The sequence below is a fragment of the Podarcis filfolensis genome (genome assembly GCF_964270895.1).
Source record: "Podarcis filfolensis genome assembly, chromosome: 10".
Lineage (NCBI taxonomy): Eukaryota > Metazoa > Chordata > Lepidosauria > Squamata > Lacertidae > Podarcis > Podarcis filfolensis.
In genome coordinates this window covers 53,325,848-53,609,868 of record NC_139612.1, presented here as the reverse complement: position 1 = coordinate 53,609,868, position 284,021 = coordinate 53,325,848, and the positions used below count along the sequence as shown (strand labels likewise).

General features: G+C 44.5%; 9 protein-coding genes and 3 long non-coding RNA genes across 32 annotated transcripts in view; 6 read left to right on the top strand and 6 right to left on the bottom strand.

Moving 5' to 3' along the window:
* Positions 1-48,576, top strand: part of BRAF (B-Raf proto-oncogene, serine/threonine kinase) — a 60,961-nt gene extending 12,385 nt beyond the window's left edge. The window contains exons 3-20 of one of the 2 annotated variants that reach the window (XM_083572328.1): positions 1-81; positions 7,240-7,343; positions 8,337-8,439; positions 11,033-11,181; positions 13,000-13,116; positions 15,841-16,000; positions 17,571-17,607; positions 19,867-19,986; positions 24,214-24,350; positions 24,689-24,806; positions 25,311-25,395; positions 26,881-27,057; positions 29,578-29,624; positions 30,386-30,504; positions 31,084-31,215; positions 32,974-33,108; positions 35,783-35,936; positions 39,462-48,576. The exon at positions 1-81 is cut by the window's left edge and continues 183 nt beyond it. In XM_083572328.1, coding sequence (XP_083428454.1) covers positions 1-81; positions 7,240-7,343; positions 8,337-8,439; positions 11,033-11,181; positions 13,000-13,116; positions 15,841-16,000; positions 17,571-17,607; positions 19,867-19,986; positions 24,214-24,350; positions 24,689-24,806; positions 25,311-25,395; positions 26,881-27,057; positions 29,578-29,624; positions 30,386-30,504; positions 31,084-31,215; positions 32,974-33,108; positions 35,783-35,936; positions 39,462-39,484 — 1,998 coding nt within the window. In that variant the 3' untranslated portion in view covers positions 39,485-48,576. The remainder of the gene's footprint in view (positions 82-7,239; positions 7,344-8,336; positions 8,440-11,032; positions 11,182-12,999; positions 13,117-15,840; positions 16,001-17,570; positions 17,608-19,866; positions 19,987-24,213; positions 24,351-24,688; positions 24,807-25,310; positions 25,396-26,880; positions 27,058-29,577; positions 29,625-30,385; positions 30,505-31,083; positions 31,216-32,973; positions 33,109-35,782; positions 35,937-39,461) is intronic. The other variant, XM_083572329.1, reaches the window with a different exon arrangement.
* A 1,316-nt stretch (positions 48,577-49,892) lies between these two features.
* On the bottom strand, positions 49,893-53,289 carry NDUFB2 (NADH:ubiquinone oxidoreductase subunit B2). The gene is made up of 4 exons (XM_083572440.1): positions 53,083-53,289; positions 51,534-51,675; positions 50,684-50,787; positions 49,893-49,968 (listed from the first exon to the last, which is right to left on the bottom strand). Exons 1-3 carry the CDS (start codon positions 53,178-53,180, stop codon positions 50,713-50,715), a joined length of 315 nt encoding a protein of 104 aa, XP_083428566.1. The 5' UTR covers positions 53,181-53,289; the 3' UTR covers positions 49,893-49,968; positions 50,684-50,712.
* A 507-nt stretch (positions 53,290-53,796) lies between these two features.
* Positions 53,797-61,210, top strand: LOC310742776 (uncharacterized protein). Its single transcript, XM_083572324.1, has 12 exons — positions 53,797-53,898; positions 54,419-54,627; positions 54,966-55,319; positions 55,684-55,778; positions 56,094-56,241; positions 56,904-57,135; positions 58,041-58,597; positions 58,926-59,040; positions 59,442-59,635; positions 59,789-59,952; positions 60,437-60,692; positions 60,961-61,210. The coding sequence occupies exons 2-12, from the start codon at positions 54,421-54,423 to the stop codon at positions 61,183-61,185; spliced, it is 2,547 nt and encodes an 848-aa protein (XP_083428450.1). The 5' UTR covers positions 53,797-53,898; positions 54,419-54,420; the 3' UTR covers positions 61,186-61,210.
* Positions 61,211-62,870: 1,660 nt separating this feature from the next.
* On the bottom strand, positions 62,871-71,072 carry ADCK2 (aarF domain containing kinase 2). The gene is made up of 8 exons (XM_083572355.1): positions 69,253-71,072; positions 67,926-68,072; positions 67,518-67,646; positions 66,910-67,005; positions 65,996-66,247; positions 64,847-64,975; positions 64,330-64,383; positions 62,871-63,792 (listed from the first exon to the last, which is right to left on the bottom strand). The coding sequence occupies exons 1-8, from the start codon at positions 70,213-70,215 to the stop codon at positions 63,646-63,648; spliced, it is 1,917 nt and encodes a 638-aa protein (XP_083428481.1). The 5' UTR covers positions 70,216-71,072; the 3' UTR covers positions 62,871-63,645.
* Positions 71,073-77,730: 6,658 nt separating this feature from the next.
* Positions 77,731-146,675, top strand: DENND2A (DENN domain containing 2A). 4 transcript variants are annotated; one of them, XM_083572271.1, is made up of 20 exons: positions 77,731-78,192; positions 106,730-106,824; positions 108,295-109,494; positions 111,595-111,722; positions 112,648-112,769; positions 115,979-116,176; positions 117,611-117,707; positions 118,550-118,600; positions 120,024-120,211; positions 121,191-121,300; positions 122,424-122,493; positions 127,055-127,132; positions 128,057-128,197; positions 128,504-128,652; positions 139,234-139,411; positions 140,641-140,682; positions 142,454-142,571; positions 143,670-143,909; positions 144,957-145,043; positions 145,948-146,675. In XM_083572271.1, exons 2-20 carry the CDS (start codon positions 106,739-106,741, stop codon positions 145,977-145,979), a joined length of 3,315 nt encoding a protein of 1,104 aa, XP_083428397.1. In that variant the 5' UTR covers positions 77,731-78,192; positions 106,730-106,738; the 3' UTR covers positions 145,980-146,675. The 4 variants fall into 4 exon arrangements, with proteins under 4 accessions (XP_083428397.1, XP_083428395.1, XP_083428398.1 ...); XM_083572269.1 differs by having other exon boundaries at positions 120,024-120,220; XM_083572272.1 differs by having other exon boundaries at positions 77,734-78,192; positions 117,614-117,707.
* Positions 80,789-99,138, bottom strand: LOC310742841. Of its 2 annotated transcripts, XR_014538723.1 has the most exons (4): positions 99,083-99,138; positions 83,706-83,790; positions 81,386-81,603; positions 80,789-81,039 (listed from the first exon to the last, which is right to left on the bottom strand). It is a non-coding gene; the product is annotated as an uncharacterized lncRNA (long non-coding RNA). The 2 variants fall into 2 exon arrangements; XR_014538724.1 differs by lacking the exon at positions 99,083-99,138 and having other exon boundaries at positions 83,706-83,877.
* Positions 146,676-149,046: 2,371 nt separating the features above from the next.
* Positions 149,047-183,208, bottom strand: LOC310742781 (uncharacterized protein). Of its 3 annotated transcripts, XM_083572334.1 has the most exons (22): positions 182,594-183,202; positions 181,259-181,403; positions 179,368-179,569; positions 178,191-178,330; positions 176,478-176,592; positions 174,848-175,022; positions 174,179-174,290; positions 172,778-172,884; positions 171,394-171,520; positions 170,334-170,454; positions 169,857-169,942; positions 169,480-169,610; positions 166,513-166,572; positions 163,850-163,916; positions 162,882-162,976; positions 161,307-161,435; positions 159,281-159,395; positions 158,367-158,504; positions 157,216-157,382; positions 154,641-154,732; positions 150,732-154,057; positions 149,047-149,275 (listed from the first exon to the last, which is right to left on the bottom strand). In XM_083572334.1, exons 4-21 carry the CDS (start codon positions 178,273-178,275, stop codon positions 153,862-153,864), a joined length of 2,118 nt encoding a protein of 705 aa, XP_083428460.1. In that variant the 5' UTR covers positions 178,276-178,330; positions 179,368-179,569; positions 181,259-181,403; positions 182,594-183,202; the 3' UTR covers positions 149,047-149,275; positions 150,732-153,861. The 3 variants fall into 3 exon arrangements, with proteins under 3 accessions (XP_083428460.1, XP_083428462.1, XP_083428461.1); XM_083572336.1 differs by having other exon boundaries at positions 181,259-183,208; XM_083572335.1 differs by having other exon boundaries at positions 179,368-181,403.
* Positions 183,209-183,343: 135 nt separating this feature from the next.
* Positions 183,344-206,944, top strand: MKRN1 (makorin ring finger protein 1; the record flags this gene model as incomplete). Of its 3 annotated transcripts, none has more annotated exons than XM_083572369.1 (8): positions 183,344-183,426; positions 194,839-194,967; positions 197,485-197,711; positions 200,132-200,358; positions 201,373-201,587; positions 202,306-202,416; positions 202,911-203,049; positions 205,121-206,944. In XM_083572369.1, the coding sequence occupies 7 exons, from the start codon at positions 194,846-194,848 to the stop codon at positions 205,331-205,333; spliced, it is 1,254 nt and encodes a 417-aa protein (XP_083428495.1). In that variant the 3' UTR covers positions 205,334-206,944. The 3 variants fall into 3 exon arrangements, with proteins under 3 accessions (XP_083428495.1, XP_083428493.1, XP_083428494.1); XM_083572367.1 differs by lacking the exon at positions 183,344-183,426 and adding an exon at positions 183,576-183,802; XM_083572368.1 differs by lacking the exons at positions 183,344-183,426; positions 202,306-202,416 and adding an exon at positions 183,576-183,802.
* On the bottom strand, positions 206,586-226,873 carry RAB19 (RAB19, member RAS oncogene family). 9 transcript variants are annotated; one of them, XM_083572408.1, is made up of 4 exons: positions 226,687-226,873; positions 213,302-213,525; positions 212,531-212,714; positions 206,586-210,399 (listed from the first exon to the last, which is right to left on the bottom strand). In XM_083572408.1, exons 1-4 carry the CDS (start codon positions 226,784-226,786, stop codon positions 210,131-210,133), a joined length of 777 nt encoding a protein of 258 aa, XP_083428534.1. In that variant the 5' UTR covers positions 226,787-226,873; the 3' UTR covers positions 206,586-210,130. The 9 variants fall into 9 exon arrangements, with proteins under 9 accessions (XP_083428534.1, XP_083428537.1, XP_083428536.1 ...); XM_083572411.1 differs by lacking the exon at positions 226,687-226,873 and adding an exon at positions 217,780-218,114; XM_083572410.1 differs by lacking the exon at positions 226,687-226,873 and adding an exon at positions 217,725-218,105.
* SLC37A3 (solute carrier family 37 member 3) lies at positions 218,176-247,970 on the top strand. Of its 4 annotated transcripts, none has more exons than XR_014538684.1 (16): positions 218,184-218,289; positions 223,350-223,532; positions 224,103-224,217; positions 226,869-226,961; positions 227,531-227,614; positions 229,215-229,360; positions 230,080-230,176; positions 231,273-231,357; positions 233,247-233,452; positions 234,241-234,382; positions 234,968-235,069; positions 238,825-238,872; positions 239,544-239,695; positions 242,301-242,366; positions 243,813-246,994; positions 247,148-247,970. XR_014538684.1 is itself a non-coding variant. In XM_083572365.1 (15 exons), exons 2-15 carry the CDS (start codon positions 223,438-223,440, stop codon positions 243,903-243,905), a joined length of 1,524 nt encoding a protein of 507 aa, XP_083428491.1. In that variant the 5' UTR covers positions 218,176-218,289; positions 223,350-223,437; the 3' UTR covers positions 243,906-247,970. The 4 variants fall into 4 exon arrangements, 2 of the variants coding, with proteins under 2 accessions (XP_083428491.1, XP_083428492.1); XR_014538685.1 differs by having other exon boundaries at positions 243,813-247,028; XM_083572365.1 differs by having other exon boundaries at positions 218,176-218,289; positions 243,813-247,970.
* LOC310742837 lies at positions 236,347-239,533 on the bottom strand. Its single transcript, XR_014538719.1, has 2 exons — positions 238,964-239,533; positions 236,347-236,699 (listed from the first exon to the last, which is right to left on the bottom strand). It is a non-coding gene; the product is annotated as an uncharacterized lncRNA (long non-coding RNA).
* A 21,341-nt stretch (positions 247,971-269,311) lies between the features above and the next one.
* On the top strand, positions 269,312-271,650 carry LOC310744310. Its single transcript, XR_014539515.1, has 2 exons — positions 269,312-269,991; positions 271,527-271,650. It is a non-coding gene; the product is annotated as an uncharacterized lncRNA (long non-coding RNA).
* The last annotated feature ends 12,371 nt before the right edge of the window (positions 271,651-284,021 follow it).

Genomic DNA, 284,021 nt, shown 5'->3' with positions numbered 1-284,021 from the left:
ACAGATTTGTCACGGAATAACCCTAAATCTCCACAGAAGCCTACCGTTAGAGTCTTCCTACCCAACAAACAGAGGACAGTGGTAAGCACATCTGTCAGAAATTTACTTTCTGTCCCCTTGTCAAAGGAAAGCGTGTTATTTAAAACAAGGGAAAAAGAAAGAAAGGTATAGTATAATCCCTATTATAAAAGGGTAGTCAACCTTTTTATACCTACCGCCCACTAATGTTTCTTTCTTGATGGTAAAATTTCCTTACCGCCCACCCAGGGCTCGATGGAAGGAGGATTCAGCTTGTGCCGTAGAACCCCCTACCGCCCACCTAGAATCCTGAAATGCCCACTACTGGGCGGTAGGGACCAGGTTGACAACCCCTGCCTTACACATTGCCACAGCATGATACACTAAGTAGTGGAGTAAGCAAAGTGTTTTATTTGAGGGATCCCGAATGCAGAGCTTGACTACAAATGCAATTGAAGAGTTGCAACTGGGATTATTTTGCTGCTGTTGTTCTTGTGAGACGCAACCTCTTTTATGGGGGGTGGGAATTACTTCTGTTCAGTGGTTTTTAATGCCAAGTTTGTGCCACATGCTGTACCGAATGTAGAAATGACTTGGAATGTGTTCGCCCTCTCCATGCGCAGTGGGCTGGGTAGTTGGGATGCAGCCATGTTGTGTGCACAGCAGTACACGATGGCACAGAAGAACCTGAAGCCATCTGTTCCTCCCTTTAGCGCATGAAGTGTCTGAGGTTCCACTTATGTGCGCTGTGCCTGCCAGGAGCAGAAATGAGGAATTGGGGGCCTTGTGGCTGAAGCTGTCATCGCTGAGTGGCAAACGAGAGGAGAATGCTGGCCCAGCAAACTCCTCCTCCTCCCAGCGCATGGGGTCTTTCTGCAAACAGAGCAGCTTTGCAGCCCATGCTTCTTCTCAAGGAGCCCAAGAAAGTCAAATGGAGGAGGAACATGGAAAGCGAGTGCGCAGACGGGCAGTAAGAATTGGACAGGGAAGGGCTCACCAGTGTTGGAGAATTCTTGAAGTTTGGTGGGGAGATGAGCTTTTGCATAGCGCACAGGAAATTGTTTTAGACAATAGGGTGCAGTATGGTGCGAGGGAGTCGAAAGAAGGGAGAGAGGTTCCTGGACACAGGTGAACTTTTAACAGAGCAAGTAAGACGGGTATACAGTTGTACCTTGGTTGACGAATGCCTTGCGTTTTAAATGTTTTGGCTCCCGAACGCCGCAAACCCAGAAGCGAGTATTCTGGTTTGCGAATGTTCTTTAGAACTTGAACGCCCGATGCAGCTTCAGCGGCTTCCGATTGGCTGCAGGATCTTCCTGCAGCCAATCGGAAGCCGAGCCTTGGTTTCCAAACGCTTTGGAAGTCGAACAGACTTCCGGAACAAATTCCGTTTGACATCCGAGGTACCACTGTAGTAAGGTGAATTGAACAGGGTTATCCTTCTAGGGTCATGGGTGGTGGGGAAGAGTCATTTGCACAAAATAAAATACTGTAGGCTTTTTAAAAAAAAGATCCTAGACTTTGACACTGGACCTGCTTTTGGTACACAGAGAATGCACATTGCTAATCCATCCCCCTTTCTAGAAATTTTCTAGTGCACATTTAAGGCTTATTGTTGCCAAGGAGACCATGAAGGCTAGGAATGAGAGAAGAGTGAAGACGTGCTTCCTTTTGGGGGGGCAGGCTACATAAAAGATGTGAGGTGACAAGCTGAAACTGTAATTACCAATGGTTCAGACAAGGAAAACAGTGGTATTTTAAGAGCGGAGACAAGACAAAAATGAAGGAGCAAAATAGAAGGGGCATGGCTGGGGGGGAAGGAAATTGAGTTTAGGGCCACTTAGAGTTTAATTTCAGTTATAGGGTAAAACTTAGTGAAGCCAAAGGACTTTTAGTTCTGATTGCTTTCAGTGAGAGAGATTTAAGCATGTGCTTAACTGCAATATTGTGTATGTCTAAGGCTGCAGTCTTCTGCTCTTAGTGAAACCAGTGTTACTTAGCAATCTTAATGGTGCAATCTAATATATGTCTGCTCAAAATTAAGGCTGAGTTCAGTGATAGTTACTCCCAGCTATGTGATCACAGGATGGAAACCCCATTTTGACTGGTTTGACACCTGTTGGTTTTAATTCTCGGTAGTTCATTCCTACATAGTAGATTTTAACAAAATATTTCTAATTTAATATCAAGTGTCTCTTCTTTTAAACAATATGCTTAGCTTTCTTTTTCTGGTTTCATTTTTTAATAGATAGGTTATGGCAAAGATGCTTTGTGGATTGCCTTAGTAACCTAACCTGCTTTCAAGAATATAATGCTTTTAAATATGAGAAGTATCCTAATAGGAAGATTAATAAAGTTGAGCAAGATTTGTTTGCAGAAGTCACTTTATGCATCTAAGAGCCTGCATGGCTCTTAGCTACTCATGCGGGAAATATTTTGCTGGTTGTGGGAAGTGGCTGATTCTGGGGAATCGAAACCTTGTTTTCCAGTCCCTGGGAATCTTGCTCAGATCTGTCTCTGACTTCTGAGATTTGACTAGGCAACTATCACACACTACAGCTTCTGTACATCTCCTGAACTTCTATCTAATTGCGGACGTGCTTCAAAAGGTTCTGGGCAGCACACTGTCTTAACATAAAGAGACTTTTTTCAAAAAATTAAGGCAATGAGGAAAGTTGGTCTCCTACGTTACGTTAATTAAAACACATGTGCCCAAAGAAATTACAGCTGGCTACACAGGGTGAGCTGAGGTTGCTGTGTAATTGCACTATGTAATAGGCCTAACACTTCAGCACAGAAAAAGCTTTGGGGAATATAGTTCATAAGGGAAAAAGCACATGCAACAACCCCTGTTGTGCTGCCTCTTTAATATTGCATATATCCCTACTCTTGCTGCTGGTCCCAAGCCAGGATTCCCTTCTCCGAGGGGTGGCCAGCTGGCCGTTGTTGTAGCAGCTGAATCATGAATTTGCAAGGGGCGGGTGGTAAGAACAGAGCAAATGGAACACAAGATGGATACCTATCTCTGAGGGAAGTCTGTGAAGAAGAGTCCTGTTTTGCTATAGGAATCTATTTTGTAGGACCCAATTTTGATTTTCTAGCTTTCTAAGGTACAGTGGTACCTCGGGTTACAAACACCTCGGGTTACAAACACTTCAGGTTACAGACTCCGCTAACCCGGAAGTAGTACCTTGGGTTAAGAACTTTACCTCAATATGGGAACAGAAATCGTGCGGCAGCGGGGGGAGGCCCCATTAGCTGAAGTAGTACCTCAGGTTAAGAACGGTTTCAGGTTAAGAACGGACCTCTGGAAGAAATTAAGTTCGTAACCAGAGGTACCACTGTAGTGTGCGTTTTCTGGTGCATATGCAACCTGGTTTGGATGAATGTAAACAGAGGGTGTGGAATTCAAGACAGTCCCACAGAAGCTGTCTCAAGTAGCCGAAACTTCCTCCATCCTTTGTATTTGTTAACTGTCCTGTGCAGGATGGGTGATATCTGCAGCATGTGCTCCACACTTTACTTTACTTTACTTTACTTTACTTTACTTTACTTTACTTTACTTTACTTTACTTTACTTGCCTTGCCCAGTATATGTATGCAATCCTCTCCCAGAGGTAGATTTCTGAAACCCCACCTGACTGGAGAAATTTCTCTTACATTGGACCTGTGCATCCTAAATAAACTTCTTACAGCTGGATCCTATGCGTGTTTTACAGTGGTACCTCAAGTTAAGAACTTAATTCGTTCTGGAGGTCGGTTCTTAACCTGAGGTACCACTTTAGCTAATTGGGCCTCCCGCTACGGCTGTGCCACCACTGCACGATTTCTGTTCTGTCCTGAAGCAAAGTTCTTAAACCAAGGTACTATTTCTGGGTTAGCGGAGTCTATAACCTGAAGCATCTGTAACCTGAGGTACCACTGTACTTGGAAGAGAGTCCTACAAATTTCAGGAGCGCTGACTTTCTTGTAAATATACATAGAATTGAAGCCTTAATTTTGAGATCCTCTCAGATTGGTGAATTTGCAGGCCAGGAACCTTTCCCCATGAGGTTTGCAGTTTGCGTGTGCTACTGTGCGGTTTAGGCATCAGAGAATGGGGGAATTGAGGAGGGCATATTATCTCAACCACATATTTCCATCTCTAGTTTTCCTCCTCTAGAGATGGTTGTAGTCAGCAGAAGATTGCACCAGATACTGGGTGAGAGTTGGTCGAAATTCATCAGAGCATATCAGTCCAAAAGGGCGTATTGATGGAATGATGAAGTAAATGTAGCCTTGCAAGTTACTATCCTGCCATATTTAAATTTTAAAATGGCTTTGATGTGGGGAATTCTGGCCTCAGGCTTAAGAAAACACTGTTGTTGCTGTGTATGTTTAAAAAAGACCTCTTCTGGGATTGCAAAATAGCGTTTAGAAAAAGCCTAAAAGATGGGAACTTTTAAAAAAAGAAACCCCATGATGTTTCTGTGAAGCAGCACAAAGAAAAATACAAGGGGGGGGGGGAATCAGAAGAGCTTTTCTTTCCTCACTTTCCTTCAGATTCTAATTGACCAAAGACCAAGCAAATTTCTTTTTGCCTAAACTGGCAGGCACCTATTTACAAAAAAGCTGTGCAGCACTCTGCAAGGATACATGCCTCCTCCCTTCTTTATGTTGAGCCAGGGTTTGCTAGAACTTAGGCCCAAGCCTTTATTTTTAACTGCTAGGGCTAAGCCCAAGAAGGACGAGATGGCCTCTAAGCATTACTCAAGCTCCTCATTCTCTAATGGAATAGTCCAGTATATAGTCTGAAGGCATGTGAGGCCACCACTTTTCTTAAAGCAATGTAGAACTGGGCCTGGATCAGTGACTGCCTGGGAGCCCCATGTGCACCAACAGGACATAAATGTAAAGATGACGATGGTTAATTTTGCATAGTTCTCAGACTTCATACAAAGGCAATTTTGAGACTGTTTTCTCTTAATAAGATAGTTCAGACATGCTGCTGCTTAAGAAGATGCAACTAGCCAGTGAGCACATGAACACTTAGCTCTATGACTCAAGCTCGGAGCAAGGAAAATATAAACAGGAAGAGATAAGATCTCCTTCCGAAGAAACATGTGTCAAGCCTAACAATCTGCTAACTTAGCTTAATTTATTGAGTATTTATTAGGCACGGAAAGCATACAAGCAGCAGTACTCTCTTGCAAAAGGCTTTGCAAGAGGCTTCTGACTGGGCGCTGACTAAGATGGGTAATTGCAGAGGCCAGTCAATGCAGAATGACCATGTTTAGATGACTTTTTTAAAAAAGTGTTGTACTTCTTGGGAATGTGCTATAAATAAGGGTCTCTGAGTCACCACATGGTTACCTGAGGACAGCTTCCAGTTGCCAGTGGTGACCAGGCTCCTTCTTAACAACAGTTGTCAGTACTTGGGTATAAACTGTTCTGCTGTCCCTTCATGACTTAAGAAGAAGAGAGGGCAGTGTGAGCTTACCTGAAAGGAATTTGAAAATAGTCACATTAAATGTCAACCGTACAACTTTTCTTCATGGGTGCACATTGGGAAGAGGCAAAGAACTTCGGAAAAATTGTATTTATGACCAATAACATTCATTTACAGTATTCATTTATTTATTGCGAAATACTTATATCCCACTTTATAACCCCCAAAGGCGCTCTTAAGCATTAAAAAAAAAAAATTCTGAAAATAGAATACAGTGGTACTTTGGTTCTCAAACTTAATCCGTTCCGGGAGTCTATTCGATTCCCAAACTGTTCGAAAACCGAGGTGCGGCTTCTGATTGGCTGCAGGTGCTTCCTGCACTTAAGCAGACGCCGCATTGGACGTTCGGCTTCTGAAAAACGTTTGCAAACTGGAACACTTAACGTCTGGGTTTGCGGCGTTCGGGAGCTGATTTGTTCGACAGCTAAGCCGTTCGGAAACCAAGGTACCACCGTACTCAGATCTAGTAGAGGAACAGAAATGGTGACCAGATGGAGACCAGATGAAGCCAGGATTGCTCAGAATTCATATACTGCCGTTGTACTTGGTTTTCCCTGGTGCTGTATGAGGCAGCAGCACCACTAAGAACTTCTGAGGCATTAAGTAGCTGGAAGTCCCTTAGTCCTTCCTTGTTGGAAACAAAGATGAGTGGGGCATCAACTAGAACTCACTCAACCCATAATGATTGGCTTTTCTATGTTTTTAGCAGTTCTTGTTTTTATCTGTAAGCCACCTTGAGTCCCATCAGGGGGAAAAGCGGGGTATATAATAATAATAATAATAATAATAATAATAATAATAATAATAATAATTTTTATTAATATTATAATGGGGGTCAGGTGGGGAGGACTCACCCTCTTTTCCTGGCAGTTTTGAGGCAGCAGCTAAACTCAGCCCAAACCAAAGGGCAGGGCAGGAGTTAGAGAAGCATTCCTTCATGTATTACCCAATGGAAACATGAATCCACTGCCCTAAAACGTGCTGATAACTACAACCTTAGACCCCTTGGAAAGGGTTTAGAGCAGAGCAGGAAGGGCAACCTGTGACCCTCCGGATGTTGCTCACCTCCAACTCTCGTCAGCCCCAGCCAGCAGAGGCAATGTTCGGGGTGACAGGCATTGTTGTTGACCAAAAACATACAGAGGACCGCAGGTTCTCATCCCTGGTTTTGACTAATTTGTGAAGGGTCTATCAACAGCTGTGATAGCTAGATGGATGGTCCATATTTAGAGGCAGTATACCATTGAACACCAGCCAGTCAGGTTCAGTAGAACTTTTATTTATTTACAGCATTGATTGAGGCTGCCCAATAACCATCTCTGCATGATTTACAAAACCTTTCAAGACAAGACAGATTCACAGCATGGCCAAAAATCATCAGCATGTAAACAGTGGGTTACAATTCAAAACTTTAAAAACACAGTTTTTAGACTGCTAGGAGAATTTTTTAAAATACCTTATCTGGTACCCAAAACAACCAGGTGAGTCTTGCTAGGCAGGATATTTCACAACTGAGAAGCCCCTCTCTCTTTCTCTTTCTCTTTCTCTTTCTCTTTCTCTTTCTCTTTCTCTTTCTGGTTGCCATCTCTCTTTATTTGATGTTGGGGGCACCCAGAGCCGGACCTCTGAAGTAGATGCTCACATGGATCCACTTGTAAATTGCAGCATGCTTTTAAGGCTTCAGAAATACATTAAGCTGAAGTAGTGCTGATGGTTTTATTTTGATTTCGCAGGTTCCAGCAAGATGTGGAGTTACAGTCCGTGACAGTTTAAAGAAAGCTTTGATGATGAGAGGTCTCATCCCAGAGTGCTGTGCAGTTTACCGAATACAGGATGGGTATGGTTTGTATGTAGTATGGTTTGGGGTAGGAGTTGAAGAGGGAATGATTGCTAAAGTGATTCTTTCTGGGTGTTTTAAGTGCATGAATAATCAAGATAAAAACAATTCACTTCATATTTTAAACAAATTGTTTTCCAAAGCATAGGCAAAATCTCACTCTATGCCCCTTAGCAGTGGTTGTGGCTTGAGGGTGGGAGAGAATCCTTTTCTTTGTTCCTGCTAGTAGATTTGCTCACAGTGCTCTCTCTTGTATACTAGCAGCCTTGTACCTGGTGTTTCTCAGGGTTTCTAAGAAACCAAAAACATATGTGCAGTTTTGAAAGGTTCAGTCCACCATCTTGATTCAAAACAGTACCCGTTTGTATCAAAACATAGGAGAAAACCTGCTTCTTGATCTCACAAATTATCATTCAATATTTGGTTATGACATCTTAAGAGGTGTCCTAATGCATACAAACAAATATATAGTAGATAGTTAACAGCTTCCCAGTTGCTTCCCTTTGATTTTTCTGTATAAACTGTGCCCTTCTCATTAACTAAACTTTTTGCAGACTTTTTAAATAGTGGAGGCAAATACCCGAGAAATATTCTTTACCTAGCAAAGCAGTGAGATTTACTTTAGGTTGTGGAGCTCAAGAGCCATCCATTCCTTAATGCTGTGTATCAGGGATGGGAGACTTGTGGCCCTCCAGATGTTGTTGGTCTCCAGCTTCTAGCAGCCCTATCCAACATGACCATCAGCAAGTGGGATGGGAGCTGTAGCCATAACATATGCAGGGCAAAAAGTTCTTCATTCCTGCATTAGATCTTGTGATCTGAATTGCGGGAGAGAGTTAAGTCTCTATCTTGTAATTTGTAGCACAGTTGTGATAAATCCATGCTAACTTGCCATTTGAAGCTTCTAACGATGGAAGGCTTAAAAACAAATCCGAACTACTGTCCTCCACCTGCCCCCCCCATATCTGCTCATGGAGTTCATTTGCACTGCAGAGAGAAAAAGCCCATTGGCTGGGATACAGACATTTCCTGGCTCACAGGCGAAGAACTGCATGTGGAAGTCTTGGAGAATGTACCTCTTACGACACACAACTTTGTAAGTATTTTCCGACAACGCCTGCTGGTGTTGCATCTGGTTTTATTAGGTTCTGAAAAGAAAAATTGGCAGAACAAGAATGGGCCTTTTCTGCAGTGGCTCCCCATTTCTGGAATGCTCTCCCCAGGAAAGCTCGCCTAGTGCCTTCATTATGTATCTTTAGGCGCCAGGGGAAAACATTCCTCTTCTCCCAGGACTTTGGCTAATTAAACGGTCTATGGCCTTTTGAAAAGTTATGTATTTTTGTGTGTTTTTTACTGTAAACTGCCTTGGAATTCTCTGTTGGAGGGCAGTATATAAATTAAAAAAAATGTTTTCACAGAGTAAATAGCTGTGCTATGGGCATAGACAGCTGCTGCTTTTGAGCAGAATATTTGTGTTTTAAACGACACATTTCCCCTTCGCTACAGCCACCTTCTTACATGTGTACACACCTGATAGCCATTTGTACATTTCAGCAAACTCAGTATATATATAAAAAAACTTTTTCCCCCCATATACAAGTTTGTCTTCCTAGTCTCCTAGAGGCAATTCTCACTCACCACAGGCAAGCAGACAAGTATCTTCTTACAAGCCTGGTTAAGCCACATTGTGAAATGCAGATTGGGGTGAATTGTATGCAACGTTGTACTTATTGCTGAGTGGAGGTTCTACCTCCAGATGAATCTACAATACTTCTAGGTGAATAATGGTGAGACTATAAGCGTAATCTGTATGATGAGGGTAAATCAATGGCCCAAATGTATTTAGAATCTTGTTTTAAAGTAGGATCTGGACGAGATGACCTTTAGTTCATTTTGCATGCTTATTTTAATCATGCAGTCTGCTTCCATATCATTGTAATCTCAAGGCTGAAGCCATAATTGCAGGAAGAATTATGTAAATTGTCCATGATTGAGAGCAATTTACTTGTCATTAAATAAAGTGTGGCTCTTTAGAAATAGCAGCATTCTCATGGGGAATTTAATAAAATGCCTATGTGAACCAGATTTTTAAATACACCGGAGCATGAAAGAGCAGCAAAAATCTGCTTGTTATATATTATTGTGTTATGAAAAGAATGTGTTTGGTGATCTCCTGCTTGCTGCACACCAGCAGGCAACTAATAAACCTGTTACAGAGTTGTGCTGGTCGCATCAGTGATGCCAGCGCTGAGAGACAACCTGACCTAAGGAATGACAATTTAAGTGGAATCTGGTGGAAGCAAATTATCTGGATGGCTTTTTCACCAAAGGACGTCTCTGTCTTAGGTTTATTATATGGAGAGGCCTTCTTAAAAATACAGCTTTGGTACTTCATTTTTGTTTCATTCACTGGAACCCAAGGAGGATAGTTGCATAAAAATGCTCTGGATAGCATCCTCTTAAAGTATTTTGTCTGTTTTATTTGCTTTAAGTAGACATTGCTACCTAACCTGCCTTTCGCATTCTACCAATTTTAAATCTTTTCAGATTCTGCTAAATAAAATGTGCAAATCTCTAAACCTTTGATATTACTTTTCTACTTGAGTACTTCAGCTATAATGATTTTTAAAAGAAACGCATCCTCATTTTATTGTTTGATAAAAAACAAAAACAGTGCCCAGAGCTTAGATAGAACTTGGCAAATGTGCAAGTGTTAGTTGCTAGCTCTGGCAGGTGGAACTCTGTAAGAGCAGGGAGCTCCCTGCTCCCCTTGTGTAGCTAGAAATGGGGAGGCTTTGCCTGATATGGTATTATATCATTTACATCGACCTTGCTCTTCACAAGGGACTCGGGTGGCGCTATGGGTTAAACCACAGAGCCTTGGGCTTGCCGATAGGAAGGTCGGTGGTTCGAGTCCCCGCGATGGGGTTAGCTCCCGTTGTTTGGTCCCAGCTCCTGCCAACCTAGCAGTTAGAAAGCACATCATAGTGCAAGTAGATAAATAGGTACCACTCTGGCGAGAAGGTAAATGGCGCTTCCGTGCGCTGCTCTGGTTCTCCAGAAGCAGCTTAGTCATGCTGGCCACATGACCCGGAAGCTGTACGTCGGCTCCCTCGACCAGTAAAGCAAGACGAGCGTCGCAACCCCAGAGTGGGCCACGACTGGACCTCATGGTCAGGGGTCCCTTTACTTTTACCTACTCTTCACAAACTGCTCCAGAAAGAAGACAGATTTCACTAGGTCACCTTGCACGTGTGATGGTTCTCTGTTTGAAAAATCAGGAGCCATTTTCTTTCATAAACTGTTTCTTGGTAAAATTGCCATAGAAACGTGAAATGTAAAGTTGCATGAAGGCAGGCGCAAAACAAGAAGGGGCAGATCTTCTGGCATCAATGAAAATTGAGTTACTGCTTTGTAAACACAAATGTGTATTAAAGGTTTTGTATTGCACTTAATATGCACTAAATTATTATTATACACAATAGAACTGTGGGGGTTCTTCTGTCAGTTAAATTAGCAAACCGTTTGTCAGGATTACAGCTCTCTTTTCGGTCATAGGGCTTTTAGAGTAATACCTTTGATCTAACTTAAAAGGAGCTTGAATCGGCCCTTTTCCGACGAGATGACATCGCAGTTTTAGCGGGCGCGAGAGGGCCTTGTTTCTCATGCCTGCTTTCTTGATGGCTTAGGTACGAAAGACGTTCTTCACTTTAGCGTTCTGCGACTTCTGTCGAAAGCTGCTTTTCCAGGGGTTCCGTTGTCAGACCTGTGGATACAAATTTCACCAGCGTTGTAGTACAGAGGTGCCGTTGATGTGCGTGAATTATGATCAGCTTGAGTAAGTAATCAAAACTCCTCTGCAGTTTAAATGCTCTTTCCCTGAATCTGCACACATAAGCGGTCACAACAGCACACGAGTGTATTGTACTGATATTGCCGTGGTGGCATCCTTTGTATGCAAAGGGGACGTCTCTCCACCTAGGCTGCCTCTCCCACAGAATTAGGCAAATGTGACTAGTATGCCCTGTGCTCCAGAGAGCCCATAAATGAAAGCTTTAAGCATGACCTACACAGTCTGACAGTCACAGTTATCGCAGTATAATGTGCCTGGGCTTTAAATGCAGTGTAGGCCAAGTTATGCGGTAGGGTGTCTGCCCACGAGTCTTTGCACCGTAGCCACTGTCCTTCTTTGCTGGCACAATAGGACCAAGCTGTTGGTTGTCCCTTGAAGCTTTCTGTGTGAACTAGGATTATCTTTGGCAAAAGTAATTCAAGAGTTCAAGAAAGGAGTCTAAGGCAGTAAAAGTGTGGTGGGAAACCTCACAGGGTTTTGATTTCTTAAAGAATAAAATAAAATACAAGTTTTAAAAACCAGTTCATCATATTCATATGTAGACTCTTGTACTTGACTATAGAAAATGAAATAAAATTATCCTCATAAACTGACTACTTGTTTTGTTGCTGCCAAGTTGGAAAACAAAACTTTGAGTAGCAGTTTTTCTGCCCCATCTATAATACCATTTCACAAAAGATTTTCTACCTTTTGTTGGATACTGACTGTAGGGTAACCCACAAAGTCTCTCTTTTTGGCCTAGCAACAGTGAAAATCCTAACGAGTTATTAAAGAAATTGCAGTTGACTGCTTTGAGGGTGTTCTTATTTATCCATAATTGTTCTTAATGGCTAATGTTTTTTTAAAAAAATCTGTTTTAATTTTCACCCTTTCAACATGTGCTATATATACTACATATATATACTTATGCAGAATTTTTAAGATGTAGGTTTTATACATGATTCTAGGTAGTAATGAGATTTTATGCAGTATTTTATACTGCTGGTTTGTGTACTGTACCCAATCCACCTTATATGTGAACAGCCTATGGCCCAAGCATTGATAAACTACAAATGAAGCCTTTCTCTGATTTATTTATCAGAGATTGGCAAAACCATTTAAAAAAATGCTCATATGGCAGAACAGATATTTTTGAGGAACGACTTCTGATTTGCTTGTCTGCATTTAGAAGCCGCTTCTTAATATTGCTTGAATAGCATTTCAAAGAATTGACTGTATTTTAGTGTAGAACGTAAATGTTAGGCTTTGGGCCAGAGGCCCAAAATGGCAGCCCTGTTTGAAGCCAGCCCCTTTTCCCCCTCCAAATAATCCAGCATACTTAGCCAGGTTGTGGTGATGTCACATTGTGTACTCCTCTGCCAGCAGTAGCCAATGATAGGAAGAGGAGGTGGGGAAATGCAGTTTTAAGTTTATTATAGTGGCAAATGTGCCAGAATGTTTTGGGGAGTACTGGAATAACTGGACAGGGAGCTGCCCCCCCCCCCGCTTTTTTATAGCAAAATCCCTGTTGGAAGTGTAGCATTGCACCTGATGCATGGAAAAGCAGGACACAGCTTAGATCTCAGAGAAGCAAGGGTCCTGCCATTATATTACAATGCTAAGAACTGATCTAAATAAAATGTTTCAAATCGCTGACATTTGACTTTCCTCCTTAACTGTTACAAAACTGTAGTGTCACCTTTCAACGTCTTTTCTCTTGGAAACATGTAATTTAACCTATGATGTTTTCTTCCTCATACGTTTTACGTTGTGAAACCTCTGGGTCTTGCCCAAGTTAGGTTTTTCTTTGTTTTTGCCTCACAGTTTGCTGTTTGTCTCCAAGTTCTTTGAACATCACCCAATACCGCAAGAGGAGGCCTCCTTAGAGACGACCCCAGTATCCGGATCATACACTTCAGTGGCCCCCTCAGATTCGCCTGGGTATGCTCTTAAATCCTGCTGTTCTAATAATAATGTGGGTTTGTAGTTTCTGAAAGGGGGGCTTGGGATTCAGGGGGAGGGGAACTGGGTGTCTACACCCATTTATATCAATATAATGAATAGAAATTGAGTGATTTTTATACAAGGGCTTAAGAAAATAACGATAGTAATGAGGAAAACTTTGTGAAGCATTTATTCATCCTTACTCATCTGTTTGTTCTGGCCTCGGTTATAGTACTGCTGTTTACTGCTTGCTCTAGATGCTTCGGCTTAAACAGTTTGCTCAACAAAGGTCAGCTTTGGCATGAGAAACCTTTCTTTCTTTCAAGGGATCTGATTGGTATAAGCAGAAGTTGTTGGGAGGTTGCTATTGTAGCATTCTACATTGGCCCAAAGTGGAGCTTGAGTGCTTTTCCTTCCCAAGTTTTGTTTGTGAGTAGATTGCTCCCCTGACACAGTGGCTGTGTTCACAAATCACGGTTTAACATGACACGCATGAACCACTGGGAAGTTCAAGAATGATTCACCTCTGCCGTCACCTCTCCTCCTCCTCCTTAGCCAGGAGGACAATTTTGGAAGCATTTATTTCTGGTTTTAGTTAACCTCAATTCCAGATCCGGACACCACAGAAAACTGGTTAGCACTTCACAGTGTTTAGCTTAGGTATGTACTTCTGTATGTGATAGGCCTGCCCTCTCATACAAGCCTTTTGCAACTGTGTCTTTACTTAACATTTTGCATGTACCCTAGTAGGGTCCATATTTGAGGTGCAGGGCTGATGCCATCATTCATCTTTCTGGTTCATCATTTTGGACACCATGAATGGTGTTGTGTGTGTGTGTGTTTGTAGACTTATTTTGAGGTAAATTTCTATCCTACCTTTCTATTTCCAAAGAAGTGCTCAAGTTGACTCGCCTAAATAATCAGTAAAACAATTTATAAAAAAGCACACTCAAGAGTAAAAAATAATTCTTTTATTTATTGTCTTTATCAAATTTATGTCCCACCCATTGGAGCCCAGGGCAGCAAACATCTCTGAAATAAAAATGTAGCTTAAAAACAACAACAAAATATTTGAAACATTTAAAAACTGCTAAAAACAATGAAATACAACAGCACCTGTAACCAAGCATGCACTTGAATAAAAACAGAAATGTCTTAAGCAGATGTCTGAAAGAATACAGTGATGGGGCCTGCCTAGTATCAGTTGGCAAGGTGTTTCAAAGCACTAAAGGCCTGACTCTTGACAAATGTAGAATGAAGATTGTGATGCACTTTTAGAAGTGCAAGTTCTGCGCATCAGAGTTATACCTGAAGTAAACTGGTCCCAACCTATTAAGGGCTTTATATACCCCTTAAACTTGGACCAGTGGTGATCTAGCAACTAGTGCAGATCTTTGAGCACAGGTGTAATTTGCTGACACTCTCACTCCTATAAGTGATAGTACTGCAGCATATTGCACTAACTTGCTGTTTTCCAGACTGAGCACAAGGGAAGCCCCAGTAGAGTGGCATTGTAGTAGTCCCATCTTTAAGATACCGATGTCTGAACCTCTGTGGTCATGCTGCCCCCCAGTCCAGGAACAGTCACAGTTGTCTTACTAGCTGAAGCCTGTGAGAAAAAAGAAGTAACAAAACAAAGTTCTTACAAAGCATTTAAAGTAATAGAGAGCCACAGATTTGGTCTTCAGCCGAGGACAAAATACAGGTGAAGAGAAGCCAACCGAGGAAGCCAGTTCCGTATTCTGTGATATCAGCCAGGGTTGGGGCAGGATTTGTAGCAGTTGTCGGAAGCACAGACAGCCATGGCATGCCCACCATTTTAGATTTGCAGTGCTCTGGTACAGAATCACTCTGGAAGACTGATCCTAGGATGTTGGGGGGGGGCAGAAAAGTGGGTAGGGAATATCTTTTGCCAGGATCAGCACCCACCAGAACTTGGCAGCTGCCCAAAGTGTCAGATGCTGAGGCCAGGCTTACCTCAGAAGGGGGCAGGGGGCATGGAAGAGCCACACATTCTGATTACTGCAATATATTATACGTAGGGCTGCCTCTGAAGACTGCTTGGAAACTTCAGCTAGTGCAGAATTAAGCAGCCAGGTTTCTCAATGGAACAAGACGGTTTGAGCATATTACACCAATCCTGGTCCGACTGCACTGGCTACCAATTAGTTTCCGGGCCCAATTCAAAGTGCTGGTTTTGACCTGTAAAGCCTTTAAACGGCAAAGGACTGCAACACCTCAAGGACCGCCTCTTTCCGTATGAACCTACGCAGACCCTGAGATCATCTTCTGAGACCCTCCTTCGTGTGCCGCCTCCTCGAGAGGTCCAGAGGGTGGCAACACAAGAACAGGCCTTCTCTGCAGTGGCTCCCCATCTGTGGAATGCTCTCCCCAAGGAAGTTCGCCTGGCACCGTCATTATACACCTTTAGGTGCCAGGCAAAAACGTTCCTCTTTAACCAGGCCTTTGGTTGACCTGATTGATACCCTTTTAAAATGTGGCTCTTTTTGGGGGGGTTATTGGATTGTTGTTTTTATTTCAATTTTATATATTGTGATCTTCTCTGTGAACCACCCTGAGACCTCCAGGTGGTATATAAATTAAATAAATCTCAGTGGGCAAATAGATTCAAGTGGGTGGAGATGGTCCCAGTTGCATCTTCTCTGCAATAACTAGGGATCCTGGCAGACCTTAACCTTTTTTATGCCTTGACTTTCTCAGCCCATCAGTTCTCCCTGGTCCTTCTCCTTCAAAATCCATTCCAATACCCCAGCCTTTCCGACCAGCAGACGAAGACCATCGGAATCAGTTTGGTCAACGAGACCGTTCCTCATCTGCCCCCAACGTGCACATCAATACTATAGAGCCTGTCAACATTGATGTAAGTTGCCACCTAAGCTTGGTCTTTAGAAGCCGAATGTTTCTTTTCCTTTGCTATGCTACTTGAGGAAGGGGTGGGCAAACAATGGGCCATAGGATTTGATAACCTGGATAAGTCCTTTCTCCCAGCTTATGCAGCAGAGCCTTCTTGCCGCTACCTCCTGTTCTTCTAAGGGTGGAGGAACAAGTGGGTGTATAGGGTTGGAAAGAGAATTAAGACTGTCTTTTAACTGTGTGTGTGTGTCCATTCTTGAACTCTTTGGAGGAGAAGGAAAGGGATATTTGTTAATCGGCTGCAGATCCTGAGCCATGCATTGCGTTATCTCCGATGATCAAACTCACATACACAGTGATGGATCTTAATACATCATGCTGCCTGAGTTTTCAGTCCCCATGTATAATATCAGGAATTGGTGTTATGGGCAAGTTCACATATTCTATTTAAGTGACAGCCAACCCTGTGATAGTCTGGCAGACTGTGTCCATGACTACATAAATGGGTGAGACGCTATTGTTTGTTACCCACCCAGAGCCTTCAGAATGGGGAGGGATAAATACAGAAAAAATAATCCTTTCCCAGCTTGGCTGCCATGGCTGGGTAAAAATAAACAATTGCAATGTGATTTCACACTATGTGATTTCCAGCTATTTCACACCCTTTGATTACAGCTTGGTGGTTGTTACTAAATGGAACAGGTGAATGTGTTCTAATGTGTTCTAATACATGCTGTGTGCATGTTCATGGCCTGAACAAATTTTTGACTGGAACATTTTGTCCCTAATTATTTAAATTTGTCTAATGCAAAGTCCAAGGTAGGTAGTGAGATCTTATGTGTGCGGTCCACAGCAGCTAAAAATTACTGTGGATGACTGCCAACCATGGTGATCTAGTTTCACAATGGACTTCCCTTTCCACTCCTTCTACCTGCAGCCCCTTGCACATCCTCAAAATCTGCTTTGGGGGGTAGTGGGAGGAGAGGAAGGGCCATCACATCCACTGGCATGACGTTGAATATAGCCCTGAGCATACAGGCGCCTGCAATCCTTTGGTATTGCCTCATGCTATTCTCCTAGGACATCCCAAAACAGAATTAGTTGCCACTTCTATTTTGCTTGATGAATCTGTATTAACTCAGAAGCTTGCTATTTGTTTGTAGTGGAAGTGGGTCCATAAACTTAACGGCTTGCCTATTTAACACTGCTAGTTGATGATCATCGTTCTCCTTGTAGTGTCAATCAATGGTCTTCATTTTCCCTTGCTCTTTTAGAACAATATTTTAAGACTATCTGTTAGAGCAGGACATGACTCTGGCGTCATTCTCCCAGCTGCTTCTAGACCCTATTTGCTAATACATTTAGCTTGCCATACCCAGCAAAGTTCAAATGGCCCTATGCGTGGGCAGGTATTGGCAGGCAAGTGACCATTATGTGGACAGGAGGAAACATCTTCTTTATCTATGCAACTGTTGTCAGTTGACATTTCTTATATTTGTGTTCTATCACCGTAATTATGACAAGCAACTGAAGTAATGCATTAATAAGATGCATACAGCTTTGTTTTTGATTTGTAGGAGTTGATTAGAGATCAAGGGTTGCGAGGAGAGGGAGGTAAGTGATTTTGTTCTCTTGCATAAAAAATGCATTGCTTTGCCCCCTCCCCTTTGTTCCACCTTCTTTTGCAAAATACAGACACAGAGAGAAATGTAAACAGAACAGTGAAATTTAGCTGCGCTTGCTTGTCCCATGACCTTTGAGTTTGTTTGATGAAAAGTTTTAGTGGTTCACTCCCATTGTGGGCGAAGAGGAGGGGAGAACATCATGCAAAGTGGTAGCCAGTGTTTTTTGCGTTTTTTTCTAAAGTGGGTTATCAGATGGTAATAGTAGGAGGTAACTGACCTTCAGTAAAGTTATCCTTCTTTACCTTCCTTTTATCTTAAAAAGGCCAAACGTGCCACCCATCTATCTTGATATACAACCAGAACACCTACACAACAAGGACTCTCTAGGGGCCTGTCAGCCAGCACAATTTGTGAGCAGAATACTGAGCACTGTTCCTCTCTAATTTTACAACATGGGAGCATCCTAGAAAAATCCCCATGGTATTCAGAACCACGAAGGCTTGATCTGTGTGACTGTTGAGAATGCAACAGTCCTTAGCATATCCATAACTTTCTTGGTAGTAGAATAGATCAGATGTACACATATTTTGAGATATTTTTAAAACAAGCTCCCAATAAACAGGGCACCTGGCTTTAATGTTTCCAATATATAATTTTTTTGAAACCAATCCTTACAAATACAGCCTAAAGAAAGCATTCCCTTCTATGTTGTGAGAGACAGAGTTGAGGAAGCCTTCTGCCGTGACACATGTGCCTTGTCTGAGAGCAAGGTATGCTTTGGCCTATAGATTGATTGATTTTGTTCCCGATTGCATATTTATACCAATTTAAGATGGATGTCAGGGATGGGCAGGAGACTGAGGGACTGGGCAGAGGAGGAAGATGCAGGGTAAGCGGCCAGCGATTTCTGGGGTTCTGGGCCACGTGTGGCAGCAACCAGGGGAGGGGGAAGAGACGGGGACGGGGGAATAGGAGGCAGAGGAAGTTCTGCAGGAGGTCTTGGGAGTCTGAAGAGCCCGCAACAGCCCCAGAGAAAGTTGTGCCTTCAGAATCCCTTCTGCTGTCTCCATGCTCAAGGAGGGGCTTGAAGTGACAAAGCTGCCGTTAAGGAGGCGCTGTTGGGTGCTTGCGCGAGTGCACCGCATAAGACAAGGGTGGAAGAAAGCAGGGGCGGCAGGGCCACACTGCCACTCTCAACTGGGCCACGGAGGGAGCTTGCCTAGGCAGCTAGTTAAAAGGGAGTGGTGTGTATATCCGGTGCACCATAGGAGCTGATGTGCCAATACAGAACTGAACATCTAGCTGCTGCTCCTCAGTCTGGATGCATCCAGGACAACAGGTATGGTGGCTAAGATGCTCCCATGCAGTAAAATAGTAAAGCAGCCTTGAATTGACTTCTCATGAATGGGTCCAACTCTTGAGAGTAAAAGCCAGCGCTGTGTGTTTATATCCTTTCCCCACCTTGTAACAAACGTGCTTATGGCAGCTGCTGCTGCTGCTGCTGCAAAACCTGTTTGGGTTAGAGCTCCATTTGCTAACTGGCTGCCAGGCTTCACATTAAGGCTTTGACTTGGCTCGTCATCATTTGAGTGCGCAGTATGGGCTTTGCCATATAATGCAGGAGAGCATGTGTCCCTAATCAGCCGGCCTTTTCGCTTTCCATAGCTTCTTTTATGTCCCACCCCCCCACCACCACCTCCCTTTCTTTTTATCCCATTTGCAATTTACGACTTCAGCGTTCAAGACAAACCTTGTTTCAGCCAGGATTTCCTCCTTCTTCTGTTGGTTCCATCTGACAAGCTGGCTACTACTTTGCAATTTTGAGTTCAGAGGTGTGAATTAAAACCGCAAACCCCACCAGTTTAATTACATTGCCCGTTTTGACTATTGTGTATGTCCAGGTAGCTGTGGCTTTTGAACAGTTTTGCCCATTTTGTCCCAACATTTAAATGTTGTGTACTATGATGTCATTTTAAAACTCTGGTCAATAAGCTCTCTGCTGGGCATCTGAGAATATGTAGCAATTCCCTGCCATTTGAAAGTATGCTGTTCAGGGTTTTGTTTTTGGTTTTTTTGTGTGTTTTTTAAAACAAAAAAAACAAAAAAAAGTAGACATATGGGGTTCTCCCCTGCAAAGTCATAAACCTATGCCTAGGAGTCAAAGCACCTTAGTTATGTCCCATGACTTTCATTTCTTCTGTGTGTCTGTCTTCCTGTCTCTGCCTGCCCGTCTCTTTCTCTCTAACAGCCCCTATGAACCAGCTGATGCGCTGCCTTCGGAAATACCAATCCCGGACTCCCAGTCCCCTCCTCCATTCTGTCCCCAGTGAGATAGTGTTTGATTTTGAGCCTGGCCCAGTGTTCAGAGGTAGTTGGGCTCTTCTTTCTCGTTTTCACCCAAATCAAACTAAATAAAAACCACAGATGCTGTTTGTGCCTCACCCTCACAGCGTGTGTATGTAAGTGTGTGAGTTTATCAAAACACTGTCTTTTTTGTTTTTGTTTTTTGGGTTTGTTTGTGTTTTTTTGGCTTGGCCTGGCTGGAATGCTTTGAATGTGCTTTTTCACCCATTTTCACTCACCCTTATTAAACTCACAAATTACTCTGCGTTGGATATAGAGCATTGTAGAGACGATGTTTTTTCCATGCTGCCTTTCAAAAAGTGTTGCTTGTTGCAAGGGTCTCTAGTTGCAATGGAAATGAGGATAGGAGAGGTCCTGCAAACGCTTAACATCTGTACAAACTATTTTGCACTCCAAGAGATTCCTCTATTAAAGGCTGCCAACTGACTTCACCCACCCCAAAGAAAACAGCCTAGCCTACTCCTGTACCTTTAACAATAGGTTGCATCTGCCAAAATTAACAGGTTAAGCCTTTTCTTGGCAACAGATCAGCCTGCTTTTAAAGTCACAAGAGCGAAGGTTGGTAGAAAAGTTGACAACCCTAGCTGGGGTTCCAGCAGAACCATTCTGTTGTCTGTCTGATGTTAAGGCTTTGCAGGATTTTGGAGGAGACTGATATTCCTAATTTCCTTGACTGTCAGTTTCAACTTAATGCTTGAGATAGAACTCCTCAATTAATATTGTCTTTCAGAGAACTGTTGCAAAGTACTAACAATTCTGCTGACAACTCACTTCAGTATATAATTAATTACCTTCTAGTATAATTTATCTCACTGATGATATGTTTGGGCTGTGACTAATCTGGATACTAATGGAATATATTACAGAACTCTGCAGACATCAGTTGAAATCAGGTTCGGTTTGTGTACTAAAGCACAAGCAAGTTCCATTTTGACTTAAGTCTGTAGATATTTGGCTGCCTCTAAACAAATTTTGCTAAGCAAAAGCATCAGGGCTGCAATCTAGCACAGAACTGGGCATGCTTAGTGATATTTTTCTCTCTCTACTAGATTGTGGCCCAGATGTTAAACTGAAGCATGATTCTGATGTGGCAGTGCACAGCCATAAAACGCATACAAAAACAGTGATACACAAATCTGAATGCTTCCATCTTGAAGCAATAGGCAGTTCACCCCATTTGCTAAATAATTTCCAAAATGTATAGATTGATCTCCAACTAAGTCACACTCAAAGTAAGACTGTTGAAATTGATGAACTTGTTATTGGAGTCCATTGATTTCATTTAGTTTACTTGTGAGTATGACCCACATTGGATCTCACTCGTAGCTTTCATAATAGTTTAACCAGATATAGTTTAACCAGTTTTATGTTTTGTGATAATTAGTGCAGCTTTTTCAAAAGTTTTAGGTTTTAATTATGACCATAGAGATAATATCACTTCTAAAAAGTGAATAAGAGCAGTCCCCTCCTGCTGTAGGATTAGCATTGTATAGTTCTGTGTCTTTTTAAATTAAGTCCAACACTCCTGGAAAGTGTCAAGATGACACTTCAGACCAAGTTAGCAGTTTGTTAAAAAAAATAGCAATTTCCAATGGTAATTTTACACATTCATTTCCCCACACAGAGCTTTTTGTTCAAATTTTCAAATCCCAATAGATACTGGGCCTGCTAGGTAAATCCCGGTTAATGACTCCCTGTGAAAGAACAGCAATCTAGTGCATCCTGCCCAATCACTCTTACCCTGGCACAAGCAGGACCAGCAAGGCATAAAACTTAGTTTAGCATGATGTCTCATAAACTATGAACATGAAGCCAAAAACAAACCTTGGGTTTGCGACACTGGTTTGTTCAAGAGAAACAACCACGATCCTGGGTTTGGGAGAAATGACAGCCCAGGCTTCATGGCTTTTTCATTACAATCACACCAGGGGAGGAGCAAATTGTGAGTCAACAGGCAGCATTACTGCGGCATGTGAACGGCATCATAGGAGTGGAAAGGGTGGATACTACAAAGGCAGAAAAGGCAGAAGTAACCACTGTTATGTGTAGACTGAGGACAAACCAAAAGATGCTGCAGAGAAGAGGAGTTAAGGGCCTCAATTCAGAAATCTGGGCTGCATTATTCAGTCTGAGCCAGAGGTGGAACATCTGTAAGGAAGCGTCATGGACAGCAGGAGAGAGTAAATTGGATAGAAGACCAGGGGAAAGCCAGGCATTCGTTATAGCTGAAACCATCAGCACAGTGAGAGCCCTCAATGAGAAAAATTGTGTGTAAGGTCCCCCAACCCATTACAGGATGCAGGAAATATTAGAAGCCTTTAGTCTGCTAAGGCAGCCGTCGTAAATGCACTTGTGAGGAGTAAGCCCCTTTGAACACTTTAGACCTACTTCTAAAGTAAATTGGTGTAGGATTGCACTCAGAATTGTTCTGTTGGGAAAAGAAAACAGTTGTAAACTTAAATAGTACTGTTGTGGATTATACTCCTCCAAATCTGAGCTTCTGATATTCCAATATCCAAATTGCATTTTTATTCTTGTAGTGCCAACTAGTAGTGCTCTGTAATACTCCTATTTAATGCTTTTAGAGTGGGGTGCTGCTTAAGGTAAATGAGATAGTGGAGCAGAAGGCATCTTCTGCTTGTATACCACTTTTGTGACAGCTCCTTCACAAGCCCAGCAGCAGAACAAGCCATGACCCCCCACACTGTGTTATTGCAGGGCTCCGAATCCCTGAAGCCTCATAGAGGAGCACAAAATCCATCTGTGTGTGGCTTCCTTGCTTTTGTGTCCAGGCCAGTAACATCTTTTGCCCAGTTATAAGATATACTTCAGCCACTTGAATTAGTTCCCTTTCAGGTGGCATTATAAAACTTTGTAGATTTAGGCCTTTTTGTGGCTCTTGTGTTCATCTCTTTACATGAATATCTCCCTTCAGCTTCAAGAGCTGTTTGCTATGTAGCGTGTGGGGTGGGGGAAGCCTAACAATTGAGGAGGGGAAGCATTTCATAGACACCGTTAGGTTCACGGAACTCACTTTTCAGTTCTCTGGATCTTGGCCTCCCCTTTTAATATTCTTTCCATTGAGTCCAAGTTGGTTTCATGCCCAACTGTAGGCAGATTTTCCTAGGGCAGCCTTTGCTAATCCAGTGTCCTCCAAGTGCTTGGGATCACAACTTTCATCAGCACAGCCGAAAACACCTGGAGGGCGTCAGTTTGGGGAAGGCTGTTACAGGGTTAGTGGTAGCAAGTCAGGAAAGCCAGCAGAATTAAACAAAATATAAAATAGTCTGAAGTTTCTTTTAAAAACAGGCAAACCAAGTGCACAAACACGGTTTCACTTTGCATTTTGCCTGCTTAAAGAAAAGATGCGTGCAGCCCAGAAAAATCTAAAATGTGCTTCAGGTTGTTTGATTAAGGTGGGCTTTAAATCTTTAAGCCTTTTAACTCCTTTTGCACTCATTTTAGAGGCCCAGTCCCCCTTTCACATTAGTTTAAATCCGTAGTTTGATATGAATGAGCAACACGCAGGTCCACATTGCTCAAAAGTTCCCATGGTGCTCCTTTCCCACTCCTGATTCTGCTCCATGGACCAAATAAGCCAAAGTCTGGCTTGTCCAGTTGTCAAAACCTGGGCTCAAGGTCTTCCAGACAAACCACAAGCTGTAATTGAGGCTTGCTCTTCACTTACGACTTGTGGTTTGTTTGCAGAAAACCAGTCACAAATCAGCGTTCAGACAAGATAACCGGTCAGACTCTGGATTTTTTCATCTTTGGAGTGGCAGGAGCAGGGGAGGTGCTCTGGGGGAACTTGTGAGCATTGAGCAGCATGTTGCTCACTCGTAGCGCACCAAAGTCTGTTTTAAACTATGGCTTAATGTAACATGTGAGCTGGTCCAATAATTAAGCAACTAATTGCAACTGGGCAGTTTGCAGTGATTGCTGTTGAACAAGCTTGATCTTTCCTCTTTTGTGAATTAAAGGCACAATCCCACAGAAATCAGCAGATTTTTTAAAACTGAATTTAGTGTGCTAGGACTGCAACCTGAAAATGTATGTTAAGTGCACTTGTTTCGTAAGTCTTACCTCTTACTTTTAAATGCCTTTTATGTTTGGAAATATTGCATCTTAACTGCAGTTTCTGCACTTAACTATTGTGTGAAACAAGCCTAGCAGGGAATGTTTATGTCTTTAGAAATCCAGAAGTACTTTTGACTTTTAATCTCAAATACAGGCTCAACCACGGGTTTGTCTGCCACGCCACCTGCATCCTTACCCGGGTCCCTCACCAATGTGAAAGCGTTGCAGAAATCCCCGGGGCCTCAGCGAGAGAGGAAGTCTTCCTCCTCTTCAGAAGACCGGAGCAGAATGGTAAGTCCAAAGTTGGTTTATTGAATTGGCAACCAGGCTTTACCACATTAGAGACTCAGTGTAGATGTTGTGCTGCCCAAACTTCTAACTGTGGTTAGAAAATCAAGAGTGCCCCAAACACTTGGGCACTTATTCTTTCCCCTCCTCCTATATGCCAATTCCCCCTCCCCTTCATTTGCAGAGGTAAACTTAGTGTAGCATTATGCACTATGGCTGCAAACTATGGGTTGTAACTACTTATGGTTAGCAAAAACAAAATACGAAACACCAGTGTAGTTGTAAGGCTTTCTGCGTTAGGAAAACATATGGATGTATTACTAAGGTTGCTTTTCTTGCAGAAAACTCTTGGTCGGCGAGACTCAAGTGATGATTGGGAAATACCAGATGGCCAGATCACAGTTGGACAAAGGATAGGGTCTGGGTCATTTGGAACAGTCTATAAGGGAAAGTGGCATGGTAGGTAATTCCTGCACCAAACCATTTTTTATTTATGAGTTGATTTTTTTTTCTATTTTAAAGCTTGTGACACCAAAACCTTAGCAGATTAAGCCGATCTCAGTTTTGTTAATGCCTTTGAGGCCTCTTATTCTTTGTTGTCTCTGTAAAAGCTCTCCCAAGTTTGTGTGTTGGAGTGAGAAGAGTGTCTTTTGAAGGAAAACGCAGTAGTTGGGGTCCAAATCCTGTGCAGCCGTTTCTATGCACCCAGTGGAGCTTTAGTCTTGCGGTTTTTTTGAACAGCAGTGTTCTACGCTGCATAGCAGATCTCTTTCGAAAAGGAGGGCTCAGGCATCCAAAAGCAGTTTGTGATACGGCACGACAATAGTAATCAAAAGGAAGAAAAGCCACATTTTGCACCTAGAACACCACATAACAATATCTGAGTTTTGTATTCTGCTTTTTAAAAAGAAAAGTTGAGCAGCTGTATTATACAGCTGATATTCTTTAAAATTGCTTTTTCAGGTGATGTCGCAGTGAAAATGTTGAATGTTACAGCCCCCACCCCTCAGCAGTTACAAGCCTTTAAAAATGAAGTAGGAGTGCTCAGGTAAGGTTGTGTTAGTTGCATTTTGATGGCTTGACTTCCCTTGAGAAGCCAGTGAGCTTGAGCCGTTTGTTCAGAACACTGTGCTCCTCCCAGGCCTTCTGCTGAAAGGCAGTTTGTGTTTTCCTGATATTTTCTGGTCCTGTGTTATCCCTTATAAGCATGTCTTCATGCCCACACAGTGAGGGAATACTGGATGCTTCTGCATTGTCAATCCATGTTACCACGAGAGAGAAAGCAAATCTTTCCTGCACTTCCTTCTCAGCCTTCATGGATCCTTGTTTTCCCTGGCTCTGCTCTGCTTGATGACCTTTCCCCCATCACTCCTTCTCATAGTAAATTCATGTGCTGAATACCAAGAACCAAATACCCAAAATGGAGTCATTGAGAAACAAGGGGGAGGTATCAACATGCTTGGGAGAAGCCTGAGTACAAAAATCATTTTTTAAAAAAATCTGTAGGGGCACTCCCCCCGAAAAAACAAATGAAAAATAGCCGGATGAGCACTGAGTCTGTTCAGAAGCCCGAAGAATGCTAGGTGTCAATAGAAAAGAACAGCAGCCAATCCCAGGGCAGGGAGAGAAAAGGTAACACGATGGGTCCCAGAAGAGGTTGTGGCTAACTGGAACTCTGAGCCGAAGCATTCCTGTCGTGAGGCAAGAATCCCCTGTAACATTGCAGGTTCCCAGTGTCTTGTCAAATGCCAACTGTGAGCCTTCTAGGCACAGTCTGTGCTAATTCTTCAAAGTGTCTGTCACAGTAGATAGAAGTTTTACTCCATCTTTCAGACTTCAATTAAATTGATTGGCAGGAGAATCTGTACAGACAGCAATTATTTCACATGGGGTTGTATCCAGTTTTGCCTTTGCCTTTGCGGAAAGCACTTCTGCTTGCCCAAGTCGGGGTGGAACATCTCCCTTGCTCCCTGAAAACCTGTTCTCAAGGTTTAGAAGACCTTTCATATCAGAACAGGATATTGGGCAGAGGGCTGCGGTAGGTGGGTAGGTAACAGTTGTGTACCCCAACCTGAGTACGTAGTGGCAGGGATAGGTAAGCTGAGGTCCTCTAAAGAGGATGGCCATCATCCTTGGTCATTTAGCTGTACAGCTGAGGGCAGATGGGAGTTGGAGTGTAACAACATCTGCAGGGCACTAAGGCTTAACCACTGTTGAATGCAACCCATGATGCAAAACAGCAACAACAACAATTTTATTATTTATACCCTGCCCATCTGGCTGGGTTTCTCCAGCCACTCGGGGTGGCGTGCAGAATATATAATACATTTAATGAAATAGCTGCTACAGGATGTGGCAGTGGTCACTAGCTTTAGATGGCTTTAAAGGGGATTTGACAATTTCAGCCATGATGTCCATATGGAATCTGCACTAGATGGACTTTGGTCGAGCCAACAAGATTCATCATATATCAGAGCCCTTCAATCCATCAAAAGTGTTTTCAGTGATTTTAAGCACTCCTTTCTTTCCGCAGGAAAACAAGACACGTGAATATATTGCTTTTCATGGGTTATTCAACAAAGCCGCAGTTGGCTATAGTTACGCAGTGGTGTGAAGGCTCCAGTCTTTACCACCATCTACACATCATTGAGACCAAATTTGAGATGATCAAGCTGATAGATATTGCACGGCAGACAGCACAAGGAATGGAGTAAGTATAGTATCATATACTCATTAGGAGAGAAGGAGGGAAAAGAGAGTTCTCCACACACTGATCTTGCCAGTGCATGTGGCAGGGATAGACAACCTGTGGCCCTCCAGACGTTGTTGGACTACAGCTCCCATCAGCCTCAGCCAGAATGGTCAGTGATGATGGGAGTTGTAACTATCAGCATCTGGAGAGTCGCAGGTTCCACATCCCTAACACATGAGGTTAATTTGGCAGCGTCATAGAATCAGTGGGGATGCATTCTCGTAAATTCTTCCAGATACTTTGTCTGGTGGCATAGACACTTGGAAATTGACATGAAGTCCCTTCTTTTTAATATGACTTGACAGTGATTATTGTTTGGTAGTGTTTAAAAGCTCTCCAATATTATGTCGAGTGTTTGCTTAAAATTGAGGTCTCACTTTGAAGTGTTTTATACAACTCCAATACTATTTCTAAGTGGGCATTTTTTTCCCCTATGGCAAGCAGTTTTTTCCTTACTAGTCTTTTGTTCAAACTTAGCACATTGTTTAAAGATTTTCATCATTTTTACTTTTTACTGAAGACAGCTAGAATAAAATCTCTTACATTTTTCCTCCAGCTAACATCAGAGCATGATGTTTTACAAGGGCTGACACCAAGCCATCCGGTGTCTTGTCATAAAACACTAACAGCTGTAAAGACTGATCAGTAGCTGTATTTGGGTGACTATCACAGGAGAGAAGCTCTTACCAAGACATTTTAAATATAACTGTATTTGTTTTTAACGTATGGTGCTAAAGGAGTTTATACCCAAAGCACTGCTTTTCCGTGAGGGGGGGAAAATGAATAGGTTTAGTATTTTAATTCCCATTCCTGATAACACAGAAGGGCTAAGCTGGAAGGGCTTAGAATGGAAGCTCACATTTTTTTTCTAGTGCTGCTTCCTGGCATATCTGCATAGAAACAAGCAACTGAGCTGCATTGCCTTCAGGCTTCCTCCAGCATGCATATGGCCTGCTGTGATATGCCCTCTTCCCCAAGTCAAGCCTTGCTGCAGATTGGCATTCATGTAATACCAGCATGTTTTAAGTCTTCCCAGTAACAGGAACAATGAGTGTGTGATTTGTGTTGCTCTACAGTGTTCTGATATAAAGGAGAATGATTTCTCATCTTCCCTTTTCTCCTAAAACATTTCAAGTGGGTGTGAAGAAATTGGCAGCAGTGCCTCATGATACTAGAGGGGTGGAATATGATGGAACCATAAATGTCACTTAGGCTAATAAATATGAAGCTGTCTTATAGCTGATATCTTCTGGCTGCCCAATCCTAAGCTTGTCTACTTGGTTTGAATTGCATTAATTTCCAGGCAACTTACTGCCAAGTAATTCGTTTTTGTATTTTTACCTGCTTTTCAGCCGGGATTGGCACCCAAAAACAGATTGCACTGAAAACCCACTATTAAAATGAAATCTACAATATATTAGAGCAGTGGTTCCCAATTAGCTAACTACTGAGGACCCCCTGTTTTTCAAAAGCCAGGCCACAGACCCCCTACTTCTGAAAATTTTGATAACTCTACGATAGTTACCTCAGCAAAGCAATTTTTTGAACAAAGGATTTTAGGTCTACTGAAAACAGATTATTATCATGCAAAAATGACAAATATTTAGTTGGGGGGGGACGCAAGGGATGGGGCCACAGACCCCCTGGGTGCGTTCCCTGGACCCCCAGCAGTCCCCAAACCCTTGACTGGCAACCAGTGTATTAGAGAGATTAGGAGATGTTTGGGCCCTGGCAAAGTCTAAGCTCCAGGCTGTTCCTCCCAAAGGGGAGTGGGCAGAAAGAGCTGCAGATTTGTGCATGGTGTGTAGGTTTGCAATTCAGTTGTCTTAAAAAGCTGGGGCGTTGCAGGTGCTGATAATTATTATTATTATTATTATTATTATTATTATTATTATTTATTTGTACCCCGCCCATCTGGCTGGGTTTCTCCAGCCACTCTGGGCGGCTTCCATAAAAACCAAAAATACACTAAAATATCACACATTAAAAACTTCCCTGAACAGGGCTGCCTTAAGATGTCTTCTGAATGTCAGGTAGTTGTTTATCGCTTTGACATCTACCGAGAAGGCCCTCTGCCTGGTTCCCTGTAGCTTTGCTTCTCGCAATGAGGGAACCGCCAGAAGGCCCTCGGCGCTGGACCTCAGCGTCCGGGCAGAACGATGGGGGTGGAGACGCTCCTTCAGGTATACTGGGCCGAGGCCGTTTAGGGCTTTAAAGGTCAACACCAGCACTTTGAATTGTGCTCAGAAACGTACTGGGAGCCAATGATAGGTACAAGCTGACATAGCAAGCTGACTCCTTGAAGGAAGAATGAGAGACAGATGCAGTAAATAAACAAATGGCTTAGACACTGTACAACTTAGAGACTACCTTTTGCCATATGTTTGTGTCATCTTTGAGATCATTCAGCTTCACGCAGGCTCTTGATAAGCAGAAATATATAGTCAACTTTCTATCTAATATTTTCTTGCTTTCCAGTTACTTGCATGCCAAGTCAATCATCCACAGAGACCTCAAGAGTAATAGTATCCTTTTTCTAAGAGACCTGACCTTTATTGTTCTTCCTCCCCTTCCCACATCCCTAAAGTGAGTATCTGTTCTGAAAACATGAGAGGAAAAAGTATGGTTAGGTGAAATCAGCTGATGATCTGTGGGCAAGGTAGTTGTCCCACTCAAGGCTTTTTGAAGGGTTTATGCCTAACTAGCAGCAGTGGAGCAGAAGTGAGGATGTACATCCAAATTCGTATCTTGCTGAAAATGCAAAGTGTGAATAAATCCGTATCTGCATTCTGATTCATATTTTAGTTTATCCTTGTAATTACTAGTCCAGCAGGCAATATGCCCATGGTTCTCCTTTGCTAAATCAGGGTGATTTGTTCTTTGTTGCATGATGACATCAAGCCAAAAACAAATCAAGTCTTGATTGAAGAGGTATCATGCACACAAGTGATGTATTTTATTATGTGACACCATGGAAGCACCGTGCTGGCTTCCTCTCAAGCCAACATTTGACATGCCGGAAACTCCCACTAGCCTTTTCAGATTTTGAAGACCCCATACAGTCATCCCAGTTATAGAGACTCTTCCTTAGTTTGCTTATTGTTCTTACTATTAGACAATAGGAGCACTGTTCAAATTTCAGCTTAGAATCTATAAGTAGCGACTAGATAATAACGCAGGATGATGATCTGGGCTTTTGTAGTAGTTGAATGGGCACAATATGTACTCTGATGGGAAATTAGGATTGCCTCTTTCCCCCCTTTTTTTCTTTACATCCTCTGTTCAGATATATTTCTTCATGAAGACCTCACAGTAAAAATAGGTGACTTTGGTCTAGCAACAGTGAAATCACGATGGAGCGGGTCCCATCAGTTTGAACAGTTGTCTGGATCAATTCTATGGATGGTAAATAGAGGGGGTATTCTCTGATTATTATTTTTGATCCACCCGATAGTTAACACCATCTCCTGTGTAGATGTATATTCATTGTGCCTCTAGGACAGGGATAGCAACATTTATAAGCCCTGTAATAGAGGACTGCACTCCGCTGCACATGGAGCCTTCTGCTTTTTGTATGGTATTGCAAGGGAGTTCTCCTTTCTCCTCTTTCTGGAGGTGAAATCCCAGTGTACAGATCCCTTGCCGTATTTTATCCAATAGGAGGCTCTATTTTGCAGTCAACTCTGTGTTCATACAAAATGTTAGCCCGGTAGATTTCCCTGTTATAATCACTGAAAAGTGATAATAACTCTCCTTAAAGCAGTTTATTACCTGCATACCTGGGGAAATGATGGATTAATTTGTATTAATGAGTGCCAAATGAGTAGGCTAAATATGTGGCTATTATAGACATCTTACATCCATTAAAGGCTTTTATGTCTCCCTTTCAAGAAATGGAGTCTCCGGGGTTGGTGACGTAAGACATAAGAAAATAGCTTTTCAATGCAACAGAATAAAGCAGTTTTCTTCTCTTCTACATCACAGGCTCCAGAGGTAATTAGGATGCAAGATAAAAACCCATATAGCTTTCAGTCAGATGTGTATGCATTTGGGATTGTTCTTTATGAGCTGATGACTGGGCAGTTACCATATTCTAACATCAACAACAGGGACCAGGTAAGGCATTCATGGCTTTGGGGAAGCTTGGATTTTGGTGCTTTCACATTCTCATCATTTGTCATTGTCTGAAATAATTAATGAGTGGTTTAAATTTGTAAAATGGCTTTTGGCATAAGTGCCTTTTTCCTGCTTCAAGTAGACCCTAATTTTAAAAGGTCATATATCAGGAAGTAGAAAAATGCAGGAGGTGTTAAGGACATAGACTTGTGGTGTCTTCCCCTAGGCCCTCACTTAAGAGTCAGTGTTTTGCATTTGATAGTATTGGGCTTGGACCAGAGAGACATGGGCCATGTCACCTTGGACAAGTCATGCTTTGTCAGCCTAGCCAACCTCCCAGGTTTTGGGGGATACAATGGGATCACCCACCCACACCCACCCATGTACATTGACCTGAATTCCTCAGAGATAAGGTGGGAGATGACTGCAAGAAAAAATAAACTTTGGCATCAGGTGGCGCTGTGGGTTAAACCACAGAGCCTAGGACTTGCCAATCAGAAGGTCGGTGGTTCGAATCCCCGCGACGGTGTGAGCTCCCGTTGCTCGGTCCCTGCTCCTGCCAACCTAGCAGTTCGAAAGCACGTCAAAGTGCAAGTAGATCAATAGGTACCACTCCGGTGGGAAGGTAAACGGCATTTCTGTGCGCTGCTCTGGTTCGCCAGAAGCGGCTTAGTCATGCTGGCCACATGACCCGGAAGCTGTACGCCGGCTCCCTCGGCCAGTAAAGCGAGATGAGCACCGCAACCCCAGAGTCGGCCACGACTGGACCTAATGGGCAGGGGTCCTTTAAAATGAGTGAAGTGCTCTAGTAAGAAACCCAGAAGATGAAATGCCAAGTCCCTAATTTGTTTTTCTTTGATCCATACCACATCCTTGAGTACTTCAATATTTGGGATATTTTTGCCCTCTTTGATGAGATCTGGTTCTGCGCAATTGTGTATCACTTTACACCGAACAACTGGCAAGTGAGCAACGTTATGGTCAAGATTCAAAGAATAACACAAATAATTTAGGCCTGAGGGTCTTTGGGCTTTGGGTTTTTGTTTTTTTTTAACTAACAACCTCCATGGTTTTTGAAACTGAGAGGGCTTTCAGACTCAGCTTGTGTTGTGGCACATAGTCTTCTCTTTAAGTAAGATTAAGAAATCCCACTGGGTGTGCTCAACCACATGGACATACCTAAAGTAGATCTTTGGATCCTGGCTATCCCTGCAGAACAGGCTATTTCTTGAGTTTTGACAATATCCAGTGGGCTGGCAGACAGCTTGTACAGAACAAATATTAAAATTGAGTTGCACTATCTTAGATATTTAGTGACAAGTCTAGTATTTTACCCTTTCTTTACCTGAAAGGGGGCAGGACATAGGTCAATTTAGTGTCTACCTTTGGGTTGTCTAGCAGTCAGCATAATTTATTCAATACTGATGCCACATTGCAGATATGTATGTATTCATATTAATTCATTCCAATCAGAATATAACTGGGTACCAAGCTACCATTGATGAGTATGTTGCATACCTTATTGTGAAATTACTGACACCCTCCAGTGTGAAAAGAATTTTAAATTTGGGTTTAGAAAACCTTTGAAATATAGTATGGACTGAAAGATCACAAGTTCTGTGCAAGCCTGGAGTTCAGGGTTATTACTATTATTATTTTACATTAACACTTCCCCCTTGCCCAGTTTAATGTAGAAAGTAGATGTTTGCTGGAACCTCCTCATTCCCACTCTTCTTTTCCTCCCTGCTGCAAACAAAGATCATTTTTATGGTGGGGCGAGGATACCTCTCTCCAGATCTCAGCAAAGTGCGAAGTAACTGTCCCAAAGCAATGAAGAGGCTAATGGCAGAATGCTTGAAAAAGAAAAGGGATGAACGACCCCTCTTCCCACAGGTAAGAAATATTCCTAATATTTGACTACATTCAAATTGGACAAATTGCCTTGCTAGGGTCAGCAAGCACCAGCTGAAAAGACTATGCCGAAATGACCTCCCCAGTGCAATTCACGGCATCCAAGGGCACAAGGCCAATTCTTAGGCTTTCAGAGGGTGGAGGGTGAAATTGTTTGGGTAGTTTCATGGCCCAGGATGGGATGCTTCCTGTGGCTGCAGTGCTGTTGCTTTTCTCTTCTTCACTGTAAAGAAAGAAGAGCTGGCTGTTCTAACAGAAGCCTTATTTATTTAAAATATTTATTCCTCACTCTGGGACCAGCTTTCACATCAATAAAGACAGCAAAGTCCCTGCCCTTGGGCTTACAAGGCACAACACAAAAGGAAAAACGGGATGGGAAGGAAGAAGAAGAAGAAGAGTTTGGACTTGATATCCCACCTTTCACTCCATTCTCCTTTCCCTTCCTCCCCCACAACAAACACTCTGTGAGGTGAGTGGGGCTGAGAGACTTCAAAGAAGTGTGATTAGCCCAAGGTCACCCAGCAGCTGCATGTGGAGGAGCGGAGACGCGAACCCGGTTCCCCAGATTACGAGACTACCGCTCTTAACCACTACACCACACTGGCTAGGAAAGAGGAAAACAAGCAAACTTAGTGCTACAAGTATTTATAATAACCAGCTGCATGGAAGTAGGTTCGCCATTCAAAGACAGGCCCTGGCAGGGCCCAGAGGCCTGGTGACCTGGCCTTCCCAGAAGTGTCTGCAATGCAGCCAGAAGTTGTTGACCTCACAGTGTGAGGCCTTGTAGGCATAACTGGAGCCTGCTGGCTTCTTGTCATTCCTTCTGCAGCAGTTATGGGTCCCAGTGCCAAAAACCCCATAGCAGACGATCCTGTCGTTCTTCCTCGCAGGGTAATTGCTTCCAAACATTCTTAGGGGTGACAGTGGAAGGAGGCCTTCTCTGCTCTGGTCGTCCCATCTCTGTCCTGAATAGCTTGGAAGATGTTAGCAGTGCAATGGCGCTGGGTGATGCTAAGGTTGCAAGCATCGTTCAGGGTCATTGTTCGGGGAAGTGAAGTGGCAGCCGAAGCAGAGAGCTCCGCCTGCCAAGATAAATGGAAAACCCACTGGTACTGCTGTAGCAAGTGGCATGTTTTCCTGCTGCAAAAAGTAATTTTTAAAAGGCAGCACTACATTGCTTTATTAAAGGTCCTTCTTCATCCACCCTCAAATCGTTCTCAGCCCTCACCATGGTAGCTTTACCTTTCCAATAAAATGGGGAGGAGAGAATTCATATTTCATTTCGACTGGCTCTAAGGGAGCCTAAATGAGTTTCTTATCAGAAATGCATCTTCTTTTAGAGCAGAAAATGAATGGCTTGCCCTTTGGCATGTACCTGCCTTGGGAATCGCATAATGGTAATAATAGCCTGCTCTGCATGTGGAATAATAGAATTGTTGCTAGAGACGCACTGGTTTCTGCCTCTCTTTGTCTACGTGACTGTCTCCATGGAAGTATTAGCACCATGGGTCTTTTAAACATAGTCTGTGAAATAGCTGCAAGTTCAGTTTTCCTGCTGCAAAACACTTCACCATCACCGCCTTTGTTGGTTTTGATTTTTCATTCCACAGGGCAACTTCAGATGATTTTATCAATACACACAACAGTTTGGGGACGTCCCGATTGTTCATATCATCAATACTGAATGATGCCCAACTCTTTCCAATGACAGGAAATCAGTAGAGCTTCAGCATAAAGGCCCACTGGGTCCATTTAGTCCAGCAGTTAGCTAGGACAAGAGTCCAAAGCCCTTTTTCAATCTGGGACTCGCCGTTAAGCCTAATCTGCATTGTGGGACCAACTTCTACCTTTTTTAGCCTATTGTGGCTGCACTTCTTTCCCCCCTCTCCTCTCCCCGATCCCTTTTCAAAGGAAAACAAAACGGTGGGGCTAATGGTGTTACTGGTACAACTCGCATGATATCTGGACATGAGTCAGGTGGATCACAACCTGTTGGCCGAAGACTAGTAAACAGGGAGATTGTACAATCCCAATAGAGAGCACAGCCCATCTACCATTCTGTCAACCTTTCTGAGAAGATTGGACAGGGGCTGGTACAAAACATGATGAGCAATTGCAGCATCAGTGCTCTTAAGAATTTACTTCAGCACCATCATTTCAGTGCTTAAATGGCAGTGTTCCTGTTTTGCTTTCTAGTAGTGCTTAAAGCAGCAAGACATTTCTAAAACCTTTAATTCCAGCATTGCCTCTTAAACAGAGAGTGCCAAATCAAGCAGCTGCACTGCCATCTTTGTAGGAGGGGCAGCTTTAAGTCCTGAAGGGCAGTTTCTTCTCTCTTTTACTAAGTTTCCAAGTGAACATTGCATAGGTGCATGGGACGCAATCTCTACTAAGTCAGACCATTGTTTCATCTAACCCAATATCGTCAACCCCGGCAGCAGTTCTCGGTGGTTCCAGACAGAATTCTTTCTCAGCCCCACCTGGAGACACAAGGGATGGAACCTGCATGCAAAGCGGGCATTCTACTACACAGCGACAGCCCTTCTCAGAATTGACAGAATTATAATTCGTTGAGAATTAATTTGTTCCAGTTTGGAACTGCTCTGTTGTCTTCGCTCCGCAACACCCACTCTCTCTTTTCTCTCTTTGTTTTCAGATCCTCGCCTCTATTGAGCTCCTGGCCCGGTCGTTGCCAAAAATTCACCGCAGTGCATCTGAGCCCTCCTTGAACCGAGCTGGTTTCCAGACAGAGGATTTTAGTCTGTATGCTTGCGCTTCTCCAAAAACACCCATCCAGGCAGGGGGATACGGTGGGTTTTCTGTAATCTGAAAAGCTGGAAGCATGTGTCTGTGTGTTTAGTGTGCTCCCCCTGCCTCCATTCATGTGTGCATATGTTTCACATTCCAATGAGCTGGTTCGCTTTGTTTTTGGGGAAAGTGTACTGACTGAAAAAGAACTTACCTTTTAAACTCAGTCTTGTATATATTCCCAACATGGCATCTGTTGCTGGCGATGGATGGCCTGGCAATTGCCAACCATGAAAAGCTGCTCAGTAGAAAAGGGAAAAGGTCGTTGAAAGTAGCTAGCACTCTCTCTCTCTCTCTCTCACTCACTCACTCACTCACTCACACACACACAAATGCATCTCCATTTATGTTTGGATTGTAGGTCAAATTTCCTTCTCTTCTTTTGCCATCTCTGCTGCACAGGTAGCTGGTAGAGTTTTATTTTTGTGTTTTAAGCTGCCTGTTTTGTCCCTTCAGTCAGTGTCATGTGGTAGCAATCATGTTAGCTTCTCAAGTCGGCAGCGTTGCTGACAGTGGGCAAAAGTAAGGCAAGATGAACTTGGATTTAAAAGGCCGGCTGCATCCACCCTCGTTTCAGTGAGCAAAGGTGAACAGAACATAAAAGACTTTGGCAGGGAGTGCCTTTTTTCTGAACTTCCTGCTCGTTGAAACCTGTTGCTTACTTGGAATTGGAAGTCTCTGTGTGTTTTTGTTTCATTTTATTCTTGGGTTTGTTTGTTTGTTTTTGTCCTTTCTTACTGCCTCTGTTCTGGCACTGCTCTTGCTTAACACCCCTTTTCGGCTGTTTAAAATCAGTGCTGGACCCATGCCTTTGCGCCGGTCTGCTTCAGGCATGTTAATAAGCATTGCTCGACTTTTAGAAGGGACATTTTTTTAAAAGTGAATATTGCTTTTTGTCTGTGTGGCCATGCTTGAAAGCAGTGATGCTCATAATAGGAGGAAATGGCCTTGTAAAAGCAAGAGTAGTAAACTTTAAAAGTTGTTTAAAGGTGGGAAAAGAAAATTTCGCCACCGGCTCTCTTACAAAGTCAATGGCTTGCTGCTAATGCTCAGCTTTACATGAGTCAATATTTCTACTCAGTTCTCCTTTATGTGGAGAAAATGTTTTATGCTTGTGTATAGAATTTGTCAGATTAGATCTCCAGTAAGGTAATGTGGATGCCAACCTAGCAGTTCGAAAGCATGTCAGAGTGCAAGTAGATAAATAGGTACCGCTCCGGCGGGAAGGTAAACGGCGTTTCCGTGCGCTGCTCTGGTTCGCCAGAAGCAGCTAAGTCATGCTGGCCACGTGACCCGGAAGCTGTACACCGGCTCCCTCGGCCAATAAAGAGATGAGTGCTGCAACCCCAAAGTCGTCCACAACTGGACCTAATGGTCAGGGGTCCCTTTACCTAAAGTAATGTGGAAGTCAAGGACCCTGAAATCAAGGACCCTTTTTTCCACATTGGGAGTATCTACCTTGAGCAGGTAAACCTGCTCTTCATTGCTTCGTGCTACATTCACCTCTGGTGACAAGTATTTAAATAATAACCTTCATCTGTATGTATGTGTCAAGCTTTTTTGTCTAGGTGACAATGATCTTGCTTGCTTTGTTATTCCTGATCAATTGTAAACTGCTCAGCATGGTTCATGTCTCAGACAAGGAATGTTCTTGCTATTCTTCATTGTCAGACATATGGAAGTAGGGAAATTCCCCTACAAGCTAGTATGCAGCTGATTGAGTTGAGTGGTCGCCATTTAAATTTCCTGAAATGCCCGTAGGTAGCAGAAGTGCGGGGGCTGCTGCCTCAGCACTATGATTGCCCATGGCTTATCTGAAGCAACTTGCAGTGTCCAGTGTGAACTGATGAAGCCAAGGCTTGTGCCTGCTAGTCCATCATCGGTCACACGCCTGCACGACGTGAAGGCGGCAGCTTGCCTGTCTCCTCCTTGTGACTTTTTCTGGTTTGTGGGTATCAGGCGTCCCTTGCCCTTGATCATTGCCCAGCAGTGGCTGCCTTTATCCCTCCAGCAAGCTGCCTTGTGAGCAGTTGCAGGTTTTGCATCCAGGACAGGGCAGAAAGTTTTGATGGGCACCTTACTAGGTTATGTTGCTTCTGCATAGTGGCTCCGTGGAGGTTCTCCATTGAGAGAATCACAGAACTAAATAATTCTAAGCATTTGTTTTTCATCTAGCTCACAGAATTTCAGGATACTACTGTCCTGATTATTTATCACCACCACCGCCTTAAATTTAAACTTTCAGATGTTTTGAACCTGATACCGATGACTGTGAATTCTAACAAGTCTTAAAATGGGCTTAGGATTTTCCCCCTCTTATGTTTTGCATAGCTTGGGAGTGAGGAAGACTCTGAGCGAATGCTCTTAGTCTATGGCTAGATGGAATGTCTAGCGGAGCCCTGCCTTTCCAAATTAACACATTTTTATCTTCACAATACTGTGGCACCAATTAACACTCCAAATGATAAGCTGAATCAGGAAGACCAGAGGATCGGTGGGGGTGTAATTTCTTATTTACAGACTAGCCAGCAATCAGTGTTAAATGGACTGAAGGTGGTAACCAAAGCCTGTAGTTTGGAATGGGTGAAAGAGCATGAATGCTCTTAAAATTAGCCCCAAAGCACAAGGTTTTGCTTTTTCTGCTGCAACAAATGGTGAAGCTGTTAGTTCGGCCAGGGCCTTGCTAAGATAAGAGACCAGAGACCTATGTAATAAGCTGGAGAAAGTAGAACCCAGCCGTACCTGCTTTTGACATCAGAGCACAAAATTTCTCATTTGGGTAGTGTTAATAGGGTGTACATATACACTCATAGTATGGTATTTGGTTAGCCAGCTACTAGAAGTTAGAGCTACTAGAAAGTCTACCTTTTAAAGTTTTCCAGAGTGTAGCTTCTTCAGATAAACTCTTTTAACTCCACCATGTGACAGGAAATGGAAGCTCCATCCATTCCCTGTCTCCTAAATCAGTTAGGTAGCCGTGTTGGTCTGACGCAGTCAAAATATATTAAAAAGTAAAAAAATTGTCCAGTAGCACCTTAGAGACAAACTAAGTTTGTTCTTGGTATAAGCTTCGTGTGCATGCTACTGGACTTTTTTTTTATAGATATTCCTAAATCAGTATGGGGGTTTGGAGAGCAGAGAGCCATGCCAATAAATCCTTGCTTTTTTGACCCCAAGAGAGCAGCTGCCATTGTGTAAAACATGTTGAGAATAATCTTAGAAATGTGAATGATGATAAAACTTTACATTTGCACATTCTTCATGAGAGTATGCGGGCTCTTAATACCCTGCCATATGGTCCAAGTTTGCTTTTTTGGAAACCCATAGTTAAGAGATTTGGGGAAAGTAACTTTGTCTTCTGTCTCTGCCAATGATATCCTTCTGTACATTTAATTATTAACAATTGCATTTCTCCTAACACCTGCTGCACCCAGTATATAGTGTCAAATTTATGCTGGATAACATTTCTGTCTTGCTGATGAATGAAACCCAACTTTTTAAACTCAGCTCTTGTCCTCCCTCTACAGGCGAATTTGCAGCGTTCAAGTAGCCACGGCAACATTGGCAGCAAATCCACTCTCTCATTTTTTTAAAAAAAAAAGTCTTGTGTTCCTACGGTTTCTTTTTATAACATCCAGACTCTCTTCTGCCCCTCCCCCCCCCCAAAAAAAAGGAAAGGAAAGGAAAAGCAAATTTAGAGGAAAGAGATCTGTACGCTTAGAGGAGAGCAGAATGGAATTACCAATCCAACTTTGGGTAGGAAGGGAAAATCCCTTGTTAGGAACCAGAATCTATGCTGCCTGTATGTTCACCTCCAGTCTAAACACCATGTGCATTTGGAGATCCCCTTCCCCCACCCTGTGGCTGCCTGTTCCATTGGCATCATTCCCAGGAGAGAGGAGGGCTCGTGCTTTGACTTTCTGGTGCTCTGGCATGATGAGATTGGAACTCCTACTGCATCATTGGCTTGGGATGGTCTGCTGGTCGGCTTTCTCCCTCTAACAACGAGTTATCAAAGGCTGAACATCTGACGAGACAGAGCTAATCCAAACAATCATCCTCGGGTCTGATTTATTTTTTTCCTAGGGTTATGTGTGGTCTTTTTTTCCTGGTGTGCTTACCAATCAGTGGGATAAATGCAGTATATCCTTTTCAGCTGAAGGAGCACCTGCTCTTTCGGGTAAAAAACACGACAACAGGAACATGGCCAAATTGGCAGATACATAGAAGGGGGAGTCTGAGAACGGATTAATTTGAAGGAAAAGGGGATGCTGCACCTTCTCTTTCCAGATTTGCTTTTATCTCTTGTTCAGAGCCACCCTTTCCCCTATCTTTCCTTTTTGTACACTGTCAGAAAGGGTTGGGAGGCTTTTTTCCCCCCTCTCTCATCAGTCCAGCAACAAACGTTTTTACAAAATTACATTGAAGTGTTAAAACACGTAGCTTCTTTTCATTTTTTGCTGATATCATTTCACTCTGTATGTTTGTGTGTTGCCTTTTTTTTGGGGGGGGTGTCCAAAAAGTCTAATGCAGACTATGAAAAACAAATGTACCTATTTTAAAAGGTGCAAGGTAATGTCAGGTACCTAATGTTTCATAAACGGGAGTTCTCAGGTTGAACTGAATATGTTTTAAAAAGGAAAACCCATCCGCAGCCCCTCTCTGAAAGAATTACACATTCCAAAAATTGTGCTTTGGTACTTTTTGAAAAAGAACTTTAAAACATGTTAAATCTGCAAACTCAGCAAGTGTGTGTATGTTTTAATATGCAGTAAGTTGTCTTAAATGGCAGTATGCTAGGAAGGTTTTGTTAAGAAATGGTACTTGCTGGATCAACATTGACATCTTCGCCCACTGTTTGCCTATCCCCAACTTTTTCTATGTCACTCCTTTTCTTGCCCTATGTCTTGTGGCTTAAAAATGGTGGCGATTGCATTTTGCTTTCTCTTTTTGTCTTGCTCTTAATCCTCATTTGCAAAATGGGTTCTAATTCTTATTTTTATCCAGAAAAAGGGGGGTGTCAAAGTTACCTCTAGTTGGAATCAGAATGCTGTCAGTTAGCAGAATTATTTGCTGTGTTGATTAATATAACATAGATTTATTTTTATTTTATTTTATTTCTTTTTATTAAAGAGGCAACTTAGATGCCACTAGAAAGAAGCTCAACGTCCACCAAAGCCTTGACATTTAGTGCATTTTTGCCCAGTTCCAGAAGATAGGAGGCTGGAGACAACCTCTCCTTCACTAAACATTTCTAGTGGAAGCTGGTCGTCTGATGAGAGAGTTTAAGCAGTGATTGATAAATACCTCAGCTCTGTTTTTAGGAAAGCTAAGAGAAAGGGAACTGTCTTTCTCGGAAAGAAGGTATGTTCATGGAAAGCAAGCATACCCTGTTGTGGTCCTTGTTCTTCAAACCACACAAGCGTCATTTCATTGGATTGTTAAATCTTGTTAAGCAGCAGGGTGCTTAACAGAAATTAGACCAAGAAACAACTGAAATATGGGATATAATCCAGGTAGCAATAGCAAGTGGTTAGAAGTCACTGGGTCACATTTCATGCCTTCTCTGCACAAGTGCTACTGAAGCTGTGGAAGTTCTTGGGCAGTTCCTTTTCACTTCTGCGGCTGGTTGTGCTAGAGAGAATTCCAGTGGATGTGGGCAGTGTAATGAGAATAAAGCAGCTTGTGTGCCAGACCTACGATAACTCTAAACCAGAAAAGCACAATTTTGGTTTGCTGTGCTTTTCTCAGCTGTCTTTGTGTGTGTTGGTGTGCAGATTTGGTTTGAGAGCAGTGTTTCTCAAACTTTCTAAATATGGACCATTCTACCAGACTGACCTTGCCTCTTCTTATCACTACTGCCACCACCCAACCGCTGAACCTGGAGAGGCGAGAGGTCTGTTACAGAGATGAACATAGGAGATCCTTGCAGTTGCTCATGTGTGTGCGCACTACAATGCACAGAGACGCTTGGAGTATGCTACTACTGGCATTAAAAGAGGAAAATAGCAAGACGTCTCCTGTCATCATCTTAAAACCATGCAAGACAAATAAAAACCAAGCAGTAGCTCTTTGAGACCTGTACATTCCAAATCGCATTGGGGTAATGGGGCAGTGAATATGCAATCACACCCATAAATCCAACACGAATCAATGCAAATTTCTGCCAGGGAACATTTAGTCCACCCACCTCCTAATTGGTGGGGAGTGAAGGCACCATCTGCTTCCCATACTTTTTGGCTGTAGAATTTTCCTACATTAGTAAACCTCATTTTTGTTTCTCGGGACTTGAGTGCTGGCAAGCATCACCACGGAAGAACGGGTCATTTAGAGATGTTTGGTAGTTGCAAGAAAGAAGATGTGGGTTTCCCACATGTAGGTTGTAGTGCTTAACTTTCTGATGTGCAAGCGTCTTAGATCAGATTTAGAAAATGCTTAAGCATCCAGGTTGTTAGGGCTTTCGGAGTTCTGTTGCTGCTGTTTAGGATGTGGGGATATTCTAGCGCTAGCCTAGGCGAAACCTTAGAATCCTCTGGCCTTTCCACTTGTTCTCCACAGTCTTATAGTTCTGTTGCCCCTTCTGCCTAGCCTGATACTTGTTGAGCATGTGACATCTTTCATACCCCTACAGTCATACCTCAGGTTAAAGTCGTTTTGGGTTAAATCTTTTCAGGTTGCGTCCCACGGCGACCCGTAAGTAACGGAACGGGTTACTTCCAGGTTTCGCCACATGCGCAGATGCTCAGAATGACATCATACGCATGCACAGACGCGGCGAATCGCAAAATGCACAGACGCGGGTTGCATTCTGCTCATGATGCGAACAGGGCTCTGGAACGGATCCCGTTCACATCCAGAGGTACCACTGTAGTTTTCTTCAGAGCAACCAGTCACTCTGGTGCCTCTTCCCTTTGCCCCCCCCCCCAAATTACAGCTCGCATGTTGACTGCTGGCCAATCCATTGCACTTCACAGTTGGCCCACCCTTTCATCTTCCTCCTGATGTTTGCAGCCATTGGCCCGTTTTGCACATCACATGAAACCATACTTGTATACCAAGTCTGCCTCAAATCCAGCCAGACTGTTGGTCCCTCTGCTCAGTATTTTTGATGCACTGACTGGCAAGGGATCTCCAGGATTTCAGATGCGGGATGTTCCTAACCAAGACTTGCCTACAAAGTAGGTGCTCTGCCACTGAGGTATGGAAAATACCATGCTTCTCTCCTCCCCTGCCTTTTTCAGCATACTGGGGAAGAAACATACCAAACAACAACAACAACATACCCACAACAACATACCCTGCCCATCTAGTTGGGTTTCCCCAGCCACTCTGGACGGATTCCAGCAAATTATAAAAATATAATAAAACGTCAAACATTAAAAACCTCCCATTAGAGGGCTGCCTTCAGATGTCTTCTAAAAGTATTCTAAAAGTTGTGCAGTTTTTTTAATCTCCTCGACATCTTTATCTCCTTGACATCGTGGCCAGCAGGCCATGATGGTAAGCCAAGTTTTCTTCTTGACTTACCATCATACTTTGTTAGGAGTAAAATAAACAACAAGCTCCAGTCCACACATAGTGGCAAGGCAGTTCTGTTCTGTTTCCTTCCCAGGGCACTGAAGGAAGGAACAGCAAGAGCCTGTAGGGATCTTGAGCTACTGTATGCCAGGATATTGCTCCTTAATTTAAAATCATTGTTTTGTTTAAACTATGCTTTAAGGTGACGTGCAAACAAGGCCTATCCCATCTTTCATTGTTCCTGAACAGCAATAAGAAGTGCCCTGAAGCAACATGGGGAGGCAACAGCCCCTTTGCTTCTCTCCAAATATGCTGCCCTTCTAAGGTCTGCTAGTGCTAAGGCCAGCTCTTCTTCTCTGCCAAATTTTGAATCATTTACAGGAGACCAAATTCTACTAAGTTCTATCCTTACCTGCTTAGTTCATTGGAAATACTAACTGAAAATACACAATTCTCTTTGGGCTTTTAGAATGTGGAATGTGTGTGTGTGTATCCTGGCTTGATTGTATTACAACTTCGTTATTCATTCATGTGCAGTAAGCTTTTTTTTTTTAATAATAAAAATATATAGATAAAGCGGTAGGAAAAGGGTCTTGTTCCCACAAAGCACTTTAGAATGAGCTACATACGCTTTGACTTTTCTCCACTTGCATCTGAACATACTGTAGGTCATTTGGCTGCTGCTTCAGTAGGACATCTATGCTGAAGCTTCCTTTTTCTCCTTCCTGCTGTCGTTCCTGAATCACCACAATCTGATAAAACACAGTGCAGGTCACTTTAATTCTGTGCTCTCACTTGCTTGAAATTGCCCTTAAATTTGAAAATGAAGAATCCGCCTTGAGCTCTCCTGAAGATAGTTAGGTAGGCTCCGACAGCGGGTTTGTTTTTTCTTAGACACTCTTGCCCCGTGGTCTAACTGCTAAATTCCTCAACAAAGAAGGCAACAATGCACACATGAGACTTGCTGCCATCTTTGTACTGGCACAACACGTTGTGCATTGACACCATCCCTGCATTGGCACTGGGAATATTTATGCAAAAGTTGTTTTCAGTGCTGTTAGTTGCTTCGCCACCTGGCTTGTTTGGTGGATTTTTTCAATGCTGGGAGACAGTATGGGCAGCAGTTGACCAAAACCTAGTTTGAGATCCACCTTAACCTACACCCTGCTCATACCTGCTATAAGTGTCTGCTACTCTTTGTGAAGGGCATTCCTATACTGTAATTTCCACTGTGAAACATCGTTATGTTTTGATCTTCTGTGAGGGAGCAGTTGCTTCTGGTTTGGTTTGGGGGGTTTTGTAGCAGAAGGCTTAGTGAAAGAGTTCTGGTATTGGGTATGTGTTTGCACGTGTGTTACACTGAATTACTTTTTGGACCGCGAGTGCAGCATGTGTAGCACAGACAGTTCATAGTACTGTAGCTACATAACTTTCCGTCCATTGGAAAAGAAAAGGAAAAATGTTACCTGAAGGGAATGACCCCATTGAGCCTTGCGGGACTATGATCTGGATTCACTCTGAACCAACTTTGGCTAGGTTAGCTTTGAGATACGAAATTGCAATTTGCCAAATGATCTGTGCCTTTTGTGACTTTGAGAGAGATTCTAGAGATACCTGCGTAGGTGCTTTATCTAACTAGAGCAGTGGTTTTGCATTTCTTCCATTTTCAAATGTGGGTGAAACCAATCATGGAACAGGATCTCCTGACCACTGAAACAAATGGCGCTAGTAGACCTGCAGCAGAAATGTCCTTTTATCTTAGTTGAGCTTTTTCTGGTAAGAAGAACACTTATCTTGTGTTTCCAAGTTGAAGTGTTCTCTCCCCAACACCCCTATATGTTGTTGAGTTGGAAAAAACACATCTTAAACTAATTATATAAAAAGAACCGATGGCACTTGTAAAGGAGGAAAAAAATGGAGACACCATTGCCTCTTCTGAGAGCCAACCATTTTATAAAAGGAATTTTAGCATGAAGGTGAAGAAGAGTACCTTTTTTGAGACTTCACTGTAACTGGGGGGGGGGGGGACCTGTTTGATTGGTAATATTACTGGAAAAGGAGGGGGTGGTTATGCTTGGAACCATAAACAGGATTACAACCCAGGATTGCCAAGACCCTTTTCTCTGATTGAAAGAGGTGTCCGATCTTCGTCAGGCTTCCTATTGTTACAGGTAACCTGTCTATAAACCCCAACCAGTTTTGTCTGGCATTTAAGTTGAAAGATTATGGATAAATAGCAGAGAAGCAGTCAATGGACTAAAGTGCTGAAGTTGTATCTTCCATAGTGACGCTGTCTTCCATCCACCTGCCTAGGAAAAAAGTACGGGTTGGATTTTGAACTGGCTTTTCCAGTTTCTTTCCTACCCTTTAGGTTCTTGGCCCGCTATTATGATTTATGTAGAACTGGCATTAAGTGTATGAATTAGGATAGAAACGCAAAATCCCAGATAGCCCTGAGATAGGCCCCTTTCTTAAAAGAGCACATGGATAATAATGGTAACACACAAAGCTGCTTTACAGTGAGTCAGAACATTTTTTCTGTCTTAGCAAGAAAAGTCCAGTCTGACTGGCAGCCAGCCGTCCAAATTTCTCCAAAACTTGCAGCAAGGGATTCTGCAATTGAACCTTGGGCTTCCTGCCCGCTTAGCATGTACTGCACCACTGAGCTGTGGCCCATTCCACCCCTCCAAAAAAATATGTCTGATGCAACACAATCATATGCATAATTACACGGAAGCGAGTCCCACTCTGTTTACTCACAGCTAGACGTGTACAGGGTTGCAGCTTTAGTTGTCTATTTCAGACCCAGTTTTTGGCAGCTGGGGTGGGTTTGAGAGCATTCTGAAACTTTCTAGGCATTTATTTTGCAATTGCCAAAGCAATATCCATCTGTTCCATTCAGCCTCTGATATGTACTCTTTCTGCAATTACCTTGGAACCGTAATTAAACAGAATTACTCTACCTCCCCCTTTCTGAGCTAGGGAAATGCAGAGCGGGAGACTGTGCCATTTTTCGGATTATGGATTTGTCTGGGGGTTTGTTTCTTTTTGACATCTAAGGCTTTGTGCTTCATTTGTGCTCTGCCTAGTTAATACCCTTCCACTGGTTTTATGCTGTTTGGGGGGTTCCAACAAGAGCATTGGGGCCTACAGGCTTATGGGCAGGGGAGGGTTGGAGGTTGGAAGGGCAAGCATTCATTTAGGCATGTATTGAAGTAGGAGGATAAAATGGACCAATTCGGGGGGGGGGGGGAATGTGGGAATTGTTGTTTAGGTTGAGAGTGTAGGGCCGAGTCTGAATAACTTTTGATTTAAATGATTAAATAAAAAATAAAAAACCTAAGTGCAATAAATGTACTTTGAAATTCAAAGCTGTGAAAGGTTCAAAGAAACACACCTCATTCCTTCCAGATTCTCCTCCTTCCTCACTCCTTCCTGTGACTAAAATTGGGCAGTGACCAGCTTGCATGTATCCCGTAGATTTAGCCCCAACCCCCAAACCTTGGGCAGGTACCCATGTTCAGTTTACACAACGACCAAACAGAAGCTCACCCTTGCCCCAGCTTTCTTTTTCATAACGTAGACCTGCAGTTTGTTAGAATTCTGTTATAATTGACCCGACAGCAATTTTACCCGTTTCATTCTCACAAAATAATTCCCTTGCCATGTGACTGATGTTGGCCAATGCTTATTTTGCTCCAAGCTCACGGCGCCCTGCATTTTGAGTAGGGAGCACATGGGAGTATATTGTGATTGAAGAACAGAGAGCCAATTGAAAGCTGAGCATTGCTTGCCCATCCACTGGACTGCAATAGCCCTTCTAGCCTGAGTCGGAAGTTTATGTAACCAGCACCTCTCCTGGCTACTAGGGACCAGTGAAGGGCAAAACAGTTGTTTCTAAGCAGCTGAAAACAGTAGTCAACATCCTTGCTTTGTATTCTCTCTGAAATACACACAGGCTTTTCCTTTCATTGCTCCCATTTCCTTTAGGAGATTTTATAACCACATTTGGTTACATGTGCTGTCCTTTTTCTCCTAGACCACACTACTACTTTCCAATGAGATTGGGAAAATGCACTGTAGTTGATCATTCTCTCCATTCCTTCAACAATAGCATTCCAATCTGTTATTTCATTGTAACACTAAGGACTAACAGGTGCCTACCCGCAAACAACTTCAAGGGTTTGGCTGTTGCAAGGGAATAGGCACGTTCGTAAGGTTGTTGCTTTTAATGGCCCCTATGCCCACCTTTCTCTACTATAGCAACCAGGACTCTAGTTATCCCCTGCAATCATACTTGGTGTAAAGACAGATGAGACTGTTGATGCATTGTGGGGCGGGGGGAGCTGCCACCGGTATAAACTTGCTGTCATTGTGTGCTCCCCACCTTTATAGCGATGGGCAGAGTCTTTTGAGTAGAACTTGCCAACCCTAAGCACTGTACAGTTAGACCCAATGGAAGTGATTGCGCAAGTCAGATGACAAAAAAAAATGTTTAAACAGTTACTCTAGAAAGGAGAAATGTGTATAGTGTTTTTAATTAGTGCAGTGAAATTCATATCCCAACCCAGCATTCCTTGAAGCTGTATTTGCCACAAGATGTTTTGAGCCTCCACAAGTCTGCAATTTTTAAAGTCTGTTCTTTCTTCAGAAGACAATTGATATCCATAGCTTACTTTTTAAAAATGACAATGGAGTAACTAAATGTTTAAAGGCCTGTATTTCTAAACTCATAGGAAAATGTTTATTTTCAGCTTTCTGTCTCATGGATCACTGCAGCTTTTCCTCCCTGCCTCCAATTTTTTTTCCTTCTCCCCTGTTATTCACTGTAAATGCTGACACAGATTAATTTCGGTTGTTTTCCTCCCATGTTTAACCCCTTAGCCTAAACTCCCTTCATTTGTATTTTGGAGCTTTTTTCTCTCATGTAAATTTGTACAGTGGGAAATATTGTCCAGTTTGGTTTAGAAAGCATGGAGACATAAACTAAAGTTTGATAGCTGAAAACAGAGATTGAAGAACTATTTGTGTAAAGTTATTTAAAGAACTCTGTATTATATAAAAAGTTAAAAAGTTCTATGTATTTGATGTGAATACTGCTATAATAAAGATTGACTGCATGGAGTCTGTGTAAGAGTGTTAATAAAGGGGGCTAATTCACAGTTGAAATCAGAATTGGATGGGTCCTTGTAAGCCACCTAGTCCAGCCCCTTACTCCAGGAGTGGAGAAGCTTTGCCCCTCCAGGTGTTGGTGAACTACAGCTTCTATCAGTGCTATCAAGTGTGGTCAATGGCCAGGGATGATGGTAGTTTTGACTTCAACATCTGGAGAGCCAAAGGTTCCCCTCGCTTTACTCTCCAGGAAACTAAGAGCTAGAGCATCTCCAACAGATGGCTGTCCAACCTCTGCTTTGACGACCTTCAATTGAGGGCGAGTCCATCACCCCTCTAGGTTCCTGCTTCCATTATCAAATTGCTGTTACCATCAAGAGGATAATTCAGATGTCCAGCTGAGATTTATATTCCTGTAACTTCAGCCCATTGGATCTAGTTCTGCCATTTGTGGCAGCGGAAAACATGTCTCAGCACTTCTTTAAAAGCCGAAGTCTGAAGAGGGCAATTATATTCTACCTACCTGTCTTATTTTAAGTATTCTATAGCACCTTTCATAAAATCATCGCATATTGTCTTACAACAAAAGTAACGGAAAATACATTCAAGTAAATTCAGCAGTGTTTCCTAAAGTCAGGACAAAAATTAATTTGGGATAACTGTTAACAGCAGATTTGTATGCAATGGTCTCCAAAAGCTACCTGTACCCAGTTTCTTCCATCTTTCTTCACAGGAATTGTTTTCCATACTTCTAAACATGTTCGAACTTGTCTGTATCCTTAACATGCAGGACCCAGTACTGCTCTCAATTGTATATAGCTCAGCTGCAGCTGAACAGTGCAGGTGAAAAGCAAGATGCAAACACTTCACGTGTAACCAAATGGCTTCGCTCTACATAGGAAGGACCATGGCCCAGTGGTAGAACACCTATTTTTTCGCATGCAGAAAGGCCCAATCCCTGGCATCTCCAGGTAGGGTTGGAAGGGACTCCTGCCTGAAACCCTGGAGAGCCATTGCCAGGCAGTGTAAACAATACTGAACAAGATGGGCTGGTAGTACAACTTGGTATAAGGCTGCTTCCTCTGTACAATCCCTTTCCTAGTCAAACCCCGAAATAAGTGTTTCTGAAAGAGAACCTGTAGCCACACTAAGCCGCAGCAGACCCTTAGTTCTGACTGTTATTATCTAGAAGGTATATATGGAAGTCGGGGCTTTTACACAATTGAAGTTCTAGTACCAAATGCACATGAGTTTTAAGATACAATACGTTGTAAACACACCCACCCACCCCGGTTTGAAAACACCAGCACATCCTCAAACAGCTGTGATCTGGTTAGTTAATTTTATTTACAACCCAAATTAAAGTCTCTGTAAAATGAAGCCATTTGTAGATCTCCCAGGAGCCTGCAAGCGGTAAGGACAGATGGTTAGTTGGGCTGATTTGCTTCAAAGTGCACAAATCTTAATAACTAGAAACAAGAAAAATAGGCCATGAGCAAGGCAAGCACATCTTGCCACACTGAAGTTTCTTGCTGATTTTTCAATATAGAAAATGGGAAAGATTAATATTTCAACTGCATGGTTGGGGGGGAGTGGTATTTAGTGCTGCACATGCAGAGTTCTGTTCACACAGTAGGACTTCCCTGCACACCTCAAAATCTGCTCCTGAGATGGACTTTGAGGGTGTGCAGAGGGCTGGAGAGATGAGTGGGAAATTCTGTTGTGCAAATGCACATCTGCAGTAGCAGAACAGCTGTATTGGACATGACCCAATGTCTGCTCTACGACCTTCACATGGCTTCATTAATTGCCAGTCAATTTCTACCATCAGTGAAAACTAAGTTGTTAATCTAAGACAGCACCATCAGTTTACATAACATCTTGGATCTGGAGAAAAGCAAATCGTTTGTGAGTTCCTGGGGGGCCAGGAACCTAAAATGGATAATGGGGAAAACAGAGATAAAAGTGGGAAAGTGCAATGACATGTACCTCAAACATGCTTATACTGTAACTGGGAATGGGTATGAAGGGGATAAGTGGCAGTATTCCAGAGCCACTTCATTAGTTTAGCCTAGGAAGCGATAGTCATGTAGAATGTCATGTAGAAGTGCCATCATACCTAAACTTGCTTAGAACAAACTATTCGAGTTATTCTTCATCATCAGGAGGGATTCCCAGCTCTTCATCTGTCCACTGAGAAGCATCTGGATAAGGAAAGTGACCCTGTGTCGGATGGGAAAGAAAGAAAACATTGAACACTTTACACCACCAAGGATACAGAAACGTGTTTTGGGACAAAGTCTGCCAAACACTCTGGCTTCTATGCAAAGAGACAGATATACTGTAACTACAGCAGAGTCTCAGCTAATGAGTAAAGCTTTAAGCCAGGAGTACTTTAGGTATACTTAAAAAACATATGTAACCTCTCTTCAGCAGCAGCCTTTAAAAATGGTTCTGAAACCAGATGTTCCAAAATTGGGCCGCAATATCGTTACCTAGGACTTGGTCTTACAATCATATTACACCTGTGCTATGTCAAATGTAGTGGCTTCCGGTCAGTTTCCAAACCCAATTTAAAATGCCAATCTTAACCTTTAGAGCCCGTAATGGTTTGAAGCCAGGTCACCTGAAATATCACCTCCCATATATACCAAGATGCTCTTCAGAGGCCCTGCTCTGTGTGTCCCCAAGGGAAGCAAAGAGGGTGGCTATTAGGAAATGCGTCTTCTTGGAGCTGACACCCCATCTATGAAATATCTTCCCTAGAGAGGCCTGACTGGAACCTTCTTTATTATCTTCTCAGCAGCAGGCTTTTTCTGTACAGTAATCTCAAATCTATCTATCTTGTGCACACAGCTAGGTAATGGGACATTATTTTTCAATCACATTCAATACTTCTTCACCTCACTAGAGAAGATAACCCTGATGCTACTGCTTTATAGTCTTTCCCAGCCCATTCAAGCTCTCACCAGCACAATATCAGGATCATGCCAGAAGTTCCACAGGATCCAGAACCACATGAGCGCACTGAGCACTTCCCCCTTTATCTGATGGGACGGCGGAGGCTCTACATAGTGGCGGTACTTGAAGACATGCGCCTCTCCACTTGCACTGCAGGACAAACACACGTACATAGAAGCAAGCGTCATGAACAATCAGGGCCACAGAAGAGCAGAAATTGTGCAGAATACAGTGGTACCTGGGGTTACGAACTTAATTCGTTCTGGAGGTCCGTTCTTAACCTGAAACTATTCTTAACCTGAGGCGCTGCTTTAGCTAATGGGGTCTCCCGCTGCCGCGGTGGCGCTGGAGCACGATTTCTGTTCTCATCCTGAAGCAAAGTTCTTAACCCGAGGTACAGCGGTACCTCGGGTTAAGTACTTAATTCGTTCCGGAGGTCCGTTCTTAACCTGAAGCACTACTTTAGCTAATGGGGCCTCCTGCTGCTGCTACGCCGCCGAAGCACAATTTTTGTTCTCATCCTGAAGCAAAGTTCTTAACCTGAAGCACTATTTCTGGGTTAGCGGAGTCTGTAACCTGAAGAGTATGCAACCTGAAGCATCTGTAACCCGAGGTACCACTGTATGGTATTGGGATGCCAAATATGACCTTCCAAGCCACTCTATTTGTCCCCCAGAACTCTCTCCAGGGTACAAGCTCCTTGTGTGCTTTTGCCTCGTTGGAATGTGCAATTGAGCTGCCACAATGCCCCTTGCTTGCCTGGAAGGAGGATGGCGAGATGCGGTGGTTCGCGCGCCTCTGCAGAAACCTCCGACTTTTGCACAAGGGTAGCATAACCTATTGTACGAGTCGCACCTACAGATCGGGCACAGACCACCTCTGGCGCGCGGCCCCCAGGAATACCTCTACTCTATGTAATGTTTTAGTGATGTACGGAAGTGAGAGCTGGACCATAAAGAAGGCTGATCGCCGAAGAATTGATGCTTTTGAATTATGGTGCTGGAGGAGACTCTTGAGAGTCCCATGGACTGCAAGAAGATCAAACCTATCCATTCTTAAGGAAATCAGCCCTGAGTGCTCACTGGAAGGACAGATCCTGAAGCTGAGGCTCCAATACTTGGGCCACCTCATGAGAAGAGAAGACTCCCTGGAAAAGACCCTGATGTTGGGAAAGATGGAGGGCACAAGGAGAAAGGGACGACAGAGGATGAGATGGTTGGATAGCGTTCTCGAAGCTACCAGCCTGAGTTTGACCAAACTGCAGGAGGCAGTGGAAGACAGGAGTGCCTGGCGTGCTCTGGTCCATGGGGTCACGAAGAGTCGGACACGACTAAACGACTAAACAACAACATGTAATGTTTGTTTAGAACCGGGCTGCAGGCTGCACGTATTACTGGGGCGACCCTATGTTGCGACGAGCCTATCATGCGGGGTTGTTGTGTCTTGTAGCTCCAGAGGAAGAGTCCCCGAACATTCCATCCCTCCGTTCCACTGCTTTGCATAATTTGCCCCGCCTCCTGGCACGCGCGGGGCGCCCCCCCCCCCCCCCCCGCTTACCGCCGGACTCCCGTAGTCGCGCCAGAACCGCTTTGGGCACGTAGGACCCGGGCGGCCAAGCGCAACCCGCCGCCCATCCGCCACAGAGACCCCGCCATCCTGGCTGCCGCCGGCGGAGCCCTTCAACCCGCCACAATGTCACTCTCCGCTACCGGGTAGGCCTCGGCTCCCAATAAACCGCGCTCTGATTGGCTGCCGTAGCTCCGGCTCCCTTTGGCGCGTTCCAATTCTAGTCGCGGAGAGGGGGAGAAGCAAAAGGAATCACCGTTAAAATATTCCCGCTAGAGAGGGTCAACATACATTTCCCGCTTCTTTTCCCGCGGATATATATTTTGAAAAGCTGAAGAGAAGCGCGAGTTGTCCTTCCAGAGCGCCCTACACCTTTCAAGCGATGCTTTCCCCCCCTTCCGTAGAATGGACCAGCCTGGAAAGTACCAAAACTTTTCGCTAGGGGAGGGGTGTGTACGTGATTCGTGGCTGTTTTCTCCCACACAGCGGTGGGCTTGGTTCTCACATCCGAGACGCAACAGACATGCCCCTGTCAGGAAATTTAAGGCCTTTCATATTATTTGAGGGCTTCGTAAATAAAAAGAAGGGCTTCCTTCTCATCCCCCCTGTTCAGGTGTTGAAGATGGTTCCGTCTGTGGTATCTGGTTGCCTGGCAACGGGCTGAGACTTCAGTATCCTACAGGAGAAGAAGGGGGGATCAGGTGAGATGCGGGAGAGAACAAGACGAAGTGCGGGGTGGGGGAGAGAATGTGTCCTATGCGGGAGGAGAAATAACAGTCAGTCCCATTGAGGTATTGCAGCTTCCACGTGGGACATTCCCCGAAATGCTTAGAATTGCAGCCTCAGTAATTCGCTGAGGTTGCTTTAGTAGTTCCTGGTTATTTATTGCATGAAAGTTCAAAACACTGAAAAAGAACTAAAGTTTATATGTCCCAGTAAACTTTGGCACACGATGTCTAATATCATAAGCAATAATAACCAACTTCGGCATTGTGTTCTCATTCCCGAGGAGCCGCCGAATCCGAACCCAGTGCTAGTTCTGCTCAGTGTAATCAACTCACTAAAATGACTAGCCAGGGCTGACTTCACCCCATTAATTTCAATGGCTCTACTCGGAGTAAAACTTAGCTCTCTCTCTCCCTCAGTAGTGCTGCCAGAAGTGATTATTACCATAATTATTACCTTATATATCCCAGTTAGAAGAATTAAGGGTCTGCTGAGCAGAAGGTGCCTCAAACACAACTAGGCTGGCTTATCACATATTGAAGTGTGTAAAGTAGTAAACATAGTAATAATGATGCTGGTGCTGTTGTTGTTTGTCATTCAGAAATGTCCAGAATGTCCCATCGCTGTTCTAGTACATTACCCTTGTTGGCTGACATCCACGAGCAGAATGTGGCCTTTGTGCTTTGCACCTCAGAAACTGAGACCGCCGGCCTATGTATCTTGAAAGAACTCCTCATAAAGACTCTTTTTTCACTGGCCCACAAACCAACCGATTCCATGTTTGGCATTGTCAGCTGTGCCAACCAGCAGGTAATGGAAAGAGCATCAATCGAGTGGTATAGAAAAACCATGCCAATATAGGTATCTGTGACTCTTCCCAAGTATGTTGAATGCCAAACTGCCATCAACCCTGGCCAGCATTCCCACTGGAGTCCAACAACCTATGAAGGGCCTCAGGTTCTGCATACCTGTTCTAGGGGTACTTTCCACAAGCAGCTTTGTGAGCAATTGGCACTCTGAATCAGAACAACAATAATCAGTACACAACATATGGACTCCTGGAAATGTGGGTGGGTGGATTCCCAGAAATGTGCAACCTTCTTAATTGTACTTCGGCCTTTGTTTTCACCCTTTCATTTCCCCTCCAGGTGTTAAAATGGCAGAAAAGTTTGGTAGAATGTTCCCTCCGCAGTGTCACTGAAGCAGCTGCCTGGATCAGAGCCCTTCAGAGCAGCAGTGGGGACAGTCCTGTGATGGCTGTGGCAGCAGCGCTGGAAGACCCCTTTTGCCAAGCAGTGTACCTGTTCACCAGTGGGCTACCTGAGCATGCTGTGGAGGAAATCAGTAGTCACCTTAAGGAGGCAGAGCAAGCGCACCCAGTGCACATAGTATACTTGGTAGGAAGCAGAGGGGAAAATGAACACGGGGCACAAGAAATAATGGAGGAAGTGGCCAAGGCGTCTGGTGGTTCCTTTCAAGCAATCAGCCTCAGCTCTGATGAGGTAAATGAAAATTGGATGAAGCAACGTTGACTCTGAGGGCTCATTCATACATGCCTGGGCACCACTTGATTTTTCATCACTTGATGTGTCAGTCTTCAGTTAGCCAAATGTGTGAGATAGTCTCTATTGGAAAAAAGTGCACTCAGAAATACTACAATTCTTTTTGTGGCTTTAGATCTATGATGACTCCTTTAGACATGCAAGTCATCGCTTGATATTTTAATGGTCAAATGATGGACATGCATGTGTGAATTCAATCAAATTGTTGGAAAGGATGGCATGAAGTCCTAACAATGCAAGTAATTGTAATGGATCTTTCAGATCTCTTACTACTTTGTGATTCTGTATTTCCACAATTTTCTAGGATATTCCTGGCTACAGTGAAAGCATTTGCCGCTCTGATTGTATGTGCAAGCAGCCGTGTTCCTCTCTGCTGATGGGCCATCATGCTACAGCACGGTAAGTTTAAGGACTGTGGATCTTTTAGGTTAATAAGTCCTTAGAATGGCAACTGAATCCGTATTGGCTTCCATGTTCCTTCAGCCTTGATTTACATAAGTCTGAGTGATCCTAATCATCTAAAAGCAAAGTTATATGTAAAAAGTAAAGGTGACAGTGCTGGTCCACAAGAAAAAGTTCAAAATCCATCGTTGGGCAGTACGTACCTTTTTATTAGGGCAACCAGAATGTCACAAAATAATGAGTAAACTTTTGGGTTCTGCAGAACCCTTCGTCAGTCTTGTCCCGGCACATGTTAGTTTTCTATACCCGCAGATTTCCTTCAGATGCTTGGAGCCCATTAAAGGAGGATTTCGTTGACTGGTCTCCAGAAGTTTACAATTTGCAGAGGGGGGTTCAAGTCCTCGCCAGAAGAGAGACAGATGGGTTTTACTATCTGGGTCACATTGTCCAAGAGGTTAAGGTGAGCTCATTTAACTAAAGTAGTGCTTCTCAAACTGGGTTTTAGCACCTTATTCTCTAGAATCTAGATGTCACGCTTAAATGCTGCCTACTATATATAAAATAATAATGTTAACTAGTGAAGTGATATCCTTGCATTTTCTGTTGGGGGTGGGGGAGGGGAGTGGAATGAGGCTCAGAAGATAAAGTAAGATTACAAGCAGTGAGTTTTTTTGTGATGGTGCTCACCAGTACCATGTCGGTTGCCCTCAAGACCACGAGGAGGGGAAGTTTAACTATTTATTTATCTATGCCATCGTATGAGATCCTTTCTGTGCCTCCTCCATGAGAGGGCCGGAGCGTGGCAACACAAGAAGCAGCCTTTTTGGTGGTGGCTCCCCATTTGTAGATTGTTCCCCCCAGGCAGGTTTGGCTGACACCTTCCTTATACACCTTTAGGTGCCAGGTGAAAATGTTCCTTCTTCAACCAGGCCTTTGGCTAATTAAAGAATCTATGGCCTTTTAAACTGTGTGTTAATATATTATGTGTGTGTATATATATGTGTGTGTGTATATATGTGTGTGTGTGTGTGTGTATATATATTGTAATCCTTGGATGAAGGGTGGTATAGAAATTTAATAAATGAATGAATACGTGGCAACATTGCTGGCTTAATCTTGCAGGGCTCCAGAGAACACGTTCTGATTGAGTTCCAAAGATCTCGGCAGTCCCGGAAAGGCAAGATGCTGTGTCGGATGCAAGAAACGCCCCTTTACGATGTCATCCATTATGAGGATGCCAGGTGGCAGCCCTTAGCTCCAGGAGATGCAGTCCTGGCTCCGTGGGACAAGAAAGGTGAACGATACGGTCCAGGCGTGATCCTTCAGGTTACAGAGGCTGGGCGTTCTCATTCAGGTGCTGCTTGTTTTGTGCCCTTTCCTTTTCCTTTCCTTTTAATTTAAACGTTTTATTAATGACAAAACACAACAAAAGAAACATCTGGCAAAAGAAACATCCAAGCTTGAAAAAGAGCTAACACAATAAAGGAAAACATATCTTAGGAATATACAACTATTTATTAGAATGGGAAGTGAAAGAAGAGCAAGTTAAAGTTGTAATGGTGAGATGGGCACAAGATCTTGGATATAATATCCATATGGAACAATGGGAAAGATTATGGAGGAAGAATATAAAATTCACGGCGTGCTATAATCTTAGGGAGAACGTAATGAAAATGCTTTATAGATGGCACCACACTCCAGCAAAACTTGCTAAAATGTATAAAGGTAGATCACCAACCTGCTGGAGGTGCAAAAAAGAGACAGGGACGTACTTACACATGTGGTGGAATTGCACAATCATCCGGGAATTTTGGGACAAATTATATAATAAATTCAAAAAGCTATTCAGATTTACATTCAGAAAAAGACCAGAAGCCTTCCTCCTAGGAATAATGTCAGCAGAAATTAGAAAAGATATAAGACCATTGTTTATGTATGGAACAAGAGCAGCCAGAATATTAGTGGCAAGAAATTGGAAAAATGAAACAGCGCCCACAATAATAGAATGGCAGACTCTTCTGATTGAATACCTTGAACTGGCAAAGATGACGGGGAAAGTAAGAGGGCTCTCAAACCAGAAAGTATACAAAGAATGGAAAATATTCAAAGATTACCTAAAAACATATTGTCCATAAGCTCCTGCAGCGAGTCAGAAGCCGTGCCTTGGTTTGGTTTGTGGAATACAACTGCTGTCCTAGCAGAGTGGCATACATTGTGCTTGCTTCTAAAATATGGTTTCATATGTATTTCTGTTTACAGCCTTTAAAAACAGCAAAGTGCTGGTGAATTTCTGGAATGGGCAGACTAAGAACATGTCTGCAGATGTTGCTCTGAAGATCCCTCCTTCTTTGAGTGAACGCATCGTCCTTGAGCTTCAGATGCCATTAGCAGCCAGGCAGATGTTAGTGGAGCAGAATCCAGATTATCCCTATGTTGTGCCACCTGGATACAGAGCTTCAGGGCCTTTCCAGCAGAGCTATTTAGGTGAGATGCACTGGGAAGATATTCCAAAGGACTGTTGTGTTGGTGCTGGCTGCAGCTCTGCCCATCACCCGCTTTGCCACTGCTGCTTCCAGGCTTGGGAGTCCTTTAGGTCTCCCATTTGCACAGTGCAACGAGATGATGCCTTGATCCCCGGAACCCAACTGACAAAGGAAGAACTGAGCAGGAAGATAGAGGAGCAGCTTTCAAAGGGAAGGCTTCCTATTTCAGGAAGTAATGAGAAGGAACAGAGCAAGAAGCTGAAGGAAGCAGATGATGTTGCAGATTTAAAATCATGGGAAGAGATGGAAAGCAAATTTACAAAACCAAACAAGGTATGTTGTCATGTTTATGATGGCTGCAAAAGTATTATAATTCTTGGTCCCTTTTTGGGTACGGATTTGTTTTCTCCCAGAGCACGGTCACACAATGTTATAAACATTGTTGAAAAGACCAAGGATTCACTTTCTTAGTCAGATCACAGGCAAATTTCCAGGAGAATGTTGCCTTTATAATGTGCCATGTACCTATGTGATGATGCTGTAGAAACTCAGCTCAGTATAGTAAGCTTTCCCAGCCCAACCCCACAAAGTCAATTAGTGTTTCAATCACTGTCACTCTCCTGTGTCCTCTTTAGCTTTTTATTCTTTATTGATTTTACAGGACCATTCGAGAGAGGGAGTGTCAGAAGCTTCACAGGAAGGCCCTGGCACCATGGTTGATGTAGCTGTCAACACAGACAAATGCTTAACTCAGCATAAACAGCAAAGACGAAGAGGTAGGCAGCTGTGATGAAGGCAGTCTGGGGTCTCACAGTGACTTTCCAATAGATATTGAAATATAAGTGTATCAGCCAGCAGATTGGCATAATCAGATGTATGGTTGGCACATCACATGCTCCTTCCCCTTTCCTGTCTGCCAACCCCGCAGGCTGCTCCTTGATACACAAACCAGCAAGTGCGCATTCAGCTTCCTCCTGCTGACAACCAGAAGAGCCCTCCTGGACCAGTCAAAGGCTGGTCTAGCCTGGCGTCTTGTTTCCCACAATGATTGACTAGTCACTTTCAGGTTTCTGTAGATTCAAGCATGTGTCTCATCAGATCAGAGTCTTCGTATACCTGTGCCATTATTTTTAATGACTTGCCTCACTCTAACATGGACTTTTTTTTCATACGGTAGCCCTTTCCCAGTTCAACAAAATCCCACTTTCTGCCCAGCCATGCCAAAGGAGTCCTTCTCGGAAGACGTATGCTGCAGATCCTTCCCAGCTCCAGGCAATCTTTAACTGGGTGGACCAATCACTGAAGGAAGACTATTCTGCTGTCAAATCGGTTTTGCCCATCAGAAGAAGCCACAGTGCACCTCCCGTACAGGTGAGGACACCCCCCTGTCTTGGCCTTTCTAAGTGAATGACCAGACCTGGCTTACCTGAAGCAGCATTTCAGTGTTAGTTTGGAACAAAAGCCAATAAGAGATTAGTCCACTCCAGAGAAACCCATCCCAATATGATGGAATCTCTCATTCAGAGAATAGTGACAAAAGCGGTGACTCGAGATGGTCCAAGAGAGATGGGCATCAACACAGCCAGGATGGAGTTCAAACGGCAGAAGATGGAGCAGAGGCGGCGTAAGGAGGAGCAGAGGCGGGAAGAGGAGCACCTCAGAAGAGAACTGCTGCTTGACAACAAGAGGTAATAAAAGGAAGGGGTTAAGGGAACCTCTTCCATCCTAGAGGGGCCCCAGAAGCGACTTCAGTCCACATTGCTTAAAATTTTGGGGCCTAGTAGACCCAATTTGAGCCACACAACTCAAATTGATTAATTTTTTGCTGTATATATTTCAACAATCCCAAAGTTTGAGAGTCAGTAGCGCAGTTGATGTAAAGGTGTTGAAGTACCGCGGTACAGCAATTTTAAGCAAAATCCGAGATGTAGTAGTAAATTTGTTTTTAAAATGTGGTAATCTGTTGTGGAACAACCCTATTGAAGAAGATGACAGTGGGTTACCCAGACCTCATTGCTGGTCACAAAGCCCCCCGCCCTGTAACAGTCCAAGCTTCAGGACCCCCAAAATGTAGGTCCGCCACTGCTTTAGGCAGATCCTCTGTTTTATGTAACAGGCTGAGCATGACAGACTAAATGGCATTTTACTTTCTCTGGAACTTCTTCAAAATAGGCAGAGGTCACTCCAGCGAACCTTGGAAGGCTCTCAAAAGCAGCAGGAGAACATTGGGAGTTGGACCAAGTGGCATACAAAGAAGCAGCTGCAGGCTGCAAGAGCAGAGACAGGGAGAGGGGAATCCCGCTTCCAGGAAGACCTAAAGAACAAAGAGGAACAAAGGCTGGAGTTCTTAAAGGCACAGCGCCAGCAGAGGGAAAAGCGGCTGGCGGAACACCAGGAAAGAATTGATGAGCATGAGAAAAAAAGACTGGTGAGGGCTGTTCTCTTTGGCTCTTCTCCAGTTTCTCAAAATATTCTAATTGCATGGAGCGAGATGACGAGCAGGGCAGGTTTACCTGCACATCCAGAAAATCCACCTTCTGAGCCAAGGAAAACCTGACTCTGCACTCAGATAAATTAGGTCAAGCAAATGTACCTTCAGAACTGCTTTATTTGCACAGTGTACGTATTTCGACTGCAAATACGCTGTAAGGGGGGGGAAAGAGCTTAAAGTCCCTTTTTTGTGTCCTTTTCTGCAGGAGCTGCTCAGGAACAGAATGAAATCCATGCAAAACAACTTGGAAGTCACAGCTCAGGAGCAGGACACACAGAGGAAAAAGAAGGCGGCTGCCAAATTGCAAAAGCTCCAAAATCAGGACCGGATGTCCCAGCAGGTGGAGAAAGAGGAGCAAAAACACAAAGACCTCCAACAGTATCTCAGAGAGCAGAGTCTCCTGGTGCTGCGTGCCTCACTGTTGCCATAAAAACATTGTCGTCTGAATAAGCCCACTTCTGGAACAAAGCTGCTCTTACTAATGTTCGTAGGTGCAAGGCAGTGTGATGTTGAGTGCCGTAGAAATGGCCCCACTGAGGCCATCTTCAGACAGTGGCTTATCTGAGAATTGGGAGGGTAGTATTCTGAACCATAACTGCTTGCAGGACACAATTTTTTGGTGTCCTATCCACTTGTGATCTAACTGGTTCACAGTGGGTCTGCATTGTGCTTCAGGCTGTTCCTGGACAGAGGATCAGCTGGTCCCTGCACCAGGGATCGCCACCCTTTTCAGACCAGTGGGCAGATGTCAAATTTGGGGAGAGTTGTGGGTACCAGTCACTAAATGACTGACATGTGGGCATGGCGTAATGCAAAATTAGAGAAAGCCACCCCAACCACCTTATGCTTAGCACAGGAAGCCTATTTCCAATGCTATTTCTATTTCCAGTGCTGTGCAAGCTGGAACGTGTGCAGAGGAAACCAAGCCTTATGATGAATGGTTGAGGGAGCTGGGTGTGTTTAGCCTGGGGGCAGGGAGGAGTCTGAGAGGAGATATGATAGCATCTTCAAATATCTAAAGGGCTGTCACATGGAGGATGGAACAAGCTTGTTTTCTCTTGCTCTGGAGGCTAGGACTCAAACCAGTGGATTCAAGTTACAAGACAGGAGGTTCCAACTAAACATACGGAAAAACTTTCTGACGATAAGAGCTGCTCGGCAGTGGAATGGACTCCCTCGGGAGGCTGTGGACTCTCCTTCCTAGTTTTTTTTAAAAGCATTTGTCATGGATGCTTTCGTTCAGATTCCTGCACTGAAGAAGAAGAGTTTGGATTTGATATCCTGCTTTATCACTACCCGGAGTCTCAAAGCGGCTAACATTCTCCTTTCCCTTCCTCCTCCACAACAAACACTCTGTGAGGTGAGTGGGGCTGAGAGACTTCAAGGAAGTGTGACTAGCCCAAGGTCACCCAGCAGATGCATGTGGAGGAGCGGAGACACGAACCTGGTTCCCCAGGTTACGAGTCTACTGCTCTTAACCACTACATCAGACTGGCTCTCCTAGATTGAACTAGATGACTCTCAGGGTCCAACACTACAATTCTATGACTCTGTGATTCTAATTGAAGTCTGGAGTTTCTCAGTGTCAAAAGTAAGCAGAGACCAGCAGAGCTGGCTCCAGGTTTTGAGGAGTAGCATCTTGGGCAAAATGCCCCGAAGCGCCCACTAGCCATGCTGCCACCTGTTGCAATAGCAGCTCCTCCTCATCCGGACAACAGCACAGCACCAGGAGTGCTAACTGCATGGGGTGCCCAGTGCTGCCACCATCTAGGAAAGAAAAGATGGCTGCCTTGTTGCACTCAGGTCAGTGTCAGGCTCTCCCAGGGCTCTAAGGCCTCAGCAGCTGCCAAGGACACCATCCTCTAAGGCCAGCCCTGCAGACCAGGTGGAGCAGACGCAGAACAGTTTCCACTACAGACCTGTCAAGTGGATAGTCCATCATATCAACATGGTGCAACAAGCTCAAGTTCAGCAGCAATGTTCAGGCATCTTTCTCTGCGGCTGATTAGCAAGTCCATTGTGTGTGCCGTGCCACAAGCAATACGTCACAGAAAAGCAGTGTGAGGGGCTGCCGTCCTCTTTGTCTAAGCAATGCTGAACCACACAAAGGGCCTCTTCCCATTCAAAACTGTTTATTCATAAACCCGGTTTCCCCAGTATCAAAGGTGACATTTAGAAGCAAGTCGATCCATTTGTAAAAACAAGTATTTTTTTAATTCCCCATGTGGACAGAAGCAGCTGCTTAGCAGCATAAGAGCAAAGAGCACCAAGACGGAATTTCAAACATGTCATGTTCCAAACGCATTTTAGACAAATTTAACAGAAGATAGGCAAGATTCTTATCATGCACCATACCAATATTAAATGAAGAGTGTTGTCAATGGAGCAAGGCAAGTGCGGAGGCTGTAAACAGGCATGGTGTCCTTAAAGCTTGCAATATTGGGGAGATGGGAACAGTAGGCTCACCTATCTAGAGGTGACTTGATAGGGAGCCCAACCCACACAGGGCCATAATTTCCTTTGAACTACAGGAGAACTGCATTCCCTAAAACCACCTGTGGCTCCCTCTAGACCTTGCTGTACCCCAACTCCCATTAGCCCCAGGCCAGCACAACCAATGGTCAGAAATAATGGGAGTTGTAGTCAAGCAATGCCTGGAGGGCTACAGTTTCCTCACTCTTGCCGTAATGGGAATAGATATCAATTATCACAATCCAAATGGAGATGTTTCAGCCTCTGAACACTTCTGGTCTCAATATGGATAAACTCAACAGCAGTTCTCAGCCAAGTCTTCCGGTTTTAAACGTAGAGGTTGAAAGCCACCCAATTAGTAGCAAATGAGCAGTTCTTCAATGAAAGGGCCTCAAAAGACCACCCTAACCAGTGTCCGTCACTGTGCCAGGAGGGGACTTGGAGCTTTGATTAGAAAAGGTTTAGCTGCCTTGAGGATATCCAGTTCAGGGTCCAGTGAGCGTCCAAGGCCTTCCAAAACCATAATGGCAAAGACCACAGAGGCAAAGTTGCTCTCCAGCTTTACCTGGAAGCACAAAAGACATCAAGAAGTTAAAAGTGGATCATTACTGTACGGAAATCAATACCAAGTCTTATTTGCTCTGCAAGGCAAGAAAGAGATTACAGTATATGTGACCACATATTGAGATCCCTAACAATGCAAATATTTTTTCCCCTGTTGCTTTCATTGATTATTCTCATATGTTCACTGCTAAACACTTCTAACATTTAAACCTAGCATCCTTATACATTCTGTTCAATCCAGCTGGCTGTGTAGAATTTCCAGTATGTGTGTGGATGGGGAAGAGGAGCAAGGAAATTCAATTTAACTTACACTTCTGGGTTTCAATGCAAACATAGCAGCTTCTGAGCACAACACTGTCTCATTTTTAAGGCTTTTTGGTGCTTTTGAATTTTGGACTAGGATTAGAATATGCAATCTTTCAAGCTTTTTCTGTTCCAGTAAGTTCCCCATTCCAAGTTAAACTCTGGTTAAACATCCTTCAGGTGACATGGCCTGGTGTAGCTGTGAAGAATAAACCTAACACAGAGATGATCTCACCTGATGCGTCATCAGTAACTTGAAAACACTGGACAGCAGGCTTGCTACTTGGAACTAGAATGCAAAGGGGTTTAAAATGTCATTCATTTCATTCATCCAGACACTGTAACTGCAATAGATGGTCCATTGGCCTGATACAGCAGGCTTTCATTATTACATCTTGTTTTCTGTGATACAGAGATATAAAAATCTGGATATATTGCATTTATTAATTTATGTATTCATATATTTGCACTGTATACTCATATTGGAATGTTTAGAATTATATATAGTGTCGCTTTAACAAGAGAAGAAACAGTCATTGTTTTTCATTGTTTTAATTTTTGGAATTTGTTGCATGCATAATAAAATTATATATATCAGTGTGTGATACATGTATATCAGAAATTGTATTTCCTAGAGGTGGGATTATCACTTACGGTAGACTTGAGCAATCTGTAGAATAAAGCATTTTCTACTTTGAATTATCATGCAGCAACTCAAGAGAGAAGACGAAGCTTTGATGTGGGCTACTGACCTTTCCCAAAGCTACAGTGCTGTCCCTGGCCTTTGTCACCAGCTCAGCCATGTCAGCTTTGAATCTCTCCACATCCTTGCACCGGTTAGCTCTGGAGTGGTGAAGGATTAACTCTGCCACTCTCTCCCCCTGAGGAATAAATCAGGAAGCCTATTCAGCCAAGCAAGACTCAGGTATTCTTCCTCATTGAGCAAAATTTACAGAGACAGAGCTTCTAGTCTAGTTAAAAAAGGGCGGAGCTTGAAAATTATTGCAAAGGAAGCTATTCTGTGAGGCTACAATTGGACAAGATGTTTTGTTTTGTTTTGTTTTGTTTTACAACCTACATTGGCTCCCAGTATGTTTCCAAACACAATTCAAAGTGTTGGTGCTGACCTTTAAAGCCCTAAATGGCCTCGGCCCAGTATATCTGAAGGAGCGTCTCCACCCCCATCGTTCAGCCCAGACACTGAGGTCCAGCTCCGAGGGCCTTCTGGCGGTTCCCTCACTGCAAGAAGCCAAGTTACAGGGAACCTGGCAGAGGGTCTTCTTGGTAGTAGCACCCGCCCTGTGGAACGCCCTCCCACCAGATGTCAAAGAGAACAACAACTACCAGACTTTTAGAAGACATCTGAAGGCAGCCCTGTTTAGAGAAGCTTTTAATGTTTGATGCATTACTGTATTTTAATATTTTGTTGGAAGCCGCCCAGAGTGGCTGGAGAAGCCCAGCCAGATGGACGGGGTATAAATAAATAAATAAATATTTTATTATTATTATTATTATTATTATTATTATTATTATTATTATTATTATTATTTCAATCAAGTGGTTTATCAATTTTATGGCATAAATAAATAAGAAAGAAATATACTCTGGGTGGAATTCAACACAGCGCTAAGGAGATTGTTCAATCAGCACAAGCATTTCTGCTTGTCCAATGGAAGCATTTTCCTTCTCCCCAATCATGCTGTTTTGCAAGATCTCCAAACCCTCTAGAGTGAATTATGGGGTGGAGGAAGCCCCACTGCATCAGCAAGAGTCCCTGCTCCGGCTTCTGCTAGCAGAACAGAGTAGCTGATTCCAGCCCTAGAAGCTGCCATGTCCAGCCCAAAGCCAAACAGGATCTCCAATACCAGCTGCTATGCGAAATGGTTGAAAAGAGCCAATACCTGCCCTAATACCACAGCAGTGAAGACCGCCCGGAAGTTCTTGAGATCAGGACCCTGCAGCTCTGCTATGATTCCTGCATCCAGAAGCACCAGGCGAAGTGGTGGGCGAGAAGGCTGCACTTCAAGTATGAGTGTGTCCAACAGGTCCACAATGGTGGTCCGGTCCTTGGGATGATCACGGAAGCCCTCTGCACCCTGGACCAGGATATTCCCAGGGTGCAGGTCAGCATGGACAAAGTTATCAACAAACACCTGAAGGATTGAAAAATCACAACTTGGTTGAAAAAATGGCAACCTGAGAGCTTCTCAAATCAATGAAGTAATTTATTAAGAGGACAGGCTCTTGGTGAGTAGTAGGATATTTTGCTCTGCACATTTAACTCTTGGGTTTAATCTCTGGGATTACTATATCAAGGCTGACAGGAAGTAGCAGGGCTGGGAGATACCCACTACCAGACAGGGGAGACAGTGTATTGAACTGGGCAAGCAGGAGCTGTATAAAAATGTTGCTGCATAGAATGCTTCTGTTTGCAGTTCAGCTATTCTGTTTGCAGTTCAGCTATTCACTCCTCTACAGTCCTCCATTCCATTTCTCCCACCCAGTTTTCTAGGTCTACTCACCACACAACACGCCAGCAGCATTCCTTGAACTGTTTTGGGGTTCCCTCACCCCTTAGGCTTTTGTTTATTTTTTTACTTCCACCAACTTCAGGGTTGCCAAAAAGCCCCTCTCTTGTGACTGGGTGTTGTCATTTGGGCTAGGTACGGCCCTCGGAGAGTTGATTCTAATCGTGTAACTGAGGGGCTTTCTGATCAAAAACTTGAAAATTCATACAACAGATTCTTTGCCTTGCAGGCTGACTGCAGAGGCAAGCCAATCCTAAATTGCAAACCAACCAACAGAGGCCTCTTACCATCTTCAGAATCATGTCCATACCCATCTGAGCTATTTTCCAGCGCAGCTCCTTTGTGGCCTCAGTCTGCAGGTACTGGGCTATGGGCGTGCTCTCCTGAAGCAGAAAGAACCTAAATCAGGAAAGCCCTTTGAGCTTGTCTGGGGCACATTAATTGTCCTTTTGGAGGACAATGGGGATACTTTTTAAGGGGGGAAGAAGATCAAAGGGGAAGAGCATACTCTGTTGCTGACCACCTGACGTGATCAAGCTTTCTCCTCCTACTGTCATTCATGAAATTTTGAGGCTGCGAAGTCTCAGCCCCTGAGGGTTGGAGACATCCTATCCTCATGCTAGTCCTGCACAACATAGAAATGTTATTAGGGTTTTGTAGCCTTCTGAGGCCAGAACACTTTTGTCAAGAGTGCTGATCAGCAGAAGTGACACTGATCTGTGCATGTTTCCCCCCTTTTCACACCCAAACTGCTGCAAGGGTGTCAACTTTGTTAAGCAGCCCAGCTGCTCACAAAGGGTCTGCTTGCTAGGCCAAAAAAACCTCCTGCTCTCCTGCAGCTGTCTGGACAAAAGGTAAGCCAGCTCTCCCTGCCCTGCACATTCCACATTCTCACCTCATACGTTTCCACAAGGATGTTTCTCGTCACAAAAGGGCGAAGAGGAACTGGGAACTTCACATAATCCACAGCCTGGAAGTTAAGACGGAAGCGTTCCAGGTTCCTTGCTTCATAGCGCAAGTCAATCTAAAGAAACAAACTGCAGAGAATCAAGAGCAGTGGTGCCCATTGGGGCTGAAGACAGGGAGTGAGGCAAAGCCAACTATTTCTAGTTTTCTGCCCATCCTCTTCCCTGCTGAGTTGTACAGGGATGGAGGAGGAGGAAACTAACAAGGCAGGGCCAGTAAGAAGTCAGGCAAGTGGGAGCTGGCCAAGGATAGGCAGAAGCTGAGGTGCAGAGCCCCATTTGCCCTTATGAACCAGCCTCCACTGATCAAGCAGACCCCAAACCAAAGTTCTTCCCACCTGCTGAATCATTAGTTTCTCAAACTCCTCCACAATCTCCGTCAGGCTGAGCCACTTGACCCCCGGGAGAAGCTCAAGGAGTCGACTGCCAGTCTTCATCAGAAACAGGTCCATTTGGACCTGGTCAGCTAATCTGGGGTGCAGCACCTATGCAAACGAAAAAAGGTAGCCAGATAATTCCTTATTACATGCAATTGTCAAGCCAGTTGGGATGGGTAACCTGTGGCCCTCCAGATGTTGCTAGACTACAGCTCCCATCATCCCTAACTATTGGCCGTGCTGGCTGGGGCTGATGGGAGTTGGAGTGCGACAACATCTGGAGGACCCCAAGTTCCACACCCCTGTTTTATAGGGATAAGATGACCAGACTGAACTGAACAGAAGATTCACAAGAGCAAGGGGGAACTTGCTAGTGGATCATGCACCTCATATTTATAAGCTGCCACTGGCTGCCACCAGTGGGGAAACCAGCTGGTGCTTGGGAAAGGCCAAAGCTCAGTAGAACACAGAAGGTCCCATGTTCGATCTCTGCCATCTCCAGGTAGGTCTAAGACAGATTCCTCCCTTAAATCCTGGAGGATTACTGCCAGTCAATGTTGACAATACTGACCAATGGTCGGACTTCGGGAGCATATTATATATTATCATATTATATTATATTATAATTAATTATATACAGCCCTTCAAGGGTCACAGGGTAGCTTACAATATAGAAACAAAAAAATACATATCATAATAACAAACAAAAACAATAACACCCACCCACAGTTTAAAAGGCCATAAATTGAATTATCCAAAGGCTTAGGAGAAGAGGAATGTTTTTGCCTGGCAGCTAAAGATATATAATGAAGGCACTAGGCTAGCCTCCCTGGGGAGAGCATTCCACAAACGGGGGGCCACTGCAGAAGAGGCCTGTTTTAATGTCGCCACCCTCCAGACCTCTCACACGAAGAAGGGCCTCAGATTAGGATTGCAGTGTCTGGGTCAGTTCATAAGGGGGGAGGCGGTCCTTGAGGTAAATCCATCTTGTCAGCCTCTTCCTAATCACCACCACCATTTTGGACCTTTTCCTTCCAAGAATATGAAATGTTTTCAGTATCTGTTAAGTCAAATGGATAGCTTAGCTGGCTAGAGCATGGTGCCAAAATGCCAACTTTGCAGGTTCAGTCCCCATAAGGGACACCTGCCTATTCCTGCATTGCAGGGGGTTGAACGAAGATGATCCTCAGGGTCCCTTCCAGCCCTATGATATCTAAGTCAGAAGCCAGTCATACTAAGTGCACTAGCACTAACTCCGAGCTAAGGAAGCACAGAATTGTGGTCTTACTTTAATGGCTACTGGAACAAGCCGGTCCCTATTGGGACAGGATAAAGCTGTGTCCAGGTATCCAGAAACCGAATTCTGCTTAACGTGTCCATCAAAGCCATCACTGGGAAGCAACTGACGGACACCACCTCCTTCAGAAATGCTTCCATCCTTCCTCTTCCAAAGCCACCTGAGGACTCCCTTAAGACCAGACACCTGCCAGGCTTCCAGAGCAGACTCCACCACAGTGCCCTTGGAGAGTTCCTTCAGCACCGGCTCACCAAGAGCGGATATGTCCACGTAAGCTTTGTACACCTGGGCAATGCAGCCAGACCCAACGGGTTCCTGGCTGTCGAAGGTGAAGACCTTTTCCCAGCCTTCCCCCAGATATTTCTCCAAAGAACGTTGGGTGTAGCCCCAAGGGTGAGGGACCACCTTGATGTGGAGCTTGGAGAACTTGGCACAGAACTCTTCGGAGAAGAGGTCCCTCCTTGTGCTCGCCCACTGCCCCAGTTTGATGTAGGTGGGGCCAGAAGACTCCGTCGCCTTGAGCAGAAGGCGGAGCCAGAGCGATGCAAAACCCGGGGAGACGTAGCTCAAGGGGTAAAGCCAAATCAAAGGCCCGAACTTCAGCAGGAGGACGCAGGCTCGGATCGCGAGAGAAAAGGCTAGTCCTAAACGCTGGAGGAAACCAGCTGGAGAAAGGCCCCCTTTGTTGAGATAGGCATCTCCTTTTATTTGGGTTCCTCCATTGGGTGCCCCTTCGCACCTTGCACCCCAAGGTAATCCTGCAGCCCCCCAGCACACCAGAAAGGTCTTTACCAAGGCTTTGCATGGAAAGCAGCTTGGAGCATCGCCAGCAAAGAACCAGAGACGAGGCCCCCTACCCCATGTCCTTCCTGTACTCAGAGAGCTTCTCACAGTGAGGATTCTGGCATTAGAAAGGAAAATCCGGACAGTGGAATAGCAGTACCATGTAGTCATAGTCCTGGAGACCTCAAGGAGCAGGAGGGAGACGCCTGGAGGGGGCGCTGCTTATGCTCCCGGTCCCCACTTTGGAAAGCATTTGAGAATAGGCTGCGGAACGAGTTTACAAACAGGCAATCGGCAATCTTGAAACAGAGGCGGTTGATTCGTCGCAAAACAAAGGGAGACTCCCGCCTACTCCCTAGGCATTTCAGCACCTGAATATCTGCTTTTACATCATTTAATCCCAGGCATGAGCGGGCGTGGTGGCATCATCATCCCACGGCCTTTCACCCATCAGCGATCCTGGAATCCATCAGCCCGAATTTCATGCAGGGTTAACGAGATCTGGAGATGCAGAGGTCACTAGATCCACTACCGGGGCGTGACCAACGAAGACCCGCGTTGCCACGGGTTCGTCTGGATTTCACTCATCACGAGTTAGCCTTCCTTTTTGTGCGCTTGGTCTTCTTCCGCGGGAACCCGCTCATTTATCCGCTGCATCTCAGCATCATCAAATCGCAACTGTGAATCTGAGCTGGACCCACAGCCGGCCGATTGAAGGCTCCATCCGTAGAACTTCCACGTGCTCTTCGGCCGGCTTTGCCTCGCGTGGGAGCGGATAGAACCAAAACGATACACAGCGTTCTAGCTCCAGGGACTTCCGCAAAGGCAGAATTGCGGGGCGGAGACTCCGCCTCTTAAAGATACAGCGCAGATGCAGCTGGCCAGAGCTTGGGAGGCGGCCACAGTAAATCCCTGCAGAAGCAACGCGATGAGGGGAAAAAGCAGCGGCATTCTGGAAGAAAGGAATGTCCCTCGTTTTAAAATAAAAGCAGTGCACCTGATCATATGCATGTCCGCTTAGAACTAGAGTTTTCCAGTAAATTTGAGTCTTACTGCTTAGGCCCCAACAGAGATCGCAGTTTTCCACTGCTGGCATTTCATATTAGCGCAGCAAACTAGGAAGATTGTATCATCGCCAATTGTTGCTGTGGCGAATGGCCAAAGAGCCTTGCATAAACTTTCGCTTAATCGGTTTTTCATTCTACTGTAGTTACCCTGATTTATGACTCTTGCATACGCCTTCTCTCCTAGCCAGCTGTCGCGGGCTTCCACAGGCTGTGTATGGAATTATTTAAAATACTGTTTTCATTTGAATGGTGCTACTACAACCTTCACAGACTAAACGTGCGACGGAATACGGTATCGGTCACTGGGGGTGGGAGGGATCTCTCCTTGTTAGAGAAATGATGGTTGCATAGGAGCCAACTCCAAGGGGGCCGAGGTCCCTTTGCTCCCCGCCCCAATAAAATATTTGAGGGGGTCTGCCCCCCTCCAAAGTTGATGGGTATTGCCATTCAAATAGTGTGTGCACCGTGTCATGTGATCGATTATGCGAGACGGGACTTACCTGCCCCCCCCCCCCATTTTATTCAAATTGGCCGCACGGGATGATTGTAAGTTCCAGCAACCGAACCTCAGAGAGCTTTTTTGTCTGTTTCAGATGCCCTTCCTTCCAGCTCCTCTATTTGCAGGGCGTTCTCTGGTGTGATGCAAGGCTTTGAAACTCCTTGTTGACGTTATGCATTTCCTTTGTCACTCAAGCCTGGAAGTATCTAGAGTCAGCCGCTACTGCCCACTGAGCCACATCTCTTTCTACTGGGAGAATTGGGATCTGGTTTACTACTGTCAGTAAGTGCAAACGACTGCTTTAAAAAACGGTGTTGTACAATAGATGGTATGGCCACTAGATGGAAGCATATGCAGCCTTTTGAATTGTAGGACTGGTTTTGTTTCCAGGTGCTGAATTGTTGTGATCAGTTAGACGTCCAGGGTTAATTTGCCCCTGGCAAAAAAGTGGGGACGTGGGTGGCGCTGTGGGTTAAACCACAGAGCCTAGGACTTGCTGATCAGAAGATCGGCAGTTTGAATCCCCGCAACGGGGTAAACGGCATTTCCGTGCGCTGCTCTGGTTCGCCAGAAGCGGCTTAGTCATGCTGGCCACATGACCCGGAAGCTGTATGCCAGCTCCCTTGGCCAGTAAAGCGAGATGAGCGCCGCGACCCCAGAGTTGGCCACGACTGGACCTCATGGTCTTTACCTTTTTAATGAAAAAAGTATCTTAGCTTGGGGCCTTCCCACCCTCCCACATCCCACTGTAGGGACAACACACCTGCTGCCCTTGCTGCCTGGAGCTGATAAGACTTGTAGTTTCAAAGGCTGCAAAACAGCCACAGTTTTTTGAAGGGACGATAGCTTCAAGGATGCAGAAAATCCTGAATCTCTCAGGCAACAGAAGAACTTTTCTGGCTCCTGCGAGTCAAAACTGAGATGCCAGTTGTTCAACATAATATACTGCCTTTCGTAATGTTTCCCAGCAGCAATCATTCAGGGCAGGTTCCAGCAATGGGCCAGGTGGGTCACTGGCAGTGGGCCGAGGAACTCAGACAGACCCCTCACTGGCCCCTGCCGACCGTGGGAGAATCGGTGTAGCAGCCTGGGCCCTGTGCTTTATGAGGCCCCCATGCTGATAATTGCCACTGCTGGATTGGTGCAGCTTCCACTACCTAGAAGCAGGGAACCTCTAAAAACTGATTGCATGGAATGAACTGGAGGTGCAATAACTTAAATCAAGCTAGTTGCTCAGTTAGTTAGAGCATGGTGCTGATAAGGCCAAGCTTGCAGGTTTGAACCCCGTAAGGGAGAGCTGCATATTCCTGCATCACAGGGGGTTGACTAGATGATCCTCAGGGACCCTTTCAATTCTAAGATTCAAGCTAAATCTCAGTTACCTTGTTCTGGAATATAACCTTGCTGGTGCCCAAAATTATTTATTTACATTATGACCAGACCATTTCCTGATTAAAAATATTGGGAATCAGAAAAGGATCAGCAGCAAGATGACAAGTTCAATGCACAATATATTTTGTTTCCTCTAAGGGTTCAGCGGTCATTTATTTTCTCTGTTTTATTTCTATGTTTCTCTATTGCAATATATATTTCTATATTGTCTCGTATTTACACTGCCTTAGTTGTATTCAGAGTTGACCTGCTGAATTGATAGACTTAGTAATTTAAATTCATTTATTTTAATAGGCCTACTCTGAGTAAGACGTATTTGGCTATCACTCCAATTATTAAACACACCAGCACACAAAACCACCAAAAAAGCTAATCAGAGAGAGAGCTAAAATGCTAGTTTCACATTGAAAAAACTAAACAGCTGTGGCGCTCCAGAGCAGGTTCTGGGAGTGTTCCAGGGGAGGAAAGAAAAGTGGCCTTTAATAATGAGAATGTTGCATAAAAATGAGAAATGTCTCTCCACGAATGCTGCTGATTTACAGCCATCACCTACAGTTAGTGTAATAGAGGCTGTCTTCTTTCTTGTGCTTATCTCTGCCAGCAAAATACAGAAAAAGAACAGGCTTTCCCAAAGAACTTGTTTCTGTGTTGTGTCAAAGGCTAGTCGATGCTCCTTTTGTAAAGCACAAAGGCCCTGGGGGTGAAAACTATACTCCGTATTGTCAGACACAATGGGGTCTTTGTCTGTGATGTTTGGGTCTCTTGGACACTGCTCTATAAAATAGGTCTAGAATGCTGCTACACAGAGCTTGGATTCATATAGGCATGGAGAAATGCCATCATGTTCCAGCAACATGATGGACACAATCCACCAGAAATGTATCCTGTGCCAAGAATGGGAATTCCTATGGGTTGCTCAGTGAAATAATTTTTAGACGCTTACCAAAGGTGCCGGGGGGGGGGAGGGAGGAGAGAGGGTGACTGTTTAGATGGTAATGTGTATTACTTCAGCATATTTGTTGTATCTTAATTCTCACACCAAGGAAATTTGCACAAGCCCCATCCTGGTCCTCTCAGAGGCTTAAAGAAGTCCTGGCCTTTTCTGGCCTCTGAGGCCCCCAAGCCATAATAAATGCTGCCATGGAAAAATAATGACACTGAAAAACAAAATAAAGCACACAAAAAGAAGAAGAGTGAAACACAAATTGATTTTTTTTAATTAAAAAAAATAACCAAATGCTTTTCTAGCCTTTTTCTGTTGAAATGCATTACTTGTTAAGGGGAAATCTTGCTTTCCTGCAATGTCAAAGTTGATATTAAGCATATGACAACCTCTGTATCAGTTAACAAAAAAGTTCTCTTTTACCAAATCACATCTCTTACTTGCTTAAATTTGTAGCTCCGGATTGAGAGGATACACCAGTTTGATCTGATACACATAAAAACAAAGGGACGCAGGTGGCACTGTGGGTTAAACCACAGAGCCTAGGGCTTGCCGATCAGAAGGTCGGCGGTTTGAATCGCCATGACGGGGTGAGCTCCCGTTGCTTGCTCCTGCCAACCTAGCAGTTCGAAAGCATGTCAAAGTGCAAGTAGATAAATACGTACCGCTCCGGCGGGAAGGTAAACAGCGTTTCCGTGCGCTGCTCTGGTTCGCCAGAAGCGGCTTAGTCATGCTGGTCACATGACCCAGAAGCTGTACACCGGCTCCCTCGGCCAATAAAGCGAGATGAGCGCCGCAACCCCAGAGTCGTTCGCGACTAGACCTAACGGTCAGGGGTCCCTTTACCTTTACCTTTACATAAAAACAAGTTGCAGAATTAATCAAATGTCAAAAAAATTAAGAAGTGTCTAAATTTGAGGGTCTGTTTGAGGCCCAGGATCCAAATTGCTCCTCTGCCATTAACCCTGGCCCCACCCCCAACTGTTACACGTTGTTATTGAAAGCTCTGTTCTGCCTTTCTTCTGTAATACTTCTGTCCTCCACTGACTGAAAAACCAGGAAGGTTTTCTTTTGAAGTATGCTAGAAAAGGAGAATAATCTTACCACTGGTTATCAATGGGGTAGAAAATACCCGGCAGCTGTGTTTACAATGTCACACTATGCATTGTGCAATGCCTATGTGCTTGTGTGTTTGGAGACAATATATATATATATATTCTTTCCTTACTCAGAGATTTCACTTGCAATCCTGAACACATTTAACCAGGAATAATTTAGCCATGGTGAAGACAAATGCGTAGGAGAGTGAGATCAAAACAGGCATGATGTTAAATCCCAAAGCTTGCAGTTTCCAACATTCTTAAAATTCAGTCTTAGGCTGAAATCCTGTTCCCACTTACATTGACCTAAATACTTCCAAGTCACTTCTGAGTAGACATGTATAGGATGGTGTTAGATTCTGCCAGATGCAAAGCTGATTTCAGGTTGCACTGAGGTCTGGTGTTCCCCTATTTTTAAATTTGGACAGGGATGACGGGAGTGTGTTCAGCAACGACTGGAGGGTCAAAGGCTCCCCATAGCTGTGCAAGGGCGAAAAAGCCCATTAAACTACTTTAATGGCATAAGCCTAAAGTTCTATTATAAGCTAGAATCTCTCCTGCAGAAGAGTAATAGGCTGAAAGCACCCTGTACAGTTTCCTGGAGTTGTGACTAGTTCCAGTAGATGGCGATCATAGAACCTTATGTAGGGTTTGATATGTTATTAAGCCCCAGCAGAAGTATAGTAACAGCATTGGTGCTTTATCTTCATTTTGTGAAGATCAGTTTAGGACAGAGACACTCCTAGCCAATTGTTTCCATACCAGAAGCCTTGATTTAGGGAAGGGAGGGATGCAGAAGAAATGCAGAAGAGCCCGATGCCTTTAACATTGCTAAAATTAGTTAATTGTTTAATTAATTCAATTTAATCAATGAGGCAGGTACAATTCAAGCCACAGGTTTCAGAATTGAATTTACTGATAAGCTGTAATTTGGCACTTGCATATTGGAGTCTCCCTTTTTATTTTTTTGAAATAATTTGTATTAAAAGATTTTCATGAACTACAAAGAACATGCAATCTCTCTCTCTCTCTCAGATTATAAAGTCTTTTGGTTACGTTCAATGAAAAATGTAAAATAATATGATATCCAACGGTAGGGGAAGAGGGCAGAGGGCAAAGGGCGGGTGGTCAACTTGCACACTATCTTGTCGTTTTGTCAGCTTGGTATACATGTGGAGTTTTTATGTCAGTGCCAATCCCTTTTGAAGTTCAGTTGTTCAGGTTGACAACAGAGGGCACTTGGAGGTGAAAAAGTGACCCTACTGGTTCTTGAACAATTTCATTTTCTGAAAGGTTGTGCCATAATAAATTTAGGACTTCAAGGTAATACAAGACACACACACCTTCTTGACTGCAATAGGAACCTAGGAAGCTGTCATTGGCCCATTGAACTTAGTATTGTTGACACGGGCTGGCAGTGGTTGTTTCAAGCAGGAGTCTCTCTCAGCCCTACCTGCAGACACCTGGGACCTTTTGCATCTGCTCTATCCCCAGGTTAGGCCAACATGGCTGCCCATTGCAATGTTAGTTTTTATGACGTTGTACGGTTGCCTTAGGTAGGCTGTGACCCCAAAGGTGGCATGTAAATGATTTTATAGATGAATACCCTAGTGGAAATTACAACCAGAGAGATGGAGTATGCGAGAGAGGTGCTGTGTATTTAACCCCCCCCCCTAAATCCTTAGAACTGTAGTTTATCCTGCACAGAGCTACTAGCTACAGTTCCCAGGATTCTTTGCGGGTTGGGTGGCAAATGTGTTTTAAATGCATGATGTCTGTGCCGCCAGAGACAGTGAGAGAACCACTTAACTCATTTTGTAACGGAACCACATTAATTGTAGCGTTTTCTAACTGCCTGTATTCACCTAATCAAAAATATGGGGATGCCGTCTCACTGCTTGGCAGGATATCACCACCAGCTTTCCAAATGGTTATATGTACCTTGTGATAAATTACAGCTTGGCAAATGGCAATCTGATATGTTTATCCAGGAAGGGACCTGGAATATATCAAGAGTGCACCGCTTTTAAGATCTCTTCCCAGTAAACCACCGGCGCAATTCCCCAATATCTCCAGGGCGCGGTGCCCCTCATCTCCCCACCCCCACCCCAAGAAATCTGGGCATGCTTCCATTTCTGTGGAGCCACAGTCCTTATGCCATACATAAACAGTTCCTGAAGAAATGAATTATTTCACTCCTCTTATGATCGTGTGTGTATATATAGACGGCTATATATGTGGCTACATCATTTTCAAGGCAAATAATCTGAGAATAAGTGTTCTCGTGCACGGATCTTTAGCAGGAGGGGAAACATTAATTTTGATAAAAGTCCTCTGAGCAACTTTGCAAAGCAACTTTGGCTTGGGATGCACTTGAAACGTGATGATAAAAATAATAGTAGTAGTAGTAAATTTTTTTATGATTTTTTTATGGCAGAAGTGGAGGAACTGAAACGGATAGCCCCCTTCCGTAGTTCCCCACCACACCCTCACCCCCAAATGTTGTCCCCAAGCAGGTCCTGTTTGCGGCCCTCCCCACCCCGTAAATCCTCGAGTATTTTGGGTTGCCATGGCAATGCGGCCTGCTCTTCAGCCAGCTGCAGATTAGCTCACTGGGAAAGAGTCAGGATGGGTCAGGCTAGGGAAGGGTGGGAAGAAAGACACAGGAGGAGGAGAAAAGAAAAGAGGGGGAGGGGGGAAAGAAAGGGGGTGGTATTAGGCTTTGGAGGGGGAAGGAAGAGAGAGAGCGCCATAAAGTCAGGAAAAGAAGCGGTCGGGATGGGGGGCGGGGAGAAAAGCAGCTGATGGGTTTTTTTTGAGGGGGGAGAGAATTGCAGCAGCGACAGCAAGAGGAGGGAAAGGGAAACTTGGGAAGATTTCGCCGTGGAAGAAGCTGATCCTTTCTAATGGAGCAGACGGAGTTGCAAAGAGAGAGGGAAATCCTTTGAAAATCCGTGAGGGGGCTCTGTTAACAAAAGGGAGGAACTACGGCGGGGGCGAGCAGAGCAGAGCAAAGGGAACTATGCAAGCAGAGGCTGCTTCGGTCGCTGCTGCTGCTGTTGCTGGAGTCGCCAGGCTGGAGTTTCCCAAGATGAGAACAGAAGGCAGATGGGGGGACAGGCCGGCTACTGCCATTGAGCAAGGTAGGTAGGCGAGGGAGGGGCGGTTCATGCCTCTGCCGCGCTGGGGGTTTCTTATTTTGGGGGGGGGGGTGGTGGTCTGGCTTCATGTGCCAAATCCTACAGCTTGTGGTGGGAGGGGGAGGTTGGGGAAGGCTCTGTCTTGGGATCCCTTCAAAGTTTGCGGGGGGGGGGATGGATCTGCTTGTGCAAAATGACCGGGTCGCTTTTGGCTGCGGTGGGGAGGTGACCAGCAGGAAGCCACCGTTCCCCACTCTCCGTAGCTGGGCTGGCGGACCGCATGGGGAACTACAGTACAGTACGTGAAGAAATGCATGTGAGCATCTGACGAACACCCCTTTTTACGAATATTCTTAAAGCCAGAGTTTTGGGTTTGTTTTTTTTTAAAGTAGTGCCTAACTGCACCGCTGCTGCCCGTAGTTGACTAATGGTCTCTCGGCTTTTGGCTTAGAAGAGGAGGATCGAAAAGGAGGAGAGCAGGTCGGGTTGCCCTGTGGAAATCTGTGCGTGAATTCCTAGTGGCGGGATCGTCTGGAACTGATCTGCAGGGTTATCCATTGGGATTTCTGGAGATCTGGGGGTATTCTGACTCGCTTGAAGGCGGGAGACGTTTCCACAGTGGAGAAAGGGTGACTTATTGAGAAAAGCTGTGAATCGTCATGGAAATGGCTACCTCAAAAGCACGGGTTTCAAAATGCCACAGAATCTTGTTGGATTCCCACCCCCCATCAAAGAAGGGAAAGTCTGCTTACCAAATCCACAAGCTTGGCAAAGAGGAATTGTGTGGGTCACACCAGTGGGCGTGGGGAACCCTCCTCCCTTTTCGCCCACATTTTCGGTGCTCTTAGGAATGCAGATAAAACTTTCTGGCATAAAAGCTGCTGAGTTTGCCTTTCCGTTTTCAGGAGCAGCAGATAAAAGGGGTTCAGCCTAGCTGATTCCAGGTCTGTTCAATCTTACTGCAGTGTGCTTTAGTTTTATTAACTTTTAAACCCTATTTAGAGAACTGAGTCCAATTAGGTGTTTCATATCACACTGTTCTGTAAGATTTTTTTCTCTTTCGATGGAAGGTAAACTGAAGTGATGAGTAAATCCTTGCATGGAAATAATCCATCTTCTCTCCCTTCATCTTGTTAAAAAGAGAGAGGCTTGGCGAAAGTCTTCACAAGCCTGCTATAAAAATAGAGATAACTTCTTGTTTTTGAAAAAATTGTAAAAAAAATGGGGGGACCACAGGGAAAAAACCTCAAGTGGAATTCACTAGGTTTTAAAAAATGGAATGGTTGTGTAATAACCCCCAAATTTCTCAATTCACTTGGAAAGCAAAGTTACAGCCTGGGATTGATGTACAATGTCATTTTAACTTCCTTACGTAGGGCCCATCCATCCAATCTCTTCCCCCCATCCCCCCCCAATACACCCGTTTCTTCTCACAACGTCACCAGAACCTGCTGTAGTTCAGTGGACAGTGCTCTAATTTTACACAAATGGATTGTTTAGTCTCCAAGTTCATCCATGGCCATTCCTACCATTGGACAATGTGAGGTGACCTGCCTCAAGCAGGTTTTGTGCTGTATTGTTTTAAAGGGCAGCAAAATATCATGTTGTTAATTTTTTAAATAAATTATACAATTGCCACCATGGAGGTATACCTTGGATCTTCTGCCCCCAAGTGACTCGGTGTTTAGAGTAATCTCTGGCCTTTAGATCCAACCATAGTATGGGATCAATTGACTACCATGGAGGGGAGTGGGATTGTATGGCTGTAAAGTATTTTACCCACTCCAGATTTTTTTTTTAAAAAAATACGCATGTATATAGTAGCAAATGGCACATTTCCATTGTCTAGAAAATTGCGACGGTGGTGCTTGCATCACAACAGAGCTTCGTCTTGGATGTAGCTATGAAATGTTCCATATTTTTTTGAGAAGCTTTAAATTTCCAGCACCAGATTCCAAAGTGGAACAACTGAGACAGACACATTTTTTTCTGCCCAAATTATAGAGAGGGAAAGTAGTAATAATTTTGTTTTGGGGTGGGGCAGGGGGTCTCTCGGAGCTGAGGGCTGTAGTAGTGGCTGATTTTCATCCTTCTCATAGTATAAACTTCAATCCAAAGTCAACACAATATCATATTCCCTTAATCTTAACATACATGCTTGGTGCTTTTTGGCAAGCTGGAAATGAACATTGCTTCTCATTGGTGGCACTAGATAATTGATGGGTGTGACTGAACTTAGTTACTATTACTTTTTAAAATATCCATGTGCTGTACAAATTAAAGGAAAAAGCAGAAACTCCTCTGTGTGCGCGTTCTGAATAACCTGCAATAGTTGTTTCAACATGGGGTATATACTATGAAATACTTTCTGTGGCACTTGGGATTTGGTTGCAGCTGGTAAGCCCAATAACCTTCCCAGCTAATGGTGCCCTTTAAATGATGGTCATTAACTAGCTACCTTGCCCTTGCATTGGCTTGGGTGGATTAAGAACCCAGGAGAGTTGCTGTTGTCATGCTTTTGACACTGATGTGTTGGTCCACTATCAACTCCTTGCTTGTAACCCTGGTGAAACTGCCCACATATTAGTAGGCCTAGGGAAGACAGGTGCCAGGATAAAGTTGGGTGTGCTTCCAGCCATCGTTGAGCCTTTATTTTATGTGGTGCAATGGATAGTCAGAAACATTCTTTTATGTAGCATCACTAGTTTGCTGCAATGCTTTTGCAGCAGGAGGGTGGCCGCTATTACATTCTCCAGATGTTGTGGGGCTGCAGCTCCCATGAATCTTGTCCTCTATATATTTCTACCTTTGGCCATGCTGGTTGGGGATGTTGGTAGTTGAAGTCCAACAGCATCTGGAAGACATCACATTGGCATTGCTTGTTTTAGAAACTCCATGGTGAGGAAGGACTGCCTCCTGTCTGGGCACTTACCAGGATAAAATCTGCTTTTCTTTAATGGCATCACAGACGCTTAAACCATTCCCTGTACTTTTTCTGTGGGTATTAAGAGTTAAACAAGATACGACTGGGCAGAGCCATGCTCCTTTTATTAATATGTCTTTCCCATTCACATATAAACTGTGGAGGCATCTACAACAAAAGGAGCGAACTGATTATGGTAGCCGAACCCTCACCGCACCTTGCCTCCCTTGCAATCTGTTGCAGAAAGTGCCCCGTGGAAGCGATTGATTGAACAAACCTTCTGTGATGCTTTCTTGGTGGCCTAAGATCTGGCACTGTATTTTTCGGAGACCAAAGCTTTTATTCATGGTTGCCTGTTCCCTTGTTTGGCAAGGTCCGTTGAAGGAGCACACTGCCCTGGGCAAGACCCAGCTGCTTGCGGCGATGTAGCAATTCCTCTCTGCCAATTTGTGGGTGGCGTTTTGGCTTTTCCAGTGTGACATCTAGACCACTTTGCTAAGAAAAAATGGAGAGGGCAGTGATTTTTCCCAGTCAGTATTAGTGCAAAATACCTAACAAGTTTTTGTCTTGGTTCAATGTGTGATCTCTGTAAGTAAGAGAAAATTAACTTTAAAGCAAATGGCATTATACTTTCAGGATGCGCTCCAGCCAAGTCCCAAAGCATTTGCAGGTGCAGAGCAGGGCCAGCGGGTGGTCTGGCCTTCAGACAGCCTGTAGAGATTCCCGAGTGCGAGATAGAGGCCTGGAAGCTGCATTTGGCCCCTGGGACTGAGATGCCTCACCCCTGATTTACAGGATGGAATGGTGGTGAATAGGTTTGCTAAGACATTGGAGAGAGAGAGAAAGAGAGAGTTTCCCTCCCCAGTAATCCTGGTTCTTATTTGGTGAGCATGCTGAAACTTTCTGTTAGAGATCAACAGAATTCCAGTTCCCAGGGTTCCCTTGGGAGACAGATTGACTCTTTGAACCAGTTTAAGCCTCTAGTGTGCTATAGATATACCTTGAAAGTTTCTGTGCCAGGGTGATAAACCACAAAAAAGTGCTACACTTTGGTACTGGCCAATGACAGGTTAACAAATCTTTGTTTATACTCCTGCGGTAAGTCCATGTGGCTCTTTTGCTGTGTGAGGGTTACTGAGTGTGCTTGGGACGGTTTTGTTTTTATTGTCCTAGTAAAACTTTGTGGCTGCTTTCCTTGAACCGCCAAGGAATTTAGCAACTGATGGAGTAACACAATTGCAAGTTGGCGTGGAACCGGCTACTTTTTCAGGACCTGCCAATCCTTATTGCTTATTTACTATTTTGTGTTTATTACTTGAGCTTTTGTTTAAAACCTTTGGCTATTGATGACAAAAACACACAGAAGATGCATACATTGTATTCCATTTCTGTGCTGGTTTCAAAGGAAGGAAGATAGTTTTATTATTTATAAAGACTTTAATAGATTCTACTTAGGTGACTGCAAAAGTATGCAATTTTCAGTTTCAAAGACTGCATTGTGAAATAGATGTAAGCTCCATCAAATACAATTAAGCTTACTTCTAAGGAAATACACATTGGATTGTGCTGTATAGGTCTGAAAGCTGGCATATTCCTGCACCTTTATTGGCACTCATTTTTTCTATTTGTATCTCCTGTAATTGGATTGGACGGAAGTTTTGTAGTGTGTTACATTACTTTGTGAGTTGTTCCCAAGTAAGTGTTCACAGGATTGCATCCTTACAGCAGAATCTTGTGCATGTTTACTCAGAAGTAGGACTCTTTCTCATTGGTGGTTCCCCATTTGTTGCAGAGTTCCTTCCTCAATAACATTCATCTGGCACCTGTGCTGTTCTGTTGTCTTTGGGTGCCAAGCTTAGACATGTCGTGATTTTAAATGAAATGAATTTCTACCACTGAGTCATGGCCCTTCTATGTTCCTCCTTCTCTGGTGTAGTGGAGTACAGTTTTGTGCTTTGTAATAATAATATTATAATAATTTATCATTTGTACCCCGCCTATCTGGCTGGGCCTCCCCAGCCACTCTGGGCAGCTTCCAACAGAGATTAAAAATACATTAAAACATCATTCCTTAAAAACTTCCCTAAACAGGGCCGCCTTCAGATGTCTTCTAAAGGTCAGGTAGTTGTTCATCTCTTTAGATTTTCAAAAACAAGAAACAATATTACGATATACGATATCTTTATTGTCATTGTCCCATGCAGAACAATGAATTTAAAAAACTACATAAAACATTCAAAAACCCCTAAAAACTCTGAAACCCCATTTTAAAATACACTATACTATAGAGACCCCCTTATGCTGAGTTTAGAACCAGAACTGCATTTGTGTAGAAACTGTTTCTCAGGCGGCTACCTTCTTCCAGAAGGCAGAAGCTAAAAGAGATTATTTCCGGGGTGTGTACTATCCTGTGCTATCTCTGCCGCTTTCTTATGGCACCTGACAGCATAGATTTGATCTAAGGTGGGAAGAGTGCACCCAATTATTAGATAGCAGCCTTCCCCCATTTCAGCTTCAGACCAAGATACAGGTGTGAAGATTAATCTCATAGCAAGAAAAACTAGTGTTTCCTGATTAAGTTCCCTGTGTATACTCACTTGAGTGAAAAACGTTCCATCTCCTATTGCCTGGATTTCCACTGACTGATCAGAATCTAAGAGGAGCAACTGGTTCCAAAGAGTGCTAAAGGTAGGAGGAAATTGTGTGTTAGACTATTACTCCTCTGAATGGAATTTTTCCTTGCACACGCTACATCTCTCCCCATCGATTTACTTTGAGAGCTGAGTTTCCGCCTCTCCGAAGCCTCACCCACCCAGCATGTGGGAGCTTGCCAAAATGCATGTAGACAACCACTTCAGCCGCTAGCAATGAAATTTTCCTATTGGGAAATGTGGTTGTGAACAAAGGCTAAGCAGAGGGAGACTGAGCGACTGATTAGTCACCTACAAACACTGATCTGGCTCCCACCCTCTTTCCCCTTTATTAGTTTCCATTGTAGAGTTACACCAGCAAGGTACTCACCTCAAAAAGGATATTGTAAGGTCAGAAAAGGGCAACACACACAATCAAGGGGATGGAGCAATGAAAAAAGGTTACGCCGCTTGCGACTTTTTAGTTTAGAGAAAAGGTAAGTAAAAGAAGTGATAGAAGTTTAACAAATGTTGCATGGCATGGAGAAAGTGGATAGAGAAAAGTTTTTCTCCATCTCTCATGGAACTCACGGGCATGCAGTGAAGCTGAATGTTGGAAGAGCCAGGACAGAAAAAACCAAGTCCAACCTCATGCAACACGTAGTTAAACTATGGAACTTGCTAAGAAAGTAAAATACCTGGGGGTTAATATGACTGCTAAGAATGTGAATTTATTTAAAGACAACTATGAAAAATGTTGGTCAGAGGTGAAAAAGGACTTAGAAATATGGTCAAACCTGAAGCTTTCCTTGCTAGGCCGTATTGCCGCTATAAAAATGAATGTATTGCCAAGAATGTTGTTTCTGTTTCAATCATTGCAAATTTTGGACAAAATGGACTGTTTCAAGCAGTGGCAGAGAGCTATTTCTAGATTTGTCTGGCAGGGCAAGAAGCCCAGAATAAAATTTAAAATACTAACTGATGCAAAGGAAAGGGGTGGATTTGCCCTGCCAGACCTTAAGCTTTACTATGAATCAGCCGCATTTTGCTGGCTGAAAGAATGGCTGCTTCTTGAGAACACAGACATTTTGGATCTAGAAGGTTTTAATAATGTATTTGGGTGGCATGCATATTTGTGGTACGATAAGGTCAAAGCACATAAAGCATTTAAAAACCATATTGTCAGGAAAGCGTTGTTTAATGTCTGGATAAGATATAAAGATCTACTTGAAAGTAAAACCCCAAGGTGGTTGTCACCAATGGAAGCGAAGGCTCAGAAAAAGCTCAATATGGAGGCCAAATGGCCGAAATATTGGGAGATTTTGGAACAAGAAGGAGATAAATTGAAATTGCAGAGCTTTGAGAAACTAAAAGATAAAGTGCGAGATTGGCTTCATTATTATCAAATAAGGGAGGCTTACAATCTAGATAAGAAAGTTGGCTTCCAGGTGGAAAAATCAAAATTGGAAACAGAACTGTTAGATCCCAAAACTAAGATACTATCAAGAATGTATAACTTGCTGTTGAAATGGAATACCCAGGATGAAATAGTGAAATCTGTTATGATAAAATGGGCACAAGATGTTGGACATAACATTATGTTCGCTGACTGGGAAAAGTTATGGACCACAGGTATGAAATTTACGGCATGTAATGCCTTAAGAGAGAATATTATGAAAATGATATACAGGTGGTACATGACACCAGTCAAGCTTGCAAAAATATACCATTTGCCCAATAATAAGTGTTGGAAATGTAAAGAAAATGAAGGTACGTTCTTTCACCTTTGGTGGACGTGCCCAAGGATTAAGGCTTTCTGGGAGATGATCTATAATGAAATGAAAAAGGTACTTAAATATACATTCCTGAAGAAACCAGAGGCCTTTCTCCTGGGCATGGTCGGCCAATTGGTGCCAAAGAAGGATAGAACTTTCTTTATGTATGCAACAACAGCAGCAAGAATACTCATCGAAAAGTATTGGAAGACACAAGATCTACCCACCCAGGAAGAATGGCAGATGAAAGTGATGGACTGCATGGAACTGTTGGAAATGACTGGCAGAATCCGAGACCAGGGAGAAGAGTCGGTAGAAGAAGATTGGAATAAATTTAAAGACTATTTACAGAAACACTGCAAAATTAAGTAATGTTAGAGGGATGGTGGAATGAAGTTATGTGGTTTTAGCAATAATGTTATAAAGGGGTATGTAAAAATGGATTGATAACAGGTGAAAATGTAAAGTTACAATATATTAAGATAAAATATTAAGATAAAAGTAAAAAGGGTAAGGACTTGCTGAAACAACTATTAACTAGAATACAAAAAAGGGAGGTATGAGGAGGTCAAGGAAACAAGCAAATGAAAGATAAGACATGGAAAGACTGATTTGTTTTTAATTGTTTTTTATTGTTCTGTATTTTGTATTTTTTGTTTCTTTTTATTTGTTCTTTTTCTTTTTTCTATTTTTGTAATCTCTTTGAAACTTTAATAAAGATTATTAAAAAATAAATAAAAATAAACTATGGAACTTGCTCCTCCGTGAGGCAGTGATAACCCTCAACCTAAGAAGATGGCTTTAAAAGAGGGTTAGACAAATTTCTGGAGGAGAGGGCTATCAAAGGCTACTAGCCATGATGGCTGCTCTCTGCCTCCACAGTTGGAGGCAGTAATGCATCTGAATACCAGTTGCTGGAAACAGAGGAGAGAGTGTTCTTGTACAGCGGTACCTCAGGTTACATACGCTTCAGATTACAGACTCGGTTAACCCAGAAATAGTACCTCTGGTTAAGAACTTTTCTTCAGCATGAGAACAGAAATTGTGCTCCGGCGGCAGCAGGAGGCCCCATTAGCTAAAGTGGTGCTTCAGGTTAAGAACAGTTTCAGGTTAAGAACGGACCTCCGGAACAAATTAAGTACTTAACCCGAGGTACCACTGTACTCAGGTCCTGCTTGCAGGTTTCCCACAGGCATCTGGTTGGCCACTCTGAGAACAGGGTGCTGAAAAGAACAGGGCTATGCCTTAACCATTACGACTATCCCATTGTCCTTGGCTCAGATAAGAAGGAACCAAGGAGAGCAAATAAATCAAAATAAACTCTCTTCTTCCTTTTGCTTGCTCATGCAAGTTTCATGCTAAAGCGAACTACGGTGAACTTAATTAAGTAAACTTAACTTAGGTGTCCCTGTCACTTGAAGTACGAACTCAAGTGGTTTTTTAGAAGCACATTTTCATAAATGATGCCGAGAGCTAGACCGCGGACGTTCATAGAATAAGCTTCAAAAAGCCTCTTGACGTAGCTCAAGACACAGGTTAGGTTATTCTCTCTCTGAAAAAGAGACAGCGATTGTGAATGTTCTTCAACACTTTTTTTAGAAAAGTGAAAAATAAGGAATGAAAATGACAATCTTTCCTCCATGTGTGCGCACACACACACACACACACACACATACTGATAGCTCGGTTGCAGCTTAGAATTATAAGAGAGTGAAGAGTGAAGAGCTGCAGTTGACTCCCCTGCAAATGTATTTGTGAATTTAAGCGTTGGATTGATTTGGAGATATGTGTGGTACTCAGTGCATAGGCTGTTTATTTTCTGTGAAAGAGCTTCTGGAGCGGGGAAGATGGTTCATGTGATATGTGTCCTGATAATGGTGAACAATATCAGGAAGACACAAGATTTACCCACTTTGGAAGAATGGCAGATGAAGATGATGGACTATATGGGACTGGCAGAAATGACTGGCAGAATCCGGGACCAGGGAGAAGAGGCGGTGGAAGAAGATTGGAAGAAATTTAAAGATTATTTACAGAAATATTGCAAAATTAATGAATGTTAGAATGATGTTGGATAGAAATTGAGCGGTTTCCAGCTGTAATGCTTTAAGAATATGGAAGAAGGGTTAATTAGGTTAAAAAATAATAATAACTAAAATGGTGTTGGATTGGAAATAAGTGGTATTGGCAACAAAGTTAATAAGAATATGCAAAAATGGATTGATAATGTATGAAAATACTGAGTTATAAAATGTTAAGTAATAGAGATAAGATAAATGAAAGAGGGTAAGGATTTGCTGATTTGATTATTTAAATGGGAATACAAGAAGGGGAGGTGTGAGGAAGTCAAAGAAACAAGCAAACGAGTTTTATGTTATGAAAAACAATTGTTTTTAATTTTTCTTGTTGTTTATGTATGTTTTATTTATCTTTTTATTTTTTATTTTTTCTCTTTTGTTATTATGTGTTTTTGTATGTTTGTTTTTGTGAAATCTTAATAAATACTTCTTAAAAAAAAAAAGATAATGGTGAACAATATCATGCCAACAGAGATCTTCATAGACAATAGATGCAACTTTCTGATGGCAACTCCAGTGATTGCAGTCTTTCAGCCACTGCGATGGCACAGTCCCAGGAAATCCTGTTCAGCTGCAGTTGTATCAATGGGCGACTTGATTGACAAGTGACTGTTCTTCATGCAGCTTAGTCTTAGAATAAGGACAGTCAGGGTCGTAGTGTGGAAGATTCCTGGAAGGTGTGCAGATTCTGCTGTGGCCACAGTGGAGCGTTGTGCCATCTCTACTTGTGGGTGCATAAGGCAGGAGTGGGGTTGATGTGAACAGATGCATGAGATTTGTGCGCCACTGTGGGGGAACGACTTGGGACTGATTGGATAGGCCTGAGAAAAGGAAGTGGTGATGCAGCGAACATGTTGCTTTGTTCACCAGACACTGAAGGGCTGAGCTCACTGCTGCTTTGCTTGGAGCAAGAGATTTGCAGGCTATCCAAACAGCTGTAAAAGTTCTTGCTCTGCAGTAGTCTTGCAAGCTGGGGAGAGGGGAGGGGGTGACGTTTATGTGATGGAAAGGAGCAGAAAATTGCTTTTCCCGAATGATTTCTTCTCTCTTCTTGTGCATTGGCTACCGGCCAACCATGCTGGAAACTCTGCTCACATGACAGGAGGAGAGTGGGTGTGAGGAAAGAGGCCCACAACAAGAGAAAATGGGGATGAGGCGGTGGAAAAACAAAAAGCAAGTGAATATCTGGCCAGGCTGAGCTTTGAATCTGTACTGTAGTTCATGCTGGGAATGCTCTAGGTCCTAGAGCACTCAGACGTGGGTAATTCTAAGTGGGCTACTTTTGGAAGATGGAGCATTAATCCTTCCAAACCCAGAATCTAATTGAGGGAGCAGGAAACATATGCAGCTCCTATGACTGTGTTCATAAGTCATGATTCAGCCATGGTTTATTGCAATGGGAACAAGCCCAGCCAGCCTCAATTCTCCAGGCCTGCACATTTCCGCCCCCCCCTCTCCACTTCCAGCATGGCTGAGAGGAGCAGTTCAAAAGGTTTGCTTCCTTTTTTGTTTGACTGCAGCTTCTCATATTTGTATGAGCTCCCCAAAATGTGGATAATCTTAACTATGGTTTGTTTGAAACAAGTCAACTTCAATATGTGATTGATGAAGCTGGCTTGTTTCAGCAAACAGTGGTTAGGATTTCATCACAGTTTAGGGCTCCGATGTATCACTAAACTGTGTTTAATCAAAATGGGAAGCAAAGGCTCCTGGTCACCTCATCACAGTCACACCAGAGGAGAAAAGAGGGGGAGGCTAGGCTAGTTCCCATCATGATGAATGGTTTATTTACTCTTCAAGTGATAAGCTATGACAGTGCCTGTTCTTTTGGTTAGACACATATACCATGGGTAGGCAAACTAAGGCCCAGGGGCTGGATCTGGCCCAATTGCCTTCTAAATCTGGCCCGTGGACGGCCCGGGAATCAGCATGTTTATACATGAGTAGAATGTATGCTTTTATTTAAAATGCATCTCTGTTTTATTTGTGGGGCCTGCCTGGTGTTTTTACATGAGTAGAATGTATGCTTTTATTTAAAATGCATCTCTGGGTTATTTGTGGGGCATAGGAATTCATTCATTCCACCCCCCAGAAAAAATATAGTTCAGCCCCCCACAAGGTTTGAGGGACAGTGGACTGGCCCCCTGCTGAAAAAGTTTGCTGACCTCCGACATATACAGTCGTACCTTGGTTCTCGAACGCCTTGCAACTCGAACGTTTTGGCTCCTGAACACTGCAAACCTGGAAGTGAGTGTTCTGGTTTGTGAATGTTCTTTGGAACCCGAACGTCCAACATGGCTTTCACAGCTTCTGACTGAGTGCAGGAAGCTCCTGCAGCCAACCGGAAGCTGCGCCTTGGTTTTCAAACATTTTCGGAAGTGGAATGGACTTCCGGAACGGATTCCATTTGACAACCAAGGTACGACTGTAATAGGAAAGCATAATTGCCTTTGCCTAACAGTTCACGGGTGGCGCTGTGGGTTAAACCACAGAGCCTAGGACTTGCCGATCAGAAGGTCGGTGGTTCGAATCCCCGTGACGGGGTGAGCTCCCGTTGCTCGGTCCCTGCTCCTGCCAACCTAGCAGTTTGAAAGCACGTCAAAGTGCAAGTAGATAAATAGGTACTGCTCCGGCGGGAAGGTAAACGGTGTTTCCGTGCGCTGCTCTGGTTCGCCAGAAGCGGCTTAGTCATGCTGGCCACATGACCCGTAAGCTGTACGCCGGCTCCCTTGGCCAGTAAAGTGAGATGAGTGCCGCAACCCCAGAGTCAGCCACGACTGGACCTAATGGTCAGGGGTCCCTTTACCTTTAACAGTTCAAGATGATCTTTGTTGCCATGTGAAATCGCAGGCTGTGCACTACATGGTGCCTTAGCATGGATGTGCATGTATCTGCAGGTATGCACACTAGGGATAAGGTGGATCTGGGTCCAAGATTTCTCTTCAGGAGCTGGACCTCTAAGGAATGATAAATCTAGCTCAACTAACAGAATTTTAACATGCCCCTCCAAAGGCAAAAATGGGGACAGATTTACCAGGTACAAGATCCAGGATGTTGTGACTGCTTTTGGTAAATAGGGGCAACTGGAGCATACATGTCTGTGAATCAGCCCTCCATCTGTCAAAGATTTGGTGAGTTCCATGAGATCATTCTTTCCTGCAACTAATGCATGTCTGAAGCCAAGGTTAGTTAGGATTGATAGCACTGGGCCAGATGAAGTATTGGCCTGGCTTAGGCGTATATTCCTTATCTTCTCAGTTGTGTGCCTTTTTAATGAACTGCATTTACAAAGCCATGAAATCATCAGAGTTAACCTCCCTGTTTCCTTCCTACAATCTTGGCTGACAAACTGCATTACTGCAAGCAGCTCAGGCAAGAGCGATAATTGCGCTGCTCCTCTGCCAGGACTGAGGATGAATAGGCTTGCATATAGCAATGATTACATCAGCCTGATAGCATGTTGGAATAAGAGAGTGCTGGCAGGTCCATAGCACCTCTTTAGGAGGGAAGTTGCTCCTATTAGGGCTCATCCACTTCTGGTTTTGAGCAGCAGCATCCTCTTTTCTTTTTCTTTTTGGTGGTATCATCTAAAGTTATTGTTTAGCAAGCAGCAGCAGCATTGTGGATGTTGAAATTCCCAGCCAGTGCCTCCGTTTTGACCAGTGCAGGTGCACCCACCTGCGCACGTCTTGTTTGAGCAGCCCATTGTAATTATTTATGTGCATCGTCCGCACAGGGCAAACACCACCTTGTCCTTTTTCAGGTGTCACTTGGCAGCTGTGGTCAGTAAGGACATGAATAGTGGCCTGTTCCTTACTCCCCTGGCCCTGGCTAGCAGTTGAGGGATGTTGCTGGGAGCTACAGGGTGCCTGTGCAGATGCAGCTGTTGGTTACACTCCCTAAGCAATAATGTTTGCAATTAGGACAAGCTTTGCAAAAATTGAGCTGCTAGATCAAAGCCCGGAGGCCTGGCGAGAGTTCAGGTGTTAGTTGTAACTGACTTGTTGAGTAGCCTTTGAACTCTGCAAGAGGCACCCAACTAACAATTAAGATTAAAATTTAAAGGGAAAAGAACACATCTCTTGAAAAGAAAACCATTTAAAATCTCCTGATTATCCTTAATGTATCACAATAACACACGTCTGTGATATTGTTGTTTTTTTAAAAAAGAGAGAGATGCTTTTTTCATTTTCATCCAAGGTGTCTGTCTTTCCCTGATAGGCTTGATGTTGCCTGATGGGGCAAAAGTGCCATAAGCTGTTTCAAACATTTGTAGTCTACATGCAAAGCCAGTCTGGAGTTTGGCTTAAGGGGAAATAATGAGTGCCAAGAGAGGTGGAAAGGGCACCAGTTGCGGTTTTGAGCTAGCTTGAAAGACATTTCTAAGGACCTAACAAAACATTTAACACACAAAGACATGTTGCATGCTTCTAACAAACCCCTGACAAAGACTGTTATTTTTGTTTAGAGTAAGCAGATGTCTAAAAACCCAGGGTGGGGGTGGGGGTTGGCAAGTAGGAGCATAATTTGGGGGTACAGAAACCAATGGGCAGTGAAAAGGATTAGACCCTGACGACCCACTTAAAGTGGTTTTCCTTTCCTTTCCCCTTCTTTATTTTCCTTTGGGGGGGGAAGAGTAATCAGAATGCTGTGTTCATGTTTAGTAGTGTTTAGTGGGACACACAAAATAGGTAAGCTGTGATGTTATTATCCAAATGGTACCACCCAACTAAGAAAATCTAGTCCATTAATAAATCAGATTGGCACATGAATGCAATTTCTGACGAAGAAGTAAAATGCATATGGCAGGAGGAATACTTAATACCATTAATATGTGATGATGGCGCTTTGCAAAGTTCCATGCCCTGAGCTGTATACCATTTCAAATTCAACATACAGGAGTTAACAGAGGATGGAGTAGGGTAAACAGAACGCTGGATTGAGGTGAGACAATGGAAGAGGAGGCTATTCTAGTCCAGGTGAGAGGCGATCAGGGTGTGAACTTGGTTTTTTGCCGAGAGTGTTCATATTTTTGTAAAGAGGGGGTAATATGACTTGGCAGCGGACTTGATATGGTGAGTGAGGAGTCAAAGTTGAAGACAAGGCTTTGTTACATGTTCAGCAGGGTGGATGAAGACTAAACACCCAGCCTTAATAAGTGAAATGGTTGCAATTACATTCTGATAACTTGAAAAGGCTTTCAGCTGGGCAGGAATTGTGGGTGGTGAGGATGAGCATAATAGGATGGTTGCGTAGGCCTAGGGTGTGGCTTCTGCGTTAGGGGGATACGAAGCTCGTACCAAGGTATAAGCGCTAAAGTTGTTCTGGAAGAGAAGAGGAGGGTAGACCCTCCCTCTCCTTTGCAGATGTTCAGCTGGTTTCTCGCCAAGCAATAGTTTTGTAGCAGCCAAGAGAGGAGTATGCAGTGCATGCCTCTGTGTATACACAATATAACAAAGCAGGAAGGATGGAAGTCCTCTGGGCAATCAACCTTTTGGGATTCCTCCTCCTTTTTTTTAAAAAAGGGAACAAAATCCAGGTTGTTGTTTTTTCATTTATGGAGCAGAATGATGCAAACTTCATGGGACAATACCGGTGTTTCTTAGCAGGTACTTTAATAGCCAGCCTCAGCCAGACATTACTTTATAAGGTGCTAGAAAGCCCTAAACGGCCTCGGTCCTGTATACCTGAAGGAGCGTCTCCACCCCCATCGTTCAGCCCGGACACTGAGATCCAGCGCCGAGGGCCTTCTGGCGGTTCCCTCATTGCGAGAAGTGAAGTTACAGGGAACCAGGCAGAGGGCCTTCTCGGTAGTGGCACCTGCCCTGTGGAACGCCCTCCCAGAAGATGTCAAGGCAATAAACAACTATTTTACTTTTAAAAGACAACTGAAGGCAGCCCTCTTTAGGGAAGTTTTTAATGTCTAATGCTGTATTGTTTTTAATATTCAGTTGGAAGCCGCCCAGAGTGGCTGGGGAAACCCAGCCAGATGGGCGGGGTATAAATAATAAATTATTATTATTATTATTATTATTATTATTATTATTATTATTATTATTATAGAAATGTTCCAGTTCCTAGCCAGAGGAATTCCTGGTCATTTGTTGGAATTTTCCTTTCTTTGGAGGGTGGGGTATCCTGAAAGGGAACCATCATCTTAAAATCGAGGTGAATCTACTCACATAGTCAATGATCATTATAAACCAATGAAAGCCTGCATCTTTCCCCCCTAAATGGAGAGGATGACTTAAATCGGGGAAAATAGCATGAGACTGATGGTGGACACACATATATAATACTTTTAAGCAAGAGTCCACATTTCCTCTTGGGTATAGGGCTGTGTGCTGATGGGACCTGTCACAGCCTCTTAGCAAAATGGCAGATCACCTCCTGAAATATCATTGAGATGTGGCCTTAGCTACCTATTTGGTTTTGTGGTTCAAGTGTTGAACTTAGGCCAGGGAGACCTGGACTTGGCCATGAAGCTTGCCAAGTGTTGTTGGGACAGTCACTGTCTCAACCTACCTTACCGCGCAGGGCTGTGTGAGGATAAAATTGGAGCAAGGGACTATGTGCACTAACTTGAATAGCTCCCTGGAGAAAAGGTTGGGCATAAATTTAGTAAAATGACTGAGTGAGTGAATGGATAAGTCTGTGTGCCTTAAGTATTATCTGACCTTTAATCTGTCCACGGATGGGGGCAGGGGGAATCACCAGTGAGGAAGAGAAAACCTTTGTTCTCTTTTCTATTCCCGAGCATATTCAGCTGGCTTGGTTGCTCATAAGATACTTGGGCTATTGAAATAAATTTGTTGATTTTATTTGTTTGCATTTTAAAACACTTTAGTAATGTTTTTTAAAAATAAAATAATAATAAAAATGTTGCATGTGATAGCAAAGCGGTTCATTTTTTGGTTTTCTTTCCTGGTTTCTATTTGTTTTCATGGATGTGTTTTTTTCCCTGTATTATTGGCTGGAGGGAATGTTCTGCTTTGGAATGGGAGGCCAGCAGCAGTTTCCTAAATAGATAGGTGTTAGTTATTCTCTCTGACATATGCTCAGTTCCATTTTTAAGTGTCTGTAGATATTTGGGGAAGTTAATATTTGTGGGATTCTAAATTCTTTACATTCCTGGATGTAGAGGCTCTGTTTTGCATATTGTGCTTAAAAAAATAACAGTCTAAATGCACCAACATATCGGACCACCCCAGGTGTTAAGATCAGCAGAGGGGACCCTCTTGGTAGTTCCACCTCCCTCAGAAGTTCAGCGGTGGTGGTGGAGGAATTCTCTGTGTCAGTCCCTAAGTTGTGGAATTCCCTCCCCATAGAGGGGTGTCTGGCTTCTTCAACATAGAGCTTTTGGCTCTTTACCATGGGCTTTGGCACCTGAGATATTGTGTTTTCAGGACCCACCCTAATCTCGTGGATATAAAACATTAAAACTGTTTTTAATTCTGAATTTGAAATTGTTATAACCTGCCCTGATACCAGCTGGTGAAGGATGGATGATGACGAAATACTGTATTCATTGTATTGTATTGTATTGTATTGTATTGTATTGTATTGTATTGTCACTATAATATAACTATGACACCCATCGGCAAGTAATAATTCATTTAAAACAGATCGAAGAAAATTATTGGGAATAAAGCTTGCCAATAGTTCAGTTAATATCCCTAAGTAAAGCTAATGTCAATGGTTAACTAACAATGCACACACATCCTTTTATCTAAACTCAAAAGTGAAGAACTGCCTTGCAATTCTTCCATTGGCAATTCCCTTATGAAGCCTCCTGGAATTTGTTGGGTGGGGTATGGCAGATACAAGCAGCCATGCCCTAATGGCACAACATTGGCCACGTTAATGACTTCACACTCATAGCAGTAAGCCAAAGAATGACTTGCTGGAGCCATGCAAATGTTCTACAGCTCCCAGAGAGGAGCTCACACACCCCTTTGTTCCTTCCCCATTCCTTTAAAGCACAGTGCAGCTTGGCTTCACTTGCTGTCCAAAGCTGCAATTGTGGTTAAGGTCTCCTCCTAAACTCTAATCTGTGGCCAAGGTTTGTCCTGTGGTTACAGATCCTTGTAAAGGAGGAGGGATGCTGTTAAATCGTGATTCCGGCTTCAAACAGCACATGATCCCAAGCCTCATCTTAGCAGCTGCGCCGCTCTGAGTGAAAAGGTCCAGGGAGGAGTAGAGTGGATGTGGACTCCTCTCTGGAAGCCAGCAAGCTTGTAAGCCATAGTTTGATAGATCCATGTCATGTGAAATAGACCTCAGTCCTGATCATCATGGGATGGTCAAAGCACTTTCTTTTTTGGATGCTGCGATGTCTTGGAAGTACAGAAATATCCCTGCAGTTCTGCAAAGGTGGAAAATAAGAGGCTTCTGAAAAATAGCATACCAGATGTAGGACCTTCCTGTTCCCCTCACTGTGGTGTTTTAAATACATTTCAGAGGCTTAAAGAAAACTAAAAACCTCTTTTCCTCCAGGCCATACCGTTCTTTGCTTCCAAAAGTTGCATTTGCAAATTTCAAGGGCTTTGCCTCTTCAGTTCCTCATATTGGTTTGGTTTTGGAGAATAGCACTGTGAATCTATGACACTGTGTGCATATGCATGGGGGAGGCTAAAAGAGAGAGATGCGTGAAAGGAGGAGGAAAGACCTCTCTCGCTCTTGCTTTCCTCCTCTAGCACGCTCTTTTTAGGCTGCTGTGTTTTGCTTTTGTCTTATTGGCCATCAGTACAATGACCCAGTTAACTGCGGCATCACAGTGTGCTCCCTCCCCCACACTTCCTTTCCCCTGGCAGGACTCGGCACTCTCAAATTTCCCTCCCTAGTTCAGGAGGAATGGTGCTTCTCAGAGCTACATTCCTTTGGAAAAGCAAAGCGGGAACGTGCTCCCTTTGGCCGTAGTAGCAGATGGCCGACTGTGACTAGAGGCAGCTATAGCACAATGCCAACACACTCGGTATCTGAATGCATGCGCATGCACCAGTGCTACTTCTCATTTTCCAAAGCGGCCTCGGTTCAGCTGTGATGTTGCAGGGGTGAACAAAAAAGGCAGACCTTTAAAAGTGCCCCTTTGCCTTCTGATAATGACGTTAGCTTTTTCGTTTTGTCTTAAAATCATGAGCTCTCTCACCTCTGTCTTCACGTTATAAAAAAGTGCAGCAAGAGATGGCAAACCTAGATCTAGCTTATTCCTGACTTTCTCCATTATCTTTTAGATGTCTCTAGTAATGGAGTTTGAATTTATAATTGCAGGCTCTTACTATGCCAGCAGGTGTTCTTTATCTTAGTAGATTTCCCAGTTGGTTCTCTCTGTGTGACGGTTAAATTCTCAAACCATACTCTCAAATGTCTCTACATACCCACATATGAATAAAGTTTTGTATGAAGTGCTCCTTTCTTACAGTTTTCTCCTTTGACCACACTGTCATATTGATTTGGGGTTTTTGTGTGTGAACATACAAAGCTACCGTATGCCGAATCTGACTATTGGTCTTAGCAAGAAAGCATCTTCTAGGATGAGCAGTGCAGATTACAAATATCTCAGGCAGACGTCTTTTCCTAAACTGCTTTTTAAGTGAGGATGCTAGGGATTGAGCAGGAAACTCCCCATTTGCACGGGGGTTACGTTCCAAGGCACCACAAGTTTACGTACAATCTCGCATTTTTGAAACACCATTGGAAAAGCCTGCAAACACCCTCTAAACCTCCTGAAACCCTTTAAACAACCCTTTTAAAACCAGCAGCACTTACCAGATGCCAAACTCCACCACAGCCACTCCCTCCAAACCTCCTTGCTCAAACTCCCAATTCTCCACAGGCCTCAACGGTCAGTACAAGGGCTCCTGGGATTGCATTTCCAAAGGCTTGTAGGATTGTTAGGTGCTGCTTTTGTGTCTTTTTTGCCCTTTCTGGACTCTCTTAGGGCTGTTTTTGCCATTTTTAAAGTCACTTCTAGTTTTGGCATGATCGCCGCATGCGCAGTCTTGCTTCAGTTGGACGCGTATCAATTGGTTGTTGCCTGTATATACAAATATGTGCTGTACAACAGAGTTATGGGCGTTGCATTTGTCTATCTAGTTCCATCAGTACATTGGTACCTTATAAGAGTAGCAAAAGACAACCCACTGCCCTGAGGATCTATCTTACAATCTAAATTTCAACAGAGAAAGAGAGGTTTGAGGAGGGGAAAGTAGGAAGGGGGGCAAGACCAGGTTAACAAAGCAGCAGAGAGAGGGCAAGAATGGACAAGATAACCAGGATTAGAGATTAATGTGCCGCAAATGCAGCTCTGTGCTTAGCTTTGTTTACCATGGGATGTGAACTAAGACCAAGTCAAAAACCTCATGGAAGAGGTGGGTTTCAGGGAGGCTGATGTTCCTACCTGAAAGAATTCTATGTTCGTGTTCTGGAGATTCTGCCTGGATTTAGGGAATTGGATGGCTTTCGAGTTCCCACTACACTGATTTATATGGTGCGATTCATTCTTCACTAGGCTTTGTATTTAGTTCATAAAGAAATGGGAGTCATATATGCACTGCATTCACATGTTGTACCCTTTTGAAATACAGTGGTACCTCGGGTTACATACGCTTCAGTTTACCTACGCTTCAGGTTACAGACTCTGCTAACCGAGAAATAGTACCTCAGGTTAAGAACTTTGCTTCAGGATGAGAAAAGAAATCGTGCTCTGGCGGTGCAGCGGCAGCTGGAAGCCCCATTAGCTAAAGTGGTGCTTCAGGTTAAGAACAGTTTCAGGTTAAGAACGGACCTCCGGAACGAATTAAGTACTTAATCCGAGGTACCACTGTATTATATTTGACTGTGATATATGTCACTCACCCTTTACAGAGCATCACCTTAATAGAACTGGATAAATAAGGGTTTGGGTATTTCTCTCTCCTCCATATGTACAGTGGTACCTCGGGTTACATACGCTTCAGGTTACAGACTCCGCTAACCCAGAAATAATACCTCGGGTTAAGAACTTTGCTTCAGGATGAGAACAGAAATCGTGCTCCGGCAGCGGGAGGCCCCATTAGCTAAAGTGGTGCTTCAGGTTAAGAACAGTTTCAGGTTAAGAACGGACCTCCGGAACGAATTAAGTACTTAACCCGAGGTACCACTGTACTTGGCTATCCCTGCTGCCAACATGGTGCCCTCCAGATGCCACAGACTCCCAGCTCCCTTCATCTCTGACTATTGACCATTCTTGTTGGGTCCGATGTGAATTGGAACCCAGAAACTTTGGGACTTTTATGTAGCACCTCATCAGCAAGTTCCAACCTTTACACACATACGTTAGTTGAACAGATGCTGTGTATTTTCTTTCGCCCCCAACCCTAAATCCTGCCACTAGTTTGCTAGAACATTATTTGCTTATTTGGGGAACTTCCTCTCCATCTTTTCTGATTCTATACAATGTAGGTCAAGCTTCTTTTTTGCTGAGATCCCGGAGGAAATGAATCTTTCTGACCTGTGTGGAAGAATGGGGGACCCAGCTTCTGCACACAGGCCATAGCAGGGCTTTTGTGTCTCTGCTTCCTTGTCACAGGAAATGCTGTAAATAGAGAAAAGGATGGGGTGGAAGGAGTTTAGGGCTACCAGATGAGAGCTGAGCACCACTCCTGGTTTTCCTGTTAGCGTTTTGTCTTCTGCACATCCGTCTTCTGCATATAAACTTATTGTTGTCTCGAATGTCACTTTTTGTGTTTTGCGTAGTCTGATAACCTTGAAACTTTGTTTTGTTTTGCTTTGTTTAAATTCCCTCTAGGAATCCTAAACGGTGACACAGTGTGTCTTTCTTTAAGCATTTTGAAGTGGCTCAAACCTAAATAATGTATTATCTAAGCCCGTGGCTGTGGTTAGATATCTAAACACACATCCACTTATGACTGAGGAAGAGGATGCCATTTTCTTAACAAGTGAGTGGCATCAATTTGATACTTAACAAGGAGTAAAACTAGGAATGATGCCATCTTTTTGAAGGTGTGTGGGGTCTTCTGTGTTGGCTTTTGAAAATTCCCAAATAAATGGCTCTAATGTAATCCAAAGGAGAATAAATTGGTTATATTTCACACAAAAGAGTTCTTGGAAGGTTTAATTGAGAGGCTGCATAGTGCAGCTGTAAAACAGGAAAAATTCAAACAAGGAATTGGGTAAGAGAATAAGGATAAACCTTAATGCCATTATACAATCTCTGTTGCATCATGGCTTTATCTAACATGCTAAGTTTGGCTGTAGCTGCTCCCGCTCCATCCAAAAAATGCAAGATTGTGGGGAGATACAGAAATAGTGGTTTGGAGCATTTATTTTTTGGGTGGGGGGGATATTAATTTTAATGGCAATGCTTGAAAATAGTTAATGGTGCAGCGAAGGAATTGCTAGGAGGATGCTCTCTGTGAACACCAAGGCATGTCTACAATAGCATCCCTACACTGAATCAGGCCACCAATCTAACCGTTTTTACAAGGGCAATCAAACTGCAAAACAATCTTTTGCATATTTACTTAGAAGCAGGTCCCGCTGTGTTCAGTGGTTTTATTCCCAAGGAAAACATGCACACCTTTAACAGAGGTACTGAATGACACACACATGAATAGCAGAATCCTCCATTCATATAATTCACATTCAGTTTCAGTAACATTTTGGTTACACTTTGAAGATATGTACCCTAACATCTTGGTATTCTTACCTCTCTATTTGTTGAGTAAAACTATTTGCATTCCCAACTAACCGTCAGTATGCTGTGCTGCTGTAACTATGACACCAGTAAAAACCTCTGTTTTGTAAGATGGGGAAAACTTAAAACCTGCAATCTTTGTTTCTCCAGGTGTCTTTACTACTATTTATCTAGTGACTCATTTCTTTCTTTAGCTCAGTCACACACTACTGGCTTGTCTAACTGATCATTTTTTATAAGGATTATTGTGTGCATGTGAAATGCATGACCACGTATGGAGAACAGTATTTATTAGTATAAATATAGAGGAGGAGAGGAAGATTTCTGCAGTGAATACTGTGTTGACCATTTAGATCAGACCATCTAGAATAAAAGAATAAGCTGCTGTAATTTAAGGTTGGAAGACGTGCAGCTTGTAAGAGTGTGGTTTCATTTCTGAAAATCTGCTTCATATTTGGACTTTTGCATATTATGCGGGTGTGTTACTTTCATTATGAATTTCTGCCCCTACTTCCCTGTCCTATTAACTTTGGGGTGGGGAATCCTTATATGAACTTAAGTTCAGAAAATGTAACTGCACTGGCTTGATTGAAAATTTAAGTGCAGAATCCATACAGAATTTTCTTTGAATTGTTGCCAGCGTTACTTTGGATTTGGATTACTTTGCACAGATAGAAGAAGAGAGAGCTGCTTCCCCCAGTATCGAGCCACATTTGATTTCTGAGAAACTTGGTGCAATTTGATGTACACAGATTCCTGCTAATGAAGTGCAGGCATTCACTTGGCCTGTCCTGGTTCCCCAAAAGTCCAGTTGTCCATCTTGATAGCAACCTGTTGCAAGTGTTTCTGGTTCAGATCTAGCCTTGGAGTCTTAGAGCTTCTTTTTGACATAGCCTCCCGATTAGGGGAAAACCCTGTGTGGTTTGACTTTCTTTTTTCAGTGGCTCCTGTGGATTGTGGGGGTGGTGTGTGTGTGTGTGTTGCGTATGTCGGGATAGGAAGAAAGGAAGGAAGGGGGAACTGAAATTAGAAAAGGAGCCAAAGAGCGGCTGCTGGTGAAAGATGATTACAGCTCATTTCAAGGCCACTTCCTGCATGCCTATGATAGGACAGTAAACAAACGCCTCTTCGGAAGCACAGAAACGGGCAGGAACTAATGTGTGGAAGAGAAGGGTCACAGCAGGGTCTAACTTGGCCTGGCAAGAGGAAGCTCCAGATCACATGGCCCTGGGAATCTGTAGCCTTGTGTGCATGTGAGAGAGAGTTGAGCCGATTTTTTCTTCTTCATCCTTTCTACCATCCACCCTATAGATAAGCGATCTCGTTTCTTCTCCTGCCCTCTTCCTCCCATCCCCTTCTGGACAGTTGTGTGACAGTATCAGATGGCTGCTTTGTCCCCTTCCACATCCCTCCCAAGAATGCTTTGGGCATTCCTAAGGTCATTGTAATGGTGAGGGGCCTCCAGCCGGGACTTGACATCCTGCCCTCTCCCATTGCCAATTTATGGCCCATGAAAGTTAACCACAAGGCCAAACTCCACTCCTGCTGTTTCTAGATCTCCCCAGGATGATGGGTGTCTCTGCCTTTCTCCTTCTGCCCTGGCCAGAGTTCTCCTTCTTTCCCCGCCCTGCCAAACCCTCAGTCTCCTTCGGAAGATTTGTTACTTGAAGGCCCTTGGTCTTGTTTCGGAGCTTATACTCTTTCCAAAAACACCAGAGGCACATGCGCTCTCAAAATGGTGCTAGGTCCAGTGCTAAAGAGCTGGTGGAAATTATGCCTTGTGCATAGCAAATACCTTATCTCATTGGTTAAGGTTTTAGAGCTGCCTTCCCCAACCTGGTGCCCCCTGGATGCTTTGGACCACAATTCCCAGCCTGGCAGGTAGTTAAGGATGAGTGGTAGTCCAAAACATCTGGAGGACATCCTGTTGGAGAAGCTTGCTTTAGAGATGGCAGAGATGGAGAAGTTAATGAAGAGTATCTAGTGGGGGAATGGGCAGTCACTCCCCATTACAATGATGGAACGTGAAGTCCCATCACACTTCATACTAACAAGAAACGTTTTCTCATAATTTTCCTTGCATTTCTAAAACGTAATGTTAAAACACTCCATCCCATTGATGATCCCTTTTCACACATTGGAACAAAGCAGTTTGGGAGCTGCTACCCTGTAGCGTGCTCTCATACTGTTGGCGAGTATGTGGGGTGTGAATGAAGAAATATTGTGGGCCCTGCCTTTCTCCCAGCTGACTGTCAACTGTTTGAAGATGGGTCAGATGGTGGTGGGGAGAGAACCATGTCATCGGTCCCTCAGGTGTAGTAGCTTCATTCTTATATCCTCTCCAACTGGGTTCACTCCACAAGGAAGTGAATCATACACCACTTACATGCACAGAGGAGTTTCTGGGGCATCATGACAGAAATTGAACAAAACTGAAAGCTTCCTCTTTCAGTTTGGAGATTGTGTGTCCCTGATGTGGTCATTCATTGTTTGCAGACTGCTCCATGGGTGTTGCTATGTCCCAGGTGCTTGTTGTACCTTATGTAGAATCATAGAAATGTAGAGTTGGAATGTATCCCAAGAACCATCTGGACCAGCCCCCTGCAGTGCAGAAACTGCAGCTGAAGAACCCCTGATGGATGGCCGTCCAACCTCTGTTTAAAAGCCTCCCATGAAGGAGAGTCCACCATCTTCCAAAGTATTCTGTTCCACGGTCAAAGAGCTCTTACCGTCAGACAGCTCTTCCTCTCCTCTTCCCAACTTCCCTTTCTTTCAGTGCATCTAGGCAGCAGAGGTTCCAAGTAGACTGGGCCTTTGAATGGGTGAGAATAATCTGCTCTGATCCTCCTTTGCTTGATGGGGCTAATATAGTGGCCGGAGAAACTGAGCTGTAAATTAGGAAGTCCCTGATTCAGAGCTCATCTCTAGTGTGTGATCCCTAGGTGGCTTTAGGCATACCGTTCCCCTCTCAGCCTTAGCCACCTCCATTTGTTACACTGGGAGATAATAATATTAACTTGCCTTGCAGGGTTGTTGTAAAGATTACAACAAGACAACGCACGTGAAACATGCTGAATGCTTGAAAATACACCACACAAGTATTAAGTTATTGTTAAGTTGATCTGGTGCTCAGTGTCATAGCCCAGTGGTAGAGTACCTGCTTTGCACTGAGAAGTCCCAGATTCAGTCCCTGGCCTTTCCAGGTAGGGTTGGGAATGTCTGCTGCGTGAAACCTAGAGAACTGCTGACAGTCAGTGTAAAGGTAAATGACCCCTGGACGGTTAAGTCCAGTCAAAGGCGACTATGGGGTTGCAGTGCTCAGTGGCGAAGCACTGGGAATGGCGTACATCCGGGGGCATGGCTGGCACGCATCCCAAGGGGTGGGGCGTGCCACCTGCAGGGGGGGCATGGCGCGTGTCAAGCGGCGAGCGTCCTGGGGTGTGAGTGGCGAGCGTCCCAACGGCAAGTGTCCCAGGGCTGCACGGCGAGCACCAAGCGTCCCGGGGGCGGCCGTGATGTCACCCCCGGATGGCACCCAGGGTGGACCTCCCTCCCCACCCCCACCTTCGTCTGCCAGTGGCAGTGCTCATCTCGCTTTCAGGCCAAGGGAGCCGGCGCTTGTCCACAGACAGCTTTCCGGGTCATGTGTCCAGCATGACTAAACTGCTTCTGGCGCAACGGAACACCGTGACGAAACGTCATTTATCTTCCCGCCACAGCAGTACCTATTTATCTATTTGCACTGGTGTGCTTTCAAACTGCTAGGGTGGGCAGAAGCTGAGACAGAGCCAACAGGAGCTCACCCCGTTGCGGGGATTCGAACCACCAACCTTCTGATAGGCAAGCTCAAGAGGCTCAGTGGTTTAGACCGCATAACCAACCAAGCTACATCCCATAAATTTCATTTTCTTCTTATCCTCTTCCCCAACCCCCATCCCAACTCTTGGACTCCCATAAATGAAGGTGCTATTTCTGTTGTATACACGTAAGTGAGAAGAACTGCTAACTATACTTCTTTTTTTCCTGCCAGGCTCTGTCCATGGCACGGTTGCTTCTAACAAATTTCCCAAGTGGACAGACTCTAGAGGCTTTGGGTTATTTTTTTCTTTCTTTCTCTTCTTCAACAAGTATTGTGTAAGAGACAATGCGCTCCCCCCCCCCACCATGGAAAACTTTTTTCCTTTTTTCTTTAGTTCACTGGCTTTGTATAATGCTGCCTTCAGAAGTAATGAGAGAGCAGGGGGTGGGAGAGAGGAGAGGGGCTTCTTAAAGGCCCAGAGCTACTTTTGAAAGCAAGTAAATTCTCCTTTCCCCACAATTGCATTGAATATAGTACAGAAGCACACTCACCTGAAGGACAGCCCCCCCAAAAAAAACCTTCTCTGAAATTGCTTTGGAAAGAAAAATGAACAGTGACCTGAGCAGCCCTTCATTAGAAGATCCTTCTTAGAGGCAATATTCATTCTTGGCCTGAACAGCCCTGTGGATGATGCTCTGTTGCCCTGGGAATGTGTTTGGCTCATTAGGAGCCTTTCTGCCTGATCAGTCTGCTGTGTGATTAAATGTGTGTTAATTCCTTCTAGTTGGCAGCAGGTCACCAGAGGGCTGTCCTCTCACTTGTGGTGCTGCACTTCCAAAGCACGATCTTTTTGTATACCTGGGGTGGGGTAGAGAATTGGTTTGCTTCAGCTCTATGGAGTGGAGCGCATTTGCACCAAAGCCTTGAGCAACAAATGGTTACGGTTTGCGTTGCAATTAGAGGCAGGCAATGCCGCAGCTACCCCTGCTGTTTTAAGAGTTTTTAAATGTTACTTTCAATGGCTTGGGGACCTGTGCCTTCCTCTTATGGTGTCCATATGAGCAAGTGTTGCATAATGGTTAGAGGGTTGCACCAGGATGGGAGAGACCCGGATTCAAAACCTTTGCCATTAAGCCCGCTATGTTGTTATCGGGCCAGCCACTCGCTCTCAGCCAAACCTCCCTTGCAGGGTTGTTGTGGCGATAAAGTGGGTGAGAGGAAGAGAACCATGTGCGTCATCTTGAGCTCCTTGGAGGAAAGACGAATACTGTAGAAATGTAACCAATTATTTTACAGTGGTACCTCTGGATGCGAACAGGATCCATTCCGGAGCCCCGTTTGCATCCAGAAGCGAACGCAACCCGTGTCCGCAGGTCACGATTCGCCGCTTCCACGCATGCGCGTGACGTCATTTTGACCGACTGTGCATGCGTGAGCGGCGAAACCCAAAAACAACGTGCTCCGTTACTTCTGGGTCGTCGCAGCACGCAACCCGAAAATACTTATCCCGAAGCTACTTCAACCCGAGGTATGACTGTACTTCTCCTGCTTACGATTTCTAAGTGGAAGCAAGCATCTGGACTTTTATTTTGCTTCCCTGGCCCTAATCCAACAGTGCTCATAGCATTTTGTATGAATTTTTTTAAAAAAGGCATTTTAAAAATTCGGTGGGTTTTTAAATCGGCGTGCTCACTCTCTGCACTACTTCCAATCAAAGAAAAACGTGGGGCAACCGACTAAAGTTAAATGTGAGCCCTGCAGCTTTTTCCATCCCCTCCTGACTCAGTCACTAAAATGCACTTGTGTCCCATTTTCAGCTATCAAAGCAGAAAGGCTTCAGGAGCTATATTTATGCTGAGAGCGACATTTGGATGTTGAAGGATGTCAAAGCATTGCTGTGGTTTGAATGCATACTACCTCTTGGACAGATAGTATTCCTTGAGTCTACGGTATTTTAATGGGTTTACTTGGCAAGGCAAGCTGTGCAAATGTTGGCAGCATGTGAAGAATATGTAGACTCCTCCGGGTAAGGAGTTCTGGATTTATCCCTGGAAGAATCGCATTGTTGCTTTAGTGCTACAACTACTTCTATCTTTTAAATTTAGCTTATTTTAAAGTTCTTCAACAAAAGCTTGTTCATTTAGTGGCTTTGTCTGGGATCATCATCTGGCTTTCCATTTACTGAAATATTTGCTTCCCTTTGTCCAAGCAAGCTAAAAGCACTGAAATAAAAAATAAAAGCTAAACCATTAATTGGCCACTTGTTCATTGCAGCCAGACTGACATTGCCCAAACACTGGAGAGACTTATAATGTGTGCTATTGGACTACAGGTGTGATATTTAGCCCTCGTGGAAATAGTGACCCAAAATGATATTTCTTCATGGTATTAAAAAAATCAAATAAATTTGTTTTGACTTGGCACTCACGTATTTTTTATGTTAGCAATAAGGACCAGAGTAAGAACCCATTGTCCTATTATGCTGGAATTTGGAATGCATGGCGCTGTATTTTTTTTTTTTAACAAACACACACACACACACACACACACACACACACACACAAAACTTTATTGCGGTCCATAGACCCATTATGACTGTACTTGATGTGTTTTTCTGATTCCCCCCCCCCCCTCCTAGGTAGACTGCAGTCATGCCATGTGCTGACACAATGACAGCGAACACAGTCGCCAGCGTGAGCATCAAGCCTAAGACCAGTGTTTGCAACGCTATTGAGAGGTGGGTAATTTTTAACGTCCCTTTCAAAGTGACTTCTAAGGAGTGTAAGGAAAGAAATGATGACGTCTCATTGGTCCTAAATTGCGCTTCTGAAATGAGAACAGTTTGAGTAGTTGCCCCTCACTTCCCATTTTCTGAACTAGAGACAAGCACTGTGAGCCTAAATACATGTACTGGGAGTAAGACCTCTGCACTCTGTGTCCTACCACTGAGCTTTGGCCCTTCTGGTTTGCTGCATCCCTCCTTCGTAGGTGTGCTAGATGTCAAATGTTTTGTTTCGGTTTTTTTAATTACATGCACTTTTCGGTGACATGTTCTGTTGACTTGACTTCTGTTTATAAAGTGGGTGGTGGTTAATTTTAGTATCTGTCAGTGATGGTAGCTGCTTCCCATGTTTATTGTCTTATTGCCACTGTAAATAGCCCTGGAGATACCACTATGGAGGTGAAAAGTTGGGTAGAAAGGTTTTTTATAATTAAAATATGTGGCAGGAATAGCTGGGAGAGAGGAAGCAGCTGGTTCATAATGTGTATATGGCCTGCTGTACCCCTTAAGCTAGGGACGCGGGTGGCGCTGTGGGTTAAACCACAGAGCCTAGGACTTGCCGATCAGAAGGTCAGCGGTTTGAATCCCCACAACGGGGTGAGCTCCTGTTGTTCAGTCCCAGCTCCTGCCAACCTAGCAGTTCGAAAGCACGTCAAAGTGCAAGTAGATAAATAGGTACTGCGCTGGCGGGAAGGTAAACGGCGTTTCTGTGCGCTGCTCTGGTTTGCCAGAAGCGGCTTAGTCATGCTGGCCACATGACCCGGAAGCTGTACGCCGGCTCCCTTGGCCAGTAAAGCGAGATGAGGGCCGCAACCTCAGAGTCAGCCACAACTGGACCTAATGGTCAGGGGTCCCTTTACCGTTACCCCTTAAGCTAGCTGCACACAGTGTACTGCTATAGCAATACCTTTTTTTTTAGCAAGCTTGTGGAAAGGTTTTGAACATGCGCTACACAAAATGGGATTCTGTTGATCTGAAGAACCCACTTAAAGTCTCAAAACACAGGCTCACATTAGTGCAGAGATAAGGGGAGGGAGATGCAGAATAAAATTGGATGATTAAGATCTTTAGATGAGTGAGGTAAAGATGCAGCTGGATTTACTGCAGCCTGGCACTCTCCAGATGTTTTGTACTTTTGCAACCCTCATCAGCTTCAGGCAGCACAGCTGTGCTGGCTTGGGCTAATGGGAGTTGTTGTCCAAAACATTTGGAGGATGCCAGGTCGACAAAGGTTGTTTCAGTGAGGAAAGGGGGTGGGGACACAAGTACGCCTCTTTCAAGGGAAAAGTAAAGGCAGAGGGAGGTGAGCAAACCTATGAAGATTTCAGGAAGTTTAAGAGTTATGCTATAAGCTCATGACCAAACAGAGAGCGAGGAATGTGGAGGTAAAGTTCCTCTGCCAATTTTTCTACCTTCATTTCATAGGAGCAGGTTTAAAAGTCTAAATAATACAACCACAAAGGCAGAACTTTGGTGCAGGCCTTCAAAGAGGAAGTGCTCGGAGACTGTTACCACCACGCCCAAACTGGTACAGAAAGCAGAGCCATCTCCTGTGGTAGAGAGCACACTGAAGGCGCTGGAGAACTTGATGTTGGATCCGAGGATAGACTGCATTCAGCAGAACATGCTCAGTCCCAAGATGATCATTGGCGACCCTTCTGTGGAACTAAACATCCGAGAAAGCAGCAAGATTATAAGGAAGCAACTGGGAGGTGCTCCAAGCCTGCGGGCTGTTGGGAAAGCAAGTTTGAAAAGCAAGCCTTCGAGCATCAAGGACAAGATTTCGGAGTGGGAAGGCAAGAAGGAAGCTCTGTCTCCTGCATTGGCGTGGAAGGAGGAAGAGCAAGGAGTTAAAGAGGAGCTCAGTTCGTTTTTGGGCGCCGTGGAGAAGATGACCAGGGAAAATGCAGCGGTGAGAGACGTGGATGCCAAGAGGCTTGTAAACTGGCAGCTGGAATGCAAAGGCGCGAGCAAAGAGAACGAGAGGAGAATCGGGGTGCTGAAATGTGTTGGAGAGAGGAAAGCAGACATGAAGCTGAAGGAAGATGAACCCGCATCCAACACTGGCAGGAGCACCGAGTTGAAGGAAGGGAAGAAAGAGGTCCAGAAGGAGAACGTGTCTGTCCTGAGTCAGGTCAAGAAGCTGGAGCAGGCCTTGAAGGGAGGAGCATCGGCAGAGCTGCAGCCCCAGTTGCCAGGTACTTACTATTCCCCGCACTGCCTGCAAGAGAAGGCGGACGAGGGGCAAAGTCCCTCTGAAGGCCAGGAAAGCCGGACGGAGCTCGGGAAACGGCTTCTCAGCTGGGACTCCGAAGCTGGTGAGCCTATCTTTGGGACTCTGGAAGAGGTGAAAGCGTCCCGTGCAAAATGCAAGCCCGGGAATGAGGAAAATGTCTACACAGAGCCAGGATTGCTTGATAAGAAGCCTTTTATCAATCCGCTGCCCAAGCCTCGGCGGACTTTCAAGCACGAGGGCGAAGAGGGATGGATTCCGCCAGTTAGGAATAAGCGAAATTTGCCCCCTCTGCCTTCTATTCCACCTCCTCCCCTCCCTTCTTCACCCCCTCCTTCGGCCGTCAGCAGAAGACTGAGGAATGGGAAGCATAAGGCGAACACGGATCACAGGTATCATTCCTACTTTTTGTTTTAAACTGCTGAATATGGAATTATTCGTATAACTCCTACATCCAATATGTGTTGATTCCTTTCAAACTGTTGGCCAGGTATGTGTGGATCGTGTTTTCCTGATTTGATAACGGCCAGCATTTTGATGTGGCTCGATGCAGCCAAAAAGCTTGGGGTTCAGTTCTGATCAGAATTGGCTTGCTATGTGCCAAGACTGATTTTCTGCTAGACTTCACTGTGTGCAAGAAAACTTACATGGGAGAGAGAGGGGGAGGGAAATAGAGCATAAATTGGAGAACCAGTTTATATGGTGAATCGCTAGTTTGCTTTGAGGGAGAGTTTGGCAAGGGACTGAGTGGCACACACTCTGCTTTTGTTTGTAAACTCATGGAAAGAGAGGACTCAGTGCGTTTTCCCCTCTTTGAAGTTTCATGCATATGAACTTCTCAAGCAGCGGTGGTTGATCTGTGACCCTCCAGATGTTGTTGGACTCCCAGCTTCCACCAGCCCCAATAGTCAGCAACAATAGGAGGTTTCATTCCAACAAGATCTGGAGGGCAACAGGGTTAGTCCAATGCCCCCAAACCCAAGGTGACTATCTAGCCTGGCATTGTATATCTTGACTGGCAGAGCCTGCCCAAAGATTTAGGCCAGGTGTGGGAAACCTTTTCTCATCTAGAGGTTGCTGAGCTGCAGCTGTGATCTTCCCTGGCCCTCGCTGGGGCTGATGGGAGCTGTAGTTCAGCAACATCTAGGACCAAAAGAATCCTACACCTGTCTTAGCAGAACTGTGCAGAGGCCTCTCTCTGCCTATCTGAGATCCAGCCTATATGTGAACTTAACCCTCTTAAGTGCTGGAGATGTGTTGCATAACCCTTCCTTTTCTAGCTGCTCCCTCCTTGCTCCCACCACCAAAACCCCAGATCTCAGTGTAACTTGCAGACACAGATCCTGCTGAAACCAGTTCATTGGGGGAGAGGGTGATTTCCAGCGTGAGATGGAAGAGGGAAGTTGGCAAGGGAAGGGCTATTTATAATGGGTAACTCAGTCAGTAGAGCCTGAGACTTAATCTCAGGGCCCTGGATTTGAGCCCCACATTGGGCATTGCAAGGGGTTGAACTAGATGATCCTTGAGGTCCTTTCAAATTCTATGATTATATTCTATTACCTATTATGTGCAACAAAAGGGCTATAGTTAACATGATGGTCGATGTTGGAATCTGTAATTTTGCCTTCAGCCCAGAAGGGTTAAGGGCCTCTAAATTAGGCCACTCCCAGAAGTAAGGAACCATTTAACTCCATGGCTCTCCAACAGTTAAGCAGGTTTTTGTAAAGAGATGCAAGCTCCTCCCTGACCTTTCCTGATCCAGTATTGGCCTGCATCACGACTAAAGCACGGAGCAGACTCAAGTGCATCAAATTGACCTATGTTCATTTTATGTTAGCTTGCCCATCAACATACATGGTATTTCACTAAAGTACCAAGTGGATGGGTCCCTTCCCTGAGGAGTTAGCAGTCTAAATGTTGGCGCCTAGGAGGCAACAGAGAGGGAAGAAATGGAGGCAGAGTAAATAGACAAACCAAGTGGATGTATTTCAGTGAGTATGCAGACTAATGTACCAAAGGCTTCAAGGCACGTTTAGATTTGGGGAAGTGACTTGAAGGAATGGAAAGAGGTGGCATCATGCAGGTGTTCTGAGAGGCAGTTCCAAGTGCATAGAAGAGCAAGGGAGAAGGGGCAGAATCTTTTGGGTGAACAAGAGATCTTTGAGTGGTGGAGCTCAAGGAGGAAAGATGTGCCAGGATATAAGAATGGAGAGATGTGGGGATCATGGGTGGCTCATAATTATCAACCCACCCTTCATCCTAGGACAGGTTACAACAGTTAAAACACAATGTTGAAAACAGTTTATAACAATTTAAGATCACAGAAATGAGATCTACAGTATCTGGGGGGGAAACCCTTTACAGTCGTGGTTTAACATGAGACAAATGTGTGAAGATGCAGTTCCTACCCTGCTGACTACACCTGTAAATAGTATTTCATATGTCAACTTATTAAAAGCTGTGCTTCTCTCTCTACCCCACAAATGCCACAGGAAGTCCTATGAGTTTGAAGATTTGTTGCAGTCCTCTTCCGAGAATGGCCGGGTAGATTGGTATGCCCAGACCAAGCTGGCCCTAACACGCACTTTATCAGAGGAAAATGTCTATGAAGATATTTTAGGTAGGCATTTGGGTAGCAGAGGAAGGTGATGGCCAACTTTGAGTGACGGGCAGCCTGATATTTAAGACCTAAGTAGTTAAATCTCAGTTCATTTGATCTCCTAACTTTATGTTAAAGTCTATTTTAGAGCAGCCAGAATTTAGGGCACTGTTCTGTTAGAAGTAGTTGCTATGTGTGTTACGAGTGGGGGTGGGGGTTGGGGGGCAGGGGGACGAGACGGGGTTCCTGTTGATGCTCAGACTTGCCTTGCCAGCAGAAATAATGTACATTACAAGATTACGGGCACTATATTTCGACTAGTAACAGAAAAGTAGTAAGAGCAGAAGAATATATACTGACAATTATAACATTGTGTGTACATAACATATCTAAAAGGGTACATGCACGCGCACACACGGCATAGATTAAGTTGGATGTTTATGTTACTCCCCAGCTAAAAGATGATCCAAAAGTGATTCACTTTCTGATGCTGTTGCGGAGTAGTTAATGGGGTTTGAGTGAATTGTTAATGTTTGTCTTGCATTTGAAGTACAGGCCACAATCCAAGGCAGAGGAGTGGAGATTAATAGACTTAAGCACACTTGACTCTGTGTGTTGGATTGTGGCCATAGTATATTGAAGCACTGGACTTCAGTGCTTCCAGGTTGTTTGTACAGTTGCTCAACATACATAAATTCAACAGGTGAAGATTTTCCATGCATAGAGTTTAAGCAATGGCGGGGGAGAAGCTTCACATACTTTGCAACATGCTAAACCGTCCAACGATAAATCTTCCGGTTGCCCGTAGTGGGTGGGAAAAGACTAGCTGGACCTCGATCTTAAAAGCGCTGATCTGGTAAAGGCAGCACCCAAGTTCTCCTTGAGCTGCTGAAAGGCTCACAGTGTTGTGTGCTGATTATCTGCTGCCTCTGACTTCCTATTCCAGATCCACCAGCAAAAGAGAACCCCTATGAAGATATTGAGACAAATAGCCGCTGCTTGGGGAAGAAATGTGTCCTGAACTTCCAAGCGTCTCCTTCATCTTCGGTCCCTGGCACACCCACAAAGGTATCCTGGTCTAACCAATGTGACTTGAAAACCCAGTGCCTCAAAGTTATATGTTTTGGCTGGCATTGTGAAGGCAGAGTGGTGAGAAAATGGATGCCCTGCAGGGAACAAGATTACTGATTCACCCTCTGATGTGGTTTCCTGTCTTGGATTAACTCCCTGGTGTAGTTTACTTCATGCCCAATGAGTTCTGTGATGTTAAGAGAGAGAGAATTCCATGTCTCTTGAATCCTGATGGGTTCTGGGATGGTGCATTCTGGATTCCGTCTCACTGTGGGGTTTAATTGGCAGCCCTTAGCAGCCCACAGCCAAAGGCATGCAAGAACACTACAAGATCATATAAGAGACTGTGTTAATGTGGTTGGGAAGGAATGGTGCTAGGAAAATGGGACACAACACCCCTTTTTTTAAACCTGTCGGCATTTCTCTTTGGCTACAAGCTGCCTAGCATCGATCTGAGATCTCTAGGCTTCTAAGCACTTTGTTACAAAGCTGTGGGTTGTTTGCTCCTTTTTTGTCCCTTTTGGTGGGTATCATCCTATTTCTGCATTCTAATTCTACTGCTGTCTCAATTCTTACTCCTGTGACACTTCCATCTTTAATTTTTCTACCCTGCTTCACCAACAGCCTGGGGTTGTTATTGGCGGTGGTTGTTTTCTTTCTCTTTTTTAACTATTGGCAAAATATTGTTGTTGTTTAGTCGTTTAGTCGTGTCCGACTCTTCGTGACCCCATGGACCAGAGCACGTCAGGCACTCCTGTCTTCCACTGCCTCCCACAGTTAGGTCAAACTCATGCTGGTAGCTTCAAGAACACTGTCCAACCATCTCTTCCTCTGTCATCCCCTTCTCCTTGTGCTCTCAATCTTTCCCAACATCAGGGTCTTTTCCAGGGAGTCTTCTCTTCTCATGAGGTGGCCAAAGTATTGGAGCCTCAGCTTCAGGATCTGTCCTTCCAGTGAGCACTCAGGGCTGATTTCCTTAAGAATGGAGAGGTTTGACCTTCTTGCAGTCCATGGGACTTTCAAGAGTCTCCTCCAGCACCGTAATTCAAAAGCATCAATTCTTCGGCGATCAGCCTTCTTTATGGTCCAGCTCTCACTTCCATACATCACTACTGGGAAAACATCACTACTGGGGAAACAATTGGCAAAATAGTGGGCATAAAAGAGGAGTGGGCAGAAGGTGATTTGGGTTCTACTGGTAGATACCAGAGTGTGACTTACAGCAGATAAGCGAGAATTTCTGCAACCTCATTGTTTAACCATAGCAATGACACAAATTACCCCTTCCTTTATCATGCTGAAATACCGAAAGGGAGGGTCATCATTTTTGTGTGGAAGGACTGTGAGCAAAGGTCACTTCTGGGACTCAGGGCAAATTCCCAAGCTCATAATTTCAAAATTTTATGCGCCTGTCTTTTGCTCCTGGCTCTGGTTGGCAGATCTCCGGCTTCTTATAAAAACAAAAGCAGAAGTAGTTTTCACAAAGCTGAAGCCTGGCTGCCCTTGCTATAAAGTAGTAAAGTGAATGACCGACAGTAGAGCAAAAATGTGGGAAACCTTCCATTGGTACAGACAGCATAAGGGCACTTGGGAGCTGCCCTTGAACTGTTAAGTAGCAAGAGAGTCATGCTCTGCTGCAGCTGTGCTATTGCACTGACTTTTCTGGGAGTCCAGGAAGTATGGGCACACAGGACACACCTGGGTGGAGTGTCTTGGAGCACATCGTAATAAGTTGTTGTCATCTAGGGAGCAAACTCTGTGTTGGGACGTGTCCTAATTCCTACCTGTTCTGTGGGTGATAAATAGGAGTTGAACAGGGAAATGCAGACCTTCCTAGCTGCATGAGGAGAGGCAATCTGTTTCTCTTTGGGAATAAGCTGGCAATCACAGTCTCTGGTTTTGTTAAGTCTGGAGAAGAGACTCTGTTGAGCTCACTGCCAATTGCAGGCTTGGGGTGGGGGGTGAGCTGCTGAGGAAACTGACCATGGCATCTAGCTCAGTGTCATTAACTCAAGGAGCTCCAGACCCCAGTCACATGGATCAGATTTAGAAACTGTACCCTGGATGAGTCAAAATAGAGAGGTGCGGGTTGCCGGATGCCTTGCAACATGACTGGGCCTACTGGTCAGGGGTCCCTTTACCTTTACTATATGGATATGCGGTTCAAAGGAGTGGGAAGAGATGATTCCATACAAAAGGTTTTCGAAGAACTGCCTTTCTTTAGTCTGGAAATGTCACCCGCTGGATTGCAAAACAATCTTGTTATTGCAAAAAGGTATTGCTATTTCCCAAAAATGTTGAAAAAGTAGTCTATTTTTTGTTTTGTTTGCATTAACAAAGAAACCAAACTAAGTACCCATCACATTCATTGAGGGTTTTTTCCAGTTTGACTGTCATCTTATAATAATTCTTCCCCGCTGCTGTTCCCCAGATTAAGATGAGGCTGGTTCTTCCCTCGGGGTTTGGGGTTTTGAATTGGAAAGGAATAATTTCTGGAGCAGTTGCCAGTACACAGAGAGCTTATTTATGCTCACACCAACCTTTCAACAGTTCCAAAGGTCGCTGAGTAAGTTTCATGGCTAAGCCAGGATTCCCATTTGGGTTTCCCATGTCGAAACCCAGGACTTGAACATCAGAAGCCCCACGAACAGGTGCCAGACCACTCTATTATTCCTGGGTAGAATCAATCGCTAAATGACAGGGTTAGGGAATGTAGCAATCCCTAAATATGCAACTTCAGGGCTGCTTCAACTTTTCTCTGAAGCAATTGTTAAACGGCCACAGCCTGACAGACTACTGGCCCGTGTTACTTTTGGTCCAATGTGGTACAGTAGCTCTTTCATTCTCCCGTACAAATGACTTTGGTTGCTTGGTTTTGCTGGCTTTTTTGTTGCTGCTGCTACGAGGCTTGCCAGTCTGCGTTGCACAAGCAAAAAGAGTTCTTTCTCCTATGAGGACGCGGCTCCGCTGTGAGTTTGTCACGATGCGGAATCAGAGTCTCTCCTATTATCTTGCTGGGCCTTCCTGTGAAAATCAAAGTAACTGCTGAAATTTATTAGGCCAGAGATAATCTGCCAAGAAGTATTGTAACTAACGTTTCTGCTTTGCACGCTTGGGGTGGGAGTTACTTTTGCCGTGGATAAATGCTGCATCTCCAATTAAATGCTGCCGCCTGTTTTTCCCCTGTTCCTGTCTGGCCTCTGCAGCTGCTCTCCAAGCCCATCTTCTTTCGGCAGAATTCAGAACGGCGGAGTTTCAAGCTATTAGACATACGGAAATCAAACCGAGATGGGACATGTTCTCCTTCCAGAATCAGTCCCCCTTCCACCCCTAGTAGCCCTGACGATACTTTCTTCTCCTTGGGTGATACTCAAAATGGCAAGAGGAGGAGAAAAATTCCTAAGGTAACCCACACAGATATATTCTCTCTCTCTCTCTCTCTCTCTCTCTCTCTCTCTCTCTCGGTTGTTGTTTTTTTAGGGGAGGGGCAGGCAGATAGTGAAGACTGAGAATAAGCATATGGATATGATGTCATCAATCTTAACAGGATATGCTGAAAGGCTTGGAATTTTAATTTCTGTTCACTCCGTACCGGCCCGGCCAAAAACTTTATGGATTATTGTGAGATGAAGTTGTAAATTTAAGTTGCCTGCTATTGAAATAACCACCTATTGTGGATGTAAAATGGATCACATGTTCCCCCTCCCCGCTTTGGGTTGAGCCAGTCTTGTGAAAGGATGTATGACTGATGTACCTAAGCCAGAAGGTGGAGAACTGGTGGCTCTCCAGATGTTGGTGGGCTCCAATTCATATCAATTCCAGACAGCAAGGCCAATGGTCAGGGATGTTGGGAATTGTTCTCGGGCAACATCTGGAGAGCCACAAGTTCCCTATACCGGACCCTAAGATAAGAATCAAAGTTTGTGATGTGTAACGAAGGCCCTTGTCAGGGAACTGGCATCGGCTCAGGGGCAAGAGGGGGGAAGGCGGATGGATTACAGAGAGCCCCCAAAGATCGTGGGAAGCAGCACTTCCTCAGCGGAGGAAGGAAGCCACGCCTCTAGTGGGGAGGAGATGCAGGGCTTGGAGGATGCAAGGCGGTGCCAGGACACCTTGCCTGAGCAAAGAGGGGAGGAGAGAGATCCCCCGTTACCCACGCCTTCCTTGCACAAGTAGGCTTCCGCGCAGAGAGGGGAGGCATAGCTGGGGGTCAAGAAATTACTCTGCTGGGGAAGGTTTAAGGACCGCCCACTCTCAGATTCTGCCAGCGAGTGAGCAAGACATGGAATAGAGGTGCTCTGCCTTTGTAATGGTTTTAGCACCAATAATAAAGCTTTTGGAAAGACCAGTGAGGCATCTTCCCTGATCGCTCTCGAGCAACCACCTGATAGCCATAACAGCCCTTGATCCATTACTTTAAGTCTAAATTGGAAGAAAAATACCTCCAAAGTAATAGCACATTCCAAATTAGTTATACAGGTTAAATGTACATTAAATAGTATGTGCAGGAAGGTAAAATATACATGTTAAATGCACCTGGTAAGTCTACCTCCAGCAAATCAGAGAGAGTCAGTTTCACATCCCAAATTTACAAATTAAAGGTATTTTACAAATTATCTGTGTGGATTAAATGTTTTTCTAAGATTTGCTTACTTTAAAAAAAGTAAAAAATACAGAATTGTGGAAGATTCTCACCAAGAGAAAGAATACTTGGAGCAGAAGGCTAGAAAGGGCCAAAGGAAAATAACTGCGAGGAAAGAAGCAGGAAGGGAGAAAGGATTTTCAGTTATTTTGACTTGTGGATGGAGAAAACGCTGACTTTTCTTCTCTATGTTAAGCAGCTGGTGTTAAAAATCAATGCCATCTATGAAGCGCGAAGAGGGAAGAAGCGAGTCAAGAGGTTGTCACAGTCCACAGAGAGCAGCTCAGGAAGAGGTAAATAGGAAGTTTGTAGGGAGGGGACAGAGAAGCTTTGGGGTGTTTGCCTGAACTGTGTTTGGGGGTTCATAGTGGTTTTGTTCTTCTTCCCCACCCACCCACCCACCATCACACTTTCTAATATTAAATAGCTGAAAGGGCTGAACAAATCTGTCTTATTTCTCAAGGTGCATTCATGCACTGAGCCCGCCAGCTTTGTATCTGTGGACGGGGGCAGCCTGCACATAAGTGCCCATGCGCATTGGGGATAAACAAAGGTCGTGAGTGCTCAAGGTGTTGGCATGTGTTCAAGTGAATGCAAGTGGAAGCTCCCTGTGGATCTTCTCTGCTCATCAGTGGGATGATCGGGAACTAATAAGGGGTGTGATGCATGTGCGGGTGTTGGAGTGTCTCAGCCCTGCCCGCCTCCCCGCCCCCATCCACACTTTGAGTTTATGCCCGTTCTGGCAAACACTCAAACACACATTCAGTTTCTCAGTTTTCTAATCGTAACTTCAGGTCTGCACTTTTCTGCATCAGTTTTTGATTTATTTGTTTTAAGGAAGTCCTTCTCAATATATACATTTTTGTGTGCAATTACTGCCTAGCATACACCTTTTTTTGTGAGCCATTTCTCCTAATGTGCTTTTCTGTATGTTATTTTCCCTTCTATGTGCATCTTTATGCACACTTTAATATTACACAGTTTTGTACACATTATTTGGTTGGAGGGCTGCACCACAAAATTCAGGGAAATGAGTGTCTTGAAGGGCATTTGCGTTCTGGTTTAGGAGGCAGTTACTATTTTTGTTTGTAAAGTGTAGAAGATCTTTATTCTCTTCCTCTCTATTTTCTGCTAGTTACAGATGAGAATAGCGAATCGGACAGCGACACTGAAGAGAAGCTTAAAGGTAAGAAAACAGGAGTGTGAACAAAAGAGAGAGAGATTTTTGAAATGGAAGTTATGGGTTTGAGGAATGATTTACACCCAAGACTCTTTCTTTCCCAAAGGCACCAAGATTTCTTTTTGTACTTGCAAAGACATTCAGATACTGTAAAAATGAACATGCAATTTACCTAGCTTTCTGAGAGCTACACACTTGATGCTGCTCTCCAGAATCACAGTTTGCAGAGAAGCTCATTATCTTTGCAACTCATGTGTAGTGCATCCCTGTGCAGGTCTACTGAGAAACAAGTTTTAGAATGTTCCCTGGATTCTACTCCCTCCTGAGTGCATGCATTCAGGTTTACAACCTTGATAAGGTGGAAATAAGGTTCTACCTTAATATTTTGGATTTGGACTTAATTTTCTTTTCTGTCTGCACGCGCACATGTAATGAAGTGGGGGAGGGGCCTGCCAAAGGATCAGAGTGTGGGAAAATCACATTTGGGTAGGGGTGTTTAATATGCCTGTTTTATCTAATAATTTGTAGACTTAATGGGTTGGATCAGGCTAAGTGACTTCCATGTAGCTCCCACTGAAATCAATGTGAAAAGTAAGTTGTAATTAAGGCCCATTGATTGCCATATTAACAACTAACTGCAAAGAACATCGTTTGGATCCAACCAATTTTTAAAAAAATTAATGGTACCATTAAACCAACACAGAAAATATTTCTAGCCTTTTATCTTTTTCTTTTCAGAAAATGATCTTGAATTATGCAGTTAAATATATACATGCTCAACTCCTGACATGCTTTGACTCCTCCAACTGTATGTCATTTTGCTCGCTCTCCCCCCCCCCATTGTACCATGAAGCTCATGGTACAATGACTTCTAATATTACCGCATTTTTTATCCTATAGGACGCACTTTTCCCCCTCCAAAAATGAAGGGGAAATGTGTGTACGTCCTATGGGGCGAATGCAGGCTTTCGCTGAAGCCTGGAGAGCAAGAGGGGTCAGTGCGCACTGACCCCTCTCGCTCTCTAGGCTTCAGGAAGACATCCGCAAGCCTTGCGAGCCCGGCGGGAGTTGCCGCCGGGCTCACAAGGCTTGCGGATAGCAGTCTGTTCTGGGGGCTGGGGTCGGAAATAATTTTTTTTATTCATCCCCCCCCCCCAAAAAACGAGGTGCGTCCTATGGGCCGGTGCGCCCTATAGGGCGAAAAATACGGTACATTTCATCTTTGCCCTCCATATAATGTCGCTTTACACTTCTGTGGCATAGTTTGGACATTTTTCTGTCCTCATCATGGCATGACGTAATACCAAACCCTTTAGATCATGGAGAATACATTGAGAAAAGGGCTAGTGGGACTGCAAAGCATTATGGGAATACTAAGTATGCAAAACAGTGACACAAACCTGACTTCCTTTGCCTGTCTTTTGTATAGCTCACAGCCAGCGCCTGGTTCATGTGAAGTCTCGCCTGAAACAAGCCCCCAGATACCAAACCTTGGAGCGGGATCTCATCGAGTACCAAGAAAGGCAACTCTTTGAGTACTTTGTAGTGGTCTCGTTGCACAAGAAGCAGGCTTGTGCCCCGTATGTCCCTGAAGTCACCCAGCAGTTTCCATTAAAGGTGGGCCATGTGAGTGAAGGTGCTCTTGCAGACTTTGGCCACCTCAAGTTGGTAGCTGGACAGAGAAACTAGAAGGATTTTCTTTTTCCTGGGGTGAGAAGTACTTGCTTCAGAGATATGGTTGGAAATATCCAAGGAGGGGATGATCCAATAGAGTCATACATACTTCGCATGTAAGGGGTCCTTGCAGGCCAAGCTATATAAGCTAAACAAGCTATACAGTAGCTTAGGGCCCCACTCTCTTGGGGCCCCCAAAAAAATTTAAAGGAAAGAAACTGGATGTACATTTCCAAAATAAAAGATAAATTCAGCAATTACTTTGATACAATACATATTTTGTTATGTGCAAATGGCTTTACATACCTATTAGGTCCATAAATTACCATATAGCATATATTCGACACAAAAAAGTAGCAATTTGTTGTTGACAAAGGACACCTGAACATATAAAAGGCCTCATTACCTTCAGTAGCTTAGGGCCCCATCAAACCTAAATCCGGCCCTGGGTCCTTGTTTCAATCCTTTGTCTCCAGTTAAAGAGAACGAGGTAGCAGGTGATGGGAAAGTCCTCTGACTGAGGCGTTTAGAAAGCTGGTACTCCTTAGAGAAAACAGCACTGGACACAGAGGATCAACAGTCTTTACCTGGTGTAAGGCAGGTCCCTCTGTTCTTAGATCACCAAGCACCCTAACTGAAGGTATGGCTTTTAAAATGTTAGCATTACCTCTGATGGTGTGGTAGCGATGGCGCCAAGGAACTTGATGCATTTTGAAGCTGACTGCATAAGCTTTGGTTGGCAGCTGGAGGGGAAAATACGCGAAGGTCAGGTACACTAGACAAGCAGCTGTCCAGGCAGAAGCTCAGTCTCTGCCATCACCTCTTTGTTTCATCTCAGAGCTGGGCAGAGAGGACAGTCCTTCAAGCTGTTTCACTCTCTTCTTCACTAATCTTAAACTAATCTCTCTTCTTTTTCCGCTAGCTTGAACGTTCCTTCAAATTCATGAGGGAAGCAGAGGACCAGCTAAAAGCCATCCCTCAGTTTTGCTTCCCTGACGCTAAAGACTGGACACCCGTCTGCCAGTTTAGCAGGCAAGTTGCATCATAGGTTTTTTTTTCTTCCTCTCGCTCTCTCTCTCTCACCCACCAATACCACCTTCCCGTCATCCAAAATAGTGCTGCCCAGTGGGGAACAGTGAGGCTCAACCAGAAGAAACCAGCTGGAGAAACGAGCTCACTTTATGTAAGGCCAACGAGAGAAAGTCAAAACAATTGTCTTGTCCCAGATTCAGGTTAGAAGACCACCTAATCTAGCACAAGCAAGTGGCCAACCTTTAGGAAGCTTGCAGGTGGGCGTGGTAGAGATGGCCAACCTGGAACCTTTATCCCCTGAGTTGTGTAGTGGTTAGAGCAGGGATGGGGAACCTGTGGCCCTCTAGATGTTGCCACCAGGCTACAACTCCCATCATCCCTTGCTATTGGCCACGCTGGCTGGGGGTCGATGGGAGGTGGAGACTAATAACCTCCGCATGGTCATCAGTTCCCCATTGCAGGCTGACAGTTTCAGGCTTGGAGATCCAGGCTAAAATCCCCCACTCATCCATGATGATTGCTGGGTGTCTATGAGCCAGTCTCTATCTTTCAGCCTCACCTACTTCATAGGGTTGTTGTGAAGATAAGCTGGGTCCCATTTATGTTGCTCTAACCAACTTGTAAGAAAGACAAGATCCCCAAGTACACTCCCTCTACCGACCTAGCATTCAAACATAGAGCTCCCTTCTAGCAATCTGAAGGGCAGTTTCAGAAATTCCCATAACTCCCATCAGCCCCAGCAAGCAGGGCTAAGGACGATGGGAGTTGTAGTTTGGCAACATCTGGAGGGCCAAAGGTTTCCCAACTCTCCTACTAAAGTACAGTGGTACCTCGGGTTAAGTACTTAATTCGTTCCGGAGGTCCGTACTTAACCTGAAATTGTTCTTAACCTGAAGCACCACTTTAGCTAATGGGGCCTCCCGCTGCTGCCGGAGCCCGATTTCTGTTCTCATCCTGAAGCAAAGTTCTTAACCTGAAGCACTATTTCTGGGTTAGTGGAGTCTGTAACTTGAAGCGTAAGTAACCTGAAGCGTATGTAACCCGAGGTACCACTGTATGTGTAAAAGAAAGCCTTGTCAAGGCAGAAGTCATTTTTATCTTCTATTTATCTCTCTCCTTTCAGTGAGACTTTCTCATTTGTCTTGACTAGTGAAGATGGCAGTCGAAGGTTCGGATACTGCAGAAGGCTACTGGTAACTATCTTTAAGAATAATAAAAAGAAAACCCTTCTAAAAACAGCATGGTATCAAAAAAGGTAGCAACCCTTCTGTGCTGTCAACACTCACCTCTTTTCCAAAGTGAAAAAGGTAACTGAACAAATCTGCTCGCAGAATGGCTATGTTTAGATGTAAAAATAGGCCAAAGTTTATTTTGATGGGGACAAGCCCCACCATCCCTCAGGCTAGCGCTAGGGACACAGGTGGCGCTGTGGTCTAAACCACTGAGCCTCTTGGGCTTGCCGATTAGAAGGTTGGAGGTTTGAATCTCCGCGACGGGCTGAGCTCCTGTTGCTCTGTCCTAGCTTCTGTCAACCTAGCAGTTTGAAAACACACCAGTGCAAGTAGATAAATAGATTCCGCTGCAGCGGGAAGGTAAACGGCGTTTCTGTGCACTCTGGCTTTTGTCATGGTGTTATGTTGCACCAGAAGCCGTTTAGTCATGCTGGCCACAGGACCTGGAAATCTGTCTGTGGACAAACGCCAGCTCCTTTGGCCTGAAGCGAGATGAGTGCCACACCCCACAGTCGCCTTTGACTGGACTTAATCATCTAGGGGTCCTTTACCTTTTTACTTTATTCCCCCTGCCCTCTCCTTTTCTGGTGCAGCAAGGAGGAGTTGGGAAGCTCTTGTTTCTACTTTTGGTTAGCCACAGCTCATTGTAGCATCCAAACCCAAACAAACTTGGCAGTGTTTACTTTGAAACAAGCCAATGTTACTTCACTGACTGCATTTTCAAGGACTCTCAAAAGAAATCCTCCTGGATCACACAGAAGTTTACACCCAGTGATATCCTTCATTAAAATTACCATAGTTTAAAAAAAACCAATAACTTTTTATAAGTTTACACTACCACCAAATGTACCTGGAATCTGCCTCCTTTTTATTTATTTTTTTAAATACATATTTATTAAAGTTTTAGAAAACAAAGAATTCATCATTTCAAAAAGTATCATTTCCATACATAAAGCTCAAGAAAAACAACAATATATGACAGAAAAAGGGAAAAAAATAAAAGAAGAAAAATAAAAAAAACAGAAAAAAGAAAAACACTCTTTCTTAAATTTATAAAGTTCCATGCCCCTCTGTCTTGACCTCCTCACATCCCCCTTTTTTGTGTTCCACTTTACTCCAATCAGATTCAGCAAATTCAAAACCTTTTTTCAACCATACTTAATGTTATATTCTAATTATTATGTCCCCATTTTCCATTTTTTTTAATCCATACCTCATCTTATAAAATATGACATAATATTGTTCTATTCATAACCCCTTATCCTTTTTTTTCTTAGATTCTTCTTTTCACACACCTTTGGCCAAGGTCACACAAACCCTGTTACTTTTACTTCCCACATCCTATTGACACTCAAAGATTTTACAGTATTTTTGTAGATAGTCCTTAAACTTTTTCCAGTCCTGTTCCATCGATTCTTCTCCCTGGTCACGGATTCTGCCAGTCATTTCAGCCATCTCCATGTAGTCTATCACTTGCGTCTGCCATTCCTCCACGGTGGGTAGATCCTGTATCTTCCAATATTTAGCTAAAAGTATTCTTGCTGCTGTTGTTGCATACATAAAGAATGTTCTATCTTTCTTTGGCACCCATTGGCCAACTATGCCCAAGAGAAAGGCCTCTGGTTTCTTGGGGAAGGTACTTTTAAGTACTTTCTTAAGTTCATTATATATCATTTCCCAGTAAGCCTTAACTCTTGGGCAAGTCCACCAGAGGTGAAAGAATGTTCCCTCAGCTTCTTTACATTTCCAACATTTATTGTCAGGCAGGTGATAGATTTTAGCAAGCTTGACTGGGGTCATGTACCACCTGTAAATCATTTTCATAATGTTCTCCTTTAAGGCAATACATGCCGTAAATTTCATACCGGTGGTCCACAACTGCTCCCAATCAGCAAACATAATATTATGACCTAGATCCTGCGCCCATTTGATCATTGCTGATTTGACCGTTTCATCCTGCGTGTTCCATTTCAACAGCAAGTTATACATCTTTGACAAAATCTTAGTTTTTGGTTCTAACAGTTCTGTTTCCAATTTCGATTTATCCACCTGGAAGCCAATTTTTCTATCCAAATTATAGGCCTCTCTTATTTGATAATAATGAAGCCAATCTCGCACTTTGTCTTTTAGTTTTTCAAAACTCTGCAGTTTCAATCTGTCACCTTCTTGTTCCAAAATTTCCCAATATTTTGGCCATTTAGCCTCCATATTGAGCTTTTTCTGAGCCTTAGCTTCCATAGGTGACAACCACCTTGGGGTTTTACTTTCCAGCAAGTCTTTATATCTTATCCAGACATTAAACAAAGATTTTCTGACAATATGGTTTTTGAATGCCTTATGAGCTTTAACCTTGTCGTACCAAAGATATGCATGCCACCCAAAAACATTATTAAAACCTTCCAAATCCAAAATGTCTGTATTTTCAAGAAGCAGCCAGTCTTTCAGCCAGCAGAATGCTGCTGATTCATAGTACAATTTAAGGTCTGGCAGGGCAAATCCACCTCTTTCTTTTGCATCAGTTAAAATTTTAAACTTAATTCTAGGTTTCTTGCCCTGCCAGACAAATCTAGAGATGTCTCTCTGCCACTTCTTGAAACAATCCATCTTGTCCAAAATTTGCAAGGATTGAAATAAAAATAGCATTTTAGGCAATACATTCATTTTTATAGCTGCAATTCGACCCAACAAGGAAAGCTTCAAGTTAGACCAGATTTCTAAGTCTTTTTTAACTTCTGCCCAACATTTCTCATAGTTCTCTTTAAATAAGTTCAAATTTTTCGCCGTCATATTAATCCCTAGGTATTTCACTTTCTTAACCACCGTTAAACCTGTTTCATTCTGAAACCTATCCTTTTCCATTGGAGTTAAATTCTTCTCTAATACTTTAGTTTTTACCCTGTTTAGTCTAAATCCCGCCACATGACCAAATTCTTTAATCAATTCCAAAGCTCTTTTCATACTGGATTCCGGCTCCTGTAAAGTTAGAACCAAATCATCTGCAAAGGCTTTCAATTTATATTGTTTGGCTCCGACCTGAATGCCTTTTACAAATCGGTCCCCTCTTATCATGTTTAGCAGCACCTCCAGGACCGAGATAAATAATAATGGAGAGATAGGGCAGCCCTGACGTGTTCCTTTTTCTATCCTAAAATCTTCAGTCACCACATTGTTTACAATCAATTTCGCTTTTTGTTCTGAATATATTGCTCCTATACCATTTTCGAACCCCTGACCCACTCCCATCCCTTTCAAATTCTTCTTCATAAAACTCCAAGAGATATTATCAAAGGCTTTCTCCGCATCGATAAAAACTAAAACAGCTTTCGTGTTGATATTCCTTTGCAACAACTCCAGAATGTCAATTATATTTCTTGTATTATCAGACAGGTGTCTGCCTGGGAGAAAGCCTGCCTGGTCCTTATGTATTACTTCCATTAATACTTTTTTAAGTCTGCTAGCTAAAATGTCTGCAAAGATTTTGTAATCCGAATCTGCCTCCTTTTTAATCTAGAATGAAATTGATCTATATATTTTAGGGTGTAATATTTTTTGAGAAAACAGAAACCATTTTTCCAGATTTATCAGTGGTGCATGGAATATGTCATTTTTCTTTCTTTCTTGGAATCAGCTTCCAAGGTTCAGTCCTTGCCTCAACCTCTGCCCAATGGCCTCAATGGAGCAGCAGGACAACATTCGCACCCATCTCCATGCCATGCACACCAGCCAGATTAGAAGGCAAGAGGAGGAAGCAGATTGTTGTACCAGCCTTCAGTTGCTGCTGCTGCAATCCAGCCCGACACAATCAGATCACAGCTTCTCCCCACCCACAGAACTGCTGTGAAACCTGATGCAAAAAGAGTTTGAATTGCACCCTAATTTTGGATTATTGGGGGGGGGGTGAGCAAAGCCATCAGATTCCTTGAACCAATTAAACACAGGGTCCTGTTCATTGTTAGTCATACTCTTGAGTCCAGCCATTGGCACTAATAGACATGACTAATTTAGGTCCATTAAATTCAGTGAGTCAGCTCTTGAGAAGAACTTGGTTGGATACAACCCATTGTAATTGTTCCGTCCTAGGTTAAGCTAGACACACCATGTTCCAGCCAAGTATCAAAACCACCAATTGCTCCTGCTGCTTGATACTGTGCTATAAATCTAGTGTTGGTGATGATAAGGAAATGTCCAGAACAAACTGTTCATATGTTTATCTCACACTTTAATTATTGTTATTATTATAGCTTTCAGTATTTCATCACAGTACCACAATTTCCTTTTTGCAACCAGACCCAAGTAACCACATATCTTTAAGATGCTATGAACTCTCAATATTGAGTATCATTTAGTTGGAGAAGTAACGAGATTTCTAGAAAACGTGAATGATGTTTCTTTCATACTTTCAAGCTTTCGGAAGGGGAATTAGTTTGGGGGAAGCTGACTTCTGTGCTGAACACCGGCTTGTTTCTCCTTGTTAACTACTGTGCATCTGTGTGGGTGTGTTTTTTTCTGTCTCTCTTGAAAGCCCAGTGGGAAAGGGAAGCGACTTCCTGAAGTTTACTGCATTGTGAGCCGTCTTGGATGTTTCAACCTCTTTTCTAAGGTAGATTGAGAAGGAGATGGACGATGTGGGCTATACATAAAGGGGGCACTGGATGAAGATGATGGTTTATGCTTGTGGGACATCATTTAGAGCAGGGTGGAGAATAGAGACTTGCCCTCACCTGTGTTCTGATTCCATGAGAACGTTTATCTAGATTATCTCTCTTGATAGCCCAGCGGTCCTGGACTTCAATTCGCAAAGAAACAAGTACAGTGGTACCTTGGTTCTCAAACTTAATCCATTCCGGAAATCCGTTCCAAAACCAAAGTGTTCCAAAACCAAGGCATTACTTTCCCATAGAAAGTAATGCAAAATGGATTAATCCGTTCCAGACTTTTAAAAACAACCCCTAAAATAAATAGCAAACACAGACAGACCTCAGCGTTGCACTCGGAAAGGAAGTGTGGCACTCAAATCCGAACTGTAACACTTCGGCTTCCGAAAAAAGTTTACAAACTGGAACACTTACTTCCAGGTTTGCAGCGTTTGGGTTCCAAGTTGTTCGACAACTAAGCCATTCGAGAACCAAGGTACCACTGTACGTCTGTTAAGTCTTATGTGGATAACCTTGCTGTAGTTATTAGCAGGTATGAAGTAAGGACTTTTTCCAAAGTTCTTAAGATCCACCAACTTTTTTGTGGTTTAATTCTTAAGTATATCCAAGAGACAGCTCTTGAAATATGTTATGAATCCTCTCCCCTCTATTCCTCTTTAAAAAAACAAACAAAAAACAAACAAGAAATCATTGGATTAGAATCTCCCAAAGTTAGATTTTTTTTAAAAAAAGAATGTCTTGTTGGATCCTAAAGAGAGAGGAAAAACTGGAAGAGAAGTGAGAACTCAGTAAGAGGAGAGGACAAACTTATGAAGCGGACATGTCTTTTGTAGAAGATGTTATACTTACCAGCTTTTCTGCCTTTTTAGATCTTGGATGAGGTTGAGAAAAGGCGTGGGATTTCCCCTGCTTTGGTACAGCCCCTTATGAGAAGCGTGATGGAGGCTCCTTTTCCAGCTCTGGGCCGAACCATCAGCATCAAGAACTTCCTACCTGGCTCCGGGACAGAAGTAAGCTCAAAACCAGAGTGAGGCAGCCAGTAGAGTGGTAGTCCAAAGAGAAGTCAATGTTAACAGGCAGAGATGGCTCCTTAAGTACCTCGGGTGAGATTTTAGGCACCAGACTTTTGCCATCATAGGAAGCTGCCTTTATACCAGGCCAGACCATTGGTCCACCAAAGCTCAGTATGGTTTGCACTGATTGGCAGCAGACCTCCAGTGTTTCAGAGAGAGGACCTGGAGATGTTGGGGGTTGAACCTGGGACTATTTATGCACAAAACAGACTCTGCATTAGCTGCATTCTTTATCCTTTTCAGGTGATAGAGCTGCGCCGACCACTTGACTCGAGGCTCGAGCACGTTGACTTTGAGTCCCTGTTCTCCTCGCTCAGCATCCGGCACTTAAGCAGAGTCTTTGCTTCCCTGCTGCTAGAGAGGAGGGTGATATTTATAGCAGACAAACTCAGGTAACAGGCTTTTGCTGCTTTTTTCTGTGCCTCACATTGTATAGAAAATTTACTATCTGTTCTGCTTGGGTTCCCCCTTTCTGATGCCCATTCATTCATTCTCACATCTCCGTTCTTGAACCCAGTATTCCAATGTGGCCTAGATATCAAGAGTGCCAGCTTACTCCCATCTTTCCGGACATAAGAGGGAGAAATGAAGCTGCAAAACAACACCTCTGCAGCTGAGATTTCCGGAGTGCATATTTCCTTTCCGTCGGCTCCAACTCAAGCTGGGTCCACATGCTGACTGCTCTCCACTACCAACCACTGCTTCCTTATTTCAGGCGGCCTTTCTATACAAGCAGATATTTCCACACCACCTCCACTAAGTGTGCTCATTGCAGGAGCAGGAAACCTCAGGATTGGGGGCCAGCTGGGGCCCTCTCCCTCCAGGCTCCACCTTTTATCAGCCTTTACCCCGCGCCTTTCTTTGAATGCCTTTGCTTGTCAGGAATGTGTCCTTGAACTGTGATGCTGCCAATCGCTTGCCTGGTGTTATGGGCTGGTTGGATGCGAAGGAATGGTGGGAGGAACCAGCTGGGGATCCACCCGGAGAAGGCGGCTCAGAGGCAGGGGAGTGGTGGTAGGACAACAGTGAGTGGTCAGAAGGAGAAGACTGGGAAAAGGAGGTGTTGGAAGCTGGAGGGGCAGTGAGCTGGGAGAGTGTGTGTCAGAAAGAAGTCCAGAATCAGAGGCTGAAGCTGAAGCAGGAGGGAGGCCAAGAAGCAGAGATGAGTCAGGCTGGGGAAGAGTCACGTGTGTCTCCCCCTCCTGCTGCAACAAGCTCCCCTCTCTGCTGATGTCCCAGAACCAGAAGAGGCATGAAAAGGAAGGAGGAGAGGTGGCACATGGATGCAGTCTCCGATTGCTTGGAGAAACCCCTGGAGAGGAGGAGACTTAGGCAGCTGTGGGGAGACGGGGACCTTCAGCCTCGGCAACTGCTTCTTGGAGGCAAGACGTACTGGGGATGAGCTGTTGTGTTCATGATTCTCAGCCACGTCTGTGCATATACTGTTTTTGCTAATCACCTCAACTGGCCATGCAAAAACGTTCCTCTTTAACCAGGCCTTTGGTTGACTGACATTCAGTGCCCTTTTAAAATGAGTGTGTGTGGAGGGGGTTATTGGGTTGTTCTTGTTTTTATTTTGATTATGTATTTTGTGATTTTATATTGTGGTTTTATCCTGTGAACTGCCCTGATACCTGCAGGTATAGGGCGGTATACAGTGGTACCTCTGGTTAAGAACTTAATTTGTTCTGGAGGTCCGTTCTTAACCTGAAACTGTTCCTAACCTGAGGTACCACTTTAGCTAATAGGGCCTCCTGCCACCACCACGCCTCTGGAGCACAATTACTGTTCTCATCCTGAAGCAAAGTTCTTAACCTGAGGTACTATTTCTGGGTTAGCGGAGTCTGTAACCTGAAGCATCTGTAACCCGAGATACCACTGTACAATTGTTGTTGTTGTTGATAACTGGCACGGTGTCATTTACTGCTGGCTCGCTCCTAGAGAGAGATGTGTGTAGGAACTGTAGCTTCTTGCGTGGCTGGAACGTACCCTACCTTAGAAAGGTTAGGTGTTATAGCTGTTGCTCCGCCCACTTTAACCTCAGGTCCCACCCACCACGGATGTCCTCTCCATCCACCCCCACCCCGGTCGGTTGCCTATGAGGTAATGGAGACCTTAGGCAGAAAAAGGTTTCCACCCCGACTTACTGGTTTCTAGTCCATTTCAGGGACTATCTCAGGGATTTTGCTTTTCCGGTTGTTCAAAGGGCAGTACGTTGCACAAATATTTTTCTTTTTTAATTGTTGGGAAGCCTTTCAGTTCACCCACAGCTGTGCATAACCTGCATGGGTGTGGGGGGCATCTTGGCCGAGCTTTCTGCGGATGGGTGTGGAGCAAGATTGCTTTCTCCTTGCAGGCAGACACATCACCAACCCTTATTTATCACTGAAATGTCATCTTAGTGGAGTCTGTACTGCATCATGGTTGAGAGATAATTGAGATTACACTGTCAGTGGTTATGTGTGAAGGCTTATATGGCTTTAACTAAAATTAAATGTGTGGGGTTTTTTTTAAAGCATTAAGACAGATTTGAGGAGAATAGGAATGTCAGCAGCTATTCAACATAACAACTAACAGAAAATTTCGTATTTTAAAAGTCTCCAGTGTAACACCCCTAAGTACCAGAACCTGGGGATATGTAGCATCTGATACTCACGCCTTTCACGCCATATTTGTGAGCTTTTCAAAGTTAGCCGCTGCTTGAGAAGATTCACTAAATTTGATGGACCTTTGTTTAATGTGGCAATGCAATTCTTAGCATTCTTACCACTAGCTTAGCTGGCTGTTAGTTTATTGTCCGCAAGCAATCCAAGCAAAACTTTTTCCACCCACACGTTACAGGGGGGAGAAAGGGGGCCAGATTTCTTTAAGATTTTCTTCAGCTGGTGCTTGGCACACGGCCATTTCTTAAACACTTGAGGATGGAGGGAGTTGAGTTCTCTCTTCCAGCCAGCAAGGCAAAACTTAACAGATGAGCAATGACGCTTATAAGCTCAAGATCAGCTTTCAACAGCCTGTCTGTTTTCACAATTCCCAGAAAGTCCTGCTGCATCCATGGGGCTGAGAGAAGGAAGGGAAAAGCTGTAGAGGTCTCTGCCATAAGGGGAGCCAAAAATTCATTCATCCGTCAGGTTTGGGTGGGTTGTTTTTAAGGTAGACAAGAACAATATTCAGGCAAGCTATGGGAAAATAGAGCAGAGAATGACAGAGTGCAGTGGTACCTCGGGTTACAGACAGTAAAATTATATATTATATAGGTAAACAGTATTAACACAAGGATCAGAATAGGAAAAGAATATATGCAAGCATTAAACAAAATAAGTAGTAAAACTAATAGATCTCCTAAGACCATGGCTGAAAAAACAGATTTTCACCTGGTTGGAGCCAAAAAGGAAGCCAAGACATTGGCCTCTGAACCTGCCTGGGCAATGAATTCTAAATGCAAGGTGCCACCACTGAGAAGGCCCTTTTGTGGTCACCACCTACCTGCCTTACTTCCAGAGGCAGGAAGGCTTGAATAAAGTCCTCAGACTAGGAGTTTAATGACTAGGCAGCTTTCTGAGAGATGACGGCCAAGATAGCGAAGACTTTAAAAAGTTGAAATCGGCACTTTCAGTTATGCTCAGAAATTCACCAGAAACCATCTAGAGGTTATCCATTCACTCAATTTACTGTTGTATCATTGAACTACCTGACCCTCAGTCTAATTTCATGCAGGTGTGGAGAGTTTGGAGGGAGAGAAGTTGAGCAGGCTGGCAGCAGGGGTGTGGGGCACAGAAATGAAAACAATATAAAACAGAGTGATGGAAAGGAGGGGCAGAAAAAAATTCCAGGAGGCTTTTGCTCTGGGAAGCAGATGCTGTTTCCATGTTTTGTTTTACCTGAAGTTTGTCTTCATTGTGTTTTGCTTGACATTGTGGTATGACGATGTGAATTTAATTACTGCAAGCCACCTTGAGTGATGTGTTTGTATTAGAGGGACAGGGTATATTTATATATATACTCATATAAAATAAAGATATCAAGTAGTAAACCTGGCTTTGATTTGGGAGAATTAAAGACATAAAATGGAAGATAGTTAAAGCATTACAATGTAAGCTTCCCTGAAACAAGCTTCTAGCCTTGAGAGTCGGAGGGGAAACTTGCAAAGTTTTCTGTGTTGGCAGCATCTAGCAGGAACACTCAGGGCTGACAGGAGTGGGCTGGTTTTCATTTGAGGTCTTGCAGACCGGTGCAGTTCATTTTGAATTTAAAAGAGGAGCTTGAGGAGCTTCATGAACCACATTATGCAACAATGCAGATCATTGAAGTGGTGGACATCAGAATTAGTGTGGTCTAGTAGGGATGCGGGTGGCGCTGTGGGTTAAACCACAGAGCCTAGGACTTGCCGATCAGAAGGTCTGTGGTTCGAATCCCCGTGATGGGGTGAGCTCCCGTTGCTCGGTCCCTGCTCCTCCCAGTTCGAAAGCACGTCAAAGTGCAAGTAGATAAATAGGTACCACTCCGGTGGGAAGGTAAATGGCGTTTCTGTGTGCTGCTCTGGTTCGCCAGAAGCGGCTTAGTCATGCTGGCCACATGACCTGGAAGCTGTACGCCGGCTCCCTCGGCCAATAAAGTGAGATGAGCACCGCAACCCCAGAGTCGGTCATGACTGGACCTAATGGTCAGGGGTCCCTTTACCTTTACTTAGTAGGAAAGTGTCATCAGAGTCACCACTTTCTACAGCCAGAAGTACAATCTCATCTGAAATTTGTTCACATCCTTTTCAGCCCTGCTGTTTTTCTACCAATGTAATGTATGTTTGTTCTGGAGTCAGGCTTGTAAGGTGTGAAATGATTCTTGATCATCCAAGGACCTTCTTCAAATATGTCCCACCATCTCAGGTGTGGTGATAGTGATTATTGGAGTCGTTACGTATTTAGTAGTGGGACTCCAGCTTTGAAATGCTCTTCCCAGAGTGGAGGGGATGGACAGTCTTGTGGCTCGTTGTTACAATATTTTTATTATTATTTGTAAACACACACACCCCTCATCTGACTGGGTTGCCCCAGCCACTCTGGATGGCTTCCAACAAATATAAAAGCATAATAAAACATCAAACATTAACAACTTCCCTATACAGGGCTGCCTTCAGGTGTCTTCCAAAGATGCCTTAAAGGCTAACATCTTTATTATGGAATAAGCTTCCACTGACTGCAGCCCACTTAATCTCAGTCGCTAGAAAGGTTTGACTGATTTCTGGCACCAGCCAAAATCAATGCCCCCCCCCCCAATTAACTTTTTTTAAAGATGATCTCTTTTATTCTGCCGTGTATATTAATTTTGTTTTTATAGATTTGCTGCATTCAGCTTATTTTTATGTACTTATTTTATTGTGTTTAAAACTGTATCGTTTATTGAGGGCCCTGATAATTTGATAGAAGGATGGCACATAAGTAACAAATTCGCAGATAATGATGATTTGGGAAAGAGGGGGTTGTTTTACATTTCTGAAGAAAGAAATTTAAGATCGCTGTGCAGCAAGTTTCTTGTTTTACTTTTCTCTCCGTCTCTCTCTCTTTAAGCTAAGGCAGCTGCTTGAAGTTGCTCAGAGGTTTGGAATGCTAGATGTAATTCAGCAGAGGTTATTTAATGAGCCTGTGCAGGTGAAGAAAGGCATATGATAGATCGTATTTATCACGCTCCTCCGCAGTTGATCATACAGATGCCCTCGGTGCGTGAATCATTTGTGTATCTGCACACATCTCATGTGTGGACAATGCAAAGGGGTGTGTGCGCTTGTGTGATTTGTTACATCTCTCCACTGCTGCAAAAATTGGCTGTCTGAGGGCCTCCTGCCAAATGCTGTTTTTCTTTCCCCCTTTTCTATCCTTTTCTGTAAAGATCTGTCACTCCAGAAACCTTGCCAGCAGAAAAGGAAAGAAAGTCTTGATCCTTTGCCCCTCCCCCCTCTCCCTTACCATAGTAACTATAGTAAACATCCCTTTTCAACTCGGGAAAATAACTTAATTTTGTAAAAAGCCAATCCAGTCTATTAAATTAATCTTTCTGTTAGACTTGCAAATGATGCACAAGCTCTGAGCAGGGAAAGATTCCAATAATTTGTGACTGAAATAAATTGTGGAGGCCAAGGTGGTTCTTTTTTTCCTTCTTCTCTTTGGCTGCAACCCTGTATCCACTTCCCTGGAAGTAAGCCCCACTGAATTCAGTGGGACTTCCTTCTTAGAAGACACGAATAGGATGGTGCAGATCACACAGCCAACAGGGGGGACCCTAATGGTCATCTAGTCCAACCCCCTGCAATGCAGGAATCTCAGCTCATGCATCCAGGAGAGATGGCTGTCCAACCTCTGCTTGAAAACCTCCAAGGAAGGAGAGCCCACAAGATGGTATCAAATAATCAGTAAAGGCGTCAGAGTGGCAAGAGGGGCGATGTCCTCAGTGAATCTTACTTTGAGGCTGAAAGAAAAAGCCAAGTGAACCTGTTTGGTTTTAATTTAAAAAATTGTGTCCTGTTTCAGTGGTCAGCTCAGCTAACATCTTTGCAAAATACAGGGGATTATAAAAGTACAGTCGTACCTTGGAGCCTGAGTATCTTGCAAGTTGAATGTTTTGGCTCCCGAATGCCGCAAACACGGAAGTGACTATTTCGGTTTGCAAACATTCTTTGGAACCCAAACATCGGACACGGGTTCCACAGGTTCTGATTGGCTGCAGGAGCTTCTTTAATTTGCTGTACTTTAATTTATTTATTTTTAAAGGTTTCAAATGCAACTGCTATGTTCAAACGTTTTTACTGCTTTGTTTTGTTTCCTCTTAACTTGGTCCGTACAGTGGGTTGTACCTGTCCCACTCATGTAACAGATTTCGGTTTGCACAGGGGGACCTTCCTCATCTCCCCTCCTGCCTCATGCAGCAACCAGAACATCCTCTGGAGCAGATCCTCAGGGGCTGGAGAGGAGAGGAAGGGAAAGTTATTCGGGATACAGGCCAATGCCTACTGCCAGACCCCCGGAAGAGGTTTCCTAGTGAGCAAGTGGGCACCTGCAAAAATAAAACGAAACGAAAGCCAGTTGAGTGGAGAGAGTAAGCCTCTTCTTCTCCCTCCCCAATCCCTCCTTAATTGCCATGGTGGTTTGAAGAAAACTGGTTCTGCCTGGCCTCTCACTATCTCTGTAGGATTCAGTGGTGCAGAATGGTACTCAGAAGTGCCCTGAGGGACTCATTCTGTCAAAGCGCTATTTCTCCTTCATCCCCAAGGCTGAGTTTAGCAGCAAGTAGCCCAGGCAACCATCGAGGGCAGGAGTGGAGAACCATGGACCAAATATGGCCCAAGAGACTCTTCAGTCCAGGCCACACTCTTCACAGTCTGTTCGGGTGTTTGCCTTATCTGGAATGTGTCCTCAAACTCTGATGAAATTTGCTGGCCTGGATTCAGGATAAGAGTAGGTTGCATGTGGGTGTGCCTACTGCAGAAAGAAACAATTTGCATTTATTGCTCCATCCAGCCCTTGGGGCCGGAAAGGATTTCCCACCTAGGGAAGCCAGGCTCAGGGGCGACAGGTCAAGCATTCCCTTACTGCTGTCTGTTTCCCTATGTGTAAAAAGGTAAAGGTAACCCTGCCCGTACGGGCCAGTCGTGTCCGACTCTAGGGTTGTGCGCCCATCTCACTTAAGAGGCCGGGAGCCAGCACTGTCTGGAGACACTTCCGGGTCACGTGGCCAGCGTGACGAAGCTGCTCTGGCGAGCCAGCACCAGCGCAGCACACGGAAACGCCGTTTACCGTCCCGCTATAAAGCGGTACCTATTTATCTACTTGCACTTAGGGGTGCTTTTGAACTGCTAGGTGGGCAGGAGCTGGGACCGAAGACGGGAGCTCACCCCGCCGCAGGGATTCGAACCGCCGACCATCGGCAGGTCCTAGGCACTGAGGTTTTACCCACAGCGCCACCCGCGTCCCTTTCCCTATGTGTGGAGTACAAATTATGCCAGTGTGATTACAAAACCCTTGAGTGCCTGCAGTGTCTTCTCAACAATTTAATTTTCAGCCATGAGGACTAGAAACCTCCTTTAAAAAACAAAAGCAAGAGAACTTGAAAGATTCCTGGGAAGCCGGAATTTCTTGCAACTCAGCATGTGTACTAAATATAAACAGTCCTGTTTTGGTTTTTTTAAAAATAAGTTCATACTCAGCAAGCATCCTTTCCATTTCCCTTGTAAAACTGCAGAAGCTGTTGCCAGGCCTGGGGTATTTTTACACACACACACACACACACACACACACACACACACACACACACTTCCACTTCTCCTTCTCCTCTTGCTCAGTGTATATTCCCTCATGGTGCTTAACTCAAGCCAGCTGTGAGTGGTTTCCTGGCCATATGATTCCTTCAGGCTGCACGGTCTCCCTCCATCCCTCCCTCTCTCCCATTCAAGATTTGGCTCATAAAACTCAATGACGTGATGTGCATGGCTTAGTAACATACCAGCCCTCCCCCAGATGCTCGAAGGAGTTTGCAGTCCTACATAGCTGATGAGTTACCAGTGGCCTTTACCTGCCTCTGAGGGTGGTGTGTGCTGCTTGGCTTTTGTTTTCGTGTGAAAACAGCGTTGCTTGATTCTACTTAATGCCGCAGAAGTGAAAGCTCCGTGGCAGAATCTTCCTTGAAAATCTACATCTGCCAGCGAGGCATCCGTTTCTCGTTATTGGAAAGCAACATCGTCCTTCGCCCAAATTCCACGCATGCACACATACACATGCATTTACATCGTTTTATTTTCCCTCCATTTCCCAATCGTTTGTTAGGAGCCGCCGGTATCTCCCTCTTGGTAGAAAGGCAAGAAGCGTGAGAGAGCCTGAAAGGGAGGGGGAGTGCAGTCCAAAGGGAAAGCGCACACATGTGGGCACATGCCCACACCGGCCCACATGGCTGAGTTTCGCCTAAGCCACGGGGAGATTGGTCACACATCTCCTGCAGTCTTGCCTAGTCAGGTGGCTGTCAGTTCTTCAGAGGCCTCTTTCAAAGCATTGGGCAAAATAGCACTCTGAAAAGGATGTCTGATGTCATTATGTAGAACTTTGTCTGGGTGTGGGGCGATGAGTCTGGCCCCCTGGCTTAGAGAACCACATTTTACCTACACTTGAGCTTCAGATCTCCAGGCCTGTGGCTCCTCACCCCTGTTCTAGCTCATAGGACCACAGTGACATCTTTTCTTCCAGACTTGAGCTTCCCAAATGCCTGGGCATTCCAAGCCAATGAATGAAACAGCAAGCTCCCCCATGTTTGTTGCTCTCTAAGGCAGCCTTTCTCAACCTTGGGTTCCTACATGTTGTTGGGACTACAACTCCCATCATTCCTAGCAAGCATGGCCTATGCCTTAGGAATCATTGGGAGTTGTAGTTCAAGAACACCTGGGGAGCCAAGGTTGAGAAAGGCTGATCTAAGGGACGGGGGACCTGTGGTGGTCCAGAATTTTGTTGGACTCCAATTGGCCTGGCCAGCACAGCCAATGACCAGGGATGATGGGAGTTGTAGTCCAATAATATCTGGAGGGCCGCAAGTCCCCCAAGCCTGTTTTACACCACAACTGCTGTAATGCCTGTGCTGATCCTGCTTTTCCATGTGAACTAGCAATTATCACTTGATGGGAGTGGCAGAGTCCTCATGTAGGTGCAGGTAATGGACTGATTGAATTTTCAGGTCCTTCACTCATAAAGGCATGAGGGTAGCTGAGAAGAGCCTGCTGTCTGACTATGCCCTGAGCCATCTGTCTGCTCCTTGGTTTCCTCTCTCTTTTTGTTCCTTTCTGGTGCCGTCTTCCCATGCAGAGATGACCTCAGCAGAGGTATATGCTTGGCTTTTCTACCAGATTGCTTAGCTAGCAGGAAAAAAGGAAGAATTCTGGGACTGTTCCACGCCTTCCCATATTTAAGAGACCACAGTGTGAAAAGAGAGACTCTCCATTAATCCCATGACTCCAGGAGTCCATTCGCTGGCTGTGCCTGTATGGAGGGAAGCATGTGCAAAAACTATGCGAGCCCCACAACACGCTTTTGAGAGAGAGCTCCAGGCTAAACTCTGGCCACTCAAACTGAAGGAAGCAGCTCACATTATATCTTTGACAGGGTTGGGGATGTTCCGTGTGGCAAACTGTACTGCAGATGCAATCTGCACAATCTAAAGAGAAGGGCAGTCAGTCTCTTGAGTTCAAAAGAAACCATGCAAGGTAAATTTGCATGCACAAAAATACTGGTTTACCAAAAATATTCCTGCAAATTTGTATGCCTCCTGAAGTAAGGGGGAGAAGACCTGTGGGTGATGGAGGAGGAATCATCAGATCTAAAAACTTGGATGGAGATGGTAGGGGGGAGAAGAATGACCTCAACAATGCTCCTATGTACCTGCCTGACCTTGAAGCACTAAATGTTCACTTTGAACATTTAATAGATGGTTGGCCTCCATCTGTCTCTGGAGACAGTGTAGGAGTGCACCTTTAGGGGTGAGGTCAAACTGTTGGAAGGTTTCAGCACCAGCTGTGGCTGTAGAGACTGATGCAGGTGCGACATGTTTTGTTGTAGCTGGGGCAGAGGCAGGAGTCCTGTTGTGCTGTTGCAGGTGTACCATGGCGTTTCTTCTCTCTGTGCTCCTCCCAGCAGTCATTCCTCCTCTGGTCACTGCTGTGGATACACAACCTGACTGACTGTCTCTAGGCACTTCGATTATCTGCAGGGGACAGATTCCAGTTCGCCTCTTTGCAGTCGTGAGGACTATTAATTTGATTTCTCCTTTTAACCTTAGGTTCTTGGAAGCCTGGCATGGTCCCAGGATAAAACCTGGCCAGGTGTCAATGTGTGCGGCCAGCTGTCTCCCCGCCCCCCTCTCAGTTACCATCTATTAATTTATGTCTCTTATCTCAAAGAGGCCCTGAGAGTTTCAGACTGACCCTTGCGTCTGTTTCCTCCTCCTAGCACCTTGTCGAAATGCTGCCATGCCATGGTGGCCCTTCTCTATCCCTTCACGTGGCAGCACACCTACATCCCTGTGCTTCCCCCTTCGATGATTGACATCGTGTGCTCGCCAACCCCCTTTCTGATCGGCCTGCTCTCCAGTTCGCTGTCCCGCCTCAAGGAGCTGCCCGTGGAAGAGGTGAGGCCAGAGTATGGGAAAGGGAGGGCGGCAGAATGGATATTGTTTGATACAACAGTGCTGGGTTCAAGAGAGCACCGTCCTCACAGGACACAGGTTTTGGGGGTGTGAGGAGGACAAGCTTTGGGGCCAGGGTTTATTCATGGCAGATCCTGCTAGGCTGGAGAAAGAGCCAACTGGCTGTGATGTGAAACACTTGCTGGCATCTTTCCTCAGCAGTTGCTTATTAACAGCACATGGCATTGAGAGTGCCCCTGTGACTTCTGTTTTAACCATGGTACGTCCACCTGGAAGATGATCCGGGGCAGGTGGGCTTAGGGATGATATGATATCTAGAATTCATCACCTCTAACTTAGATGTAGAGAGCATCTAAGCTGGAGATTGGGTGTGTGGGACAGAAGAGAAGAGGCCCTATTCTCCTTCACCATCCCCATGGCTTTTGGTGATGGCAAACGCAAGGACTGGATGGAGCAGCCCCCAGCAGCCAGTGGGAAGAGACTGGGGTGGGTCACTTCAGCCACAGTACTGGGTTCAAGCCCCACATGGGCAGGGCAGTAACGCTAACCTATACAAAGGCAGCCCTACAATGAGATCCACAAAGAAGAGTTGCCAGAATAAGACCAGGAATTCTGCAAACCCAGTAACACTTGGATCTATTTTGGCTTAATTGTCTCATCCTTAGCATTTGGGGTTGTTTATTTACCTCCAAGCACCAAAATATCTTTGTTTTAAAGTCCAAGGGGTGCTCCTCCAGGCTATAAGTTGCCGGTACCATACTTGCATTGAATATCTCTTTTTTAAAACGTGCTAGATAAGAGCATGCTCCTATCTCTGTTTCCCCACCCAATTATTGCTTCTTCCCTGTTGTGTGGAATAACTTGTGTGGTTTAGGGAAAGGAGGGGAAAGTGTGTGTAAGAGACTCGAGAGGAACAGCTTCCCTATGTTTAAAGTTGTCATTCTGTGGTTTGTGGTAAAAGTCATAAAAACCACCCTGGGATTGGGCTGGTTTTCATATCTCTTTGAGGCTCGGTGGAATTGGGGTAGGGCAAGGCCTTTGGGAGCCTTTCTGGGCCAAAGAGAAGAGTAAAAACGCTTCAGATAAATAAGGCAGGGCCTTCCCCCCCAAAAAAGCTGTATACAAGGCCGCCATTTTCCCAAGGAGGCTGATGACCATTCCCAGTAATGTTCTTCTCCCCTTTTTCTTTCTGTGTATTTCTGTCCGAGCAGGTCCTTGTGGTTGACCTTGTGAATAACCGGTTTCTCAGGCAGGTAAGAACAACTTGCTTCCAGTCATGTCCATTTAACCTCTGGTGTAGGGAACCTTTGGCCCTCTAGATGTTACTAAACTACAGCTCCCATCAGCCCTAGCAAGCATGCTCATTGGCCTGAGTGCAACTTCTGGCAAGCCAAATGTTCCCCACACTGGTTCTGTCTGTGGGAGAGAAGAACAGGAAAGAATAAGAACAAGGAAGTCTGCTCTGTTTCGTTGCTGGATGCTCAGCAGTGCATTTTTCAGCCATAACTCACCGGAACTCAGTTCTGGCACTGAGACGGGCGCCATTGCCATTATAAGAGAACAAGGGAGGCGCTCATGGTGAGTTCTAGCACCTATTTTTCTAGAAAAGTAGCACTGAAGAGGGTGATGGTAAATGGAGCCTGAAGACAAATGGTCATTGGGAGAGTTGGAAATCATTTGCAAGAGGCTTTGATTTCCATGGTGTTTGTGCATATGTTTCTTCACGTCTTCCTCCATCCTCTAGTCAAAGGGTTCTGCAGGTTTTTGAAACTTCCAAAACCTGCCAGACCTATTAACCAGGGGTCAAAGGAGGGTAAGTGGCTATATCATAAGCAGCAAAAAAAATGCATGAATGTATTAGTACAAAAGTGAAGATACAGGAAAGGTGACTGCGATGAGGGAATGCTGTGGATGAGGAGAACTCCAACTCTCTGCAAAGCCGAAAGGAGATGGTGGTTGTGCCAGTGGGCACCCCACCTTGAATTCAGGCAAAACACACTTTTGCTTCCTAAGTCCAATGCTTTGGGACGTTCATGCCTACATCATTCTTTAGGGGTGGTACTTACCTCAGAGGCGAAGAGCACGCTTTGCACGCATACCGTCTCTGTTTCAAAGACACACAGCAGCAAGATCTGCTCAGCATGCAGACCATGAGCTATAGTTAATGCAGTGAGTGCAAGAGCGGTCTCTTGCAAGGCCCAACATCTGCACTTTTTGGTGCCACTTTCTATTGTCTCCCCGTGTGGAGGTGCTTCTCCTCCTTCCAGTATCTGTGGCTGCCAGGTGACCATCGCAAAAGGCTCACCTCAGTCATTGCTCCATGCCAAGACTGTACTGTGTGCTAGTTCTCTGCTCAGCTTTGGCCGATTTGACGGCACCATTGCAAAGTTTCTGCTACAGCCCTCTGAAGCAGCTGCCACACCGCTGCCTTCCAGTGTGCAATGACCATTTGCAAGGGTTTAAAAGTGGATCCTTTAGAGGGGTCTAGCCTTTTACCCTCCAGGTGCTGGTGTGCTACCTTGACTATTGGCCATGCTGTCTTGGGAGTTGAGGTCTAATAACATCTGGAGGGTCACCGGCTGGCCAAGCTTGCTTTTAGAGTGTTTATCCGAGAGTGTGGGAAGTGGGTTAAGCCACAGAGTCTAGGGCTTGCCGATCAGAAGGTCGGCGGTTCGAATCTTTGCGACGGGGTGAGCCCCCGTTGCTCAGTTCCTGCTCCTGCCAACCTAGCAGTTTGAAAGCATGCCAGTGCGAGTAGATAAATAGGTACCACTCCGGTGGGAAGGTAAACGGCATTTCCGTGCGCTGCTCTGGTTCACCAGAAGCGGCTTAGTCATGCTGGCCACATGACCCGGAAGCTGTATGCCGGCTCCCTTGGCCAGTAAAGCGAGATGAGCGCCGCAACCCCAGAGTCGTCTGTGACTGGACCTAACAGTTAGGGGTCCCTTTACCTTTACCTTTTATCCCAGAGTGTGCAGTTTGGTCTCACCCTATGCCTAAGAACATGCCCTCTCTCTTTTTAAGATGGAAGATGAGGACTCTATTTTACCTCGGAAGTTGCAAGCAGCGCTCGAACACATCCTGGAGCAAAGGAACGATCTGGCAAGTGACAAGGAAGAGGGCGCTCCCAACGGCAAGCAAGGTAAGGTTTAAAACCTCTCACCTTTTTATTTTTCACCGGGGAAAATCGCACTGAGCTTCTATAAACCTCTACTGTGTCATTCCCTTCCAAAAATTAAAAAGGCAAAAAATTTAGCCTTACCTCGGAGCGAAGGTGCTTCAGCACGTGGGTTGCCCTTTCCCAACTCTCAGTATCCTCCTTTTTTTAAAAAAAAAATAGCTTTTATTTAAGATTTTCTTGTGTTACAAAACAAACAAATAAACAAGGCATCTCCATATTTGATTCATAGTCATTTTCACAGTTTGTTTACATACTGTATGAGACATTATCGTCATTGACACCATGCAGTTGGGGGTAAAGAGAGAGGAGAGAGATGGGAGGGTAGCCTTCCTTTGTTCTATATTCTGCATAGTGTTTGTGTAGTGTATGGTGTCAGCATCACTTGGGTGGGTCCTTCATTTGTACGTTTATTTATTTCTATTGTCATTGTGAGAGATTGGACGGATCAGAGCCTGGTATCCTTTTTTTATATGAGATGACTGGAATATACCAAATATTTCATGATGTCCACTTCATAGCCCCTCTGCATGGGTGTGGAGATGCCACAAGGATGGGCTTAACCATGTGGCTGGACCTGTGTATGAAACCTTTCTTATGTGAAGTCGGAAAATTTGTTCACCTGGCTCAGTGTTGGGGAAGATCCACAGCTCTGGGAGAGCACCTGCCTTAGGTTCAATCCCCAGCAACTCTAGGTAGGGCTGGGAGAGACCCTGTCTGGAATCCCAAAGAGGTGCTGCCAGTTGGGGTGGACAGTACTAATCTAGATGGAACAATGGTCTGACTCAAGATATAGCAGCTTCCAAGTGTCTGTGTCCACAACACTGGCTGCAACTTTGTAGGGTTCCAGGCTGAAGCCTTTCCCAGGCCTTCCTGGAGATGCCAGGAACTGAACTCGGGACTTTCTGTGTGCAGAGCAGGTGTTCTGCTACTGAGCTACAGTCCTCCCATCCCAAATCTACACCCCGGCGAGTTCTAAGGATGGGACTGGAAGAGAACAGGTTAAGGCCAGGTCTCCCGCTAACCAATGTTTTCCCTTCTCCTTTTGCCTCCCCCATCCAGAGTCCAGCCCCTTGAACGAAGTGGTGTCGGAAGCGTTTGTCCGCTTCTTTGTGGAGATTGTGGGGCACTACTCCCTCTTCCTGACTCCCTCCGAGAGGGAAGAGAGGACCCTGCAGCGGGAGGCCTTCCGGAAGTCGGTCTCTTCCAAGAGCCTTCGGCGTTTCTTGGAGGTCTTCATGGAGACGCAAATGTTTGGAGGCTTCATTCAGGAGCGAGAGTTGCGGAAACAGGGTGCTAAAGGTGAGAGAGCAGGAGGACGGTGAAAGGGGCATGCGATTAATTAAGCGTGTTTTTCATCAGGTGTTTTTCTACTTTGGCCCTTTCATCATGTAAGAGCTGTTCAGGTGGCATCTGTGGGAATGCCGAGGATAGTATAAAGGTAAAGGACCCCTGACAGTTAAGTCCAGTCGTGGCCGACTCTGGGGTTGTGGCGCTCATCTCGCTTTATCTCACTCATGACTAAGCTGCTTCTGGCGAACCAGAGCAGCACACGGAAACGCCGTTTACCTTCCCGCCGGAGCGGTACCTATTTATCCACTTGCACTTTGAGGTGCTTTTGAACTGCTAGGTTGGCAGGAGCAGGGACCGAGCAATGGGAGCTCACCCTGTCGCGGGAATTCGAACCGGAGAGGATATATTGATTAAATATTATCCTTCCTCACTCACGCTAGTGAGCTAGTAGCAACGCACATCCCTTGCATATAGCAGAAAGCTAGTTGATAAATTCGTTAGAACCATTTGAGTTAAGCAATCCAGTCTGGCTTGTCCAGATTGGATTGTTCCTGGTAAATCCCCTTTTGTTCCCTTTTAAAAACAACAATGACACAGCAGTCTTCTTTTAGAAAGTAATGATAAGGTTTACTTACATTCAGTTCACAGTATGATCCTGAAGGCAGGCTTTACCTTTTAGTTACAGAGAAAAGTGTGGGTTCATCTTCTTGTGAGGGATGAGCCCATGTGCTGCTGGCTGAGAGCCAGCACACAGCAAAAGAGCAGTAGCAAAAGGGAGTGGGATAGAGAAGAGGAAAATGGCTGCATGACTGGCCCCTTTATAGGGTCTGCCAGGGTCACGCCCATCTACCTGGTCACATACAGGGGGAGGATGCTCCAGACCAGGTGTGACAGAAAGTCCTCCTGGCTGGAGCAACATTCCCCTGTGTGTCCACTCTGAGCAAACAGGAAATGTTGTATTCGACTGCTTTTGTGATGTTACATCCCACAGCACCTGCAACTGGAACTCACCAGGTTTTTCTTCCTTTCTGCGTTCTGTTTTCCACCCCTTTGTAGGTTTGTTTGAGGTACGTGCCCAAGAGTACCTAGAAACCCTTCCCAGCGGAGAGCAGAGTGGAGTCAATAAATTCCTGAAAGGGTTAGGTAAGAGATCCTGGCTGCTGCTTTGGGTTGCAGTGTGCTTTTATATCCCATTGCGTGTCCTAAAGTCAAATCACAATGCGTGTGGGTTTATTTGCAATATAAGCACCATGACTGCTGTATTTATGTTATGCACAGTAATAAAAGAAAAAGGGCAGATCCTTACCCCAAGGACACTGCATTCTAAATGTAATTTCTGATGGGTGAGGACAGGTTTACTGTGGATGGGAGTGATAACAGGGGATGAACGTGAGGAAATGTGTTTTGGGTATGTTTTAACTAAGGATGAGGGATTACAGGTATTAGATGTAAATCAGGGATGGCTATCCTTCCAGTTTGAAGGCTATTGCCTCTTTTATAGTTCTGTAGAAGAGGGGGCTGCTTCTTCTCATACGGCAGTGTTGCAAAGACTTGAAAGGGTCTCTTCCCGTGCCTGGCAAAATCTCCTTGTTTTGCAGGTATAATTGAGAGCTTCTTGTGTCAGGTATTGCTTCCATTGCTGGGAATATTGGGCTTTTTAAAGCAAAATCCCCAGCTGCTGGGGAAATGCAGTTAACTTGTAAGCAAAGCATGCTGCTACTTTTCGTATGTTTTACCATCTGCGTTGTGGCTCCATAAATGTCATCAGCCATCTTTGGATGGGATTTATGTCATTGCTATGTTGTGTAAACTTTGCAACGTGCCGTTTTGCAAACTTTATGGGGTGTATAGTGAGGAGCCTGGGTATTGCACTTGTTTATAAATACTGGCCCGTGTAGAATGCAGGTGGGGAAATGTGGTGAGGTTGGTTTTTATCTGTTTTCTGGAGACGGGGGGACTTTAACCCAATCCCATTGTGCCAAAATCACATGGTTTCTATATCTTTCTTTCTTTCTTTTTTTGCCTCCCACCCATCAATCCCTTCCAGGTAGCAGAATGAAATTTCTCCACAAGAAATGAGACCTTAGAGTGCCACTGTTGCAGGGAGAAGTGATTTCTTTCACAGTTCAGCAGACGGAAAATGGACCAATTTTTCCCCCATTCCCATTTTGCCTGCTCCCAAGGAGGGGAAAGCCCAACCCAGGAAGCAGGGTGTCCGGGAGTTGTGCTTAGATGAAGAGCTGGCCTCTGGTCTCCTAGAATGGCGCTAAGGGGGACACAGACGAAGAGGCTGCTGGGAGGGGACTCTCAGCTTCTACCAAGAACATGCACTGGACAAAGCATTCTCAAGACTCTCTCCATTGGCGCTTTGCAGATTTCACGGTGGTTTGGGGTTTGTTTTTTCCCCTATTTCTTAGCTATTAAACATTTTGAAATGTTGTTTTTTATTTATATTGAGGTTAAGAAGAGTATTAGCCAATGACACTTGCCCCGGGCTCCTCTCTCAAATGGCAGCAAGGAAGTTGCTGGATGGAAGCTGCATTAACCTGGACTCTCAGATACTGACGGGGACCATATGATGAAAAGGGGGCGAAGCAGGAGGCAGTTAGAGGGAAGGTGAGGCAGGGGAACCACTGAAGCTGCTGAGAATTTGATACCCACTCCAGCAACCACTATGGGATGGAAGATTTGCCGTCCCTCCTAGTGGGCATCCTTTCTCGGAGTAAGCTGAGAGGCTGATGCGATGTAATTAAAAGTGAGTGATGTTAAAGAAAATGTGTCCAGTCGTTCTTACCATTCACAAGTGGCTTTGACCTGACTTTGTTCTTTTCCTCTTTCGTTTCTCTCTGCTCCAAACAGTTTTGCATGAAAGGGAGAGCCTCCAGATGTCCTTTTCATTGTGCGTTCAGGACTATTTGGGCTTGTGATGGTACTTGGGGTTGTTTTACACAATCCTGCTTTCAATTCAGTTTGCCCCTGCAAACGTTTCAGGACAGAGCTTGTTGTTATTATCTATTAAATATGCATACCGCCCTTTCTTTGCAGATCTCAGGACAGTTCCACAGAGCTCATGTTCCATAGTTGCCTGCTGAAATGCAACTCTTCATATCACAAATGTTCTGCAGTTTTCTTTGTATGGCAAAAGTGGCCCCTCCAGGTGGAAATAATGTGGGAACAGTGGGGGAAGCATCATAAGTGGAGTGATGTGTAGACAGTTCTGTATAAAGCCATTAATGCATTATGATTACATCAATGGCAATGTTCTGCAACATCCATATATAAAAACAACAACAGCCCGGGCTGGTCCAAAGAGATAACGTTGGGAGCTGTTATCAGAATAATATTGATAATGTTGTTATGGGGTCTTAGGCCCCCTGGTGGCCAAAGAAGTGTAAATCAGTTGCTTTCTCATGTGGATCTTGCAACACAGGCTTACACATCACTGGGTTTCTCTAAGCTTGCCAATGCTTAGTGCAGAGCTTTCCAAACTGTGTGTCATGACACATTCGTGTGTCAGCTGCAGTGTGTAGGTGTGTCACGTGAATGCTCCTTCTGGGGGGGGCTGGAAAGGGGTTACTTTAACCTCCATTTTGCTAGTAAAACTGAATTACCATGTCGCGAAATGTTGCTTTCTAAAAAGTGTGACACCCGTATGAAAAGTTTGGAAAGCTCTGGCTTAGTGACTGCCGAGTGTGTGAAGCCACTCTGCTGAAGAGTACTGCATTTGTGGTGGCACAAAAATTGCATCGATGATTTGAAACCTGTGGTGATTTGTTCATGCACTCACCGAGCGATGAACCTTTTCCATTATGTCTTCTACTTTCATGGACAGCCCCAGTTAAGAGGCCCCTCCAGTTACTCTGTTGGGTGGAAGATGTCATGCTGAAAACTCATCAGTAGGCCAGAACCTTATATCACACCTGTGCTTAACAATGGGGATGGGGGAGTACTGGCCGTGAAAATAGTAATGGTACCCTAGGAGGGAAACCTGTAGCTCAGTTCCTTTGCCCACAGAGGGCTTCAGGTTCAATTCCTCCTGCATGGAGAGCTGCTGCCAATCAATGTAGACCATACTGAGCTAGATGGACCAATGGTCCAACTTTATATAAAGCAGCTTTCTACAACAGTAAAATTGGGGACCTAAAATCTGACTCAAGGTGCTTGAGGAGCCACCTCTGCTGTTTTGTGTTGGCAGAGGTTTTGCCAAAAATTCAACGAAAGGCTCCATTTTTGTTAGCTTCCATTTTTACTTAAGACTCCTTCTCCCCACCCCACCTTATTCTTGTGTTTCTCACACAAATAAGATGTGGCGGAGGTTTGCTTCCTGACGTCTCCACCAGAGCACATCTCGACTTTGTATCAAAAGGAAGCTCCTATTTTATCCTCCTGCTCATGGCGGATTCAAAATGGAAGGTCGTGTTTCCCCCAGCCCTTCTGTCTGTTGTCAGTGCTGAGAATGAAAGTTGGCCGTAGGAACACCGGGAGTTTGCCTTCTGCCAGGTCAGACTACTTGCCCATCTAGCCCTGTACTGTTTACTGTGACTGGCAGAAGCTCTCCATTATCTCAGCCAGCAAAAGGTCTCTCCTATTACCTGCTCCTTAATCCTTTTAAGTGGATATACCAGGGAATGACTCTGGGACCTGCTGCATTCAGGTGACTCTTATCAGTGAGCGATGGTCCCTCCCTAGGGACACACCGTGTCAGTAGGGAAACCTGTATGTTTTGCAAGCTGTTTGTCTTCTCAGGGTCCATTCCCCAGGACTTTTTTAAAGCTTGCATAGGTCCATGCACACCTTGTGCCTTTTCCTTTTACACCTGGGCTCTGGGGCAGAGGCCAGTGCTGACTTACATGTTGTAGCCTAAACTTAGGATCCTGCACCCTGTTGCCAAAGTTTGAACATATCAAGGTTTTCTGCCCAGCTGCAAGATCACAACTGGTGCCCTTGTGCCAGAGTAGACCTGGACCCTGAGACAAGTTGCTGCTGCAGCAGCAGAAGCCATGGTTCTTGGGTTTATCCAGGAAATGAGAAGACAAAAAAGCTCTATCTTTTTGCTCATTCATCTTCAAGCTGAGAAGGGATCCCTGTTGAAGGTACCTCCTCATAGGAGGTGCAGATGGGGTAACCGAAATCAAAACAGTCAAAATAAACTGAAAGTCCTTCTTTATTAAGAGATTGTATCAGTTTAGATAATGTGAGCAAATGTAACTTGCAACGTTTGAACAGAATGCCACTTAAAATCAGTTTTTTTAAATTCTCTCTCTCCCTCCCCCAAATTGTACAGCTTTGTTGGGGTTTGTTGGCAGCTCCTTTTTTAAAAGTCTGACAGGAACTCAGTGCCTTTTATCTGTTCTGGATATTCTGGAAGAAACCACCTGTGGGAGAGAGCGAACAGACAAATCATCAGGGGAACTCTCCTTGATGAGACGCCAACCTCAATATCTTCCTACAAGCAGACATCGATTATCTGAGGTATCCATTAAATAAAATATCCATTTATCAATGTACTACTACCTTTTAATTTTTTTAAAAAAGCACACACAGATGAGCCGAAAGGTTAGACCTGTGTTATCAAAGAACACAGGAAGTTTTGTAAGTGAGGTATCTGAATGCATTCAGTAGGAAATCACAACTGGCTTAATACTTGAATCTTGGTGGTGGAGATATTAAGTGCAATGACAGGCAAAGTCTGCCTCCTTAACATTCAGGTTACATCTACATAGTAGGTAGCCAGCACAATCCGTTTTGTAGCTGAGTGTGACTTGAACGGAGTAACCTGTAGGGATTCTACTGCCCTACGTTCCAATACCTGTCCCCAGTACTACCTTTTAGTATGGCTCAGTAATGCTACCTTGTCATTTCCCATTTCATTCCTTTCTAGTACAATGGGGCCCAATGCCTGACCTTGTGGCAACAATGTCAATGCTGCGGTTTAAAAGGTTTGTGTGGCATTGAGGGAGATGTGCAGATTGTGGGTGGGAACACCCTAAATCTGTTCTTTCCTTATTTTGTGGCTGCAGTGCCGCCTGCTGGCTAACAGTGGATGATGCCACATGGTGTCCTTGTTTCAAAAACATCATTTGAGAACCGCATCTCTTCCTTTGACTGATAAGCTAGTTTCTAGACTCTTACCACCACAGATAGGCTCAGATGATGAAATGCTCCTCTGTATATTTAAAACATCTGTACCCTCTGCATATAAAGGTAAAGGGACCCCTGACCATTAGGTCCAGTCGTGACAGACTCTGGGGTTGCGGCGCTCATCTCGCTTTATTGGCTGAGGGAGCCGGCGTACAGCTTCCAGGTCATGTGGCTAGCATGACTAAGCCGCTTCTGGTGAACCAGAGCAGCGCACGGAAACGCCGTTTACCTTCCCACCAGAGTGGTACCTATTTATCTACTTGCACTTTGACATGCTTTCAAACTGCTAGGTTGGCAGGAGCAGGGACCGAGCGATGGAAGCTCACCCCGTCACGGGGATTCGAACCACCGACCTTCCGATCGGCAAGCCCTAGGCTCTGTGGTTTAACCCACAGCGCCACCTGCCGTCTCCTCCGCATATAGAAAGCAACATTTTAAGGAGGCGAATGCTTGGCTAGAACCCTTCCCCCTGCTATTTAATTTTCTATTTTATTTTTGCAGGGAGGATTCAAAATACATGACACACTTCCCTTGCACACAGAAACACTTAAAGTGGTGCAGCCCCAGATACAGAATTAGCTCCACAATAAGAGCTTGACCTTTTATTTGGAACTTTCACACAAAGGAGATTTATTTCAGTATGTCCAACAGAAGCCAGCCCCTCCCTTTCACCTGTGTTTTATGTATTACCTGTTTCACGGGAAACTGCTTTCAGGTCGCACTTCCCTCTCGGCAGCTTGCAGGTATAGAGGCCCAGACAGCCATCACAGTCTGAGGGTTTTCTGCAGGCCTTTGACTGAATCCCAGGACAGGAATACTGAGAAGGAAAGGAAAGGAGAATCCCTTTAGGCACCAGTGCTAAAGGCATTAAGAAGAGCTTGGCCTGCTGCATCCAACACTATCTTCTCACATTGCAGCAGCACACTGCCTGCCTGTGATTCCCAGAAATTTAGACACAGACTGTCTCTGATCCTGGAAATGTCTGTCTGTCTGTCTATTTAAAAGTCTTTATGAACCGCTTAATGGTTCAAAAGCCTCTGGGTGGTGCAGAGTGCAAAAACCAACAATATATTCATTTATTATCTGCATACAGAAGGCCTCAAGTTCAGTCCCTGGCATCTCAAGATAGAATTGGAAACCACTTCCCGTCAGACGGACCCAGTACTCTGATTTGGTTCAAGGCTGCTTTCTCTGTCCCTCTAAGGCAGGGTTGGAGAACGTGTGGCTCTCTAGCTCTTGTTGGACTACAGTGCCCACCATCCCTGACCATCCACCATGCTTGCTTGTCCTGATGGGAGTCGTAGTTCAGCAACATCTGGAGGGCCCTAGCCCCCACTGCCATAAGGAGGGCTTTTACTCACCGTATCCGTGTTAAATTTCCCATGTCCTTTCAAGTAGTTCTGAAGTCCTGGGCTCATACTTCTCGGGGGGGACAGCTGGGGAACCTGCTTCTTGCCGCTGGCCTTCTGTTTGACATGTCCCGGTTGGGGTTTGCTTGCCGCTCTGCTGTGGGCTCTGCCACCTGCTCCAGCTCCTGCCTCCATCTTCTGCAACCTGGCAGAAGGCAGCCTTTGGGCTTCTGCCTCTCTGTCTCCTTCACGGGGTGCGTGGAGAGGCTTCTTGGCCCCTCCAGCCCCTGCTGGGTCCACCAGCCCTTTCCCAGCCCATTTCCCACGGACTTGAGCCAGGGTGCAAAACTGAACGGAAAGCACCGCAAAGGTAGCCACTGCGGAAACCCTCATCCTCTCTTCCTGCCTGGGTTTTCTCTCTGGGCAAAGGGCTGCTGTTGCCTTGGAGCTTGCCGGAGAGATTAAAACCAGCCACACATGCATGTGGGTGATGTCTCTGTGTGAAGAGTGGGAGCCCTTTTATGCATCTGGATTCCCAGCTTAACCCCCACCCCACCCCCTTTTTTCCCCTTTTTGTGATATTGAAATTCTAGCTCGTGCCTCCTGCTTGGAAAATCCTCCCTCCCTCTTTCCTTTACGCCCCCACCCCTCAGCAGCAACACCCAACTCCTTTGTAAAACGCAAGCATGTCCTTCCCGCTCAATGCCACCTTTCCCCATTGTGGTCATGGAACAATTTGATTTTTATTATTTTAGCTAAGCAGGTGCTGCAAGGTACTGAGTGAGCTGTGCTGGTTAAAAAAAAAAGCTTTCCTAGGCTGGGCAAAAGTGTGTCACCTGTGTGCACAGATTAAAGCTGTCTGTGGACAAACTCCAGTTCCCTTGGCCTGAAAGTCGCCTTTGACTGGACTTAACCGTCCAGGGGTCCTTTACCTTTTTTACCCTTACCTTACAGATTAAAGGTACTTTCTTGCACTCAATGCCTTATTTTAGATGTATTGATCAGTCCTGTTTGTCACCCCTCCTTGCCATTTTCAACTCGTTTTGTTCTACTGGATAGGAATGTCGGCTGTGAAGCATCTTCAGATCACAGGCAGTACCCTAAACCGAGCTCTGATCTAAGCTTGGTGGCAGAAAGTGTTTCAGCCCCCCTGAAGGAGGCTGGCCTGGAGTTTTAAGCCTACCACTGTGCCTGGTGCAATATCTTGGAGAGGAAAACCACAACTGCCCTTTTGTCAGACGTTTCCTTTGGGCCATCTTGTGTGCTGCTGAAGAAATCCTTCCCCCACCTGCAAGCATTGGAGCAGAGACACTACATGCCTATTGCTCTCTTGAGTCACCACCGTGACATGTAACTTGGGGCAATGCCCACACTAAGGTCCATTTTGCCACACTGCTGTTCCCATCAGCCTCTGTGACACTACAAGAGCTCCTAGTCCGGGAATGCAATTTGGTTGGCACACCCCACCTTTGAGAAAATTGGTTCAAACCATCACTTGCAGAAAACAGCCTAAGGCAGGGGTGGCCAATGTGGTACGTTCCAAATGTTGTGGACTGCATCCCCCACCATCCTTGACTGATGGCCACACTGCCTAGGGCGGATGGGAGTCATAGGACAAAACAAAATGCTGCATATCTGTGATAAAGTACAGAGTTGGAGGGCAACCGATTAGGTCGCCACATTGGGTGCCGCACCACAGGGGTCTCCACAACGATGGTGTAGAACGGAGCATGAGAGACGGGGGGATTTTGGTGTCACACAGGGTGCTGCTGAAATTTGGGAGCCCAAAGTCCACCACCGCTTAATTGAGTTAAAACACATATGAGCCCACCTCCCACATACAGTACATAAATCAGAGTCACGTAACATGATAGAGGTAGCAGTGTCTCGACTGTGTAACCAGGCTAAATGCCGCCTTTTGGCTTGAAGGTAAAATTAAAAATAAAGTAAAATTAAAATCGTTACATTCAGTTTCAAAATGAGCTTCTTGCATCTTCTACTACTAACATTGCACCATCTGTTAAATTTTTTTTATTATTTCTAATAGTTCTTAATGGGGGACAGGTTGCATAATTCAACTTTTCTTGGTGCAGGGTTTCCATTATTAAAATTTTTAGGTCATAGGCCTAGCCAGTGCTTTTTTTCTGGGGGTACACATACCCCTAAACATTTTGTGAATCTTTGTAGTTTTGTCCACATTATTTTTCCCAATTTGAACTATAAAATGGTAATTTTCTTGAGTCAAAATGAGAGTACCCCTAAACATTTTTTAGGGAAAAAAAGCACTGGGCCTAGAAATAAAGAATGGTGAAGGGGTAAAGGGAAGATGGCGAGACCCAGCCAGCCTCCCTTCCTCTTCTCCTGATGCAATCACGGAGCCCACCTGATTCAGTTCAAAAGCAGGCCCAGGTAGGAGAGAGAGATGTTGGTGCATCTGCCCATTTCAGGGTGCAGAAGGGGCTGCCCGACTCTTAAGTCAACTTCCAGCGCTTTGCCACAGGCCACTGCTGAGCCTTCAGCCTTGCCACATTCACGCTGATGGCACTGATGTCTGGAGAAACTGGCTCATAAGAACGGAGGGAGAAGCTGGCGGACAAGAGGCCCATCCGGACACAATCATCCATGTCTTCTCCAGCAAGCAGCCCAGCGAGGATTCCAGCCATTAAGCTGAAGAGAGAAGAGGCCAACTCAGCTTACCAAAGGAAAAAGACTAAGCTCTTCAGCAACTGAATTTCACCCTTTATGGTGGTTTTATTTTAGTGTTCTCATCCTGCACCCCAGTATAAACCCCTTGTCCCTCTCCCAGACCCACATTTCCCTGGCATCAGAGGATGACTGTGGTGCTGGCACCACCATGAGTAGTTGATGGAGAACCTTTTAAGACCTCAAGGTCTTGAAGGCTCCCATTTCAGCAAAGCCCGGCTGCCCCACTAAGAGGCTCCAGGTGCTTTTTACAATTGCGGCGTCTGGAGGCACGTGGAGCAAAGATGTCAATGTCTTGTTGAGACTTAATTGCCTCCATTTCTCTCTCTTTCATATAAAGGCTCAGGAAAATGACAGCTCACAATAAACCTTCCCGTTTCTCTCACCACCTCTGGATAAATATTTGGACTAGCGATTCCTTAGCAATGCCGCGTACATGCAGGCACTGTTATGTTGTCACAGCAACCAGGGGGGCAGGGGCCAAGGAGAGGAAGGTGGAGGAGCCTGATGCTGTGGCAGGAACCTCTCTGGGCAGCTGGCAACATACCTGTCACCTGCTCCAGAGACATTGACTATCTCCTCCGCGGGGACAGGGATCGCTGGGTAGTGAACAGCACACAGCTCTTCTGCAGCAGTGGCCTGCAAGGTGAGATAGGAGAGAGAATGGGGGAGACACCCTGAACCTGGAGAAGTGTAAGACGAATGCCAGCTCCTTTTATACACTGTCAGGTGAATGCTAGAGGTAGAAAAGACCCTAGAGGTGGGGAGCCAGAGACCCAACTGAACTACGCATGGAGTTGGCACGAGAAGGGAACTTCTCATTCGTTTCAGGAGAAGCCAGTGCAGTGAAGAGGTTAGCATGCGGGACCAGGACATGGAAGTCCAGGGTTCAAATCCCCACCTGGGTCACGAAGCTCACTGGCTGGCCTTGAGCCATTCACGGTTGCTCAGCCTATGCAACCTCACAGGGTTTTGATCATAGCTGTCAACCTTCCCTTCTTTTGCAGGAAATTCCCTTACTCCAGCGCCGTTTCCCACTGCTATCCCGGATTGTTAGATATCCTGTAGACTGTCCCCGGGACAGGTGAGGCTGCTGATCCCTTATTTTCAAATCTGAAAGTTGACAGCTATGGTTTTCATGGTAAAATGGAGATGAGAACTAAGTTCAGTCATACCTTGGTTTTCGAACAGCTTAGTTCTCGAAGTTTTGGCTCCTGAACGCCGCAAACCAGGAAGTGACTGTTCCGGTTTGTGAACTATTTTTGGAAGCCAAATGTCCGATGGGGCTTCCACGGCTTCCGATTGGCTGCAGGAAGCTCCTGCAGACAATCAGAAGCCGCGCTTTGGTTTCGGAACGTTTTGGAATTCGAAAGGATTTTCGGAACGGATTCCGTTCAGCTTCCAAGGTACAAATGTACACTTCCTAGAGCTATTTGGAATAAAGATGAGATAGAAATGTAACAGTGGTAGAGCGGGTAATAAGCTCTGCTTGATAAAGGGTTGTGTCATACTAGTAAGCAGTTATTACCCCAGGGATCAGGTCAGGTGAAGCTGATTTCTATTTTAGGAGTGATAACCCAAGAAAATTCATTCTCAAATGCCATACTTGCAAATGGACATCCAGAAATCTATTTGCAAATACGGCTAAGTTCCGCCCCCCCAACACATTTTGATGGGTACCACACAATAACAAAAGTTCTCCGGGGGTTTGCAAGTCAACGATTAAAACCATAAAACAAAGATTAAATCTTGTCCAGAATAAAATCATCAACTTGACAGCAGAGTCAGTACAACAGATCTAAAAAGTACGGAAATAACAAGATTGAAAAGTTCCCTTCACCAAATAGCTGAAAAGTGGGATTTCTGGATTTATTTGTTTTTTAAGGGGTATACACATGTACTCTGCTTCATGAATGCTTTATTGGACTGAAACTGGTCCATAACAGCAATATTGACTACTCTGAAAATCTCAGGTTATCATTTTTTTCTGAGAAAAGTTACTGGTCCTCATGTTCGCAAAGGTTGAGTCCTGCCAGATCAGACCAATGGTCCTTCTAATCCAGAATCCTGTTCTCACAGCAACCAGGCAAGATGCCTGTGGGAAGACTGAGAGGAGGACCCGAGTACAGCAGCGCTCTTTCCAACTTGTGACTCCCAGCAGCTGGCATTCAGAGGCATACTCTGACCAGCAGTGGAGGCACAGCATTGCGGTGGGTTGGTAGCCGGAGATAGCCTTTGTCTTATTCTCCTCCCTTAAAGCCATCCAAGTTGGTAGCCATCGTTGCCTTGTCTGGAAGCAAACTCCATAGATTTAACTATGCACTGTGGGAAGAAGTCCATTCTTTTATCCGTCCTGAATTTTCCCACATTCAGCTTCATGGGACATCCATGAGTTCTAGTGTTATGAAAGACGGAGAAAAACTTCCCTTTGCCTACACAATCTACTGAAAACTCAAAAACCAAAGTGAGGATGGGACATTTTTAATAGCTTCCATTTTTCTGCAATATTTGAATTCCGTCTCCCAGGGTCAAATTTCTGCCTACACTGACATTATCCCCAGATAGATAGATAGATAGATAGATAGATAGATAGATAGATAGATTTCTTATTAAATTTTCTGTGTTACAATTTAGAATACTCATTTAATCATCCTTAAAATATCAATGACTTCCCTTCTTCTCCTTCCATGGTTCATTTTGCCGATCATAAATCCCTGAATATTTTACATATACTAAACCATTCAGTACTCCATTATTACATCGCATCAAAACTTATTTACACTGCTGAATTTATCTTAATGGGGCCAACGCTTTCAAGTGTACACAATTTCCCTCCGTATATTCAATAAACATTTTCCAATCTTCTCTAAACGTATGTTCTTCTTGTTCTCTTATTCTGTATGTTAAATCTGCAAGCTAAACATCAGCTTAAGTTGCCACAATATCCCTAGATTTTTAATGCTTAACTGTCAAAGATTTCCTCCCAAGGAACTCTGGGAAATTGTGCTTGATGTAGAATTTTGCGTCAGACTTCCCTGCCTGTCAAGCACCTTTTACCTGTAGCTCACGCCTCCTGCCTTCACTGTTTTTATCCCTTCAAGTTTGCTGCCTCGTGCTCCTACCTTGTTGAAAGTTCCAGGGCGAAGAGAGAGCCTCCCATCCATGTTCCGGCCACAAACCAGGACACCATGTTGGCCAAGTGTCACAACTACGCAATGCAACTCTCCCAGTAAGGGCCGGGCCATGGTCAGAGAGGTTTTGACAGCATCTTCCAATGTAGATGGCATATCTTTAAGAATGAAGGAAAATTACTCACAGAGCATCAGTGCCACCCATAGGGTTGGGACCCCTAGAGTCATCTAGTCCTGCAGTGCAGGAATCCTGCCCACAGCTATCCCTGGCTGGGCTCAAATCACCAACCTCCTGGTTAACAGCCAGACACGCTGAGCCATTGTGTCACAGAGTTTTGTTGTAAACAGCTTTGATATATTTTACGGAATGGCGGCAAACAAGTATTTTTATACATAAAATTGTCGTCATTGTCTTGTCATTCTGGGCTACAAGTGGGGAACCTTATTCCTAGGTAGGGTCATGGTAGGAAAAGTCAGCTGGAAGGGACTAATGGTGGTGGTGGACAGATGGTGATCCAGTGACAGATGTGTTTGTAAGACTGCATGGTTCTACATCAATAATGGGGAACCTGTGGCCCTCCAGGTGTTAAAGGTAAAGGGACCCCTGACCATTAGGTCCAGTCATGGCCGACTCAGGTTGCGGCACTCATCTCGCTTTACTGGCCAAGGGAGCCGGTGTACAGCTTCCGGGTTGTGTGGCCAGCATGACTAAGCTGCTTCTGGCGAACCAGAGCAGCGCACGGAAACGCCGTTTACCTTCCCGCCAGAGTGGTACCTATTTATCTACTTGCACTTTGACATGCTTTCGAACAGCTAGGTTGGCAGGAGCAGGGACCGAGCAATCGTAGCTCATCCCGTCGCGGGGATTCGAACAGCCAACCTTCTGATCAGCAAGCCCTAGGCTCTGTGGTTTAACCCATAGTGCTACTGGACTACAATTCCCATCATCCCCAGCCAGCATGGCCAATGATCAGGGCTGATGGCAGGTGTGGCCTGGAGCACACAGGTTCCCAACCTGGGACAAACAATACTAAGATAGTTTGGCCACAGTCTGACTCAGTATATAAAGCAAATGCAGTATATTCCTAGCTTTGATGGAGGGGACAAAAGATTCCTAGCCTCCACTCTCAACAGTGCCTCACCTGCCGAAACAGGATGTCCCAGGGTCCGGTTGATTGCTCTTAGTTCCCGTAGATTGGGAGATATGCAAGCCAGGGCTCTCCAGCTTTCTGAAAGGAATGGCTTAGAAGCCTTGTCCACATCTGTCGGCTCGTAACACACTTCAGAAGAGCATCAAATGGGGTTAGTCGATATGACCCGACAAACGTGAATCATGTGTATTCAATGATGCATCTGTCTAGTTTACAGACATTGTTTTCTATTAAAATGTCCAGGGCAGTACCAATGCTATAAATCTGGTTGGCTGCTGAGAAAAGCACCAGGGCGCACACAAAAAACCAGCTTGGACATGGAGCTTTAAAGTCCAGACCTGTGCCTAGAAACACAGCACAAAAGGATGCCCAGATGAGCCCTCCACTGACATTCAAAGATGTCACTATTCAAATACAATGGTTAATTCCCTGTTCATAGTCACTTGAGATTTCATCACATTGCATTCTTACAATGTTGATTTACTGTACAAGAGCTAAATGCAAAGAAAAAATATATATCCTTGTCATCAAGATTCTATTTATATGCTACCCTCTCTCAGAACACAGGGTGTTGAGCGTAATAGTTTTTCTGCGGTTTGGAAATAAGCAGCAAAATAAGCCAGAGTGAGATGATGCCGGGAACATTCCCTTACTAGGAGAAGGTGGAAAGGGACGTAGCTCAGTGACAGAGCAGCTGCTTTGCATGCAGAAGGTCACAGGTAATATCCATGATGTTGCCACATAGAGCTGAGAGAGGCCCCTGCTTGAAACTCGAGAGCCACTGCCAGTCAGCATGGACAATACTGAGGCAGATAGACAAAAGGTCTGATTCTGTATAAGGCCACTTCCTATGTTCTGTTAACACAATGCATTTTAGGCTGTGCTTTGTGAGTGTCCCTTCTTACCTGCTAGGTGATGTTCCCTGGCAATCTGACAGACATACTGAATAGTGGACACGGGCACATTCCCATCAATGCACACAAGTGGAGCTGAGCACAGAGTCTCCTTGAACGTGGACACCTGAAGGAAATTGCATGAGAGACAGACAATATTGGCAATTGGAAATCCATGTTTATTCCAGGAATGAGATGTTCCTCTTTTCCTAAAGTAAAAGAAGGAAATTCTGTGGCTGGGCATATGCCACTTGGCCAGGGTCTTCTGGCTGCTCCCAGTGACATCACTCTGCTGCAGATCCACCATCAGCAACAGACCCAGGTCCCTTGCAGAAGCATGAAGCTCCAAGTGCACCAAACTCAAAGGAAAGTGAGTCCCACAAGTGAGTGTTGCCACGACTCAGCTTCAAATTCTGGTGGGATGGGTGGGACCAGCTGCTGAATCATCTCCATAGCTTTAGTCCTGGTCTCAAGAACCCTGATGTCATTCCTGAACTCTACAGCTGTGCCTTAAGATGATCTGTACCTGTAGCCTGAGTTATGCCATTGTAAGCCTTGAAAAAAAGCTTACATTCTTACTCACACTGGGACTGGAGCTAGGACAAAAATGAACTTTTTGTGGATAGGAAAGTGATGGGGAAACACTATAAAAATGTGGGATGGTGATGAGACGGCATATAGCCAACCTGCAAACACATCAGGATGCTTAGTAAGGAGCAGATATTGAGCCATCTTTGCACAAGCAATTCAGGATGCTCCATGACCAGGTCATCTGGCAGAGCCTCAGAAGGAGGTCTCCAAGGTCTAGGCCAGGCTTCCTCAACCTCGGCCCTCCAGATGTTTTTGGCCTACAACTCCCATGATCCCTAGCTAGCAGGACCAGTGGTCAGGGATGATATGAACTGTAGTCTTAAAACATCTGGAGGGCTGAGGCTGAGGAAGCCTGGTCTAGGCAGATGCCTTCCCCACTGAAACCACTGGGGCTTAGTTCTCAACAAACATGAACAGGTTCCAACAAATCCAAGGCATTCACATTATTTTAAAACAAGCAGTAGAATCATATGGTTACTTAGAAGTAAGGCCTGTTGGTTTCAATGGGATATGCCCCCTGGTAAGTAGGCATAGGATTGCAGTCCCAACCCTGCCATACGAGTTAACTAGTGTAGACCTAGCCTAACGTTTTGCCCAGCATCCTAGTCAGGGGTGGGAAACCTCTGATCAAAGGATCAGAGGTTGCTGGACTGCCATTCCTATCATCCCTGGCCACACTGGCTCAGGCTGATGGGATTTGTAGTCCAGCAGGCTCCCCACTCCTGCTCCATCAGCCTCTTGCATTCACTGAAGGCGACATTGCAATCAGCATCCATCAACAGGTAGAAGCCGGCAGAAATTCTGAGGCGCTTTTGTTGCTGTGTTATTCTGTGGGAATCCAAGGGAATCATATATCGTTTAATAGCTGTGCCTCCTTTTTTCCTTCCTTTAATAATGAAATGGGGATCGGAAAAAGGTGGAGAGAGGGTGGGAACAATGACCACTTTTTTCTTTCCAGGAGCTAAGCTCCAGTCTTTTAAGGGTCTTGTTGATAAGTGGATTACTGGTAGGCATTCATACCTTCTTAACCAAACAGTATCAGCTGTTAAGTGCAGACTTCAGTTTTTTCCTCCAACAAGCTTTTTTTTTATTAATGGGGGAAAGGGTGGGGTTGCACCTGAATCACTCCTAATCACCCCTTCCATTAAGTGTCCCAAAAATACGCCTCAGCCACCAAGGAGGCTGTGTTTATCTGTGTTTCTACAGCTCGGCACGTCCTAAAAACACAGAGTCTGGAAGGAGTTGTGGGTGGAGGCGGCAGTGGCAGAAAGGTGGCTTTCAGCACTCCATCACAGTGCCGCCTTCCAGAATTACCCAGTTCTGGATTTCCCCTTTGTTTCCCTCCTAGGTACCCTGAGAAAATATCCTCTGCCCCTTAGGAAAGCAGAGGGCACCATAAGCAGAAAAGAGGCACTGAGATTTCACACCGTACGCAGAAGGGTCTTACGTATTGCTCTGTGATCTGCTGGTGGATGTCCATGTCTCCCAAGCCCAGGGAGAGCTCTCCGCTGCCTGTGAACACAGAACAATAGGTGGCTGTGTTGTGCCCTTCCAGTCGCAAGACACCTCTCATGTCCTCAAGGTAAGGGGAGAAAGACAAATTTAGTGTTCTGTTCTCTGTAGCTCATTCAGAGCAAAATGCACCGGCACCTGCCCAGCTAGTGAATGTGCTTCCTCATCTGCATGATGAATCTGGCCTCCAGTTCAAGGAGACCTGGAATAACACCAGGAAGCAAATGTTAATCCAGGAAGCGTCACATAGGAGCAGACTGGGACAGGTAGGCACATCCCAGATGCACCTGGGTCTCACTGATATCCATGGCCCTGGAGCATGCAGGCCTCTCAATTTTCCTGACTCATTTCTGCTGCCTCAATTTCACATTCTCTTTAGCTTAAAAGAGGGGTGATGAATCATTCTAGACCAGAGAGAAGCATTCCCTTCTGGACATCCTTCTGAGGGTCCCATTCCAGTGGTGGGTGGAGACTGACACAACAGTGGGCAGAAAAAGGAATGTAAAATTTACACCTTTTGTACAGTAGGCTGCTTTCTGTGTACAAGCCCCTCTTGGTCCTCCGTCCAGACAAGGAAGAGCCATTATCAGAGTTCAAAGACACATTCCAGCCAGGCCTTGCTTACTCAGGGATGTGACCTGGAGCGAGGCAGATGTAGTCTGGGGAGAGTTTGAAGGGTCAGGTGGATCTGAGATTCCCCTCCTCTAACTTCCCTGCTATGGAAAGGCTGTAGCTCATTGGCAGAGCATCTGATTTGCCTGCAGAAGGTCCCTGCTTCAATCCCTGGCATCTCCAGTAATAATAATAATAATAATAATAATAATAATAATAATAATAATAATAATTTATTTATACCCCACCCATCTGGATAAGTTTCCCCAGCCACTCTGGGCAGCTCCCGATCGAGTGTTAAAAACAATACAGCATTAAATATTAAAAACTTCCCTAAATAGGGCTGCCTTCAGATGTCTTTTAAAAATAAGATAGCTGCTTATTTCCTTGACATCTGATGGGAGGGTGTTCCACAGGTCGGATGTCACTACCGAGAAGGCCCTCTGCCTGGTTCCCTGTAACTTCACTTCTCGCAGCGAGGGAACCACCAGAAGGCCCTTGGCGCTGGATCTCAGTGTCCGGGCTGAACGATGGGGGTGGAGACGCTCCTTCAGGTATATAGGACTGAGGCCATTAGGACTTAGACACCCTGGAGAGCTTCTCCCAGTCAGTGCAGACAATACTGAGCCGCACAGAGTGGCTAGGGAAATCCAGCCAGATGGGTGGGGTATAATTAATAACATTATTATTATTATATTATTATTATCTATGGACCTTATCTCTGACTAGTTATGAGGCAGCTTCCTGTGTCCCTAAAATGAAGAGCTCCCACAAGGAATCACATAGTAAGCAGAGAGTGGGTATCTGGGACTGGAATGATGAAATTTTGTGATCTGCAGTATGAAAAACAGCCACCCTGCTACGGATTAGTTTAGAATAACCATAAGCTGTGAGCTACCATATGCTTGCAGTAGCGTAGGACGGACTCTGAATGCTCATCCTTCCCCATGACAGAGATAAAGAACGGGGTCTTCCCAAGACGACTTAAGCAATCTGAAAATGGAAGAGAAATGGAACAAAGCTGGATTATCTGCCAACAACCCTAGAATCTGAAAGTCAAGGTAGAAGCATTCTGGGGTCATCAGTCAGTGAAATATCTACTGCACTCTTTTTAATTTATATAGGAAAGTGCCTTTTACCAGGCCAAACTATCCATCTAGCTCAGGATCAATAATCAGTCTTTTGAACAGCTAGGAAATACCTGAAAGATGCCCTTTCCCCACTCCTTACTGAGGATGATGCAATCTAGGTCTGCATGTGAGGAGAGGTTGCAGTTTGAGAGGGAGACTAAGAGAGACGTAACACTCTCAGAATCATGTTCTGGCGGGATTCAAGCGCATACTGACAAATTCAAGTTGCACAAATGTTGTTGGATGGGAGGTCTTGTGCAACAAATCCACTTCCCCAAAAGATTGGACCTTTTGCAATAAAGAACACACCCTGTGAAGTGTGGGATAACACTTCATTTGATGCAACATCTTCAAACCTCCCCACAAACAAATCAGAATGGATCCTCATTAAATATCCAACATTGTCTAATCTCCCTGCAAACAACTGAGGATAAACAATAAACAGGTCATGTGGAAGTGCCAGAAGAGAGTGTTTTGGGGTGCTGGCTGTCTCCCTAGAGATCTGGGAGCAATGGACTGTTCCCACATTAGATCTCCAACTATGCTCAACCTGTCTATTTGTAAATAAAAAGCAAATATCAAAAGCACCAAACAAGCCCATCCAATGACCTCCTTCCCAACAAACCTGGGGAGAGTCGAGACCCTGGAACTTCCTAGCTCAATGATGTGGGGGCTGAGCATAGCAATATGCTGGACCCAGTATCTCCCTGCAGAGAGCAAAATTAGAATAAATTACCTGCTAGATTTCTCCCCACACCACCAAACGACTGTCTCACTATTGATGGATTTGTCTGTCCTCCGCCCTGCAAATGCAGAGAAATCAACAGAACAGGGCAAAAATTAGATATGCCTTGATTTTCCCAGCTGGTACCGTAAAGCTACTGCTGTCAACACTGGCTCCAGTTAAACCCAAGTTCTCTGGAGACTATTCTACTTTATGTGATCTCATGGGACTGGAACACAGGAAGCTGCCAAGTTTAGACTATTGATCCATCTAGTTAGCATTGTCTACTCGGACTGGCAGCAGCTCTTAAGGATTTCGGAAAGGAGCTTTTTCCACCCCATAAGAAGACACTAGGGATTGAGCCTCAAAACTTCTGCATGCAAGGCAGGTGCTCTGACAATCACCTATGGTCCTTCCCCATCCAAAATGAGCTAGGCTACAGCCATCCCTTACAATAAACTTATTTCTGTCATCTGCTGAGGTTCCCATATTTCTTCTAAAAATGGAAAATCTATAAAATCCAGTCGTCTACTAGGCCAACATTCATCATGGTTTGTACTTTTTTCTTCTCTGTCTCCAAGGATTAAGAAGTGTTTTTTTAGTTAATTGTTAATTAAACAACCATCACACTCTTCCATTTCTGTCTTCATCCACTTGTCAGCTAATCAGAAAAGTGGCCAGACATTTGGCTAGGGAACTCTGCTCACTTTTACCAAAGAGGTGTGTCGCATCACTTGGCATCAAATGTTCCACTAGATGACATAGGGCTTTAAACCCTCTTCTTTTTCCGCACTCCGCAGAGTTTTCATCACTTATTATGGAACGTTTTTATTTCTCTTAGCTCATGGGTCCATGTGTACAATAATGAAAACCATCATTTTTATCATAGCAACACCTGTGACCCATAAGAAGTGGCTGGGAGGCAAGTTGTACCACACCTAGGCACCATAAGGCAGTGTTAAGCTGCTGCTGCTGCTACCTGCCTATGGAAGAATGCTCCCTTCTTTTCTCCTGTAGGGCGCTGGCATCTCTGGCAGCAGGAAACAAGTAGCTTACTCTCTGCACCACTGTGGTAAATTGCCAAACTACTGCATTACAGTGACACTGCTACATGTGGCCAAAGGGTGGTATTGCAGCTTAGCACAAATCAGGTGGGAAAAAGGGACCAATAGGCTTTTGCCTGATCCTGTAAACCTTTTGTTTCTGAACCAGTTTCTCAGTCTAATCCAGCCTTCACCAATCTGGTGTCCTCCAGATGTTTTGGACTACAATTCCCATCAGTCCTCACCAACATGGCCATGTAGTCCAAAACATCTGGAGGGCACCAGATTGGTGAAGGCTAGTCTAAGCAACGTTTCACTCAAGTACATATTCCCAAACACCAACTTATTAGGCATGTGTTCCAAAACTGCTGGTTTTACTTACCGTATTTTTCGCCCTATAGGACGCACTTTTCCCCCTCCAAAAATGAAGGGGAAATGTGTGTGCGTCCTATGGGGTGAATGCAGGCTTTCGCTGAAGCCCGGAGAGCGAGAGGGGTCGGTGCGCACTGACCCCTCTCGCTCTCCAGGCTTCGCGGACCTCTCCGCAAGCCGCGGGAGCCCGGCGCTGAGCTCCCGTGGCTTGCGGAGAGTTGCCTGCATGCTGAAGCCTGCGCGCCCTGAGCTCAGCGCGTCCAGGCTTCGCAGACCTCTCCGCAAGCTGCGGGAGCCAGGCGCTGGGCTCCCGCGGCTTGCAGAGAGTTGCCTGAATGCTGAAGCCTGCGCGCCCTGAGCTCAGAGCGTCCAGGCTTCGCGGACCTCTCCGCAAGCAGCGGGAGCCAGGCGCTGGGCTCCCACGGCTTGCAGAGAGCTGCCTGTTTGGGGGCTGGGGTTGGGGGAAGCTTCCCCCTGGGGGGGGGAAATAATTTCCCCCCCTTTATTTCCCCCCCAAAAAACTAGGTGCGCCTTATGGGACGGTGCGTCCTATAGAGCAAAAAATACGGTATATTTCAATAAATCTTAGATCTACTTTTCTAAAGCTATATTTTAATGGTATGCTTCTTATGGATATTTCATATTGTTTTATGTAAACCACTTAGAGGTTTTTGTTGATTAGGTGGGTTATAAATCTTGTTAAATAAATGAATTATTGAGCTGCTCTCGTGGGGCAGACAGACATACCTGGAAAAAGTAGTGAGCTAGGGCTTTTCTATTGCACCCTGAAGACTGCTTTCCCCCGCCTTCATTTCTCTGATGACACAAATTCAACCTTCACATCAACATCATCAACATCTGTATAAATCAGGCATAGGCAAACTCGGCCCTCCAGATGTTTTGGGACTACAACTCCCATCATCCCTAGCTAACGGGACCAGTGGTCAGGGATGATGGGAATTGTAGTCTCAAAACATCTGGAGGGCTGAGTTTGCCTATGCCTGGTATAAATCCTCAGATGGCCCATTTCTATCTGCCCAGATCAGCCCATTTCTAACCACCTATACACATGTTTGCTTGCCTAACACCTTTTAGGCTTGGTTACCTGCCTGGGTAGTACCTGCCTGCCTCCAGACTGCCAGCCCTTATACTTCCTAATAGTCTGGAAAGATGACATGTGAGCTCCTTGCATCCGATGAGCTTTACAGCAACAGGTTAGGGTAAGGAAAATGCAGCTTAAATATTGCTAGGTGCAATTACCACTATTGTTGCATCTCTTGCCTTGGCTATGAAATCAACGTTGATGCCACCAATGACCACCTGAAAGGAAAACAAGAGGTGGGTGGGTGGGTGAGAGGAAGAAAGCCATCAGCAGAGCTTTCTTCCAGAGCCCTTCTTCCAAGACATGCCCACAAAGCCAAGGCTGAGGAACCTGCAACTGTCCAGACATCGTTGAACACCAGCTTCCATCAACTCTGACCTTTGGCCATGGGGATTGGTCCTTAGGGGTGCTGGGGTGTAGCACCATCTGGAGGGCCACAGTCTCCCCAGCCCTGCTCAAAGCAGAAGACAACCACAGTTTTTGCAGTGCCACCGAGGCAGTAGAAACAAAGGAGGGTTATTGAGTCCTTGGTGGGCTAATAATGATCAACACTTGGCTTAGTGGATCAGAAGTTGCGCAGAAGCTGATCTAGATACGCCCCCTCATATTAATGAAAGCTTGGTGTGCAGTTATCAGACAAGAGAAGGAGGAGGCATGTTTCAAGCAATGCTTGAAAGTAGTAAATTCACAGCAAGGACAGGCAATGTGGTGGCATCTGTTGTATATATTGTGGACTACAACTTTCATCAGCCTCAGCCAACATGACCAATGGTAAAGGTTGGTGGGAGTTGTAGTCCATAACATGGGGGACCTTGTTATCTATATGTGCCTCACATTACATTGCCTTTTCAAAGTCTTCCATAGGCCACCTTGAGATGGTTCCCCCTGTTAATAATGCGTTTGGATGGCATGCATATTTATGGTATGATAAAGCTAAGATAAATAAGGCCTTCAAGAACCATATTGTCAGAAAATCAGTTTTTAATGTCTGGACAAAATATAAAGACTTATTGGAGAATAAAACTCCGAGGTGGCTGTCACCCCTGGAGGCTAAGGCTCGGAAAAGAGCCAATATGGAGGCCAACTGGCCAAAATATTGGGAGATAATAGAAAAGGATGGTGACAACTGGAAATTGCAGAGTTTAGAAAAGATGAGAGACAAAGTGCGAGACTGGTTACACTATGCTCAGATTAAAGAAGTGTTTAAAAATGACAAAAAGTTAGGATTCCAAGTGGAAAAGTCAAAGTTAGAAACTGAACTGTTAGAACCTAAGACTAAGGTACTTTCAAGAATGTATAACTTGCTGCTGAAATGGAACACACATGACGAAATGGTAAAATCAACAATGATAAAATGGGCGCAGGATATTGGGTATAATATTATGTTTGAAGATTGGGAAAGGTTGTGGACCTCTGGGCTGAACTTCACTGCATGTAATGCGTTGAAGGAAAATGTGATGAAAATGATGTATAGATGGTACATGACCCCTGTTAAACTGGCTAAAATATACCATTCGTCTGATAGCAAATGTTGGAAATGTAAGGAAAATGAAGGAACTTTTTTTCACCTCTGGTGGACCTGCCCTAGAGTGAAGGCCTTTTGGGAGAAGATATATAATGAATTAAAAAAGGTGTTTAAATACACCTTTACTAAGAAACCAGAGGCCTTTCTCCTGGGTATTGTCGGCCAGAGCGTGTTAAAAAAGGACAGAACATTCTTTTTGTACGCAACAACAGCAGCAAGAATATTAATTGCCAAGAATTGGAAAACTCAGGAGCTACCCACTGTGGAAGAATGGCAGATGCAACTGATGGACTATATGCAATTAGCCGAGATGACCGGCAGAATTCGAGACCAGGGAGAAGAAAGGATGGAAGAAGACTGGAGGAAATTTAAGATTTATTTACAAAAATATTGTAATTTGGCTGAGTGTTGAATTGGATGCCAGTGCAGACAATTGTCTACCATTAAATTAGATTTAAGGCTGAATTATATGTCAAACCAAATTAAGATTATTAATTAAGATGAGTTAAATGATAATTTGTTTGAAATTAATTTAATAATGATGTAAGTGTATGCGGGAGGTGTGGGGGAGTCCCATGTAACAATTGAGAGATGTTAAATGGACAATGATAAGTTGTGCTTATCTAATATATGCTTTATTTGAAAACTTCAATAAATATATTATAAAAAAAAAAAAAAGAGATGGTTCCCTGAAAGGCAGTGGGAGCAAATAAATCAACTTTGTCCACAGAAGAATGGTCAGTGCTTTTCAACCAAAAGGTTTTCCTTAGGAGCAGTAAAACAAAGTACATATTGAAAAAAGTAAATAAATGCAAAGCCCTAATGCAACTTGTAAATAAACAACCTCCAGAGAGAAAGTACAAAATTATTGTCAAATTGCATTTTTAAAAACTCTCAAGATAGTCACTGTCCAACATTCATGCAACATTAGACAGCTGATAAACAACTCAACATGTTTGCTGGAGGTTATGTTTGAGTATCCATTTTAAAAAGGATGTGTTGATTGAGCATTCAAAAAATAGTTTGTGTTAGTGCCCCTGTGGATGGACTGTGGTTGAAAATGCATTAGTCATTCCTACCAAAATAAGTTACTGCTTTTAAAAGCACTTCCTTGAGGCATGCCTCCTTGCTCTTCTTGTTCGATGACTGCAACATTTGCATTTCCAAGCAAGCATCATTGTGACAAAAGAGACATTCTGTTTTCATGCACGATTGGTGTACATACATTATAAACTGGCATCAGTGAGGAGTTTGACTAGATGACTTTTAAGATCTCTTCATTTCAGCTCCACATTTGTGACTTTTTGTGTTGTTTTACCTACACTGAGATTATCTCCATTTGAGAAAAAATATTTTGCAGGGAAGCACTGCTAGTCTTAGAGAAGGCAAAAGTGGTGGCTGACCTAAAGACCCTCATTTAACATAGTCTAACCACCAGGTAAGCTTTGTGCAAAGAAATCTGGATAAATGCTCAATCATCACATTGCCTGGAGGAACCCGAGGCCAAGACCACAAGGTTAAGGCAATGTGCAAATGAGCTGCAGCAGCCAAGCTGTTTCTCTCTGAGAGAGTGGCGACCCTTACGGAGCAGGCCACTCACCGGTCTTGGTACAGGAGATACATTTTCATTTTGAGCCAAGTCGTCTCCCCAGCCCTGGGCTCTTTGGATCTTGTTCAGGGCCACAGCTATGCGGCTGCCCACCTTGGCGTTGTTCTTGATCAAGGCAATATCTGATAATGGGGAAGGGTATGATGAAAGGAAAATAAAAGCAGAAGAACCCAAGAGCTAAAAGAAAAGTAGGTGTAAAAAACTGGTGCAAAGATCCCCCTCTATTTTAATTTCTCAGAATGCTGTCAATGTAATGTTGCGCTGGGGCAGTGTAAGATTCCCAGAAAGTATGGAGAACATGGGAAAAAATTATGCAATTGGATTTTGAGGAGGGGAAGTAAGAAGCGAGCATTTTCAGGAAAGGATACTGGATCTAAGTGACTCCCCACTAGATAACTTGTTTAGCTTCTGCAGCAAGAAAGGTGTAAGCTCCTTTCCTGTAATCCCTTTTTCCCTGCAAATGTAAGAAGAGCAATCTGGATGAGAACCAGTCATTTTATATTTGTATATGAGAAGAGCACAAATAAATCATCTTTCTATCCATACAAAGGGGGAAATGCATCAGGTAGCCCTATCTATGCTACAAACTTAATAAATATATGCATTGATTATCCAAGGTGAGCTCAGCTCAGGCTTTTAAGTGGAGGGACTTGATTGGAGAAAACCTGCCCCTAGAGGGCACCCACTGGCTGGAACTTGGGTGTCAGAGGCTGCAGGGATCTGTGGACAACTGCCTCCCCCCCCCCCTTTGGCTGGTGCTCTGGCAGGGCTATGGAAGACAAACCAAACAAACCCAGAACATTTGTGTTATGAAAAGCTACGGGATTTCAGCAGCAGCAGCTTACCGAGCCTCTCTCAAAGCCTGCTGGATTGCTTCTTCAATAAGCTGTCCTGAAGCAGCTTGATCCTCAGGGCAGGGCACTGCAATCAGCACTCCACTGCCCAGCTGCAAATTCAGGGACCTGGCTGAGGAAGAAAGGTCATTAACTGTGTTTCTCTGCTGAAACAGGTGGCAAAGGTGGCATCACAAATTTCATCGCTTATAGATGTATATGCATGTGCTTGCAATTTGTTTCTTCGTCCCAGTAGCCTCTGGTGTCAACTGCTTTGCACCCAACGAAGTTTAATGCAGCCGTCACTAACTTGCTGCCGTCCAGACGTTTTGGACTACAACTCCCATCAGCCCCAGTGAGTGCATAGATACGTGGGGGCAGCCACCCTTTTTTTCTGTACAATTTCCCTGGAAACGGGTGGCACGTTATGACATTCAGTCACTTCCTGGACCATTCTGAAAGAGATTTTACCAGCGTAGCATCCTGCTACTTAGCAGCTCCAAGTCACAACAGAATGTTTAAAAGAGAAATAATTATAAATAATAATTATTTCGCTTACGTTACATTCCAATCCACGCGCAGAGCCAAGACAGTGAAACAGGAATATTCACTCTAAAGAGCAGGTTGAAACAAGGTGGCCACCCACCATTAACTTCAGTAGGTCCAGGCAGTGCTTTTTTTTCTGGAAGAAGAGGTGCAGGAACCCCCACCATTTTTGGACAGACAACCCTAAGTTGCTGAGCTTCTTTCAGCAGAAAAAAAGCCCTGGGTTCGGGGGCTCTTGTCACCTGGGGTGTGAAAGCTTGCCCCTGCCAAGCCTCAACACCAGCCCTGCTGTTAAGAACAGGATACTGAAAACAAGAGAAGATATCCAAGGATGGAAAGGAGCACGTGGGACAGATTTGTCCTGATCCCATGCGCATTTCTTCAAAAGTAAACCCAACGGACTACAATGGGCTTTGTTCCCCACTACGTGGGCAATGAACTGCCACCTCAGGGAAACTGAGAAGCTCATTGGTTGAAACTCAAACCCTCCATTCTCAAAAAGCGCTTTGTTCCACGGACAGCTCACCAATCAGCTGTGCAGCATCCTCCTCGTTCTGCACATGATATGGGGCCTGGAAGCCGCTTTGATGGCAGAAGAAGGCTGGGAACTCTCTGGAGTCTCCAAAGGTGGCCACACAGACACCTTGAGTCTCCTGCAGAGGTGAAGAGCAGGGGCAAAGTGAAAATACTATACATGATATGAAAGCAAAAGCCATCTTTCTGGGTTATGGACCAAATCACTTGCCACACTACAGAATCAAAGGGAATTTCCATGATCCCAGGTCAGACCATTGGTCCAGCTAGCTCTTCACTGTCTGCTGCAATGTGCAGGTATCTTTCTTAGATTGACTAGCTGAGGGCCCTGCTGCCTGGAGATGTCAGGACTTAGGGACTTTTGCACCCACGACACAAGCTGTATCACTGAGGTACAGCCCCTCCCCAAACAGGAAACCCTTACTACTCTCACACAAAAGGATAAAATACATGCCCTTTCCTCCAGCTCCATGGACTTGATAGAATCCGATCTCATGAACTAGATGCAGCAAGCCCAACAAATCTCTTTCTTGTTTTGTCTTTGAACTGTGTCTACAACCTCAAAGTATATACATTTTAATTGCTATAATCTCTATAATGCATGTGGGCTGCCTATGTATTCCTTGTAGCCCACTGTGGGTGCACAAGCCACCCAACTACTTTTAAAATAAATTAGGTAGGAATGTTTCTGTGTTAGAAACTTAAGCCAGTTTCAAATCAATTTGATTAATAATTTGGTTGCACAGAAACATTCGTAAAAACAGATAATTTGCCTCCTTCACCTCCACTACGCTCAAAAGAGGAATAGGCATATTTGTCAGTTTCAGTTTCTCCTTTTCCCAATGTTAAGTTCAGTTTTCCACATTTCCACATAAGTTTGGACTTTTTAAAGTTCTCATGAAAGTTACTAAGCATTTTAGTGCACATTACATTCACATGCAATTTTGCCTAATATAGAATTTTTTGCAAAGCAATGTTCCCTAACACTTTTGTAAGTTATTTTCACTAGCATATGCATACTTTGCCCCAGCATATGCTTTTTTTTGTACACAATACTTGGCCAGAGAACCGCATTGCAAAATTCAGAGAAGTGAAAATTCTGAAAGCTGGCTGTGTTTTGGTTTGCATATCGCTTTGGAAAGTATAAATTATGGAGACTTGCCTTTCAGTGTGAACTTTATCAAATTCTCCACTATCCCTACTATCCCACTATCCCTATCAGAGTTCTGAGCAGGACAACCATGACAGTACAACTATCCATTGAAATATGGGAGTAAATTCTACTTGAAGCTGGAACGACAGTACTGAGAAAGGCCAGATTAACCAGCCTTCTGTCTCTTGTTCCTTCCCTCTGCACTGCATTTGTGGCTCCTTACCAGATATTCCAATGTCCTGCCAATATCCAGTATAGACTTCACACCTGCGGAAATCACGGCAACCGGAGTACGGCCTAATTCTGTCAGGTCTGCACTCACATCCAAAGCTGAAAAGGACAGGGAGAAAAGACTGAAAAGACAGTTGCCCTGCCAAATCTCATAGCCACCAAATGGGCAAACTGGTAGGGTGGGAACCATCATAATTCTGTATTAAAGTAACATATGAAGTTGCCTTATAATGAGTCAGACCGTTGGCTCATCTTGCCAGTACCATCCACTCTAAATGGCTGTGGCTTTCTACGGTCTGAGGGTCAAACAAGATGCAACTTCAGCAGAAGAATCCAAGAGTGGTGCATTCCATGTTGCCACCAGAGGTGAAACAGGAAAGTGCCACCCTGACCTTTCGCTGCCACCGTCCCTGCGGAAGCCTCCCTTACCCGGGTTGTTTGGCAGCATCCACAAAATGGCAGTGGCGAGATCCCATGGACCAAATGAGAATTCAAGAGATGTTGTGGGATTTCGGTGAGATCTCGGCACTGCTGCTTCTCCATCGGTGGCAGAGGTGGTGGGGTGGGGTGGGCAGCATGCCTGCAGAGGCACTGCCTCATGGGCTTCTGCTGCCTGAGGCGGCTGCCTCAGCCCACCTCATGAGCTGGCTGGCCCTGGATTAATCCTATACATGGCTACTCCAAAATAAGTCGTGTTGGTTTCAGTGAAGTGCACCCACTGCTTTTTTCTGGGGGGACGCAGGGGTGCACACACCATTAAACGTTTTGTGAATCTTTGTACTTTTGTCCATTTACTGTATTTATTTTTCCCAGTCTGAACTATAAAATGGTGACTTTCTTGAGTCAAAATGAGAGTACCCCTAAACATTTTTTAAGAAAAAAAAAAACCACTGAGTGTACCCCATGGCAAGTGTGTATAGGATTGTAGCGCTAAACGAGTGAATGCGTTTAACTCAATGTGTTTCTAAGTAGCAACTGCAAGGTGTGTGGGGTGGATCAGTTTTGAGACTGTGCTGTATATGAATTGGGGAGGGTGTCCTGGTTCTCACCTCTAGAACAGAGAGGAAGCAGGGTAGGGAGGGAAGAATGTGGAGAAATGCCATTAACTCAGATGTAGCCCATGTGGTGCCCTGCAGATGCTGATGGACTATAACTCCCATGATCCTTGTAGGCTGAGCTTATGGGAATTAGCATGCAAAAGTATCTGAAAGGCCCCAAGTTTTCCATTCCTAGAGGAGATCCATAAAATGATAGGTGGTTATAAGCCTAGAATTCTCTCTCTCTCTCTCTCTCACACACACACACACACACAGCATTTAGCATTTAACCTCTGGTTACAAAATTAAAACAGCATTTGGAATTTAATTTCTAGTTATAAAATTAATTCTCTTACTCTTCTCTCCTCCGCGGTGAACCCCTCCAATTCCTCCCGTCACAAATACAGGGATCTTTGCTTTGTGTGCCACAATCATGGTTCCAGCCACAGTTGTACCACCAGACAAGCCCTGTGTGGAACAGCCAGTCATAATCTAGATTGCACAAGACCCTCAGCAAGGAGTGCTTAGATTCCAACCCTCTCACATCGTTCCACCACTGGGCAAAATACAGCAATGTAAGCCAACCTGGGTGGCTCAAAAAGGAGACTAGGCAAATTAATGGAGACAAGGCTATCCATGGCTACTGGTCATAAGAACTGTAAACTACAGAGGTGGGGAACCTGGACCTAATTAAGCTTACTAGGTCACCCCATTTGGCCTGCAAGTAACTGCTTTGGTCACCCTGCATGACCTCTGCTGGGAGAGATTCAGGGGAAATATGTCTGTTAATTCTCCTCAACCTCTCAGCAGCTTTCAATACTATCAAGCACCATATCTTTCTGGAGTGGCTGTCTGAGCTGTGGGTAGGTGGCACTGCTTTGAAGTGGTTCCAGTCCTACTGATCCAGCAGGCTCTTCTCATGTTCTTATGTTATGTTCAGAGATTATGTGTGCTCTATAGAGATTTGAACCATGGGAACATAAAAGAAATCAAACCACCACCACCCCGAGAGTTTAGTCCAATACCTGACTGAGAATGTAGGGAAGATCTCTCCGAGACACCTTTATTGCGTTTTTGCTCTTGGCCAAGGACTCAAGCTGTTCATTCTGGAGGCCCACGTGGATGCGACCGCTTAAAATGCCGATAGTTGCTGGCACAGACCCATTTGCTCTTATTATTTCTTCTACCTCTCTGGCCATGCTGGTGCATTGCGAGCAACGCAAAAGAAAAAGAAGGCAAAATAAGTTGCCATGGTATTAAAAGCTGTACTCCATCACCCAATCCCTCACCACACCCTTATTTACATTTCATTTCCTTCCCCTGTGGCTACATAATCTGATGCCTAACAAATCTTGGGTTAGTTTTTAATGGCAACGAGGTTCTTGCGCTATCAATTTACGGCCAGATTGCCAGCACAGGGAAAAATCAGATATGGGGAACCCCTTGGCCTTTCAGGTGTTGTTGGGAGTACAGTTTCCATCACCTCTGACCATTCTGCAATGCTGACAGAGGCTGATGGGAGTCCAACAACATCTAGAGTGCCATAGGTTCCCCAATCCCTGCTCAAAAATGTAGGTAGCAATCTGGGATCCCCACTGTCCTAATAGCCCTGCCTTTAGCCAACATAAAACCTATTCTCTAGTATGTCAAGGTTATTGACCAGTGCTATTTTTCTAGAAAAAGAGGTGCTGGAACTCACCATGACCCCCTCCCCTGTTCTCTTATGATGGCAATGGAGCCCACCTGAGAGGTGCCAGGACTGAGTTCTGGTGAGCTCCGGCTGAAAAAAAATGTCCTGGTTTTATCTATTCTGAATGGCAATCTACATAAAGATAAATCATTTGGTGTATCCTTCCTCAGATTCTACACATTCCCTGATGCGCTGCTTTTCTAATGTCAATGAATTTTTTCCACCCAGAGGAGTGTTCAAGAATGCAATTCCCGCACTTGCAATCTGCAGTGGTACCTTAATCCTAAAGAGACTGTGCCATCTGTTCATTTGCTGTGCAAAGACTGCCCCAGATAGGCTTATCAAGCTTCACTACCATCAAAAATGTATGGTTATAGGAATATGAAACAGGCTTAAGTGGATCCTACCTTCAAGCATATGTTTATTACTTGGTGACTGCAACTTCAGGCAATAGCTAGAACTTGTGAAGCAGCCATTGAAGGTCAAATGTAATTGACAGAGCTGTCATTTTTCCTGATGACCTCAGCATTGTTATGGTGTGGCCCGGCGGGGAAGGCTCTTGTGGTGGGTCCCATATTTTCTGCCACTTCCATTTTCTTAAAATTTTCCCCAAAAGCCACTCACCCAGTGGCTGGGTACAATGCAAAATGCATTACTGGTGAAGACCCCTGCCACTCAGCCACCCCCTCAACTTCCCAGGGCTGTCTACATAAATTAGCACATGCAAATTCTATGTAGATTTGTGTCAGGAGCCTCTGCTCCAAGTCCTTTAAATACCTAGCAATGCCCCTGACCTGGTTACCCCAGAAATAGTCCTTTTCAATGAAGGCAGTTCATGAGTTCAGTTTAGCTGCAGATCAACAAGCAATGAGATGTCAGGAGAGGTGTGTGAATGTGTGCATCAGTCTCTGGCCTAGTCCAGCTTGCAGCTTTCACTGTGCAAGAAAATTACAGTCTCTGCCTACCTCAGATTCTGGGGATATGGCATGCCGTGTGTAATGATGGTGCTCTCCAAGGCAACGACAGGCCTCCTGCTGTCCAGGGCCTCCCTCACCAAAGGATGGATGCAGAAGTCGCTGCCTAGAACAAAATATAAACACTGTCGATATCTAATGGGAAAGTGTGACAATCAGGGCAGGACTTTGGGGCAGGAGTCCAGGGCCTCAAAGAGGAGAAGGGCTCCAAACACAGCAGGGCTTTGCTTGCATTTTGAAATGTAAGTGAAGTGACACACATGATCATTTAAAAAGGGAGCCCCTGTAAGGCCATTAAGGGTTCAGTCCAAACTCTGGTGAACAGCAGCTGGGCTTAATGGAATGTGGGAACCACTGCCACATCTGTAGCCCCCACCGCTTGCGCCATCCAAAACAGAAGGCAAGGTGGGGGAGGAGTGGAAAATTTTGTATTTTTACTACACCTGCGCAAGGCTGCCATAGCAGAAAACTCTAGATTGGGGCCATTGCTACAACTTGCCAATAGCTTGGGATCCAGTGGATTCTTGGCTAGCTGAGATCCACCCCCTGCCCTCCACCCACTCCTGAAATGCCCCATGGGGGGGGACACATGCACCAGCTACCTCCTGTGGAAAACCTCAGTGGCAGCTGCTGTCAATGTGTTGTTTTTGTCAGGAGTTCAGCCTACACTGGAGTAGGACCCTGGCAGAGACACACACCCGACTGGCATGTTCCCTCCCTCCTGGTCGATCGTTCGGGAGCTTCATAAGCTTTCTTCAGCCCAAACATCACAGCGACCGATGCCAACAGACATCAGCACAATTAGGGATCTGCAGAGTCTTCTCAGCTTTGCATAACAGACCTCAGCAACTCAGCATTTTGGCTAATCTACTTTATTTACATATAAACACACACAGAGCACTGCAACATGGCTCCCTCTCTCTCTAGCATCAGACAGCCAAGAGAAAAAGAACAAAGGACAATAGTCCCACTTCACGGAACACAGTAACACAAACATCCTGTCTCCATCACTTCCCACTCTGTGGAGTCAAAACATATACCGTCATGTGAAAGACAACAATCCTATGACTGCAATCATAGATCAGGAATTCTAACAGTTTTGTGCAGGTGCAGTTGGGGCTTCTGAGGCAGCAGAGCTACTCCACTGGCAGAGCCCAGCACAGCCAAACAGAGGGGGACAGAGGGACACTGTGGCCTCATCCAAACCCCCTCCAGTGCAGTAGATTTAAAAATACTTAACTGTACAACTGCTCATGATGTGTATTCTGAACTACATAAAGCCTGGGTTTGTTTTGTTTTGAAAGCAGATTTGTTGCATTAGGACAGTGGCAGACTTTGGACTCTCAAATTCAAGTAGCACCCTGTGCAACACTAAAATTTGGTGTGTGCTTCCCCTTCTCGTGCTCCGTTCTGCAGCACTGTTGTGGCGCCCCCTGCAGTGCGGTGCTCCATGCGGCCAAACTAGTCGCGCTACCCTAACACTGCCTCTGAGCTAGGGTGACAGAGAGCACCAATCCACTACTAATGCACAAATTAAATGCTCCGGTGTGCACTTGAATCCGCCCTGCAAAATAATGGCAGTCTGAAGGAACCCTGACTGATAATGAGCTATCAGGTGATGTACATGTATGCATGAACCAGCCTTAATACCGCACACAAGGGTGGCATAAAAAAGAGAGTGCAATCTCTTCAAGAAACACTCACTGTTCAAGTATCTTCTTATTTGGAGAACACGACAAGCCACAGAAGCCACACGGCCTCCCGAGGTAAAGGCAGGTTTCAAAATCATTCTTTGATTGAAGAGAAGGCCAATTCATGAAAACCAACGCTGTCAAAAAGTGGGTCTGAAAGGAGCAAAGTTTGCGTCTGTTCTCAGACTTTCATTGACTTGCAAGCTGGTCCCTTCCTTATCATTTATTTAGGCATTTATTTCGTTGTATCATCACGATGCCCCTCAAAAGTGGTTTCCAATGTGTAGTCAAAGACCACAAATCAACCCATCAGTTTATAAAACTGCATAATATTCATGATAAAAGGGAAACTAAGGGAGAATGGAAATGAAACAGAGAACCTCAGATTAAACCTCACATTTTCCTTTACAAAGTTTTCCAGCCCAAATGGAAGCTCACGGGAAGAGCATCTGCCTGGCATGCAGAAGGTCTCTGGTCCTACCCTCAGCATCTCATAGGAGGCCTGGGAGAGGTTCCTAGCTAGAATCCTCAAGAGCTGCTGACAGTGGTCTGACAGAGTATAAGGCAGCTTCCTACATTTCTAACTATAATAGAATTACAAAAGACACAAGCTAAATATTCAGGTAACTAGTCCAGGACCAACCACACAATTTAGTGCTCTCGGCCTTGCATTACAGGATCACTATAATTAGAGTTCCTAGAACAATTTATCCAAAATTAGAGTGATTTCTCCATTCGAGTTAAGGACTGAGTTACATGGTGAGGTTTATACTGCTCAGCTTAGTTAGCTCAGCACCAAGTATACTATTTACGTATATCGTTTTAAAGGCATACAAATTGTTGCTGGCATTGCACACAGGAAATTTTGTGTGCTAGCCACCCTGATGTGAAATACTAAAAACTAAATATCAACTAAGTTTACCTTTCAGGCAAATGCAGTTTGGTTTCACTATGAGTCCTTTTAAAAACTGTCTACACTTTGTTGAAACTAAGCAAGAGTCACCAATGTATTTTTAAAAATTATCTTACGCTACTCTCCTGAGCAAACCCTGCATTCTTAATGATAGGACCCTCATTTTTATTTCAGGTTTCACCCAGCTGCACCTCTGATTCTTCCCACCCTCTTAGCAATCTGGTATTTAATTAGCACTGGCCTTTGACAGAAGGTGGCAATGTGTCTGGTTCCTTACCTCTACGAGCGCTCCTTCTTTCCACCATATGCTGGCTGAACTTTCCATATGACCAGCGCTGCAAGAAGATGAGCCTGTTGAGAATTGCAACAGACTGATCTTGGCTCCAGCTGTCCTGCATTCCAGCCATGGACTCCACGCCAAGCAAGTCCATTTATCATTAACAAGATAAAGCAGCTGGCATTCTGGAACCACTCTCTGCCTTGGGGAAAGGGAAGGCTGTTGTCAAATTGGAGAAAACATCTGTGATCTCCATGACTTTTGGTGCTTTTCCATGCTCAGCACTGTCGATTTCATGTATCTCTCTGGAGAAGTCAAAGCCAGTTTTGGATAATATTTCAGAGTTCCTATGGTGTTTTTAGGCAAGAGCACAAAACATGCAATACAGCAGAAAAATACTGGTTTTGCCATTTGCCACCCAAAATCAGGTAAATTTGACAAAAGGGGAGGGGGTGGAATATGAGATTAACACAGGCTGCACTCTTTGAAACTGCCATAGCTATCAGCTGTACTAGCTCTGATTGAAATGAGCCCCTTTCCCCTAAACATTGCTCAGCTGCTGAGCTGTTATGCAATGTTTATGAACTCCTCAGTTTTGTTTCATGAAAAAACAAACAAACTGTGCATGCCTAAGTCTCAGGGACAGATGGGGCTGTGTTGTGTTCAAGGGTCACAATTCAGAATAGGTAGAAAGCACTGTTCAGTTGTTAGGCTGTGTGTATGTGTTAAATGGTGAGAGTAACCTTTGAATTAACTTTTGTATGCAAATAGTGTAGATGTACTTATATGGATGTGAATGAATAAGTGTGACAGTGGGAGGAGTGGATTGACAGAAGCCATTTTACACACAATTCACATCTGCAAATGTTTGTAGGTCTCCAGTTATACTGTCCTGTTGTTATACTTCTCTTCCTAGCTGTGCAACTTTAAAAGGGTGGGGTACGTTTTAAAATTAATCAGCCACGCTGGATTGCTGCCCTCCATTGTCAATACGTTCTGTATTACAACAGAAAATTAAGACTCCAATGTTACAATAACAGTTCCTTGGATTGAACAAGGCCGCAGATTGCCCAGTTTTGATTGTGATAGAGCCTGATAAGTGAAATACTAACAAATGATGACAACACATGGAGGAGCCATGGAGTGAATGATGAATCTCCTCACACATTAAGCACACCTAAACATGTAAAAGGTTACTGAAATGAACATGTATTTGAAAACATATGTAAGGATCACTCACCTGTGTTTTTTTGTTTTTTGTTATGCTGTTCCCCTCACTCATTACTGTGTTTCTTATACAGCAGGTCGGTGTGAGAAAGAATAAGTGGGCACAAATATATTAAAAAATGGCAACATTCAGAAACCAGGGACAGAACATTGTGGTACCCCAGGACACTCTGCTGCTGAACTGAAAGTTGCCATTTTTCAACAAAGAGACTTCAAAGAAATTACTGACTTGTGATCATTACTGCTGCGAATCTTTTATTTATTTATTTTTTGCAGCTTGGCTTAGTTATTAGTATGAATTATCTGTTTACAGTGGTACCTTGGGTTACATACGCTTCAGGTTACATACGCTTCAGGTTACAGACTCCGCTAACCCAGAAATATTACTTCGGGTTAAGAACTTTGCTTCAGGATGAGAACAGAAATCGTGCTCCGGCAGCGCGGCAGCAGCAGGAGGCCCCATTAGCTAAAGTGGTGCTTCAGGTTAAGAACAGTTTCAAGTTAAGAACGGACCTCTGGAACGAATTAAGTACTTAACCCGAGGTACCACTGTATTGATGTCTTTTTAGATCTTGGGATTTTTTTAATTAGTGATGTGCATTGCCTAGAGTCTTATACAGCTTATTAAAAGAAGAAAAATAAAACAGAAAAATAAGATAAATACCACAAAAGGCTCTTCTTTCTATTTTCAATGGAAATGGGGAAGAAAAGTTACATAAATATTTCTTGAGATTCTTCTTGGAAGCTGCCCACCAAACCATTGCAAGACACTAGAAAAATCTGGTGTCAACATGATGGAATAGTGCTACCTGCAAAAGTATTAAAAATAAAACAAAACAAATAAGGACCATTGCATAATCCATGTTCTAAGAATGCATTAAAACAACTTGGTTTTGCCTTATTAAACATATAACATATAATGAAAATGCATTGCGTCCTCTAAACATGCATGGCCTCTAATGGGACAATGCTTTAGGTTAATTTTCTATACTACCAGGAAACTTCTTTAATGAAAATAAAAGAAGCGTTTTTACTGAAAATATGACCAAACAATGTACTGCTTACATAATCTTGACCTAGCTTTTGTTTTGTATCTGACCTCTTACTGTAAATAAGTTTGCTATAGTGGTGGTGTATATTTTATGTTTGAAAACAAAAAAGTAAAATTATATTTTTAAAATTAAAAAAAAGCAAGCAAGAATTTTACTAATAAGTTTGAGTCTATCAATTTGGCATTAAATGTGAAAATGCTTTCTTCTCCCACTATAGATGTTCAGTTGTATAGTAAAGCTAGGTTGGTTGTTTAATCTTCCATTATCACTGATGTGAATGGTGATTGTGCGTTATTCTGTGCACGTTAAAACTTTACACAGAAAGACTCTGTTCCCCCAAACCTTCTCTATATACTTGCATGTAAATCAGCTTCTAACCCTGTTAACATATAATATCTCTGGTAAGAGTTTGCATTGGTTGCTGATTTGCTACCAGGCCAAGTTCTAGGCATTACTATTGTGAAGAAATGATGTGAAACTATGTAGCTTGCAATCTGAGCAAGGCCACAGGCGGACATGTGGAATGCCTAATGTTTATGCGACCTGATAGTTGCGAGAAGGATGGGAAGGGAGGCTTGAAGATAAGCAGGAGCTGCTCTCAAGGCCATGGAACAGAGTCTACTTCAAAGGAACCCTGATAGACTAGGAATGTAGCTGCTGATAAGTGTACATGAGCAATGTATGAAAACGGCAACAAACTGTAATGAAATAGCTTAAAGTTCTTTGTTTGAGGAAGTTCAGTATACATTGCCAGGGCAATTCTTGGCTCCATCTTTCTTGGCCATCAGATCACCCTCCCAGGTACTTTTGCATTTAGATTTGGTCTCTATTTGTATAGTCCCACTTGGATAACACACACTGTGTTAGGATGTGAGATTTCCCACAACACTATTAGTATGCAAAGCCCGTAACAGTTTGGGACCAGATTACTTGCAATATCTTCTTACCCGCTGACTGCTTCAGTCTGAGGAAACAGCATTGTTAAAGAATGCCACCTTTGTTCCATACTTTGGAACTTGCTGTCTATAGGTGTCAGGGAGGTGCCTTCACCGTACAATTTCAGGTGCCTGCTCAAAACACCTATGTTTAGACAAGCGTATCCAGACAATGTCAACATGCATTGCAATCCGATTTTTAGCGCTGATTTTTAAAATTTCTTTTAATGTTTTATATAGTGGTTCCTAAGCTTTTTTCCAATAATTTATTGTTTTGTGTAAACCGCTTTGAGATTTTATTACAATCAAGCAAGCGTATAAATCTGAAATAAATAAAAGTAAATCAAGAAATGTATTGTGATAGTAACAATTGTAAGCTGAAGAGAACGCTTTAGGCCTCTAACTGAAGTGGGTTCTTCTTATGCCAAATTAAATTATGTTCGTCTTTAGGATGCCACAAAAAACTCGTCCATGTTCCCGGTGTGTATCTGGGCTTTGAGACCCCAAAGCTTCGCCCCCGTAACCGAGCGAGCGCCCCATGTAGCCGCGACAGAGAAAAAGCACCCATAACTCCAGAGCCCTCTGTCCCCAACCGCCGCTCGCGCGAAGTGAAGCCCAAAGCCCGTTTGCAGGTGGTTCCCCCGCCCAAGCCCCGCCTCCACATCTGGCGTCACAACTCCCCCACGTCCGTCTAACCCAGTGGGCGCGGCTTCACGAACGGCTACGCCAATCAGAACCTTCGCTCCCGACCTCGTGCTTCCCCCCTCCCACCCCATTCTCTCCCTTTCTCTGTCGGCCCGCTTGTCCTCTTCTCCCAAAGCGAAGCGGGGTAGGGAGGGGGTAAGGTAAGCCACGCCCATCCCTCTTCCTTTCTCCTCCCTCCCCCTCCTCCTCCCCCGTCCATCAGCTTTTGCCCCGCCCTCCTGTCCAGCAGGCCGGAAGAATGAGCTCCCGGAAGTTCCGGCGGGGCCGTCGCTGTGTGGGGTAAACAGTAATGGCGGAGGCTGCGGTGGCCCCCGGTGGTGGCGGAGCAGCGGCAGCGACAGCCGCGGCAGCTGGAGCAGCGGCTGTCGCGGCCCCCAGCCCCTCCGCCGCCGCCGCCGCCACCATCTCCGCCGCCACCGCCACGGCCCCCAGCCTCCCCACAGCCGAGCCTCAGCCGCCGCCGGCCGGAGCCGGAGGGGGAAGCAGCGGCGGTTGGACTAAGCAAGTCGCCTGCAGGTAACGTGCAGAGGCGCTGGCGGGTGATGGCGCCCGTGCCTCCCCCCTCCCTCCCGTCCCTAACCGCCCTCGGAGCCCCGCTCGTGCTCCTCGGACCTTCGAGCCCCCCTGCCTCCCTCGGGTCCTTTATCCTCCACTGGCAGAACAAGCGCCCCCCGATCCTGGCCAGGATCCTTCCTTCTTCCGAAGCAGAAACAGGGGTCGGGGTGGTGGTGGTTTGTGTGTGTGTGTCGGTATGTCACCATTGTTGCCCACTGCCCCCGTCGGTCTCTTATCTTCTTTTTTTAGAAGCCGGGTAGGGTTTCTTGTCACGTGTCCTCCGAGATGTTTTGGTTTTGGGGGTTTTTCCGGCTCCTCCGCCGCTAGTCCTCCATGCGCCCTTTGTAAAATGCTGCCTGGATCCTTTGTTTACTACTCGCTCCACATCCATCCTAAGTACTATTAGTTTTCATTTTCCTAGACGCAGATCTCTTTCTCTCTCGCCCCCACCCACCCAGTATGGTGACAGCAATGTATTCCTCCGTGTGCTTCCCAATTAACACCCAACGCAACCCTTTCTGCTCACCGGGTTCACTTCACTTGCTTGTTCCCCTTGGTGATGCTCGCCTGTGACTAAAGGTGGCACTGATCTGTATGTACACGTAAGCCTTCCGAGTCCTGCTTAACTGCAGACTGAGAACATAAGATGTGTATGTGGGAGCAAAATGAAAAGGATTCTCTGGCAGCAGTGTTTGAAGTCCTAGGCTGAAACAAACTTAGATTGCAGTCCTTTACTAGGGAGTTGCTTTGAAGTAAACTTAATTAGGGCTACACTGCATGTCTTCTGGTTTGATCTACTGTAATTCTTTGCTAGATTAGTTTACTTAATTCTTCAGCAGTGGTCTGGGATGGAAGTGTATTTCGTTGCATAGGCCCTGAGCCCCTTTTACAGCTGCTGAGACATTAGAACAGCCTTCCCCAACATTGGACATTTCAGAGGTTGTTTGATTGCAACTCCCTTCAGCCCAAGCCAGCATAATTAATGGTCAGGGATGATGCTAATTGTAGCCCCACAATTTGTGTAGGCACCTTGTTGGGATAGCAAGTTTTAGAATAAATATAGGGCATTGTAAATAAGTAGGAAGCACACGCGTTTGGGCAAACATGGGGCATTGCATACAAACCCCATGTGTTTTATTAGTACAGGATATTTTTCTTGTTCATGTGTTTTGGAAACAGTTTTCTCATGAGTGAAGCTGGATAAAAATTTCCCATCCCATTTGGGAGCGATTCAAGTTGACCATCTCTAATCAGATCAAGTAAATGTGATCACTGTTTTAATTCTTAATGCTGTGTTCTGTGCCAGATGCTGTAGTGAACACATAGAAGTGCCATAGTTCTTGTCCAGAGGTCTTCGTTTTGTTTCTGGTCACTTTACAGGTCCTAACATAAATAATTCTCAAAACAATGAATTTTTGTGAGTTTTGAACTTGAGTGGCTTCTGTAAATTTGTAGAACTTGAATTTTAGCATTATTCTCAGTTCTGTTACAAGGTAATGTTGAGTGCTTTCAGAGTTCCAGCTCTTCCTTTACCTTGAAACTACTCTATCCTGGTCTGTTCTCTTTTGCAAATGGAAGAGTACTGTAGTTATAATAGTGATAGCTGTAGTTATAATCATTTAAGTGGCATGCTTAGAAATAAATGTGTGGGACAGTAGAAATAGCTTTAGTACTTTCAGTCCTTGAATTAAGTCTAGCGTTTAGGTTTTGGTTATCCAAAGAGGTATCTGTGTAATCTTGGACACACCTGATTGATTGATTGTGTGTGTGTTGCTGCACATTGCACCTTTATAGAGGTGTGTAGGCAATTGAAATAGGTCTTTGTTTCCCAAGGATTATACAATCAAAAATAGAGGGGGAAAGCAGTGGGGAGATGTGGACAGATACCATTAATCCATCTGTATAAACAAAGACACCCCCCCCTTTTAATCCTAAGAGGTACATGGAGCTTGTAAAACACATTGACATCTTTGGGTAACAAGCATTGTGTATGGTGTAGTGAAATGTGTGACAGGACAGCACTGATGGCTTCCAAGTTTTCAAGGGCTAGATAAAAAAAACCGATCATAGCTTTGAGTACAAAGAAAAACAACAGATACTGAGCCTGTCGTGTTTCCCTTAATTATTTGCAGTTTGAATCATACGGTAATCTTTTGTCGTTGGAGATGTATCATAACACCATACCTATATCTTAAATTATTTTCATGCAGTGCAAGTTCCTGAGATTCACAGTTGTCCTCAAGTTATCTAAGAAAATGCCCACTGGTGCGCAGGAGGCATGAATGTAGTTGGCATCTCCCAAAGTGGGTGTATTTAGTACCCACTGCACCATCTTCCAGTCAGTGAAGTATGAGTTCTCATCTTTTGTTCCCTATATAAGGGAACAAGATTGAGTCCTCATTATTTGAAAATGGCTTTATTTCCCTGGGTCCTTTCATTTGCAGTCCTTTAGATCATTCTTGGACCAATGTAACTTGGACTTTCTTCTTGCCTACCTATCGGTCAGATTGTTCTCAGTCAAACCTAAGAATTACCCAGTTATTGTTTTCCTCTCTATATCAGAGCTTATTGGTAGTTTTTACGATTATTTTCTTGTTGCAGGAAATCTAGGGCAGTTTGAGAGATGTAACCTGTAGCTTCTGAGAACATAAGGGAACAGAGACAAGAGATTGCCTGGGAAGTGCAGAACTTTGGAGAGCAGGGTAGAAAAGTGGATAGGAAACAATTTCTAGTTAATACAGTGGTACCTCGGGTTACAGACGCTTCAGGTTACAGACTCCGCTAACCCAGAAGTAGTACCTCGGGTTAAGAACTTTGCTTCAGGATGAGAACAGAAATCGTGCAGCAGCAGCGCGGCAGCAGCAGGAGGCCCCATTAGCTAAAGTGGTGCTTCAGGTTAAAAACAGTTTCAGATTAAGAACGGACCTCCAGAACCAATTAAATACTTAACCCGAGGTACTACTGTATACGTTCTTGCTACATATTTATGTAAGTTAGAGGATGTCAGTCTATCCGTTAATATAATTATGCTTTTGAACTGCTACTCTGGTGGTTTACGTCCACAACTAGCGAATAACAACAATCAGTGTGCTTTTGTCCATCCAGAGGACTTTGTTGCATGGGTGGTATATACATATTTAAAATAAAATAATTATGATAGGAAGGCCATCTGGAAATTAGCATCCATGTAAGATGATGATATGGAATGAACACAACAGTGTCTCCTTAATTTGAAAAAATAGTAAACAGTATTATGATTGTATGCAGACTGTCACAGAAGATGCAAGGCTTTAATTGATCTTGCACCTGTTCCAAACACCTTTCACCAGTGATGCATAGAAATAAAAGATCATCCTGCTGCTGAAATATGTAGTTCAGAAAACTTCATAGCCCTCTCTTCTATTTATGCATTTTCATGCAATTTGTGCATACCATGTACCTACGCCAAGTAAAAAGTCTGTATAATCAGTGATGATTTGCGCAGTACTGTGTCACAACAAAACTTTCAATGCTTATCAAGGTTTCATATTGTTCTTTGGAATGTAAGAGACAACAGATGCTTCACATGTATCCTTCTTAGTTTGAGGTGTGGGACATGCACAGAAGAGTAATATCTGGTTTTTTCAGTGCTATGTGCAGCTAGAAAGCCATTTCCAATTCATAGGAACATACACTAACTTATAGGAGCTTGGGCAGCCAGGCAAAGCATTAGGAATTTTCTCATTCCAGCTTTTATGTAAACTACATTTTTAAAATGTCAAGCTGAGAAATAAAAGTTGACTATTTTGGAAAATAGCAAGCACCACAGCAAACTAGCAAAATAATTGAATCTAATAAAAGAGGTGATACTAAGCTCCTTCAGTGGCATGTTTGTCCTCACCCTCGGTTGTGATTTAGGGACTTTCCCTGCATGCAAAGACAACCTCTGGCAGTTTGAGTGGACAAGACCAATAGTGGGTCCAATGGTCAAGAAGGTGGTTTCTGCATGTGCTGTAGAGGAAAGTGAGAGGGAGATGGAGTTGTCAGCCTGGGAACGTAGTCCATCTAGGGAAACTCTGATTCTAAACCTCCACTGCCTTTTGGGATATCTGTGGGAGACTGAGGAGTAAACCCTATACAAATCCTATGACTGTTGGATAGCATCTTGTACACCTCCCTCTGGCAACTCCTGCAGCCAGGCTGGTGTGGAACATTTTGCTCTGCTTTCCTTTGGACCATATCAGCCACGGTGAGGTCTAGTCATCTGGGTAGCACAGGACCTCCATACTCACTGCCCAGGCTTGCGCCCCAGGGAGGTCACTTCGGTGCTGCTAATTCAGCGGTTTGACTTCACCCCTGGAGGCGCACTCCTTTGTCTCTTGAGACAGACAGATGCTAATAAAGTTTTCTGGAAATGGGCACCTCCAGGTTTATGCCTGCCCAGTTCATTCTGAAGGAACATTATAGTTTCCCCTGTTATGAGTAACCCTTGACTGGCATGATAGATTAATTATCTCCCCTCCATACTGCTGGATCACATAAGAACGAAGCCATGGTGTGCCCACCAGGTAGCAATAATCTTCTAACCTCTGAAGCTTATTCTCCCTATTGTGTTGATTCCTCACAAGTTGTCCTCAGGTGCTTGCTAGTAGTTTGTTGAACTTGAATGATGCCATCTGAGTTGGAGTGTGAATCTGCAACAGAATGTAGCAGAAAAGTCATGAGGTTTCACATAAGGTTTCACATATGATCCTTGAACAAAAGCCCATAGTGTTGTTTGTTGCAGAGCAAATGGGGCACAGTTCTTTAGAGTAGGTAACAATGCAGTCTTTCCTCTTCTGGGGCCTCACAGCAAAGATATTCTCAGTCATTTGTGCTTTTCTTAATTCTGAAGAGTGAACAGTTGAGTGACAGTCATGTTATCTAAAATAGCAACAGCTAATTAAAGGGTGTGGGTACTGTAGAATCCACTTGATATCACTCGTAAACTCTTCAAACCTGCCAATTTTAAAAAGAGAATGTCAGGCAGAATGTGTACTATTTATTTACTTTGGAAAAACGATTTCACATAATGAACAGAATGGGTTAAGCAAATACAGAGAGGATGAGAGACAGGTTAATTAGGGTATACAGCCTTAGGCCGAGGATGTTCCAAACTATGAAATTGCTAAAAACTTCAGGCTTGGCTATATTATGGGTTCATTCCAGGTTATTACTAAATTGAATTGGATTTACCCAGCTGGCTGAAAGCATCTTCTCTGAATACATGATCAAATTTTGTGTGGGGGTGTTGAAGTGAAAATCGTGCAGATTATATGGTATTGCATAGACGACACAGTTTCAAAAGATTCAATAATGAATTTGATAGTGATATTGTTGACCTAGGTGGTCGGTCTTTGTGTTGTTTATCCCTGATATAAATTGGTGCCAAATTGCAGTACAGGCAACTCCCCACTTACACGGGGGTTGCATTCTGGGCCCCTGTATGCATAAGAGAAATGCACATAAGTGAGGAGCACCCTGGAGAGTCCTTGTGGCTTGTAAGGAGACCCTCCTCAGAGCCTGAAGAGGACATTCTTCAGGGAGGGTCTACTTGCAAGCCAGAGGTACAACAGGGCATTGTTGAGGCTGTTCAGTCTCCCTGCCGAACAACTGACATGCAGGGTAGCGCAGCAGCAGCAGCCGCTACCACTGCTGCTTTCCCGCATGTCAGCTGAGCAGCCTGCAGCTCGCAAGGAGACCCTTCCCGCAGCCCGAAGAGGATGTCCTTGTGAGCTACCCACTGGGTTCCTAGTGCTGCACTCAAGTGGGGAGTTGTATGTACTGTGCTTAATAGGATACCAGGGTACTCCAGTATGAAGGTGGTATTGAAGTACCTAAATTTAGAAAAAGCTGTAGAGGTATTTTAATATTGAGTTGCACACTGTATTGGTGTTTCTCACACCTGCTACTTCAAGCACTGACACGTTTCTTACTGATGCCAAAATGTACTCTTAAGTAAGGCATCTGGCTGTTTGTATGGGTTTAGGGCTTCAATTTACCTTCTAGAATGTGAGATGGATCCAGGTGCTCTATAAAAGAATGACAACTACGGCTCCAGCTCCATTGTGAAATGAATGATGCCTTTTTATATTTGGGAAATGAGATGCTGTCCAATTTACAAACAGTTATAAGTGATTAACCCTCCTTGCAGTACCATACAATGTGCTTCCATGGCTCTTTTAAGACCATAAGAAGTGCCTGTTGGATCAGGCCAATGACCCATCTAGTTCAGCATCCTGTTCTTTTGGTGGCCAGTCAGGTGCCCGTGGGAATCCCACCCGGACCCAAGAACAAGAGCATGCTCCCTTGATGCAGTTTCCAGAAATTGGTGTTCAGAAGCATACAGCTTGCAACTGTGGAGTTAGAGCATAGCCATTGTGACCATTAGCCATTGATAGCCTTATCTTCCATGCATTGGTCTAATTGTCTTTTAAAGGCATCCCGAATGGTGGCAATTACTGTGTCTGTGGAAGTGAATTCAGTTGTTAACTATGTACTGAGTGAAGAAGAACTTTCTTTCATCTGTCCTGAATCTTGCAGCATTCTGCTTCATGGGATGTCCCTGAGTTCTAGTTTTATGGGAGAAGGAGAAAACCTTTTCTCTATCCACTTTCTATGTGGCATTTGTGATTCTATATTGTCTCTTATTCACATTTTCTCTAAACTTCAAAGCCCCAAATACTGCAGCCTGTCTCCATTGGGAAGTTGCTCCATCCCCTTGATCATTTATTTTGCTTGAGCTTTTTGAACCTTTCCAACTTAACAATATGTTTTTGTGAGATGAGGTGGCCAGAATTGTACACAGTATGTATTCCAAATGTGGTTGCACCATAAATTTGTACAATGGTATTATGATATCAGCAGTTTTAATGAACCCAAGCATGGAATTTCCTTATTCACAACTCCCACGCAGTGGGTCAGCATCTTCACCCCAAGCTCTCATTCTTTGTCAGACACTCCACTAGATCAGACCACATGAGCTTTCACATTAAATTAAGATATATATTTTTTGCCCTTTATCTATTGCTATGCACTTGTTACACTGAACTGCATTTCATGGTCAGGTCCAGGAGCAGTATATTGTGTGTTCTGCTCTCCCCCCCCCCCCTTTCTCTACATAAACTGAACTTGCATCTGTATTCTAGTGGGGTGGTGGTGGCAGTTCTGTCGCACGTGTGTGTGTGTGTGTGCGCGCGCGTGCGCACACACACACACATGAACTCTTGTGTTAGAAGCTTACTAAATTTAGGACTTCATTTCCAAATTTGAAAGTAGCAGTTTGGGCATGTGTAAGGATGAGCTTGCAAAAGAGATTCCTACAGAAAAATATTTTGTCTTGAGTACATGTGAGATACATTCACCCCTGGACTAAAGTGGTCTGGTTCTTTTTCTCTCTGTGTGTGAACAGCTCTTTTCCACACAAAAAGAAAGGTGTAGGTCATATGCTGCTAGATTGGCATTTGCTGACCTTGTGCCCTCCAGATGTTTTGGCTGACAGATCCTATCAGTCCTATGCCGATGGGAGTTGTCTTTTAAACATCTGGAGGGCACTGGGTTGGCAAATGCTATTTTTTAAATGGATTTATTGATTTTCCACTATCATAGTAGGTATTTGTGGGGCACCCCTGCTGCTTTTGGCACCATTAATGGTGATGTAGTTCAAACTTGGAAGGCTTAGGGGTTGTATCTAGTATTAGGCGTACTCAGTCATGTCCATTAATGGATCTACTGTAAGTGAGTACATTAATTTCAGTCTGTCTTCTCTGAGTAGAAAGTCTATGTAACCATTATAGTCTAAGGCTGGCCAAGCTGACTGATGCTTCCAATTCAGTTGAACCGATATCTAAACCCAGTCTAGGGCACATAGGAGACGTCAAGTTCATTTTTCAAGTTTATCACATAGCAGCATTCCTCATGCTCTATTGAGAGCCAGATTAATAGTGTAAAATAAAACCAGGTGGTGCAACAGGGGTAAAGGTCTAGGAATTGTAACATTGGGGCATTGGGTGTATTTGAAGAAATGTTTGTATTTTTAAAGACTAATTTACTTTGATTCTAAAATTACTAGAATATGTCTGAGGAATATTCAGCATGTCAGACTCTGCTCTTAAGATCGTATGATGACAGAAAGGCTTTAATTCATGAAACGCTTACTGGCTGAAATGAGCAAATCTTCTGTTTTTCTTCTATTTTTAGAGGGATAAAGCTTTTGAGGTCATTGGGTGCCGATAGCATGATTTTCATTAGGAGAACATTATTTTCCTTTCCTTTAATGATTTGTATCATTTTTATTTTATTTTATTTTTTGCTTCAGGCTAGACTTCTTCTGACAAAGAACTCACTCTTGTACTTGAAGCTTTCATTCTAGCGTTACAGTAGTAGTGTTTTTAGTTAAATTGTTTTTCTTCCAGTGGCAATGGATTTGAGTTTAAGAAAATGCATTGTAAAAAAACAACAACGAGGGTATGAAATGCTGAAAGCAGTTGAAGGCACAACTTAGCATTTAATAAACAAAAGCTGTTAATTCATTTTAGCTGGAAAACACAACTTCAACATCTTTTTTTGTTTCCTGTTACAATAATATGCTGGAATCAAAATGGCTTCAATAGTAAGCAAATGTGTTCTTAATTTATAGCCCCAAATTAAAATGTGGTGCCACCATTAATCAACTAAAGCAGCCTTCACCAACTTGCTGCTCTTCAGATGTTTTAGGCTAAAGCTCTTTTCATCTCTGAACATTGGCCATGCTGTGACTGGAGCTGATGGGAGCTGGAGTCTAACAGCTTTTGGCGGAGGGCACCAGGTTGGGGAAGGGGGCAGCTAAAGCTTTAGGTAGATTAATCATTCAGTAAACCAATCAAAGCTTGCAGCCCTGATTAAAACACGAGTCCTGTTTGATTTCCACAGAACTTCCCTTTAAGTCAACATGCTTAGAATGCCACGGCCCCTTTAAGTGCTTCTTTTTTTGCTATTTTTTTAAAAAATTAAACCTTCTTTATAAAATAAACTCAATGCAGCTTGCAGAAATGTTATAAACAACAACAACAGATGACTAAAATCAGTTTCATGCAGTAAAATCAAGAGAATGATAAAACAGATCAGCATAAAAGTAAGGTCCCAGAACCTACCCAAAAGCTTGGGCAGAATTAAAAGGCATTGTAGGAGTATGATCAGCAAAGCAGGCTCCAGAAATTAGTCTGGTTGCCACATTTTGCACAAGCTAAATTGGCAAACATTTTGCAGAGAAGCATGTTACAGTGATTTGTCTGGATGTGGCCAGGACTTGTGGTACTGTGACCAGGGGCTCAGCTATACAGCTGCAAATAAAACACTTTGAATGTGTTGTAAAGTGCAGTATACAATTGTGAGCTACAGCAAATTCAATGCATTTTTCAAAACGATTTTTCAAAAAAGCATTTTCACATGTGTGTAGATTCCACCTCTGTCTGCTTTATTCCAGGGAATTACCCGAAGTTGTACAAAACACTCCTTCACAGGCACCACCAGAGCATCCAGGAACATTTCCAAGTTGCAAACTTGGTCTTTCAAGGGGAGTGCAACCCTGTCCAGAACAGGACTTTTCAGTACTCCAGGTTCTGTTCTCCTGCTGACTAATGGCACATTTGTCTTGTCTGGATTAAATTTCATCTTATTAGCCCACGTAAAAAAATATGCTACTGCACTCAAACACTGGTCTAAAACTTCCACTGCTTTCTTGGCATCAAGACAATAAACTGAAAGCCGCTAAGAGGCACACCAGAACCAACAGCTCTCCCTCTAGTTCCTGGTGTAGGTCATTCACGAAGGCAGTTTTGGTTGCAAACTGGGACTGTATGCGTTTGAGATTGGGATAGTAAGTGAATTAGTGCTCCAGTTGCACCCTTTGCTTAAATAGTCCAGGTTCTTCCCAGCACTGTGGAGCAGTGCAAAAAAAGAGAACAGATATAACACCCTGTTTGCATCCTCTTTCACATCTTTTTGTCTGAAGACAAGTGGGATCTCTGCACTTAACTGGCAAAGAAAATTAAAACATTAAACTGGCCTTTTCCAGAGATGAATAAGATGTTAAAATAAGAATATAAGATGAGCCCTGCCAGGTCAGACCAACAACCTATATAGTTCAGCTTCTTGTTTCCAACAGTAGCCAACTAGATGCTTCCAGGAAGTCCATATTCAGGTCATAAAGGCAAAAGTCTCCCCCCACAGTTGCCCCCAAGCTGCTGGTTAGGAATTCATTGAACACAGAGACTTTTAGGTTGCCATAGCCAGTAGTTGCTGGTGGGTCTGTTCTTCTCCATTAATTTGTCTAATCTCATTTCAAGACCGTCTGTGTCAGCGGCTATTACCAAATCTTGTGGCAATGAATTCTATAAATAGTGCTTAATCTACGGCTCATCAATTTTGTTGAATGGTCTCGAGTTCTAGAATTATGGAAGAGGGAGAAAGGTATCTCTCCTTACACAGTAGAGAAACTGCATAATTTAATATTTGCAGGGACTGCCCATTTGCCATGATGGCTGGTGCTCATTGGTGTTGCGGCTTGATCATTTTGATCGTCCTTCTCTGCCATCTTTTCCATGTCTGGCATCTTAATGTGTTAACTGTTTTTTTATTTTACTTTACAAAGTTGGGGGAGGAAATTATCCAGTGAAATTTAAAGGCAGCAGGTTCAGGATAGAAAAAAGAAAATACTTATTCACATGATGTGTATTTGTGGAATTTGCAGTCACAAAACGTAGTGATGGTCATTGGTTTAGATGGATTTAAAATGGGATTATATAAATTGATGGAAGAAAAGGACGAGTTTATTAATGGCTGTTAGTACTAGTATTAGTATGATGCTTTAGAACTTTTAAGAGGATTATTCAGCATTGGTTTATTATTTATTTGCATCAAGCAGAATGAAATGCCTTTAGAACTCTTACAGGATGTTGATGTTTCTGCTTAAGCCATATTTGCAATGCTCTGTCTTTCAGGTATTTCATGCATGGCGTTTGCAAGGAGGGAGACAACTGCCGTTACTCCCATGATCTCTACACTAGTCAGTCTGCCATGGTGTGCAGGTATTTTCAGCGAGGATGCTGTGCTTACGGAGATCGTTGCAGGTATAGAAATGCTGCTGAATGCTTTAGCCTTGAACTAACAGCCAATTCCATTTCTTCGTGACCATTACCCTCAGTGACTTCCCTCCCTGTCTCTTATATGATTGGGGAGGTCTCAATCCAATGGATGTGATCATCCGTGGGGCACTCGCATCTTGGACACTCTCCTTTCTACAGTTGTCAAACACCGTTGTGGATGTAATAATCACCGTGCTCATGGCTCAGCAAGACTAAGTTTATCACTCCTTCTTTGCACCTCCTTCAGCAGGAGCAACGAGCCACAGTCCTTAGCTTAGCATTACGTCAGAACTAGAAATTGTGGTGTGGCTTCAGGTCATAGTTTGTTTGGGACAAAACATACCATGATCCTCAGTTCAGATGTAACACTAAGCCAAGGATTGTGGATTGTTGCTCAGACTACAGGAGCAATATACTTGTTCATGGCAAGCTATGAGCCACTTGTCCGTATGAGCTAATTGGTCTATATGTGAAAGGTGTGGGGAGGGGATCATACAAAATATTATGTTCTGTAAGGTGAATGAAATCCATACATATTGGGGCACATGTAGGTTAAAAAAACAGAGCTCTGATGCATGGAAGGTACCGTATTTTTCGCTCTGTAAGACGCACTTTTCCCCTTCTAAAAAGTAAGGGGAAATGTGTGTGCATCTTATGGAGCGAATGCAGGCAGGAGGCTCTGCTCAGCGCTCCCTTTAAAGATCCTCCTCCTAGAGGAAGGAGAAGGGCAGCCCTTCTCCCTCCTCGGGGGAAAAGCCCCCAAGAGCCACACCCACGCTCCGTGCGCTCTTTAAAGGGAGTGCGGCTCTTGGGGGAGCCTTCCTCCCACTGCCTGGGAGAGGCTGCGCGCGGCTATCCCAGAAGCCAGATCCATCTTGCTGTTCTGGCTTCTGGGATTCAGAATATTTTTTTTCTTGTTTTCCTCCTCCAAAAACTAGGTGCGTCTTATGGTCTGGTGCGTCTTATAGAGCAAAAAAATACGGTAGTTTCCTCTTCATGATTTTTATCCATTGAGGTGTCATTCAAGTTGTAGAAATACTGTGGATTGCCTAAAGAGGTGGATAGGGCTGAGACATCTTTCTTACATAGCTCATAGCTCTCTATGGTCTAGGAACATGAATTGGCTCAAATTATCAGAAAAAGGGCAATTTTCAGGAAAAATGGTAATGGCTGATGTGCAGAGCCAATTTATGAGGGGTTTTAATAGGGAATAGTGATGTAGGGAAATGGGAATGTGTGGCTGAGGCTATTGTTTAAGTTCATATAAGAATTTATATGGAGCATGATCATCAGCCAAACCCCTCCACTTCAATCTTGTAACCTGTAAATGAGCTTATTCTGCCAGCATAGTCATTCCTGATTTTTTTTCACCCTAAAAACAAACCTGCCTTTTAAGAATTTAAATACCTTAATGCATAGGGTGTGTTCTTGAACAGAAGTCTTGACATTAAAGCACAGTAACGTGTACAGGGTAGATCTGATGTCAGGGAGATGTACTGTAGTGACTGGAAGGCCAATCCTGGTACAGGGAGACCCTGGTTCATGGCTCAGGCCACAAAACTCCCTGGTTGGCCTTGGACCACTCTCCGTCGCTCAGCCTAATTTACCTCACAGGATTGTGAGGATAAAATGGGCAGGGAGTCATGGTCACTGCCTTTAACTCCTCAAAAGAAAGACAAGGTGTAAATGTAACAAATGTGTGTATATCAAGTGTAAGTTTTATCATGCGGTTAATTCTAAAAAGCTACAGGGGAAAATAACCTCAACCACCTTATGAGAACTAGCTGCATTCCTGTTCTGCATGGTGTTGGATGTCCTGCACTAAAGAACTTGAGCCGTAGTGTGTGGGATTTTAGACCAACTAGACGACAGCTATATCCTCCAGTTGACTTTGAATGCCTCGGATTGAATATTATTTTAGTGAGATTAGAGTACCGGTGTGGTGTAGCAAATAGAATGTTAGCCTTGGGCCAGGAAGACTTTGGTTCAAAAACTCCGCCCAGACCAGCTATGAAGCTGACAGGCTGCTGTGGGCAAGTTGTGAGGATAAAATGTGATGATCCCATGTTTGCCACTCTGTGCTCTTTGGCTGAACGATGGGATACACGTGTGAAAGGTGAGTTGGTCGTCAGCCATTTGATAATGAGTTACATTTGTAAGTGTGCTTAAAATGAAGCTATTGGGAACAGGGAAGCAGACAGACTTTCTGCTACCTTGTTTTTTTTTGAAAGGGACCTTGGATCTCATGCTTGTGCCAGAGGTACAAAATACTTAGCCTTCTCAAACTTAACAGATAGGCACACACTTGACAAAGATGCTGTGGGCTCTGCATGGCAAAAATTTTCAACCACAAATTCCTCATGTATAGGAATCGCTTCCCATTCCATATCGCGCTCCTGTTGCCAGCAGTTTCTTAGGAAAAGGTCCACATCTAGTGCAATGTCTATGTATGTCATTATTCTTCCTCAAGGAGGAAAGTAAAATTCTGACTTTCCTTACCAGATACGAACATACCAAGCCATTGAAAAGGGAAGAAGTGACTACTGTGAGTCCAGCTATAAAAACCTACCCTTCAGCTTCTACAGATGTGAGCCCGTCCCCTGGAACACTTGAAGTGAGCACTGGTGAAACTGAAGTTGAAGACAAAGACCTGGCAGCCGCCGGAGCTAGGGCTGAAGATTGGGTGAATGCTGTGGAGTTTGTCCCTGGGCAGCCATACTGTGGCCGTGGTAAGTGGACTTACTACAATAGTGATAAACGTCAGTCGTCAGCACTAACGCTTCATGTTCTTATTGTCTCATTAAGAGTAGTGTTTCAGTAAAGAACTATATTGATGTGAACATTGTTCTTTAATGCTAGGAACATAGGAAACTGCCTTACAGTGAGTGGAGAAGAGTCATAGTTTAGCGGTAAAGCATCTTCTTTCCTTGCAGGAGGTCTGGTTTCAATCCCTGGCATCTCCAGGCAGGGCTGGAAATGTCCCCTGTCCGAAACCCTGGAGAGGCACAGCTAGTCACCTGGGAGCAGAGTCCACTGAAGTCATTGAGGCTTACTTCCAAGTAAACATGGGTGCAATCAGGCTGAGGAAGTGTGTGATCATGCTGTAGGGAATTTATCTGGCAAAATAATAGCTGCAAGACTCTAGTAGCTATCCAGTGTCAATAAAATGGGATCATCTCAACTTCCAGGTCCATTTAGAAGACCTATGAGCCCAATGTATTGATTTATGTGGTTGTGTTTTTCTTAAGCATTCTGCAAATAACAGAGAGCTTGACAACTTCCATTGTGCTGCTACACTTTTTGCAGCAACTATCAAAGTTCTTAGCTAGGACTTTCTTTCCATCATTTGCCCTTCACTCGGTTTCTCTTCTCTTTTCTTCTCCATGGGAAATGGAGCAAAGGGGGGATGGGGTTAGAGACAAATAGATATAAAAAGGACACAGAACAATCTTTCTGTCTGGATAAGTAATTTGCTGGTTTGCATTGAAAAGTTATTTTTAAATGTCCCCGGAGATGGAAATGAAAACTGCCCATGAGTATCAGTGGGGAAATTAAAAAAAAATAACATATGTGGGATTGGGCAGCACTGTGTCAACTCCACCTCCGAGAGAAGAACCCCCAAGGCAGCAGCAAAGATAAGAGTTTTTCTAATTCAGGACTTGTTTAATTTAAAACATTTTAAAAATAGTCCTCCTAATGCAGGATCCAAAGCAAATTCAGTTTATTGTCCTCATTTGGCAGGCTGGAGGGAACTGTGGCCAGGAGAGAGTGGTTTATGATGGTTCTCAGAGTTTACAACAACTCTTTAGTCTTGTCCACAGGAATTGAACCCATTGCAGTCAGTTTGAGGGTTGCGTTGAAGCTAATATTGCTGCATGCAACTGCCCTGTAAAGCTCTCCAAAGCTGTTACTGCTACATTTCAGGTTGGGCTGGAAGGGTAATATACAACAGCCCAGATGTGCAGACTCATTTTCCTTGCCACTGGTCTGCAGATCTTGTTGAATGCCCTTTGCTCGAGTGACTCCAATCCCCATTCCATCCAAGTGCTTGATTAGTAACTGCCACTCTGTTCCCAAGTACATGATTTCCTTCTAAGAGAGTTCTGATGAAGTCAACATGTAACACGATTTTTTAAAGGGTACAGCCAGCCAGATGTGCCTAACCCAGTAAATGAAATTACCGTTCACAGTACTAAACTGTGCATGACTGTCTAGCTAAACATGAGTGTGGCCTGCACTATAGACCTGATGTGAGCCAGCAGCCATTTCTGTGCTTGTAGCTGCTGAAAGTGCTGTTGTGCAGCCCTGTTCATGCTGACCTGTTCTCACATGGCCATGGATCAACAGCCACAATCATGTGACAGAATCAGCATAGTGAAACAGCCCTTATTTTTCTAGGGATCATTGTGATCGAGGTGCCGCATGTCAGCATTTGATGGCTGGGAAGAGGTGGCTGCAACGTCTAGAATGAGCTTTGTCGGCCGGTCCACCAGTACCTGATTCTGAGTTCTGAAGATGGCCTTGCAGTGGCAGTCCCCATATTCTATAGAAGCCACCAAAATACGTCTAGCCATGGCAGTGCTCCATGTGTCAGCTGTAACTTGGCATGCCAGCTTGTGTTCATGCAACATTTGTGGCCACATGCTGGCAGACGTGGTGAGTTCCCTTACAAGGGTTTCACCTGTTGCATAGAGCAACAAAATGAGTTGTAACAAAATAAGTATAGTGGTACCTTGGCTTTCGAACGTGTCAGTTGACGAATGTTTCGAAACTCAAACGCCTTAAACCCGGAAGCAAATGCTTTGGTTTTTCAGAGCGCCTTGGAAGTCGAAACAGAAATGTGGTTTCCATATTGAGATTTCTGTTTTGAGGCTTCCATTTTGAGTTTTTGGTTTTTGAATTTTTCGGAACTCATTCTTCTAGAACGGATTATGTTTGAAAACAGAGGTGTACTTGGTTTCTGGTGGCCTTCATAGTTTTGAGTTAAGTATTTTCTGGTGCAAAATAATGGCAAGATGGTAGCAGTTTTATGTTGGGGACAAGCAGCATCAAGGCAACAGTCTTAACCATCTGCAATTGTTTTCCTTAGTTGCGCAGATGATTACATGCAAACTTTAAGAGTAGCATTCTGCATTCTGATGTTTTCCAGCTGCTCCATCCTGCACTGAAACTCCCATGCAGAGAATGGTAATTGAAGAGGAATATGAAAAACAGCACACCAACCTGGAGATGAAGAAACAATTATGTCCCTATGCCGCAGTGGGAGAATGCCGCTATGGAGAAAACTGTGTATATATCCATGGAGATGTGTGTGACATGTGTGGCTTGCAGGTCCTCCATCCCGCTGATGCCGCACAGAGATCTTTGCACATAAAGGTAAGGTGGGAAAAATGGGCAAAATAACTAGCTGACCCAACAAAAAGATCGAACTTTTAAGCCCTTGCAAGCTTGCTTGTCTCCACAAGTCCTTCAAACAAGTTGTTACAGGTCCAGACTGTTGGCTGATGGCCTGGGTGTGCTACTATATGGACCTTGTTCAGAACAGCCAAGTGGTAACAGACTTTGCCCAAGAGAATGGCTAAAATGTGCAGTTTTCAGAAACAATATATAAAGTTTAAAAAATAAATGTAGCAGAATGTACCATAATGTTAGATTAGGCTTCCTTCTGTCTTTGGGTTCTTTGTGAGTCTCCCCAAGGCAAGAAGGCAACCAGACACCTTGGCAGTTCTTACCTTCCAGCCAAGATGGAAAGTAGATCAAGGAGCACGATGTGAGTGAGGGGAGATGTATGGCACCATGGCAAGTTTTAAAGCAGGGATGGGAAGCTTGTAACCCTCCCAGTGTAGGACTGCAACTCCTGCTGTCCATGACTGTTGGCCTTGTACATAGTTGGGACTCCCACTATATCTGGAGGGCACCAGGTTCCCCATCCTTGCTTTAAGGTTCCAGTACCAGGGGCACCATTCTCTCTCCAACAGTGGAGGGAAAACTTAGCCACCAATAGCCTGTACCTTCCATGAATTTGTCCGAACCTGTTTCAAAGCCATCAGGGTTGGTGGTAGTTACAACATCTTGCAGTAGCATATTCCAGAGTTTAACTGTGTGTTGCGGGAAGAAGTAATTTTGTCTATCCTGAATCTTCCCATTTTTTGCTTCATTGAGTAGCCCTGGTTTCTAGTATTATAAGAGGGAGAAAAACTTATCTCCCATAACTTTCACACCTTGCTTAACCCCTGGAAGATCATGTATATATTATATTTTCGAGTTTTCAAGCAGAAGAGTTTGTTGCATTGAGTTCCCATTGACGGGAACAAGGCAAGGTTGGTCCTCCAAAGTTAACCTTGTATTTGGAAGACGTTGTCTGTCATTTTCTTCCTCTTTCCCTTGCAGTCTTGCATCGAGGCTCACGAGAAGGACATGGAGCTCTCCTTTGCCGTCCAGCGTAGCAAAGACATGGTGTGTGGCATCTGCATGGAGGTGGTGTATGAAAAAGCCAACCCCAGCGAGCGTCGCTTTGGGATCCTCTCCAACTGCAATCACACTTACTGTCTCAAGTGCATCCGCAAGTGGAGGAGCGCTAAACAATTTGAGAGCAAGATCATAAAGTGAGGCACTTCCCCATGTCCGTTGTGCTTTGTTTCTTGGGAAGATGTTAGTATGTTGTGTGAACTTGCAACATCGCCCCTCTTTCGTCCTAAGACTGCGTTTAATACATAAGTAACGTTATTCAGAATTGAGGGTTTTATTGGATATTCTTCTGACCTTGGTACTCGTGACTGGTCAGCAAGATCCATTTAGTTTGAATGTTAAGTCATAACTTCTTTTTGTTGAATGGTAGCAACATGCTGTCCTATTGGTTACCATACAAAATCATTTGGGTTCAGATGGTGAAAAGAGACCGATCAGTTCCAAATGTGTGTTTCCTAAGCCTTCGCTCTTCTAGTTCATTACTGAGCCAGTGACCCATCCCTCTTTAAAGTCTGCTTGGAAAAATCAAACCCAAACCAATATGGACTTCCAAGAAAGCAAAGTTACAAAAATAAATTTATTTATATCTAAAGAAAAATGAGTCTGTGTGTGAAATGTTTTTTTTTACCCCCCATTGCTCTTAAGAAATGGACAAGCTGCAAAATTTAGAACCTCAGGAAATGGTGGGGTTTGGGGGGTGGGGAGAGCTTTTAGGTTGTGAAAGAACCGTGGTGCAAAGATTCTGAGGTGCGATAGACTGCTTTTAAAAGGGGGGCATATACCATGGTATGTCTGTAGCTGGAGATAGCGCCCCTGTCATGTGGAATTTTGCAGTGCAGTCTGTTCGTTCCCCAGGTCCTGCCCAGAATGTCGGATCACATCTAACTTTGTCATTCCAAGTGAGTACTGGGTGGAGGAGAAGGAGGAGAAGCAGAAACTCATTCAGAAATACAAGGAGGCAATGAGGTATGAGCCCTGCAGCCTCGGGCCAAGTTTGACTGCAGACATTAAGGGCGTACACGGAGAAAAGCACGGTGTTACCTAAAGCCCTCATACCTCCTTCCTACCCCTTTCTGTGTGTGAAATGCATCTTTATCTAACCACTGGTAGATGCATGCAGACCACACAAGCTACTTGGTCACTCTTTTGCGCCAGACAACCTCACGTGCTCTTCCCTTGTCTACCCAACCACAACCTTGCCTTAAAATGACAGCACAGGCTAATACAGATGTTCTCCTCTGCATGCACCTACCCATGCGCACACCCTTTGAGTATGCACATCAATGTAATCCGTTGTGTACATGTGTTAATTGGTTTTAAATGGCTTTGGCGGCAAGCAATACCTCTTCTTCTTTCGTTTAAAGAAAAGAAAACAAAATCACCTGGATTATAAAGCAAATGCAGTACTGAATTCTGATTGGCTATGCTGTGAGTAAGGGTTGCGATATTTTCCTTTCCAGCAACAAGCCATGCAGGTATTTTGATGAAGGCCGTGGGAGCTGCCCATTTGGAGGGAACTGTTTTTACAAACACGCATATCCCGATGGCCGCCGAGAGGAGCCCCAGAGGCAGAAAGTGGGAACTTCAAGTAGATACAGAGTAAGTCCCACAGCTTTTGATGATTCATTTTTTAAAAAAGATGTTGAAGGATGTGTGTTAAGGTGTTCAGCAAAAGTGCAGGAAAATTAGGACATCGCCTTCTTTTCACTCAGAAAATGTTGGGGATCAAAAGGGCAAGGTTGGGGGAGGCAAGATCAAATATATGCATATGAACCTACCTGGTCCCTGAGATCATCTTCTGAGGCCCTCCTTTGTGTGCCTCCTCCTCGAGAGGTCCGGAGGGTGGCAACACGAGAACGGGCCTTCTCTGCAGTGGCTCCCCATCTGTGGAATGCTCTCCCCAGGGAAATTCGCCGGGTGCCTTCATTATACACATTTAGGTGCCAGGCAAAAAGATTCCTTTTTAACCAGGCCTTTGATCTGATAGACATCCAACACCCTTTTAGAATGTGGCTTTGGGTGGGGGGTGTTATTGGGTTACTGCTTTTTGTTTGATTTTATATGTTGTGGTCTTGTTGTGAACCACCCTGAGGCCTCTAGGTATAGGGCGATATATAAGTTGAAATAATAATAATAATAATTAATTAATGTGTGTGCACGCACAAATGCACACTAATGGATGCTGCTTTTTCCAATCTGCAACTTGGGTGCTATTTTTTAAAATTGGACTTCTTCCTGACATGATCCCAGCCAATCAGGCATCATTTAGACCACATAATGGCATCACATAGCCAATCAGACTTGGCTATTTGATAGCCCAAAGCCAAATTGGAATAAGGCCCAGTGCTTCCTGCCTCTAAATGAGCATCCATGAAAAATTGTAAAATGGGATGGCGATGAGAGTTGATGCAGTTTGCTGGGAGAGAGGTTTTTTGTGCAACTTCCTACTGCAATCTCCTTTTTAACCCTAACCAAAATACTATTTCAGATTTCCTATGCCCAGGGAGCAGCTTCAACTGAGTTATTTTAAAGCAGCGGAAAGAAAATAATGCAAAACTCCATCTGATTTGGGAAGAGAAGGGGTGTGTTGACATGGTAGTCCTACTGCCTTAAACATAATCACACTTGTATACAGATGGAGCACATCCTTCCTTCCTGAGTTGGAAATGCTGAGTTGGTTCCTCCATCAGAAATACATTATGCAGATCTGAACTACTGGTGATCCATCGAGCCAAACTGCAGCCAACCTGCTGTGTATCGTTCACTGTTTTATTGCTGCCTTTGGAGTGATGATAACATCATCATCACTATTATTATTATTATTATTATTATTATTATTATTATTATTATTATTATTAGTGTCGTCTGCTTGGTGGATCACAGGTTTTGCAGGCCTGTTGCAACTGGTGGCATTCCTGCGAAGACTTTGTCTAACTCAGTGTTTCCCAACCTTGGGTCTCCAGCTGGTTTTGGACTACAACTCCCATCATCCCTAGCTAGCAATACCATTGGTCAGGGATGATGGGAATTGTAGTCCAAAAACAGCTGGGGACCCAAGGTTGGGAAACACTGGTCTAACTGTCCACACTACTTAAACAATTTGATGTTGAAGAGGCGCAAGGAATATTGTAAAGTGCCCTTTAATCCTCAGATCAATAATTAATCAATAATAATAACATCCAATAAGAAAAGATGGTACAAAGCTGCTCAGTCAAGCTGCCTCACACTGAGCCAGATTGTGGGTCTATCTAACGCCATTATTCTCAACACCGACTGCCAGCGTCTCTCCCATGTTTCGTGCAGGCGTCTTTCCGAGCCATATCTGGAGATGCCAGGGACTGAACTTGGGAGCATTTGCAAATACAGCATGCACTCTGTCACCGAGCTATTGCCTTCCCCATGTCCCTCAGACTGCCATTGTGTGCTGGCTGGGATCAGCACAACAGTCTGCCCTCTGCGGCTTGCGGGATCAGTAGCGCTCAGTCGGCATACCAGGCACCCAAAATCTCTCTGCCTAGAGGTGCCCTGAATGTTACCAGTTTTGCCCAGTGTTTAGTAGAGGAACACGGAACATGGGAGAGAGAGAGAGATGTGCCTTTGCGCTGCCTTACAAGAAAGAGTATGGGAAATGTGAGACACCTGAGGGCAATCTCTTATGCTTCCCTTGCAGGCCCAACGGAGAAACCGGTTTTGGGAGTTCATCGAGGACAGGGAGGGCAGCGATCCCTTTGAGAACGACGAGGACGAGGTGGTGACCTTTGAGCTGGGCGAGATGCTTCTCATGCTGTTGGCAGCAGGAGGCGACGATGACCTGACAGACTCAGAGGACGAATGGGACTTGTTTCACGATGAGCTGGAAGACTATTACGACTTGGCTCTATAGCACCTCTTTGTGGAGTTTTGGACTGCCTGCTCCAGTTTTCAGGCAGTAGCTCTTTTTCCTGTGGTGTTGTGGCAGTGCCTGTGTTTTTTTCTCCTCCTAGGCAGGCCTATCCATTCCAGGTGCTGCTGTTGTAATAACTTTTTACCCAGGGTCTGTCTCCTCCTCTCCCTGAACCCCACCCCGCCCTCCTTTCTCCCGGCCTCAAAGCTCCCCCAACCCCAGGAGTGTGTGTTTTTTTCTTCTCTGTTAAACAAATGACATGTAATAAACCTTTAAAACGTTAGGGTTTTTTTTTTGTAAAAAAAAAAGGAATTTAACTGTCAGACAGTTAGATTAGACTTGTTGCTTCATATCTGTGTTCCTGTCGGGGATTCACCCAGTTCCAAGGTTCAAGTGTTTACAGGACTTCCACACTCATCTTGAAGAGCCCAGAGACAAATGTGAGAGCGGCGGTTGTGCGGCAGGGGCAGGGATGGGCAGGAGTTGGCCAATGGCCTCTTTCCATTACGGACTTCGGAAACATTTATTTTTTACTACTTCAGATTTCGGGCCAGCGGTGTCGTCTGTTCGTTCTTTTCCCTTGGCCGGCTTCAGTTCCATTCCAGACCCGACTCCCACCCCATGTACACGTGTTCATTTGTGGTTTTGGTCACTTGTTTACTTGCACATTACTATTTACTACTGTGTAACCAGAACCAGGCGCGAATGTTCCGGGTTTTTACTGTTCGGCATGAGAGGGAAATGTGGTTTTTTTGTGTGTGAAAGGAGAACTTTCTATGTATGTATATACAAATAAAATGCAGAGTTGTATCCCAAGGGCTGGGCAACTTAGTATATGTGTGTATTAAACCCTTTCGCTTCTCTCTTCTTTTCTCTTTCACCATCACCCACTTTAGACCCCACCACCACCCCTTTACTTGGCGCATGAAGTCTGAAGTCCCTGCGAGCTTTGAAGCAGTCGTGGTCTCAACCAAGTTTTTTTTTTTGGAAGTGGTCTTGAAACCAGCTCATTTAACTTGGTGATAGGCATCTCCTTAATGACACCAGCACTCTTATATCTTCCCAGCCACCTTTACACTCCTTTTGGGCTGCACAGGCACAGGGATATGGTTAGCCAAAGAGGGTTCTGACCAGCCTAATACCCAGTTAGGGCACCAGCATCTTAGAATCCCTGTATTTCCTTCCTCTTAGACATGTTTGAGATCATCATTAGCAATCACTGAAGAGTTTTATCCAGGAAAACACTTCTATCTCTTTCTCTCTCTCTCTCTGTTTAAAAGAACCCACATTACCTCTTGGCTGTTCCCATCAAACAAGCAGCCACACAATCAGGCTCCAGTTCTGCCAAGAAAAAACTCCAGATGCCCCCAGCCCCTCTACCCTTTTTCTCCCTCTTCCCACTGTCTCTTTAATGGAATTTTAACTTCCCATTTACATTTAATGCTGCTGGATTGTCCTAAAACTGTTCTGCTGCTTATGTCCTTTGGATTGCGTCTCCTTTCACTTTTAAATGGAATCGGAAACTGTTGCTGAAGTCTGTGTTACTTTGCAGCTGCCTTTTGTAAGAAGCACTTTTCCCAAATGATAATAAAAAAACAACCGAAAAGCAAATTCGTTTTCAACTTTTGGAAATCCTATATTTTAGTTACGTTCCCATGTGCTCTCGATTTTGTCGTAATAGCAGTTTTCTCAAATGTGGGCTGCAAAAAACCTGCAAAATTTAGGATGAAAATGTGTTTCCTGACCTCTGCATCCAGTTTTGAGTCACCAGTAGCAATTGGTCATCTGGATATTTCCATCCCCTTCATGCTTAATAGCAGCATATAGATTCAACTAATTGCAATGTTATAGAGAAGAGAGAAGCTTTGTATGAGAGAGACAAAAACATTTTTTTGAGTAATGGCATGAGTCCTATGCTTTAATCCTTGCCACTGAATTGGGAGTAAAATGTGTAATGTCAGGTTGTCACGTTGTAGTCAATGAGACCTAACTGCCTTAAATCAGAAAATGCTGACCTAATCTGTGTTTCAAAGGCAGGTGCTACTATCAAAATGAGTGAGATTCGTGAAGATGTCGGGTAAAATGTTTCCCCTAGGTTGAGGCATGTGTTCAGACACACAAGTATTCAGAGATAAATATGGCGGTATAAACTATTGAAATTAGTACAGTGCTATCTGTTGACATGCTGTATCCCTTTTCATAGGCATTTTGTGCCTCAGTACACCTTTCAGATTATGTGGTCATCCGTAGTAGTTGCATGAGAGTGCCTTGGAAGGATGAGAGAAACAGCCTTATTTCAGGCGTTAACCCAAAAAACACTCCCAGAACAGCATACAGATTGCTAAAAAAAGACTCGCTCTACCCTCAGGCTGAAAACAGTCAAAGTGGTTGCAATTCAGTTCACGTGTATGCACAAACTGGGTCATGAGAAGTGGTGGTGGGGTGAACAGCAATTGCCTAATTTATTTCTTTTCTCTCCCCGCCCCCATTGATGTTGGCAGCACTTTTTACAACTTATCAGCAACAGTAAAAACTAATTTTTTTGCCAGTTCACAGATTTTCATATCCACTGTAGCCCAAGCATTATGCACATGCATAAACTATAGAGGCAGAAGCATGAGCTAGCTGTCCTGTTTATTTGTGGACTTTGTTAATGTGGAAATAATTAGGTGGATACAAGTGGCTGTCACTGTTGCTGGCTAGGAGGGCCTTGAGCTACTCCAGCAATTCTGTGTGGGGCTCCCTTCACGTGTGGGATAACCAGTCTCATTCTTATTTAACCAACATGCTTAAGTCTTAAGTGATGCATGAAGGGGTTAAGACCATAGAGCAAGATATCCTGTCAGGCTTAGCCTAGGTCGTTCCCCTTCACCTTGGGAGGAGGTCTACCTGAGAAGCTCAATGTGTGAGGTCCGAACTGGTTTCTCCAGTTCAGACCGCGTGGCTCTCTCAAGCCACTCTTGAGTTCCTAAACCAATAATTATTACCAATAATAACTTTCACCACCTTGGAACTAAACTAAGAAAGGCCTGTGCAGCCTTTCTGACTGATGTATGCAAAAGCATGTGAATCTGACCTTTGGAGAGTTTGTAAGTAAACCATTTTTAACATACTAAACATGGTCTTTTCCTATGCTGGGAGAAGAGGCAGCTATTTTGGAACTCACATAGAAAGGCATATTTTAAAAGTCTTAACAGCCTATATTTCCATGCCTTATGTTGCTGCATTGCTTTGTGGTTTTAAATCTCTGCTGGGGTTCTCTCACCAATGAGCCCCAAACTTGGATCTTGCAATCCAGGAATTCTCCTTTCTATATACTTATTTATTCCTGAGCCAACATCATGCACTGATAATGGACAGAGATTTCCGTTCCTCATAAGAAGAGACCTCAAGGTCACAGCATGAAGTTGAGACTCCATTGCTTCCAGACAGACAGACAGAAAGAAAGGGAAGTACTATTTAACACGTCACTGTATAGAATCCACTGCCACAGGATGTGGTTGTGGCTCCTGTCTTAGATTTTTATCCTCCTACATTATTGCATGCAGATGCTCGGGGCATAAGGAGGACAATGGCTGCTGTATTTCAGGCCCTATGGGCAAACTTGCTTGAGGCAACTGCCTGGCAAGAGAATGTTAGACTACATCACAGGTCACCAATGTGGCTTCTGTGGAACCCACAAAGCCCTCCCCCCTTGGTCATGAGGGGCTCAGGGCGATTACCATTTTCTCCCTTAGTAAGTGCATAGGAGGAAGTTGGAAGAGTCGTGCTCTTTGCCACTTCCTATTTCAGATCTGTGGGTTTTCCATGACTCAAATTCTACTGAAACCAATTTTCACCCATATCCCACGAAAAGTGAATTGTGTGCAGATGTGCTCTCTTCCACTGGCTTTTGGTGGGGTGGGGTGGGGGGTGGGGGGAGAGAGAAACGACACCCACCGCACTCCCTAAAAACTCCAAATGTGCCACAAGGCCTAAAAAGAGGCCTATGGACCAGATGCCCCCTTAGGCTAAAACCAGGGATTTCTTTGATAAAACTTGTAGTAGATGTAAAACAATATTACACATAGTTGGAAAACTCTGGTGTAACAACTTCAGTCGATTCAAATTTCCAAAAGGGAACATCATATAAACGCTTTTTACTTTGAATTGTTTGCCATCAGTTGGAGTGAGTAAAGGAAACAGGCACACAAAAATCCCCCCTTAAAACATCTTCATAAAGGCTAGCCATTGATGGCAAGGAGAGGTGGGGAGAATCCTAAGAAAACTGACAAAAAGACCAGTCAACTGCCCTCGATTAATCAAGTTTCTGAGATTGCTACAAAAGCACTGGGCCGCTTGGTAAAGGAGGCGTCTGGGATGCAACCATTCAAAGCCATTCTTTTTAACATTTCACTACACGGGCTGCCAATGGCTGTCAATGGCACCACCAATTAGAAGCTAACATATACAAGAAGAGATTGTAGTGACTGGCAAGTAAACTCACCATTATTTTCCACAGCCATTGGTAGAAACAAACAGACACCTGACTGGGCAAAAAATAGTTAACTGTCCACTTAAGCAAATGGTTTCCAATAGACCTTCCTTCTCTTCAGCTGAAAGGTAGCACTGCCAGTCTCAGCCACTGCAACCCGTCAGAACAAAGGGTGGCCTCCGCTTCTGAAGAACGACACGAAGTCGAAGTTGCCTGGCTGAAATGTTATCAGGCTGGCAAAATGAGGCTAGCAGAGGGATTCTCATAACAAAGCAGGCCCCAGGAATCACCCCTGGTTGCTTCTTCTCCTTGAAAGCACCTCATCAACATGAGCAGTTGGACTTCTCATCATCCCAATTAGAAACCACTGGCCTGCTGTCCAGATGGATGGTATCTGAATAGGCAGCCTCGCCATGCAGCTGCAAGGTATTCCTGGCCATCAGCTCTTTAGCCATGAGGATGAAGACTTCGTCAACATTCTGGGCCTCTTTGGCGGATGTCTCCAATACAGCAAGGATGCCATGCTTCTCCGCTAGAGTGCAAGCATCTTCAAACAGGACTTGGCGCTTCTCTGCTTCATCTGACTTGTTCCCTTTGAAATGGATTAAGAAGGTTTCAGTGACATTTTGGATACATACATCAAGCAGCGTGGGTCATGGTTTATTTATGTACTTCAGTATGTTTCCGAGCACAATTCAAAGTGTTGGTGTTGACCTTTAAAGCCCTAAACGGCCTCGGCCCAGTATACCTGAAGGAGCGTCTCCACCGCCATCGTTCAGCCCGGATGCTAAGGTCCAGCGCCGAGGGCCTTCTGACAGTTCCCTCATTGCGAGAAGCAAAGCTAGAGGGAACCAGGCAGAGGGCCTTCTCGGTAGTGGCGCCCGCCCTGTGGAACGCCCTCCCATCAGATGTCAAAGAGATAAACAACTACCTGACATTCAGAAGACATCTGAAGGCAGCCCTGTTCAGGGAAGTTTTTAATGTGCGACATCTTAGTGTATTTTTGGTCTTTGTGGAAGCTGCCCAGAGTGGCTGGGGAAATCCAGCCAGATGGGCAGGGTACAAATAATAAACTATTATTATTATTATTATTATTATTATTATTATTATTATTATTAGTCAACCATTTGCGTGCCACTCAACCACAGCTGTCTCTAGGCGGCGTAAAGGAGACATGCTACAACAAGATTAAAACTGAGTTGTTTGTAGGTTTGCAAGAGGCTCTGTGAAAATAATATCAGAAATATTGTAAAAAAGGAAATAAGAGGGAGGAGGTTTTTAATAAAAGGCAATATTAGATTAAGAAATGCGGAAGAAGGACTAAAATGGAAGATTTGCAGAAGAGCTGAGGGAACTCCAAAAAATGTATTTGTGAAAAATTGTGTTATGTGTTTTTATATTTTTGTATTGTAAAATGAATAAAAAATAATTCAAAAAACCCAAACTGAGTTACGACTATCAAATCAAAGTCAGTCCCCCATTATATCCTTGTGAGGAAGCTGGTAAAATGTGAGTTGAACGAGGTAACTGTTAGGTGGATTTGTAGTGGTTTGAACCCAAATAGGACTCATTAATGATTTCTTGTCATCCTGGAAAGAAGTGACAAGTGGGGAGCTGCTGCAGGGTTCCCATTTACCTACTCGCAAGTATTATCTCCTAACTTATAACTGGATCCTTAATGCAGTCAGTTGAGTCTATTCTGACAAATGGGAAAGCCAGAAGTGATCACCGGGGCCAAATATCTCTGGTCATAAAAGATCTGCATTGGCTGCCAGGACATTTTTGAGCACAGTGATTATGCTGACCCTTAAATCCCTACATGGCCTCAGCCCTGTCTACTTGAAGGAGCATCTCCACCCTCATCGTTCAGCCTGAGGTCCAGTTCTGAGGCCCTTCTGGTGGTTCCCTCACTGCAAGAAGTAAGGTCACAGGGAACCAAGCAGAGGGCCTTTTTTGTAGTCGTGCCCGTCCTATGAAACGCCCACCCATCAGATGTCAAACAAATTAACAACTACACAACTTTCCGAAGACATCAAAAGGCAGCCCTGTATTGGGAAGTTTTTAATGTTTGACGTTTTGCTGTGTTTTTATTATGTTGGAAGCCACCCAGAGTGGCTGGGGCAACCCAGCTAGATGGGTGGGGTATAAGTAATAAATTATAGTAGTAGGTAAAGGTAAAGGACCCCTGGACGGTTAAGTCCAGTCAAAGGCAACTACGGTGTTGCGGCACTCATCTCACTTTCAGGCCGAGGGATCTGGTTTTTGTACACAGAGAGCTTTCCAGGTCATGTTGCCAGCATGGCTATAAACCACTTCTGGCGCAATGGGACACCATGACGGAAACCAGAGTGCACGGAAACACCTTTTACCTTTCTGCCGCAGTGGTACCTGTTAATCTACTTGCACTGGTGTGCTTTCAAACTGCTAGATTGGCAGAAGCTGGGACAGAGCAATGGGTGCTCACCCCATCACGGGGATTCGAACCACCAACCTTCCAATCAGCAAGCCCAAGAAGCTCAGTGGTTTAGACCACCGTGCCACCCATGTCCCTTAGTAGTATTATCCCTCTGAGCTCATCCATTTCTCTTGGTTCTCTCTTCCTAGTTCAGAAAAAAGGACTATGCATGCTTGCTTCAGCTTTAAAAATAAATTTCAAAATTAATGACCAAGAAAAAGCAGATAAGTTTAAACTCATGCTATTGGTGGTAGAATTTATCACCTACCAATCAACATCAGGACCAGGTTGGCAGCACCATATTTTTCAATCTCATGAATCCAGTGAGGAATTGACTCAAAAGTAGACCTCCTGGTCATATCGTAGGCAAGAATAGCCCCATGGGCACTGCGATAATAACTCTGGGTTATAGTCTGGAAGCGTTCTTGACCTGCTGTGTCCCACACCTGTATCTGAAAGGCAGAGTGGAGGTTGGGAAAGAGACAAGGAAATAAAATTAACTTTCTCCCAGAGACTGATCCTTCAAGTCAACCTAAGTTTACTGAACAGAAAGAGCAGTGAGTTGAAATACAGTCTCCAGACTGCAGTCATATTTATCCACAAACACATTTAGCCCACAGTCAACTTGCAAGAATTGCCATCAAAATCTCCAGTTGATCACCTCTTTAATCTATTTACACAGTGCAATCCTGTGGGTCTAATCAGAAGTAAGCCCCCTGTGCGCTCAAAAGGACTTGCTCTCAGGTAAGCAGGTAAAAAGGTAAAGGGACCCCTGACCATTAGGTCCAGTCATGGCCGACTCTGGGGTTGCGGCGCTCATCTCGCTTTACTGGCCAAGAGAGCCGGCGTACAGCTTCCGGGTCATGTGGCCAGCATGACTAAGCCGCTTCTGGTGAACCAGAGCAGCGCATGGAAACACTGTTTACCACAAGTCTATTGAGACCCACCAAGCCTCCTGTTTGGCCTGTGAGGCTATTTTGGGCAAGCCATGCCCACCTGCCCACGCCCACCAGTGGAGAAAGGAGACTGTGTCACTAACCTTCACTTTCTTGCCGTCAATCTCCAGCGAACGTACCGTGAAGTCCACTCCAATAGTGTTCTGCTGCTTTGCGTAGTATTGCCCAGACTTGAAGCGATGGACCACACACGTCTTCCCCACGTTAGAGTCTCCAATCAGAATGATCTTGAACAAGTAGTCAAAAGCCTCATCCATGTCAGAACTGGAGAAAGCCATGATCTTCTGGAGCCCTGAGCGACTTGGCCCTAGAATAGTGTGAGCAAGAATGAGTGCAAAGAACAGCCAGACTCCAAATACCATTTAACTAGTAGTAGGAGCTTATGTTCTTCCTGATCATGTTGTACCACTCAGCAGAGATACTGGGCCCAAAGAGTGTCAGTCTGCTGGCGGAAGTACTTCGCACTGCAACATTTCATCGCTGCACTCCCTCTTCCTACTATTTGCTTGGCTGTTTATGTATTTATACGCTGCACTTTCATTAAAAAATTAATAAATATCAAGGCAGTATGCAGCATATGAAAATAAAATCAACAGAAAGCCTCCATAAAAACATGAACAAATACCAATCGGTTGAAAAGGGAAAATTCATATTGCAAAGTCCTTTGGAAGTAATATATTATTCAAAAGACATCTGCAAGAAGAGAGCAATGGTTGCTGCCAAACCTCCAGTGGCAGGGAGTCCCACAGGGCCTTCCGCACTAAAGGCTCAGTCAACCAAACCAGAGGAGCGTGAGGAAGCACCTGGAGTGCCCCAACAGAGAGATCACTGATCAAGATGGAGCATAAGGAGACAGCCCTTAAAGTACTTTGGTCCCTAGTTGTTATTGTTATTTGCAGCTACTGTTAAAGACAATGGAAAAATTCGCCTAACTACTGAGTGGCAAAGGAGTGTGTGGAGTTTGCTAGAGGGCTTTAATTCTACCTCCAGCAGGTCAGGTTTTCATAATGACAGGGTTTCAAGTGGCAGCCTGGCTCTGTCCAGTTCAGCCCCATCTTGTTTAGTAATAAACTTGTATAGGCCACTGCAGCAGCGTAACAGGGAAATCATACCTTTTTAGGTTTAAAGCTAAAGCTGGCAATGTAGCCTGCAATCCTATCAGGGCTGGCCCTGCCATTAGGCAGAGGGAGGCAATCATCTCAGGCAGTAAATGCTGATGGACAGCAGAAGGCAGCCTGCCCCGCTAGCTTCATTCTGAGCCCCTCAGCCATTCCTCTTTGTCAAAATCAGAAAAAAACTTGCTTTCTCCATTGTTTCTCATTCAGACATCTTTCCATCCATGGCTGAAGACCTTAATTTCCCTAGCTCCCATGTCCCCCTCTAACCCTTAATTAATTACGCCCAACTTTTCAGCATTTCCTACCCACTTACTGAACAAAAAGCAAAACACCAGCATAACACTGGACTACACTTCAGGGTTGTCGTACACTACTCTAACTCGCCCCTGCCCTGCAACAAAGTGGGAGTAGCAGCATTGGGCAACCCACACTCTCCATTTAAAGCCCATTCAACACACATTTAAAACACATGCCTTTCCCAAAAACTACACTCCCCAAGATGCTTTGGGGGAATCCATACAGTTGATACGTGTGTTGAATGGGCTTACAAGGGATGGTGTGAATTTGCTGTTGGCCCACAGCTCCAATATGGGTATAATAATAACAACAGACATCATCTGCATTGGCAGGGTAAACTTTAATCCTGCTGCCTGTTATCTTTTGAACTGGAGGTGTTGGGTGTTCTGCATGATGTGCCCACATAAATCTGGGGCCAGGACAAAACAGAGTGATATGCAGTGGATTTGCAAGGGTTTCTGTCTCCCAGTTGTTTAGCAATGGCAATCAAAGGTCTAAAATGCCGTGTCTTTTTTTCTTTTCTTTTATATGCAGGTCATTCTAGCACAAGGATGTTAAAATGCAGCTAGTTTTCAAATTACTGGGTTGGGGTAGGCAGATGGGGGTCCCACTCTCTTAGGTACTGTGTACAAGCGGGGAATTGGGCAGAAGTTGTGGTGATCAGGGTTGAGGGTTGTGGATTTCATAAAAACCCCTCTACTTCTCCCCACCACCAAATAATTTGAGGATTGGATGCACTTGGTAGGTAGCTCATCCCCCTAAATCACTTTATACCTAGTCGCCCTAGCTGACCCCAAACCGCCATTTTGCACCCTCACAGTTGCTTCACCTCAGGGTTTTTTTATAGTAAAAACTAACAAAGATCACACAAGCCTGAGATCTACTTCTACCTATGCTGGATGAATCACCCGATCGCATGAAGCAACCTCTTTATCATGACACTCTTGAGAAAGCACGATTCATATAATCCACAGTACTAAGAGAGAGGTCAGCTTTTGCTGGGAGAAAAATTAGAACAAGTAGGCACTGTCTTGTCAGCACTACTGTCACAAAGAAGCTATTCTCTCATGGTGAGCAGATATCTTTTTACACCCAAGGACAACAGGTAGAAAGTGTGCATTTATAAGTCATTAGGACCGGTATGAGCGGCAGAGAGAAAGAGCAGTTTTTCCAGCCCACACACTCCTGTATTTTCCCTTCGTAGGTTTATCAGTAACAAAGAGAAACCTTTCTTTCCAGCGCCTGCCCCCTTGCAGAACTGCTTCCTCGTTATCACAGCAAGCGTAACATCGAAGCCACCATCAGTTCCCCTTTCCACAATTCCTCCTTCCAACTCTTGCTCCAGCAAAAATTTCCCTTCCTCAGACCACAGAAGGGACAGCCATTGCTCAATGCAGTAAAACATTAAAACCCTCCACAATATCTTAAAGCAGTAGTAAACCTCGACACCAACTTTTGTTCACCTGTTGTTCACCCTTTTCTCTTACCTGCACAGCCAGGTATAGCTCTCTTTGTATTCCCCTCCCACCTTTCCTGGGCTTGCTTGCAGCCTGATGGGAAATGTAGTCCTACAAGTTCAACGTCTTCAGGCTATTCTGTTTATAAAATAAATCTTACCCAACTCAATCCTTGAGCTTTTCTTTAACTACTTACTTGAAGCACCAACCCCCAGAGAGGCACTCCTATACAGCTGTATATGAAAGCCACTTCCTAGCTCAGTGCAAAGGAAGTGTTGTATTTCTCTGAATGGCATGAATGCTGAAAAGTGAATCATTGTCAGGCAGTCATAAAGAAACCAGCAGCAACATTCTGCGCTTGGCCACTAAGAGGTAAGTGCCACTGTTTTCCAAGGGATGGGGGAGCTTACCCCTAGGTAAGTGGATCCCGTATAGGACTGCAGCCTTGGGCATTCGCAGGATTGCACTACACAAAGAGTTTAAGTCTGCACAACTTTCTCAAACAGGATCAAAAGTGAGAAGTCACTTGTGTTGAAAGTACAGAGAAGTAAAGCACAGGCCTGATATCCTAAAAGAAAAAAACTTAACTTCCTCATTAATTTACGAGTCCAATCCTATACATGTTGAGTCAGAATTGCTATTGTAGTCAGTAGCATGTGCTTTCAGGTCCATAGAGCCTTGCTTTGGTAACGATGCTGCTTGCATTATTAAGCCTAATTTACTACTAACATCAAATATGCATCTGGTTTAGCTATACATTTCAGAATAACAATATTCCCCCTACAAACTGCACTGAGAATTTTTCTCACACAGCAGTCAAGTAACTGATACAGGTCTCTAGACTCCAGGAGAGAAGCAAGCTGTCAAATAATTAATAAGTTATCCAGAAACCATCGTTCAAATCTAGCAACAGAAAGAAACTATGATATCCACCTTTTCTTCCTGCTCTGCACATTCTGCGGGTTTTTTCTCATGCCAGCACATAAACCTATGGGCGATGCCTACTGAGGTTCTCACTATCTAAAAATGGACTGAAGCTCTGTCAGGTGGAGGCTGGAGCCATTCCTTTTGCTGCATGTCCATGTCAGGAAAAAACTGTGCTAGTTGAAATTCTGCCTTTCATATATCACTGTTAGAAGCACAGAAGCCTTGCAGGGGTGGGGGAATGGGACTGTGGTATCCCCCTAGGATGAGCTGTTTAATCTCAAAAGGTAAAATCCCTTCTAGCACAATAACTGCAGCAAGAGTAAGAGGTTTTTTTTTTGTGTGTGTTGTTTTAACAGTCCATTCACTGGCTCCATTTCCATTCCTATTGGTAAAGATTTCTGAGCAACTGGAAAGTTTGCACCTCTCAGAGATGCATAGCAGAAGGCAGGCATTCTACAGGTAGAGATGCAGAGATGGAGACAACTTACTTTAAATGTTGTGAGGATCCTATGCTCTTAAATTGGGGGGGGGGGTTATTGGGTTGTTGTTTTTATTTTAATTATGTATTTTGTGGTTTTATATTTTTATCGTATTTTGTGAACCGCCCTGAATGAAACCTCCGGGTATAGGGCGGTATATAAATTCAATAAATAATAACAATAACAACTTGGTGGATTTCTAAGTGATAGGCAGCTGTTAAAAAGCACAGGAGTTTTTAAAAGTTTGTTGGAAATATATCTCTTGTTAAATGCCTATTCTTACTCCCGGGTAAATGAGCAAGATTTGGAGAGGCGCCCTCGCCCTCCCAGCTTCTGGACAGTGGCAAAATGACGGCCCGATCCTATGCACGTTTACTCTGAAGTCAGTCCCCTTCAGTTCAACGGGGTTTGAGATGGTGGTGGTTGTTTTGTAGTTAATCGCTGCTTTGCTCCCCGAAGGAAACAGGCAAAGGCTTTTCCAGCCTCGCAGGGGCGCTGCGCGGCCCGATCCCACGACGCCACAACGCAGCCCGTCGAAAGCAACGTGGTGAGCTGCCGGCTCCGGCGACCGCAGCCTCACCGTCGCCCTCGCGAGCTGAAGAAGCGCGGGGCAGCAGGGAGGAGGAGGAGGAGGAGGAGGACTACGACTCCCAGAGTGCACCGCGAGGGCGAGGTGGGCGGGGCCGCGGCCCGAGGTGGCGAGGGAGCGGGAGAGGTGGCGCGCGAGCGGCGCCGGCTCGGAAGAGGAGGCTCTCACGTGACTTCCTGGAAGTTGCCTTGGAAATGCGGGCAGGTGAGCGGTGTTTACGTGGAGGCTCCCGGGGGCTGCGAGGAGGGAAGGGAAGGAACCCCGGCGTGGTCGGGGGACGAGGGCTGGGGAAGGCGAGGGAGGCAGGGGCGGCTCCACTGCCGCTCAAGCCCACGCTCACGGCCGGGTTTGTGAGGTTTCTTGAGTCATTGTCCTTGAATGTGATTTTTTAAAATTATTATTCTTATTCGAAAGCAAGGAGGAAAGACTCCGGCTTTCGGGTCAGGCCGGATTCAGACGTGCCCTGGGACACGCGGGTCCGCCTTGCCGTGGCTTCAGCGGGAAATGGCCCGAAGCTGCTGCTGCTTGTTGTGCTGGCCCTGGGTGCCTTTTAACAGCAGCCTGCTGCCACGTAGCTGTTTGAGCAGGTGGAGTCCTATTTCCTTGTCGGGACAAGGTTTGCAAGGCATGTTGTTAAGGTTAAGGAGGGAATGCTGCTCTGGAGGCATGTGAGTTAAAAGCCGGAGGAAAGTAAACAAGTCCGGGATTTCTGTATTTATTCTCGAATTAAACAGACAAAAGGGGGTTTTTAGTTTAAGCCTGGTCAGGTTGTAATCCCGCCAGCAATTTGCAAGTGTTTCGGTTGGTGTTGGGCATTTATTTCAAGGGAATGTTTTCTGTTATTTGGGGTGGCGAGGAAGCAAGAGTACCTCAAGGCTTTCTTGGCAAAACGGGGCAGCTAATTCTTGGGGTGTTTTAAGACATGTGCAGTCAGTCTTATCTTTGTTCCCAGATGGGACCAGGAACATTTTGGGGATATTAGCTACTTGCTGGCACCAATCTGGTTCAAGTAATAGTACATAGATTGGAGATTGGAGGTGCACCGCAGGCCTTTGTGGTTCCTTCCGGCTGCCAACTTCCCTCTTTTGTATGAATTCTTGCCTCCCTTCTTCGGCTTGCTGTAACCATAGTTTTGTTCTTTTCTTATTTTTTCATGCACAGTCACCCCTTGTCTTGTGTAGTATTTTGTCTGATGAAGAACTTGCCACCTTAAAGAAACAAAAAACTTTTTGGTAGTTTCCAATAAAGGTAATGCCACACTGTGGATTTAATAGTTAAGTTCTGCATTGGGGGCTAACTGCAGTGAAGACAACCTGAGACATTGGTTTGCAAGCTGATACCAAACCATTATTTTACTTAATGGATTGGAAGCAATCCTGTTAGCTTTAACCTCAGTTAACCTTGATGCGGCCATAACATGGAAATATGGTTACAGCAATCTCTGGAAGGGAGGAGGAAAAATGAGTTGCAGGGGAGCATCTACTGGATAAATATTTGATGTCTTAATCAAGTTAATAAGGCAGTGTGTGATGAGATGGAAGGCAAAACCTTCAAGCTCTTATGAACCCTTCCCAATTTCATGGGCTGTGGAGCAACATGCTGTAGTGGAGTCGTGCAAATGTGACTCTGTGTTTGATAATGTTTGGTGCCGTACAATTCTCAGAAAAGTATATAGTAGCTTTCCATATAAGTAATGAAGGGGATATTCTTCAGCTGTTGGTTCCTGGCAGAATTTTTGCCTCCTGCAAGCTTTGTGTGCTTGAGAAAATCCAAGCCTAACCCAGTAAGTGCTTTGTGATCGCCAGAGCCGCTGAGGCCTTCTGCGTCTTGACTGCTCTTAGCTGGTTGTTTCCAAATGCTCCTGTGTCAAATATAGCTAATTCCCGCAGCGTCCTGCTGCCAAAGTGAGTAGGAAGCAAAATGGAACTCCTTTAATCAGTCCTACCTAACTCCTTGGTATTCTTTGCTTTTACAGTTTTTCTGTCAATGTTACTGGAGTAGAACTGATTTCAGCAAGGTTCCTCTGTTGACTAGCAAGAGAAGGAACACAGGAAGCTATCGAACTCAATCAGACCATTGGCCCATCTAGCTCAGTATTGTCTACACAAACTGGCAGCAGCTCTCAGGCAGGGGTCTCTCCCAGCCCTACCTGGTGATGCCAAGAACTGAACCTGAGACCTTCTGTATGTAAGGAATATGCTTTACCACTGAGCCATAGCTCCTCTTCTAAGGACCACCCCCATCTTTTAGAGTGAAGCCAACCTTCACGTTATAATTAGTGGTGACTATCTAGCCCATGCTTCAGAAGCTGAGCCTTCTTTCTCCACCCCGATCTGTTGAGGCTCTTTCTCTCTCCTTTATGGCCCTTGGCTCAGAAGAAGGGAAGCTTAGAAGCTCTGGATTTGTCCCATGATAGCCCTAAAGAGTAGCTCAGACCTGAACAGCACATGTCACCTCAGTAATCCTTAAGAATATTGGGCAAGATGGTGAATCTTTAACAAGAGCTCTGTAAGGTAGGATGATTGTGTTATTTCCGGATTAATGATTTGAGGGGGCACAATGAGGTTGAAAGAACAGTAGTTTGCCTAAGGCAGAGGTGGCTGACCTTTGGCCTTCCAGATGTTGCTGGACTACAACCCCCATCATCTCTGACCATTAAAGGTGATATAATCCAACATCTGGAGGGCCACAGATCTAGGGGCAGTCTGTGGCTTATCTCCTCCAAGATCTCTTCCTAGCAGCTCATTTTCCTTCTCCCCCTCCCAACTTCTAGGAAAAAATAGCCAACTAAAGGACAGATAAGATAAGCCTAGACAAATAACAGTTGCCTCCTCCAGCTTTCTCCCTGTCTGTCTCTCTCTAGGAGACTCCAGCCATAGGGCAGGGGGTGGTTTTGAAGCTGCTGCGTCTCAAGCAATGAATGTAATCTGTAGTCAGAGACACAGATGTATTCCAATTTGGGAGTTCTGTTTCTGTGTACAGTACAACATACATGCAAAACAGAGAGTGGGGACAAGGGTGGATAAAAATCAATGCTTTTTTAAAAAAAAATATTAAATGGTGTTTTTTTATTTAAATCAGATTTTTTTTATTTAAATCGGATTTTTAAAATAAAATGTTTTTGGAGGAAAAATATTTCTAAAGATAGTTTTCTATTTAAGTTATATTATAGTCCAAAGCCTATTCATCAGGAAATAAGGATTTGTTTTAAGTTTTTCATGTGTGCTAAAACTCAGTCTAAGTTTTGTTTTTTTAAGTTTAACCACATCAGTTAACAAACATGGATACATGTGCTATAATGTTATTGTTTTAGTTAAATAAATTGTTTAAATTGTTATTAAAGAAATGATTATTCTTCTCCTTCCAATAAAGTACAGCAGAAAAGTTCTCCAAATATAAACAGTTAACTTATTAAACCTCACAATAATTTCATAATTATCTATGTATTTCTAATAGTATAACCAAAATTGTCTTTGAAAATTTATTATGCCAAAAATGAAACCTTCATCTGGTTGTAAATATTAAGATTATACCAGCAAAATTGAGTCTGTTTAAAAAATGATTTAAATCAAGTCTTACTGACTAGTGATTTAAATTTAAATCAAATCCACCCTGCTCTGTTGTCCTCAAGATCATGGAAGGTGTTTCTGATCGGGGGGAGCCTCCTAAACTCATGGAGATTCCCTGCATGATTTAGAGCCCTGCCTGTCCGGAGCCTCCATGAGTTCTTGAATCTTCCTGCTTCAAACCTTCAGCCTCTAAGAATTGAAATGTAATGGGGATGGCAGTGGGACAGCGCACTCATCCTTATCTGGGTTATACATTCAAGCAGAATGCCTGGACGGGCTAGTTGCATCTGCTTGCTTTTGGAAACAGAATACAGCATGTGGGCCAGTGCTCCTGTGTGCTCTGCTTCGGTATTGTGGCTGCATTTATTTCAGAGTTTTTATACTCTGTTCTTCCTATAATCAGTAATATAAACTATAAAGCAGAAGAAATTCACTCATCCAGTATAAAAACAGCAGTACAAAGCCTTTACTTTAACCAGCCCCAACATCGGATTCCAAAGGCAAATAAGTTTTCATCTCTTGTGTAGAAATAGCTAGTATCTCAAATGGGAGGGACCTCCATAAACAGAGCACAGCTACCAACCATGTCTTGTCTCATATCGCCATCTTGCATTAGGACTTTCGGGCAGATGTTGAGACTCGGGGTGGCAGGTCTTGGGAAAGACATATTACTAGTGAGTCCATTGCTTTCATACAAATATACATAAATGTATTTGGCCTCTTATAGTGGTGGGACAGGACCCTAAGTTCATTAATCTTTCAGCGTGCCTCTCCCTATATGAAACTACCCAGATTTTTAAATCTTCATTTGAGGCTGTCCTCCAGGTTCCTTTAGTTGAGATTCCTGCATTGCAGGAGATTGGGCTACATGACACTTGGGGTCCCTTCCAGCTCTACAGTTCTATGGTTCCAAGGGTTGCAGCAAGAGACAGGGCCTTTACAGTTGTGTTTCCCTGCTTGTGGAATGCTCTCCCTTGTGAGATCCATGTAGCACCATCAGTTAACATTCTCTTGGTGCCAGATGAAAACTTCTTCCAGGCATTTGATGGGTTATGATGATTTTGCTGTCTATTGCTGTTATTTTCTCTGCTATTCAATTTTATTGCATCTGTTTTATGCATGATTTTTATTGTATTCTCCAGTTTTTCATTATCCTTTATGCACTTAAAGTTTTGCAAGTTATTTGGACACACTGCTGTGTGCAAAGGGACTCATCAATGGAAAAAAAAATTTCTAAGCCAGTTTTCTCATAAGTAAATTCCACTGAGTTCTATGAAACTTTTTAATTTTATTCATAAAACAGTTTATATGACACTGCATCATAAAAAATCTCACACTGATTTACAACAAAATGGAAACATAAAACCAGACAATAAAATCACAAAAAGTTAAAAGCAAGTTAAATGCAAAAAGAAATTGGAAACAAACAGCAACAGACCATTGTGGGGAATGTATTCTTAATGGCCTGCAAAGGCCTGGCAGAACAGAAAAGTTTTCAGTAGAAATTGGCACAAAAGGCGCCCATTGAATGTCTATTGGCAGAATGGGCCGATAACACAAAAGGTTTGATTTCTCATTGTCAAACAAACCAGACCATCCAACTCTGGGAATGTCCAAAGACTCTGAGGATTGCAATAATAAAATGATTTTGATTATGTTGCCTTTGCTTACTTTTTCCTCTTTTTTATTATTAAGGGAGAAGAGAAATGACCTAATCTACGTTCTACCCTGAAAGGGCGAAAGGGGGTTGGGGAGGGGAGTTGGGGAAGCCAGAAGGAGAGCTATGCCTGGAGTTCGGAGGAGGCCGCCTGCAAACAGGACCCTCACGTCGCAGTGCACACACCATCATGTCGCCGTGTTCCTGCTCACGTTCTTCAGGTAGGTTGTTGCAACGGAGTCTGTACGATAGCCATTTTTGTGGGGTTTGTGGACGGTTGAGCAAGTTGAAGGTGGAGAGACAGTTAAGAAGCTGATTCTGGATGGAGATGCTTGCTTGATATTTGCTTGGATGTTCTTATTCTAGAACAGGTGTTCTCCTCCTTGCCTTTGGTGAGAAACTAGTGGCGCTCTAGAAGTTGCTGGGCTACAACTCCAGTCATTCTTGACCACTGACTATGCTGGCTGGGGCCAATGGGAGTAGTACTCTTAACAACAGCAGGGGGGCTACAGGTTCCCAATCCCTGCCCCAATTCATCTTCTATTCATTTTAGTTTCTGGTTTGGCTTTTGGGAGGTTCTGTTCTTCTACAGTGTGATGCAAAAAGCAGTCTTCCCGAGTTTTTAAAATCCTTCCCCACTCTAACCAATATTGCACTTGCCACTGACAAGGGCAGCACCTCTCAGGACACCAGATAGCAATTCTTGTAGGTATGAGAAAATAACCTGTGTGTGATATTCCTTCTTTCTCTCTCTGTCTCTCCCCTCTTCCCCACCCCCTTAAATTTCCCAGCTACTCTTTGCTTCATGCCTCCCGGAAGACGTTTAGCAATGTCAAGGTCAGCATATCCAACCAGTGGACCCCCTTTCCCCATAACAACACCTCCCCCAGCCTCCAGCCAAATGAGGTAAGTTAGTCATATCCATTCATTTCAATGGGTTTAGTTTGAATAGGGCTAACCTAAGATATAAAATTCATATTACAGGTCTGCAGGTTGCCCCCAAAAGGGATGCTTTTCTGTCCACCAGGGAAGGGTGGGCCCAACAGCTATTACTTGTGAAGTGGTAGGTCATCTCACAAAGTTGGTCACCTGGAAGGGGAAGCTCCCTTCTCCATTGTGGGAGCCAAAACAAATAATCTGTGCTTTCTTTGGGTAACGTCCAAGCACTACATCCTGTTGTCACAGGAGAGTGATCTATTGGAGGAAGCTTCCATGGGGCTGATTTCACTGCATTGTGTCCCACGTGACCTCTGTATAGGAGCAGTGATGTGAAAGAATGGCTCAGGGGGGGCACACCTTGCTCTCCTGCTTGTGCGAGTCCAGCCTGGTTTCTCAATAAGCAGAATGCACAAGATTTCTGACGTAGGTAATCTTGACTCCATTAAATATTGACTTTGGACAGTGTTGGATGTATTCATCCAAACCGCCAAAAGCAAGAGAAAGGGAGACTCTGTGACGTTCTCTTTTTCAGCACTGTAGGCTTTCTAAGATTTCACCCAGCTCTGTAACGTCTGGAATTTTCCTTTAATGGAAGCAAGAGAGGGAAATGACTGTCGTCCTTTAGCAGCTGCAGCAGCAATGGCTCTTAAGGAAGATCCTATAGAAATGGGTGGGACTTGCCTCCAGATAAACCTGAATAGGATAACACTATAATTTTTTTGTGCCAGCTTCTGTATTCTTGGGTTGCTCCCTTTCCCCCAGACTGTGAGTGAGACAGTGGCAGATGTGTATTTTGCTGCCCAAATGGGCTCCTTTCTCAGAAGCAGACAAGTACTGTCTTCCAATCATGGTGTCGGAGCTGTGGAGAACAAGTGCTCAGGAATAGCTGGGGTGCCACAAAACAAAATCTATAAAAGGAGGATTAACACGGTGGAATCGCTCCCTTGCTTACAAGGTGGAGGGAGACATTTTTCTCTTCCATGCACATGAAATGGTGGGGGAACATTTTTAGCATGCTTATAATAGAAGTGAGTCGGGCTGCCAAGAACCAGATCAAATTGCTCTGGGGGCCTAGATTTTACTTATGGGCCAACAGTTGGCCACACCTAACTCGACATAAAACTAAAGTTGGCTGTCTGCAAGTTGCCATAAGGCTGCGATCCTCTGCATTCTTACTCTGGAGTAAAGCAATTGCATTCAGTGATTCTTAAGAAGAAGAAGAAGAGTTTGGATTTGATATCTCGCTTTATCACTACCCGAAGGAGTTTCAAAGCGGCTAACATTCTCCTTTCCCTTCCTCCCCCACAACAAACACTCTGTGAGGTGAGTGGGGCTGAGAGACTTCAGAGACGTGCGACTAGCCCAAGGTCACCCAGCAGCTGCATGTGGAGGAGCGGGGACGCGAACCTGGTTCCCCAGATTACGAGTCTACCACTCTTAACCACTACACCACACTGGCATGCAGTAGCTCAGGTTGCCTCCCTTTCTGATTCAGGGCAAGTACACACAGCTCCACACTTAACCTATACCCTTGTCCCTTAGTCCTTTCAAAAGGCTGTGTGTGTGGTAACAATACAATCATCAGCGCTCTTGGTTCATGCCTTCAGGTAGTGTCAGAAGACTAATGTATCCCTCGCTTTTAGAGATTTGTGCTCCAGATAACCATATGGAAAATGGCTTGGCTGTTTGCAAATTGTCACTTGGAAGCAGCAATATAATCTGTCATTGCACATTGTTCTGTTTGTGATGGCACAGTAAGGGTCACAAACATGGTGCCTCTGGGCAGAGATGTGCCCACAGAGAGCTTCCTTTGTGCCTTAAAAGCTCCTTCCTCTTTCCCTGCTTAAGTTCATCTTGAAAGAAGTGCTTCCCCCCAAGCCTAATGGTTGCAGTGTATATGTGTGTCTTCCTACAGATTTCAGGTGGGGAGAAAAGCTGATCTCTCCAGTGGGACCTCTCAGCCCACACAGTAGGCCTAGGGGGGATCCCAACACCCCCCCCCATTTTAATTACTGGTATGGAGGGGGGAAGAGAGTGTGCATTGTATTGTGTACGTGCGTATGGCAGCTTTGCATGCATGGTGTCTGCAATAGCTTCTCCAGTTTACATATGTGCCCCGTGCCCCCAAAGAGTTGATGGTTACATTCAAAAAGTTGTGTTCAAAGTAAAAAGTTGCTTAACATCATGACATGGCACAGATCTGGGTCTGCCAACCAATCGACATTCAGTGGAGAACTGCACCAGAATCATGGTGTCAATGTCCCCCCAACAAAAAAAAAGTTAAGAGTAAGTGTCAAATGTGAAGCAGCCCTTTCTGGGTAATTCCGGGTGGGGTGTGTTTGTACTTTGAAAAGTAAGACAGTATAGGGCCTCTTCAGTATAGCCCTTAGGAATGAAAACATTAACATCTTTATCTAAAGTGCAAAAGGGACTGACCTCTAGTGGTTGGAGTCAGTGTTACAGTACTGGGATTGCTTCGTGCTTCTGATGAAGGCTGGGGCATTGAAGATGCGTCGTACTGGTTATTCCTGGTCATTTTTAAGTTGGTGTTAGGCTAGGTTATCCCATCAGCATATTTGAGATCCCTATTTGGGGGTAATTTTTGCTTCTCTCTGCAGCTCTGGAACAATAGCCATATATTTCCCGATACTAGGAAAGCCACACTCTTCCTTGGAACTTTGGACACCATCTTCCTGTTCTCGTACGCTGTGGTGAGTGAAACCTTTTCCCCCATCAAACTCTAAAAGCCTGTCAAGAGAGAGAGAAAGAAGATCACAACCCCCTCAGGTCTGGTGTGGGGTGTGTGTACATTTGTAGGATCTTAAGAACCTAGCCTTACCCTGAGTGACATCTTTGGTCCATCTGACTCAGTATTGCCTACATGGACTGACAGTAGACTGCCATGGTTTCAGACAGGAGTCCACCTGCCCTTCCTCAAGATGCCGGGGTTGATGCTGGGACATTCTGTGGATAAGGCTGATGCTCCACCACCCATCTACAATCCTTCCCAGTGAATTAAGCTCTGGATCCACCAAATGCTTGTGTGGCTTTGCAGAAGCCAGGGCATGGATGGATTCCTGCCTTCCCTAACTTGGTGCCCTTCAGAGGTTTGAACTCTTCTAGAATACAATATAGAAATCTAGAATACAAGATAGCCTCTTCTAGAATACAAACCACAAAGAATAGTGCGGTACCTTAAAGCCTACTGTGTTGAAAGCATTCATAGTTCAAAGACTACATCATATTGTTAAATGGTAACATTTTCCTCTCTTTTTTTAAGGGTCTTTTTATCAGCGGTATTGTTGGGGATCGCCTGAATATGCGCTGGGTCCTGTCATTCGGCATGTGTTCCTCTGCAGTAGTGGTAAGCTGGGAAATCTCAGCTCAAGTTGGGAAGAGATGTGCAGTTCCTACAATACTTGGTTTTTGACATGGAAATTTTCATTGTAGTCAGACTTATTCCTGAGGCAATGAGGAGTCTAGGATTTCCAGCATCTTTTGATTTTGTGTATGGTAAATTTGTATCCTCTGGCCAAGGGGAGCTGTTAGATTCATGAAAAAATCCTCAATACTGCACATGTTCAGATACTGCAAGGCTTCAGCTGGTTAAGCACAACCAAGCTAGTAAAGAAAAGACATGAAACCTGACTGCAGTGCATATTGTTCATGCAGGCTTTTGCAAACCCACTCTGCAGTGAGATCTTTTTTGGCCTTTCCAAATTACCGTATTTCTCGCCCTATAGGACGCACTTTTTCCCCTCCAAAAATGAAGGGGAAATCTGGGTGCGTCCTATGGGGCGAATGCAGGCTTTCGCTGAAGCTTGGAGAGTGAGAGGGGTCAGTGCGCACCGACCCCTCTCACTCTCCAGGCTTCAGGAAGACATCCGCAGCCTAGGCAGCCCTGAAGGAGGTCCCGCAGGGATGTCTAGGCTGCGGATAGCAGCCTGCTTCCCGGAGCGTCGGGCGCCCTGAAAGCAGAGCGCCCGGTGCTTCGGGAACACATCCGCAGCCTAGGCAGCCCTGCGGGAGGTCCCGCAGGGATGTCTAGGCTGCGGATAGTAGCCTGCTTCCCGGAGCGTCGGGCGCCCTGAAAGCAGAGCGCCCGGCGCTTCGGGAACACATCCGCAGCGTGGGGAGCCCTGCAGGAGTTCCCCGCAGGGCTCCCCACGCTGCGGATAGCAGCCTGCCACCTGGCGGGCGGGGCGCCCTGAATCAGAGCGCCCCTCACGCTGGGCAGACATCAGCCAGCCCCACAAGCTCGGGGGACAGCAGGGAGGCGCAGCGCCGCCATCCCGCTGTTCCTCGACCTGGTTCGGTTTCTCCGACCTGCTTTTTGGGGGGGAAATAAAGGAAAAAAATTTTTTCCTTTATTTCCCCCCCAAAAAACTAGGTGCGTCCTATGGGACGAAAAATACGGTAAGCTGGTTCAACTGGGATCTCAATTCCATTGCTTGCACATGTCTATATGCTTCAGGTCTGAGTTGGTAATTCAGTCAAGAGATTGGGAAGCACCGGGTTATTATAGCATCTAGAAATAATTGGCTGGAATTACTTGTTTTCAGCCTTAGTAATTAGGTTTACATTCCTTCTGAATGCAGCCTAGATTGATTTTGACCTACTAGGTCTGTGTGGCTCACCTGTGTGGTTCTCTTTGTCCTCGACATTCCTCCTTCCTTTTAAACTGTGGTTCATTTATTCCACCTTCCATTGTCTTTTAGCAGCCCCAAAACGTCTATTCTCTTAACCCACGGTCTTGTAAATTAGGGCCCTCTTTGCTTTGTCTCCTTATAGTGAGCGAGGATCAGTTCCTGGTGATCCTAACAGGGAAATATTTTACAGAAGTGTTGCTACTTCCTTTGTTTTAGGTCACAAGTGATAAACACAGTGGGCCAGTGAGTTTTGTAGGCTTATTTGCAAGGCTGCTTTCACCTTGCTGTTAACCTTGTCACCTTCTTTCCTCCCAGGTGTTTGTTTTTGGCACTGTCACTGAATGGCTGCATTTCTACAACGAGTGGTTCTATTGCTTCCTGTGGATTGTGAACGGCTTGCTGCAGTCGACTGGCTGGCCCTGTGTCGTAGCTGTCATGGGAAACTGGTTTGGCAAAGCTGGGTATGTTTGTTCCTCCTCAGTCACTTCCTATTCATTTGTGCCTTGTCTCTCCTCTGTGTGTGCATTTTGCAATGTACCTGTGGTGCTCTCAGATGTTCCTGAACTACAGTTCCCACCATCCTCAGCCATTGGCCATGCTGGCAAGGGCTCATGGGAGTTTGAGTCCAACAACTTGCGGGGGGGGCACAGGTTCCCATCCCTGTGATACACACTGGAGTAGATCTTCAAACTTAACAAAAACACTAATGCATAAATACACATATACATATATAAATAATATGTGTTTGTATGAGCTGCAGTCCTGAGGTAATTTCTGAATCTTCCTCAAGTTTCTGTGTAAACAGAATCATTTGTTTTGTCAGAAGCTCTCGGTCTGCCTTAGTCTTCATTGTAAGAAGAGACAAGGGTTAAATGGCAGCATTATCTCTGGTGTGCAACATTGGATGAAGTGCCCAGTTCACTGAAAGCAGACCTCTTGGGTCAGTATTTCTAGGAAGCCTGGAATCCACGAATGATTGGGTGACACACACACAGCATCACTCTGCTAGCAATGTTGGTATTCCCAATGAAGTAGACAGACCCGTGAAGGCTTAACCAAGCATGCAAGTTCTGTTAAGGGAGTGTGGAGAGGAGCATTTCACTGTGTGTGCCTTATAAATTGGACTCTGTCTTCATTTTCAGCAGTTAACCAATTTTTTCTTTCTTTCTTGGACACTCAGGAGGGGGCTTGTGTTTGGTCTCTGGAGTGCTTGTGCCTCGGTGGGCAACATCTTTGGAGCTTTCCTTGCCTCTTCAGTTCTGCAGTATGGCTACGAAGTGAGTGGAGCTGCTTGCTGTTTGCCTTCCCCATGGACTAGAGCTAGTCTTGATATGCTAGACTGAAAACCATGGGTCCCCCTACTGGAGCTCATTTTCGAGGGAGATGCTGTCTTCAGCATTGTCTTAATATCTACATGAAACCACTGGTTGGGTTGTTCATGGTGGGCAGCTGTGGCTCTGGTGATGGGAATGTCTGTTTTGCCTAGTGTTGTCCCCTCCAACCCAAAGAGAATATTCTTAATGTAGGGCTATTCCTGGGTCTGGACCTTTTCCTGGATGCCCAGATTGGAGCTGTGGCCAAGAAGGAAGTTCTGTTGCTTTTGGCTGATTTTTTAATCAATACCTTCCTGGAAAAGAAGCACCTAATATCAGGGTGCATAACCTGGTAGCCTTTAATCTGGAGTACTGCAATTCAGTCTTCACCTGCTCCAAAACATGGCAACTAAACTAGTATTTGGCATGAGCTATGCCACTGTTCTCTCTTAACTTCAGCTGCTGCAGATTTGTTCCTCATCTATATTCATACTGCTACCACTTGCTTCTAAACTCTTAATTGTCTAGGTCAAGGATATTTGAGTTCCTTCTTCCATAGGAACCTTCCTAATCACTAAGAGATGGGTATAAGTACCTTCTTGTGATCCTACAGACAGAATGGGCCTTTTTGGTGATGTCCCCTAAGCTTCAAAATCATCTTAAGAATTAGTTTTTTTGATTGTTTTTCTATTTTACTTCATGTTGATACTTGTAATTTAAGTTGTATTGTTTAAAACCTGGTAATTGTGAATCTGATAGGATTGAAAAGCGGGCTGAAAGGCAGTCTAAATAAATACATAAACACAAAACTCCATTTATTTTGTTTGTCTTTTTTTTTTTTGGCCACACCAAACTCAGTAGTTCTGTTAAAGTTTTTCCATTGTGTTTATTTGTGCCATTTTTCATGTTCTGTACATCTCTTATGTTTTGCTGTTTTTAAGGAACTTGTAAATCTGTTTTACTGGCATGAAGTGCTGAAAAACGGGGCGCTGTTTTCTTAATTTAAGACTTGACTAAAAATACATGTGTAAGAGCTCTGCATTTGTTTCCCCTCTTTCAGTATGCCTTCCTGGTGACAGCTTCAGTACAGTTTGCTGGAGGAATCATTGTCTTCTTTGGCCTGGTGATTTCCCCCAAGGAAGTAGGTGAGTATCAGTGAGGTGACCACATCCTCTGACTTTCCTACTTGCAACCAAATTTCGTTTTATTGCATGAAGTGTATAGCTTGTGGATGATAGCGGTTCAGCTCACATTCCACCAACTCTATACTGGTTACACAGCTGCCTATTCATTTCCAGATCCTACTTAAAACACTTTTTGGCCTTTAAAGCCCTTTAAAAAAAAATTGAGCCCAGGTTATCTCAGGGACAGAGTGTTAAGATCAGCCTCAGAGACCCTGCTCTACCCTGCAGGTAAGAACTGCAAGGTTCGCATCAGGAACAAGGCCTTTTCAGTGCTTGCCCCACACCTTTGGAACTCTAGCCCTGGGGAAGTCCACCTGGCTTCATTTCTGCTGCTTTTTAAATGAAACTTGAAGACACTTTTTTAAAGCTGTCCTTGAACTTGGAAAAAGTTTTAGTTGCTGCTGTTTTGTTTTTGTTTAACGGATAGCTTTGATGTAATTTGTTGCATTTATTGTTTTTTGTTACATGACGATGTCATGTGCACTAAACTGTTTGTGAACCATCATGTGAAACCATAGGGCCCTAAAAGGTGGGTTAGACATTCCTCTAATATGTTGCTAAAACTCCAAAACTTTTTCTGCATGTGCTCAGCTCCTGCTATTATTATAAACTACATCTTAGGCAGTGGCACTGAGAACCAGTGGGGTACAGGAGCTATTTATTTAAACCATTTACATACCCCATTTCTCACAAAGTCGAGTCAATTAGCCAGGCAAAAGCAGGGCAGTAGAGAGAGATGAAAACACAAATATGCAACAAAACACTAGCAGCAAACCTGTGTGAGCACAGAGGCAGGAGGCAGGTGGAGAGCTACTTTTGAGCAAGTAGCAATGGTTCAATACAAGCAGGAGGCAAGCCCTGTTTTGTTTTTATTTTTGTTTCCAATCAAACATCCGTTTGCAAAGAGTGTCTAGAACAGGGTTTCCCAGAATTGGATCCCCAGCTGTTTATGGACTGCAGTTTCCCATCATCCCTGACCACTGGCTCCTGCTAGTCCAAAAATAGACCCAAGTTTTGGAAACCCTGACCTAGGACAACTGTATGGCCCTCTGTCATGGATGCATATTTGTTGAGATTCCTGCATTGCAGGGGTAGAAACTGGTGACTCTGCAGAACACCCATCTTAGAATAGTTTCTAAGCCAAAGCATTGTTACCAGATAGAATGGCTGCTGATGGAGAAATATGAGTGAGGCTATTCTTACATTCTCCCACATTCTTGTTCCCTGAAGCTGCTAAGTCTTTCCAAGGTTAGGAGTTTCCAAGTTCAATGATGAGATTGGGGTGGGATGCCCATGTATGCACACGTATGTGTCTGCTAAGGGCAGAGGAAGTTGTAGAAGCAGGGCAGATTTGGAGACAGGTTAACATTGGATGTGTGGCAAACTAACTCAAGTAGCTCCTTAGCAAGCCTACAGCACAGAGTCTTCCTCCCTGTTCCTCCGCTAGAACTGCTGCTGCTGAGAGACTTAAAGTATCTCCTGCTTTTTGAGTACCAGCAGCACCGTCAGCAATGCAGAACTTGCACTTTGGGGACATTCAGCCGCAGCCATATAGGGAATGCACTAATTTGTTGTGTCTTCCAACTAATGGCCAGACACTCAAAGCAGAGAGAGCCGACGCCAGGATCAGACAGGATACTTTCGAGTGCTCTAGAAGACCAGGGGTAGAAACTGGCGACTCTGCAGAACACCATCTAGAAGAGTTTCTAAGCCAAAGGAGGAGGACTGAGGTATGGGAGAGCAAGCAAGCCAATCAGAAGGGAGGAGAAAATGACCCGAAAGAGCAATCGCTGGGAGAGGGGATAGTGTTGTCCTTTCTTTTTAATTTGCGGCCCCTTCTGCTCTTCCAGGCCTCCCTGACGTTGGCGAAGAGGGCGATGGTTCTGCTGAAGAAGATGTCAGTGAGCCATTGATTGGTAGCAGTGACGATGACGACGACGATCAGAATTACTCCATTCAGGCAGCTGATCTGAGCAACAGTGGCGGCAGCAGCAACGCACGCCAGCCCAAGGCTATTGGATTTTTTCAGGCTTGTTGTCTACCTGGGGTTATATTGGTAAGGGCTCCTGATGTTGTTAGGAATACGTGGCACCCTGGTCTGTGTACTCCATAAGGATCTCTGCAGCTTTCCCTGACTTGGTGCCCTCCAGATGTTGTCAAGACTCCAACCCCCATGGGCCTCGGGCCAAGGATGCAAGGCAACAACATCTGGAAGAAACCTGCTTGGAGGACAATCATCTAGTGAGGGCAACCAGCATCTTTCAATCTGGGGTCTCTGAGACTTCAAAAATTCCTTCTTTTTATTTATTTATTTATTCATTCATACATACATACATACATACATACATACATATATACATACATACCCCATCCATCTGGCTGGGTTTCCTCAGCCACTCTGGGCGGCTCCCAACAGAATATTAAAAGCACAATCAAACATTTAAAACTTCCCTAAACAGGTCTGCCTTCAGATGTCTTGTAAAAGTCCGCTTTCTTGAGGCTTCCCTTTTTGTATTCACAATAGCAAAGCCAGTTGGGCAGAGAGATGCGCGACACAAGGTAGCTCAGCTGATTAGAGCATGGTGCTGATAACACCAAGGTTGCAGGTTCTGTCCCCGTAAGGAACAGCTGCATATTCCTGCATCACAGGGGATTGAGACTGGGTGGTCGTCGGGGTCCCTTCCAACTCTGTGATTCTTTAAGACTTTACCTAAAGCCCACCCAGTGACCCTTGTGGTAGAGCTGGGCATTTGAACCCAGGCCTCCTTCCTCCATTACGGTGTGCTTGCTATGCTCACGTTGCTTCGGTTCTAACAGCTTTCCATTGGGTTGTGTTTCTTTCAGTATTCCTTGGCCTATGCCTGCTTAAAGCTAGTGAACTACTCCTTTTTCTTCTGGCTGCCTTTGTACCTCTACGACAATTTTGGATGGAAGGAGGCGGAAGCTGATGAGCTGTCGATCTGGTATGATGTCGGAGGGATTATAGGTATGCAGAACAACATGAAATTGCTCCCTCCCCCTTTTTTCTTTACCTGAGAATTGATTTGGGTGGGAGGGAAAAAGCGGGCACCATTTTTGCACCGGCTCAGTGGTTTAAATTGCTTTCCATTTGCCTGTTATTCATGATATGTTTTGCTGCATTTAGGGTATATTTATTAAGACCTAGTATGAGAGTGAACTCAGGAGGCAAAGGTCTGGGATGGGATGAGAGTCTGGAATAGGGAAGCTTTGGCCCCTCACAAGATGTTGGGTTACATCTCCCATTGACACTGCTGGCTAGGACTGGGGGGAGTTGGGAGTCCAGCAACATCTGTGGGGTGACGTGCTTCTTCCACATCTGGAATCTGGGCATGAATTCAGAGTCACGAGGAGACCCATGAAGCTGTACAGGACGGTCAGGCCTCAATGTCTAGGCCACATTGCTTTTAAACAGTGACATCCAATCCTCTGTTTGTGTTGTATTTTGCTTGTAGTAAACTCTAGCCTGCTATTGCAGTTGAATTGAAGGGACATCGGTGAGTGTCTTCTGCACTTCTACCCAGAAGGCCCCATGTCACTTTTATTTCTGCAGGTGGCACCATCCAAGGCTTCATCTCTGACAAACTGCAAAAGAGAGCCCCGGTGTTAGCCGTTAGCCTCATCTTGGCTATTGCATCTCTCTTGGGATACAGCCGTGAGTACTTCTCTTTTTTTTATAATAAATTTTTATTGGTTTTACAACATATATTAACCAACAAGAACTGACAATTCACAACATAACACGTTAACAAACAAACATATAAACACGTATAATTTCATCACCTTTTTTTCTTAAACCTTGTTTCAACGACTTCCCCATACTTCCCTTTTCTGCATCCCTGTTTTAAACTTTTTCAGCAACCCCTAATTTCAGATACTTATGATTCAATTTCTTTAATCCTTTTTCTCTAACCCAATCGTTTATCGTTGCAATTCTGTTTTACATTACCCATGACATTTTAGCACTCATTAATTTTACAACAGTTCTTAAGGTAAACTTTAAATTTCTTCCAATCTTCTTCCACCGTCTCTTTCCCTTGGTCACGGATTCTGCCAGTCATCTCGGCCAGTCCCATATAGTCAATCACCTTCGTCTGCCACTCTTCCAGCGTGGGTAGTTCTTGTGTCTTCCAATACTTTGCTAAAAGAACTCTTGCTGCTGTTGTAGCATACAGCCGTGAGTACTTCTCTGCTTGGTATGGGGTTTAATAGCGTGGGGTCATGTGTAACCTGCACGTTGTTCAACACATGGTGTGGCTTCAATGATACGTAATCAAGGAGACAGCTGAAATGTGTTATGACTGTGCTTCATTGTCTAATAAGGCAAGGGTTTGGGGGTCGCCTTGAGTTCAGATGAAGTATATCAGAAGAGCTTGCTGGATGATCAGACCCAGGGGTCCAAACAGTGGTCAGCCAAGTGCTTTGGGGAAGCCCCCAAACAAAAGTTTGGGTGAGTGAGAAAAAGGGCATACAGGGTGGCCTGCATGGATGAAACACCATTGTGTGTTGCGTCTGTACACAGGCATGTCTGCATCCATTTGTGCATTCCATGTATCATATCAACCTCCTTTAAAGTGGGGTAGGTGAGAGCTTTGTAGCCATCAGAAGTAGTTTCCACCATTGGCTCAGATCAGTGAGCAAGCCAGACTTGGAGACTTTTTTGTAGGGGTCAGGTACTGTTACCACTCTAGCTTACTGAGCTTTTCTTGCTGCATTGTTGGATCTCCCTGTAAGTTTTTCATCTGGCCAGAAAGGATTGATGCTATATACAAACAGAATTCCCACCCCCACTGATAATAATTTTTATTAGTTTTCAGTTACAATAATCCAATAATAGCCTCATTATAACAATTCCAAATTATAATACAATTACTAATACCAATCATTCAGATGCCAAGTTATATAATTTAGATGGCACTCCATGTGCTAGAATTGATGGTTTGATGATTTACTTTATTTCTGCGTTCCAAACTCTTATTAATTTCAATTGCACTCCAGTCAACCGTAACAATCCCTTATGCAACAACTGCAATATTAACGACTGCCATTCGTATTGATGCATTAAATGATTAATAAATCTACAGGTGAAGCATTCAAACCACATCCTTGTTCTTCCTGTGTGCTGCAATTATTTTGTCTGTGGTGTTTCTTCCTGTCCTTGTAAAATACCATGTTTATCTTTTCCCGGTTGTTGCTGTTCTCCATTATGCCTTGGGTGGAGCTAATATCCCATAGCTGTTTCAGAAGTTCTCCATTGCTCCTTCCCGTGCCTCATTGTTTTGCAACTTTTAACAGCAGCTGCAGAAACCACACAGATAGAATCTTCATCCTGACCCCACTCCTTTAGGATCTAGCTCAAGGACCATCTGTTGCATCTCACAAATTGCAAGACAAACTGTTTAAAATGTCTTTCGCTGCATGCAGATATTGCAGGCATAGGATTATGCAGTCTGCTCTTGTGAGTCACACCAAACTCTTTAATGGGCAGAATTCTGCACCTTAAGAGTGTTGTGTAACTGGCCATCTTCTTCTGGCAAGAGAAAGATCAGCTTTCCTCTTTCTTGCATGTTTCTCAAGTGAATGCCATGGTACCAATAAGAGCAGGTGGTGATGCATTTCAAATTTTACGCCAGCTAGATGGCAGTGAAAAGTAGCAGTATTGCTCCTGCTTACTGTGCTGAGGCAGGTATTGTGGAGCGGCTTCCTGGATTTGGGAATAATTGCTCCAGGCATGCAATGGGTGATTGTGGAAAATCTTCCATTCTCAGCCTGAGAAACTGTAATGCATTAGCAGTGGGAAACCTCCAGCCCCAGGGTTTGCAAACTTGGGTCTCCAACTTGTTGTTGCACTACAACTCCCATCATTCCTAGCTAGCAGGACCAGTGGGTCAGGGATTATGGGAACCGTCCTCCAAAAACAGCTGGAGACCCCAGTTTAGGAAACCCTGCTCCAGCCTATTAGTCCTGCAAAGGCTGTTTTAGGAGTAAAAGTCCTGCTGAATCAAGACAAAGAACCATCTAGTCCTGCATCCTGTTCTTACATGGCAAACCAGATGCCTGTGGGAAGTACAGAATTGTGTATTACGGCACTCTCTTCACCAGGGATTCCTGCAAAGTAGCATTGAGAGGCACGCTGCCTCAAGACAGTGCAGGTAGAGACTAGTAGCAGTCAGTGTTTCGTTGGAGTGAATTCCCTGGTTTAACTATGTGCTGTGTGGGAAAAGTGCTTGTTGTCCTGTATGTTCCCAGATTCAGCTTCCTTAGAGTTCTAGTATTACGAGAAAGGGAAGAAAGCTTACCTGCGATCCCTTTCTCCACAATATGCATAATTGCATGCATCTCTGTCATGCCCTCATTTACTCGCCATTTTTTCCTCCAAACTGAAAAGCCCCAGTTTTTCTTATCCCTTGATCATTTTGGTTCCCCTTAGTGAGATGAGGAGGCCAGAACTGTGCATAGTATTCAGAGTGCAGGTGCCCCATAGATTTTTATAACACTGCTATGATACTGATTGTTTTGATTTCAATTCCTTCTCTTAAAAAAATAATAATTTTTTTGCTCGTTTTCTAAATAGGCTGTGAAAAAGTAAATAAACTTACAAGATGCCAAAACATTTGTATCCTTAGAGTTATCCAAAAGAATTAAACAAAAGAAAACAGAAACATGTGCTTGTTTCAGAGTCCTTCCTAATGGTTCTGTTCTTCAGAATTCATCCAAAACAGCCAGTCGTTTGAAGTGTTTTGGGGACCCAGGTTCGCTATGGATCATTCCATATATCTGCATATCATTTTCAATCCCTTTCCTAATGATCAAAAGAACTGATGTGATTCCAGCAGTTCACTGGCCCATACAGTGGTAGCTTGGTTCTCGAACTTAATCTGTTCTGGGAGTCCGTTTGACTCCCAAAACCAAGGCGTGGCTTCCAATTGGCTGCAGGACCTTCCTGCACTCAGTCGGAAGCTGCGGAAGCTGTGTTGGACATTCAGCTTCTGAAAAACGTTTGCAAACTGGAACACTTACTTCTGGGTTTGCGGCGTTTGGGAGCCGATTTGTTTGACAACTAAGCCGTACAGGAACCACAGTGCCTTGTATTCAATGTAGTGTCCCATCGCCTTGGCCAGGTTGAGTTTTTGGTTGGTCATGAGGACATAAGAGCGCTGCTGGATCAAGCTAGTTTCCCAGATAGCCTTGGTGAAGCAGCTTTAATGATCAGCTTCTCATTCCTTCCTGATCTTTTCAGACTCGTGCCAAAGGGGTAGTTACGAACTTGAAGCATTTCTTTCTGCTCTTAATCTCAGAGTCCCATGTTGGGCAAAAGATCCCTGCATTGCAGGAGGTTGGCCCAGATGATCCTCATGGTCCCTTCCAACTCTACAATTCAGTGATTCTATGATTACTTTCTTTTTATAGGTTCACCAAATGACAAACTTATCAACGCGGTTCTCATGGCAATAACAGGTAAGGGGAAAGGGCTGTGGCCAGACACAAGGCAGATCTCATCCTGCCATCTGTATTGGAGTAAAAGTGATTTGTTAGGTTTCTAGGGCACTGCAATTCTCACCTGGCCATAGCTATAAGGGGATGGTGGATATTCTCATCTCCTTTCCTCTCATGGAGATGGACCAGATGGGCTGGAGCAGGGATAGCCAACATGGCATTCTCCAGATGTTGCTGCATCACAGCTCTCTTCATCCTTGACCATTGGCCAGGCTAGAGGACGTCACATAGGGAGACATTGCATTGGCTTACCTGTAAGCCAGCCTTTCCTGGCTGATTTGTGCATACACAAACCTGCCAACGTGGGATAACGGTTCATGCCTGCAGTGAAGGAGACTTTAATCCACGAGAGTTTATGCCGTAATAAATGCTTCATTCTTTAAGGTGCTGCAAGGTTCTTTGATTTGTGAAGGAGCCATAAAAAATAACACACAATTTTTCCATAATCTTGGAACTCCCTGCTTTTCAATTGAGTCATTTCGATTAAAGGTGCCTTCTTGGGTATTTGTAGGGTATATGGCAGGGTTAACGAGTTCAGATGAAAAACATTTTGGCTTCCTAACAGAGACTGTTAGGCCCATCCTTTGCAGTAGTCTCAATTCTTTTCTTTAATCTCTTTCGGTGGTCCTTAGGCTTTTTCATCGGAGGCCCTTCCAATATGATCAGTTCCGCCATTTCTGCAGACCTGGGGCGTCAGGAGATGGTGAAAGGAAGCAGCGAGGCTCTGGCGACTGTGACAGGGATTGTGGATGGCACTGGGAGCATTGGAGCAGCTGTGGGCCAGGTGAGATTCAGAAGGGTTCAGAAGCACCTGTTGAAATTTTACCTGAGAGGATCAAAGAGCAGAAGGCTCTGATATTCCACATTTTTAAAGGGTGGAATGAGCTGCCAGAGGGTTTTAAGATTTAGCCACCATGAAGATCTTCCTTCCGGTAACATTTCACTGCATCGATCCTGATAAAAAATATTGTACGGCTAGAAAAGCGCAGCCAAAAGGTTCAAGGGACTGGAGCTATTCCACCTACAAGGAAAAGTTACCAAGTTAGGAGGGTTTTTTTTAGTATAGGACAAATAGGTGAGTGAAAGGTGGATGTATGAGAGATGTATAAAATTATCCATGGAGAAAGTGGTTAGGGAGAATCATCATATCGTAGCATTGGGAGGGATTCTGAGAGTCAGGAAGGTTCTAATGGTGTTGCCCTCCTGAGAGACTCCTTACAATTATGTAGAAACCAGAGGCACTTGGATGTGTCTGTGATGGTGTTACTAACGCCCTGCGTAACAGGAGCAGAGAAGTGCAAGCCAAAGAGAACACAGGGCAAGCTGGGGAAACGTCCATATGGCACGAGACTGCAGCTAACATTCTGGCAAAGGTAACCATTACGGTTTCCGTAATGGAGTGCCAAGGAGCCCGCTGGGGCCGGAGTTCACGTCTTTGTTTGTAAGTAGGTTTTGAACTGGCCCCAGGGAGCATTCCAGCAACTTATCAGTAGCGCTGATCTGTGGGAGGGGGAAGGAAATTCCCTCTTGGCTTTGCGCTGTCTCTGGAGTGCCTTTCCCTTCAGAAGCGGACGCCTCTCCTCTCCGATCAAGGCAGCGTGAGGATTCTCAGATGATTCTCTTGCCTGAAGATCACAATGGCAAGCATCCTCTTTAGAATTCCAGTTCTTTAACCCCACCGCTCTCCACTTTTTGAACTTGAACCCGTTCCTGAAGGAACCGGGCAGGGGGGGATTGCTTTTTGTGTCTGATGAATCGCATCCTCCGCTTCTTTCTCTACCTGAGGTTGCCGTTATCTCTTGACAATGCATCTCCATAGCAACCAGCTGAGATTCCGCAAGCGGGGCTGTCTTCCATAGTGGGAAGCTAACAGCAGGAGTATGTCAAACATCTTGGAAAAGAGAGAGGCTTAAAGGCTGCATGTGAGGCGCATGACCTTTCCCACCCGCCCACCCCAGTGCGCGCATCCCGGCGAACGTGTCGGGGTGCACGGCGATGTAAAAGACATACTTTGGGGCAGAATCTCAGTATAAGCACTTGGTTTCATTTCTGAAGCTGCTCTACTCTGCTTCTAGGCCAAGGAAAAATGTTCTGCCCGCCTAAAACCGGAGTGAGGAACCTTTTTCAGCCTGAGGACCACATTGCCTTCCAGGGGGGCCACATGACGGTGGTGGTTGAGGCCAGAGGCAAAAGGAAGCAAAGCAACAATAGCAAATGTTGTTTTTGTAGAGTGGACGTGTCTCCACACACACTCACACCCTCTCTCCCCACTGTCCAGGCATTGCCAGTGTTGAAGGACACATTCCAGTGGGACGGGTGAGGGGTGTGACCTGGGGAGAGGAGGTGGGCCTGGAGAGGGTCCCAAGAGTCAGATAGATACAGTGGTACCTCGGGTTACAGGCGCTTCAGGTTAGATTCTGCTAACCCAGAAATAGTACCTTGGGTTAAGAACTTTGCTTCAGGATGAGAACAGAAATCACGTGGTGGTGGCGGCAGGAGGCCCCATTAGCTAAAGTGGTACCTCAGGTTGAGAACAGTTTCAGGTTAAGACCTCCAGAACGAATTAAGTTCTTGGATGGGGTGTATTTGGGCCCTGAGCCAGACACTCCTGCCCCTGCCCCGCTGTTAGCCCCTCTGAGTTCCCTTTAAGAGAAAAGCAGGATAGAAAATGTTCGAGATGAATGAATAAATATCAGGCAGCTTTATATCCTTACTAAATGGAGACTCTTAATCTCAAGGTTGTGGGTTCAAGCTCCACGTTGGGCAAAATGAAGATGTATCTGTTTGTACCACGTCAATTTTTCTGCCAGTTCTGTTAGTTGTATGTCTTTTATTATGCTGAGAAGAGGGAAGGAAAGAGTCCCTTGGTTCTTCAGGGGTTCTTCTTCCCATTTGCTACAGCCTCTGGTTAACCCTGGATTGCGGCAGTAACTCAGAAGTTAGAGCAAATTTGAAAGGTTGTATTTAGGGATTAGCATGTTGATACCTGATTTTGCTTGTTTTTCCTTCCACCCCCCCTTCCGCACAGCAAATTTGAAAGGTTCCTGGCACATTTCCACCCCTCTACATCTTGTCTGTTAGATTTTGAACCTGCAGGCGGAGACCGTGCTGTTTTTTAAAGCTCTCTGCAGCACCTACAAAATTGTAGGCACTGTATAAATGATTGATAAATAATAATGTCAACAGGCCTTTGGGGGATAGCAGCAGAGTTCGTAAGATGAAACCTGACAGCTTTGGAAGCAAGGAGTAGCCACATGAGGAGGTGCTGGGTTGTGTTTTGAATAAGGAAAAGCAAGAGGGACATAACATATGGGGAGGAGGAGAGAGTCTCTTTGTGTTCTCCACCCCTTGACAGCCTTAATAGCTCTCATATTTTCTTCCCTTTTCAGTCACTGGTATCTTTGATTCACGATAAATTGGAATGGATGTCGGTTTTCTATTTCTTCAGCCTGATGGTAAGAGCCCTGGTTGTTGTTTTTTATTTTTAATTGAAAACTGATGCAACGTGGGATTTTTAGATTAAAGATACTAAACATTTGTATTGCGCTTTCAAGTGTTCAGATACGCTTCACATAACACTTCACATATCTTCTCTGCTTCATGCACAAACTGCTATAAATTTACAGCAACCAAATGAGTTAGGTGAGCATCAGTATGAGAACAATGCATGTGGAGGTTGACAGTGTTTGGGTGGGATGGGGAAAAGGGGGCAGGTATGATGGATTGCCCCACCTGTTCTTTTTATTCATCCCATTTCATTGCTTTCCACAAAGCCACTGGAAAAAAATGCAAATTTACTTAAGACAGATTGATATCGGGAAACAACAAGCAGAGAGTCTTATGCTCATCTGAGAATGAGCATGGTGGGAGAGATTCCCACAGTCATTGTTTCAAGACTGTTCTACCAAACCACACAGTCGCCTTGCCTTAACTGATTCGCACAGGACCCTGGCAGTTAATTCTGACACATAATTTTTGCCATGGTGCAGTTCTCTCACACAGATTGTTTCGCCTCCATTTCACACGTGGAGTCATTTCTGTGAATGAGCCCCCAAGGTGAGCAGAAATGGCAACTTGACTTCATTGGCATTTAAGCCCCTCAGCTCTCAAAATGTGGTCATTGGTCAGGTTTCTTCCACCACCTCCTGCCCACATGGCACATGTTGTTTCATCCTAAACATTCCTCATGTGAAATTGGGATGCTACCTTTTTGTGTTTGAGTTGTATCCTGTGCAGCGGTAATGTAAAAATATGTCCCTCAGAAAATTGGTTGACTAGAAACCTTGGCCTGTAATCGATCTACCGCTGCCGCTATTATTTATTGCATTCGTTGGTAGCTTTCTATGCCCCCCCCCAAATATCTAAGTGACATAGCACAATAAAATACAGAGAATGTGTTTGAAGGCCTTGCTGCATGCTCAGGCTGAAATCCTCTACAGGCTTACAAGCCTCATTGAACATTGTGGGGCTGATGTCTTGAGTCCATGCACACAAAATTGTGCTGTACAAACATTTTAGAGTGTCTGGGGGAAAAGAGGGAAATGGATGAAATGCAGGTGTGACAAATACACACACCATACAAGCACACTCTCCATGGAACCATGCCTATATGAGTGTTTCACTTAAGGGGAATAGCTCAGTGGCAAAGTATATTCTTCATCTGCAAATGTCTCAGGTCCATCCCTGGCGTTGCCAGTTCAAAGGGATCACATACGCGATAGGGAAAGTCTTTGCCGAAGAGCTGCTGCCAGTCCGGAATGGCCAGCCCTGGATTTAGACGACCTGGCCCAAGGCAGTTTCCTTGTCTTCACTGCTGTGTGTGAAATGGGGAGCAAATGCCACGATGGCGTTGAACCAGTGTGCAGCCATGATAACATCTTTAACCCCTTTTCTTCTTGCAGATCGGTTTAACGGTGCTCTTCATCACGCCTTTAATAGTAAACGAAATAAAGATGCTGCGGGCAGAGAGGCGTTTGCGCAGGTTGGCTGGCTGACCTCCCCCTTCTCTGCGCCGCTCAACGGAACTGTCCCAAGGAAGGACCACTAAGCGGAAGGGAGTTTCAGGACATCAAGCAGCTAATGTTTACTTTGTCACTTACATCCACGGTTGATGGCCACAAAAGAATTTGCTGCTGCGAAGTTTGTGTCTGAATGCCCTCATACCATTTGAAGATACGCTGCAGCCGCCTGCAACCTGGAGGTGTCTGTATGTTTATAGTGGGCTTGCAGAACTGGCCAGAGAGACATTCTCCCCACCCACCCCCGTTTTACCTCTGGTTCTTGGAGCCAGTTTCGGCAATCACCAGGATCAAATCTTAAAACTCATCTCCCACTCCCCTGCTCGGACCACAACATTTTGGGCTGCAGGTGGGTGATTTCAGCTTTGAATATGCCCTCCACAAAATAAAACTTGTGGGTAGAAAATGAGCAAATCCAAGAGAGGAGTTCAAATCTGCTGTCTTCCTATTATGCTAATAGTCTCAGTGGAGGGAATTTTATCGGCGGAGGTAGGAATCATATAAATGTGCAAACCCCGCCCCCCCCACCTGCAGCCTGAGATGGAACAATCTGGGGCATGCCTCTCCACTTGATGCTGATAACTTTATAAACTGGCTCTTACCAGTCGCTTGTAAATTGCATCTGGACATCTGACAGCAGCCAGATAGCTACAACTGACACCCCCTTTTTGCGGCTTTTTTAATAGCAAAGTCAGGGGAAAGCTGTTTCATTACTTGACACTATAAATCAGGCTTGGGCCAGTCCAGTGCAGGGTTTTGGTGTGTGTGTGTATGTGTGTGTTGTAAATGCGTTGTGCCAAGCACCTGCCTCCTGGTTTCTACCTGGCCCTGTATTTACAAAATACACAGCAGGAACCTTTGGAAGCAGCCCAGATCCTTAGCCCGCTCTTGTATAAAGAATGGTTGTTGTGTTTTTATTTTGATTTACGAATGTTTGTCCTGTCCAGGTTGCCTGTGTTAATTTAACCTGTCTGTGTCTTAACAGTGCAGTTGCATTGCATACTTGATTTATTCTTCTCTTAACTGCCTGATGTGCGAGAATGAGGCTGCATCTCTGGGAGAGGTGCAAAGCCAAATAATTCACAGAGGAGGGTGATAATCAAAAGTTTTACCGGAGTCCTTAAAATTTAGGATGTTAGGAGTTTGAATGGGCTTAAGAGCAATCAAAAGGGAAGGAGTAATCATCTGATATTGTCCTTGTCCAATCAGCTGGGGTGATTTATACTTTTCAGTATCCTGTGAGAGAAGTAAAGATCTAATTTCTCATTAGGGAGTCATCCAAGTCACAACCCTGACGGAGTGATCTGAGTGATCCCTGGGCCTGCCCCAAAGGCATTACAAGGACAGAAAAGAGGGCAGACTTTCTATGTTGAGGTCTTCCCTTCTCCATAATCTAGTTCAACTAGGTTAGCATCCTGATGTTGTCACACTGAGCCTTGCTAGCAGCAACCAACACTCTGGAATGAGAGCAGGGAAGTGCTCAGTTTAGCGGTGCCGGGGCTTGAGGCAAATCGATCTAGATGTTACAGCAGGGAAGAGGAGAGCTCAGCTGGTTTTGGCATGTTCTTTTGCTTAAGGTCTAGGTCTGCCCTGGAAGTTCATGGCATGGAAGTAGAAGGCCACTAGGCTCTGGATGATACCTGTCACCAAATCCGGTGCTGCGTCTGCCTTGTTATCTGACATCAACCCAGGGCATCTGCATGTAAAAGTCAATGTACATAGGCTCGTTTCAAGCAGCGACTTCCCCAGGTTTTGTTTAGCAAAGCAGTGTGCTGTCCATTCCCATGTGTCTTAAGACTTTTGCCCAAATAAGCTCTGTTCATTATGCCCATGGGATAGTGGGCACCTATGGGATAGATCTGTGGGCTTCTCTGGTTTGATCCAGTGCACTGCTTGCTACCTTACCTGTTCTTTGATTGGATTTGGTGGCAGGCAAACGGGTCAGCCTAGATTGCAAAAAGGAGATATTATTTATTTAAATTGGATCTAAAAAATGCACCACAAAATTCTTTGGGTCACTTGGGACTGTCCAACCCTCAGCCCACCTCAGAAAACCTTACTTACTCAGTGTCTGCTGACTTGCATGTCTCCTTGCCAATGAATTTTCACCCCAGTTTTCTTTGTGTGCTGCTGAGACCGAAGGGGAAGAAACACTTAATTGTTAAGGCATGAATTTGGGGGAAGGGATTTTTTTTTCCTGTTCTTTTTCTAATAATGCCTTTATAGAAACTTAATGTACAGTGATACCTTTTTTAAAAAAGAAAAAAAATGTTTTTATTTATGAATGTCATTGTTGAATCATGTTACGGCTACCTTAAAGGCCTCTCCTTGACTTGTGTCGCTCAACTGCTCTGTACGTCTTCCCAGCAGTGTGTTGCTCAGTTCCACCATCTTCAGTATGTGGTGGCTTGATTCCTAGGCATCTCCTTAAAAAAAAGAAAAGACTTCTTTCCTCCCATCTCCCACATTTTAAAACATTATTTCCCCTTTGCCATCCTATCCATCAGAGCAGCTTTCTTCAGCCTGGTGACAGCCACACGTGTAGAAAAGATTTTATATGCCCTGAAGGGAAACCAGAGTGTACCTCCAACTGCCTAGGGCTACCGATCCCATCAGCCCCTGCCAGCGCTGTGGTGGCTGGGACTGAAGGGGGTTGTAGTCCAAAACATCTGGGTAGCTTCACGTTGGCAAAGGCTGTGTGAGAGGTAGGAAGGCCTTGCTCCTTCCCCCTCGGCTGCAGCATCGAGGCAGTCTGTGGTACTTCATGCTTCCACTTTTGCTTTTATCCCTGAGGTACTTTTTAGAAGACGCTGACGTGGCCTGATAGGAAAGCCACAAGCTCCAATGTTTGAGCCAACATGGCGCCCTGCGGACACTGCTGGATGGCGGCTGTCAGCATCATTGTCCCTTGGCCGTGCCAGCTGGAGCCAAAGGGAGTCTAGCAACATCTGCAGGGCACTGTGTTGGCACAACCTCCATTTTTTTATTTTACCTTTTCCAAGTTTCAGGATGTAACCCCCCAAAAAAAAGATATTTGGTAGCTCGATTGAGGAGATCCACAAAGAGCAGGGTCTTTGATGTAGATCCAGTACTTCAGCGGTTCTCAACCTGTGGGTCCCCAGATGTTGTTGGACTACAGGTCCCATCATCCCTGAGCTCTGGCCTTGCTAGCTAGGGGTGATGGGAGTTGTAGTTCAACAACATCTGGGGACCCACAGGTTGAGAAAGGCTGCAGTACTTCGTTCTGCTCCCTGCTTTGCACAGCGTGGCTAGGGAGGGAAAGCAGTTGTGTGAGAACCGCCTCAGAAATTCAAGATGGTCGCCCACATGGTTTTGGCTTACTAGGGGTGAAGACAGACAGCAGTGCTAACCTGTGGGGAAAGCGATTTTGACACAGGCCCTTACTTGATCCCTGTCATGTGATGGAGAAATGGGGGTGGTGCTCCTTGGCCACACTGCCTCCAGCCCCTCACTGTTGCCCCTCCCATAGCCTTCGCACGTGGTGAAGGCTGAAAATCTCTGTCGGGGAGACTGACGTGCGCATGCCAGATCCCCGCACAATTTGGAAACCCCGGAAGAGTAGAAAGGGCTCTCCTCTTCGAAAGATGCTCCTTCCAACTTGGGGAGTGCAGCAGGGTGGGTTAGGGCTGAGATAGCATGCTTGTCCTTGCATCCCTGGCTAAGGCTATATTCCAAGGAAGTAAGTGTGCTCAATCCACTTCTGCCACACTGCGAAGGTCTGCCTTGAACCCACATAGCTGTAAGTTTCAGCACAAGCAGTTGGGCTCCATGCTGCATTAGACGTCTTGCAAGGCAGTCCTTTTCAAAGACTTGATGCCTGGCTGTTCCAGGAGTGCTTCGAAATACACTGCCCTTGCTTAACTGACAACCAGTTAGACACTTTACCTCTCCGCCCCCCACGCCCCCAGCCCCAGTATTACTGTTCGTTACACTCTTGCTTTGTGTCAATTGGGGAAACGCTGTCAACTTTCCAAATCGGTTTTCACATGAATAAATTATTTTTTGGCAAATTGGAAGAAATCTGTTTGTTTACATTCTGTTTAGATTGCACCAAATTATGCAACTGTTTCAGAGGTCAGTGTTGTGACAGAATGCGATGAAGACTGTGAAGCACAGCATGTTTTTGCCGCAATCAGTTGTCCTGTACAGACTTTTTTTCTTCCACTCGCAGTGGGGAATTACATGTGAGCCTCCTCTCTCTGTGCTCCTGATGTCAAGTTGGCTATCATATTTGTAGGATTTGACTGTTGGACTAGGACCTGGGGTGGGAAGCTCAGTGGGTGACCTTGGATCAGTCACAGTCCCTCAGCCTAATCTGCCACGCAGGCTTGTGATGATAACAGGGGAGGTAGGAGAGAACCATGTACATCACCTTGAGATCTTTGGAAGAGCAAGTGGCATATAAATGTAATATAGCCCATACAAATAGCTTTATGTATGTATCAACCAGCCTTTTAAAAAAGTCCAAAGGAATTAATAAATGCAGTATATATAAGGGTTGGGGGGGGATAAAAGAAAAGAATGACATCTATCAACCAAAGTTGTAACTAAAATGACTACCAATTACAAAGGTGTTCTTAAAAGGTATAGGGCTAATTACATTTTATGGTGCACAGATGATGCAGTTTTGGACGTGTCTCTGTCTGCATCTACATGTGTACCAGAACGGGTTACTTCCGGGTTTTGGCACTCGTGCATGCACAGAAGCACCAAATTGCAACCCACGCAGACGTGGCGCTGCGGGTTGCGAACACTGCAGGTTGCGAACGTGCCTCCCACACGGATCACGTTCGCAGCCCGAGCATCCACTGTACAGCTACAAATAAAGCGCACTACCCTATTAAAATACAGATATATATTTACAATTGGGTGGATTGAGGTAGATGCCAAGAGAGTGGGTATCTAAAGGCATTGTGGTAGTTATGCCACACTGGTCACTGAATTCCAGGATAGTTGCTGCAAAATTGTGGATGGGCAACAATATGCAATCCTTTGCTGAGGCATGATATTTTTGCCATTGCTCAGCCTATAAAGTAGGAACTTGCAAAAGAGCTAAAGACCTCAGGCAAAGTGTGGGCTGTGCATCTATATTTCTGTTGCCCCCATAAAACAAACTGCACCGAGGAGAACTGGATTTTAGCCCTCATCCTCACCAGATGTTTGATCAGTGTGTTTGCGGGGTTTTTTGTTTCTTTTAACAAGAGTGGCCCACATGTCCTTGGTTTGGGAACTTTTGTCTTTTCGCCTTGATGGGAGTTGCTGTCAGGCAAAGGTTTCTGTAGAGTTTGGCTCGGATCCAAAGAGCTCTGCAGTGAGTTAGCACATTGCACCCAGGGGGACAAAGTTTCACACTTTCCTGGATAGCAGTCCTTATGTGCCAAAGGGCAGAGAGCTGCTGAAATGCAGGACACTTTGGGGAGGATGTGTGTTGCAGAGGGGAGGATTCTAGAGGTCATTCTTGGGAAGGCTGAACTGCATTCTAGATTGAGATAGCCAATATGGTTCCCTCCACAAACGGTTGGACTACAGTGTGGTGTAGTGATCAGAGTGTTAGACTAGGAACTGGGAGGTAAGGTAAAGGGACCCCTGACCATTAGGTCCAGTCGTGGCCAACTCTGGGGTTGCGGCGCTCATCTCGCTTTATTGGCTGAGGGAGCCGGCGTACAGCTTCCAGGTCATGTGGCCAGCATGACTAAGCCGCTTCTGGCGAACCAGAGCAGCGCATGGAAACACCGTTTACCTTCCCGCCAGAGCGGTACCTATTTATCTACTTGCACTTTGACGTGCTTTCGAACTGCTAGGTTGGCAGGAGCAGGGACCGAGCAACGGGAGCTCACCCCGTCATGGGGATTCGAACCGCCAACCTTCTGATCGGCAAGTCCTAGGCTCTGTGATTTAACCCACAGCGCCACCCATGTCCCAGGAACTGGGAGACTAGGGTTCAAATCCCCACTCAGCCTAATCTACCTTGCAAAGTTGTTATGAGAACAAAATGTAGAGGGGGAAGTGTGTTTGTCAGCTCGGAAACCCATGCTGGCTGAGGCTGATGGGAGCTGGTGTCTAATATCTGGAGGGCATTCCCTTTCCTAGATCATGTTCAGAATAGCCCCTTTTAAAAACAAGCACATGGAACCATCCCTCCTTTTATTGCTGTGTGCTAGATACTGCACTGTTAGCCTTTGTATTGGAACTTGCGGGATTACGGAGCACATTTTGAACTGATCATCTAGATAAGCCTTCACCTTTTCTGTTTCCCTTCCCCGTTCTCAGAGTCTGGTAGCCTTGCAACCTAGTCATTATCTTGCCGCTTGTTGATCTGGCAGATTTCCTGCTCTGTTTCATAAGTTTGCTTTACCTAAGGAACAGAGGCCGTTGTGATTAATGGTTTCTGATAAGGCAGCCAAAACACATTTGATACTCTTGCCCCGGCCCCCATGTTTATCTGAGCTTGCAAATCGCTCCACTTCTGTTTCTTCATTTGTTAAGCTATTCCTCCATGCATCCTCCAAGCATACGCCTTGGTCTCAGAAATGCGTTGCTGGAGAGCTTGCTCATCACTCTATCTATCTATGTATCTATCTATGTTTAGAATGGGAGAGAAGATTGCCTTAATTTTTTTAGAGGCAGTTAATTCATGCCCACGTGTGCTCCATTACTTAGTAAAGAAAGCTCGCCTCTCCGGTAATTCCTCTTCTCAGAAAGTAGGCATGATATATTACATCTCTTGGGGCTTGCACAGAAGCCGGAACAGCTTAGCACAGTGAACTTTCTAACATATCATTCAGGCTGTATTTACTCTTTTGTTGACAAGGCGGTGTGTTGTAGCCATGAGCATGGCTGAGGAGACCCAGGTTCAAATCTCCGCTAAGCCATGACATTCGTTGGGTAACTTAAGGCCAGGCATTGCCTCTTAGCTTAAGCTACTCTACAGGGGGGTGGGGGTTATGAGAATAAGATGTAAGGGAGCCACTTAGGTATAATACCTGTCCATAATGGCATTTGTGTTGAAAGTATTCATTTTATTTACATGATGCCTGAAGTTGCCCGCTTTTTGTCTGTTTGACTTCATTTGTGTATACACAGTGTACCTTTTTTGCATGCTTTGAAAATGATTAGCTTAAAGAAAAAAAATAGAATTACAGTACTTGGCGGGTGAAAAAGTTTGCAGCAGTGACTGAGCACCGAAGTTTTATCTCTTGGCAAAGCACGCAGTTCCCCTGCTTCTACAGAGCAGCAATGAAAGGAAGAATCGCAGGGGCTGCATCTGATCGCTTGGATTGCTTCCACACAGCAGCAACCTGGGTGGGCCAGCGTATGCTCCCAGTGCATCAGAAGACTTATTCAGAATCATTTCTATAGGCACGGAAATAAAACCCTCCATCAAGGGAAGTTAAAAACGCTGGTGGCGTGGAGTACTTCCTGTGGTTGCTTTTAATGTTCTTGTGTGTTGCCTTGAAAAGATCGTATTCCTGGGTACATGCAAAAGTACCTTTGAGAGGGGGTGGGCATTCTCTTTAGTAGAGAGAGGCCCTTTACCCAGAAGTGTTGCAACTGGCTTTTTCTGCCTCCTGCTGCCAGCCACAGGGTCAGTACATGAGGAGGGCTGCCGAAACCGGTCTTGTGTCCTCCCACTCTCCATAGATCAGCACTCACAGTCCACGGACAGCACCTGACACACTTTGCAGCTACTCTGGGCACAAGCGAGGATGAGGTGGCTGGGCCGCAAAGACTGCTGGGCTGACTCAGCCAAGAAAAAGGAAAGGAAAAAAGAAACGATTGAGGTCAAACTTCCAACTCCCATCAGCCTCAGCAAGCATGGCAAATGTCCAGGCCTGATGGGACTTGGAGTCTACTGTTATAAGAAAAGTACTGCTCCTTTTCCCTTATGGCGTATCCAAGAGTCTGTATAGAGTTGTTAAGTAGGTCCCCCGTCAAAAGGATGAAATAACAGAGGCCAACCAGAGAATATTGAGAAGCAAGGCAGCTAGTAAGCCTGATCTTTATTAACTGTTGCAACAGGGTGCTCACTCGCCACACGCAGGAGGCAGGAAGGACCCAGAACAATTGTGCGCAAGCCCTTATACAATGGTACCTCTAGTTACGTTCCGTGCTTGTTACAGACTTTCATCTTATGAACGTAGCAAACCCGGAAGTGTTTACTTCCGGGTTCGCCACGCATGCATGCGCAGAAGTGATTTGTGCACTTCGCACATGCGCAGAAGCAATCTGCGTGCTTCGCGCATGTGCAGAACCGCTCAGTCAAGCCACACACGTGTGGAAGAGGTGCTCTGTGGACTTTTCGGAGTGCGAACAGCACCCCAAAATGGATTAAGTCTGCAACTAGAGGTACCACTGTATAGACTTTTGAAATTGCCCACCCTGTAGCCAGAGACCACCCTCAAAACATACATACATACATCACAGAAAGAGGCAGTCTACAGCAGAAATCCTATCTGCCAGGATACCTGATAATGGTCACTGATTGCATTACCTGGGCAGCCCGGCCATTCTTTTGTTGATGGTAAATTAATTCCTGAATCCAGGTCACAGGCTCACCCTATTCATACACACATATGCCCCTAACACAGGTAAGAAAAAGACAATGGAGAGGCTTTCCCATTCCCTCCCTCTTTGCAGAGAAATATTTAAGGTCTGTTTGGGAGAGTCAAAATGGTTGAGGATTGCTCTCCTGTACTATTTCAGACACGTGGTTTATATACTTATGTATGTGTTTGCCTTGTAAATTTATGAACATTATATATATATGAGAGACCTTAGAATTCCTATAACACTACCAACCTTTGGAGTTTCCTGGGAAGAGGGATTGATTGCAAAACCACTCTGGAAATCATAGCTCTGTGAGGAGAATGGGATCTCCTAAAAGCTCCCAGCAACCCTAACAAGCAACAGATCCCAGGATTCCTTGGAGGAAGCCATGACTGTTTAAAGTGGTATTGTCATGTTTTAAATGTATGGTGTGGATATAGCCTGAGACTTTCCTCTTGATCTGAGCACATGGACGAAACTCATTTAGGCTGCAATCCTAGACACACTTGCCCATGAGTAAGCCCTCTTGAATGTCATAGTACTTACTTTCAGACAAAAACATCCATAGGGTTTTGCTGACCGGAACTGGAGAGTGGAGTGTAATTTAACTTGGGAAATTAACATAGAATGAAATATTATCTGTAGAGCTAATCCCTAACTAGCACTTTAACCTTTGTTCCAGCTCTTATAAATTGCTGGAAATCTCTCGTAGCAAGCCAAGGATGCAGTAATTCGACCTCGACCCAATGGCAAGCTTTAATTTCCAAAATTCTGTAACTAATAGTTAGACCCTGTGCACGTTCACTGATCGTTTGCTCATGCCATATGGTTGAGAAAGGAGTTTTGGCAAACAGGTGTTTGCAGGTGTAATGAATCTTGTGGTCACATTGACGTTACACCCTCAAATTAATTAAGGAGTCATTCCCTCGCCTCCGGGGGAACCTGGGATCTAGTTATGAAAAGGGTGTGTGGAGTAACACCTGGACTCCACCTGCACAATACATTTAAAGCAATATTTAAACATTTGCGGCTTCTGTTAAATAATACCAGGAACTATAGTCAGAGCATTAGCCATCATTCTTTTCTTTTCAACCCTGACCATTAGGTCCAGTCGTGGCCGACTCTGGGGTTGCGGCGCTCATCTCGCTTTATTGGCCGAGGGAGCCAGCGTACAGCTTCCGGGTCATGTGGCCAGCATGACTAAGCCGCTTCTGGTGAACCAGAGCAGTGCACGGAAACGCCGTTTACCTTCCCGCCAGAGCGATACCTATTTATCTACTTGCACTTTGACGTGCTTTCGAACTGCTAGGTTGGCAGGAGCAGGGACAGAGCAACGGGAGCTCACCCTGTCGAGGGGATTCGAACCACCAACCTTTTGATCAGCAAGTCCTAGGCTCTGTGGTTTAACCCACAGTGCCACCTGCGTCCCCATTAGCCATCATAGCTAGTAGCTATTGATAGCCTTCTCCAGGATTTGTCTCACTCCCTTTTCAAGCCATCTTAAGTTGCTGGCCATCACCGCCTCATGTGGGCGTGAGTTCCACAGTTCAATTAAGCGCTGTGTGAAGGACTGTTTACACCCAGTATCAGAAGCAGCATGGCTCTGGATGCTATTTGCTGGGGAACACAAGTGGAAGAGGGGTCATGTTATGCTCATGGTCTTCATGGAGATATCTGGTTAGCTACAGGATGTGAGAGTAGATAGGTCCAGCACTGCCGGCTCATCATATGCTATTACGTCAGCTTGCTCCACTTAGCCTTCATTTGCTTCTTTCTCTAGATGCTGGCCTTTCTTAATAATGCACCTGTTAGCCAGTTTCTTCTCATCTCTACTACTCTTAACTTAAAGAAAACAAAAGAGATTGTTGTGGACTTTAGGAAATGTAAATTGAATATTCAGCCACTTATTATTGAGGGGAAGTGTGTGGAACAGGTCTCAGTGTTTTGATTTGTGGGAACGGAGTTGAGAGATGACCTAACCTGGGGAGAAAACAGCAAAGATCTGATGAAGAGAGCACAGCAGAGGTTATATTTCTGAGAATCCTCCGGAAAAATAATCCCTCATAGGACCTGTTGATGGCATTTTACCATTGTACTGTTGAGAGTGTATAGTGGTACCTTGGGTTAAGTACTTAATTCGTTCTTAACCTGAAACTGTTCTTAACCTGAACCACCACTTTAGCTAATGGGGCCTCCTGCTGCTGCCACACCGCCAGAGCATGATTTCTGTTCTCATCCTGAAGCAAAGTTCTTAACCTGAGGTAGTATTTCTGGGTTAGCAGAGTCTGTAACCTGAAGCGTATGTAACCTGAAGCGTATGTAACCCGAGGTACCACTGTATTAACTTATGGTCTGTGTGTGTGGTTTGGGAGCTGCACCATCAGGGAAAAACAATGCTGTCCAGGGTTGTAAAGACTGTGGAGAGAATAATTGGGTGCACTCTTCCCACCTTAGATCAAATCTATGCTTCCAGATGTCATAAGAAAGCTGCAGAGATAGTGCAGGATATGATCTCTTTCAGCTTCTGCCTTCTGGAAGAAGGTACAGGACTAGCCACCTGAAAAACAGTTTCTATCCAAATGCGATTTTGGTTTTAAATGCAGTGTAAGGTAGTCTCTGTGGGAGTATATTGTATTCAATTATGGGGTATCAGAGTTTTTAGGGGGTTAACCAGGCTGGGATAGCTGAGATAGCAGGCTTGTGGGTTTTTGAATGTCTGGTGTAGATTTTTTCAATTTCGTTGTTCCGTATGGGACAATGACAATAAAGATTATTGTATCGTACCTTAACCTAATTGCGTTGCTTCTAAATGCCACTGAAATAAGTGATAATTGTTGTCAGGCGAGAACGGCCCACTCTGTTTCCATACAGGGTGATTTTGTCACAAATCATTTTGTGTTCCCAGTGTGTTGAATTTGCAGACATTGCAGGGGGCCATGTTGTCTGGGAAGCGGGTGGGGTTTGATTCCCCTCATCACTGCTGCCATTACCAAGTGTGGTTGACATATTTGCTGTGCGCTTGACTAAAGCACAGGCGTCAGATGGTTTGGCTGTGTCAGCGTGACCCGGGTTGCCATGGCGGCAGGAGAAACCACCCATCCTTGCCTGTTGTTGTTTGTGCCAAGGCCCTAGAGAATGCCTTAAAATGCCCAGCGGCAATGCTGGGTTTTAGGGGAGGCTACAGCTGCCAAAACACCGAAAGGAGTTTGCAGGTGGCAGAGAAAAATATGTGACATCAGACTATGCAGTGTTTTTAATTGTTGTGAAATAGAATTTGGAATCTAAGAGGTAGTTCTTCAAGCATGTTGAGATATAAGGAATTGCTTGAAAATAAAACCCCAAGGTGGTTGTCACCAATGGAAGCAAAGGCTCAGAAAAAGCTCAATATGGAGGCCAAATGGCCAAAATATTGGGAAATTTTGGAACAAGAGGGAGACAGATTAAAACTGCAGAGTTTTGAAAAATTAAAAAACAGAGTGCGAGATTGGCTTCATTATTACCAGATAATGGAGGCATATAACTTGGACAAAAAAATTGGCTTCCAGGTGGAAAAATCAAAATTGGAAACAGAACTGCTAGATCCTAAAATTAAGAACTTGTCAAGAATGTATAACTTGCTGTTGAAATGGAATACTCAGGATGAGTACTCATGGCAGACTAATCTGCCATGATTAAATGGGCACAAGATGTTGGACATAATATTATGATGGCTGACTGGGAACAGTTATGGACCACAGGTATGAAGTTTATGGCATGCAATGCCTTAAGAGAGAATATAATGAAAATGATCTATAGGTGGTATATGACACCAGTCAAGCTTGCAAAAATCTACCATTTGCCCGATAATAAATGTTGGAAATGTAAAGAGACTGAAGGTACATTCTTTCACCTTTAGTGGACATGCCCAAGGATTAAGACTTTCTGGGAGATGATCTATAATGAAATGAAAAAGGTATTTAAATATACCTTCCTGAAGAAACCAGAGGCCTTTCTCCTGGGCATGGTCGGCCAATTGGTGCTAAAGAAGGATAGAACTTTCTTTATGTATGCTACAACAGCAGCAAGAATACTTATTGCAAAGTATTGGAAGACACAAGATCTACCCACCCGGGAAGAATGGCAGATGAAGGTGATGGACTACATGGAACTGGTGGAAATGACTGGCAGAATCCGAGACCAGGGAGAAGAGTTGGTGGAGGAAGATTGGAAGAAATTTAAAGACTATTTACAGAAACATTGTAAAATTAATGAATGTTAGAAGGATGTTGGAATGATGTTATGTGGTTTTAGCAGAAATGTTCTAAAGGATTAAGAAAAACTGACTGTTAATTGGTGAAAGGAGGGAAAGTAAAGTTACATTATATTAAGATAAATTACAGGACAAAAATATGAAAAGATGGAAAGGATTTGCTGAAACAGATAATCGAACTAGAATACAAAAAAGGGAGGTGTGAGGAGGTCAAGGAAATAAGCTAATGAAAGATAAGTTATGGGAAGATTTGCTGTATTTTTCTTTTATGTTTTTTTTTAATGGATTTTTTCCCCTGTTTTTTCTTTCTTTTTCTCATTCTTGTTTTTTCCTTATTGTGATGTGTTGTATTGTTTTTGTTTAAAATGGTGTTTTTTACTTTTTCTTTCTGTAACCTTTAAAACTTTAATAAATATTATTTTAAAAAAAGTTATTCAAGCATGTTGCTCATGGGGCTTCAGGGGTGAGGTGGGCATGCAAAAACTGCTCTCTGGCAGGCGTGCTGACTTATCAGGAAGCAGCAGCAGAGCTGGGTGGCTGGGGAGTGGCCATTTAAATCTCCCACAATGCCACAGGAGCATTGTGGGAAATTAAAATGGTGGCTAGATCCAGTCATATGGTGCTGCTCAGTGTGTCAGAAAGGAGGGCCCACAGCAGGCCTCAATGGTTGGCCCTCCCAAGGTACCTACCTAGGGGCCCTGGCAGCTGTTCAGGGACGCCAGGTGCTAATGCCAGCCCTCAGCATTCAAAGCCATAGTGGAGTTGGGTCAGTGGGGAGTCATCCCCTACAGTCCCAGGTTAAGTTGTGGGTCTCCACGTGGTCTGAGGCTAGTAAGAATCAGGTCCTTATTTTTAAGACAGCTGAAAATTCAGTTGAGGCTTCACAGCCTTTAATGTAGAATCTAAGTAAGGATGGGGGAGAAATCCAATTCACTTCTCATTTCAAGGCAGACTTACCTAATTTTCCTCTTGTGAAACACAGGCATCGTTCAAAATTCACACTTTCAGAATTTGGCCGTGCAGTTCTTACGCCAAGTAACGTTTAGAAAAATGCATACACTGGGATAAAGTGCCCATAAGTGTGTGTGTGTGTGTGTGTGTGTGTGTGTGTGTGTGTGTGTGTGTAAGGTCCCTGGTTCAATCCTGGAGAGCCTCTGCCAGTCAATGTAGACAGTACAAAGCTAGATGCACCAATTGTGAGACTTTAGCAGCTTCCTGTGTTCAGTGCTAAGACAAAGAATCAGGGAGCAGCCCTAGCCAGTGGTGAGCACAGCCCATCCCTGCTTCCCCAACTCGCTGCTCCCTTCTTTTTGAAATCTTGTTCTGACTAGCTCCTCTTGGTACAGCGCCAGCGTAAGCCAAGCAAGCAATGGCATTTGATTAAGCTATTTATGCACTGTAGATACACAACCAAATATTTTATTTAGCAATGCTTTTGATTCTCTGCCAGAGCAAACGAGGAAATAAACCCTGTATGCAAATGTGGGTGTGGATTAGCAAGATAAGAAGGGAAAGGGGTGGAGGAGCTCCTTTCAGTGACTGGGAGTGTGATCATCAAAGGGCCAAATGCTCCCTCCCAAAAAGAAAGGAATAAATCTAATCCCACAAACTCTTCGGTTACTAGGGCAGATCCCAAAAGAGTAAACAACATACTATACAGTGGTACCTCGGGTTACAGACGCTTCAGGTTACAGACTCCACTAACCCAGAAATAGTACCTTGGGTTAAGAACTTTGCTTCAGGATGAGAATAGAAATCGCGTGGCGGCGGCACAGTGGCAGCAGGAGGCCCCATTAGCTAAAGTGGTACCTCAGGTTAAGAACAGTTTCAGGTTAAAAACAGACCTCCAGAATGAATTAAGTTCTTAACCCGAGGTACCACTGCACTGTGGTTCTAAATCGATTTATATGGGAGCAAACTCAGTTGGTGATGTCAATTTACTTGCAAAGGATCGTGAAGCTCACTGGGTGACGTTGGGCCACTCACTCTCTTTCAGTCTGATCCTACCATACAGGGTTGTTGTGAAGGAAATGTGGAGATAACACTGTACCTCACCCTGCTCTGTATGAATTGTCTTTTCTTGTAATGCAAGAAAACAAAACAAAACGGGAGCATTTACACAAAGAAGAAATGCAAGACAAAGGAGGAAGCAGGTTTGCATATCGTTTCACGTCTACTAATTTATATGTACAGATGCAAATTTGTGAATAGGATCTAGAAAAGTAGAATCACAGAATTGCAGAGTTGGAAGAGACCCCGAGGGTCATCTAGTCCAACCCCCTGCAATGCAGGAATCTCAGCTAAAGCATCCATGACAGATGGCCATCTAACCTCTGCTTAAAAACCTCCAAGGAAGGAGATTCTATGATTCTATAAAATGCAGCAGGTGGGGTGAGACTGGAGACCCAATCTGAAGGCTTTGCTTCCACCATCGCTGAATCAGGAAGCACCCACGACATTAGCCACACTGTGGACTCGGCTACATTGGCAAAGAAAAAGCGCTTTATAGGCGTTGTATGTGCATTATAACACTGGGGCACCAGATGGCGCTGTGGAGTTTCATTTTTCACAACCCAATTTCTCATGCAAAGCTTATGACGTGTTTAAGTGAATCGCTTATTTGATGTGTCTAGATGCAGCCAGTGTATTTATCCCATCACTTCTTCTGAAACGCTGCCCTTCCCTCCAAACCAGCTTCGATCCGAATTGAGGGAAAAAGAACAACCAGTGTTTTAAGCCAGCAGTGTGTCCACAGCCTAAGTGACTTCCCTAATGCCAATCTGCATTACGAGAGTAAATTCAATTGCCGCTGGCTCTGCGCGCAGGCCATAAAAACGTTTGGCCTCTTTGCAAATTGTGTTATGCGGGATCTGTAATTGGGGGTACAGGAAAGAGGGTGGGGGAGATGGCCAATTATGAGGGCGAACCCAGCAGCATCTAACTGAAGCACGCATGTCTGCAACTGTAGGCAACCGTTGTGTCGTTTTTTTAGGTAGACCATCAGAGAGGACATAAATGGGGATTAAACATTTATTTAGGCGCTTGGAAGGAGGTGAGGGAACAGGGCCTAATCTCCTCCATTAAAGTGGAGGCAGTTTTGGGGCAGCTCACCTTAATAGGGCCTTTGATGTCTGAAAAATACCTTTCTAGCTCCCAGGTTGGTTTCTGTCACTTCCCTATAAACCTGCCTCTTGAGGAGCCCTGGCTGAGGGGGGAGTGAGGGGTGGTTGGGGAGAGCCACTGATGCCAAGCAGACTGTTTTTATAAAGTAGGTGATAAATGTTGTCTGCTGGTCTTGGGTTTGTTTAACTTTGGGGCTTACACAAGAAGAGACAATGACAGGAAGGTTGTTTGTCTGTGGCCAGATTAGAGGCTTGGACACTGACCCCAGACCAGTCTGAAATGATAAAGACGTTTGGTGGCGTTTCATAAAAAAGATCTAGAGTTATGGGTGAGCAGTGAGCTGGTCAAGTTTGCTGACAATACTCATTTTTTCAGGGTGGTGAAAACAAATAGATATTCAGAAGGGCTCCAGAAACACCTCCCCAAACTGAGTGAATGGGTGGTAAAATACCAAATGCAATTCAATGTAGGCAAGTGTAAAGTGAGGCATGCTGGCGCAAAAAAATTAATAATCTTAATTTCACATGTGTGCTCAGGGAGTCTGAACTGGCACTGATTGACCAGGAATGAGTTATTTGGGTTGTAGCTGCATGAATAGGTCAGGGGTCAGCAACCTTTTTCAGCCGTGGGCCGGTCCACCGTCCCTCAGACCATGTGGTGGGCCAGACTATATTTTTTTTGGGGGGGGTGAACGAATTCCTATGCCCCACAAATAACCCAGAGATGCATTTTAAATAAAAGCACACATTCTACTCATGTAAAAACACCAGGCAGGCCCCACAAATAACCCAGAGATGCATTTTAAATATGTCTATAAAGGTAAAGGGACCCCTGACCATTAGGTCCAGTCGTGACCGACTCTGGGGTTGCGGCGCTCATCTCACTCTATTGGCTGAGGGAGCCAGCGTATCGCTTCCAGGTCATGTGGCCAGCATGACTAAGCCGCTTCTAGCAAACCAGAGCAGCACATGGAAACACCTTTTACCTTCCCTTGCACTGATGGGCAACTTGGACCAGACAGCCAGACCTTGAAGCAGAGCTGGTGTGCAGAACCTTTAGCCCTCCTGAGGCTGCTGAACTACAGCTCCCATCATCCCTGGCCACTGCTCATACTTGAAGGGACAGATGGGAGCTGGAGTTCTACAACATCTGGAGGACCAAATTTCCCCCCACACCTGAAAGAGAGGATGCCTTGAAATAGGGGGCTGTTTTCTGTGCCTCCTGAGTTGCAGTCTGGCATTTTTAATGCTATGCCATACTGGCTCTCAAAATGTATGGTGTTGTTTAGTCGTTTAGTCGTGTCCGACTCTTTGTGACCCCATGGACCAGAGCACGCCAGGCACTCCTGTCTTCCACTGCCTCCCGCAGTTTGGTCAAACTCATGCTGGTAGCTTTGAGAACACTATCCAACCATCTCGTCCTCTGTCGTCCCCTTCTTCTTGTGCCCTCCATCTTTCCCAACATCAGGGTCTTTTCCAGGGAGTCCTTTCTTCTCATGAGGTAGCCAAAGTATTGGAGCCTCAGCTTCAGGATCTGTCCTTCCAGTGAGCACTCAGGGCTGATTTCCTTCAGAATGGATAGGTTTGATCTTCTTGCAGTCCATAGGAGTCTCCTCCAGCACCATAATTCAAAAGCATCAATTCTTCGGCGATCAGCCTTCTTTATGGTCCAGCTCTCACTTCCATACATCACTACTGGGAAAACCATAGCTTTAACTATACGGACCTTTGTTGGCAAGGTGATGTCTCTGCTTTTTAAGATGCTGTCTAGATTTGTCATTGCTTTTCTCCCAAGAAGCAGGCATCTTTTAATTTCGTGACTGCTGTCACCATCTGCAGTGATCATGGAGCCCAAGAAAGTAAAATCTCTCACTGCCTCCATTTCTTCCCCTTCTATTTGCCAGGAGGTTAGGGGTCTCTAAAACAGCTCTCAGCACCCTTAACCAGGGAAAGCTCCCAGAATTCTTTGGGAGAAGCCATGACTGCCTAAATGGGTTCTTTGTCCCTTAAAAGCATGTTGTGAATGTGACCCTGGTCGCCGTCTTCTCCACTGTGGCAATATATATTTCTATCCAGATTACAGTCATTATTCTAAATTTGCACGTGTGCATCGATTTAGCATATGCAAACTGTTGTCCTCTTTGGGGTGATATGTTTCCTTTGTTGTTGTTGTTGTTGATGATGATGATGTATAAAGTGACTGCCTTTGAGAAGGACCCTGTATACTGCCTTGAGGAAAGGTAGGATATGAATGTAATAAATAGAGACAGAGATTCCGGTTCACCCCTCCCCCTCGCGTTTTAAGACAGCTGCGAAAAGTACAGATTGCCTCCAGCTCTCTTTTACAGAGCAGGAGAGTGCCAGGCTTACATCCTCGGAGGATTTCTCCTTCTTTCTTTCCAGAGAGATAGTTCACGGCCTTGCTTTCATACCACAGTAAGGTCTTCGCTTCCCTGAATGCTCTGTTTCTGAAGTGAGGCAACCTGTCTTAACTCAGGCGGTCTTCTTCATCATGCAGACAGATCCACCTGAGTAAAAAGAAAGAAAGAGCAAAGAGGAGTGGATGTGGCAGAATGCCTTTCTTGGCAATAAAAGCATGAGGGAGTAATACAACGCAAAGATTCCAACCTGTCCTACCTTCATTACTATCTATCTCCCTTTTTCAAAATAGTCATTACTCGCCGTCTGGCAGAGAACTTAACGGCCCCTGCAGTGAGACAAGGCCTGGGAGTTACAGACAAGGCACAAACCCAAGACGAGAGACCATTTATCTTCTGAAGTTCTGCTAAATGGATCAGGCAGACAAAGCCAAGGGAATAAAGGCCGTTACCTGTCCAATATGGGAGCAAAGCTGTACTTTAACCAACACTGAGCATTCGCTCCAGCTGTTGAATCAATGACCCTGGTTGAGAGGGGAAGGAAGGGGCTAAAGGTCACACACACATTCCAGAATGCCCAGGTGTAGCCGAATTCCCTCCAAGATAACCAGACATACACACACGGTGTTATGTACTGAGTTGAATAGGATCCAAAATGCAGCAGTCTGGTCCTAGAACAATAGGATTCAGAATGCAGCAGTCTGATTGGTCCTAGAACAATAGGATTCAGAATGCAACAGTCTGATTGGTCCCAGAACAATAGGATCCAGAATGCAGTAGTCTGATTGATCCTAGAACAATAGGATTCAGAATGCAGCAGCCTGATTGGTCCCAGAACAATAGGATCCAGAATGCAGTAGTCTGATTGGTCCTAGAACAATAGGATTCAGAATGCAGCAGTCTGATTGGTCCGTAGGAGCCACCCAATCCAACTCCAAGTGGAAGTGAATCCGCAACCTGATTGACCTACAGGAGAATCCCGGAATTAGCCAATCACGTGGGGCCCATTTTGTAAATAATGTATATAAAGCAGACATTTCGGGGGAACTGGCATTCCTCACTACTATGAGCTGAATAAAGAGCATGAAATCCACACTTGACTCTGAGTATATTTCACTGGCGATGAGGATGGGATTCTGCTGAGCTGACCGCCACACACAGCACCGCAGCAAAAAAAACCCCTACTGTTTTGGTCAAGGAAAATTGATAAAGAAGAGGAAGAGGTGCAGCCAGTTTTCTAGGACTTGGCAACTACGGTAACTGTGGAGCTTCGCTATGGAGAGCGAGGCAAGCTGAGAGCTGATGTTTGGAGAAAGGAGAGAGACAGAGGTGAGGTTGAGAGGAAAGTGGCCAAGCCCTGCCTGGTGAGCTTTGCGTTCATTCGCCATTCTATAATATTCATGAAGTTGTGCATTTTCAGTGCTATCTCTAGGTAGGCGTTTCATAGAATTGTAGAACTGGAAGAGTCTTTGTCCCACCATGGGGCTCAAACCCATGAACCTGAGATTAAGAGCTGGCTTACCAGCTGAGCCATCCAGGTTGTTGGTGAACCCACTGGTGAAGTGTCCTGTCCTGTCCTGAACCCTGGCAAGTCACTGCCAGTTGACAAGGCAATCCTGAACTGTGACGGGTCCATGGATGGAGCACTTCCTACCTTCAGAGATTCTTATCTCTATGTGGGAAAAATGTAACCAGCGAAGCAGTAAGTAGCCTCAGGATGTTTGCTTTTCCAGGTCACTGGTGGGGACGGCAACCTCTTGCTGACTCTCTTTTAAAGGCCTGGAGTGTTTAATGATCAAATTAGCGGTCTCGTTTGTCTGACACATACCGGGGCTGGTACCTTGGAGGCGTTTACTTTGTAACATGACCTGTGGCTTTGCCATTCAGAACTGTCACCCAACCCTAATCGTACACGGAAACACCCCAGGGGACACGGTTCAGCTCTCAGCAGCTTCAGTTGAAAAACAGTCAAAAGCAACTCCCATACATACATCTTAACACACACACACACTCATACACTCATACATGTAAATTGAGCATCCTGCATTTTCAGACTTGAGCCCTCAGAATGCTGATACCCCAAGGACAGATTCACACCAAACATTTAAGGGACACCCAATGCACTTTTAAAGCATTTGCATACTGCTATTCATAAAAAGAAATATTGACATAGTTTACAGCAAACGTACCTTGACATGAAGGGCAGGATCACTGTTTGCTGTTCTGCCCGTGGACCTAGATCAGGGTTTCCCAAACGTGGGTCCCCAGCTGTTGTTGGACTACAAGTCCCATTGTTATAAGAATTTTAAGGTCATATATAAAAAAATTAAATGTTCATAACTGTATATATAAACCACATGTCTGAAACCCCACAGATTAGGTCCTGAACAAATTGACCTCAAATATTTCTCTGCAAGGTCAAAGTGGAAAACCTCCCCATTGTCTCTTTCCTCACAAATCCTGTCTTAAGGGCACATTCAAGATATGAACAGGGTGTGAGCCTGTGACCTGTGACCTAGATTCAGGAATTAAGTAGTTCTAATAACAAAAGAGTGGCCAAAATCCAGATAATGCAATCAGGTAACTTGCCAGTTCAAGAATTAAGTAGTTATAATTACAAAAGAGTGGCCAAAATCCAGATAATGCAATCAGGTAACTTGCCAGTTCAAGAATTAAGTAGTTATAATTACAAAAGAGTGGCCAAAATCCAGATAATGCAATCAGGTAACTTGCCAGTTCAAGAATTAAGTAGTTATAATTACAAAAGAGTGGCCAAAATCCAGATAATGCAATCAGACAACTTGCCAGACAGGAGATAAAAAACGCACTCAGATTTCTATTGTAGACCGCCTTTTCTGTGATATACGTATGATGTATCTGGGGGGTGGTCTTGGGCTACACCCCTTCTGTGATGTATGTATGATGCTTCTGGGGGCGGTCTTGGACTCCAGGGTGGGCAATTTGAAATGTCAATATAAGGGCTTGCACTGGGTTCCTCCTCCCTCCTCTGTGTGGTGAGTGAGGACCCTGTTGCAACAGATCAATAAAGATCAGGCTTACTAGCTGCTTTGCTTCTCAATATTCTCTTGTTGGTCTCCGTTATTTTCTCCTACCAATAGAGAACCTACAGAAGGACTCTATATGGGCTCTTGGGTACCCCATAAGGGAAAAGGAGCAGGTTTTTTTTGCTTATATCACCATCATCCCTAGCTAGCAGGAGCAGTTGTCAGGGAAGATGGGTACTGTAGTCCCGTAGCAGCTGGAGACCCAAGTTTGGCAAACCCTGATCTAGAGCAACCTTCTCTAACCTAGTGCCCTCCACGGTGATTCTGTACAGCTCCTTATTGAGCCTCTTAGCGCTCCAGATCTGCTCTGCTCCTGTAGTAGGTATTGCTGATGGACACAAATGTCAGCTGGGCACTGGACTAAGCATTGCAATGACACAGTGACTTGTGATAACCCTATTCCCAGAGGGACCAAGCTCTCTGTACAAGCACAGACATAAGCAAATTCTGTTTATTAATTCTGCGGTCCCTAATAAACCAAGTACAACCATCTCTCTCTATCTCTAATATCTATCTATCTATCTATCTAGTTAATATTTTGTGAAGTCAGGTCTGCTAGAGGCAACTATAAATTCCTTAATCTTTCACTAGGCCTTGATCTCCCCCGTTCTCTTTATAAGTGCCATGCAAATCCATATCTATTCAAGTCTGCTGTAGGCCAGACAAGGGGGAGAAATGCAACATGCAAAGCTAATGAAGTGCGACTGCATTTTTGTCAACAGGTCCTGGCAGATTTTAGATATCTTCATTATTTACAGGGGAGTACAGTTTCATGCTTGAAACCACAGCCGCTTCATCAATGAAATGCTTAGAAGGAGACGCAGCTGAGTTTCTATTTAACTGCTGAGTGATTCCCTCTCAGGGACGCGGGGGGCGCTCTGGGTTAAACCACAGAGCCTAGGGCTTGCCGATCAGAAGGTTGGTGCTTCAAATCCCCACGACAGGGTGAGCTCCCGTTGTTCGGTCCCTGCGCCTGCCCACCTAGCAGTTTGAAAGCACATCAAAGTCAAGTAGATAAATAGGTACCACTCTGGCGGGAAGGTAAACGGCATTTCCGTGTGCTGCTCTGGTTCTCCAGAAGCAGCTTAATCATGCTGGCCACATGAGCCGGAAGCTGTACGCTGGCTCCCTTGGCCAGTAAAGCGAGATGAGCGCCACAACCCCAGAGTTGTCCGCGACTGGACCTAATGGTCAGGGGTCCCTTTACCTTTTTAATTCCCTCTCACAAAAGAGAAATGAAACATATTGGGAACTATTTGTTAAAGTATGAGGGTTGTACCCCACTGGCCTTCCTGTTGCATTTTCCCTGCTGCCTCCCCAGGTTGACAAGCCCCATTTGCCCCTCACTTCCCTCTCTACAGAATGTGCAGAAACCGCCTTCTTGTCCTTTGGACCCACTATTGGTCTTGTCCACTCAGTCTGCTGGAGTTGTCTGTGTTTTATTTTGAATTACGGTGTTGGAGGAGACTCTTGAGAGTCCCATGGACTGCAAGAAGATCAAACCGATCCATTCTGAAGGAAATCAGCCCTGAGTGCTCACTGGAAGGACAGATCCTGAAGCTGAGGCTCCAATACTTGGGCCACCTCATGAGAAGAGAAGGCTCCCTGGAAAAGACCCTGATGTTGGGAAAGATTGAGGGCACAAGGAGAAGGGGATGACAGAGGACAAGATGGTTGGACAGTGTTATTGAAGCTACCAGCATGAGTTTGACCAAACTGCGGGAGGCAGTGGAAGACAGGAATGCCTGGCGTGCTCTGGTCCATGGGGTCACGAAGAGTCGGACACGACTAAACGACTAAACAACAACAACAAGATACATATGCATGTTGGGTAATGTGTGAACACGGATTAAAAACACCTTGCAGAAAATGCACAGGAACATGAACACAGCCTTCATGCAGACAGTCCTAGATGGATCTCTGACTTGGTATTAGACAAGTTCCTAGTAAGCCATAGAATTATATCATTTAGAGTTTTTCTCTTGCAATTGAAAGTGGAAAAAAACAAAACCTCTATGGATTAAGTGTCCCCTGGGCTTTAAAGCTGTCGTTGTTGTTGCCCGCCTAATTGCAGGCTGGATAACTGGTGCATCGTGTGAAATATTACTAAAATTGTAGTCCTTAGTGGGCTTAAAGTCAACAAAGCTAGGGGTATTGCAAGGGCTTGATTGAACTGAATTCCAGTTTCTTGCAAATATTGGATTACAAGCCAAGTTATAGTGCCTTAGCCAGTGCATTAGGAATAATTAAGAATAATGCAAGCAGCATGCATCCTCCGACCTCTCCTCTTTGGTCAGGCAGACATTTAAAGAGTGGCTGTTTTCTTTGGTCACTACAAGAAATGCAATCATATTAAATTTGCTACTGGCTAAATGTAAGCTGAATTACTGCATTTGAAGATGGTTCTTCATATACAGTGGTACCTCAGGTTACGGATGCTTCAGGTTACGGGCGCTTCAGGTTACAGACTCCGCTAACCCAGAAATAGTACCTCAGGTTAAGAACTTTACCTCAGGATGAGAACAGAAATCATGCGGTGGCGGCACGGCAGCAGCGGGTGGCCCCATTAGCTAAAGTGGTACTTCAGGTTAAGAACAGTTTCAGGTTAAGAACGGACCTCCGGAACGAATTAAGTTCTTAACCCGAGGTACCACTGTACACACGTTGCTTAAGGATACTGGAGTTCTTTTTTTTAGTGAGAAATCTAGAAATATTAAAGTGTGAATGTGACAAACAGGCATTCAGCAGTCAGTATATCCTATAGGTATACAGCTATGCCTGTCAGGGAACTGGTGCTTGTGGGTCCAACTGGGCATGCTCCATCTAAGTGGGAAACCTGGGTGAATTGCTGCACTATGTGAGAGATTGCTCTCTAGGAAGTAGGAAGTAAAATGTCTTGTTCGACACTCCTAAAGCTAGTATGCATGAGGAGCTAATGAACTAGCCCAGGGCGGGAAATGTTCTGCAGAGGGGGGTACCGGTAATATGTGTATATGGTTGCACAACACCAGTAGCCAGTCTTTAGAGAACTGTCTGTGTATTCAGTGAATGCATGAGGGGAGAAAAGGACTCCATGCGGTAGTCATGTGTCTGTCATGTAGCCACCAGGGAGCCAGCAGGTGTGTGAGCAATGGGGGAAAGATGGTTACCAGACACAATCTCACTTTCCCCGCACTCGCACATTTGTCGACCACATGTACACCATACATTTAAAACACTATGATACCACTATAAACAGCCTTGGCTTCCCTCAGAGAATTCTGGGAGCTGCAGTTTGTTAAGGATGCTGAGAGTCCTTAGGAGACTTTAGGGGAGCTAAAATTCCCTGTGAAGGAGCATGGATTGTTAACTACCTTGGGAACGACAGCTGGATCTCCTTGGGTCAGTCACTGGCTCTCAGCCTACCTCGCAGTGTTGTTGTGAGGAGAAAAAGCTACCCGGACCCCCTCAGAGGAAAGGTAAATATAAAGGCAACAATAAATAAAATCATCACCATTTTATAAAATTTTAAACGTATCATCAGCACTTGCCAGTAATCCCAGTGCCTTTGTATTTGTTGGCCAGAAGGTGGGAAGGCAGTAGCAATGCCAGTTTGACTTAGCCATTGGATAGAACAGGTGTAATCAACATGATTCCCTCCAGATGTTGCTGGACTCCAACTCCCATCATTCCTGGCCACCTGGCCATGCTGGCTGGGATGATGGGACTTAGAGTCCTCCAACATCTGGAGAACACCATCTTGGATACCTGTTGGGATTGAATGTGGTCTGTACATGTTGCTTTATATCTCTGAATAAAAGATTAAAAGGCTATATAAATAGAAAGGGCATAGAATATTCCTCTTCCCCCTGTGGCTACAGACTGGCAAGCAAAAGTGTCAACTCCTAGGGGCCCAGCTCTTTAGGGGGCCCCAATAATTTGGGGGGGACTGGCACCCCCAATGTTAAAGACTCCTTCTCCTCCTCCTGTCACAGAAGGGAAGGAGAGGGAAGCAGCCCCTGGCCATTGGAGGTGGCAGGAGAAGGAGGCCGAACACCAGAGAGGAGGAGCCACCAGCCATTGAAGCCACGCTGCCGCCACGGTCAGCTCTGCCCCCTGGTTCCTCCTGACATTGCATTGTGATGTCACACACGCATCATTGCCCCCCCATCTTCCTCGCAAGTTGGCGCCTCTGCTGGTAAGGAGGTCTGCTACCAACCATTAAAGGAAACTGGGTCAATCTCTTTGCCCACGATAGTTATAACAAAAAGATCTGTGCTCACCAGCTTAGACACTTGGAATCTGCTGAGCGGCATGAGGACATTAATTTTTAAAGTGACATAATTCATGGTGGGGGAAAATAGGCCACTGGATGCAACAGCGTGCCTGACGCAGTGGCAACTTCCAGGCACAAAGGAAACGCTGTGCTTCCTGTCTTGACAAATCCACTCCTCTCATTCAGAAAGCCAAGCAGAGCTGACTTTTAGACAGAATGTCTCCTGCTGAAATCATAGACTGCTCCAGGCTTTAAAGGCACAAAAGCTGTTTTGTTGAGCGAGAGAAAAGAGATTCACTGATTCCTGAGCTGGATACACTTGTCAATGTAAATGACTCTCGTAGCACCCAGGCGGAAGCTGGTTCCATTTGAGAGGAGATGGGAAGTCGGCGAGAGATCAATTTACAGCACAGATAGAGGAGACGGTAAATCAAAGGTGTCCGCAGGGATCAGATTTTTCCCAGAAAATATTTCTTCTTTATTGATGAGTGTTTGACCCGTGCGATGCACACTGATAGCCTTTGCAACCCTGGCTTGGGATACTTCCGTTTGCGATTACGTTTCATGTGAACAAGCCTGTTGCATTAGCATTTTTCTTGCAAACCACTAGAGCTGCTGAAAGGATCCTCTGGGCCTAGTGTATACCATTTGTATTCAGATCCCTCTGGCTGTCTGGGTAATCTTCGACCATATCAGAGCCCATGGGCTTGGAAGTTACCCCTTCCCCTTAGTGTCTCTTCTGTTATCTCAAAAACAATGGGAATTGCAGAATACGTAGGCTTGGATCCCGACTATATTATCAGTGGGACTTTAGGGACTTAAGGAATGATGACTTATATTGTGCACTTGTTCTTGCTGTAGGTCAGCCCAGATAGCTCAATTGGTTAGAGCATGGTGCTGATAACGCCAAGGTTGCAGGTTTGATCCCCATATAGGACAGCTACATATTCCTGTACTGTCGGGGGATGGACTAGATCGGTGTTTCCCAACGTCCCCAAGCTAGCAGTACCAATTGCCAGGGATGATGGGAATTGTACTCCAAAAACTGCAGGAGATTTAAGTTTGGAAAACACTGGAGTAGATGATTCTGAGGGTCCCTTCTAACTCTATGATTCTGTGAGTTTGATTAACTTTCAGTCTATGGAATCAAGCCAGAGCTTTTTGGCTGTGTCCAGAACTGGACCAGCACAGAATGATTAAATGCACCTCTTATTCAGAAGCATCAGCTGGTGCCTGGTGCAGAAAGAGCTTCTTCTGGTTGCATGTTGAAAGGAGCCTCGTCATGGCCTTCCTGTTATCATCTTAAAAGTGAAAAAAGGTCTGAAGGAAACAGTGTCTGTAGCAACAGAACTTGTTAAGCAGTTCACTTATGGCAAAGAGGGGACACCTGTGCCCCTCCAAATGTTGTTGGACTCCATCTCCGATTAGCCCCAACCAGCAGGACCTATAGCCACGGATGATGGGAGCTGTAGTCACAGTCTAACAAGAAAGAAGGGCCACGGTTTCTTTCAGTGAGCACTAGACCATTCCCCATCCATTTCCTTTACATTAATACTGCTCCCTCCATGAAAACCATCTGCTGACCAGGATTGTACACCTGATAGTTATTCAGAACACCGGCCCTTGATAAACTGTTCTGTGTAACTTGAAAACTTGCCAAAGCATTGCCAGTAAAAAAACCAACCCAAAACCTTAGCATATTTTGTGTACAATGCAACTATCGTCCCCTCTGCCTAGATCAAGCCATGAACCTACTGTCTTAAATGGGATAGTTTGATAATGACATTTAAGCAAGTTTTAAATTGGTGTAGTGCCTGTTTTCCTTTAAGGAATCTGTTGCCAGCCTGCACTGTTTACCTGGAAATAGTTCTAGCTGCTTGCTGCACAAAGGCAGGTTGTGGGTTACAAACCAGTGGATTCTAAAATTAACAGAGGTTTTTTTGTTTGTTTGTTTTTGCAGAACAGCATTCAAGTACCTTAAAAACATCAAGAGCATTTGCATCTTAAAAACGCCAATGTAGAGGCTATCTAATTAAAAAGAGTCCATGTGTGCTTCATGCATATTTAAAAGATTTACTGGAAAATACTGGTAGCCTTTTCGTTTCCTTTTTTGTTAATGAAATGTTTCCAACAGTTTCCACTTCCAAGCCTTGCTGTGTGATCCTATCTTTCTATTGCTTCCTTTGATGACCTGTAATATAGTAAAGCCAGTCAGTTCATACAGGACATTAATCTCTGTTACAAAAGGCCCGCAACTGGCGCCCCATCAAAGCCCCTCTAACTTCCTGTGCACCAGAGTTTTAAGTACACACAGGCCAGGTACTCCTTCATGTTCACTCCACTTCCTGAACAGAAGCATTTCCTTTGGAGACTGACAGCCTCTTCCATTCATCAGCTTTCCCCCATTAATTTAAGTCCAAGTTCCTACAGCTTCCCGGCCGCTTCAAACTCAACAGGGTGATTCACATGGGTCTCAAGGAATTGGAATTCAGACTAAAAAGATCTGCTTCATGGGTGGCCTTCAAAATCTACATAAGGTACCTTATCCACTAACCCCTTCCTGTTCTGGGGTCTGTCCCCATGGACAAGCACACGGGGGCAGTTGCCTCTTCTTACCCTGATGAACCATAAGCCCTGGCTTTCTTTTAAACACATATGGTAAGTTTACTAGAACCTGATCTATATGGCAAAATAACGCTCTGTCAGCACCAGATCTCTCAGAAAAGGTAGACCTGTTCTCTGATGCCAATGTCTGCCTGTCTGCCTGTTTGTTTACTTTGCCCCACCTAACCCCCATGGAAAAATCCCTGCAGATGCTCTCCTGTCTGCATTCCACCATCACTTATTGGGTGCTCCGCTACAAATTACAGGCAGGCTGCCCAGCCCCTGCTCCTGTTTGTGAGTCTTGCGTACACACCTTCAGTTCTGGGTGAGACCAGCAAGGAAAGCAAGCTAAGGGGTATCTGGCTAGTCTCAGTTTTACTCCCAGTAGCACACTTCTAAATAAAGTTTGTTCCTTCTAACCCAGTCTCTGTGGATCATTTATAAACTTGCAAACACTTCCCACGATGGACCCTAGTTTAAAACTTGCCACTGTCATTAGCTCAGTAGTTGGTCTTCTACAATAAGTTGTTCTCTCTCTTCCTCAGCCCCTCACTGCATTACAGAGATAATAAGGGAGGCCTCCTGCCCAGTGGCGTAACATGGGTTGCCGGTACCCGGGGCCGCACAGAAGTGGGAGAGGGCGGGAGTACGCATGCACATTCAACAGCCTAACGGTGTCTACATCACCTAGGGGATCGCAGCCACAGAGATAAGAAAAGAAGAGTCGTTCTGTCTTCTGGAGAGGTTGCTTCATGGTTCGCATGGAGAAGCCGTTTTCAGTGGAGGCCAGCAATGGACGCACACAGCTGTATTGAGGCAGCATGGGGTGTTGATATTTTGCACCCCCTAACAATTTTGTGCTTGGAGCAACTGCCCTGTGCCCCCCCATGCTACACCACTGCTCCCTCCTAAAGGAACTTCTCTTTTTCAACATTTAACAAAGGCATTCCTTGTGAGAAAGGCAGTATACACACACTCACTCTCTTCCTTGTTTCTCTTTTCCAGCTGACAGCCAATGTTCTGCCTCTGTCAAACATGCTCAGTCCGCATTGGGCTGTGTGGTGTTGATGGCATTACCCCTTAGAATTTAAAAAGAAAGGAGTTTTTGTATTTTTGCAAATATTAGGGTTCCCTTGACTATGATGGTACATCTCTTAGTGGCTCTGTTATGCCACCATTTCTCTCAGGATTTTCCACCTGAGGGTTTTTTAAATAGAGGAAATAATACTGGCCTTCCTTGTAGAACTGTTGTTAGGTTTACTGAATTAATGTGTGGGAACTGCTTTGAACACTCAAGAGCCCTTTTTTGATGCTATGCAGTTTTATTAATAGTGATAATGTTTGGTATTGGTATAGGGCTCTAGTGTGTTCAGAGAGTCTTGTTACTTTATCATTATACAGCGTTAAAACAATATAGATTATACCAGTATGTTGAGAGTCAGAACTGCTCTCCTTTTGAAGTTCTCCTCAGACTATGTTCTTTGGTTTATGGCTGGAAGGTTCTCTATAACAACATGATTTGATCATTGTCAGAAATGCCAAAATAAAAATAAACCTTGTGAATTCTTTTTAAAGCACCATAACGGAAAGAGGTGTGAAAACAAGCCAACGCTATTTTGACCCCCTTTTGCTTTTGAACATGATCCTTTTTCGTGTGAACAAAATATTTAATAAAGCTAAAATTCATTATGTTTAAATTTCAATAAATGCTTGATGGCGGGGGAGTTGTGCAAAGAAGCCCTCTTTTCCATCTTGTTCTAAAAACCCTTCTCGCAGCCGCTTTGCCACAGTCTTAATATGGCAGCACAAAAGAATTAAAACAATATAATAATAGGAATCAGGGAGGATTCTTCAAACGCCTTGCAGCAAATGTAGGAGCATTTGACTTCTCCCCTCCTCCTTCCCTGCCTGGCAGTTTGCTAGTCGGTGGCCCCTTCCCCTCTGTGCTTTGTTCCCGCTGCCTTTCCACAAGACTGAAATAGAGATGCAAAACCTACATGACAAAAAAACTTCCCTTGAACCATCCTGCATTGGCAATAAAGTGTGCGAGCTGTCAAGTTACATACATAGATCACAGCCGAGCAGATATTAGCAAGGAACAAGGAGAGAGAATTGTGCTGTTTTTAGCAGCTGTGTTTTTAGAAAGGGCCCCAGCCGGTCATAAAAACATTTGACTTGATTTGCCCCACCTCCCTGTATTTGGGGTGGGCTGTTGGAACAACACCACAAATGACAATAGCTATTGTCTGCCTCTGGATCTGGGATGCTATTGCTTCTCTTGGTTTATCAAAGCAATTTGCACCTTGGCCCAGGGTCTGCCTGAACTTCTTGTCTGATAGAGATGTCTAGGTTTCCACGGCAATAAGAGAAGAAACCTGCCAATCACTGTGCGGCACAATTTATTATTATTATTATTTGGGGCAATGAATTCCCTGTTTCACAGTTCTCTGGAAAGATGTTGAGGTGGGAAGACAAGGGTTTCAAGTGCAAAAGCAACTTGCTCCCTTGTACCAAAAGTCACAAGGTACACTCTTTGCATTTTAATCATTTTTCTTTAAGAAAAAGAAAAAAATACAACCTAAATCATTTTTCTCTTGGGGTTTGTTTGTTTGTTTGTTGGCTTTCTATGCTGCCCTCAGGCTTCAGTTGCCTTTTCCCATGCTAATTGTGAAAACCAAAAAGAAAACTGAAATTCTAGATTGTGAAATAAAACTGCAAATATTTTGGGACACTTTGGAGAAGAAGTACCAAGGCAAACAAGAAGCCTTAACAAGCTTCGGGTCAGGATATCTGAAAGAGAGCCTCTTCCCTGTCAATCTGCCAGTATATTGAGATTATATTCTTGGGACTGCCAGGGGCATATTTGGTTTTTTGAGAGAGTGCCATGAACGCCACCCCGTCCGGTCACTTAGGTAATATTAATCTGAGCCTTGGGAAGTACAGAGTTGAAAGAGGAAGTGGGAACGAGTGTCACTTTTCCAACTTCCTCCTTCAGCTCCGTGTCATGACCAAGAGGGTATGAGGCAGGGTTCAGAGGCTTTGTGGGCACAGGCACCGCAAGGACAAACTCTGTCATATTCCAAGTTGTTATTGTCTGTCCTACCACCAAAATAAGTTTGGTTGGTGGTAATGCAAGACAGGGCCTTTTCTGTGGTAGTGCCCTGAAATGGAATTCCCCGTCCTTCATTACTTCTCAGCAGGCACCAAAAGCATTTATATTTTGCCTGGCTTTTATTTGCTTTTAATGTGACATTCAACGTTCTTGCATTGCTTTTTGGGGTGTGTGCATCACCGTTTTAATTCTGTTACTGTATTTACATTTCTGATTTTATTTTATTTTCTATTTTTGTAAAAAAAAAACCCACTTGGGCGCCTTCGTTAGGTCTGAAAGGCAATATTAAAACAAATAAAAATATTACGGTCGAAATTTATTTTTGGAGGCAAATAAGAATGCCGACTATAAAATGCTTCCTGGCAGATGCTTTTGAGAAAGAGGGATCTTTGGCTGTTCACTACATTGTTCTCTGCTCTGTTGTGTCTCTTTGCCCACTCCACCCTGTTATTTGTAGGCCCAGAGGGAATTGCTGGCGTTTGGAAACAAATCTGCTCTTTGATGAAGCAAGTAATGGTCTAGGATTAAAAAAAAAACTGATGCTGCAGTACACCTGATGGCCTGTAAGCTTGAGAACATAAGGCCCACTTAAGGTAAAGGGACCCCTGACCATTAGGTCCAGTCGTGGCCGACTCTGGGGTTGCGGCACTCATCTCGCTTTATTGGCCAAGGGAGCCGGCATACAGCTTCCGGGTCATGTGGCCAGCATGACTAAGCCGCTTCTGGCGAACCAGAGCAGCGCACGGAAATGTCGTTTACCTTCCCGCTGGAGCGGTACCTATTTATCTACTTGCACTTTGATGTGCTTTCGAACTGCTAGGTTGGCAGGAGCAGGGACCGAGCAACGGGAGCTCACCCCGTTGCGGGGATTCGAACCGCCGACCTTCTGATCGGCAAGTCCTAGGCTCTGTGGTTTAACCCACAGCGCCACCCGTGTCCCAAGGCCCACTTAAATCATATTAAATTCAAGAGAAACCAAGGGAGTGGCAACACTTTGCTGAGCGCCCTGGCTCCCTCCAAGTTTGGCGAAAGCCAAGGTGTGGCGACGGCACCAAAAGTGGGGCTCAGCGGCAGGGAGGGCAGGAGGTCGCCATTCTTGTTTTGCCTCAGGTGGTGAAACAAGATGGTTCACACCTGGGTGGTGGAATAGAATGGCATGGCTGCAGTTCAGAACAGGTAGCATTATATATTGCAACTCCCCACCCACCCACTGCAGTTCCCATTTGGACTTCATTATTATAGCAATGTAGAAGCAGCCACCCACTGATGATTGATTGCCAGAAGGGATATGTCATGCACAACACAGGCCATTTAACTGTTTGTTACAATCACTTCTCTGAGTTGGAATTAGACCCGCTGAAATCGGTGAGGTCCTATAGATTTCAGCGGGGTCTCCTTTAAGAATAACTAAAAACACGAGATAAGGACAACTGTGACTTCAAAGAAGAACGGGAACTTTTCACAAATTACTTAAAAAGACAACAAAATGAATTGGACTCCTTGGCAGGTTTTGAATAAACAAACACAAATTTATTGATTGACAGCATAGTAGATAGATACTGTAAGGATTCGTATAATTTTATAACGTGGAGAATAATATGTGCTGAGAAATCAGAGAGAGGAGCTGAGGGAAGTCTCTGGGGGAGGGGAGGGAGGGTTTGAGGGGGTGGGGGGAAACGGGGGGAAATAATGAATATTATATGTTTTGATATGCTGTTATGTTGAAATTGCTAATAAAAACATTTATATAAAAAAAGACTACTGGTAGCTAAAACCGCAGTCCTAACTCCACTTATATGGGAGTAAGCTTCATCAAAGTCAATGTGCTTTACTTCTGAGTAGACAGCATTTAGGACTGCACTGTAGGTTTGGATCCAATCCTCAATGTATGGAAGCAGTTGGAGGCGGGGGTGGGGGTGGGGGGAGCCAGAAATGTATGTGTTCCAGAACAACCATGTTTGAAAGTGCTTCATTGTTTTAAAAGCTGAATTAAATTGGGTGTGTACCATGGGTGAGTCGTTCTGCAGTGCTGCTGCAGCCTTTGGCATTTGACAATTGCATAATGTGGCCACGCTGCAAGCACAAATTACTTAGCTACAACTTCCGGGCCACTAAAAGTAAGGGCAAGCCACTTACGTGCAGCACAGTTTACGCATTAATCTTTCAGTAAGCGCCTGCTATTATTAGCAGAAAACGATTTATTCTGGCTATCGAGCTACCATAAGAAGAAACCTACACTGCACTTGATAAGGTAATGTTAATTAATGGGATCTTACAGCCAGAGAGAGGACAGGGGAGAAGGGAAGCAGCTATTTCCCCGCTTCCTTACAAATTCATCTGTCAGTTCTTGGCATGTTCACAAACATTCAGTGCTCAAGTTACAGGGGTGAGGCAGAGGGCCCCTGGCCTCCTCATCTTTTGGGATAGCTTCCTGGCTACTGTTCTGAGAAGGCTACGAGGGGAATGCTTGAGGTAAAACTGGGAAAAGTAAGGGATGGGGCTCATTCAGGGCCTCCTTATCCCCCCCCCCCCGCACACACACATTTGCACTGGTAGTTTACAATGTAGGTAATGCAACAGGAAAGGGAAAGGGAGGCTCATGCAAATTCAGGTACATAATATTGCAGGATGAGGTTATAAAGTAATGGAGGTGCAGAAGGTGGTTGTAAGAGGGAAGGAAGTCTTAGCTGAGCCAACAAAGGGGACTTTCTGCTGTCTCCTTTTTCTCCTTAAGGCAGCCACATGGCTGCAGATGTAAAACCTGGAAAGTGAGGAACAAAATGGCACTTGGGTTCCCAGCAAAGCCAATGGAGGAGTCTTGTGATCTTGCCTCTCCATCTGATGTAGCCAGGTGGAACGCCGCAGCTTACTCTCTTAGTAGTGTGGAGTGGAAGGCCTCAGTGTGGAAGCACCAGCGTAGGGTGAAAATAATGGACCAGTCCCTAAAGAGACATCGCAGGGGCCAAAGGATGGAATGCGTGGTGTAGTGGTTAAGAGTGGTGGACTCGTAATCTGGTGAACCGGGTTCGCTTCCCCGCTCCTCCACATGCAGCTGCTGGGTGACCTTGGGCTAGTCACACTTCTCTGAAGTCTCTCAGCCTCATTCACCTCAGAGTGTTTGTTGTAGGGGAGGAAGGGAAAGGAGATTGTTAGCCGCTTTGAGACTCCTTAAGGGAGTGAAAGGCGGGATATCAAGTCCAAACTCCTCCTCCTCCTCCTCTTCTTCTTCTTCTCGGCACTTATAACGCGAACCACATTCGCAAACCTCTGTGTTGTGGGCACTGGACATCCCTCGCCCCTGCTGCTTTGCGTGACAGCAAAATGGGGCAATCTGGGAAAGTTTTTGGACTGGCTGAATATAAAGCCCTCTTGTTCCCCTCAATAGCCCCCACCCCCAACAGGAGGCATAATACAACCAGCCCCATATGCTTATTTTCCCTCCCGCTGAGATGACTTGAAAGGAAAAATCCAAAACAACTTGGCTAGGTGAGGTGGAAAAGCAGAAAAAGACTGCCTCCGGCACTATCTTTTGCCCTGCTAGTATGAGCCCAGCGGGATTCTGAATTTGGCAGTTCCCCCAACTTGGATTCCTCCTTCCTGCCCCACACCCCTGCTTTGGTAGAAATGTTCTGCCAGGCTTCAGTGACAATTTTGGGGTTTTTCATTCTGGGTTTGCACCAATGTATTCTGCTGCAGACACACTATACATTCAAAGCACATTTTACTAGAAAATCCTGGGAACTGCAGTTTGCTAAACATGCTGGGAATTTTAGCTTTGTGAGAGAGGTAAACTACCATTTCCAGGATTCGGCAGGTGTGTGTGTGTGTGTTTCGATGCTGCCTCTCATAGATTAAGATATTGGAAGTTTTGCTCTAACTTAAGTTTTCAAATTGGGCCTCCCATTTCTTTTACAAATATGACCTCTTCTTCCTTTTAGTAAAAATGATTCTTCTTTTCTCCCCCCCGCTCGCCATTTCAATTTCTCATGCGTAATCAAAACGTTGCACTCAATGAGATGAAGTCACCGTATTTTCAAGAATGTCTCTGTGGAGGCTGCGTGTGGGAAGATAATTTCTTTCTGTACACCGAGTATTTGCTAACTGTTTGTGCAGCAAGGGGGCACGAATGTGAGGCTTACACTTTCTTCCAACGTTGTGTGGGTGAATCTTGAATCACTTCAGCTTTTTATTTTCGTAAGGGTTGTGTGGGAGGACAAGCATGAGTCAGTATTTTTCTCTATGATGTAAAGACTGCGTGGCCAGTTTTGGAAAGGCTTCTTGCTGCAATCTAAAGAATCCTTTCATCCATAGCTTTCCCTTCTTGGCACAGCGAAGCCTCCAGCTTTGGAACAGAAAATGGAATGTGCGAACACCTACATATTTACTAATAATTTCCCAAATGGCTGTAATGTCTCATTCTAAAGATGTGCGGAGTTAGTTCCAATCTGAGTTCCAATTTGATGCTGGTGGTATTATTATTACTGTTACATCACTGTATTTATTTGTCACTACAAAAATGTCTCAAAACGACAATGATAAAAGCATACATGATACAAAATTTAAAATGCATCAAAAAGATAAAAGAACGTTAACCGACTAAAAGTGCCCATTCTACAATAACTTAAACAGATGGACACCAACACAGATTTGGGTATAATCATACGCTATCAGACCCTCCAAGTGTCCCTATTTTTCAGGGACATTCCTAATTTAAGGAAGCTGTCCCAGTTTCCGATTGTCCCGCTTTTCCTTAGGATGCCCCTATTTTCACTGGAGAAATCTTGGAGGGTATGCCCTATGACCCCAACTAAGAGCCAGGAATGTCTTTGCCTGGCACCTAAACGATAATGGTGATGCCAGGCACATCTCTTCGGCAAAATCAATACGTAATCAATGAGCCACTCCTGAAAAGACCCGTTCTAGTGTTGTTACCATCCACACTTCCTTTAGAAGGGCACAAGATGATTATTGGATGATCAATGCAGGGTCCAGGTAGGTTCATGAAGGGAGAGGCAGTCCCTTAAGGTATTGGGGCCTTATGAAGCTTTTTAGGTCAAAACTGGTTGCATAGATATGATGAGATTGTTTATTTTTGGTTGCATTCTGTAATTTACTGGGGTTTTCTGCCCATCACTTGCTTGCACTTGTGAAACCTATGGGTAATGGCTTTTGAAAGCGCAGCTAAAATTACCCATTACAGGGAGATGTGCTGACATCACTGACTTGTATCTCCCCATCTAAAGGCTCTTAATCTCAGGACCGTGGGTTTGATCCCCGTGTCGGGTGAAAAGATTATTGCATTGCAGGGGGCTGGTGACCCTCATGGTCCCTTCCAGCTCTGCAATTCTATGATCTATCTGCTTCTCTTTCGTATCATGGAGTTGAAAATGAGGATATCCACTTACACATCACCAAATAAAAGGGCATGCAGCTTCAGCAGCAGCAACAAAGAAGAAAGGGGACACAGATTTGCATATGCTAATTTATATATAAAAAGGTAAAGGGACCCCTAACCATTAGGTCCACTCGTGACCGACTCTGGGGTTGGGATGCTCATCTCACTTTATTGGCTTTACAGCTTCCGGGTCATGTGGCCAGCATGACTAAGCCGCTTCTGGCAAACCAGAGCAGCGCACGGAAACGCCGTTTACCTTCCCACTGGAGCGGTACCTATTTATCTACTTGCACTTTGACATGCTTTTGAACTGCTAGATTGGCAGGAGCAGGGACCGAGCAACGGGAACTCAGCCCGTCGCGGGGATTCGAACAGCTGACCTTCTGATCGGCAAGTCCTAGGCTCTGTGGTTTAACCCATAGCGCCACCCGCGTCTCATAATTTATATATACCTAGGTGCAAATTCATAAATAAAAATAATGACCGTGTTTTAAATAGAAATGCATCTCACCATAGTGAACAGGTGTTCTGAGTGTGTTTGCAATGCTACTGCTTTTCCTCTGCAAAGTAAGACACATGACCACCCTTTTCAAAATATCATTAGTATTTCCCCAACTACAACCACTCTGCTTCAATGGTCTACCTGTGATGTGGGAGGTGATTCCTTTTCAAAGTGTAGTTTGGGTCTAAGCAAGGTTAGGCTGCCATCCTAAACACACTTACTTGGGAGTAAGCCACGCTGAACTCAATACTTCCGAGTAGGAGTGGGAGAGAAATTCAATTCCATTTGCATTTATGGGTGAACCTAACTAATTTGCCCTTTCCAAAACAATACACAATCATAACACAGCTACCCCTCCGAACTCAAACGTCTCTGAATTTCTGTAGCCAAGCAATGTGCACAAAAATGCTTATACTGGGGTAAATTGTCTATTAACATTCATAGGTGAATGAAACTAGCGTTAAAAGACCAATTACATAAAGTGCCTTTGAAAAATGTGTATATTGGGCAAAATTGTTTGCCATAATAATGTGCGTACTACTCTAGGAAAAGTTCGCACTAAAATGCTGCTGAATTTTCACGAGAACTTTAAAACAAAAATCACAAAACTGATGTGGAAAAGTGGAGAACTTAAGATTGGGAAAATAAGAAGCTGGAATTTACACGTTTGCACACCCCTGCTTCTAAGTAAATATGCCTAGGATTGTGCTGTAAAACAGCTTGAGATAGCATGGATTGTTGTTTTTCCTCCCATTCAAGGAAGTAAAGCCAAAAAATGCCAGCTGAGTGCATATCTTTGGATACTAGCCAATATGTTTAAGACCTAGAAAAGAGCCACATGACAATGAATTAAATGTGTGCAAAATATACAGTGTGAAACCCTCAACCCCACCAGCATTAATCCCTGTTCGCTAAATGCCAAATGCCAGCCCACACAGGAATTTTTTTACAATGCTTCCTGGAGATGTTCAGTCTCTATGGAAAAGGAGCTCTAGGGTTGCAGTGTAGCCAGGAATGCTTCTCTAGGCGTGCACAGTGTTGGAGCTAGAATGAGGGCAACTGCTTTGTGAAACATTATGCTGCAAAAGCAGTATTAAGGTTTTCTGAACCACCCTGGTATTACTCAGATGAATATATAAAATGAATATATGCTCAGGCGAATATGTGTGTGTGTGCATAGAAATATTGTTAAGTAGCTATAGCACTTTGCAATACAGTCTTACCTCGGCTCCCGAATGCCTTGGGAGTTGAACGTTCTGGCTCCCAAATGACTGAAAACTGGAAGTGAGTGTTCCGGTTTTCGAACGTTCTTTTGGAAGCTGAACGTCTGACGGGGCTTCTGCAGCTTCTGATTGGCTGCAGGAGCTTCCTGCAGCCAATCAGAAGCTGCGCTTTGGAAGTAAAGCGTTTCGGAAGTCGAACGGACTTCTGGAACAGATTCTGTTCAACTTCCGAGATACGACTGTAGTATGTAAAGGAAGAGGCTTTTATGTAGCATTCTTTGAATAATGGATTTGTATTTGAGAAAGTGGTACGTATGATACACTATGAGAGAGAAGGTGATAGATCTTTGTTTACTGGTTTTGTACACAAAGCAAACAGCATGGTACACTATAAGACTGGCCATAGCAACAGATCACAGGAATACATTCTCCCTTAAGTGTGAGAAGGAGCCAATGTCCCAGTGTGACCTTGGCAGCAGTCTTGGAAGGGGAAGATTCGAGGAAGCAGATGCCATTTCCTAATAATTAGGGGTTGAATTTTGAATTTTTCCTGCAAAGCTGTATCAGCTTGCAAAAATATTTTGCTGCCAAGAAGAGTCTCCTATGAGTAATCAATGCATTTAAGGACTGGAATATCAGATTTTATTATTATTAATTAAATTTATAAATTACTAAGTTGATATACTGCCCTTTATCTAAAGATCATGGGGCAGTTTACAACATAACAATACAAAATGAAAACACAAAATACATAACATATATATCCATAACTAATTAGCAGCCTTGTATCTGGCATTGCTCAGGAATTCTAACCCTCTGCCCCTGCAAAACCAGTGTTTTGAAAGGTTAAATTCACCATCTTGATTCAAAATGGCATCCAATTGTATCCCAACATAGATAAAACCAGCTCCTTGAATTGAGAAACCACCATGCAAAATTTGGTTACCCTGTTGCAGTATCATAAGGAGTGTCCAATTTCAGAGCCAAGGGACAACTTTCCAAAATATATAGTAGAAGAAAGAATAGGTTCCAGTTTATGTCCGATGCTGTTAACTGAAGCTAAAGTAGGCGTGGACCTACCTTAAGGGGTAAATTTTAGTTTTTACGTTCAAGCTGGCTGCTCAAAGACTCACGCAAGACAATGATGAAGGCAGTCATCTGAGGACACAAGGATCAGGCAAAGGCTACTAAGCAGAGTCAGAAGCAAGATGAGGAAGAAAATACAGTGTGTCAGTGGGGAAGACCACATTTGTTTTGTTCTAAATTCTAAGACTGAAGGACCATACATAGGTGCCAATCCTATGTACACACAGCAAGTGGTAAGGCCCACTGAATGTAGTGGAATTCTCTTCCGAGTAAACGTGCACAGGACCAGGCTCTTTCAAAACAACAACACTGCCTCACAAAAGGTGAAATCCAGAAAAGCGGGGAACTACCGGTATAGCAGCGGAAATGCAAACCCCCAAGCAATTTCCTCCTGGCCTAAACTGGAAGAAACTTGAGTACTTCATCTCAAAGTAAGGGGTGTGCCCTGAAAAAGGAATGGGAAAAGAGACTTACAGATCTTCATAAAGAAACAAAGCAAACCTTGTCTGTAAACATTGGTACTAAAGAAACAT

Bases quoted from the DNA above. Each gene is read 5' to 3' on its own strand.
- NDUFB2 (XM_083572440.1), bottom strand. From the start codon at position 53,180: ATGGCGGGGTCTCTGTGGCGGATGGGCGGCGGGTTGCGCTTGGCCGCC. The intron at 51,676-53,082 runs GTAAGCGGGGGG...TTTGTCCTGCAG, and splicing joins GCGACTACGGGAGTCCGGCG to TGCAAGTGGAGAGGCGCATG. The intron at 50,788-51,533 runs GTGAGAGCTTGA...CATCCGACACAG, and splicing joins ATGATCCTGATATTGTGCTG to GGTCACTTTCCTTATCCAGA.
- LOC310742776 (XM_083572324.1), top strand. From the start codon at position 54,421: ATGTCCAGAATGTCCCATCGCTGTTCTAGTACATTACCCTTGTTGGCT. The intron at 58,598-58,925 runs GTATGTTGTCAT...TTGATTTTACAG, and splicing joins AATTTACAAAACCAAACAAG to GACCATTCGAGAGAGGGAGT. The intron at 59,953-60,436 runs GTAATAAAAGGA...TCTTCAAAATAG, and splicing joins CTGCTGCTTGACAACAAGAG to GCAGAGGTCACTCCAGCGAA.
- ADCK2 (XM_083572355.1), bottom strand. From the start codon at position 70,215: ATGACTACATGGTACTGCTATTCCACTGTCCGGATTTTCCTTTCTAAT. The intron at 68,073-69,252 runs GTAAGACCACAA...TCGTTTGCATAG, and splicing joins TTGTTCCAGTAGCCATTAAA to GTGCTGCACCCCAGATTAGC. The intron at 67,647-67,925 runs GTGGGAAGAACT...TTGTTTCTTTAG, and splicing joins AGAAACTAATGATTCAGCAG to ATTGACTTGCGCTATGAAGC.
- DENND2A (XM_083572269.1), top strand. From the start codon at position 106,739: ATGCCATGTGCTGACACAATGACAGCGAACACAGTCGCCAGCGTGAGC. The intron at 122,494-127,054 runs GTAACTATCTTT...CTCTCTTGAAAG, and splicing joins GATACTGCAGAAGGCTACTG to CCCAGTGGGAAAGGGAAGCG. The intron at 140,683-142,453 runs GTAAGAACAACT...TCTCTTTTTAAG, and splicing joins ATAACCGGTTTCTCAGGCAG to ATGGAAGATGAGGACTCTAT.
- LOC310742781 (XM_083572336.1), bottom strand. From the start codon at position 178,275: ATGATTTTGAAACCTGCCTTTACCTCGGGAGGCCGTGTGGCTTCTGTG. The intron at 174,291-174,847 runs GTATTGGACTAA...TGTTCCACACAG, and splicing joins TTCCCTACATTCTCAGTCAG to GGCTTGTCTGGTGGTACAAC. The intron at 163,917-166,512 runs GTAATTGCACCT...CTGCATTTGCAG, and splicing joins CAAGAGATGCAACAATAGTG to GGCGGAGGACAGACAAATCC.
- RAB19 (XM_083572406.1), bottom strand. From the start codon at position 216,038: ATGTTTTACTGCATTGAGCAATGGCTGTCCCTTCTGTGGTCTGAGGAA. The intron at 213,526-215,860 runs GTTTCTCTTTGT...ACACTATTCTAG, and splicing joins GGCAGGCGCTGGAAAGAAAG to GGCCAAGTCGCTCAGGGCTC. The intron at 212,715-213,301 runs GTTAGTGACACA...TCTGCCTTTCAG, and splicing joins TTGACGGCAAGAAAGTGAAG to ATACAGGTGTGGGACACAGC.
- SLC37A3 (XM_083572365.1), top strand. From the start codon at position 223,438: ATGCCTGGAGTTCGGAGGAGGCCGCCTGCAAACAGGACCCTCACGTCG. The intron at 224,218-226,868 runs GTAAGTTAGTCA...TTCTCTCTGCAG, and splicing joins CCAGCCTCCAGCCAAATGAG to CTCTGGAACAATAGCCATAT. The intron at 230,177-231,272 runs GTGAGTGGAGCT...CCCCTCTTTCAG, and splicing joins TTCTGCAGTATGGCTACGAA to TATGCCTTCCTGGTGACAGC.